Here is a 250,171-nt window from a genome sequence, read left to right as displayed (position 1 = left end):
TCACAGTGAAGACTGGTGCAAAATACTCATCTAGTTCATCTGCCATCTCCTTGTCCCTTGTTATTATTTCTCTGGACTTATTTTCTAATGGTCCTCTATCCACTCTCATCTCTCTTTTGTTTTTTACATACTTGAAAAAGCTTTTACTATCCTCTTTGATATTGTTTGCCATCTTGCTTTGATATTCCATCTTTTCCCTTCTAATGATTTTTTTACTTGGTGTCTGTAAGTTTCCCAATCCTCTATCCTCCTGCTAATTTTTGCTTTGTTGAATGCCCTCTCTTTTGTTTTTACATTAGCTTTGACTTCCCTTCTCTGGTACAGTTGTACTATTTTACCATTTGAGTACAGTATTTCTTCATTTTTGGAATACATCTGTCCTGCAGCTCCTTCCAATTTACATTGGACAACTCCTCTCTCATACTACTGTAATTTCCTTTACTCCATTGTAATGCTGCTAAGTCAGACTTTACTTTCTCCTTATCAAATTGAACTCAATCATATTGTGATCACTAGCTCCTAAGGGCTCTTTTGCCTTAATCTCCCTAATTGCCCCCAGTTCATTATATAATACCCAATCCAGTATAGCTGATCCCCCAGAAAGTTCAAAGAAAAACTGCTCTAAAAAGCCATCTCATAGGCATTCAACAAATTCGTTCTCTTAAGATCCATTACCAACCTGATTTTCCCAATTGACCTGCATGTTAAAATCTCCCACAACTATCATAGAAACATAGAAACATAGAAAATAGGTGCAGGAGTAGGCCATTCGGCCCTTCGAGCCTGCACCGCCATTTATTATGATCATGGCTGATCATCCAACTCAGAACCCAGCCTTCCCTCCATACCCCCTGACCCCTGTAGCCACAAGGGCCATATCTAACTTCCTTTTAAACATAGCTAATGAACTGGCCTCAACAGTTTGCTGTGGCAGAGAATTCCACAGATTCACCACTCTCTGTGTGAAGAAGTTTTTCCTAACCTCGGTCCTAAAAGGCTTCCCCTCTATCCTCAAACTGTGACCCCTCGTTCTAGACCTCCCCAACATCGGGAACAATCTTCCTGCATCTAGCCTGTCCAATCCCTTTAGGATCTTATACGTTTCAATCAGATCCCCCCTCAATCTTCTAAATTCCAACGAGTACAAGCCCAGTTCATCCAGTCTTTCTTCATATGAAAGACCTGCCATCCCAGGAATCAATCTGGTGAACCTTCTTTGTACTCCCTCTATGGCAAAGATGTCTTTCCTCAGATTAGGGGACCAAAACTGCACACAATACTCCAGGTGTGGTCTCACCAAGGCCTTGTACAACTGCAGTAGTACCTCCCTGCTCCTGTACTCGAATCCTCTCGCTATAAATGCCAGCATACCGTTCGCCTTTTTCACCGCCTGCTGTACCTGCATGCCCACTTTCAATGACTGGTGTATAATGACACCCAGGTCTCGTTGCACCTCCCCTTTTCCTAATCGGCCACCATTCAGATAATAATCTGTTTTCCTATTTTTGCCACCAAAGTGGATAACTTCACATTTATCCACATTAAATTGCATCTGCCATGAGTTTGCCCACTCACCCAACCTATCCAAGTCACCCTGCATCCTCTTAGCATCCTCCTCACTGCTAACACTGCCACCCAGCTTCGTGTCATCCGCAAACTTGGAGATGCTGCATTTAATTCCCTCATCCAAGTCATTAATATATATTGTAAACAACTGGGGTCCCAGCACTGAGCCTTGCGGTACCCCACTAGTCACCGCCTGCCATTCTGAAAAGGTCCCGTTTATTCCCACTCTTTGCTTCCTGTCTGCTAACCAATTCTCCACCCACACCAATACCTTACCCCCAATACCGTGTGCTTTAAGTTTGCACACTAATCTCCTATGTGGGACCTTGTCAAAAGCCTTTTGAAAATCCAAATATACCACATCCACTGGTTCTCCCCTATCCACTCTACTAGTTACATCCTCAAAAAATTCTATGAGATTCGTCAGACATGATTTTCCTTTCACAAATCCATGCTGACTTTGTCCGATCATTTCACCGCTTTCCAAATGTGCTGTTATCACATCCTTGATAACTGACTCCAGCAGTTTCCCCACCACCGACGTTAGGCTAACCGGCCTATAATTCCCCGGTTTCTCTCTCCCTCCTTTTTTAAAAAGTGGGGTTACATTAGCCACCCTCCAATCCTCAGGAACTAGTCCAGAATCTAACGAGTTTTGAAAAATTATCACTAATGCATCCACTATTTCTTGGGCCACTTCCTTAAGCACTCTGGGATGCAGACCATCTGGCCCTGGGGATTTATCTGCCTTCAATCCCTTCAATTTACCTAACACCACTTCCCTACTAACATGTATTTCGCTCAGTTCCTCCATCTCACTGGACCCTCTGTCCCTTACTATTTCTGGAAGATTATTTATGTCCTCCTTAGTGAAGACAGAACCAAAGTAATTATTCAATTGGTCTGCCATGTCCTTGCTCCCCATAATCAATTCACCTGTTTCTGTTTGCAGGGGACCTACATTTGTCTTTATCAGTCTTTTCCTTTTTACATATCTATAAAAGCTTTTACAGTCCGTTTTTATGTTCTCTGCCAGTTTTCTCTCATAATCTTTTTTCCCCTTCCTAATTAAGCCCTTTGTCCTCCTCTGCTGAACTCTGAATTTCTCCCAGTCCTCAGGTGAGCCACTTTCTCTGGCTAATTTGTATGCTACTTCTTTGGAATTGATACTATCCCTAATTTCTCTTGTCAGCCACGGGTGCACTACCTTCCTTGATTTATTCTTTTGCCAAACTGGGATGAACAATTGTTGTAGTTCATCCATGCAACCTTTAAATGCCTGCCATTGCATATCCACCGTCAATCCTTGAAGTGTCATTTGCCAGTCTATCTTAGCTAATTCATGTCTCATACCTTCAAAGTTACCCCTCTTTAAGTTCAGAACCTTTGTTTCTGAATTAACTACGTCACTCTCCATGTTAATGAAGAATTCCACCATATTATGGTCACTCTTACCCAAGGGGCCTCTCACGACAAGATCGCTAATTAACCCTTCCTCATTGCTCAAAACCCAGTCCAGAATAGCCTGCTCTCTAGTCGGTTCCTCGACATGTTGGTTCAAAAAACCATCCCGCATACATTCCAAGAAATCCTCTTCCTCAGCACCTTTACCAATTTGGTTCACCCAGTCTACATGTAGATTGAAGTCACCCATTATAACTGCTGTTCCTTTATTGCACACATTTCTAATTTCCTGTTTAATACCATCTCCGACCTCACTACTACTGTTAGGTGGCCTGTACACAACTCCCACCAGCGTCTTCTGCCCCTTAGTGTTACGCAGCTCTACCCATATCGATTCCACATCTTCCCGGCTTATGTCCTTCCTTTCTATTGCGTTAATCTCTTTTTTAACCAGCAACGCCACCCCACCTCCCCTTCCTTCGTGTCTATCCCTCCTGAATATTGAATATCCCTGAACGTTGAGCTCCCATCCCTGGTCACCCTGGAGCCATGTCTCTGTGATCCCAACTATATCATAATCATTAATAACAATCTGCACTTTCAATTCATCCACCTTATTACGAATGCTCCTTGCATTGACACATAAAGCCTTCAGGCACTCTTTTACAACTCTCTTAGCCCTTTTTAATGCTTGCCCTGGATTTGTCGGCCTGCCACTTTTACTTTTCCCCTTTGTACTTTTTGCTTCTACGCTCACTTTACACCCCTCTGTCTCTCTGCACTGGTTCCCATCCCTCTGTTGTGAACTAACCTCCTCACACCTAGCCGCTTTAATTTGATTCCCACCCCCCAACCATTCTAGTTTAAAGTCACCTCAGTAGCCCCCGCTAATCTCCCTGCCAGGATATTGGTCCCCCGAGGATTTAAGTGTAACCCGTCCTTTTTGTACAGGTCATGTTGCCCTTTTGACATTTTTTCTATTTCCTGTTGTAATCTATGGTCCACATGCCAGCTACTGTTGGGAGGCCTATATATAATTGTCATCAGGGTCCTTTTACCCTTGCAGTTTCATAATTCATCCCACAAGGATTCATCATCACGGTCCTGGCATAATTCCTCTGTACTTCTCATTGAGCCTCATAGGAACCATGACTTCATTAAATTATGAGAAACAGTTTGCATTGGAACATAGTGGGCAAAAAGATCTCAGGAATTCCCAGATAGTAAGTTATTGAAAGGTATGTCTAATCAGATAGGATGAAGGTCTTGCTGGAGAGAGCATGCCTTTGTTTTGCAGTTTTTACCTAGGCCAAAGCTGGAAGTCTGTCCTGTTTTACTCTGTTCTAGTTTTTGGTGCTTATCTATGATATTCTTCAACAAGAGTGAATTTAACTACCATGAATTACCATTGCTAAGTCATCCTATCAATAACTGATGGTTATCACCAACCAGAAAGTCAACTGCATAAACCACTTAAGTACTGTGGCAAAAAAGGCAGGTTAGAAGCTGAGTATTCTATGGCCAAGGATTCCCCTTCTGACACTGCAGGACCTTTCCATCATCTACAAATCAGGAGAATTCTTTTCACTTGTCTTGATGAAAGAGAGCAGTTCCAATGAATTTCAGAAAACAACACTGTCCAGACAAAGCAGTCCCAATTGACAGGCATGCCAATTTCTCCATAAATATTAATTGCCTCCTTAACTGCTGGACAATAGCTGCACTGCATCTTAAATAGCCAAGCTACTTGGACATCACTTCCCAAACCCTTGACCTCAACCAACAAGAACAATAAGGTAAGCAGGCCCATGGGAACACCCTAACCTGTGGATTCCCATACGTACTGCACATCATCCTGACATGGAACACATAGCCATTTTCTCATTGTAACTGGGTCTAAAGCTTGCAATTCCACATCCTTGAGCATTGTAGAATTACCTTCACCAGAAAAGTTGTGAGGGTTCAAAGTTCACCACAAACTACATAGGGCAATTGGGAATGGACAATAAATGTTGGTTTTACTAATGACATACAGATATTAAAAATGTTGGCCATTTGCTTTGGGGGATGACAATGAAGTAATCTTTCAGGATTATCATAGAACAGAAAGGCTAAGTCAGCTGAAGGACCTCTGGTTGAGCTTAATACACAACTAGAGTTGACCTTCAGATTACTCATACTTTCATACATGTCTTTTAAGATTGAAAATTATTATTTTAATTAAATAGCATTATTTCTATGAATTGTGCTTAAAATCTACACTCTTTAGTAGAAAACAACGTGAAACAAAATATATTATGAAAAGCCATGTGGGAGGTTTTATTAACCATTAGGATTAGAACAAGTAATTTTCTAAAACAGTATGATTATGAATCACTATTTGAATTTCTTTGCAAAGAAATGTATAGCCTTAAGTACAAATTACTACAAACACAAGTTTTTTTTTCTTTGTAAGGATTGCATTGTTGAAATATGGCAGAAAATAAATATTTTGGCTGCATTAACTGTATTTTTAAATAACTGTTTCTGATTTTTAAATTTTGTTTATGAAAAGTTAATAGAACTTCCAATTACAAAATCAAAATGAGATTTCAGTCACTTTTTGGTATACATTTCATTTCTGCAGCAGCTTAAAACTAGCAGCGATTTGAAGGAAGTATTGGATTCCATAGGTAGATTTTGAGGAACCAGATCCATGGAGTGAAAAGTGAACAGAATTAATCCACCACTGTTCAGTGAAACCAGTTGGATAGTTAATGGCCTGAACCAATTGCACCATCAGCTTTATTATCAAAAATGAATTATTATGAAGGGAGAGATCCAGATGCACTGTAGGAAAGAAGGAAATTTGAAGGTAGTGAACCAGTTGTGGATTTGCTTGTCCTTGTCCAGGTACTATGCTTTCTCCAGAATTAGATGATGGAGCCTGGGAATCAAGAAAGGCCAGAAATCAAAGAAAGGGGAAAGCGAAGGTGAGCAGACAGGTAGTGCAGAGTACCCCTGTAGCCATTCCCCTGAATAATAAGTTTACCGTTCTGGATACTGTTGGAGGGGATGACCGACCAGGTGTGAGCCACTGTGGCAGGGCCTCTGGCGCTAAATCTGACCCGGTGGTGCAGAAGGGTGGGACGGAGAAGAGGAGAGCTGTTGTCATTGGAGACTCTATAGTCGGGGAGCAGACAGGAGATTTTGTGGATATGAGAAGGACACCTGCATGGTTTGTTGCCTCCCGGTTGCCAGAGTCCGGGAGGTCTCTGACTGGGTGCACGACATCGTAGTACAAGAGGGAAAGCAGCCAGAAGTCGTGATACATGTTGGTACGAATGACATGGGCAGGAAGAGGGATGAGGTCCTGAAGTGTGAGTTTCGGGACCTAGGCAGAAGGCTGAAGAACAGGACCTCAAGGGTGGCGTTCTCAGGATTGCTGCCAATGCTACGTGACAGTGATGATAAGAATTGGAGGAAATGGCAGTTGAATGCGTGGCTGAGGAGTTGGTGCAGGGAGCAGGGTTTTAGATTTTTGGATCATTGGGATCTCTTCTGGGGAAGACAGGACCCGTATAGATTGGATGGGTTGCACCTGAACCCAAGGGGGAGCAATATCCTCGCAGGTAGGTTTGCTAGCATGGTTCAGGAGGGTTTAAACTAATTTACAAGGGGAATGGGACCCAGAGCGATAGAGCAGTGAAAGAAGTGCATGGAGTAAAGCCAGATCTAACATATAGAGAGGCTTTGAGGAAAGAGAAGCAGAATAAATGGTGTAAGGGTAGTAAGGCAGAAGGGCTGAAGTGTGTGTACCTCAATGCAAGAAGCATCAGGAACAAAGGTGATGAACTGAGAATTTGCATACATACATGGAATTATGATGTAGTGGCCATTACAGAGATTTGGCTGGCACCAGGGCAGGAATGGATTCTCAATATTCCTGGATTTCAGTGCTTTAAAAGGGATAGAGAGCAGGGGAGAAAGGGGAGGAGGGGTGGCATTACTGGTCAGGGATACTATTACAGCTACAGAAAGGGTGGATAATGTAGTAGGATCCTCTTTTGAGTCAGTATGGATGGAAGTCAGGAATAGGAAGTGAGCAGTTACTCTATTGGGGATATTCTATAGGTCCCCTGGTAGCAGCAGAGATACAGAGGAGCGATTGGGAGGCAGATTTTGGAAAGGTGCAAAAATAACAGGGTTGTTATCATGGGTGACTTTAACTTCCCTAATATTGATTGGTTCCAAGGGTTTAGATGGGGCAGAATTTCTTAAGTGTGTCCAGGATGGATTCCTGTCACAGTATATGGACAGGCCAGCTAGGGGGAATGCCATACCAGATCTAGTACTAGGTAATGAACCGTGTCAGGTCACAGATCTCTCAGTGGGTGAGCATCTGGGGGATAGTGACCACTGATCCCTGGTCTTTAGCGTTATCATGAAAAAGGATAGAATCAGAGAGGACAGGAAAATTTTTAATTGGGGCAGGGCAAATTATGAAGCTATAAGGCTAGAACTTGCAGGTATGAATTAGGATGATGTTTTTGCAGGGAAATGTACTATGGACTTGTGGTCAATGTTTAGAGATCTCTTGCAGGATGTTAGGGATAACTTTGTCCTGGTGAGGAAGATAAAGAATGGTAGGGTGAAGGAACCATGGGTGACAAGTGAGGTGGAAAATCTAGTCAGGTGGAAGAAGGCAGCATACATGAGGTTTAGGAAGCATGGATCAGATGGGTCTATTGAGTAATATAGGGAAGCAAGAAAGGAGCTTAAGAAGGGGCTGAGAAGAGCAAGAAGAGGGCACGAGAAGGCCTTGGCGAGTAGGGTAAAGGAAAACCCCAAGGCATTCTTCAATTATGTGAAGAACAAAAGGATGACAGGAGTGAAGGTAGGACCGATTAGAGATAAAGGTGGGAAGATGTGCCTGGAGGCTGTGGAAGTGAGCGAGGTCCTCAATGAATACTTCTCTTCAGTATTCACCAATGAGAGGGAACTTGATGATAGTGAGGACAATATGAGTGAGGTTGATGTTCTGGAGCATGTTGATATTAAGGGAGAGGAGGTGTTGGAGTTGTTAAAATACATTAGGACGGATAAGTCCCTGGGGCCTGATAGAATACTCCCCAGGCTGCTCCACAAGGCGAGGGAAGAGATTGCTGAGCCTCTAGCTAGGATCTTTATGTCCTTGTTGTCCACGGGCATGGTACCAGAGGATTGGAGGGAAGCGAATGTTGTCCCCTTGTTCAAAAAAGGTAGTAGGGATAGTCCGGGTAATTATAGACCAGTGAGCCTTATGTCTGTGGTGGGAAAGCTGTTGGAAAAGATTCTTAGAGATAGGCTCTCTGGGCATTTAGAGAATCATGGTCTGATCAGGGACAGTCAGCATGGCTTTGTGAAGGGCAGATCGTGTCAAACAAGCCTGGTAGAGTTCTTTGAGGAGGTGACCAGGCATATAGATGAGGGTAGTGCAGTGGATGTGATCTATATGGATTTTAGTAAGGCATTTGACAAGGTTCCACACAGTAGGCTTATTCAAAAAGTCCAAAGGCATGGGATTCAGGGAAGTTTGGCCAGTTGGGTTCAGAATTGGCTTGCCTGCGGAAGGCAGAGGGTCGTGGTGGAGGGAGTACATTCAGATTGGAGGATTGTGACTAGTGGTGTCCCACAAGGATCTGTTCTGGGACCTCTACTTTTCGTGATTTTTATTAACGACCTGGATGTGGGGGTAGAGGGGTGGGTTGGCAAATTTGCAGACGACACAAAGGTTGGTGGTGTTGTAGATAGTGTAGAGGATTGTTGAAGATTGCAGAGAGACAGTGATAGGATGCAGAAGTGGGTTGAGAAGTGGCAGATGGAGTTCAACCCGGAGAAGTGTGAGGTGGTACACTTTGGAAGAACAAACTCCAAGGCAGAGTACAAAGTAAATGGCAGGATATTTGGTAGTGTGGAGGAGCAGAGGGATCTGGGGGTACATATCCACAGATCCCTGAAAGTTGCCTCACAGGTAGATAGGGTAGTTAAGAAAGCTTATGGGGTGCTAGCTTTCATAAGTCGAGGGATAGAGTTTAAGAGTCGCGCTGTAATGATGCAGCTCTATAAAACTCTGCTTAGGCCACAATTGGAGTACTGTGTCCAGTTCTGGTCACCTCACTATAGGAAGGATGTGGAAGCATTGGAAAGGGTACAGACGAGATTTACCAGGATGCTGCCTGGTTTAGAGAGTATGCATTATGATCAGAGATTAAGGGAGCTAGGGCTTTACTCTTTGGAGAGAAGCAGGATGAGAGGAGACATGATAGAGGTGTACAAGATAATAAGAGGAATAGATAGAGTGGATAGCCAGCGCCTCTTCCCCAGGGCACCACTGCCCAATACAAGAGGACATGGCTTTAAGGTAAGGGGTGGGAAGTTCAAGGGGGATATTAGAGGAAGGTCTTTTACTCAGAGAGTGGTTGGTGCATGGAATGCACTGCCTGAGTCAGTGGTGGAGGCAGATACACTGGTGAAGTTTAAGAGACTACTAGACAGGTATATGGAGGAATTTAAGGTGGGGGGTTATATGGGAGGCAGGGTTTGAGGGTCGGCACAACATTGTGGGCCGAAGGGCCTGTAATGTGCTGTACTATTCTGTTCTATGTTGTAAACAGGAGTACACTGGAAATTGGGGATGGCATAGGACGGGAATATTTTTGAATGATCGTAGGCATGGTGGTTGTTAATATTTATTTGTGGGTCTCCCAGTTTGGGCCTGTAATTCTAAGGCTGTGTTGCCTTTCAGCGATTCAGGAACAGCTTCTTTCCTTCCGCCATCCAATTCCTAAATGCACATTGAAGCTTTGGATGCTACCTCACTTTTTAAAAAATATACAGGATTTCTGTTTTTGCACATTTAAAAAAAACTGTTCAATATATGTAATTGATATACTTGTTTATTTATTATCATTGTATTTTATTTTTCTCTCTGCTAGATTATGTGTTGCATTGAACTACTGCTAAGTTAACAAATTTCACGTCACATGCCGGTGATAATAAACCTGATTCTGATTTTGATTTCATGTGTCTATGTTCCCTTACATTGTTGAAAACTCTGAAAGTGGTCACAAATGTAATTTACTTGTTCAAAATATGCTTCATTTGCATTAGTACTGATACATAAGCTGTAGAATCTCTTGTAGCTACAGTAATTATGAAGCAGGCTTGTTTTCTGGAGTATCCACTGTTAAATCCATCTTCCAGATTCTCCACTTGGTGGAGCTGAAGGATTCTGAATTGAAGTCATGGAATAGAAATGGCTGTTCAATTCAATTCCTCTTGTTATTGTATGTAAATCAGAGCTGGACCATTTCATTCAAAATTATCATCAGGGTGCCTTGTTCATCTGGTGAACTCAAAGGAAATGTTCAAAGGTTTATTTTATTGTCAAAGTATGTATGTCCAGATAGCCATGAAATAACAGAAAGACCAAGGGTGTTGATGAAAGAAAAGACATTAACTCCTTCCCAACCAGCATGAAAAAGAAAAGAAACAAACCTTGCAGACCCCAAAATCCCCTCATCCACAGCAACAAACAGCCACAAAAACAATCAACATATCATACCCGACCACCTCACTCGCAGAAAGGAACAGCGATAGTAGCACCAAATCCTCAACGCCCCCATACACACAAAAAATTAACAGATCCCCCACTCGTCAACCAACCACAAGAAAGAAAACACCGAGAAACTAAAGGAAACCAATGTAAAGTCCAATAACCACATCAATCTCAGAATATGGGAAATGTCTTTTGCCTCATACGAGGAGAGCAGGGGCACGAACTCAGTCCTTCTGTAAAGAGTGACCGCTGACCCAGGTCCTAATGCCGCCGATCCAGACCAAAAACACTGAACTGAGTCTGAACTCTGACCCGAGTCCTAATGCCGCTGATCCGGACCAAAAACACTGAACTGGGTCTGAACTCAGACCCGGGTCCTAATGCCGCCGATCCAGACCAAAAACACTGAATTGGATCTGAACTCTGACCCGGGTCCTAATGCCGCCGATCCAGACCAAAAACACTGAACTGGGTCTGAACTCTGACCCGGGTCCTAATGCCGCCGATCCAGACCAAAAACACTGAACTGGGTCTGAACTCTGACCCGGGGCCGAACGCGCCGATCCAGACCAAAAACACTGAACTGGGTCTGAACTCTGACCCGAGTCCTAATGCCGCCGATCCAGACCAAAAACACTGAACTGGGTCTGAACTCTGACCCGGGGCCGAACGCGCCGATCCAGACCAAAAACACTGAACTGGGTCTGAACTCTGACCCGAGTCCTAATGCCGCCGATCCAGACCAAACGCACCGAACTGGGTCTGAACTCTGACCCGGGGCCGAACGCGCCGATCCAGACCAAAAGCACTGAATTGGGTCTGAACTCTGACCCGGGTCCTAATGCCGCCGATCCAGACCAAAAACACTGAACTGGGTCTGAACTCTGACCCGGGTCCTAATGCCGCCGATCCGGACCAAACGCACCGAACTGGGTCTGAACTCTGACCCGGGTCCGAACGCGCCGATCCAGACCAAAAACACTGAACTGGGTCTGAACTCTGACCCGAGTCCTAATGCCGCCGATCCAGACCAAAAACACTGAACTGGGTCTGAACTCTGACCCGGGGCCGAACGCGCCGATCCAGACCAAAAACACTGAACTGGGTCTGAACTCTGACCCGTGTCCTAATGCCGCCGATCCAGACCAAACGCACCGAACTGGGTCTGAACTCTGACCCGGGGCCGAACGCGCCGATCCAGACCAAAAGCACTGAATTGGGTCTGAACTCTGACCCGGGTCCTAATGCCGCCGATCCAGACCAAAAACACTGAACTGGGTCTGAACTCTGACCCGGGTCCTAATGCCGCCGATCCGGACCAAACGCACCGAACTGGGTCTGAACTCTGACCCGGGTCCGAACGCGCCGATCCAGACCAAAAACACTGAACTGGGTCTGAACTCTGACCCGAGTCCTAATGCCGCCGATCCAGACCAAAAACACTGAACTGGGTCTGAACTCTGACCCGGGGCCGAACGCGCCGATCCAGACCAAAAACACTGAACTGGGTCTGAACTCTGACCCGAGTCCTAATGCCGCCGATCCAGACCAAACGCACCGAACTGGGTCTGAACTCTGACCCGGGGCCGAACGCGCCGATCCAGACCAAAAACACTGAATTGGGTCTGAACTCTGACCCGGGTCCTAATGCCGCTGATCCAGACCAAAAACACTGAACTGGGTCTGAACTCTGACCCGGGTCCTAATGCCGCCGATCCGGACCAAACGCACCGAACTGGGTCTGAACTCTGACCCGGGTCTTAATGCCGCCGATCCGGACCAAACACACTGAACTGGGTCTGAACTCTGACCCACGGTCGAACGCGCCAATCCGGACCAAAAACACTGAACTGGGTCTGAACTCTGACCCGGGGTCGAACGCGCCGATCCAGACCAAACGCACCGAACTGGGTCTGAACTCTGACCTGGGGCCAAACGTGCTGACCTGGCTGCCGACCATCTCATGCCGAGCCATTGCTGACCCCTCCACATTTACCTCGACATTTCAATCAGCTTTGCTACACAAATGATTTCAAGGGAGTTGCAGAAAGAGTCACTTGTAACCCATTGCACATTAGTCACACTATGGCAGTTTATAGCTCAGACATCCCACCCTGCAAAAACTCATTTCAGGGAGGTAGCGCCACCAATTTGCGGGAGACTCCTGGAACTTCCGGGAGAGGTGGGATGTCTGCAATAGAGTAGCTCCTTAGCAGCTGGCCAGCTAGTTTAAATAACGTTAGCTATGCTAATGAACGAATGAGACCTGTTAAACTCACCTCAACATGTCTTTTACAGTCTTAACCCACCATGGGCAATAGAAAAGTCACTGTTCCAAACAGTGCAGCGAGCAACACTGCCAGTATTCTTGACCCCTATTAGGCAGGGGTACACTTTAGGGTAGTCTGGGGTGACGTATGTTTTATATTTTCTTTTTTTTGGAACACTCTGCCATGGCGTGCTCTCTCTCTCGCTCTCTCATGGTTGCTTGCGCGCTCTTGCTTGCTTTCTCTCTCGTGGTCGCTCTCTCACTCTTGCACTCTCTCTCTTGCTCGCTGTCAAAAAATTGATTTCCGTGATATTGTATATAATTTGCGGGCATCAGGGAGCCATTATTCATATGCAGGAGACTCCCGGAACTTCCGGGAGAGGTGGGATGTCTGATAGCTGATAATCTGGCTGTAATGCACATACGGTGTGAGCACAGGTTATTGACATGCAGTGAACTTTCTGAAAGGATATGAGCAGCGTCATTCCTGATGGTGGAGAAAATAAAATATGTAACAGCTCAGAATCAGGTTTATTATCACTGGCACGTGACGTGAAATTTGTTAACTTTGCAGCAGCAGTTCAGTGCAATACATAATCTAGCAGAGAGAAAATAATACTAAATAAAATAAAACAATAACAAATAAACAAGTAAATCAATGACGTATATTGAATAGATTTTAAAAAATGTGCAGAAAACAGAAACACTATATATTTAAAAAAATGTGAGGTAGTGTCCAAAGCTTTCAATTCCATTTAAGAATCAGATAGCAGAGGGGAAGAAGCTGTTCCTGAATCGCTGACTGTGTGCCTTCAGGTTTCTGTACCTCCTACCTGATGGTAACAGTGAGAAAAGGGCATGCCCTGGCTGCTGGAGGTCCTTAATATTGGACGCTGCCTTTCTGAGACACTGGTCCCTGAAGATGTCCTGGGTACTTTGTAGGATAGTGCCCAAGGTGGAGCTGACTAGATTTACAACCTTGTGCAGCTTCTTTCAGTTCTGTGCAGTAGCCCCTCCATACCAGACAGTGATGCAGCCTGTCAGAATGCTCTCCATGGTACAACTATAGAAGTTTTTGGGTGTATTTGTTGACATGGCAAATCTCCTCAAACTCCTAATAAAGTATAGCCTTTATAACTACATCGATATGTTGGGACCAGGTTAGGTCCTCAGAGATCTTGACACCCAGGAACTTGAAGCTGCTCACTCTCTCTACTTCTGATTCCTCTATAAAGATTGGTATGTGTTCCCTTCGTCTTACCCTTCCTGAAGTCCACAATCAGCTCTTTCGTCTTACTGACGTTGAGTGCCAGGTTGTTGCTGCGGCATCATCGCATTAGTTGGCATATCTCACTCCTGTACGCCCTCTCGTCACCACCTGAGATTCTACCAACAATGGTTGTATCATCAGCAAATTTATAGATGGTATTTGAACTATGCCTAGCCACACAGTCATGTGTATACAGAGAGTAGAGCAGTGGGGTAAGAACACACCCCTGAGGTGCACCAGTGTTAATTGTCAGCGAAGAGGATATGTTATCACCAATCTGCAAAGACTGTGATCTCCCAGTTAGGAAGTCGATGATCCAATTGCAGAGGGAGGTACAGAGGCCCAGGTTCTGCAACTTCTCAATGAGGATTGTGGGAATGATGGTATTAAATGTTGAGCTATAGTCAATGAACAGCATCCTAACATAGGTGTTTGTGTTGTCCAGGTGGTCTAAAGCCATGTGGAGAGCTATTAAGATTGTGCCTTTATATCTAATTTCTTTTTTCAACCCTCAGTTATGAACCAAGCCTTTTTGATATGGAAAACCGAAGGTATAACATGTTTTCGTGACCTATTTCTGGATAACTCTTTCATGCCTTTTGAACAGTTATCTAAGAAATTTGATTTGCCTAGATCCCATTTTTTTAAGGTATTTACAAATAAGAAATTTTTTAATACTATGTTGCCTACCTTCCCGACTTCATACCCTACTGATATCACTGATAAAATTTTAGGTTTAAGTCTTCTTCAGAAGGGATTAATAGCATCTATCTATGATATAATTATGAAATTACAGCCAGGTATATCTGATAAAATTAAAAATGAATGGGAAAGGGAACTTCAACTTTGCCTACCTATAGAGAAATGGGATAAAATATTTCAATTAGTCAGTACTTCCTCTATATGTGCTAAGCATATATTAATACAATTTAAAGTATTGCACAGGGCCCATATGTCTAAAAATAAATTAGCCCGTTTTTATTCCCATATAAATCCTATTTGTGACAGATGTCGCTCTGAGGTGGCTTCTTTAACTCATATGTTTTGGTCCTGTCCTCTCTTGGAAAAATATTGGAAAGGTATTTTTGATATTATCTCAACAGTTCTATGTTTTGACTTACAACCCCATCCTATTACAGCAATTTTTGGATTGCCAATGGTAGAACATCTTTGTATTCCTCAGCCTGCCGGATGATTGCATTTGTTACTTTAATGGTCAGAAGATCTATTTTATTGAACTGGAAGGAGACCAATCCTCCTACTACATTCCAATGGTTTCCCCAAACTATATTACGTTTAAATTTAGAAAAAATTAGAAGTGATATTTTTGATCCTTCGGTTAAATTTGAAGACACTTGGAAACCTTTTATTCAATGTTTTCATATGATGTAATATGACCTTTCCGTATCCTTCTTATTAACTTAAAATATATGAACAGAGGAGCGGAGTTGACGACATTACTGAACGTGTTCGATTTAAGATATTGGTCTAGCCCTGTTTTGTTCCGATTGTTTTTTTGGGTTTCGTATTTAGTTTTTTTTTTCTTTTTTGGGGGGGTTTTTCATTGTATGTATTTTTTTTCTTTTTATTTCTTTTTTTTCTTTATGATTAATTACATCATGAGTTTGGAAGTCTACTATACCTGTGTTATTTGAAATCTTTTCTGTATATGTTTATTAATAATATTCTAATCTCTTTGTATCAACATTGTTATTTTGTTTATAACTTTGAAAATTAATAAAAAGATTTAAAAAGAAAGAGATTGTGTCTGCCGTTGACCTATTGTGGCGAAAAGCAAATTGCAAGGGGTCCAGGTCCTTGCTGAGGAAGGAGTTCAGTCTAGTCATAACCAACCTCTCAAAAAGCATTTCATCACTGTCCATGTGAGTGTTACCAGGTGATAGTCATTAAGGCAGCCCACATTATTCTTCTTAGGCACTGGTATAATTGTTGCCTTTTTGAAGCTAAGATTTTTTTGTCAAATATTTTGCATGATTCTCATTTTAGAACTACCTGCAAAAATTGCAGTATAGTTTTTTTATGTAATGTGATTAAAATTTCAATAAGGTATAATTCTCTGTGAAAGGAAAGATCATTTCAGTTACAGGCAAACTAGATTTTCTCATGACTGAATGGAAAATTGAATTATTGAACATATGGAGATAATTTATGAAGATAATATCTAACTAAAATCTAAGAGTATTGTCCTAAATGTGATTAGATAATGCTCAAAACTAAACATTTACATTAATTGCTCAGTCATCAGCTAATTCGACAAAGGCAGAGTTAATTGTTGTGTTCCTTCTGTCATGCCAATTAGGTGAGCTAATCCAGATTGGGAAGGGAGTCTTTAGGTCTCTGGTTCCTTTCACTTAATTATATACTAGTTTTAAATGAATGCACCATTATAAAAATTTTAAAAGAATACTGTACTTTAAAGAGAAAATACTCCTTGCAGCGGGAGAGGGGAGGGTGTGCTTTTGGGAAACTGGGGAATGTGACATAGGCTCACTCAAGACTTGTATCCACAAGGTGTGGACGCAGTAGACAATGAATGACAAGTGCAAGGAGAGTCAATTGATGGAAGGAGTTTGTGCCATTAACTTCACCTGGATTATAGAAATCGCATAGCTTTACTCTATGTTATTTGTTCTAGATGAGAAAGGATTGGAATTTTAGCAGCATCTTGAGAATAATTCACAAAACATCAGATACTACATTCTTTCTTGTTTAGCACCTTCTGGTTGGCTTTGCAGTGTCTGAAGTCTGTCATTCTCAGAGCCTGAACCAGCATACTTGCTGACTTACAGGATGCCGTTACTCTCAATGGACCAGGGTTAGACTGATTTCCAGAGCCAAATGAAGGAGCAGTATAGGTTAGTTGATAGCAGGAAATAGGTGAGTGTGCTGTCTTGAAGACAATGGGAGATGGCTTGATGACCTAGCGAGAAGGAATATCACTGTCCTGAAGCTGCACACCCAACAGCAATGGGGAACTAGTTTCAGCACCGGGCATTCTCCCTCGACTGCAAACAAGAGCAATGGGGAACTAGTTTCAGCACCGGGCATTCTCCCTCGACTGCAAACAAGAGCAATGGGGAACTAGTTTCAGCACCGGGCATTCTCCCTCGACTGCAAACAACAGCAATGGGGAACTAGTTTCAGCACCGGGCATTCTCCCTCGACTGCAAACAAGAGCAATGGGGGGACTAGTTTCAGCACCGGGCATTCTCCCTCAACTGCAAACAACAGCAATGGGGAACTAGTTTCAGCACTGGGCATTCTCCCTCGACTGCAAACAAGAGCAATGGGGGGACTAGTTTCAGCACCGGGCATTCTCCCTCGACTGCAAACAAGAGCAATGGGGGGACTAGTTTCAGCACCGGGCATTCTCCCTCGACTGCAAACAACAGCAATGGGGAACTAGTTTCAGCACCGGGCATTCTCCCTCGACTGCAAACAAGAGCAATGGGGGGACTAGTTTCAGCACCGGGCATTCTCCCTCGACTGCAAACAAGTGCAGTGCGGCTGGGGCCACTATCATTGTTTTAACCTCCAGGCCTGCAGCAGGGCAGGCTCTCTGACCCTGAATCACAGGTATCTGATTCTGCTGTCCTGGCTCTTTCTGTTCAGTCCTCTACACAACATAAGCAAGACCCTGCTCACAAGAAATAGTTCTGGACAGGAAATGCATTGGCGTTCTTGCAGAAAAGAGATTTTCACATGTTCCAGATCTCTGCCCACGTGTCAGTTATCCGCTCAAGCTTGCCACGTTTTCCTCTTTCAGGAGAGAAATCCGCTAAAATAAACCATCTATTTCTTCAGGACAGCTGGTTGTGCTTATGCTGTGTCTCGTGACCTCCGCAGAACAGAGCTGTTCATCGGTTGCATACCTGTGTCCATCAAGCTTCTCTCTGGTGCAAGTCCCTATTCCTGGCACAAGCATACTTGTTGCTGGGCCAACCCTAACCCTAAATATTCGTGAGCTGTTTGGGTGAAAGGAAGGAACAGCTGGATCTTGAGAATTTTAAATGTAACCTGGTGAAGTTGTGATTTCAATAGATTTGCATTTGTTGGCAGCATGTCCTGTGTTTCCTATCATTGAAAATCACAAGGTTTCCTGAGACACACTTCCTTGAAGATGACTCCCACAAGACCTCCAGAATTACAGAAGCAATTCCTTGATTGGAAGGTAATTCTGGAATCAATAATTTTGTGTTAGATAGTTTACTGGTTAACTCTCCCTCCCCCCACCTCACCTCCCCATCCAGCCTTTCTGGGTTCCTCAACTTTGTGTAGTAACATTCTAACAGGCCACATTATCATCTGGTATGGAGGGTCACTGCACAGGATCAGAAAAAGCTGCAGAAGGTTGTAAACTCTGCCAGCTCCATCATAGATACTACTCCCCAGCACCTGGGACACTTTCAAAAGGCAATGCCTGAAAAAGACTCACATTCCTTGGGGCATGCTCTCTTCTCATTGGTACCGTCAAGGCAGTGGTACAGGATCCCGAAGACACACACTCAACATTTCAGGAACAACTTCTTCCCCTCCGGCATCAGATTTCTGAATGGACAATGAATCCATGAACACTATCTCATTATTTTTTTCTCTTCTCTATATTTGATTTACTTTTTTTTATATACCTCTTTTTGAAATTTATAGCTTTTATTAAGTGTTGCAAGGTATTGCTGCTGCAAAACAGCAAATGTCATGATATATCTATTACCAATTGTTTGGCGACAATAAAGTACATGTCAGTGATATTAAACCTGATTCTGATTCTGGGTCAGAACTGATGAATTCTCCTCATCTACAACTGGAGTTACTGATGACACTGTTCAGGATCAGTCAAATGCTCCTTAAAAAAGCACGAATTTAAAAGAACAAGATGCATTGAGTTTGTTTAATATAGTTGTATTTGGGTGTTTTTTGTTGGTACTATGACCAGTGATGAACCACAGGGATCAGTGCAGTGAGGAGACCCTTGTTGTTCACCATATTGGATATGAATGTAAGAGGTGTGATCAGCAAGATAGTGTTGTGAATCACAAGTAAGGTTATCCAGGATATTGATCATATGGAAAGTATCAAATTCCAACAAATGCAAGGTGATGCATTTAGGGAAAGCAAATAGGAATAGGACAAACAAAAGGACATTCGTGAACAGAGGGACCTTGGGGCTCGTCCATAGTTATCTGAAGAGTGGCAACAGTAGTAGATATGGTGAAAAAACAAGCATTTAATGTTTGTTGCCTTCTTAGGCAAGGGAAAGAATATAAAAGTTAAGATATGGCAACTTTACAAAAACTGGGTAGACTGCAGATGGAGTATTGTGTGCTGTTCTGATCACCACACTATTGTAAGGATGTGGTTGTGCTGGAGAAATTCAACAGGATGTTGCCTGGATTGTAGGATTTTCATTATGGAGAGAAATTAGATAAACTGGGTCTGTTTTCCTTGAAGCAAAGGCGGCTGGGGGGGGGGGGGTGCAACCTGATGGAATTACAAGATTTTAAGAGGCATATACAAGGTGTACAACCAAAAAAATCTTTCCCATGGCAGGAGTATCAAAACAAAGAGAACAGAGTTTTAAAGGGAGAGTGCAAGCGAGTTGGGTGTTTTAAAGGATATCTGAAGATGCAATTTAGTTCTTTCCCAACAAAACAAAAACAGTCATTGATTATCTGGAGCATGTTGCCAGAGGGGGTAGTGTATGTGTATGTTTCTGTCTGTACAACTCGAGTAGTAGATCTTCAGACTTGTCACTCCAGATCATGGGTTCCCAACCTGGGGTCCATGGACCCCTTGCTTTATGTATCAGTCCAAGGCATGAGAAAGGTTGGAAACCCCTACACTAGGACAATGGCTGTATATTATAGTCAACAATATTATAGAAGTGCAGGTAGAAGTGGATATACAGACCTCTGTTCTTTAGGTATTAAAAAAAAAACTACAAAGTACATCCTCTACAGTTTTCCAATTTTACTTTTTTTAAACCTACATCGGTACAATGTCTTCCATTTCAGCAGGCATGTCTTAACTGCAGTAAATATACCATAATTGACAAGACTTCAAAAATATATATAATTTACTATGCAGAAAATAAAATCTTTCAGGGTACTGGTGTTTCAGCTACCATCCACAAGTAATACATTTGATCAGCTAAGTGTGACAGACCCAACAAACAGAAAATGGCAATAGCTATTCCTCAACAGGAAGTAGCTAAACACACTTGCAATTTGAGATTCTATTTGATTTCATCAGGATTTCAGCACTGGGAAAAGCAACAGATTTTCTCATTTTTGGGAGATCAACAGCTTGCATCCAGGTTGGATGCTGCACAGAACTGGACATTGGCGTTTATTCCACCTCCTTTTGGACCCAGTTTCTAAAGATTTCTGTTGTATTCATAGTATTTAGAACTTTTGCATTGAAGGCATCCTCTTGGCATGATGAAAATTCTTTATTTAATGCTAACTCCAACTCTGAACCGCTTTGATCTGTCCAAAAATATCTTTACAAGGGAAATATTAACCTACCGTGGTTGGTTGACTTTAGGTCATCCAAAATAACTTGAATAGATAGTGTCTGCTACTTTATCTAGTTTTCTTCTACAGAATTGAAAGACTGGTATTTGTGGACAACTTACGTTGGTGAACTGGAATCTCATTTCAGGCAGTAGCCTTAAGAACATCCTGTAACCCAAACCAAAATAGTATGAGAAGTAGGAGGGTCATTAATCATGTTCAGAAAATGAAATTAGCTAACATTTTGTGCAAAAACATGTTTAATGCCATAGTTATTTGTCTTTGTCAAACTATACAGTTCAGTGAACCCATGATTTCTAGGCAACTGATGCCTTTTCAATGCCTGTGTTTTGTTCTTTGTAATTGTAATTTTATGGAAAGATAACATGTTCAAATGGCAAAGTTTGCTTAAAGTCAACATTGATTACAAAAATGAAATAATAAAATTCCTGAAAAATAAAATCAATATGAAAAGTGCAATAAACCTATTATTGCAGTGCATCTGTTCATGAAGAATAGTATTTGTTACTTTGAAACTAATGAGAGCAGATTGCTTTGAACAAGAATTGTACTTTTTTTCCAGAAAGCAATGCAATAGTCACACCCAAAGAAAACATACTTGATGTGCTTAGTTACCAGGTTTTGATAAGCAATATTTGAGCCAGTAAATTGAGAGAGGCCTTCCAAAATCTTGACAGATTAGAGGGGATTTGAACAACACAAGTAATTACACTTTCTGGATTTCCATTGCATCTTTAGGCCATTCATATTTATCAAATACAAAGGAGTCATAATTGGGGCTGTACATTTGAGAACGAACAAATGCTTCTTTGTCCTCTGGCTCAGGGTACCAGGCAGCAAGGTTATTTTTATAGGCATAGTCCACGATCTATAAAGGGAGGAAAAAAAAAGAGAATCTTTCAGGGATGCAAACTGATGTGACAAAATTTTGCTTCAGGCTAAAGGTTTGCCGATATAGACCTGCCACAATATCAAGCTGTGTGATGAGAATTCAAGTGTTTGACATTAGAGATTTTTAAACCATTGGGGCATTAAGACGATTATTGCTGCATTCCACTATGCTCAGTAAAGTATCAATACCTATACTGATGCAGGTCATTTCATTCATACAAGCTCAGCCTGAAAAAAACTTTTGGGAAAGGGATAACATGGTTGGCATGCTTGCTGTAAGTACTTGATAGAGGCACCTCTGTCTTCAGTCACCACCCCCTCCCTTTACCTCTCCCATCCATTACACACTTCCTGAATACAAGAGGAGCAACGAGTCATGCAAGACAGAATAGAGATATTAGAGAGTAGACATAAACCACATTTTTTAAATCCAAAAAGCAGAAAACCAGTTGCTTGGAAAGAGATCCAATGCCATAATAAGGACAAGGTTACTTATTCACAGTGTTTACAAAATAAAATTTCTTTTTTATGAAGTAATGCCTCAGGTCAGCAAAGCACCTCAGTATGGAGACGTTACTACAGGGCAAAGTGAAGATAAACAGCGGCCTGTTACACATTGTTAGAAGGAAATGTTAAACTATCATATGGTCATCACTGAGAAATGCACATTCTCTTCTGAACTGGAAATCAGAGACACCAGAAAATCTGCGGATGCTGCAAATCCAAAGCAAAACACACACACAAACAAAAAAATGCTAGTCCCACCAGTATTTTGTGTGTATTGCTTTGGAAATCGGAGTAGACTTCTGCTGCAACTGGCAAAGTTACTGTAGCAATCTCAGAAACTGCATCTTTCACATATGAAAACCAAAGATATCTTATCATCAAATTAATGTGCAGAAATGAAATATTTTAACACAAACTTTGGCTCATTGATGTATATACACAATGCAGAGAATCAATTGTCAAAAAAATTGATGAAGCTTTTTTAAGCTATTCAAATTTTGATTATCTGGTGTTGAAACATTATCATCTGTGAAATCATGCCAATTACAAAACTAGATAAAGCAAATTCATAATCAACCATGTACTTAATGATGTCACTAATTGTGTGCTTCATTTTTTCTGTCACTAAATATGAAACAGAGCTCAAATATTGCACACTATGATCACTGTAGGCCAGTCTCAACATTTTAGGAACAGCTTCTTCTCCTTCGCCATCAGAATTTTGAACGGTCCATGAACCCATGAAAGCTACCTCACTCTCATGTTCTCTTCTTGCACTATTCATTTATTTTTAAATTTTTTTTGTAATTTACAGCTTTTTTATGTATTGTACTGAACTGCAGCCACAAAACATCAGATTTCACAACACACACCAGCGATAATAAAACTGACTCCGAGTCGAACTGGAGGTAAGCTGTGCTAGTTGCACTATTTTCTTGTTATTTACAGGGATACACCAGTGATAGCAGAAGATCTGAGTTGCAGGCTCCTCATTGATTTCCTAAAGCTGTTGAACATAGAACAGTACAGCACAGTACAGGCCCTTTGGCCCCAATGTTATGCCAACCCTTTAACCTACTCCAACATCAGTCTAACATTCTGTCCTAGATAGCCCTCCATTTTCCCTTCATCCATGTGCCTATCTAAAAGTCTCATAAATGTCCCTAATGTATCTGCCTCTAGGTATATTATCTAGAGTTCATCGAGACCTGCATGGATGAGTGTGTGCCTTTGAGAACATCCCGACCATGCCCAAACAAGATGTCACATAGATTAATCAGGAAATTCGCAGTCCCTTGAGGGCTAGATATAACATAATTGGCAATGATGCTTCACTCTCTGACCAGCCCAATGGCTTTTATGCAGGCTTTGAAAGGACGAATAACACTACAACTGTGCAAACGTCCTATTATCTGGTAACCTCGTGATTTCTGCCTCGGAGGCCGATGTCAGAACATCCTACAAGAGGCTGAACCCTTGTAAAGTGTCAAGCCCCAACAGTGACACTGGCAGGGCACTGAAAACCTGTGCTGACCAACTGGCTGGAGTGTTTAAAGACATCTTTAACCTCTTATTGCTGCAGCTGGAGGTTCCCACTTGCTTCACAGAGGCATGGATCATACCGGTGCAAAAGAGGAGCAAGATGAATTGCCTCAAAGAGTATTGCCCAGTAGCACTCACATCTACTCTGATGAAGTGCTTTGAAAGGTTGATCACAGCCAGAATTAACTCCTGCCTCAGCAGAAGATCTGGACTCGCTGCTGTTTACTGACAGGTCCACAGATGATGCAATTTCACTGAATCTCCTCTGGGCTATGGACCATCAAGACAACAGCAATATCTATGCCAGGGTTCTGTTTATCTATTGTGGCTCGGTGTTAAACAGTATCATCCCCTCATTACTAGCTAACAATACTCAAGACCTGGGCCTCTGTACCTCCTTCTGCAACTGGATTCTTGACTTCCTCATCAGAAGACCAAAGTTAGTATGGATTCGTGATAATATCTCCTCCTTATTGAATCAACACAGGTACACCTCAGGGATGCATACTTAGCCCACTACTTTACTCTCTCTACATTCATGGCTATGTGCCTAGGAACAGTACAAATGCCATCTACAAATTTGCTGATGACACCACCGTCTGAGAATTTGCCAAGAACAGAGATGAGGAGTAGTAAAGGGATGAAATAGATTAGCTGGTCGAATGGTGTTGTAACAACTACCTTGTACTCAATGTCAGCATGACCAAGGAATTGATTGTGGACTTCAGGAAGGGGATGCTTGTAGAATACTCACCAATTCTCAGAGGGATCAGCATTGGAAAGGTTCAAGTTCCTGGCTATCACCATCTCAGAGAATCTATCCTGGGTCCAACATATTTGTGCAATCATGATGAAGGCACTCCCATGACTATACTTCATCAGGAGTTTGAGGAGATTTTGTAGCAAATCTCTACAAATGTACAATGGACAGCATCATAGTCTGATATGGAGGCACCAATGCATATGAATGTAAGAGGCTTCAGTGGATTGTAGATTCTGCCATCTCCATTAGGGGCAGTAGCCCCCCCCCCCCACCAATGACATCTCCCAAGGTGGTGCCTCAAGAAGACAGCACCAATCACGAAGGACCCCCACCATCGGGGACACGCTCTCTTCTCATTACTACCAACAGGGAGGAAGTGCAGGAATCTGAAGACTAACACTTAATGTCTTAGGGCAGCTTCTTCCCCTCTGCCAGACTTCTGGAAGGTCCATGAACCCATGAACACTACCTTACTATTCATCTTATGCTCTATTTATTTATTTGATTGTAACTTATCAGTAACTTGTTATGCCTGAACTGCACTGTCACAAAACAACAAACTTGCGTGAGTGACAATAAACCTAATTCTGTTTTTAGTACACCACCCACTTTCCACAGGTGCATTCTTAAAACTCATTAGTTTTGAAAGGCTTTGACCAAAGACCTTAATATTTCTGCAGTCATTCCTTTTGAAACAGTTAACAGTTTGGGCTGAGACCCTTCTGATTGGTCCTAATGGATGTCAATCTGAAATATCAACGGTCCAATTTCCTTCCACAGATGCTGTCTGACCCACCGAGTTCTTCCCATTTAGTTTATACCCAGGGATAGAGATTGTCAAAAGTTCTTCCGCAGTACTTGAAACAGGCCCACCAATTATTTCTGGAGTGTTTGTATTGTCTTCTATACGAAGACTGATGGTTCAGTATTGGTTCAGTTCTCTGCCATTTCCTGTTATTAAACCATTCTCTCTCTCTCCCTCACACACATACACACAGATTCCCATCCGGGATCTCATACATCTTAGCTACCAACTAATTTGTTATTTATTTATAGAAGCTCTTGCTGATTGTTTTCAAGTTACTTGCCAGTTTACTCTCAATCAATATTCTCCCCCCTTGCAGCCATTTTTAACCTTATGCTGCTGGGTCATGAGAATTCCCAGAACTCTGATCAAACACTAGATTCAGTCATTTGTAATTATTTGCAATAGATTTTAATTTAAATATTTTTCTTGACCTCCTTTTATGAATCACAGATGTTTCATCTTGCTCATCAAATTCATCTTTCAAATTGAGATAAGTATCTTCTGAGAATTTTGAATTGTCTAATTAAATATCTACTACTATCTCCTGATCTTTTTCTTAGCTCATTTTCCTGGTTCACCTTCAGATCTTCTGTAATTTCCTTTATTTACACTGGGGACACTTGTTTTGGTGCTGAGCACTGGTTCTCAAATCTCTTTTTGGAATTCTACCATGTTATCATTACTATATAATTGAAGATCCACAGCTGCAAGACCTCCTATTAACTTCAACTCATTATATGGGATCAAGTCTGATAATCTGAAATAACCCTTCCCCAGGTAAGATTTATAATGTTTTTTTCTGAGAAACAATCCCTAATTAACTGTACAAATGTCACTTCCACCATATCCTTGCAAGTTTGATTTAAATCAACATACTAAAGTCAACCATGAAAACTGCAGACAGGCTTCTGTCCCTTCCTTTCTAGTCTTGATGAAAGGTCTCAGCTTGAAATGCTGACTGTTTATTCCCCTCTCAGATGCTGCCTAGCTTGCTGAGTTATAGAGTCATCAAACACTAAGCACAGAAACAGGCCCTTCAGCCCATCTAGTCTGTGCCAAACTATTATTCTGCCTAGTCCCATTCACCTGCTCCTGAACCATTATCCTCCATACCGCTCCCATCCATATATTATCTAAAATTTCTCTAAGTGCTGAAACTGAACTCATACCTACCATTTCTGCTGACACCACCATCTGAGTGAAGAAGTTCCCCCTTATGTTTCCCTCAATTATTTCACCTTCCACCCTTAACCCATTACTTCTAGTTTTCGTCTCACCCAACCTCAATGGAAAAAACTTCTTTGCATTTCCCCTAGCTGTATCCCTCTTAATTTTGAATACCTCTACCATATCTCCCCTCATTCTCCCATGTTCCAGAGAACAAAGTTCTAATCTATTCAACCTATCCCTATAGCTCAGGTCCTCAAGTTCTGGCAACGTCCTTGTAAATTTTCTCTGCATTCTTTCAATCTGATTGATATCTTTCCCAAAGGTAGGTAACCAGAACTGCACACAATACTCCATGAGAGGTGTTTTATACAACTTCAACATAACATCCCAACTCCTGTGCTCAATATTTTGATTTATGTAGGCCAATGTGGCAAAAGCTCCCTTTATGACTATCTATCTGTGATGCTACTTTTATGGAATTATAGATCTGTATTTACAGATCCCCCTGTTCTACTGCACTCTGCGGTGCCCTACCATTTGCCACGCAAGTCCTAACCCTAATTTGTCCTTCCAAAAGTGCAACACCTCACACTTGTCTGCATTAAACTCCATCAGTTAATTTTGGCCCATTTTTCAGCTGGTCCAGATCATGCTGCAAGTTTTGATAGCCTTCCTCACTGTCCACTACGAACCCAATCTTGGTGTCAACTACAGATTTGCTAATCCAGTTTACCAAACTGTCATCCAGATAGTTGATCTAGATGACAAAACAAGAACAGACCCAGCACCCATTCTGTGGCACACCTCTAGTTATAGTCTTCCAGTTAGAGGGGTAAATATCTGCTACCACTCTATGGCTTCTGCCATGAATCCAATGTTGAATCCAATTCAGTACCTTATCCTGAATGCCAAGTGACCGGATCTTTTTGACCAGCCTCCCATGTGGGACCTTGTCAAAGGCCTTGCTAAAGTCCATATAGACAACATCCACTACCTTGCTTGGTAACCGGCTGGAAAAACTCTTAAGATTCGTTAGACATGACCTACCACACACAAAACCAGTTTGACAATCCAGTATCAGGCTCTATTTACCCAAATACTTATATATCAGGTCTGTTAGAATACCTTCCAACAATTTACCCACCGCTGATGTCAAGCCCACTGGCCTATAATTTCCTGGCTTATCCTTATAGCATTTCTTAAAGAGTGGAACAACATTAGCTGTCCTCCAATCCTCTGGCACCTCACCTGTGGCTAAACACATTTAAGTACTTCTGTTAGGGACCCAGCAACTTATACACTAGCCTCCTGCAAGGTCCATGGGGACACCTTGTAAGGCACTGGAGATTTATCCACACTAATGTGCCTCAAGATAGCAAGCACCTCTTGCTCCGTAATCTGTATACATAATGAGTTCTTTCGACTAGGCTTATACTCTCTGGAATTTAGAAGATTGAGGGGGGATCTGATTGAAATGTATAAAATCCTAAAGGGATTGGACAGGCTAGATGCAGGAAGATTGTTCCCGATTTTGGGGAAGCCTAGAACCAGGGGTCACAGTTTGAAGATAAAGGGGAAGCCTTTTAGGACTGAGATGAGGAACAACTTCTTCACACAGAGAGGGGTGAATCTGTGGAATTCTCTGCCACAGGAAACATTTTGTGTGCGTTGTTCTACATTTCCAACACCTGAAAAATCTCATGTTTATAAAATCAGTAGTTTTGCTTGTCACACAGCTTCCAATTCCAATTGTATACTTAGTTCTACTTAGTGGCATCACTTTATGAGTAAGTATTTTTCCCTGCCATGCTATTCCTTATTCCATGTATAATCTATTTTCACCTCCATCACCACTCACAGCCTTCCCTTTTCAACCACCTCCTTTTGCTCTTTGCCTAATTTTTGGGACCATCAACAATATGGAACCATTCAGGGCCCCAGACAATCCTTCCAGGTGAGGCGACACTTCATCTGTGAGTCGGCTGGGGTGATATACTGCGTCCAGTGCACCCAGTGTGGCCTTCTGTATATATTGGTGAGACCCGATGCAGACTGGGAGACCGTTTCACTGAACCTCTATGCTCTGTCCGCCACAGAAAGCAGGATCTCCCAGTGGCCACACATTTCAATTCCACGTCCCATTCCCATTCTGATGTCAATCCATGGCCTCCTCCACCATCAAGATGAAGCCACACTCAGGTTGGAGGAACAACACCTTATATTTCGTCTGGATAGCTTCCAACCTGATGGCATGAACATTGACCTCTCTAACTTCCGTTAATGTCCCTCCTCCCCTTCTTATCCCATCCCTTATTTATTTTTATTCCCTCCCCCCTTTTATTTTCTTCTCTCTCTGTCCCTCTCACAATCACTCCTTGCCTGCTCTCCATCTTCCTCTGTGCTCCCCTTCCCCCTTTCTTTCTCCCTAGGCCTCCTGCCCGATGATCCTCCCCCTTCTCCAACTCTGTACCCCTTTTGCCAATCACCTGTCCAGCTCTTAGCTTCATCCCTCCCCCTGCTGTCTTTTCCTATCATTTTGGATCTCTCACTCCCCCTCCCACTTTCAAATCTCTTACTGTCTCTTCTTTCAGTTAGTCCTGACGAAGGTTTTTGGCCCAAAATGTCGACTGTACCTCTTCCTATAGATGCTGACTGGCCTGCTGCGTTCCACCAGCATTTTGTGTGTGTGGCTTGAATTTCCAGCATCTGCAGATTTCCTCGTGTTAACAATTTGGAATATTGAGTTCCCAGTCCTGATCATCCCGCAACTTCATCTCAGTATTCACCATGAAATCAAAGTAATTACTTTCTATTTAAGTGTTATCTCACATATCTTGTTACAAATACAATGTGCATTCAGATCAAGAGACACAAGTCTTAAACATTTTACAATTGTTACTTACTGAGGTTCCACTTTCTGCCCCATCCTGGCATGACTTCTGCTTTCATTCACTATCCCGTGTCACTGCTCACTTACCTCTTTTTGATTTATTAAAACTTCAAACCTTATCCCCTTTATTTTAAAAGCCTGATCTATAGCCCTATTTATGCTGCTTGTGTGATTCACCAAGTTAGAAGCCCCAGCATAGTTCAAATAGCTGTCCCAGTGGAACTGCGTTCTTCCCCAGTGACTGTGACAATACTATGCAAATCATTACATATTTCTCCCAGTCTCTGAGCTTGCTTGCTACATGCTTGCTTTCCCAATTTATTTTTTATTTACAGATACAACACGGTAATTGGCCTTCCAGCCAACAAGCCCACCCCACCCAATTACACCCAGGTGACCAACTAACCTAATAACCAGTACACCTTTGCAACGTGGGAGGGTACTGGAACAACTTCTTCTTCATGTGCCTTGTGCGTTACACACTTGGGCAATCATGGCTCTCCACATCGAACGATCCCTCGCAGCGTCAATGATATCTTGCACACTTAGAGCTGTTAGTTCTTTCACAGTGTCCATATATTTTCTTCTTTGCCTTCCTCTACCACGTTTCCCAGGTATACGGCCTTGTAATGTAAGGCATTCTATTTCTCCCTTTCTGAAGGAATTTAAGTTTCCTCTCATTTAATGTTCTCATTAAAGACCTTTTTGTAATGGGCACGTTGGAGTACCGTCTCATTAGTTACCCTATCTCTACATGATATTTTCAGCATTCTTCTAAGAAACCACATTTCTGTTGCTTCTAAGTTTCTTTAGAGTTCTGATGTTATAGTCCATGTTTTGGAAGCATACAGCAAGATTGACCAGATGTAACATTTTAGTAGCCTAAGCCTTGTTGTCATAGAAATATGTCTGTTGGTAAAAATGGGTTTCATTTTTTGGAAGTTGGTTTTGGCAATAACAATTCTTCTTTTTATTTCTACTTTACTTCTAGCATCTTGTGATATAAAGCCAGTCTTTTGTTCAATCTCTTGGTTACTGATGTACAATTGACAGTTGGGAGTATCCTGCAATTTTGATATTACCATACATTTGGTTTTTTTGTAGTTGACGGTTAGACCAAAATCTGCACTTGTTTGTACTACTTTGTCAAGGAGGATTTGCAGGTCTTCTGCAGCACTTGCTATTAGAGTGGTATTGTCGGCATATCTTACATTGTTATGTTAGCACCTCCAATTTTTATCCCATCTAGGTCTTCTATTTCTCTGAGAATAATTTCACTATAGATATTAAACAATTCCGGTGAGGCAACACATCCCTGTCTAACTCCACTTTGAATTTTAGTCCAACTGCTTAATTTTGAAGCAGTTGTTGGTCCCTTCCGTCAATGTTTAGTTTAGTGAGAATTTGAAATAATTTTTCATGTTGCACTTTGTCGAATGCTTTAGTGAAATCAATAAAACATAAAAAGACACCATTTTGATATTCAAATTGCCCTTTCTGAAAGCATTCATAGTATGAAAATTGCATTCCTAGTTCCTCTGTCCTCAATAAACCCATATTGTAGTTTAGAAGTTTCTTAACTTGTTTTTAATTCAACTCAGAACAATTCTGAACAAAATCTTTATTATGTGACTCATAAGACTGATTGTCTATAATTTTCACAGTCAATAGTTCCAGGAATTTTTGGCAGGGTTATAAAAACTGATTTCAAGAGATCGTCAGGCAATACACCAGACTCATATATGCCATTAAACAGTTCAAAAAGAATATCTATGCCCAGATCTTCTGGGGCTTGTATCATTTCCACTGAAATTTCATCAGGTCCAGTGGCTTTACCATGTTTCATGCTTTTCATTGCTTTAGTTATTTCTTCTTTGGTAATAGGTGGGCCAGAATTAGGGTACTGGAACATCTAGAGGAAATCCATACAATCATGGGCAGAATGTACAAAATCCTTACAAATAATCCCTCAACAAGACATTCTTTTCTAGTCCAGCTCTGTCTTTTATACGGTGGTACCCAGTCCTTCCCAATCCAGATTCCTCTCCATTCCAAAAGGAATGCCCTTAGCCTTGGCAGTGGTCAGGCAACAAATCCTTTGGGATTCTGACTCTGTTACAGAGGACAGTGTCTGTTCCTTTAAGTATCTATTCCGAATGACTAAGTTTCTCATTTCTCTCCTCAGTTAAATGGCCCCTTGTCCATGGTGCCATGGACAGTTAGCATATCTTGTCAGTCCCTATCCTCGATAAATCAGGAGCAGGAACTTTCTGCCTGCTCGACAAGAGTAAATGCTGAGGCAGCGTTACTTTCTCAGTCTCTCTACCTGCCTCTTCTGCAGTAACGCACTCCCGCCCTGGAGCACTGATCAAATCTGTGATAATTAATCTAAGGGGTATTACTGGAATTGTGTCCAGGTAACTCCTGCTGTATCTGGAGTCAGAATGCAGCTCACTGACAGTGACTAATGGTTTCACAAGCAGACAATATTGCTGCTGATATGATCACTGTGAAATCACCTGTTGCAGCTATAACACATTTCCTGCTCAACACTACCACTACTAATTAATTCATTTAAATTTAATTACTTTAGATCATGAAATATAGGAGCAGAATTAGGCCATTTGGCCTATCAGGTGTGCTCTGTTATTTGATCAGGACTGATTCATTTCCCTCTCAACCCCACTCTTCTGTCTTCTCCCTGTAACCTTTCACTTATCAACAATTTATCAACTTCCACATTAAACACAGTCAATGACTTGGCCTCCATAACGACCTGTGACAAAGAATTCCACAGATCTACCACCCAATGGCTGAAGAAATTCCCCCTATTTCCATTTTAAATAGATGGCCTTCTATTCTGAGATTGCACCCTTTAGTCCTAGACTCCACCACTATAGGAAACATCCTCTCCACATCTACTGTCTAAGCCTTTTAACATTTAATAGATTACACTGAGACCCCCACCCCATTCTTTTAAATACCAGCAACTACAGGTCCAGAGCCATCACTTTTCATATAAATCTTTCATTCCCAGAATTAATTTTGTGAACCTCCTTTCAACCCTCGCCAACGTCAGAACATCACTTCTTAGATAAAGAGCCCAAAACTGCTCACAATACTCCAAGCAAAGACTCGCCAGGCCCTTATAAAGCCTCAGCATTACATCCTTGTTTTTATATTCTCATCCTCTCAAAATGAATTGGCCTTACATTGCATTTGCCTTCCTCACCACCAACTCAACCTGCAAGTTGACTTTATGTCCGTTTGCAAATCTGATTTCTGAATGTTGTCCCCACTTAGGAAACAGTCTATGCTTTTATTCCTTCTATCAAAGAGCATGACCATACACTTCCCTGACACTGTATTCCATCTGTCACTTCTTTGCCCATTCTCCTAACTTGTCTAAGTGCTTCGGCAGCCTCCCTGCATCTCAACACAACCTGCTGCTCCACCCATCTTTGTGTCGTCTGCAAACCTGGCCACAAAGCCGTCAATTCTGTCATCCAAATCATTGACATACCACGTAAAAAGGAGCAGACCCAAAACCAACCCCTGTGGAAAACCACTTGTCATCAGCAGCCAGTCAAAGGAGGCTCCCTTTATTCCTACTCTGTCTCCTGCCAATGCTATATCCTTGCTAGCATCTTTCCTGCACTTCCATGGAGTCTTATCGTACTAAGCAATCTCAGGTGCGGCACCTTGTCAAAAGTCTTCCGAAAATCCAAGTACACAACATCCACCGATTCTTCTTGCTTGTCCATCTTGTTATTTCCGCAAAGAATTCCAACTGATCTCTCAGGCAAGATTTCTCCTTAAGAAAACTATAGTACCTTTGGTCTATTTTATCAAGTGCCCCCAAAACATCATTCTTAACAGTCAACTCCAGCAGCCCAGCTGTTGAAGACAGGCTAATGGCCTACAATTTCCTTTCTTCTGCCCACTCCTTTCATTAAGGGTGGCATGACATTTTCAATTTTCCAGTCCTCCAGAACCATGCCAGAATCTACTGATTCTTAAAAGATCACAACTAATGCTGCCGCAATCTCTTCAGCTCCCTCTTTCAGAACCCTGGGGTATACATCACATGGTCCAGGTGCTTTACCTACCTTCAAGACATTTCAGTTTCTCAAGCACCTTCTCTCTAGTAATAGCAACTGCACTCACTTCTGTCCCCAACACTCTTGAATATCCAGTATACTGGCTAGTATCTTCCGCAATGAAGATTGATGCTAAATACTTATTCACTTTGTCTGCCATTTCCTTGTCTCCCATTACCATCTCTCCAGCATCTTTTTTCATTGGTCCAATATCTACCCTTGCCTCTCTATTACTCTTTATATATCTGAAAAAAAAACTTGGTACCCTCTTTGATATTACTGGCTAGATGAACTTCATATTTAATCTTGTCCATCCTTACGTTTTTTTTTTAAAGTTGCCTTCTGTTGGTTCTTAAGTTTCCCAGTCCTCTAAATTCCTACTAATTTTTTTGCTCTATTATATGCTCTGCCATTTGCTTTTATGTTGGCTTCGACTTTCCTTGGCAGCCATGGTTGTGTCATCTTGCCTTAAGAATACTACTACTTTTGGATGTATCTATCATGAGCCTTCCGAATTTCTCTCAGGAACTCCAGCCATTGCTGCTCTGCTGTCATCCCTGATAGTGTCCCCTTCCAATCAACTTTGGTCAGGTCCTCTCTCAACTCTGTAATTCCCTTTCCTCCAGAGACATCCTGACATATGTGACTCTAACTTCTCCCTCTCAAATTATCATATTATGATCACTGCCACCTGCGGGTTCCTTTATCTTAAGGTCCCTAAACTGGTTCATTACACAACATCCAACCCAGAATAGCTGATCCTCTAGTAGGGTCAATCACAAGCTGTTAAGCTATCTCATCGGCATTCCACAAAATTCTCCCTCTAGGGATCCAAAATCAGCACCAACCTGATTTTTCTAATCTACCTGCATATTGAAATCCCTTGTGATTATTGTAATATTGCCCTCCTGATGTGCATTTTCTATCTCCTGTTGCAATTTGTAGCCCACCTCCTGGCTATTGTTCAGAGGCCTGTATGTAACTCTCACAAGAGTCTTTTTACCCCTGCCGTTCCTTAGCTCTACTCACAATGGTTCTACATCTTTAAATCCTATGTCACCTCTAAGGATTTGATTACATGTTTTATCAACAGAGCCACACCACTCCCTCTGCCTACTTAACTGTCCTTTCAATACAATGTGTATCCTTGGATGTTAAACTCCCAACTATAATCTTCTTTCAGCCACAACTCAGTGATGCCTACAGCATCATACCTGCAAATCGATATCTGCACTACAAGATATCTACTTTATTCCATATACTGTGCGCATTCAAATATAACACCTTCAGTCCTCTACTTGTCTCCCTTTTCTATTTTGTCCTCTTGTGACACTGCAACCCATCCCACTGACTGCAATCTTTCCCTATCATCTGCCTGTCCTTCCTGACAGTCTCACTATACACCACCTCTGCTTGTAAACCAACTGCCCCATCCTTAGCCCTACCACTCAGTTTCCCACCTCCCTGCCAAATTAGTTTAAACCCTCCCCAGCAGTTCTGGGGAGGCCTGCAAGGATATTGGTCCCTCTTGAGTTCAGACGTAACCTGTCTCTTTTATACAGGTCATACCTTCCCCAGGAGAGAGCCCAATGATCCAGAAACCTGAAACCCTGCGGCCTGCATCAATTCCTCAGCCACGCATCCATCAGGCAAATCATCCTATTCTTACCCTCACTGGCATGGCAACCCAGAGACTACTACTTTGGAAGTCCTGCTTTTCAACTTTCTACCAAGCTCCCCAAAGTCTCCCTTCAGGACACCCTCCCTTTTCCTACCTATCTCATTGGTGCCAATGTGTACCAAGACTTCTGGCTGCTCATTCTCTCCCTTTAGGTTGCAAGGGGGCCAATCCGGGACATCCTTGACCCTGGCACCTGGGAGGCAACATGCCATCTGGGTGTCGCTGTCGCATCCACAGAATCTATGCCTATTCCTCTAACTATGAAATCCCCCATCCCTACTGCATTCCTCTTCTTCCCCTTCCCCCCTGCGCCACAGCACCACACTCAGTGCCAGAGATACAGTTGCTGTGGTTTCCCCGGTAGGTTATCTTTCCCCCTCCCCCAAGAGTATCCAAAGTGGTATACATATTATTGTTGTGGCGCGTGGCCAAGTGGTTAAGGCATCGGTCTAGTGATCTGAAGGTCGCTAGTTCGAGCCTCGGCTGAGGCAGCGCGTTGTGTCCTTGAGCAAGGCACTTAACCACACATTGCTCTACGAAGACACCGGTGCTAAGCTGTATGGGTCCTAATGCCCTTCCCATGGACAACATCGGTGGCGTGGAGATGGGAGACTTGTAGCATGGGCAACTGCCGGTCTTCCGTACAACCTTGCCCAGGCCTCAGTCATCATCGATGGACAGCCGAAGATAACTATTATTGAGAGATACCACAGGCGTACACTGCACTGGCTGCCTACTTCCTTTTCCTCTCCTGACAGTCACTCAGGTACCTGCCTCCTGCAACTGAAGGGTGACTACCTCCCTGTAGCTCCTATCAATCACCTCCTCATTCTCCCACATGAGCCAAAAGTAATTTTATACAAGGTTTCTTCAGCTATATCACAGTATCCTGATCTTCAAATCTCTTGGCCAGTCAGAAGATCTGAAGACAAAAACACTGGGAAGAATTACCCATCAATCTATCTAGTACCTTGTGATATCATAATGCAGCACTGAGAGCAAGGAACAGGTTGTGACTGAGCTTCACCCCCCCCCCCGAATTACATTACAAATTTCATTTGATTAGGTTTTGTGTCAGTATCTGATCCAAAGTTACAGCAATTCAGTTCAAAGTTTTAATCAGAAGCTTGAAATAAAGGAACAAATTAGAAAATAAACAATCCAGGGTAATTTTTTCCTGGAATTCAGCTATGTTTTAGTTCTTCTGCTTTGCATGTGCAGAATTTAATTATTTTATCAAATGAAAATACTTCCATACCTTTGTAGCAATCTTGAATGAAACATCCCTTATGGTGTTAAGTGGAGGATACATACGTCCTTCTGCAAGATGCTTTTCTGTTACTATTTCAGCAATAACCTGAGTAAGAAAAAACCTCAAATCAGCCAAACCGTAAGCACACAGTGCAGAAAGTCTGCCTGGGCATCACTAATATATTGGTCATCTTGTTGGTTTATCAGCACTAATAGTTCACTCACCATTCTTTTGTTAAATATAATTAATTAGAGCTCTTTTCAAAAGGGTTACTTCTGTGTTGGATTTGTCTATTTTTTGTGCAATTGATGTATTTGATTGAGGTCATGTTACAATTTGAAGAAAATTTGGATTTTGGTAAAAGTATGTTACAAAGCACATTGAGGATCACGGGCTCTCATGCCTTATGGGGTGGGTGGGTGGTTTCAAATGTTCAGCAGTCCTTCCTCTGCAAATAGTCTTGGATTTTGAGTGTCCAGTAAGAAGACATTGACATTGCTTCACCTATTCTGCAATCAAGTGAGGATTTTGCAGAGACAGCATTGGCGCCAATGAACTTAGTGTCAGGTTTGTTGTTTTAGTCTTTGATTGGTCCTTTTCCTCAGAGAGCTGTTACACTGTAGCTGATGGTGAATTCTGTATTTCATGTCTGTGTTGGAAGGCCATTCGGCTACATTGTTGGGGCAATTTTAATGCCAATTTATACAATATCTCATCATCCTCCTGTGTATATTCCATATCCCCTCATCATCTTCACATTCAGGTGAATACCCAAAAGTCTCCTAATCTACTACTCCTGGTAATCTGTTCCAGACACCTACCATTCTGGCTAAAACAAAACCTTGGCTCTCAAGTCACCTTTAAATTTCCTTCCTCTAACATTAAAAACATGTCCTCTGGAGTTTCATATTTCTACTCTGGGGAAAGGATTCTGTCTACCACATCTATGCTTCACATAATCTAAAAAAAAAAAAAAAAAAACACCTCTATCAGGTCTTCCCTCAGCCTCCAGCATTCTGGGGCAAGAGTTTCCAACCTAGGGTCCATGGATCTCTTGGTTAATGGTGAGGCTCCATGCATAAAAAGGGTTGGGAACCCCTGCTCTAGGGAAAGCAACTCCAGTTTGTCCAAACTTTCCTTACAGCTTATACCCTCTAATTCAGGGGTCCCCAACCTTTTCCGGACCGGTTTGATATTGACAATATTCTAGCGGACCGGCCGACCGGGGGGGGGGGGGTATGTTCAAGTAGGGTTAAACTCACCTCAACATTACAGTTAGGGTTGCCAACTTTCTCACTCCCAAATAAGGGACAAACGTAGCAGTCAAATCCCGGGACATTTGTGTTTACTCCATAAAGACTACCCACATGACCATGAAGCCTTGCGCAGGCACCTGTGTGCACATGCGTGACGTGCGCATATGTGATGTGCACATGCACGTACGTGCCGATTTTTTCTTTCTCCCACAAATCGCTTTTGGCTTAATCTTCCCGACTACATTGTACATATATTATTTTTACTTTATATAGGCTGTGAATTTATCATATCATTCCTGTTTTTACTATATGTTAGTGTTATTTTAGGTGTTATGTGTTATTTGGTATGATTTGGTAGGTTATTTTTTGGGTCTGGGAACACTCAAAAATTTTCTCATACAAATTAATGGTAATTGCTTCTTCGCTTTATGCCATTTCGGCACGAAAGGTTTCATAGGAACGCTCTACCTTAGCAGGGGAAATACAGGACAAGGGCAGTCCCATATGTGACAAACCAACTTAGCCCAATATACGGGATGTCCCGGCAAATATGGGACAGTTGGCAACCCTATGTTCAAGTTCAACAGTGCATGACAAGGAATGAGGAAAGGTGCAGCTGACTCATATCGTTTCCTCACGGCCTGGTAGCACATGCTTTGCGGCCCGGTGGTTGGGGACCGCTGCTCTAATCCAGGTAGTATTCTGGTAAAGCTCTTCTGCAGTCTCCACCTCCTTCCTATAATGAAGACTATACTATTACTATGGAGGTGGTGGTGGACTTTGGGGTGACCAGAACCATATAAAGGGTTCCAAGACCCATATGACTGAAACTTTTTTTTATATATAGCTGCAGCATGACTTCTTATTGTTATACTCAACACCAATGAAGACACCTTCCTTATCACATTATCTGTTCATGCAGCCACTTTATGAACTGTGAACTTGGACTCCACGATCCCTCTGTACCTCAATGCTTCTACCAGTAACTGTATACTTTCTCTGTTCATTTGCCTCCCAAAGTGCAACACCTCACACTTTTCTGGATTAAATTCCATCTTCCCCTTCTCTGTCCATACCTGATATTGATCCATATCCCACTGTACTGTTTGATAGTCCTTTACACCGTCCACAACTCTGGTGTCATCTGCAATCTTGTTAATCCACTCATTTACATTTCCATCCAAATTATTTATATTCAAAATGCAATATATCCAAAAACGCAATTCACCCTGGCTCCCATGCATCTTTATCTTCTGAATCTATGTACCATGGGGATCTTATCAAATACCTGACTGAAGTCCATGTAAGAACATCCACTACCTTAAGTTCATCATGCCCCCTTGTCACCTCCTCAAAATAACTCAATCAACTTGTAAGGCATGACCTATCCTGCACAAGGCCATATTGACTGTCTCTAAGGACACCATGCCTTTCCAAATGCTCTTAAACTCTATCCTTCAGTATTCTTTTCAATTGCTTTTCCACTGCTGACTTGAGACTCCCTGGTCTATAATCACCCAAATTATCCCATGTTCTTTCTTAAACAATGACACGTTTGCTTCTCTCCAGTTCTCTGGCACCTCACCTGTTGCTAGTGAGAGCACAAGGATCTTTTTCAAAACGCCAGAAATCTTCTCAATGTTCTATGATCTATGCCATTAGGACCTGGGAAGTTAACCATGTTAATACGGAACCAGCACTACCTCCCCAATCTCAAAATGTCCCAGCATGTCCTACTGTCTTGTTACATACCTCGTGATCATGTGACAGTCTTCACTATCCTCCAAATCCATGCCCTTGGTAAATATCGACACAAAGTACCCACTTAGTACATTAGCCACATGCTCCAACTCCAAGTGCAAATTCCCTCTTTTGTCTTTGAGTGAACCTACCCTCTCCATAGTTATCTTCTTTTTTGTTCATTTTTGTTCAAGTACAAATTGCCTAGGGAGTTCCCTTGATTCTGCTCACTAAGGACACTTAAGGCCCTTTTAGCCTTCCTAGTCACCAGTTTCCCAGGTTGTTAATTCCAATCTTCATTGTTTGTTGGTGGTGTGCTGGGGAAAGGATGGCAGAGAATTTTTATTTTGAATAAGGCAACCACGATTTGGAAATCAGTTTCCAAAAATGTACATATTCAAGCATTATTCCTATTTTGTAATTCAGCAACTGAAATTGGGTAACCTTGGTTCTGGTAATATGATAGAAGCTAGAAAGATTAACAGACTTTGAGTAATGATACATCCTTTCTTGATCACAGCTGGCTCTGAGTTTGGGGTTGAGTTGAACCTATTGGCTGGATCAAGACTTTATGTAGCAAGCAAAGAAATGTGTTGAATTTCTGAGAACAAACAAATATTTCTCAGCGAATGGAATGAAAGGATTTTATTACATCATGGTCTTCGAATATTTTTCTTGGAATTGTCAAGTGATAAAGATATTAACCATTGTACTGTAGATACTACACTGCCATTCCAGGGGCAGCTCTTCACTGTCTTGGGAGGAGGTAGCTGAGGAAAACCTAAACGATGACTTTTCCAGTGGTGGTTGGAATGGAGACCACTTTAATTACTTTATTGGTATTCTTTGTAAAGATTGGCATGATTATGGTACTTCTGAGGTTTCCTGGCATAGGTTCTATTCCCAAATGAGCTAAAGAACTCCCTCAACTGTCAGCTTTGGGTAGTGGGATTGAAACTGTAACACCCTGATGAAGAATTTACTGCTATGCTGTAGGTATTTCATTTTAGCAGTTCTGTAAGAGTGGTCTGTTCTACTTTCAGACTGTTTGGGTTTGAGCTGAGATAAGAGGCTTTGTTGTTCAACTTAGGAATGTGGCGTCAGCCAATCAGGATGGTAGGAATTGGGAGAAGGTTCTGAAGAATGCTGGGCGGGGAAGTTCTGTGAGGGACACTGGTGTGGGTCGAGGTCTTCTTTGGCAGGAGGTGGGAGAAGACAGAAGGGAAGATAGCTGAGGGTGCTGTGCCTGTTGTACAAGGTGCTTTGTGCAGATGAATTGCTTCAAGGAGGAAGGACAAGTACTCCTTTAGGAGACCCATTTGTTTGAGATGGATTTTGAGTGGCATTCGGAAGGTGGTGTGTGTTTTCACACAGACTGAGGGCTCAGTGCATGAGTGACAGTCAAATTCAAGATGATCTCCAACTTAAGCACACATTTGACTGTTTAAGAAAAATGGGCCCTTTTTGTTTTTCTTTTCTTTCTTTCCTTTAATAACTGCTTGCTTAAGTTAACATTCTTAAATACATTTCTTTATAATTGTATGCAGTGTACAATCTGTTATTTCTTGCCGACGGGCGATTGCCAAGGGGCAGTAAATCACACAGCATTCACACAAACCAGGGTTTGGGTATACGAGACATCCCAACCTTTGGCAGGACCAAAGTCATATACACCCGAGAGGTATGAAAGCGGAGAAAGCTGGGTTTCCTCGCCACAGAGTCCAGTAGGCTGCTAGCAAGGGTCTAAAAAGCCGCATTTCCAGAGATGCACAATAAAAAGGGGTTTCAAAGCTAATACGGTGTACCTTTTTGTTCTCCCTTCTGGAAAAGATGTACATGCCATCTTACTCCTGGAGCTGGCCATCTCCAGCATGCTTTGTCTTGGTCAGCCAGCCAATGTCATTGTGACCAACTCCAAACCCCTAGGCTAATAGGGCTATGCTCAGTCTGTTGCTGTTGGACTTGTCCTGAAGTTCTTGAAGGTCTTGAATTTTGAACTACAGAGTGGAAGATGCTTATGCATGCATCCTTTTAATATAGACTTGTTCCAAGAGTGATGTGCAATTGTCACTCCTTTGATCAATGTGAACTAGTTCTTTGAACAATGTTCCAAAGCAATGGCTGTCATGAAAAGACACAAGTATGATTGGTGACTGGAAGTGTCCAACTGAATTTCTAGAGTTAAGCGGTTTGAGCCAGAAACATCGCAGAAATTCCAAAAATAAATTATTTGCACATACATAGCACTGAAAAAAAATACACAAAACTGAATTTCCAAGCCCATGTATTTTAACTTATAGCTGCATATTTGTTTTTGCAAAAGAACATGTTCATTTTTATAGACTTTAATATTAAACATGGCACTGTGATTAAAAAAAAACTGGGAACCCATTGACACAAACCTCAGCTGCAAGTAGGAAGATGTCATCGTCTATATGCCGCATTCCACATGTGATAGCTCCAAGCGCAACACCAGGGAAAACATAAGCATTGTTACCCTGACCTGGGACAAAGGTACGGCCATCAGCAAGGGTTACAGGATTGAATGGACTGCCACTAGCAAATATTCCACGGCCCTGCAAATAGATTGCATTTATTACTGATAATCAGCATATCAAAAGGTGTGTAACCACGTCCTACTGTTAAATACTTTGTCAATTATTTTACTGCTATGAAGAAAATGCTTTATTTTAGAACAAATTCACAGTTTGATAACTCTATGTAATCTCAGAATCTAATATAAATATCCTCCCAATCCTGCTTCGATTATCTACTGTTACTACATTATAAAAATATAAGGCTAGGTACAAATAGTTGGAAGGAGTGAGGTTAAGAAACTCTATTTCATCAAATTAAACGATGTAATTCAAGTGTTCGACAAATTAGTCTTATTAGATGCTCATTCATTTGCAACAGATAGACTGGCAAAAATGAAGATGAAGACTGAAGAAACTATGACATTATAATGTTTAAAGTATTCTAAAAAAAAATCTAACTTTTACTCTAGGGTATTTCACTTGGAAGCAACCTGGATTTAATGCATCCAACAAATAAATGTTTCTCATCAACTCCTCTACTTCAAATTGAGAAGGTAACCAAATACCAGGTGGGATCTTACATCTGTCAGGCGATAGCATTGCTCTGCTGTGCATTCTGCTTTGCTCGTAGGGTTACTTAGTGCAAAAATAATCGGATGTTTATTGAATGAAGCCATGTTCTTTATTATCTGCTCCGTAAATGCTCCTCCAATGGCTGCGACTCCTTGAAAAAAAATAACAATTATTTCACCTCAATTGCTGTTGTATTAAAGTATTTGCAGAAAAGAAGACATATTTATCCCAGGAAATGGAATTCTACCACTGTTTAATGGGACATTACAATATAGTTACCATGATGTCCTCCGTTTTAAGAGTGTTAAAAACTGGCCTGCATGATTCACAGAATTTGCCATTGGCATTCTTGCATTGACCTATGGGAACTGGATCAGCAGTGAGAAGGAGATACTTTATACTTCATTGTCGCCAAACAATTGATAATAGAATGTACAATCATCACAGCGATATTTGATTCTGTACTCCCTGGAGTACAAATCAATAGCAAATATTAAAAATTTAAATTATAAATCACAAATAGAAAATAGAAAAATGGAAAGTAAGGTAGAGCAAAAAAAAACCGAGAGGCAGGTCTGGATATTTGGAAGGTACGGCCCAGATCCGGGTCAGGGTCCATTCAGCAGTCTTATCACAGTTGGAAAGAAGCTGTTCTCAAATCCTGCCGTACGAGTCTTCAAGCTTCTGAACCTTCTCCCGGAGGGAAGAGGGACGAAAAGTCTGTTGGCTGGGTGGGTCGTGTCCTTGATTATCCTGACAGCACTGCTCCAATAGCGTGCGATGTAAAGTGAGTCCAAGGACAGAAGATTGGTTTGTGTGACGTGCTGGGCTGTGCTCACGATCTTCTGCAGCTTCTTCTGGTCTTGGACAGGACAACTTCCATACCAGGTTGTGATGCACCCTGGAAGAATGCTTTCTACGGTGCATCTATAAAAATTAGTGAGGGTTTTAGGGGACAGGCCAAATTTCTTTAGCTTTCTCAGGAAGTAAAGGCACTGCTGGGCCTTCTTGGCAGTGGACTCTGCTTGGTTGGACCAAGTCAGGTCATTTGTGATATTGACCCCGAGGAACTTAAAGCTTTTGACCTGTTCCACTTGCGCACCACCAATGTAAATGTGGTCGTGCGGTCAGCTACTCCTTCTGAAGTCAACAACCAATTCCTTCGTCTTGCTGACATTGAGAGATAATTATTGTCTTCACACCATGCCACCAGGTCCTTAATTTCCTCTCTGTACTCAAACGCATCATTACCCAAGATACGGCCTACAATTGTGGTGTCATCAGCAAACTTGTATATTGAATTCAATGGAACCTTGGCTACACAATCATGGGTGTACAGTGAGTACAGCAGGGGGCTGAGTACACAGCCTTGTGGGGCACCGGTGCTCAGAGTGATTGTAGAGGAGAGCTTGTCCCCTATTTTTACAGCCTGGGTCCTGTCTGTGAAGAAGTTGAAGATCCAGCTGCAGATCTGAGTGCTAAGGCCCAGGTTCCGGAGATTAGGAATCAGTTTATTTGGAATGATGGTATTAAAGACAGAGCTGTAGTCAATGAAAAGGAGCCTTACATATGCGTCTTTATTCTCCAGGTGTTCTAGGGAGGAATGTAGGGCCAGAGAGATGGCATCTGCCGTTGACCTGTTGCTCTGGTAGGCGAATTGCAAAGCGTCGAGGTTGACCGGTAGGCTGTGGTTGATGGGTGCCATAACCAATCTCTCAAAGCACTTCATAGCAATTGATGTCAGAGCCACAGGTCGATAGTCATTCAGGCATGCTACCTTGCTCTTCTTCGGCACCGGGATTATTGTTGCCTTCTTAAAACACGAGGGGATCTTAGACTGAAGGAAGGAACAGTTGAAGATGTCAGCAAACACTCCAGCTAGCTCACTTGCACAGGCCCAGAGAACCCATCCCGGGACGCCATCTAGGCCCGTCGCCTTATTTGGATTTATCTTCAGGAAGGGCCTTCTAACATCCTCTTCGGAGATGATGAATCTCGATGCCACCAGGTCCGGTTCATACGGAGGGAGTGGAACGCTCCTCTTCTGTTCGAATCTTGCGTAGAATATGTTAAGTTCATCAGGAAGAGAAGTGCCACAGTTATTGATATTCCCAGCCTTTTCTTTGCGCCCAGTGATCTCATTTAGACCCTGCCATAGTATACTGGCATCCCTCTGGTTAGCCTCCAAGGAGATCTCTCCAAGGCGTTGAAGATGAAGTGAAAGATTAGAGGAGGAGAATACAAAAGAGGAGAAATGTATAGAGAGGGGGGTATGAGAGCCCCGGGGGGGGGGGGTGTGGTGTGAGAGCGCGGGTGTGGTGAGAGAGCAGGGTGTGGTGAGAGAGCAGGGTGTGGTGAGAGAGAGCGGGGTGTGGTGAGAGAGAGCAGGGTGTGGTGAGAGAGAGCGGGGTGTGGTGAGAGAGAGCAGGGTGTGGTGAGAGAGAGCGGGGTGTGGTGAGAGAGAGCGGGGTGTGGTGAGAGAGAGCAGGGTGTGGTGAGAGAGAGCGGGGTGTGGTGAGAGAGAGCAGGGTGTGGTGAGAGAGAGCGGGGTGTGGTGAGAGAGAGCAGGGTGTGGTGAGAGAGAGCAGGGTGTGGTGAGAGAGAGCAGGGTGTGGTGAGAGAAGGTGGGGGAGAGGGACAGACTAAAGATGTGAGAAAACACTTCCTTAATCATACCCTGAGATTACAGGCAGTCCCACGTTCCTGTTGTTAGCTGCTTTACAGATTCCTCAATCTCAATCTAAAGGCAATCAAGTTTTGTGGAAATATATTTATAGTGGATAATTTTTAAACACATATCCTGGGATGGATGCTGTGAATTACATGTTGCTCATTGCTTTCACAGTTGAAGTACTTCAAGTATTTTCACATTGTAAATCAAGACATCTTGACTGACGTGTCTGTTGGTGATCAATTGACATTGTTATTATATTACTTAGCAAATTATGATTATGACTATTTCCAATGTTGCAATGGACAAAACCCCAAAGGAAAAAATGTGCGAACAATACAACAGATGCCCAGTGTCTTATGCACTACACATACATAAAAATCTGCTGTATTTCTGTTTTAATCCCATCTCTAAGCATTTGCATCATTGCAGTTAACTGGCACCTTTCCAGGAGAATAAACGGCTTTTTGACTCACAATCAGGAGATGGAAATTTAGAGCCTTCCTTTTTGGTTACAAATGAAATTGTTAAACTAGTGCAGAATTTCAAAATTTAGCAAGTTTGACCAATTAGGATGTATGCCATTTAAAAGTTAGTTCAAACTTTGCTTCAAATGAAATAATACCACATTGACTGTTTGATAGACAAAGTATAAAAGGAATAGATAAAAACAGCTCTATGCCCAATTTATTAAGCCCAAACATAATTCATCTTGCTTGCATTTAATTTGATTTATCAAGAATTATCTACTTCTTCCTGTATACTAATCAAATTCTACATTATCAAAGCTTTAAGTATGAGGCGTGGGCACAACATGAGATTTTGTTAATTCTCATCTTCCCTACAACCAGTTAATAGACAATAGGTGCAGGAGTAGGCCATTCAGCCCTTTGAGCCAGCACCGCCATTCACTGTGATCATGGCTGATCATCCACAATCAGTACCCTGTTCCTGCTTTCTCCCCATATAAGAGCTCTAACTCTTTTTTGAAAGAATCTAGAGAATTGGCCTCCACTGCCTTCTGAGGCAGAGCATTCCACAGAACCACAACCCTCTGTGTGAAAAAGTTTTTCCTCAACTCCGTTCTAAATTGTCTACCCCTTATTCTTAAACTGTGGCCTCTGGTTCTGGACTCTCCCAACATCGGGAAAATGTTTCCTGCCTCTAGCGTGTCCAATCCCTCAATAATCTTATATGTTTCAATCAGATCCCCTCTCATCCTTCTAAATTCCAGTGTATACAACCCCAATCGCTCCAATCTTTCAACATACGAGAGTCCTGCCATCCCGGGAATTAACCTCGTGAACTTACGCTGCACTCCCTCAATAGCTAGAATGTCCTTCCTCAAATTTGGAGACCAAAACTGTACACAATATTCCAGGTGTGGTCTCACCAAGGCCCTGTACAACTGCAGAAGGACCTCTTTGCTCCTATAACTCAACTCCCCTTGTTATGAAGGCCAGCATGCCATTAGCTTTCTTCACTGCCTGCTGTACCTGCATGCTGACTTTCAGTGACTGATGAACAAGGACACCTAGATCTTATTGTACTTCCCCTTTTCCTAACTTGACACCATTCAGATAGTAATCTGCCTTCCTGTTCTTGCCACCAAAGTGGATAACCTCACATTTATCCACATTAAACTGCATCTGCCATGCATCTGCCCACTCACCCAGCCTGTCCAAGTCACCCTGCATTCTCATAACATCCTCCTCACATTTCACACTGCCACCCAGCTTTGTGTCATCTGCAAATTTGCTAATGTTACTTTTAATCCCTTCATCTAAATCATTAATGTATATTGTAAATAGCTGCGGTCTCAGCACCGAGCTTTGCGGTACCCCACTAGTCACTGCCTGCCATTCTGAAAAGGACCCATTAATCCCTACTCTTTGTTTTTGTCAGCCAACCAATTTTCTATCCAAGTCAGTACCCTACCCCCAATACCATTTGCTCTAATTTTGCACACTAACCTCCTAAGTGGGACCTTATCAAAGGCTTTCTGAAAGTCCAAGTACACTACATCCACTGGCTTTCCCATGTCCATTTTCATAGTTACATTATCAAAAAATTCCAGAAGATTAGTCAAGTATGATTTCCCCTTCGTAAATCCATGCTGACTTGGACCTATCCTGCCACTGCTATCCAAATATGCCGCTATTTCATCTTATATAATTGATTCCAACATCTTCCCCACCACTGATGTCAGACTAACTGGTCTGTAATTGCCTGTTTTCTCTCTCCCTCCTTTCTTAAAAAGTGGGATAACATTAGCTACCCTCCAATCCGCAGGAACTGATCCTGAATCTATAGAACATTGGAAAATGATTACCAATGCGTCCACAATTTCTAGAGCCACCTCCTTAAGTACCCTGGGATGCAGACCATCAGGCCCTGGGATTTAATCAACCTTCAGTCCCATCAGTTTACCCAACACCATTTTGTACCTGATACGAATTTCCTTCAGTTCCTCTGTTACCCTAGGTCCTCTGGCCACTATTACATCTGGGAGACTGTTTGTGTCTTCCCTAGTGAAGACAGATCCAAAGTACCTGTTCAGCTCGTCTGCCATTTCCTTGTTGCCCATAATGATTTCACCCATTCTGTCTTCAAGGGCCCAACTTTGGTCTAAAATAATTTTTTCCTCTTCACGCACCTAAAGAAGCTTTTGCTATCGTCCTTTAAATTTTTGGCTAGCTTACCTTCGTACCTCATCTTTTCTCCCGGTACTGCCTTTTTAGTTATCTTCTGTTGCCCCTTAAAAGCCTCTCAATCCTCTGGCTTCTCACTCATCCTTGCTATGTTATACTTCCTCTCTTTTATTTTTACCCTGTCCTTGACTTCCCTTGTCATCCACGGTCACCCCTTACTCCTCTTAGAACCTTTTTTCCTCTTTGAAATGAACTGATCCTGCACCTTTTGTATTATTCCCCAGAAATACCTGCCATTGTTGTTCCACTGTCATCCCTGCTAGGGTATCTTTCCAGTCAACTTTTGCCAGATCCTCCCTCACGTGTCCATAGTCCCCTTTGTTCAACTGTAATACTGACACTTCTGATCTTCCCTTCTCCCTCTCAAATTGTAGATTAAAACTTATATCATATTATGGTCACTACCTCCTAATAGCTCCTTTACCTTGAGTTCCCTTATCAAATCTGGCTCATTGCACAACACTAAATCCAGAATTGCCTTCTCCCTGGTAGGCTCTAATACAAGCTGCTCTAAGAATCCATCTCTGAGGCATTCCACAAACTCCCTTTCTTGGGGTCCAGTACCAACCTGATTTTCCCAGTCTACCTGCATGTTAAAATCCCCCATAACAACCATAGAATTATCTTTGCGACATGCCAAATTTAATTCTTGATGTAACTTGCACCCTATATCCAGGCTACTGTTTGGGGGCCTGTAGATAACTCCCATCAAGGTCTTTTTGCCCTTACAGTTTCTCAGTTCTATCCATACTGACTCTACATCTCCTGAAACCATTCAAAACCAGTCGAAACCACTCAGCCTATCAAATAATAATGGCTGTCACAACAATCCCACTCTCACACTTAATTCACTGTAACTCTACCCAGACAGAATAAAGTTATTTATCATTATACAGTTCACAAAATGCCCCACTGTTTCTGTTAAACCTGCTAGAATGAATGATAATGAAACTCTTTGGGGTAGAATTTAGCAATTATATTGCCAGTGTGGACAATACTGTAATCACATATTAATGGGCAAGTCTGTGCAAACACTTTCAGTTACATTGCCATTGGTGGAAACTTGCACACCCATTCAGTAGAGGAAGCACAGAGGGAACTGAGCGGAGAAAGTACGGCAAATGTTTCCTTTTTGGGTACTGCTTCTTCAGCTGCAAGTTCTAAATTGTGAAAATTCTGGGATTTCAGCCTTCCCCTGAAGTACCTGGCACTGTGGGATTTAGGTTTCTCTGAATACCGACCTCTAATAATATTATTAATAGGAATCTCAACATAAAAAGGTATTTCTCAGTTGTAACTTCAGTCACTTATTAAAAAAAATCAAAGCATAACAATGTAACTTCTCAGCTTTTCACACCTCTGAGAAGATCTGCTCCAGATAATTAAATGTATTGCATCAAACTTAAATAATACTGTGGTTATTAGAATGTTACAATGTGAATTAGACCAATTTCAGCTGTTTAGCACACATTTCCTCTCTAAGTTGGAACTCCCTTGTTTTCTTTCTCATCACTGAATAAAATGCAGGCAACATTCTGGGATCAGAACGTGACAGACTGACTCGTTAGAAACCAGTTGAAACTACCAAGAGTTAAGTTCTGATACACAGGCAGTTTTTCTTCAAAAAGTGGTCACCAATAAATCCAGAATTTATTTCTGCTTTTAACAAAAGACATGCATTATCGGAATTTAATGCCCCTGTTGTATTAGCTGCCAACATCAGCACATGCCAATAACTGTCAATATCAATCAGACTCAATGGTGTCTGATTGCTGAAAATCTCAATTTGATGCTTCTTTCTAAATTTCCTACTACAGATCCTGTTCAAAAGACTGATCAAAATTGCAGGATGAGGAATGAAGGGAGGGAACGTGTGTCAACCTTGGTAAATTCTAGCTTTGATTAAATAAAATCAGTAATAAAGGGTAATTCGGTAAAATGAAGAATATTGGAACACAGTCACATTGATTACACCTATCATTTAATCAATCCATCATTAGATAAATCTTTACATCTGATTTTTTAAAAATTAATAAAGTCAGCTGACTGAAAAACATTTGACAGGAGAAACAAATGAATGGCACCCTTTACTTCAATGATATTGATCTCGATCTCAAAAGGAATCAAGAGGGTTGGCATAATATTGCAGGAGCTCCTGTTTCTGAGATCAGAAAACAAAAATAGAACCTGTGGTCCACTTGTACAGTGTTTTTGGCAATAAATTTGAGTATTTATCATTTGCATAAATTCTCAGTGAAAATTCAGTAAGTTTTCAGCACTGCAGCATTAGAATATTAAATGTATCACTTGCATTTTTAAAGAACATAGCTAAATTATATGAAGACTTTTTGAATAGATCCACAGCAGGTGATGGTGACATCAGTGGAGACATCAGCAGGTGTTACTGAAGTGTAACAAACACCAATTGATTTCCTCAGTTAATACAAGTATGTCACCAACTTAACCAACAAAGAAAACTAAAGGAAACAATCTTATTAACATATGTGACTGTGATAAAAACCATACACACACTTAGACATACACAAGTTAGGCCCAGTTCTGATTTTACAGGAATAGCTCAATGACTGGGATTCTGGAAAAAAACACCTAGTCACAAGTGAATAACTTAGAAGATTTAGCAAATTCTTTTGTTTAAAATTATGAAGACCTCATATTATGGTTCAATACTATTTCCCAAAATTTATAAACCTGCTTTTTAAATTAAGATCGTCTGTTATTGAATTCTGACATTTAAGCATGAAATAAACCAAATACAGCGATAGAATTTTAAATGTACCTATTAAAGCAGTAGGTTTAACTTTCTGAACAACCTCTTCCAGACTTTTCATTGGCGGATGATCCTGAGCAAACATCTGCTTTTCGTGGGTCAGATGGCTTCTTCCCTGCACAAGAACACAATTTTGCGGTACATGTTACATGTCTAGCCCAACAAATTCCACTGGGCAAGGATAGGAATAAGAGGTCAGATCATTATTCATACAAAAGGACACTGTGATAGTGATAGTGGAGACCTGATCATGTAGGCGGTAGGATGGGAAAGATTGATAGTGGAGCAGTGTAGACATTGGTATGAATTAGTTGTACAGTCAGCATGGAAATTTTAAGAAAGGATAAGAAAAGACCAGTTGAAAATTATATTAAAAAAAGATCAAGAGGAAATAATGACAAAGAGAATCAGAATCAGGTCTATTATCACTGACATACAGGATGTCATGAAATTTGCTGTTTTGCAGCAGTACAGTGCCACACAAAATATTACAAACAAAGTAAGAAATATAAAAAAAGTCGTGCAAAAAAAGAACAAAATAATGAGGTAGTGTTCATGGACAATTTAGAAATTTGATAATGGAGGGGAAGAGGTTGTTTGTAAAGTGTTGATTGCGTGCCTTCTGTGAAGCAGAGAAAAGAATTGGAAAAGCAACAGGAAGGATGGAGGAGAGGTTATCTATGGATGATGTACTATATTGCACGAACATAGCCTGTTGAATTGACTATTTTATACGCTTTAACAGATACTGCTTACCGGGGGCTGGGGGGGGGGAGGAGGGGGGTGGGGTGGGTTTGGCTGAAAAGCAAATTCAACCTACTTCAGTTTTTTTATTTAAACTTATTGGTCAATAAGAGCACTGAAATCAAACATGTAATGATTAAGGAGTGATCAATTTCTATACTATCACTTATGCTTCTGACCCTTCAATGGTTTTGCTTACAATTTAGTACCTGTGCCAAAACTGGACGAGTTTTGACACTAACAGTCATCCAGAATTGCATCAAACCATTACAATACTAGTGCCCATCCTGTCCAAGTGCACAAGGAATGAAAATAGATGTCCTCCATACCAGCAGGAGCTGCTGACATCAGAAGAAACATATTTGAAGACTTTACTTGCTGGTTATGTCACTTGATCTCCATTAACTAAGAATTAGCTCTGCTCTATGTTCAAAACCACTTGGAAGTGCAAAGACTAGCCAAGGCACAAATATAATCTGTGAAGGAACTTTTATGTCAACCTCATACAGAGGACCAGCAGCATCACACTAATTTCTGAACAATACAGCTTTTTAAATGGACTTTCAGGTTTTGTTATTTCATAATAACAAAATAGGAATAAACATATTCAAATAATTCTCAAAATCTTCTGTCACATATAGATCATTTAATGATGGTACCAATAACACAGAGATTTGTGGAGAAGTCATCTGATAATAACCTTGCAGACATTCAGTGTTTAAACATATCTGCAGCTCCTCAGTTATTGAAGCAGACTGCAGCTTCATCCAGTAATCTCAAACATGTTTGTTGGACTAACAACATTCATGTCATGAAAAATGACAAGAGGAGATAATTTTACAAGTTTAATCAAAATGACTCCACCTACCAGCATTGCAACTGCTATACCTTACACAACGTGAACAACATAAGCACCTTCACTGAACTGAAACAGATGGGCCAGTTACTTAGATATTGCAGCCATGAGAGGACAGATGGTGAATACTTAATGATAACTGATTCATTTCCTTGTTTGCAAAAGTTTTTTCCTTTTTCAAATCAGGATTGTTATTCCTTTATTTTTGCACCATTTATTTTAGTAACTTACAGCACTTTATGTCTTTACACTGTACCACTGCCACATAACAAAAAATTTCACATCATGCAAGCCAGTAATAATAAATCTTATTCTTATTCTGAGAAAGAATAGTCTCTACTAATCTGGCTGACTGCATTTCCAATAGTGTTCATGTACTACGGAATCATCTACAATAAGCAGTATCATCACTGTCAGCAAAACCATCCTAAACATGTTGAAAGGCTTGACAGTTCCTCCCATCCTAAAACCTTTAATATCCAGAAGGTCAAGGACAGCAAAAGCAATTTTGTTCTAGGATTAGATAATATGTGATTGTTTAAACACAGTGTTATTTTTTGCTATGTGGCTTTACTCACCCTTAACAACAGTTATCTTTAATACATAACAAATGTAGTAATAATAAAAATATTATTACCTTAACAATAAGGCCCTTTGAGTCCACCATCCAAATCTTTTTCAGAGCTTCTTGCCTTGAGGTTCCATCTTTTTCCATTGCCATCATGATGAGATCTGCAATTCCCATGGCTGCCTGTGATACGTCAACAATACACAACAAGTGATGTAGATTTCACATTTATTGCCAAATTACGAGTACTATTTGACCATTTAAGCTTTACTTTCAAATGAGAGGACTAAAATCATGGACAATTTCACATAATAAATCAATTAACAAAATTGATAACTTTTGCACACATTAACGTACTGATTACAGGTCAATGAGACATTTTCAAAATGTTTTTTTTGGTGCACTAGAATTTTACATGGCAGTACAGGAATTTCTGATACGTTAAAACAAATTTCCATTTACAAAGTGCTAAGTGATGCATTTTGGGAGATGCAACAATGCACAATGAAAAGTGGGAACCTAAGGAGTACTGAGGAAAAGAGAGAGCTTGGTGTACTGTACAAGTCCAAACCTCCCTGAAGGGAGCAACACTGGTAAACAGGGCAGTAAAAAAAAGCTAAATGGGATGCTAATCTTCATTAGCTGGGCCACAGAACATATGAACAGGGAAAATTATGAACAGCTTTGCAAAACATTGGCATGGTTGTATCTGTACTACTGTGTGCAGTTTTTATTTTCACATCAACATTGAAAGGGTGTGTTTGTTCTAGAGAGAGTGCAGAGGAGACTCATCAAGGTATTGACTGGGATGGAGTGTCTCAGTTATCTGAGCACAGACTGGACAGGCTGGGTTTGTTTTCCTTGAAGTGGAAATTAAGGGTGGGATCTGACAGAGAAGTACACAAATATGAGAAGCATAGGTAGGGTAGATGGTAGTAAATTTGTCATTGTTCCAATATTGTCTATAAACAGAGGGCACCAAATTTAAGAGGTTAAAAGTGGTTAGTGCTCGGAACACACTGCCTGAGAAGATGGTGGAGGAAGAGACTGTCACAACATTTTGGTATCCAGAGAAACACTTTAATTGCCAAAAGTGTAGAAGGCTATGAACCAAGTGTTGGTAAATAGGATTAATCTCGATGGGTACTTGATGGTCAGCATAAAAATGACAGTCCAAAGGGCCCATTTCTGTGCCAGATGACTCTATATTGCAAATCCTGAAAGCGATATGAACGCTACAAGTAATATTACAGCAGGTCAAGATATACCCAGCAAATTAACCTCAGAATATAGGAAAGCAAAGAGTTATGATTATATAAAAAAAACAAGAACAAGAAATACAACCTCCCCAGCTCCTTGGAAGACAAATGTATGATCAGAAAGTTTGTTCTTGGTTACTCTCAGTGCAGCCAGTATGCCAGCTACTGCCACTGATGCAGTCCCTGTGAACAAAATACAGTTTTATGAGAAATCAGAAACGTCTTATTGCAAGAAATCTTCAGTACATAAAGCCTGTACTAAGCAAATGCTCTTTAAATATTAATTTAATGCTTACTATTTATTTTTTATAGGAAGAAAAGGATATAGATTGGAGTCAGGATGACGGAGGATCTAAAATAGTGTATCACAGTCCCCACTTAAGTCATGAATTCAAATCCCATCCTTGACTTCTTGTGATTTTTATAAATGATGTATGAGGAAGTGGAAGGTTGGGTTAGTATCTTTGCAGATGATATGAAAGTAGGTGCTGTTGTAGGTGGTGTAGAAGGTTGTGGTAGGTTGTAACGGGACATTGATAGAATGGAGAGATAGGCTGAGAATTGGCAGATGGAGTTCAATCCAGAAAAGTATGAAGTGATACTCTACAGAAGCTCAAACTTGAAGGCAGAATATATGGTGAATGGCAGGATTCTTAGCAGTGTGGAGGAACAGAGGGCTCTTGGTGTCCACATCCATAGATCCCTCAAAGTTCTCACACAAGTTGATAGGCTGGTTAAAAAGGCATATGGGGTGTTGGCCTTCATTAATTGGAGGATTGAGTTCAAGAGTCATGAGGTAATGTTGCAGTTCTGTAAAAGTGTAGATCACACTTGGAGTATTGTGTTCGGTTCTGGTCACCTTATTATAGGAAGGATTTGTAAAGTTTAGAGAAGCAGCTTATGAGATTTACTGGGATGCTGCCTGGATTAGAGAAGATGTCTCATGGGAATAGGTTACACTACCACCAAGAATGCCTACCATTCCATCCGTTGACTGCATTTCAGAAATCTGACCATCTGGCTGTCCTCCCCCACCTACATAGAGGCAGAGACTAAAGAGCAAGGCATCAGAGGTAAGGACAACAAAGAGGTGGGCATGGGAGACAAAGGAATAGCTACAAAACTGCTTCAGCTGGCCCACGTTCAAGTACTTCGAGGGCTTGAATGAACTGGTCGTCACAAATTTTATAAGGGTACTCCTGGACGAGTGTGTCCCCAAAAATTCATTCTGAATTGTCCCCAACCAGAAGCCCAAGATGACCAAAGAGATTTGTGGATAAGTGTGTGCCTATAAAGACTTACTGTACATTCCCAAACCAAAAGCCATGGGTGAACCAGGAAGTATGTCGTCTACTGAAGGCTAGACCTGTGGCATTCAAGTCCGGCAACCCAGGCCTGTACCAGAAAACCAGGTATGATTTGTGGAGGGCTATTTCAAGGGCAAAGGGACAATTTTGAACGAGGTTGGAGGTGATATCAGATGCACGGCAACTCTGGCAGGGACATTACTTCCTACAAAGTGAAACCCTATAGTATGAATGGCAGCGATGCCTCACTACCAGATGAACTCAATGTCTTCTATGCATGCTTCGAAAGGGAGAACACATTTACAGCTGTGAAGATCCCTGCTACACCTGATGACCCTGTGATCTCTGTCTCAGAGACCGAAGTTAGACTGTCTTTAAAGAGAGTGAACCCTCGCAAGGCAGGAGGTCCCGATGCAGTACCTGGCATGCTTTGAAAACCTGTGCCAGCCAACTAGCAGGAGTATTCAAGGACATTTTCAATCTGTCACTGCTATGGGCAGAAGTTCCCACTTGCTTTAAAAAGGCAACAATTATACCAGTGCCAAAGAAGAATAATGTGGGCTGCCTTAACGACTATCGCCCGGTAGCACTCACATCCACAGTGATGAAATGCTTTGAGGGGTTGGTTATTACTAGACTGAACTCCTGCCTCAGCAAGGACCTGGACCCATTGCAATTTGCCTATCGTCCCAATAGGTCAATGGCAGATGCATTCTCCATGGCTTTTCACATGGCTTTAGACCACCAAGATAACACAAACACTTACGTCAGTATGCTGTTCATCGACATTAGCTCAGCATTTAATACTATCATTCTCACAATCCTAATTGAGAAGTTGCAGAACCTGGGCCTCTGTACCTCCCTCTGCAATTGGATCCTCGATTTCCTACCTGGAAGACCACAGTCTGTGCGGATTGGTGATAACATATCCTCTTCACTGATGATCAACACTGGTGCACCTCAGGGTGTGTGCTTAGCCCACTGCTCTACTCTCTGTATACACATGACTGTGTGGCTAGGCATAGCTCAAATACCATCTATAAATTTGCTGACGATACAACCATTTTTGGTAGAATCTCAGGTGGTGATGAGAGAGTGTACAGGAGTGAGATATGCCAACTAGTGGAATGGTGCCACAGCAACAACCTGGCACTCAACGTCAGTAAGATGAAAGAGCTGATTGTGGACTTCAGAAAGGGTAAGACGAAGGAACACATACCAATCTTCATAGAGGGATCAGAAGTGGAGAGAGTGAGCAGCTTCAAGTTCCTGGGTGTCAAGATCTCTGAGGATCTAACCTGGTCCCAGCATATTGATGTAGGCATAAAGAAGGCAAGGCTATACTTCATTAGGAGTTTGAAGCGATTTGGCATATCAACAAATACGCTCAAAAACTTCTATAGTTGTACCGTGAGAGCATTCTGACAAGCCGCATCACGCTCTGGTGTGGAGGGGCTACTGCACAGGACTGAAAGAAGCTGCAGAGGGTTGTAAATCTAGTCAGCTCCATCTTGGGTACTAGCCTACAAAGTATCCAGGGAGCGGTGTCTCAGAAAGGCAACGTCCATTATTAAAGACCTCCAGCACCCAGGGCATGCACTTTTCTCACTGTTACCATCAGGTAGGAGATACAGAATCCTGAAGGCACACACTCAGCAATTCAGGAACAGCTCCTTCTCCTCTGCCATCCGATTCCTAAATGGACTTTGAAGCTTTGGACACAACCTCACTTTTTTTTAAAATATGCAGTATTTCTGCTTTTGCCCACCTTTTTAATAATCTATTCAATATACGTGATTGAATTACTTGTTTAATTATTGTTTTATTTTATTTATTACTATTTTTTTCTCTCTCTCTGCTAGATTATGTATTGCATAGAACTGCTGCAAAGTTAATGAATTTCATGTCACACGCCGGTGATAATAAACCTGATTCTGATTGAGAAATCTGCTGAGGGATAGATTAGTGGCCTACAGAACTGGTGATCCAGGAAAGTACAAGAGGCCCAGGTATGACCTCTGGAAGGCCATCTCATATGGAGAGTACAATTCCAGACTACACTTGAATCAAAGTGGGACACTCGATAATTGCAGCAGGACTTGAATGCCATTACCTCCTGCAAAGTAAAACTAAGCAACATATGTGACAATACGTACTACACACTGGAGGAACTCGGCAGGTCGGGCAGCATCCTCGGAAACGAACAGTCAACATTTGGGGCTGAGATCCTTTGCCAGGACTGAAGAGGGAGGGGACAGGGGCCCTATAAAGAAGGTGGGGGGAGGGTGGGAAGGAGAAGGCTAGTAGGTGCTAGGTGAAAAAACCAGTAAGGGGAAAGATCAAGGGGTGGGGGAGTGGATAAGCAGGAAAGGTGAAGAAGGAATAGGGGAAAGCACAATGGGTAGTAGAAGGAGGTGGAACCATGAGGGAGGTGATAGGCGGCTGGAGGAGGGGGCAGAGTGAAACTGGGTTGGGAGAAGGGAGGGGGAGGGAATTACCGGAAGTTGGAGAATTCAATGTTTATGCCAAGGGGCTGCAGACTACCCAGATGGTATATGAGGTGTTGCTTTTCCAGCCTGAGTTTGGTGGAGGTGCTCGATGAAGCGGTCCCCCAATCTGCGTTGGGTCTCACCGATGTAGAGGAGGCCGCACCGGGAGTACCAGAAGGAAAAGATGACCCCAACAGACTCACAAGTGAAGTGTTGCCTCACCTGGAAGGACTATTTGGGGCCCTGAGTAATTGTGAGAGAGGAGATGTAGCACTTACGCTTACAGGGATAAGTGCCGGGTGGGAGATCTGTGTGAAGGGACATGTGGACCAGGGAGTCGCGGAGGGAACGACCCCTGCGGAAAGCGGAGAGGGGTGAAGAGGGAAAGATGTGCTTAGTGGTGGGGTCCTGTTGAAGGTGGCGGAAATTGCGGAGGATAATGTGCTGGATCCGGAGGCTGGTGGGGTGGTAGGTGAGGACAAGGGGAACTCTGTCCCTGTTGTGTTGACGGGAGGATGGAGTGAGGGCCAAAGTGTGGGAAATGGAGGAGATGTGGGTGAGGGCACCATTGATAATGGCAGAAGGGAAACCACGATCCTTAAAGAAAGAGGACATTTGAGATGCCCTGGAACAGAAAGCCTCATCCTGTGAGCAGATTGGGCGGAGATGGAGGAAACGGGAATAGGGAATAGCATTTTTGCATGTGGCGGGGTGGGAAGAGGTATAGTCGAGGTAGTTATGAGAGTTAGTGGGCCCATAGAAGATGTCAGTGGACAGTCTATCTCCAGAGATGGAGACCGAGAGATCTAAAAAGGAGAGAGAAGTGTCCGAGATAGACCAAGTGAGTTTGAGGGCTGGGTGGAAGTTAGAAGTAAAGTTGATGAAATTGACAAGCTCAGCATGGGTGCAGGAAGCAGCACCAACGTAGTCGTCAATGTAGCGAAGAATATATGTGACAATAATTATTTTGACCGACAGGACACAGAGGCACCTTCACGAACCTCCACAGCTCCTGACGACCCTGTGATTTCAGTGTTGGAGGCCAATGTGAGGCATCATGCAGGAGAGTTTATCCATACAAAACATCCGGTCCAGACAGCATACCTAGCCAAGAACTGAAAACTGTGCTAATTAGCTGGCTGGATCGTTTATGGACAACTTCAACCCCTCAGTTTGGCAGACCGAGGTATCCACTGCTTTTACTCAGGCATCAATTACACGGGTGCCTATGAAGAACATGGTGCCCTGCCTCAATGATCATTATCCAGCAGCACTTACTCCACAGTGATAAAGTGCTTCATGAGGTTAGTCATGAAGCATACCAACTCCTGCCTGAGGAGTGACCTGGATCCACTCCAATTTGCCCATTACCACAACAGGTCAACAATAGAAGCCATTTCACTGACTCTTCACTCAGCTCTGGAATGCCTGGACAATGAGGATGCATACATAAAGATGCTCCTCATTGAAGGCTGAGCTGTAGCCAACACTTCCATCCACTCGAAACTCATCACTAAGCTGTAAGACCTGGGCAACTGGGGATTCTCAATTTCCTCACTGACAGGCCCCAGTTAATACTGACTAACAACACTTCACCATCAGCACAGGTGCACCAGAGGGCTGTGTGTCTAGCTCCCAGCTTCATTCACCTTATATCTATGATTGTGGCTAAGTATAGCTCCAATGTTGTATTTGTTTGCTGATGACACCATTGTTGATGGCCCAATCAGAGGTGGTAATGAATCAGCATATAGGAGGGAGATTGAAAATTTGGTTGAATGGTGTCACAACAACAGACTCACACCTGACATCAGCAAAACTAAAGAGCTGCTTATTGACTACAGGAGGAAAAAGTCAGAAATCTGTAAGACAGTGTTCATTAGGGGATGAAAGGTGGAAAGGGTCAGTAGCTTTAATTCTTTGGCCCCAACATATCAAAGGATCTCACCTGGGGAAAGCACATACTGCAGGTGCCATCACAAAGGCAGCATGGCAGCATCTCTATTTCTTAGAAGTTTGCATAGACTCAGCATGTCACCAAAACTTTGACCAACTTGTACAGGTAAACAGTGCCCAGAAACAGAAAATACCACAGACAGTGGGGGATACATCCCAGTCCCTCACAGGCAAGGCCCTCCCCATCACAGAGTACATTTACATGGAGTTCTGCCACAAACAAGCAGCATCCATCAAAGATCCCTACCATCCAGGCCATGCTCTCTTCTCACGACTACCGTTGGGCAGGAGGTACAGAGCTTTAGAACCCACACCACCAGCTTCAGGAACAGTTATTACTCTACAACCACCAGGCTCCTGAACTGATGTGGATAACTTCACTGAACACACCTCTCAACTGGTTCTATGACCTACAGACTCACGTTTATGTTCTCAGTATTACTTTTTTCTCATTTGCACTGTTGTCTCCTTTTGCACCTTGGTTGTTTGTCAATCTTTGTTTATACAATAGAATCTACAAAAAAATATTTCTTTATCTTTCCTGTAAATGCCTGGAAGAAAATGAACTTCAAAGTAGTATATAGTAACCTGTATGTACCTTGTTAATAAATTTACTTTGAACTTTTGAATGAGTTAGTGAGTTTCTCTTTGGAGCGAAGGAGGATGAGAGGTGACGATGGAGGTGTAGAGAATGATAAGAGGCATATATAGAGTAGACAGTCAGAGACTTTTTCCACAGGGCTGAAAGGGCTATTTGGAGGGGGCAGAATTTTAAGGTGTTTGGAGGAAAACATAGGGTGAACGTCAGATGTAGTAATTACTTTTTACATACAGTGACTATAGAAAGTATTGAACTTGGAAGTTTTCATGTTTTATTGTTTTACAACATTGAATTTGATACTGATCAACAGAAAAGATTCTCTTGTGTCAAAGTGAAAACATATTTGTCTAAATTTTTTTACAATTACTCAACACAAAATAATTGATTGCATAATTACTCACTCCCTTTAAGTCAGTATTTAGTAGATGCACCTCTGGCACCAATTACAACCTTGAATCTGTGGGTCTCTTATCAGCTTTGCACAACTGGACACTGCAGTTTTTTCTCCATTTTTCTTTACAAAACTGCTCAAGCTCTGTCAGATTGTATGGGGATTGTGAGTTAACAGCCCTTTTCAAGTCCAGCAACAAATTCTCAATTGGATTGAGGTCTGGACTCTGACTTGGCCACTCCAGGACATTAACTTTGCTGTTAGTTCAATTTTGGTTTCATCAGACCTCAGAACCTTCTTCCAGCTGACTTCAGAGTCTTCCATATGCCTTCTGGCAAGCTCTAGCTGAGATTTTATGTGAGTCCCCCCTTCTCCCTCGGCCCCCAATTATAATGAATTTGTAATTAATTTAGATCACTTCGTAGAGATCTGTTTTTACTTTGACACAAAAATCTTTTTCTGTTGATCAGTGTCAATAAAGCCAAAATAAATCCACTGTGATTCAATGTTGTAGAATAATAAAACATGAAAACTTCCAAGCGGGTGAATACTTTTTATAGGCACTGTAGAGAGTGATAGGTGCATGGAATATACTACCATGGTGATGGCAGAAACAGATACACAGAACATTTCAGACTCTTTCAGATAAACTCATGGATGAAAGAAAAATGGAGGGCTATGTGGGAGGGAAGGGTTTGATTGATCTTAGAGTAGGTTAAAGGGTGGGTACAAGGTTGCAGGCCGACAGGTCCGGACTGTGCTGTACTGTTTTTTGTTTGATATTCTATGATAACTGGGCAGCACAGTGGTGCAAGCATTAGAGCCATTGCCTCAAAGCACAGAGTACAGAGTTTGCACATTCTCCCTGTGACCACGTGGGCTTCCTGTAGCAGCTTCGTTTATTCCCAAAACCCAAAGGTGTGTAGATTGCTTGGTTCGTTGACCACAGTAAAGTGCACTAGTGTGTAAGTAATTGGTAGAATTAGAGAGGAGGAGATGAGAGTATGGGGGACTGCTAAAATGGGATTGACATAGGGTTAATAGTGATGAGTAGCTGATGGTTGGCAAGAACTCAGTGGGCTTTTATGTACTGTATCTCTCTTTGACTATGAACCTAAGGCTCAGAATCCAAATAAATGGTACTTAGAACTATCACCATGCTTAGAAAGGTAGTCAGGATATCTGGAGTTTCAGGGAGAATGTTAGCACCCAAATCTTCTAACTCAATTTACTGGTCAAACTGACAAAAAAGGTTAATAATAATTTTCATCTAATCTTTGATGAAAATGATGAAATTTCTCATTAGTATGTTAAGCAAGTCATAGGTTTTAAATTAGCTGACAAATCTGGGGTTTGATGTTCTTGTTGCATTTTTGTTTGTTTATGCAGGGAGAGAGGTACTGGGGGGGTGATGTTCTTGTGTTTTGAGCGGGGGATGGGTTGAGGGGGGCTGTTAATTGTGTTGCCGTTCTTTTTTTCCTTGGTTTCATGGCTATCTGGAGAAGAATCTCAGAATTGTATACTTCGATAATAAGTGAATGTTTGAATCCTTTAAATAAATTACTCTCTCAATTTTGCAACCCCTCAATCCCACCTACATCATACACATTGAATATACAGTAGATTCCAGTTCATTGTAACACAGCAGGACAAGTTCATTTTGGTCCAATTAGCTGAAGTTTCCTGGAAATAGTTAATAAGGTATAAAAAGGACAAAACTACCATTTAAATGAGTAACAATTTATGTACTTAAAATGAAATACAGAACAAATTAGAACACTACCACTAACTCTACAGAATCATAAAACTGCATTTAGTTCTAATAGTTATCAATTGAGGAAATCACCCAGTGTATGCAGCACAGCCACTTGGTGCCAATAATGGACTGAGTACATACAATGTTTTTCGATGATTACATCCTACAAATCTTCATTTTCATTGTAACATTCAAATTGATTGTCAATATATCTTCAAGTTCTTCGTAATTCCTAAATTGATGAACTAGTGAAATCATTTCATTTTCACTCCCGCCCATTTCTGGCATCTCCAAGCCTGAATACTTGAAACCCTGGTGAGCAGAACACTTCCGAATTGAATTACTGCTCATTTCTCGCCAACGCTCAGTGATCGCTCTAGGTACAGTGTAGGTTCTTACGACCACACAAGTGCATGTGACCGAGGTTTGTATAAAACTATTTGGCAAGTCTCCTATCCCAAATAAGTGGCAATTAACCAGAATCCACCGTAGATTTGAACTTGGACTTGTATATTTCAAGCTTTAAATATGATTTCAAGTTTCAATGAAAACTTTTTAGGGTAACTCCTTATAGAGTTTCTTATTTCTCTTTCAATATTATCTGCAATTAATTACAGTTTGAATAAAAAGTAATCTAACTTCTTTCTCATATTCAGAGAGGGTGGAGAACATGACAAAGCAAAGAAAGATGCAAACTCCAAAATGTTTGTTAAACATTGCCATCATGTATATTGAAAGCATTCCAAGTTTAGTTAGGCTAAAATTTATGTAAATTCTCTCCACTCCCAACAACACCAATATTATTGAATTTAATGAGTCATATTGTTCTATAATATACAGAGATGCCTGAACAAACTGTGGATTCATTTGGACCAAATTAAATAGACGTTATTACTGAACATGCAAACCAGATGGCTTTATGTGTTTCATACAGGAAATCAATCATCACTGAGTTTTATATTGCTGTTTATATTAATGTATAATAGTTTGCAATTGATAAAAAAATTTTGTCCAACAAAAGAATGCAGTTTTAATCCAGGCAAAATGCTTCTTACTTTTGCTATGCCACTTTCACACAGAAAACACCCGTTTTATATGGGGGCCAAGACATACAAATTTTCACATACCATTAATTCCCAGGTTCCATTATTATCACTTCATCATCACCTTTAATTTGTGCAGACAGCGTTGTGCAGGATGGGAAGAAAAGAACGGTAAACTTGCATGGCTTTGCGACTCCGATGTTCCAGGCTTTTCAAAACCTAGGCTTTATTAGCTCATTTCATATTGGATTCTGCTTCATGGCAGCTTGCCCAGTGTGGCAGAGTCCTGTAAGGGTCGATGTTTCATGAAAGGGCCATGGAATTCTGAATACTTGTGGTTCTCAACATTCAGCAATAAGTACCTCAATCAACTGCCAGTCAGTGGAAAGTGCATACAGGACTGCACCAATCTAAAATATTGAGGTCGAGTTTCCCTCTGTATGAATGTGCAGAAGAGCAAAGTAGCCCCTGCTTCCAAGCATCTATGCCAGGTGTCAACCTGCTTGACTGAAGAATGATGGCTGGTGACTTAGAAAGACGAGCAGCTAGTTCATAACAGGAGCCATAATGCATTAAGGTACAAAATGTTCCTACAAAGTACAAGAAAAGCTCACGTAGCTTAAGCTGATTTCTCCCCTCCTAGAAATTGAAACAAGATAACCCATGTATTAAATTCTGGGTCATTAATAGAAAGACAACCCAAGCATTTCTGGTACTGATGAGAGATGGCTCATTTAACATGAAGAAGAGCCTTTGTCATAGCTGTAACAATAGTTAATATTATGTTACTAAAGGCCAATCAGAAATAAATAATGAAACAGCAACATACACAATGAAATGAGCACTCAACTTATGGTGTCTTATATACACATAATTAGACAGCATGACTATTGCAGATGATTACATTTTGTCATCTGTTCCTCTCATGCAATGTTTATCCAGCTGACTTATTTATTACCATACTCTTTGCTGATCACATAATGTCAACACAAATGGAAAAATTTGGCAGAAATGCTGGTGGACAGGAACTAAACTAATAGGTTAGTGGGGGAGGATAACAGTATACAAGAATGGGAAAATGTAATGCCTGTGATCCTTTGAGAACTGAAAGATGAGTGATGCAGAGAGTACCTCAGGTTGTACTGAGAGCTTTGACTGCTAGGGAGAGTTATCAGGCATGAGAGGACGTAGTTTTTCTTCCTTTATACTTTGTCCCACAGTCCTCAACAGCCTTCAGCTGTCAGGTTTCCTGACACTATACAATCCCAGCTGGCCATTGTCAAATCTGGGAGAAATTTTAAATCAGGCATATCTCGTTGAAATATCTAAAACAGAAAAGAGGTAACTTTGAAGTCACTGGATTCAGATCAGCTATTTCAAAAATGCTTTACTTCCAATTTGACACAATCATACTCATTCTTCGGATTAAAGTACCCTACAAGTCTGATTGGCTTGATTATTTCAGGGGATTTACTTTCCAAAGGTTTACCAAAGCCCTAACATAGGAAGGTGAGAGTAGACAGGAAATGAAGACTGGTTTCTATCTGCTCTGTCACCTCGGGAGTGAAGGAAATAGATGTGGAAGAAAGTGAAATCTACTGCATGCACATGGACTCCATTCAAAACCCTGACACTTACCTAAATTCCTAACACCTCCACGATATTCATTAATTCTATATATTAATTCGTTAATTCTATGCACTGCTTGTCCTTCTACCATTGGTCTACTGTACATCTCCTCTTCACTCTCCCATCTTCAGCTGCAGAACATTTGGTGTCTGAGGTCCTGACTAAATATCCTTGCTTTCATTCGCTCTTCACCTTCATCTGGATCAATTCTTTAATCCTTGCTATCAATATAGCAGACCTGGTTGGTGGCCTAGTGGCATCAGTGCCAGACTTCGGGACGATAGGTCCCGAGTTCGAATCCAGCCTGCTCCTCTGCACACTTTCCATCCGTGCTGGGTTACGAGCCGGTGATCTCTTTGGAAACTCACCCGGCAAACCACTGCTGTAACTTGCCTCGTACGCAGTTCCCCACTATGTCAGAGAGGCATGGAGGGAAATCATCAATCGTCCTCCTGATGCGACCTATCAATATAGCAATTCTTACTAGCTCAATTTCTGATAAGTTTCATTTCAATGATGCGCTCATTCATCAATAATTTGCAAATTTGGTACACTTGATGTATTCTCCCGAATGCAAATTGAAAGTTTCCCTATTATGGCAGCAAAGAATCCAAACGGGAACCAGAAAAGATTCCACAATCTCTCAGGTTTACATGGCCACCTAAAATATGTGAAATCCCAGTTTCTCCATTTTTATCAGTGCCAGGATGAACTTGCCCGTGATGGGGAGATTGAGAGTTGTTGTACCATCCAAGTTGAAAACTTGAAGGAGCTACACGTCAGCCATCTAGGGGTGGTCAAAATGAAAGTGTTGGCACAAAGTTTTGGCTGGTGGCCTGGGATTAATCAACAAATCAAACAGCGTGCCATGCACCGCTCAGGATGCCAAAACATCCAAAAGATGCCAAAAGCAGCACCTCTCCATCCTTGATTGGATGCCTGCATTGTCCTGTAAGAGGATTCACATGGATTTTACCAGACCATTCATTTGCACAAATTTCTTCGATGCAACTACAAAGTGGCCAGAAGTGTTCCCAATAGCCTTTACTACAGCCTCCAACACTGTTGATATGTTGAGAAGCCTCTTCTCAAGGACTGGTATTGCAGAACACTTACTCAGTAACAATGGAACAAAGTTAATGTGGAACAGTTTCAGTCATTCCTGGAATAAGACATATTATATCTGCACCGTACCACCGAGCTACAAATAGATAGAAAGATTTGTCCAGATTGTAAAGAAAGTACTGCGAGCAATGTCAGCATAGCACACTGACACTGAATCAGAAGCTCACCAATTTCCTTCCTTGCACATCGCAGTTCAGCACACTCCACAATCAACGACTCACCAACTATGCTGTTCCTGGATTGACCATTGCGCTCATGCTTGAATCTCCTCAAACTCAATCTCAGCAGGATAAACAGCTGAGACAAGTTAAAGGCTCCTCAGACAAGGAGCCCTTACTCCTGGGCAAGCAGTTCTGGCGAGGAATCACAGAAGTGATCAAAGGTATGTATTTGGACAGATTACGGACAGAACTGGGGTAGTCTTCTACACAGTGGAGGTTACGTCTGATATCATCTGGCGATGACACATCGATCAGCTGGGGACAGCAGAGTTAACTGTTGGAGAAAAAAAGTGGCTAGAACTGTCAAAATCATTTCAGAGTTAACTCCTACAACCACTACGGGGGAAGCCTCAGAACCCGAGATTGTTTCAAGCCACAAGTCTCACTCGCCAAGCTGAGTGACTTCCTTTTCAAGAATGATATTATCCCACAACAGTAAGAAATCCTCCACATTGATTAAAGTTTTAGGCTTGAATGGGACTATTTTCAATTTACTATGCTGTGGTAGTCGTACGATATACAGTAGTGTGAGAAATTCTGAGGCACATATACAAAGCTAGGGTGCCGAAGACTTTTGCATAGTACTGTAGTAATTTTATGTATTGCACTGTACTGCTGCCCTAAAAACATACACACACACATTTCATGACATATGTGAGTGATGATTCTGATATGGGTCTCTTTTGTGGACTGAGAATGGGAAGAGGGCAGGGAGAGGGGAATCATGGTTGGAAAAGGGGAAGGGAGAGGGGAATCGTGGTTGGGAAAGGGGAAGGGAGAGGGGAGGGAGCAGGAAGCACCAGAGAGACATTCTGAAACGATCAATAAACCAACTGTTTGGAATTAAATGACCTAGCCTGATGTCTCAGGGCTAGGCTTGTCTGCACCCATGCCACACCCCCCACACCCACCCCTTGCATTCCTTCTCTGCCAGCTGTCCCAAACCCCCTCCCACAGCACTCCACCCTCACCATTCCCAACATCCATTGCTCCCACCAGATCTTCAAACTCGCTCTCCGCTCCACGTTGACATTTTCTTTCTGCAGTACTGTGCAAAAGTCTCAGGCACTCTAGCTGTAGAAAGAAAATGTTTTCGACCACCAGGGGAAAAAAAATTAAATGATTGAACAACTTAAGTAAATGTTTAACAAAAACATATACGACTGTTACAGAGAAGGTTCACCAGCGGTATCTGATTCCACAGCTCCATTCAATAGAATGAATGGAAACAGATTTTTGGTGATTTTATTTTAGTATCAAACGCCAAAATGCCACATGTGAATTACCAACAATTCTAATCTATTGCATTGGAGCAGTGAACCACAATCTTGAAAAATATTTTCCTTATCTTAGGTCAAAATATTTGCTGTCATTCAAAAGAAAAACACTGCACATGCTAGAAATTTGAAACACAAATCAAAACATTGGAAATATGCAGCAGTCATACAATAGAGATGGAGAGAGAGAGAGATAGTTAATGTTTTAAATACTGATGAAAGGTCGTCGACCTGAAACATTAACACTGCTTCTCTTTTCATGGATCCTGCTTCAGTAATGTAAGTATTCTTGTTATAAATATACCAGTCTTTAAATACTTAATTTCTTTTAAGTTCCTATCATTAGATCTTGTTTCATTACAGTTCTCCAAAACGAGTTGGGTACATTTTAGTTGTGTTCTTCAACAACTTCCACGAAGAAAGAACTATCATTTCTTCAACAATTAGCAAAATGCCAATGATGCCACTGTGAAGTAGGAATGTGCCACTTCTGGGTATCGATTGAAGTATTTCAGAAAGGAAAATTTACTACTTACTTGGCTGGTTGTGAAGTGCACACATGCTCATATGTCAGAAGTACCCAAACATAAAAATGCCCTACGTAAATTCTTTCCAAAACATGGAAACCTGCACAGACACTTTGGATCCAGAGTGGTGGGTTCTTTTTTGACTATATTTGGTGGTATTTTGGCACCAGGATTTGACAGAGTTATATCAACAAACAGGTCCACATGATTTATATCAACAAATAAGATTTGAAATATTAACTAGTTCATTGCTGCTCAACTATTTGAAGGGATATTTACTTAACTGACAGTTTATAAAATTGCAAATTTCACCCAGCACCACATACCTTGTATGTCATCATTAAAAGTGAGGTACTTCTTGCGATATTTGTTGAGAAGGCGGAAAGCATTGGAGTTTGCAAAATCTTCAAATTGAACGAGACAGTTCATTCCATACCTTAAATATAATGAAATAGATCAATACCCCACATAAACTATATCAGCGAAACAAAACCAAATGGTAACAGAACATCACATTTACCTGAAACAAGACACTAGGTGCATGGCCTCCATGTACTTAAGTTATTCTTTGATAAATCTGGCATAAATGAAAGAACTCAGCATTTCATTCAGGATATGCCAGGGATCTGATGGGAAACTAATTGCTGAGTATGTCTATATTTTTTTTATTTTATATATATATATATTTGTGTGTGTGTGTGTGTGTGTGTGTGTGTGTGTGTGTGTCTGTGTGTGTATACACACATACATACACATATACATATACACATATACACACATACATATATACACACATACATACACACATATACATACACACACATATATACATATACACACACACACACACACACACACACACACACATATTCACTCACTCACTCCAAGAATAAGCTGGAAACCTACAGTCCCGTGAGCCTGATGTCAGTTGTGGGTAAATTATTGGATGCCACTTTAAGGGACAGGATATACAAGTATTAGGAATAGTCGACATGGCCTTGTGCATGGTAGGTCATGTCTAACCATATTTATAGTGATATCCAAGGAGGTTATGAGGAAGGTTGATGAAGAAAAGGTGGTGGACATTGTTGAAAGGGGCTTTAGCAAAAGTCTCACATAGGAGGCTGGTTGAGAAGGCTGTTACTTGGCATTCAGGATGAAGTAGGGAATTGGATTTAATGTTGGTTTAGTGGGACAAGACAGACAATGGTAGTAGCTGGTTGTCTCTCTGACTGGAGGCCTGTGACTACTGTGCCACAGTGATTGGTGCAGGATCAGTCATTATTTATTACCGACAGTAATAATTTAGATGATAAAGTGGTAAAATGGATCAGCAAATTTGCAGATGATGCCAAGATTAGGGGTGCAGTGGACATGAAGAAAGGCTATCAAAGTTTCCAGTGTGATCTGGACCAGCCGGAAAAATGGCAGATGATATTTAATGCAGACAAGTGTGAGGTGTTGCATTTGGCAGGACAAACCAGAGTAGGACTTACACAACGAATGTTGCAAGGACACACTGACCCGAGTTATTGGGAAAAGTTGAATAGGTTACTACTTTATTCCCTGGAGCATAGGAGAATGTCAGGAAACCTTATAGAGGTATACAAAATAATGAGGTGTGTAGATTGGGTAAATACATGCAGGCTTTTCCCCCTGAAGTTTGGTGAGCCTACAACTGGAGGTTGTAGGCTTGTGGTAAAGGGTGAAAAATTTAAGTTGAACCTGAGGGGTAACTTTTTCACTCAGAGTGATACGAGTGTGGAACAATCAGCCAGGGATAGTAGTGGATGTAGGTTCAATTGCAACATTTTAAGTGAAGTTAAACGGCTATGGTCCTCATACAGGCAAAAGGGACTAGGCAGAAACAGATACTCATTGACTAGATGGGCCCACATTTAGCAATAGGACAAATTAATTGTGAGAAATTGCCAAATGATAACATTGTTGAAAACATGTCCTGCCAATAATGGTGGATTTTAATGCAAGACCACCAGAAGTCAAATAGAATAGATTGAATCAATTAACCAGCTGGATTCACCAGGCTTTCTGATGACAGATCCCATCTGAGCAGTTTTCCACACTGTCAGATAGATATATAGCCCAAAAAGAAAAAGAAGTGGTCAGTACTACAGAAAGGAGCTTGGTTCATAACCTTTGGTGCAACTTGTATACTCAGAATTTTCATGAAGTACCCTGAAATAAACTGAACTGAAACAAAAACAGAATTCTGTGATGGTAGAGATTTTAGAGGAGACCGAGACAGAAAACCCATGGTACTTTTGCCTGAATGTGATGATGAACACTCTATGCTGGTCTTTTGCACTCATGTTGGCATTGCTATTATTGAGGATAGGAGCACTCCATCTCCTGTTTAATGTTCCATGTCCATTATTCCTTAGGTGTGCAGACAATATGAAGTTAAGTTTTTCACTGCACCTCAGTACTTATGACAATACGAAAAAATGATTCCAAGTCCAATGTGGACCTTTGATCTGATCAGGTCTTTTGGTTCAGGCTACAGCATGCTGCATCCATTGTTTGGCTTATAAAACATTCTGGCATAATACTTATATATACAATAAATTTAACTTCAACTTTGTTGCACATAACACTGTACTGCAGCTTCTGCATACTGGGTAATCATTTAAAGAAAAAATGCTGATGTGACAGCATTACTTATAGGGGTAATGTAAAATAAAACAATTCCCTCATACTGATATTCTCAAGACCTAGCATGGGTGCAGTGTGGCAGTAACATCCTTTTCTGGACTCTGTCAATTTGGTCAGTAGAAACATTTCTCAGTGAATCCCATTCTGCACCATTTCTTCTCCACATTTCTTCCAAACGGTGTTCAAACAAACTCATGAGTTTAGAGTTAACTGCCAGCGGTAATATACAGAAGATTTCCTTGCCTAATCAGATGCCACAAGATTGAGGAATGCAGAGTTAGTATTAAAAACTCCAAGGATCACTGCTCCAGAATACATAACATTGCATTGCCATCCTTGGTGAGTTTATCTGGCCAATTGGGCATAATCTAACTAAGGATATTCTGAAGGAGTATGGGACACAATATACAATTCTTCAAGTAAAACAATATTGCTATTATTTAACTGGCCTGAACTGAAGTCATCCCAACTTAGGCACAAAAATCCCAGATAGTCTTTGATAAGAATTTATAGAGTCAACTCGACTGAATATGATTTTGCTATGTCCCAACCCAATGCGCAGCTCATTACTGACTGGTTTATCCAGTTTTAAACAGCAACTTTGACCAAACAATTGTATTACAGACAATTTTCTCCAAGGAGAAAATTTGGGCTACAACATCCTACCTGTCTGTAACTGCTTGCATGAACTCGTCAATCAATTCATCATAGGCCTGCCCACGGACACGCTTGTGTTTCAATCCAATATAAAGTGGGTCATTGAGGAGTGTCTGGAAAAGATTGTACTGTTATTTTTATCCATACTCACCACTTACCCCCTTTGCATTCTTCCATTTCTCTTCTGTTGTAAACAATTACTCCTTGTATTCTTATACTTCCAAGATAGCAAAGAGGGGAACAGTTCTCAATTTTAAAGAAAGATGACATCAAGGTTTCCAGACTTAGATTTGTCATCATGTCGACATTTATATCCGATTGCGTTGTCAATATACAAAAATGGGAAACTTCTCCAAGTCTCAATTTTGGTATTACCAATGTTTGAATGAAGACTCCAGAGGAAAGATAAAATATAAATTATTTGCAATCTCTAATATTTCTTTAGTGGATTTGAATGTAAGAGTGATTTGCAGAATGGTGTGGTTGGCATCGGTTTTCTTTCCATGAGACATTCCAGATTTAGGAGTCCGTCATTTTATGTATTATGAAAATAATTAGCCAAGTGGATTTAATTACAAAAATTTTCAAATATGAATGAAAAAAACTTTAGTGATTAGAGAAATTATCCATATAAAATTCTTCCTGTAGTCATGCACCCTAGATCTTCACATTATACATTAGCAAGTACGCAAATTACGTTCCAATTATTTGCTGCCTCCATGTTCCAGAGAACCCTGAAGCTGGATGTTCTTCGTCTGACTATGTGTGGTTTCTTGGAATGAAGTTGGCATGTTCTATTTCTGACTCTAGTTCCTAGAGCCCTAGTTCCTCGACTTACAAAACTGTACTGGATGGTAGACTGACTGACAAGAAGACATTAGCAGCATGCTGTGAAGTTCTAAAATCTACAATTTACTTAACAGTGGAGCAGCCCTATTTACTCAAAGCCATTTCAGAACAGAGGGCTGCTACTTATTACAGACATACATTGTATTAGTCATTTCTTAGTAACAATAGGAAGAGGCCTGTTGAAGTTACCAATAGCCTCTACTAATGAAAAGGCTTACTAACATGAAAGAGCATGTGCAACAGAAACTACTTTTAGGCCTCACATATAATGGCCCTAAAAATTGACTCCTGCATTACAAGCTGGAGAATGGCTAAAAATTAAAAATGACAAAACATATCCTCCATTGTCTGTGCAGACACTTAACTATTTCCATGCCAGTGGGTTCAAGGCATGAAAGTATCCAGCACGGAGGGAGGAAGGAGGCAGTTATTATAGACATCGGGTTCTCAAGGCCTTAGTGAATTTTGTATAATTAACTGTTAGTGAAATGGAGGTCTGAGGTGCTGAGGCCTTTTTAAGAATCCCCTCTGATGTGAAGGGTAGAAGGGTTTCCCTAATCCCTCAAAAAAAAACTTTTCTATTTACCATTGATTTTTTTTTAATTTACGTACCACAACTGATATCCATTCCTATCCCCACCAACTTACCCACTTATCATGCTGACACATAGCTTCTCACTGGGCTCTCATTATTAGAGCGGATACAAGTGTGAAAGGAAAGAAGATGTAAAGCAATTTCATGCCCTGAGGCCTGCTAGGTTTTCACTGGGGTACTGTGCTTCCAAAATATTCTTGTTTCACTCTCACCACTGGGACAGGTCAACGGTTCCTCAATTCATACATTCTTCAACGTATTTAAGCCACAATGTTTTTTTAAAGAATGTTGTGAACAACAAAAAGTAACAAACTATAAGCCTGCGTTTTCTCTAAAGTTTCTCCTTTGATTAATCTCTCCAATAATCCAACTTGGTAGGGTTCTCCAATACATGAAGCACATTTCAAACAAATAATTTTCCAAATAATCAACACACAAGGAGTTGTGCAATTACCATACAGACACAAGCCTTGCCCCTTTTTATCTACACAGCCCATTTATATCAAATGAAAACACACCATCGCTTTCTGCATGTACAGGAAGTTTCCCTGACATTAAGTTAAAGACAAGCAAAAATATCTTTCAATACAAGATAAAATAAAATTGAGAAGTTGCTTTACTCTTATTTGGATGAGCATCACCCCAACAATGTTTATGAATTCCCGTCCCCATTTCGACACGTTGGTCCATGGCCTCCTCTACCACCACGACAAGGCCACTCTCAGGTTGGAGGAGCAACACCTCATATACTGTTTAGGTAGCCTCCAACCTGATGGCATGAACATTGATTACCACCCCACCTCCCCCCACCTCTTCTTCCATTCTCCACCCTGGCCTCTTGCCTCTTCTCCTCACTTGCCCATCACCTCCCCTTGATGCCCCTCTGCCTTCCCTTTCTCCCATGGTCCACCCTCCTCTAACTGATTCTTTCTTCTCCAGCCCTTTGCCTTTTTCACCTATCATCTCTCGGCTTCTTAGTTCATCCTCCACTCCTCCACTCAACTGGCTTCATCTATCACCTTCTAGCTTGCCCTCCTTCACCTTCCTTTTTTTATTCTGGCATATTCCCTCTCTCTTTCCAGTCCAGATGAAGGGTCTCAGCCCGAAACATTGACTGCTTATCCATTTCCACAGATGATGCCTGACCTTCAGCATTTTGTGTGTGTTGCTCTGGATTTCCAGCATCTGCAAGAACTCGTATTAATGTTTGTGAAGGTTCAATAAAAAAATCAAAAGCTAAAGAATATTGTTGTCAGGTGAGTAAATTCTGCAATGACAGGAGAGTCATAGAAGAATGCTTCAGTGGGGTGAGAGGGATCTAGCAAATTCTGGAGTAACATCAAAAAGGGTTTCTTAGCACTAAGAATGATTAACTTCTGGAAATATCAGATCAGTAGGCCTCAAGGCACATAACCTACAATCATAATAGTAATAAGAGAAAAGACTAGTGAAAAGGTGAGGCTGCAAAAAGCATGTTTACTGTGCAAAAAGCCACAGAAAACCTCAGGGCTGAGCAACATGCCCCTGGCCCAAGTTTGCCAGGGATACTTCATGAGCAACAATACTTTACTATTTTGTCTAGGAATACTGGTTGTCAAACAATTACTTCTCTGTTTGGGTAGTTCTTTGTTTCATGGTACTGCACTGTTGTTCAAGACTTTTGAACTGGATTTTAAAAAATTGACCTGAAACATTAACTCTGTATATCTCTCCACAAATACTGCCTGACTTGCTGAGTATTCACAGAATCATTGTCTGTATCACACTTATTTAACACCATGAATTTTAAGCTAATTTTGGGCAGTTCCTTTTGATCTTCATTGGACCTTTATTTCTATTGAAGTTAAAACAAATCTAACATTTGTAGTAATATTTCCTTCATTTTAGTTCTATTTTTCTTTGTCAGTTCTACAGATCACAGCCCACCTTCATTTTCACATTTTGTTTCTGCAGCTTAAAATGTTCAACAATGCATCCTCAGTGAGCACACCTGGATTATTAAGGAGAATCCCTTATGACCTCTGATGCTGAAAGCTGCACCTATTTGGTCCTTGATCAAAGTCATCCTCTCCTCCACAGCCTTGATTTTCTGAGGGTGCAATCTGTTCCAAATTGTTATCATCTATAAATAACTATTGGCCTCTGAAAATAATGACCTGGAAGGCCAGATAACTCTCTGCTGTGCTGTAGATATCTAAGATACAACACTTTCATTTGTGCCTCAGTCTTGTAAAAGCCAAAGTTAATTTAATGATTTCATTTTGATTGACTTACTTACCCGGAAAATACTTGTGTCTGATTGAACCTCAAGACTGTGCTTTCTCTGCAAGAAAGCTCTTCATTTCACTGGTCTCTTATAGATATTACTACACAGAGCATTCAACAAGATAGTAAACTGTCTATAGAGTACATCGAATAGCATTGTAAGAGGCCAGAAACGTGATCAATTCTGTACCCAACATGGAAGAAACTGAAACTACCCGTGATGATATCAGGAGATGCTTAAAATACTGGCATATACCGTATACAAAGCTAAAAGAATACAAATAATTTAAGGAATAATTTTTAAGCTAGCAAGTTACATTTGAAGAGATAATCATGAAGTCCAGAAGTATTTGCAGCACCTGAAATTACACTATTTCTAAAACTATACACATAAGTATTTGAGCAGAATCATTCTTACACGGATTTAATGAACAACTTGATGTAAAAGAATGTATTGCCTAGCTCTTTTAGATATGAAGTTACGCTATGATAGTGCTTCTATTTTGTTTCCTTCCATCAAGCACTAGCTCATTTACCTGATTACCAAATGCAAAATTTGCCATAAACTAGCATTTTTATACTCTATTTTTAACATTGCAATTATACAAAACTCTATTTTCAAAAACAAGAAGGTTACATACACGTATGCATACCCAAAGGTTGAAACTTGGTAGATTTATTAAAACAACTTTAAGTTTCTCAAAAAAACAACCAGCTTTAAAAAACAAATCACATCTCGGAGTAATCAGATTTTAACTAACTGAAATATATCAGTAATAATACATATGATTCACTTCTAAAGACTGCATAAACTATTCTCCCATTATATCAGAATATAGTAGTCAGTTTCTTAGTAATTAAGACAAAAGTCAAAATGCTCCAATTCAAACTTAAAGTGAAGTTTGGCCCAGGCTGGCCAGCAATGTTACGTTTTAAAGCTAGCACCAAACACAAGCGGCACTTAAAAATGCTACAACTGTTTTGTCTTGGTCACGCAGATTTCTGCCAAGTTACACTGAAAGCAACAGGATGAAGTGAAGCTGAATGAAGACTCTCGGCCACTATTTCCATATTGTTTTAATTTCACTCTTGAGACAAAAGGTCTCTTTGCAGATTCCCAAATTACAATTGTTTGAACAGAAAATTGCTAATACAAAGCTGGAAATGACTGGTCACGTGAGGAGCACATATGGAATTTAATGACTAACTGACATTACCACAAATCTATAGTTGTTAGAATGTGAAATCACTCCCCACTATCAAACCTAATGCTTCATAATGCCATGACAGACACAATTCATATCATGCCCCCCCATAAGTTTCACCCCTGCTATATTGAAAGCAGTGAACTGACAGCTAAAAAAAATGCATAAAACCTTTGTGACACCACGAGTTATCCACTCTCTAGTCTTATTTTTCAGTACATAGAGGGGGTTATCACGTTAAGTTAACACCATTAATGAATTCTGTGCAGACTACACTACAAAGTTGGCAATTGGGCAGATTGTGGAGAAACTGATGTATTTTCTGATGCCAGAAGTTAACTGACAAGGACGTGAATGCCAGGGTTAATATCACTAAGTTTTGACAATTTTGTACAATATCCCAGGGCTGTACAGTTTATTGGAGGCATTCATGTTGTCATATTCATTAAAGTCACACTGTGTACGCATGAACATACTTACAAGACCTCACTAAAGTTAATATGATCTTTACCACTGTCACAGTTCTGTTAAAGTAAATAATTTTCCCTTAGTTTAAGTACTACACCAATTGACATCGATTTCAGTGTTTGCACACTGGGGTACTTTATCATCAGAAAGAACAAATTTGTATCAGTATTTGAAATCAATACAAATTCATACAAATTGAAAACATCTGTGCAGGGAACCGGCAATAATTTTATCATGGTCGTATTACAGTATTTTCCATTGTACTTGATAACAGATGGGAATAATAGATCATATTTTCAATGACCTTTGCCAGAAAAATACAATCCAACTCCCTGGAAGCTATCAACTCTCCATGTGTTAAGGAAAGAATATGACCCTGAAAGGTTCCAATGACTTAAGCTGTGTTCAATCCAAAAAATGTCACAACCATGTTGTGGGTCACAAAGTTAATTATTAAAATGAAATCTAATATCAACCTTAATTATCAAAAACTTAACTCAAATATTACCAGCTTTATATTTCCTAATAAAGTAATGGGGCAGAATCCCACTAAAACCAAACACACTGCATTTCCCACAGAAAATACACACAAAACGCTGGAGGAACTCAGCAGGCCAGGCAGCATCTATGGAAAAGAGTACAGTTGATGTTTTGGGCTGAGAACCCCCAGTAGTTCCGCTGAAGGGTGTTGGCCCAAAAAGTTCACTGTACTCTTTTCTATAGATTTCCAGCATCTGTAAACGTTCTCTTGTTTGTTTCTGGAAAATGCAGAGATTGTGTTCATGGCAACTACTGCTAATTCAGCCAACTACTGAACTCAGTGCAAGAAACCAAATGAAATATTCCAATATTATCCAAAAGCTTTGGAATTTGCATGTAGCCCTGCCCAAGCTTTCTCTGGAGAGCAGCTTTATGTTTATTATTTTCCTTTTAATAGATGCCATTACACCCCTACTCACCTTTGTTTTACACTAGCAACTCAGCAACACTAGCAACAAAGTGTCAAGGAAGATTGAAATCAACATGGTCGACAGCAGAAGACGAGTAGGTGTTCAGTGCCACTTACCTGCATGTGACCAGTCTCTCTGTCGCTCTCCTCCAGGAGGAAGGTGCCTGCACACATGAACGGTCTCTCTCGCCCTCTCTCTTGATGCTGCTGGAGTCCTGTGCCTTGGACAAGGATTAATTGATGCAGTTTGTGGACTGGACTCTAAGTTCACATCATGATTGTTTCTGGCTTCTGGTTGCACCTTTTTTTCTTGCTATTTTGATCAAGGCAGACCAGCTCTGTGGCCTGCCAGGCTGAACTGAACTGAATATGCCTGGGCTCTTGTGATGACTTGGAGCTCTGGCGTTTTATATTTTGCTCTTTTTTTGCTGTTTGCGTGATTTGTTCTTTTTTTTTGCGCTTTGGAGGTTTGATGTTTTTCTTTGAATGGTTTCCATGATTTTCTTTGTTTCGCAGTTGTCTGTGGGACTTCGCATCTCAGGGTTGTATACTGCATAAGCACTTCGATAATAAATGTACTTTGAATCTTTTTGTCACCGTGACAGGTTGTATCCTGAACTTTAATTGCCAAATCCATATTTCAAATTAAAACATAAAAACTCTTTTACTCCATCAAGTGAAGATCTAAAGGGCACTGCTTGTCCGATGTCTTTCCCGTGAATCTTAGAATTCACGAGCAGAGAGCAGACAAACAAATTTCTTTTGTTGCAAGCAGTTTCCAGGGAGAATAATTAAAAAGGAAAACAGGAAGCAGAAAATTGAAAAATAATCTTTTCTACTGATACTGTATCTGTGTGACTGAAAAGTACAGACCCAGTAATCCCACTGCGTAATACCTCTGCATGCTTATTCATGTTTTTGAAATCGCTCTGGTCCATCACTGTCCACAAGCCTCAGATTTAAAAGGTTGAACTTCCAAAACGATAAAGATTCATGAAATAAACTTCTTTAATTTCTGTTCAACTTGCACACATTGACTTTCTCCTTAACTATAAATCTGCTGCTATGTCCACATAGTAAACCCATTACTTGCTTGATACGTCTCAAAGGCAAAAAAAGACAAGATTTTCAAAAATTATTTTCTTTACTGTTTATTTCTATGAATAACCCAGAAGCAACTTTTATTCTTCAAAAAGGAATGGAACAGCTTACCTCATTGTCTGTACCAACATCAAGAAGCACAGGAAGGCAATGCTGTGGATTCACACCTCCACAGGCTGTGTAAAGAGCAAGTTTTCCCACCGGAATTCCCATTCCATAGCTTCCAAGATCCCCAAGACCAAGAATACGTTCACCATCTGTTACAACAATAGCCTTAGAGAAATGGGAGAAAGGAACATGGTAAGGTTTCATTTCATTAAAGCTTTGGCTTCAAAAACAGCTGATGATCTTCATGAACAACAATAACTAGCTAGCAGAGAAATAATAGTCATTATTTCAACAACTGGCATATAATATTTTAATACTCCACATTAATATACAGTGGCATGCAAAAGTTTGGGCACCCTGGTCAAAATTTCTGTTACTGTGAATAGCTAAGTGAGTAAAAGATAACCTGATTTCCAAAAGGCATTAAGTTAAATATGACATATTTCTTTAATATTTTAAGATTACTTTTTTATTTCCATCTTTTACAGTTTCAAAAATAACAAACAAGGAAAAGGGTCCAAAGCAAAAGTTTGGGCACCCTGCATGGTCACTACTTAGTAACACCCCCTTTGGTAAGTATCACAGCTTGTAAATGCTTTCTGTAGCCAGCCAAGGGTCTTTCAATTCTTGTTTGGGGGATTTTCGCCCATTCTTCCTTGCAAAAGGCTTCTAGTTCTGTGAGATTCTTGGGCCGTCTTGCATGCACTGCCCTTTTGAGGTCTATCCACAGATTTTCGATGATGTTTAGGTCAGGGGACTGTGAGGGCCATGGCAAAACCTTCAGCTTGCGCCTCTTGAGGTAGTCCATTGTGGATTTTGAGGTGTGTTTAGGATCATTACCCTGTTGTAGAAACTATCCTCTTTTCATCTTCAGCTTTTTTACAGATGGTGTGATGTTTGCTTCCAGAATTTGCTGGTATTTAATTGAATTCATTCTTCTCTCTACCCCGTGCCACTGGCTGCAACACAAGCCCAAAGCATGATAGATCCACCCCCATGCTTAACAGTTGGAGAGGTGTCCTTTTCATGAAATTCTGCACCTTTTTTCTCCAAACATATCTTTGCCCATTGCGGCCAAAAAATTCTATTTTAATTTCATCAGTCCACAGGACTTGTTTCCAAAATGCATCAGGCTTGTTTAGATGTTCCTTTGCAAACTTTTGATGCTGCATTTTGTGGTGAGGACGCAGGAAAGGTTTTCTTCTGATGACTCTTCCATGAAGGTCATATTTGTGCAGGTGTCACTGCACAGTAGAACAGTGCACCACCACTCCAGAGTCTGCTAAATCTTTCTGAAGGTCTTCTGCAGTCAAACAGGGTTTTGATTTGCCTTTCTAGCAATCCTACAAGCAGTTCTCTCGGAAAGTTTTCTTGGTCTTCCAGACCTCAAATTGACCTCCACCATTCCTGTTAACTGCCATTTCTTAATTATATTATGAACTGAGGAAACGGCTACCTGAAAACGCTTTTTTCCTGCTTTGTGGGCATCATTTATTTTAATTTTCAGAGTGCTAGGCAGCTGCTTAGAGGAGCCCATGTCTGCTGATTGTTGGGACAAAGTTTCAGGGTATTTATAAAGCTTTGAAATTTGCATCACCTGGCCTTTCCCAACGATGATTGTGAACAAGCCACAGCCTAAACAAGCCAAATAATGTCGGAGACCTTGGTAAAAGTTATCTGAGAGCTCAAATCTCTTGGGGTGCCCAAAATTTTGCATAGTGCTCCTTTCCTTTTTTTCTCACTCTAAAATTGTCAATAACAAAAATAATACACTAATCTTGCTTAAAATGTTGAAAAGAATGTTTCATCTTGAACTTTATGACTTTTGGAGATCAGTTCATCTTCTACTCACTTAACTATTCACAGTAACAGAAATTTTGACTGGGGTGCCCAAACTTTTGCATGCCACTGTAAATTTCTTAACAGATGTAACATGAAGTGAAAGCTATTTTGCTTATGAAGTATCAAATGTCTGGCAAAGGTGATGTTTAGGAATAATCTTTCATGGATATAGTTGATTAAATAAGAATTGCCTAACAATTGAATCAAAAGATGGATAAAGCCAATGAAGCTGGGTAAACTAACTGACTTCTTGTTTTCTTTTATTCATTGATTAAAGGCAAAAGTAGAAGTGCTACAATTGATCAAGGACTTTGATCATTGATTATGCATCAGAAAATTGTTAGTACAGTGTCCATGAATCATAATGAACAAGAAAATCCAGTTTACGGAGGAGGGTGAAGGCTGAGGTGCCTGCTTTTTTGGCTGATACTATCTGTGCATGAGTCAGTCACATGATCTTCTGTACACGCAAATCAGCTGGAATTTCAGCATGGTTGCAGAGGTTTGATAAGTGCTGCATATTGTGGTTACAATGTTAAGAACCTGGTGAAGAACATGTTGGATAAGCCAGCCAATTATTTACAGCACAAAAGATGACATTGATCAAATTGCAGCATACAATTTTGAACCCAACATAACATTCACTCAGTAAATTATTTCTTATAGATAACTTTTAAATTTACTACCATTGTATACCTAAATATTGATAACATGGAGCTATTACAGTCTGTTATGTCAGCTTTTTAATCAATGTAGTCCATTTCTAATCTAGTGTTCAACATTTCCCCTGTAAGGACTTCAGTCTTTTCAAATGTTTTTCTTAATATTTCTGTGTAAGTGCCATTCATTTCAATGGATCTAGAAATCTGATAGCCTCCTGCAGCTTTGTGCACCCAAAGGAAGAGAAAATTGATTTAACACAGAATAAATTGGTTTGAATTATCAGTTCCAGGTAAATTTATACCAACCCATCAAATGATTTCTGTGCCAAGGACACATTTTTTATGTCACCATTCCCTATGCAACATCCTTCTGTGAAACTAGGATATATTCCTGTGGGTATCCATAAAGGACACTAGGTTTTATTCCTGCAGTGCAGAGCTTGTGAATGAAATACTTACACAAACCTTACAGCTACCTGCAACTCCATCAGTACTGTTCCCTCTACACTGCTGGGGGCGTGGCTGCATAATAACTGAAATGCTCCCACACACAGCCTTTGTTGCAGCTGGAATTTTCTTTTGTGCTAATATAATTTTTAAATCTGTGTTAATATAATTCTGAAATATCCTGTAATTATCTGTTAATGAATATAATCCATAAACGCTCTAAATAAATACATAGCCTTTACTTTGAAAGATTTTAGAGCTTCAATGCATTTCCATTGTCAGCGTCTCAAAGTACAATGCTATTACAAATTCTAACAACAAACACAGAATGGAAGATCATTTAAATAAACTGCCAGACCACTGAAACATTTATGCTTAATATTGTTCACTTCTGTTGAGTTGTGGCTTGTTTCTTTGATATGAACAATTCTATATTCCTACTTTTTGGTAAAAATATATAATCTTAAATTTAAAAAAAATTAAAATTTTAAAAAATTGTCAGGACAAGGTAAAAATTCACTTCCATAAAATTGTTTACGTGACTGCAGTTATCAGTTATAATTATAATTTTATTATAATTATAAATCTTTCAACTTAACTTGTTAAATTTTTCAATTAATAATGATTTTTCATAGCCCAAGGACGTCAAAATGAAAAACCCAAGAAGCATGTACAAAATCTAAGGTAGAATAGCTTTTGCAACTCAGATACTGAGTTACACCTTCATATCAAAAACAAAAAAAAATAATTTGGCAATATGTTTTTACATATCAAGATACTGGTGATGTTGTATGTATCGTTTGTGCGGAAGCGAAAGTTAGGGGCGAGTTCAGTAGTGGAAAAAAAAATGGGAAGAATGGAAGTTCGATTACTTAAAACTACATCTTAATCGGAGCATTTATATAGATGCAGTTACCAACTTACACAACCAGAGAAAATATGGAGTTTTGTGCATGTTAACTGAAAAAGTCGAACTCTGATATGGTCAAAGTGGTAATTGATAACATTATCTTGGTAATTAAAATGAGTGCTCCTATGCATTCTATGCAAGAAATTCATGCCCATGTGACCAAATGTGTAAATATACCAGAGAGGTGGTGCTGCAAGGACTATGCATTTGAATTTGTTGAGTGCATCAACTTTGTGCTTAAGAAACAGGTAATGGAAGAATTGTAGAAATATGTACACACAACTCACTGACAAAAGTACAGATATTTCTGTCCAGAAACATTACATTGGTATTTTACATTTCGGCCAGTAAATGAAACTTCCTATGCTCGTTCGTGGGTATTTTGAAACTAACTGCATATGACATGTTGTGTAGCTAATATTCCAATAATATTTGAGTAATCTTGCACATATATTGGTTGATTAAGCATTCTTGTTTAAAATAATTATGGGTTATACGTAAAATACATATATTGCTTAAGTCATCATGCTACCACATTATACGTGCGCACCTCGCTTAAAAGTAAAAGATGAAGTTACACCCGAATTTCGGACTCCACACATTTTCTTTTGAAATAGTTCAATGTTTTGAAATGACGAAACATAACATTGGCAAAGAAGTACTTTTAAAATGAACCTGACATGGCTACCAACCTGTTAAAACGAGTGAGATGTTCGCATCAGTGAGTAGAAATGGCACCCCAACTCGCGGAGAAACAGTTGAGTGTAAAACTAAAGCAGTCAAGACATGTTCTTTGGAAAGGAAAACACGATCGAGTTTTTTTTTAAAAGGTCAGGAAACAGATGAATTCAGGGTTCATAAACGGTGAGTGCCAGTCAATAACAATCATTAAAAACAAAATCAGAAACAGCTGGCTACATCAGAAAGATTACCAAGTTTGATTACGCAATGGATAATTGGCTCATGTATACTGAACTACTGGAACACTATTTTGAAACAAATGAAATAGCCAATGAGAATGGAGAGCCAATTTTGCCTAGTGCACTAGGTTTTAAGGCATACAGTTTACTTCAAAGTTTGACTGCTAAAAACTAAACCATCAGAAATGCTTTTTGCTGCTATTGTAAAAGTAATGCGGGTGCATTTAGAAACAACGCCCTTGTTGATTGCAGAATGCCTTAGGTTTCCTAAGGACAATCAAAAAGGAGAGTCATTTCAGCGTACATTACTGAATTGAAGAGATTGTCAGTTTGGTAATGGCTTAATGATACACTGAGAGCTTGTTTAGTTCGTGGAATGTTAAAAGAAAGTGCTCAAAAACGGTTCCTAAATGAAGCACAGCTTACAGTCAAACAAACAGCAGAACTTGCCATTGCAATGGAAACTGCAGACAGAGATGTAATTGAGTTGCAGTCAGGAATGAAAGTGAGCGTGAACAAAATTGCATTGCCTAATCAGAAAGTGGCCTGGCCGAACAAACTGTGTTACTGGTGTGGCGGGGGTTCACATACACGAGACAAACTTGCAGAAAATGCAACAAAGTAAGATACGTACAAAAAGTAGGTCAGGGAGACTAAAATAAATGGTCTACACAGGGAAGAGATAAAGCTATAAAGTCAAGTTGCAGTTTCAAAAAGAGCACTAATCTGCACGCTGTTGATGAAAAATCTGATAATGATGAGCGTGACACAGACTTGTGTAGCCTTGCAATTTATAGTTTGGAAATTAATAACAGACAAGCAACCATGCCAGAACTGGATGGCAAATTAATTAAAATAGAATTGGACTCTGGTTCAGCTGTTTCAGTCATTCCACAAAATGAGTTTGAATGGCATTTCAAACGATACTAAACTGAAGCCTGCAGATATTCAACTAAGAACTTATACTGGAGGAAAGATAACTCCTGTGGGAATGACATCCATAACCGTAAAACACAACAACCAACAAGCCACACTGAGCTTGCATGTGGTAAAAACAGGAAGACCAGTGTTGTGGGGATGTGATTGGCTGAGACAACTACAACCTGATTGGAGATCCATTCACCAATTACATGCCCCATCCCCTGAAATTAAGCCAACGGAAAGTGAATTAAGAAAGGCACTGGATAATGTCACAACGGTCTCCATACCAAACACCATGAACTGTTGCCCAGCAACAGCAAACAGGTTTTGTGCCAACCTCTGTGCCTTTGGTTGGAAAGCATATTGGACCTAGGAAAGACCATGCTGCTCAGAGAAATCGTACAGTCTGACTACAACAGTTTTTATAGGCAACATATCTGAGAAAGCTTCTGATATGTTAATCAGGCAGTTACTTGTGAAAAGTGGCTATGTTTTAAGCTGGAAGAGTGTTCAAGATGCTTCAAGAAAGTTGCAAGCATGAGGTTTTTTGTGATTTCAAGAACCAGAATCTACTCTGCGTGCATTAAGGCTATTGCATGAACTTCAAGTGGGAGACAAAAAGGAAGTTGCAAATGGAGATACAGAAACAGAGGATTTGTCAGACAATGTCGTGGATGAGGAAACCAAGAGAAGTGATCAGATCATAAAGGGAGCAATAGAAGGATTAATGAGAGAATACTCTAGTGAATTAAATGCACCTTCCCAAGATCAAGATGCACAAACTAGAAGAAAAAGTTAGTAAGAGAAAAGTGTCTACAGCTGTCAGAACCACTTCCTGCAGTCAACTCTGACAAAGATCACGGAGGAGGCCCCAGAAGCTGATACTGTTTCATTACAATAAGTCCCACTCGCCAACCAGAGTGATCCTCCTCGTCAGGAAAGACATTATCCCACAAGAGTAAGAAATCCTCCGCAGCAATTAAATCTTTAAGCCTGAGTGGGACTAGTTAAAACTTACTATGCTACGTATATAGTGGTTGTATTAGACGCTGTGTACATAGTTGAGATGCATTGCTGTTGAGTTGGAGTTTATAGCTAAGAAGGAAGGACTGTTGTGTAGCTAATATTTTGATAATATTTGATTAATCTTATATATATGTAATAACTGTTATGCTGTATGTAGTTCATTTTGTGCTGTTCGGTGCGAGCTATGTTTGTTTGTTTTCCGCTTATGTTTGGGTTATTGTTGGAGGTAGATGAGGAGAAATGTCTGCCATCCCATTAGGATGGTCGAATCGAAGGAGAGGTTTCTCTGGTGAGAGACACTAAGGTTAGGCTTGGGTTTCTTCTCGGTGTGGTTTGGAAGAGATGGAGAGAAGATGGCGGAGAGAAGAGGTCATAGGATTCGACCCAGACCAGGACTGTGGTTCAGCGAAGCACAGGGTAAGATTGATTGAGGATCAGTGACTTGAGGAAACTGTGAGCTCCAACTTGTGCACTGTTTCATTAAACTGGGCCCTTCCTTTCTGTTCTTTTCTTCTCTAACCCTTCAGTCAAATTAAGAATTATAAAGCTAAAATCTTTTAATTGTATGCGGTGTACTGTCTGCTATTTCAAGGCACTCATTTGTAACAGGGTAACGAATTACTCAGCATCCACACAAACAGGGTTTTGGGGTGGGCTCGCACCTCAATCTCATATATTTGGCGGGGCCGAAGATATAGACTCACCATAGACTCACGCAGCCAAGGAAACCAGAGTGTTTCACATATATATTGGTTGATTAAGCATTCTTGTTCATTTAAAATAATTCATTATGGGTAAGTAAAATACATTAATTGCATACGTCATTACGCTGTCACATGATACATGTGGGCCGCTTAAAGTAAGCACAAAGTTTGACCCGCACTTCAGACTCCCCATGTCTTCCTTTGAATTAGTTTAATGTTTTGAAGTTACAAAACACAACATGACAGTATCACTATTGATAAACAATAAAAACTTATGTCAACAACAATCTTAATATTCAGAAGATGGTGATGTTTACATCAGATGGGACTAATGTTATGCTTGATAAGAATAATGGTGTGGCAGCAATTCTTTAAGAAATAAAGCATCTGTTTGAGCAACATTGTGTTGCACACAGAGAAGACTTGGGATTAGACCACGCATGGAAATAACTATCAATTATGCAGGATGTAGAAACACTGCTAATGTACACAATGTGCAGCAATTCATTGGTTAAAAAAGGAAAGCTAGAAGAATTAGCTAATGTCATAGAATGTCAAGTTGTGTAATTTAGACCACTAAATGAAGTAAGATGGCTGTCAAACCAGTTTGCATTACTACTTTAATGAGGAATTATGAAGTTTTGATCCAGTATTCCAAAGGGTAAGTTAATGATTGTAACAGTCCAATCAGCAACTACTGGCTGAAGATTTTGACCAATCCACAGAATCTAAGTAGCATTAACTGTCCTTAATGATGTTTTAGAAGATCTGGCATCTCTTTGTAAATTCCTCAGAAAAGCTGTTTGATTACAATTGAAGCACTGCAGTATGCAAAAACAAAAATTAGCAAGTTACAGTCACAGTATTTTGGCAATACCATTTATTCAAGTGATAAAGTGGAAGATCCGCTTGCATCCATAAGCTCTGATGTTGGTATTATTCGATTATTACCTATTATTCAATTCATTCAATGTGTGTGTAATCACGTGGATAATAGATTTCCTGATGATGACTTAAGAGCTTTTAACCCTATCCCTATTGCAAACACAACCAATTTTGAATTTGGAAAGGAGAATGGTGTAAGACTGACAAAAAAAAATACTCAGCTACTGTTACGAACCACAAAAAAAGCATTGCCTCAAAAATCTCGCAGCAATACTGTGATTTCAAATTTGTTGTTTCTGAGAAAGTTGAGATGGATTCAATTAAAACATTCAGTGATATGTTGAATTAAGTGCTTAGAAACAAATGTGACGACAAACCAAGTTATCAGAAGATTGATGCTGATGAGAGAGATAAGAGAGACAATGGAGAAACATTCAAAATGCTAATAAGACAGAAGAGAGATTAACGAGAAAGAAACAGATTTCAGATATTGACAGACCGATTGCTTTAAACCTGAACTGTTTGAAGTTTGATGGACAGGCGATACCCCAGCAGGGGGATAAAAAGAACAGGTTCGCTAAGGCACGACACACCATGAGATCATGAGATAACGAGACCCTGGAAGAGCGGTGTGCCCCCACAAGTTGGTGAGAGTTTGGAGATCTGATTGTGGGAACCGACCATAGACGCACAGGGTGAAAAGGGTACGATCGGTGGGAACCTGGTGTGTGTGTCTGCCCTTGCTTGGGTGCCGGATTCACCACGGAAGAACGGTCATATCCAGAACGGAGGGGTCACAGTTGGTGACCACAGAAGACATAAAAAAAAGGGTCCGCCCGAAAGTTAACTGCGAAGAACATCAAAGGTCTGTTTGAATCAAAATTTGCATCTCTCTCTCTCCAACAGCACAACGACGATTACTGAGAACTGTACTAAGCTGAACTGAACTCTGCGTCACTTGAGACTGATCATTTTACCCCTAGACTGCGATAGAGCTTGATTGATTCCTATTACCCTAGTTCTGTGTACGTGTGTTTTATCATCGCTAACCTGTTGCATTTATATCCTTATGATTAGAGTACTGTGTTACTTATTTCTTTAATAAAACTTTATTAGCTTCTGTTAAACCAGACTCCAACTAAATGGTCCATTTCTGCTGGGTTGGCAACCCAGTTACGGGGTACGTAACACAAAAAGAAAAGAACTGTCAATTCTTGTTGATATCATTGGAATATTGCAAGCTTCCAATGCTGACTGTGAACTGAGATTCATTCTTATGAATTTATTCAAAAGTAAATCCAGAAACAGATTACAAGTGGGACATTTGGATGATCTAATGAGGATTAAGACACATTTTTCATCTGGGTGTGAAATCAATCTGAATAGTGTGATTGACAATGAATTTATTTGCTTGTTACATACGACAGAGAAGAAAAGGTTTATGAAATGTGAAAGGTTTTCTTTGATGTACTGTATTTTATTATACCTTTCAATTATCAAATAAAATTAAAAGTATGGGATTTTTCAATTTTGATTCTAAATATTCATAGCATGCATATTACAAAAAAGTCATTTAAAATACCATGCAGATGTCAGGCCATGTAAAAATTTTCTGCTCAGAATAATGGTTGATTCGTACAGCAGTAAATAAAATATAGAAGGAACAGTGCCCATCACCAGACCCAACCACCTCCCCCACGTCCCCAACTGTGTGGCCACATCCCAAATGCACCTTCCCTACCCCTGATGTGGCAATCACTCCATACTCTTGGTTGTTGCCAACCCAATTTACCCAATCTCCTCCCCAGTCCCATCTAACCTCATGTATTCTTACCATCTTCCTGATCCATGCCTATTTCACTGGACTGTGTTGGTGTCTCTAATGTCCACTTACTTAAGCACTTGCTGCACCCTAACTATCCCCTCCATGGCCACATGGCTCCCTTCACCACAACCCTGGAAGTATCAGATGGCAGCTTTGAGAGTACAAAGATATGCTATGGCTATGGATTTGTAACCCAGTCCTTGGTTGGATTAATACTATGATTTTTCATGAATTTCAGCTGTATTAAATATCTGTCATATAGAGTTTTATTTAAAGGTTAATCAAAACTCTAATAAGCAAAAATCTGAATACCCAAAGCTACAAGAACAGGTATGAGGTTGGGTATCCTGTGATAAGTAACTCAAAACCACAAAAGTTTATCCACTATCAGCAAGGCACAAGTCAGGAGCACGTTGGGTTGCTCTCCATTTGCACTGATAAGAGCAGTTCCAACAACAAGCAGGAAGTTCAAACCTTTCAGGACAAAAGCATAAACCAAGAGATTGTGCAGGTACTGGAAATCTTAAGCAATACACAAAATACTGGAAAAACTCAGCAAGTCAGACAATACCTTAGGAGGGAAATAAATAGTTAATGTTTTGGGCCAAGACCCATCATCAGGACTGTCACAGTGCATGGTAGATGACTGGGATAGTAGTAGATGGAGATAGTTTGGTGGAGTTTAAAAGGCCCTTAGAGAGACACATGAATAAGAAGGGAATGAAGGGATATGGATACAAGAGGTACTGAGGATGCTGGAATTGAGAGCAATACACACAATGTGCTGAAGGAGCTCAGCAGGTCAGGCAGCATTTATGAATGGGAATAAACAGTTGCCATTTCGGGCCCAGGGATATGGATGATACATAGGGGAGCATTTAGTATAAATTGGCATCAGGGGCCAAATGGTCTGTACAGTGCTGTACTGGTCTATGTCTAAATTATTGTGGGAATACATTCATTGGCAGGACTGAAGCAGTTTAAGATGGTATGTCAGTTCTGGTCACCTCACTACAGGAAGGATGTGGATACTGTACAGAGAGCGCAGAGGAGATTTACAAGGATGTTGCCTGGATTGGAGGGCGTACCTTATCAGAATAGGTTGAGTGAGATTGGCTTTTTCTCCTTGGAGCGACAAAGGATGAGAGGTGACCTGATGATGAGGGGTGGATAGCCAGAGGCCTTTCCCCAGGGCTGAAATGGGTAACCTGAGGGGGCATAGTTTTAAGGTGCTTGGAAATAGGTACTGAGGGGGCGTCGGGGCAAGTTTTTCCACACAGAGAGTGCTGGGTGCGTAGAATGCACTGCTGGCAATGGTGGTGGAAGCAGATGCAATAGGGTCTTTTAAGAGTCTTTTAGATAGATACATGGAGCTTAGAAAAATAGAGGGCCATGCACTAGGGAAATTCCAAGCAGTTTCTAGAGTAGGTTACATGGTTGGCACAACATTGTGGGCTTAAGGGCCTATAAAGTGCTGTAGATTTTTATGTTCTATGTCATCATCACCACCACCTTCTCAAGAGCAAATGGGGAGAGGCAATAAATACTTGATCTACCAGTGAAACTTCTCTCTCAAGAAATGAAGAAAGCAAACATTAAACTCTGTGCAATGTTCTTTTCCTGCCTGACTTTCTAATTGTCATGCTTCAACATCACACATATAGTCACAATCAACATAGATTTGCAGATGCTGAAAATAAGCCTACCTTTATAACATCTTCAGGCCAAGAGTTTAACATTGTAGCAATATGGCCCTTGTCATGAATAGTAATGAACAGTCCTCTGGAAGAAAAGGAATAAGAATGTTTGCTGTATGCAACAACAAAGGCAAAAGAAAAATTTTGGGATTAAACCTTGAGTGCTATTCACAACTTGTTTAGTGGAATTGTCATAATAGGAGCTTGAAGATGAGCACTAATGTAAAACAGACTAGTTCTACTCCTAATCACAACTATAATTTATTCTAAAATGGGAAAAAGAGCTAGCTTCTGTTTTCCATTCCAGTTAATATATAAAAAACAATTAAATTGTAAGTGGCCTGACCTACCAAGTCACAACTAATTAGGCTCTGGTTGGCATTTGCTCATCTATCCTTGTTCATGCATCAGTATCATTTAGAGAATAACAGCAAAGTTTAACAATTTAAAAAAAAACACTCCAGGATGTTAATGCGTTATATTAGAAAGCCATACTTTGACCCTATTTTGCAATTAACATAATATATTTTAAGACGTTGTCTTGAATGGCACACATGCAGCTTTGCTTCTCAAGCACAGGATAATCGTAAAGACAGCACGGAATACCCAGCTAATGCTTCGTCTGTGGTTTTCTGCCTACTGACAGAAGCTCCCACACATTTTGAAACTGAAATACAGATTTGAATATTGCTTGTTGAAGCTAAGTTACAAGAACATGCATTCATGGATTAAGTTCTTCTGTGTCCCAAACCAGAGTGAAATCTGTTGCCCAATGTTTCCAATCGCTTATACTTATGGGTTCTGATACTGAAAACTTGAAGCTTAGCAGTATTCTGCATATGAAATAGAGTCAGGACAGCCACTGGAAGTAATTCTTCAGAGGAAGGCAGTATCCATCATTTAGGCTCCTCACCACCTGGGACGTGCACTCTTCTCATTGAGATCATCACAGGGGAGATACACGAGCCTTAGACCCACATTCAATGATTTAGGAACAGCTTCTTCCCCTCTGCCAGTAGATTTCTGAACGGACCATGAACCCATGAACACTCCCTTATTCTCTTGTTTTGTTTACACTATTTTTGTAGTTTATTAATTTTTGTCTTTACATTGTATTGCTGCCTCAAAACACATTTCACAACCTCTGTCAGTAATAAATCTGATTCTCAAAAGTACAGGATAACTGTTGTTTTTGCTGACTTAACATTGCAAGTGTGTAAGAAAGAACATTTGTCTCAGATGTTTTACTATTTTAATTACAGGACTACAGACCACTGTTTTTTGCTAATATATGTAGCAATCTAACCATAAGTGCCTTTCTGTCGAAAGCAGTGATCCAGAAACTCAAGGGAATTTCCAGGAGAGGGAGAATCTAAGGCCAGAGGACACAACCTCAAATGACAAGGACACCCCTTCAGGACAGAGATGAAGAGGAATTTCTTTAGATAGACGGTGGTGACTGGAATTCAATGCCACAGGTGGCTGTGGAGGTCAAATCATTGAGTATATTTAAAACAGAGTTTGATAGGTTACTAATTAGTAAGAGCATCAAAGGAAATGGGGGTGAGAGGGAAATTCAATCAGCCATGATTGAATGGCGGAGCAGACTCAAAGGACTGATTGGTCTAATTCTGTTCCTAAATAGGAAAAAAAATCACAACTTCCTAAAATAATTCAATTACATTTTATAATTCATTTTATCAATATAATGGTGCTGTGTGGGATTTTTAAAAAGTTTTTACTGTCAAAGATTAAGTTTATATTGAAGACCTTTGTCAGTTTTGATATGTCCTGTGATCTTTCTTGGTATGTATCCACCAACTAAGGTGGATAATTTAATTAAAGGTCCTTCAGCAGATCTGACATGGTAAATGGAGAACTTCCTCATTGATTTGAATGGTGGAGAAGAAATTTAAGGAAACAAAATTTTAAAAAAGTTAATGGCACTGTATTTGACTGTTTTTCCATTAAGTGTTTCATTTATTTTTTTCTCTCCTTTTCTTTGTGCATGACATACATGATGTTTCCTTTTAGATGGGGAAATTGGCAATTTTTCCTCTGAAACTAAATATGACATTAGAATAGGATGCCAACTTTCCATTAAGGGTAGCAGAGGCTGCAGGGGCTGGGTCAGATATTCAGAACAATCAGAAATGTTATCACTCAGCTTATTATGACGATTTGGTGGGATGCTGTTGAGACTGCAGCAGAAGAGGCAAGGTGCAGACTTGAGTCAACTGCTACCTTCCCCATGCCTGGGCCCCAAGTGAAATAGTGACCAGACACCAGACAACACCCTAGGCAGAGACGTCAAACCAAGTGCAAACACTAGAGAGGATCACACGAGCAGAGTAGGTCATCTGGAGCTTGAAGTCTGCCCACCATGCCTACCATGCCTCAAGACTCAACTCCTGTTCTCTGCTTGATCCTCAATTCCCTGAACGTATAACAAATCTTTAAGTACTTCCAATGATCCTTAATCTTCCATGGGAGCAGGGGTTCCCAACCTTTTTTGTGTCTTAGACCACTACCATTAACCGAGCGCTGTGTCGTAGACTACTACCATTAACTGAGCACTGTGTCGTAGACCACTACCATTAACCGAGGGCTGTGTCGTAGACCAGTGGTCCCCGTCCCCAACCACCAGGCCACAAAGTATGTGCTACCAGGCCGCGAGGAAACGATACGAGTCAGCTGCACCTTTCCTCATTCCCTGTCCTGCCCACTGCTGAGCTTGAACACACGCGCAGTCATTACACACACATCATCCATGTCAGTACGGGAAGGAGATCAACTCCTCGAGCTTGCAAATGACGGCGGGCTGAAAAGTATGTTTGACAATAACGTCTCTGCTGGCATTCTGGATCAAAGTCAAGGCTAAATATCCTGAGATAGCCACGAAAGCACTGAAAATGTTGCTTCCATTTCCAACGTATCTCTGCAATAAATGCAATGAAAACTAAATTGCGGAATAGACAGGACATAAGGAACCCCCTTCGAGTATCACCCCTCGATAGGACCATGTTGTTGCAGGAAAACAAGTATTCAACCCACAGCTCCCACTGATTCAGCAATATTGGTGTGTTGCAATGATTTTATATGTTCATACGGGGAAAATATGTGCTGTGCATTTAATATCCAAATGTTACTTAAAACGTTATGATGCTATTGACTTATATAACCATATAACAATTACAGCACGGAAATAGGTGACAACATACATCAAAGTTGCTGGTGAACGCAGCAGGCCAAGCAGCATCTATAGGAAGAGGCGCAGTCGACGTTTCAGGCCGAGACCCTTCGTCAGGACTAACTGAAGGAAGAGTGAGTAAGGGATTTGAAAGCTGGAGGGGGAGGGGGAGATGCAAAATGATAGGAGAAGACAGGAGGGGGAGGGATAGAGCCGAGAGCTGGACAGGTGATAGGCAAAAGGGGATACGAGAGGATCATGGGACAGGAGGTCCGGGAAGAAAGACGGGGGTGGGGGGGGGGTTGACCCAGAGGATGGGCAAGAGGTATATTCAGAGGGACAGAGGGAGAAAAAGGAGAGTGAGAGAAAGAATGTGTGCATAAAAATGAGTAACAGCTGGGGTACGACGGGGAGGTGGGGCCTAGCGGAAGTTAGAGAAGTCAATGTTCATGCCATCAGGTTGGAGGCTACCCAGACGGAATATAAGGTGTTGTTCCTCCAACCTGAGTGTGGCTTCATCTTTACAGTAGAGGAGGCCGTGGATAGACATGTCAGAATGGGAATGGGATGTGGAATTAAAATGTGTGGCCACTGGGAGATCCTGCTTTCTCTGGCGGACAGAGCATAGATGTTCAGCAAAGCGGTCTCCCAGTCTGCGTCGGGTCTCACCAATATATAAAAGGCCACATCGGGAGCACCGGACGCAGTATATCACCCCAGTCGACTCACAGGTGAAGTGATGCCTCACCTGGAAGGACTGTTTGGGGCCCTGAATGGTGGTAAGGGAGGAAGTGTAAGGGCATGTGTAGCACTTGTTCCGCTTACACGGATAAGTGCCAGGAGGGAGATCAGTGGGGAGGGATGGGGGGGGACGAATGGACAAGGGAGTTGTGTAGGGAGCGATCCCTGCGGAATGCAGAGAGAGGGGGGGAGGGAAAGATGTGCTTAGTGGTGGGATCCCGTTGGAGGTGGCGGAAGTTACGGAGAATAATATGTTGGACCCGGAGGCTGGTGGGGTGGTAGGTGAGGACCAGGGGAACCCTATTCCTAGTGGGGTGGTGGGAGGATGGAGTGAGAGCAGATGTACGTGAAATGGGGGAGATGCGTTTAAGAGCAGAGTTGATAGTGGAGGAAGGGAAGCCCCTTTCTTTAAAAAATGAAGACATCTCCCTCGTCCTAGAATGAAAAGCCTCATCCTGAGAGCAGATGCGGCGGAGACGGAGGAATTGCGAGAAGGGGATGACGTTTTTGCAAGAGACAGGGTGAGAAGAGGAATAGTCCAGATATTAATGTGCCGAACACTACTCTCACCTAGTCCCACCGACCTGCACTCAGCCCATAACCCTCCATTCCTTCCCTGTCCATATACCTATCCAATTTTTCTTTAAATGAACCTGCCTCTACCACTTCTATGGGAAGTTCGTTCAACACTTACTTCAAGCTCCCCTGTCCTCCCCTGATAATTGACTTATCACTATATTCATGCAAGGAAAAGATGCGCTGTGTGTTTAATATTAAATTTGTTAGATAAACCCTTTTAGAAACGAAATTGAGTGTATTAGCCACTTATCACCGATATTCCGGTCGTGATTAACACCACCCTTACCCCCCCCCGAACAGAATTGCCAAAAATGATTTGCAGAAAAAGAAATCGGCAGGTACACGCATGCGCACTGGTGCCCGCGCAAGGCTTCATGGTCATTGTAGTCTTTCTGGGGCAAACCCAACGTATTTGACTGCTACTCTTGTCCGTTGGCAACCCTACCCTCCACCGCCCCCCCTCCACCCCAGTCGGCCGGTCCGCAATGCAAAAAAGGTTGGGGACCCCTGTCGTCGACCACTACCATTAACCGAGGGCTGTGTCGTAGACCACTACCATTAACCGAGGGTTGTGTCGCAGACCACTACCATTAACTGAGGGATCCATGGACCCCAGGTTAGGAACCCTTGCACTAGAGCATCAACTTTGGTGCCAGGAATGGGCGGATATTGCTATAATCAACAAAATAAAACCTTAGAATTATAGGTTATGACTGTTAAAGGTACATTATCCTTGCTAGATGGCATCACTGGAGTTCTCCATTTTAAAAAGAGGAAACATTTAAATGAAATCATTCTGTATGCTGGCATTGTACTTATATAAATTAAGTATTGAATAATAAAAAGGCCAAAGTGAGTGCTGAAGTCAGGCCCTTTGCATTCCTATAGTGCAATATACGTAAATGTGGACCCACCTAAACTCTAACAGCTGGCATTACTGGTGCTCCACTTTGTTTGCAAGCATCAAGAGTTCATTGTTATACTTAAATCTGTCACTGGAACATTTAAACCCACGCTTCATAGTAAGTGCAAGATATTCAGATGAAACCTTGCATAGTTTAAAAGCTGATAGAATTAAGCAATGCACTCCATACACAGTAGGCCAATTGTAGGGGATGACTACACAATGTAAATTGACTGAGCAAAAGCCTGCCCTTGTTCAAAAGAGCGAAAGATAACAGTGACCCAATATTTGCTGAAATGGGTCATTCTAGGATACTGGTGCATTTCCTTAGCCAATGAAATATGAAGGAAGGAAATAATAGAAACATAGAAAATAGGTGCAGCAGTAGGCCTTTCGGCCCTTCGAGCCTACACCGCCATTCAGTATGATCATGGCTGATCATCCAACTCAGAACCCTGTACCTGCCTTCTCTCCATACCCCCTGATCCCTTTAGCCACAAGGGCCATATCTAACTCCCTCTTAAATATAGCCAATGAACTGGCCTCAACTGTTTCCTGTGGCAGAGAATTCCACAGATTCACCACTGTCTGTGTGAAGAAGTTTTTCCTCATCTTGGTCCTAAAAGGCTTCCCCTTTATCCTCAGACTGTGACCCCTTGTTCTGGACTTCCCCAACATCGGGAACAATCTTCCTGTATCTAGCCTGTCCAATCCCTTTAGAATTTTATACGTTTCAATCAGATCTCCCCTCAATCTTCTAAATTCCAGAGAGTATAAGCCTAGTTCATCCAGTCTTTCATCATATGAAAGTCTTGCCATCCCAGGAATCAATCTGGTGAACCTTCTTTGTATCCTCTCTATGGCAAGGATGTCTTTCCTCAGATTAGGGGACCAAAACTGCACACAATACTCCAGGTGTGGTCAATAACTGCACACAATAATGACATTGGAAAGAAAATGTCCCATTACACCCAGAAAGAAAAGCAAAAAAGAGAAGTAATTATTTCAAAAAAAAAGGAAGAAGAAAGAAATGGCAGAAAGATTTTTTTAAATTTGTAATTTTTATTTCCAACCAGAATAAGATACTTTACTTCCACCTGCTTTCTTTTGACCCTACCTGAACTGGAAACTATGACCCAGCTGTAGTTCCATGAGTGAGCTGGAATTTGGAGAACCCCCAACACCAGAGACAATCAATTGGTGACTAAGAATCGTGATCCCTAAAAGCTTTGTGGAAATCTCTGTGACTTGCTACGTTGTATTTTGTGTGGTTTATTTATGTTTTCTATTTTATGATACAGTAATAAATTAGGCTCAAGTTACTTTGTTGTGCTTGTTCACTTATTACCACATGTCTGGGACACTTGAATTTTTGGGTCTGATCAAATCAGCCCAATATATTTCTTTCAAGAGAGACTGAGTGGAATTTTACAACATAGATTTTGCCATTAGAAGGCTATTCACTTTGCACATTAATAGTCCTAACAGGTTACAACAAGCTTTAGTGCCTTTATGTGAGTGCTGAAGATAACACACTTGGCCATTGTTTTACCACCGTCAAGAACGCTCACTGTGCCATCCCATGCTCGTACTTTGGAAAGTCTTGATCACCTGGCTGTACTACTCCCAGCACATAGGCAGAGACTAAAGACCACAGCACCAGTGGCGAGGGCCAAGAAGGCACAGTCAAGGGAGGCAGATCAGCGCTCACAGGACTGCTTTGCTTCAGCGCATTGGGCAATGTTCAGGGACTCACTTTCAAATCTGAATGAAAATGCCACAGTTGTCACCAACTTCATAAAGATCTGGGTTGCTGAATGTGTGCCTTTGCGAACATACTGGACATACCCAAACCGAAAGCCGTAGATGAACCAGGAGATTAGTCGTTTGCAAAGGACTGTATCTGTGGCATTCAAGACCGGTGATTTGGAGCTATACAGGAAGTCAAGGTACAACCTACCAAAAGCTATTTTAAAGGCAAGAAAACAATTCCGATTTAAGTTAGAGATGGAATCAGATACATATCAACTCTGGGAGGGTTTGCATGCCATTACTTCCTACAAGGCGAAACCTAACAACATGAACAGCTGTGATGCTTCACTCTCAGATGAGCTCAATGTCTTTTAAGCACACTTTGAAAGGGAGAATAAAACTACACCTGTGTGAATCCCTGCAACATCTGGTGACTCTGTGATCTTGGTCTCAGAGGCTGACTGCAGAACAGCTTGCAAGAGGGTGAACCCTTGCAAGGTGTCAGGGCCTTGATGATGTACCTGGCCGGGCACTGAAAACCCATGCTGACTAACTGGCAGAAGTGCTCAAGGACACCTTCGATCTCTCACTGCTGTAGACAGAAGTTCTCACCTGCTTCAAATGTGCAACAATCATAGCAATGCCCAAGAACAGCAGGGTGAACTACCTCAACAACTATAATCCAGTTGCACTCATCTGTGAAGTGCTTTAAGAGGTTGGTCATGGCTAGAGTCAACCCCTGCCTAAGCAAGGACCTGGAATTTGTCTAACATCACAATAGGCATACAACAGATGCAACCTCACTGGGCCTCCACTCAGCCTTGGATAACCTGGACAACAGCAATATCTACATTAGGCTGTAGTTTATTGATTACAGCTTAGTGTTCAACACAATCATACCCTCAGTTCTAATTAACAAGCTCCAAAACTTGGGCCTCTACACCTCCTTGTGCAACTGGATCTTTAACTTCCTCACCAGGAGACCACAGTCAGTGTGGATCAAAAATAACATCTCTTTGCTGACAATCAAGGATGTGTGCTTAGCCCACTGCTCTGCTGTCTCTAGACCCAGGACTGTGTGGCTAGGCACAGCTCAAACACCATCTATAGATATACTGATGATACATCTATTGTTGGCAGAATTTCATATGGTGACAAGGAGTTGTACAGGAGCGAGACAGACCAGCTGGTTGAGTGGTGTTGCAACAACCTTACATTCAATGTCAGTAAGACCAAAGAATTGATTGTAGACTTCAGGAAGGGAAATTCGAAGGAACACACATCAGTTCTCATTGAGGGATCAGCAATGCAAAGTGTGAGCAGTTTCAAGTTCCTGGGTGTCATCATCTCTGAAGATCTATCCTGGGTCCAAAACACTGATGCAATTACAAAGAAGGCATGACAGCAGCTATATTTCATTAGGAGTTTGAGGAGAATTGGTATGACACCAAACACACTCACACATTTCAACATGTGTACTGTGGAGAGCATTCTAACTTGTTGCATCATAATCTGGTACAGAGGGGCCACTACACAGGGTTGGAAGAGGCTGCAGAAAGTTGGAAACTCAGCCAGCTACATCATGGGCACGAGCCTCCCCAGCACTGAAGACACCTTCAAAAGACGATGCCCCAAAAAGCAGGTGCCCAGCATTAAGGAACCCATCACCCAGGACCTGCCCTCTTCTCACTGCTACAGTGAAGGAGGTGGTACAGGAGCCTGAAGACACACACTCAACATTACAGGAATAGCTTCGTCCCCAGTGCCATCAGATTTTTGAAAGGACAATGAACCCACGAACACTAACTTTTTTTTTGCCCTTTGCACTACTTACTAAATTTAAATATACATTTCTTATTGTAATTTGTAGTTTTTTATTATTATGTATTGCAATGTGCTGCTGTCCCAAAACAACAAATTTCATTACATATGCCAGTGATATTAAACTTGATTCTGATTAAGTGTACAATTTGTTGGAACTAACAACATACATCAAAGTTGCTGGTGAACGCAGCAGGCCAAGCAGCATCTGTAGGAAGAGGTGCAGTCGACGTTTCAGGCCGAGACCCTTCGTCAGGACTAACTGAAGGAAGAGTGAGTAAGGGATTTGAAAGTTGGAGGGGGAGGGGGAGATCCAAAATGATAGGAGAAGACAGGAGGGGGAGGGATAGAGCCGAGAGCTGGACAGGTGATAGGCAAAAGGGGATACGAGAGGATCATGGGACAGGAGTCCGGGAAGAAAGACGGGGGGGGGTGACACAGAGGATGGGCAAGAGGTATATTCAGAGGAACAGAGGGAGAAAAAGGAGAGTGAGAGAAAGAATGTGTGCATAAAAATGAGTAACAGATGGGGTACGACGGGGAGGTGGGGCCTTAGCGGAAGTTAGAGAAGTTGATGTTCATGCCATCAGGTTGGAGGCTACCCAGATGGAATATAAGGTGTTGTTCCTCCAACCTGAGTGTGGCTTCATCTTTACAGTAGAGGAGGCAGTGGATAGACATGTCAGAATGGGAATGGGATGTGGAATTAAAATGTGTGGCCACTGGGAGATCCTGCTTTCTCTGGCGGACAGAGCGTAGATGTTCAGCAAAGCGGTCTCCCAGTCTGCGTCAGGTCTCGCCAATATATAAAAGGCCACATCGGGAGCACCGGACGCAGTATATCACCCCAGTCGACTCACAGGTGAAGTGATGCCTCACCTGGAAGGACTGTTTGGGGCCCTGAATGGTGGTAAGGGAGGAAGTGTAAGGGCATGTGTAGCACTTGTTCCGCTTACACGGATAAGTGCCAGGAGGGAGATCAGTGGAGAGGGATGGGGGGACGAATGGACAAGGGAGTTGTGTAGGGACCAATCCCTGCAGAATGCAGAGAGGGGTGGGGAGGGAAAGATGTGCTTAGTGGTGGGATCCTGTTGGAGGTGGCGGAAGTTACGGAGAATAATATGTTGGACCCGGAGGCTGGTGGGGTGGTAGGTGAGGACCAGGGGAACCCTATTCCTAGTGGGGTGGTGGGAGGATGGAGTGAGAGCAGATGTACGTGTAATGGGGGAGATGCGTTTAAGAGCAGAGTTGATAGTGGAGGAAGGGAAGCCCCTTTCTTTAAAAAAGGAAGACATCTCCCTCGTCCTAGAATGAAAAGCCTCATCCTGAGAGCAGATGCGGCGGAGACGGAGGAATTGCGAGAAGGGGATGGCGTTTTTGCAAGAGACAAGGTGAGAAGAGGCATAGTCCAGATAGCTGTGAGAGTCAGTAGGCTTATAGTAGACATCAGTGGATAAGCTGTCTCCAGAGACAGAGACAGAAAGACCTAGAAAGGGGAGGGAGGTGTCGGAAATGGACCAGGTAAACTTGAGGGCAGGGTGAAAGTTGGAGGCAAAGTTAATAAAGTCAATGAGTTCTGCACGCGTGCAGGAAGCAGCGCCAATGCAGTCGTCGATGTAGCGAAGGAAAAGTGGGGGACAGATACCAGAATAGGCACGGAACATAGATTGTTCCACAAAGCCAACAAGAAGGCAGGCATAGCTAGGACCCATACGGGTGCCCTTAGCTACACCTTTAGTTTGGAGGAAGTGGGAGGAGCCAAAGGAGAAATTATTAAGAGTAAGGACTAATTCCGCTAGACGGAGCAGAGTGGTGGTAGAGGGGAACCGATTAGGTCTGGAATCCAAAAAGAAGCGTAGAGCTTTGAGACCTTCCTGATGGGGGATGGAAGTATATAAGGACTGGACATCCATGGTGAAAATAAAGCGCTGGGGGCCAGGGAACTTAAAATCATCGAAAAGTTTAAGAGCGTGAGAAGTGTCACGAACATAGGTCGGAAGGGATTGAACAAGGGGTGATAAAACAGTGTCGAGGTAAGCAGAAATGAGTTCGGTGGGGCAGGAGCAAGCTGAGACAATAGGTCGGCCAGGACAGGCAGGTTTGTGGATCTTGGGTAGGAGGTAGAAACGGGAAGTGCGGGGTGTGGGAACTATAAGGTTGGTAGCAGTGGATGGGAGATCCCCTGAGCGGATAAAGTCGGTGATGGTGTGGGAGACAATGGCCTGATGCTCCTTAGTGGGGTCACGATCGAGGGGTAAATAAGAGGAGGTATCCACGAGATGTCGCTGTGCCTCGGCAAGGCAGAGGTCAGTACGCCAGACTACAACAGCACCCCCTTTATCAGCGGGTTTAATAATAAGGTTAGGATTTGTTGGAACTGTCAGGACGGCAGTGGATGTATTCTGGTTTTCACATTTCGTAGCTCATGGTTTAACCCTTCTTCACAATACAATTTAAGAAGAAAATTATTTCTCAACTTGGGAAGAAAATTACAAATGCAAGAAGCTGCAGAGAGTAGTGTACTCTGCCCAATACATCATGGGCAGATCCCTCCCCCTCATTGGCAGTATCTACAGAAGGCAACATCTATAATCAAAGATCCCCATTACTCAGGTCATGCCACTGTTTCATGCAAGATACATAGAAGCCTGAAGTCACACAACACTAAGTTCAGGAGCAGTTACTTCCCTTCAACTATTTTATTCTTGAACCAACCATCAAAACCCTAATATCTACAGGTTAGCAGTATTTTGACCACTTTGCACTAAAATGGATTTATTTTGCTCTTTTGTGTTTTATTGTAAAAATGTGTATAATTAATTCAGTTGGAGATAAAGCATGGTAATAGGTCCTTCTAGCCCTGTTTACGTTTTTCTGTGAATGTTGCTCATACAATGCCATGGGCCTGTGATACTGCTGCAAGTCAGTTTTTCATTGCACCTGTGAAAACATGTTATTTGCATATTACAATAAACTTAGGTGCTTGCATTATTAATACTACATATGCTCAGATACCTTATTGTTACTGGCCACTGAACTTTTATGGTTAACTGCAATTAAAATCTTTCCCCATTACTTAAAAAGGTTAAAACTCCATCTAGGATACCAGTTTCAATGGATTTACATTTAGGATAGTTGTCCCAGTCCAACATGAACCAAGGTAACTATCTTGGACGAAAATCAGTAGGACTGACCTACTTGGCTATAAAACCAAAAGTACAGCTGGGAATGGACAACACATCAAAACGGAGAAGGGGCAGCTTTGGAATTACCTCCAGTGGCCTTTACAATGAAACAGCTTTTTGTTTCAGTAATCAGTTTCCAAGCTGGATAGAAGAATAGTTAATTGGTCAAGGTTCTAGAGGGGTAGTTGCACTTGAAAGTAATGGGGGCATTGAAAGCAACTTAATATTAAGATTTCTGCAATTTAGTTCTTATACTGAATTTAGTTGGTCACAATTAAATTTGCTGTATTTCCCATTATAAATTTTTTGGGGGATGAACTTAGTGAAACATAAATATCAACTCACCTCGGCCTTCTAAAGGCAAGGCCGTACTGCTGACATGCCAGGCCCACAGTGGGGGTATAGATAATTGGCATAAATCTTTCAATATTGGAAGTAAGTACTCTATAGAAAAGCTTCTCATTCCGATCCTGGAGAGTCATAAGGATAATATACCTGCATAGGTGAACAAATTAAAAGTTTTCGCAAATTAAAAAGGTAGCGCTGAAAATTTTCTGATCAGAAACAACCAAGATTCATTCTATGAATCTGACTTCATTTCATTTTCTATATTACATTACTTCTTTTAAAAATCTAGACACACAATTCCATTGAACAGTACATATCTCCTAAATCATCTTTTAAAGCTTTTCACTTAGAGAACGTCTGTTTTGCTAAGATTTTAGTCACCTGCTCTGGAATCTCCACTTGAACTTCAAGGTTTGCTCTGAATTTTTTTTGGGACATTTTGCAGGATTAAAAGGTGCAACATGGACAATGGCCGATTTGCTTCATAAGGGAACACAGTGGACTCCGGTTAATTGGGACACATCAAGACCCTATTGACCCAATAAAGCGGCTACCTCAATTAACTGAAGTTTCATGGAAATAGTTAAAAAGGTATAAAAAAGACAGTAACAAATTATGTATTTAAATTTAATACAGAGCAAATTAGAACACTACCAATACTACTGCAGTACTATAAAGCTGTGTAATTGTTCCTAATATTTATCGAAGGAGGAATTTATGCATGTCACGTTCCTTGACTGTAAATGAACAAAATCAGCGCAGACACCTAATGCAGATAATGGACTGCCCTCATACAATGCTGTCGACGAATGCAAGTCTCCTGCCTCAATTAATTGGCATAGTGTCCTGAATGAATGAAAGGAACCCAGCTATTTTCTTGATAAGATTTTCTTCTTCAGGAGTAGTTCTATATAATCCGATGCGATGGCCCAATTAACCAGAACCCACTGTATTTAATTTTTTTCCCAGGTTAATCTGCATATTCTCAAACTAAAGTAAAACAAAATGATCTGAAAATTTGTTCTCTCAAATTCCTGGCTCTCACTGAATGTATGCTAAGCTGGCTGATTTTTTCTCCCCCCTCCCCCCAGTCCTGGCTCCGAGGAAGAAGCTGGCCAATTAGAGTGTGAGTTGAGGAGTTCCTGTATTCAAAATTGTTCTTCAAAAAGAAAATGCAAATGAAAACTAAGATCACCCCAGTTGTACATCTGTCATATGTCTGATAAATTTGAAGATTTTTAAAAACATACTTGTCAAGATCATTGGTTTTGGTCTCATAGCTTTTAAGGACACGGAGAACCTGTACTTCTGGAGTTAAAAAGCATGGTGGGAGCAGGCCATGAATTCCAAGCTGCAGCCGTTCTTCAAGAGTAAATGCCATACCCTGCAAAAACAGAGAAAACAAAATCCTCAAGTCAAATGTCAATGCTGCAAAACCCTGCTGCAGCCTGGCGAAAATATATTTAACAAACAATGACCTTTATTAAGTTTTTTTGCATCTCACAAGCATATTTTATTGGGATTACAGAGTGAAATGGATTACACTCACATAGAAATTCCAAAGTGTGAGTTTATCATGAAAGTCGTGATATTCCTGTCAATGACTATGCATACTTCAACTGGTTGCAATTTTACAGCCTTCATCTGATTAAGGGAAACCAACAAACTGATAATATTTTCAGATACATAGTAACCAGTCTGGCTGTAAAATAATCTGTAAATTGTTCATGTAACTCACATGACCAAGAGTAAATTATGGCTAAAAGAGTAATGTTTAGAAAGTTCACAAGAATTAGAAATTGTATTGCATTTGGCAAACTAAGTTATAAATTGGATTGGCAACTCCTGGCCTTGCTCTATCAGCTGTTCACTTCATCTGTGATAATGAGCTCCTCTGCTTAGAAACCTCACGCTTAATATTCTCTCTCGTTACCAAAATAGATACAGAATAGATTGAAAATAACTTCACATAGGTCCACCTAGTAAGTAGGGTCAGATTTTCCACTGGAGACCATTTTCCATCTAAAAAGTTACTGTTCTAACTTAGAGAACAAGTAGCTTTTCATCATTCCTGTTCCCTTGAAATAGCACTATTTAAACAAGGTCTCATCTTATCCGTTGTCCTCCTGCAGCCTCAGCTATAGTCCCTACACATGCCTGGATGAAGTCAAGGATAGAACCACTCAGATTCCTAGCCTTAGGATCACTCCAGGATGCTGGTGCTATCATCTACCAAATCTCACTGTTTACTGCTCAGTTGCATTACGGACCTTAAATGATCTCCCTAAACAAGTTTTTCCTTCAGCCCAAAGCAGTGGACCAGATAAACAAAGGGATTTGCTGGAATTGCAGAATTCATAATGCTCTCAATCAGGCTTCATTTGTACTGTATTGCAAGAAAAAAAACACTAATCTAGTACAGATTAGACTTCCTGGCCAGAACCCCCTGCCTCCTGTGGGTATTATTTTTACTAATAATAGATAAAAACAGAAGTGCTAGCTGCAACTGTAGGACAAACATGTGTTAACATTACAGATCAAAGACCCTTGCTTCACCCAATAAGTGTTTCCAGCATTCTCAGTCCTTCCAGCACTGGTAGAGTGCTGTTCAACTCACCAGTTCAATATTAATGATGAAAGCAGTGGTAGCTGGAAGTGTACAGTTTGTATTCTGGTAGCTGCACAGATCTCAGATATGAGGCTAAGTATAGTCATTTCTAGTGACTTGCATCAGATTGCTGCAATAGAACAGGGAATTCTAACCATGGTGATCTATAGATCTCAAGATTGAAGATTATGTTGCTTATAAGACTTTAAAATTAAATGTTAGTATTACCCAACAATGCTTTTATGTCACAATGCAGTAAAGCAATTTCAAAGTTTAGGTTTATGTGGGCAGCTTGCTTTTAGCATACCAATTTTCCAGCCTAAACTATATCAGTCACTTACAAACCTTTCTGCCATTGCCACCCTTTCCCAAGACTATCCCTCCAATTGGCCAATCCTTGAAATGGTTAGCACAACACTATTACAGCTTGGGGCGATCAGGAGTTCAGAGTTCAATTCTAGCGTTGTCTGTAAGCAGCTCCTATGTTTCCCCCATGAGTGTGCGTGTTTCCTCTGGGTGCTCCGATTTCCTCCCACAATCCACAGACATACTGGTTGGTAGGTTGATTGATCATTGTAAGTTGTCCTGTGATTAAACGAGTGTTAAACAGGTGGGTTGCCGGGCGGTGGGTCTCACTGGGTTGGAAGAGCCTGTTCCACGCTGCATCGCTAAGTAAGTAGATAAATGAGAAAGACTGGGCGAAAAACACGGAATATAACAAAAACTATAAGACTGAAAAAAAAGTCTATAGTCCACATCTATATCCAAAATGCAGAAAACCTGGGTAACACTCCTGGCCATAGTGACAGGCCTTTTCCTCTCCATCAGTGAGTGATCCCCCAGCGGTCAAAGGCAGTCTCCCCTCTCCATAGCAGAGCAATCCCACCAATGATCCGAAGGCAGTCTCCCCTCTCCATAGCACAGCAATCCCACCAGCGATCAAAGGCAGTCTCCCCTCTCCATAGCAGAGCAATCCCACCAATGATCCAAAGGCAGTCTCCCCTCTCCGTAGCAAAGCAATCCCACCAACGATCAAAGGCAGTCTCCCTTCTCCATAGCAGAGTAATCCCACCGACGATCAAAAGCAGTCTCCCTTCTCCATAGCAGAGCAATCCCACCAGTGATCCGAAGGCAGTCTCCCCTCTCCAGCAGCAGAGCGATCCCCCAGCGATCAAAGGTGGTCTCCCCTCTCCATAGCACAGCAATCCCACCAGCGATCAAAGGCAGTCTCCCCTCTCCATAGCACAGCAATCCCACCAATGATCAAAGGCAGTCTCCCTTCTCCATAGCAGAGCAATCCCACCAACGATCAAAGGCAGTCTCCCTTCTCCATAGCAGAGCAATCCCACCAATAATCCAAAGGCAGTCTCCCCTCTCCAGCAGCAGAGCGATCCCCCAGCGATCAAAGGTGGTCTCCCCTCTCCATAGCAGAGTGATCCCACCAGTGATCCAAAGGCAGTCTCCCTTCTCCATAGCAGAGTAATCCCACCAATGATCCAAAAGCAGTCTCCCCTCTCTGTAGCAGAGCGATCCCCCAGCGATCAAAGGTGGTCTCCCCTCTCCATAGCAGAGTGATCCCACCAGTGATCCAAAGGCAGTCTCCCTGCTCCATAGCAGAGTAATCCCACCAATGATCCAAAAGCAGTCTCCCCTCTCTGGCAGCAGAGCAATCCCACCAGGGATCAAAACGTAGGCAGCCGGTGCTCATCTTCCGCATTTGCCTCAATGTTTCAATCTCCCTTGAAATTTTAATCTGCGAAATGGAGTCAAACATCGGCTCGCAGACTTCTCGCCATAAGGTTCGTGCACACTGCTTTGCGGAGATTGCAGAGTGCTGAAATACCCAAATAATCTCCCAACTGCAAATCACAGGCTCCAACAGTTCCTGAATCATATTCATGAGGAACAACAAATGTAAAAGACATAAAAGGAGTGCAATATATGGTTTCATGATCTATCCAGATGTTGGCCAAAGGAGCTGTGTGTGCAGGTGCCATCTTGACCGGTTCATATGTTTGTGTGTCTTTTCAAACACAAGAGAGTTGCAAACTTTTGGAATTAGATTCCCCCAAAGCAACTGTGGATGTTTAATGCCAACTTTATTCATGGCAGAGACATGCAGATTTTTGAAGGCAAGCAATGTGGGGGTCAACGAGAATGAAACTGAATCCCAAGTTGAAGATCAGTCATATTCTCACCTAATGGCAAGGAATATTGACAGGCCATATCACCAACCTCTGATTCTATTTGTCTCTTTAAAGTTTGCAAAATGTCACTTGTGCAGTCCCCATCCAAGTCAATAGAACAACAAAAAGGTAAGCATTCCCAGCGTTAGACACATTCCACAATTAAAAGCAATCCACAGCAAAGTAAAATAGACAACTAACACTTCCCCAAGGGCCAACGATTAATAAGAGAATGAGTCTATAATGTAAAGGAGGGAAAGGAAACACTTTTCATAGATGTCGGATCATCCTGTCAATTCTCAGTGAGAAATGTTTTATTACCACTTGACATTACAGACTGTTCACAATTAAATTTAAGGCACATTCATCAGCACCATTGACAGAAGACAACTAAAGCATAAACCACATACAACACTTTTTGTTTTTACAGCGGCAAACAGAAATGACTCCATATATTTCATTAAAGTACAAATAAATGCATCTAGCAGCTCAAAGAGCCTGGTATTTGAGCATTTTGCACAGAATGCAACGCCCTCTTCAAGTCATCAGGGCACAGCAATTTTTCCCCCATTCTTCATTACAAAACTGCTCAAGTTCTGTCAGATTGCATTGGAATTGTGAGTCAACAGCCCTTTTCAAGTCCTGCTGCAAATTCTCAATTGGATTGAGTTCTGGACCCTGCCTTTGTCACTCCAGGTCATTATTTTTCTTGTTTTTAAGCCATTCCTGTGTAGCTTTGGCTTTATGCTTGGTGTCATTGTCTTGCTGGAAAACAAATCTTCTCCCAAGACGCAATTCTCTTGCAGACTGCATCAAGTTTTCCTCCAGGATTTCCCTTATTTTGCTGCATTCGTTTTACCCTCTACCTTCACAAGCCTTCCAGGGTCTGCTGCAGTGAAGTATTCCCATAACATGATGCAGCCACCACCATGCTTCATGGTAGGGATGGTGCATTTTTGATTATGTGTGGTGTTTGGCTTATGCCAAACATAGTGTTTAGTCTGATAGCCAAAAAGATCGATTTTGGTTTCATCAGACCGCAGAACCTTCTTTCAGCTGACTTCAAAGTCTCCCACGTGCCTGCTGGCAAACTCTAGCTGAGATTTCATAGGAGTTTTTTTTCCCCAAAAGTGCCTTTCTCTCTGCCACTCTCCCATAAAGTTGCAACTGGTGAAGTATCCAAATGATAGTTGATGTATGCGCAGTCTGTCCCATCTCAGACAATGAAGCTTGCAACTCCTCCAGAGTTGTCCTATGTGTCTTGGTGGCCTCCTTCACTGGTCCCCTTCTTGCATGGTCACTCAGTTTCTGAGGATGGCCTGCTCTAGGCAGATTCTTCCCATTTCTTGATGACTGATTTAACTGTCCTCCAAGGGATATTCAGTGACTTGGAGATTTTCTTTTATTGATCTCCTGTCTTGTGCTTTTCAATAAGCTTCTAGCAGAGTTGCTTGGAGTGTTCTTGTCTTCATGGTGTAGTTTTTGCCAGGATGCTGACTCACCAGCATTCGGACCTTCCAGATACAGGTGTACATTTACCACAGTTAACTGAAACAATGCACACCGGTCTACAAAAATCAGATCTCCATTTAATGAATTGTGTGTCTTCTAAAACCAATTGGCTGAACCAGTGATGATTTTGTGTGTCATATTAAAGGGTTGGGGTGAATACTTATGCAATCAATTATTTGTTTTATGTTTGCAATTATTACAGATCACTTTGACACAGAAGAGTCTTTTTCTGTTGATTAGTGTCAAAAAAGCTAAATTAAATTCACTAAAACGATAAAACATGAAAACTCCCAAGCAGGTGAATACTTTTTATAGGCACTGTATATGTGCCCAAGATGTTTGCACAGTATTGTAGACTGATTTTTTTCCCCACCCAACATAGATTTGATTTAAAACAAAAAGTCTGGAAAAAAAATAACAAACTGAACAGAATTGTGCCAAAAAAAAATGTTGGACGAGAACTTCCTCTTGCTTTTCAGAATATTCTCTCTTGGAAAACAAAGAATGTTTCTTGACTTCTGAAACTAATTTCTGACAAGGCTTTTTCCCCCTCTCTCTGCATTAGTTTGACTAAATGCATTTCCTCTCCTTAATGATGGAAATAATGATCAAAACTTCTGGCAGCACGTGCATCTTATTCCAATCTGTGTAACAGATCTTTCTGTGAACAATGTTGATTGCTAAAGTTCTTTTGATTATTTTTCCGCGTGAGAAATTTTCAAAATAATCTACTGCAAATACTTTGTTCCTAAATTTAGAAAAATTAAGAATAGGCAAAGAGTTGAGACAATAGATAGCTTAAATGCAAATGAGCTAGATTACTTCATTTTTTTAAAAAAGAGGAAGTATATTGTTTTTGAAAAATCATGGAATTGAGGGCTATAGAGAATTGACACAGAAGGGGAGGGGATGCGCCCTGGGGCAGATTAGCCACATATATATTAAAATGGCAGGACAATCCTAAGAAGCTTTGATCAAGTGACCTACACCTGCTCCTATGTTCACATCCACTTTATTGAGAATATATGATCACAGCAGCTAGTAGGAGATATGGTGTCCTTACTTTCTGGTATGAAAGAGCAATAAAAACAAAGAAATTCCACCTTATAAATATATTGTTTTGACTTTAAACCATAAAATTTGGATAACATAATAAACTACAAACAGCTTTGTCAATCAACAAATTTTCCCACACTGTACCTCTGTCCCCAATGGATGCAGTTATTGTTTTAAGATGATAAAAAATGGCTCTCCAATTCATCATTGTCCAATTATATTGCTATGAATTCAATACACGAAATGTACTCGGTCTAGGACATCAATGTGTGTTTCACCTACAAGTTGAGTACCCCCAATCTAAAATGCTTTGGACTGGAACCATACCAGATTTTTTTGCAGTTTGGAAAATATAATGAGATAGTTTGGGATTGCCATAACTTCTGACCTGAATTTATGTTCTACCAGTAAGCAGTCTTTGTTACACTTGTTCATCACACATATGTACTGATGAAGCCATTCACTATGTTAGATTTTCATCAATGACAGTCTTGGCAAACTCAATAAATTTTTCCTCTGCCTCAAGATCAGCTGATGTGTTATTACCATACATCTTTAAAAACTTAATGTTGTGCCTTTTCTTAAATTTCTGACACCAGCCTCCTGAATAGTCACAATTATCTTCAATTTTCAGGTCATCGTGACAGATCTTCGCTTTTTTCGTGATCAGCACATGTTCACTCTGACGCTGATGAACCCACTGTTTCAATACAAGAACAAGATCTTCATTTTTCACTTTATGTAAATGTTTTTCTATTTCTCCATTAACTTCTGTTCATTACCTACATGAAGTCACTTCTCAGAACAGTCTGTGGTGTGTAGAGACGTGCCCACCGCCTTGTGGGAATTTTCCATTTGTGATATCATGTCAGCACTCTAAAAATCTGATTTTGAAGGCTTATGATTTTTTAGATAAGGGATACTCAACCTGTCGTACAAAATTCATAGCCCCTGTGACAGCATTATCTTTTAGCAGATAGAAACCTAGAAACATAGAAAATCTACAGCACAATACAGGCCCTTCGGCCCACAAAGCTGTGCCGAGCATGTCCCTACCTTAGAAATTACTAGGCTTACTCATAGCCCTCTATTTTTCTAAGCTCCATGTACCTATCCAAAAGTCTCTTAAAAGACCCTATCATATCCACCTGCACCACTGCTGCCAACAGCCCATTCCAGGCACTCACCACTCTCTGAGTAAAAAAACACACCCCTGACATCTCCTCTGTATCTACTCCTCAGCACCTTAAACCTGTGTCCTCCTGCAGCAACCACTTCAGCCCTGGGAAAAAGCCTCTGACTATCCACATGATCAATGCCTGTCATCATCTTATATACCTCTATCAGGTCACCTCTCATCCTCCGTCACTCCAAGGAGAAAAGACCGAGTTCATTCAACCTATTCTCATAAGGCATGCTCCCCAATCCAGGCAACATCCTTGTAAATATCCTCTGCACCCTTTCTATGGCTTCCACATCCTTCCTGTAGCGAGGCAATCAGAACTGAGCATAGTACACCAAGTGGGGTCTGAGCAGGGTCCTATATAGCTGCAACATTACCTCTCAGCTCCTAAATTCAATTCCACAATTGATGAAGGCCAATACACTGTACGCCTTCTTAACCACAGAGTCTTACCATTAATACTATATTCTGCCATCATATTTGATCTACCAAAATGAACCACTTCACGCTTATTTGGGTTGAACTCCATTTGCCACTTCTCAGCCCAGTTTTGCATCCTATCAATCCCGCTGTAACCTCTGACAGCCCTCCACACTATCCACAACACCTCCAACCTTTGTGTCATCAGCAAACTTACTAACCCATCCCTCCACTTCCTCATCCAGGTCATTTATAAAAATCACGAAGAGTAAGGGTCCAAGAACAGATCCCTGAGGCACTCCACAGGTGACCGACCTCCATGCAGAATATGACGTCTATAACCACTCTTTGTCTTCTGTGGGCAAGCCAGTTCTGGATCCCCAAAGCAATGTCCCCTTGGATCCCATGTCTCCTTACTTTCTCAATAAGCTTTACAAAGGGTACCTTATCAAATGCCTTGCTGAAATCCATAGACACAACATCTACTGCTCTTCCTTCATCAATGTGTTTAGTCACATCCTCAAAAAATTTATTCAGGCTCGTAAGGCACAATCTGCCCTTGACAAAGCCATGCTGATTACTCCTCATCATATTATACCTCTCCAAATGTTCATAAATCCTGCCTCTCAGGATCTTCTCCATCAACTTACCAACCACTGAGGTAAGATTCACTGGTCTATAATTTCCTGTGCTATCTTTACTCCCTTTCTTGAATACAGGAACAACATCTACAACTCTCCAATCCTCCGGAACCTCTCTCATCTCCATTGATGATGCAAGGATCATTGCCAGAGGCTCAGCAATCTCCTCCCTCGCCTCCCACAGTAGCCTGGGGTACATCTCATCCGGTCCCGGTGACTTACCTAACTTGATGCTTTCCAAAAGCTCCAGCACATCCTCTTTCTTACTATCTTCATGCTCAAACTTTTCAGTCTGCTGCAGTAAAGTTATTGACCCCTTCCTGTTCCTAACCTCCACCCACAGAGACTCTGTAGACAACCTCTCCATGGCAGCCACCTTTTCTGCAGCCGTGACACTATCTCTGATCAACAGCTCCACCTCTTTTGCCTCACTCCCTGTCCTTTCTGAAACATCTAAAACCTGGCACCTGAAGTAACCATTCCTGTCCCTCAGCCATCCAAGTCTTCTGTAATGGCCACCACATATCTCCAAGTACTAATCCATGCTCTAAGCTCATCCGCTTTGTTCACAACACTCCTTGCGTTAAAATACACATCTCAAACCATCTGTCTGAGTGTGTCCCTTCTCTATCACTTGCCTATCCTCCCTCTCCCACTGTCTACAAGCTTTCTCTATTTGTGAGCCAACCTCCTCTTCCCCAGTCTCTTCAGTTCGGTGCCCACCCCCAAGAATTCTAGTTTAAACTCTCCCCAGTATCCTCAGCAAACCTCCCCGCCAGGATATTGGTCCCCCTGGGATTCAAGTGCAACCCGTCCTTTTTGTACAGGTCACACCTGCCACAAACGATGTCCCAATGATCCAGAAATCTGAATCCCTGCCCCCTGCTCCAATCCCTCAGCCACACATTTATCCTCCACCTCATTCTATTCCTATTCTCACTGAGATTACTACCTTTGCGGTCCTGCTTCTCAACTTCCTTCCTAACTCCCTGTACTCTTTTTTCAGGACCTCTTCCCTTTTCCTACCTATGTCATTGGTACCAATATGTACCGTGACCTCTGGCTGTTCTTCCTCCCACTGCAGGATATCTTGGACGTGATCTGAAACATCCCGGACCCTGGCACCTGGGAGGCAAACTACCATCCAAATTTCTTTCCTGCGTCCACAGAATTGCCTGTCTGATCCCATAACTATAGAGTCCCCTATCACTACTGCCTTCCTCTTCCTTTCCCTACCTTTCTGAGCCACAGGGCCAGACTCTGCGCCACAGGCACAGCCACTGTCGCTTCCCTCAGGCAGGCTGTCCCCCCCCAACAGTACTCAAACAGGAGTACTTATTGTCAAAGGGCACAGCCACAGGGGTAATCTCTAGTACCTGACTCTTCCCCTTCCCCCTCCTGACTGTGACCCACTTGTCTGTCTCCCGTGGCCCCGGTGTGACCACTGCCTATAACTCTTTTCTATCACCTCCTCTCTCTCCCTGACCAGGCGAAGGTAATCGAGTTGCATCTCCAGTTCCCTAACTCGGTCCCTTAGGAGCTGCAGCTTGACACACCTGGTGCAGATATAGCCATCCGGGAGGCTGGGAGACTCCAGGACCTCCCACATCTGACACCAAGCACAGAAAATTGGCCTCACACACATACTTCCTCCTTTCCGCAAATAACACCGGTAAACCTACCTCGCCATAGGCTAAGTGTGAAAAGTGAAATATTTAAGGGTGAACTTCTTCACTCAAATGTGGAATGAGTTGCCAGCGGAAGTGGTGGATGCAGATTCAATTGCAGCATTTAAGAGAGGTATATGGATGGGAGGGTAATGGGGGATTATGATCCAGGTATTGGTCAATGGGCCTAGGCAGAGTAACAGTTCAGCAAGGACTGGATGGGCCAAAGTGTCTGTTTTTATGCTGTAGAGTTCCAGGACAATGAATCTGTTGAAGACAGATCATGTTAGACAAATAATCATTACGAAAATAATAACTGTTGATAAGGGGAACTCTGATCTTTGAAAACATTGCATGCAATTCGGAAGCATTGGAGATGAGGAAGCAATGAGGAAATTTGTTGACTGATGAAGCTGCGTGGTTCATCGCTGAAAGACATCCAGAATCTGCCAATATTCAACTTCAAGATGGATTGATCATTCTGGGAAAGCTCAATTCTGAGTTTAACTTCTCTACCTAGATTTTTATCACCCCATAGTGATAACCAGCTAAAGGACTCCCTTCATATTGTGGTGTCAATCTTCAGTAAGGCCACTGTATTGCAGTCAAACTCCAGGAATCTCCCCCACCCCAAAATCTTTTTTTTCTGTTTTCTAACTGATCACTCCTCAGTTCAAATACACGCTCCCAGATTGGAAAATGCCAGGACAACTTCTGTCGAGAGTAAAACCTGTCTCCCACTTAGAGCTACCAGGACATGGAAATTTCTACAGAAAGTAGATCTACAGGTCTTCAACAGCTCAGAAGCTGGTCTCAAGTACAGAGTAGGTGATGGGTGGGTGGAGTGAGGTTGTGGCAACAGCAGGGAGTAGGCCAAGCTGAATCGGGCAGTTCTTGAGTTTCTGCTTCTCCTCACTCTCCCTTACTACCACATATAACACTGACTCTTTCCCGGGACAGAAGGGATGTTCAAAGGTGGTACTCAAAGAATGGATATATAACAATCCCAGTTGGCACCTACCATGATGATTCAAAGTTACTTCTAAACGCTATTTCTACCTACAAAGCTACTTCTTGAATTAAGCTTGTAATCCTCAGCTGCCCCCATTGTGACTGAACGTCCCCTCACTGCCCCCTTTATTTTTATCACCCCCAATAAACACCCCACCCACCATCCCCCAGAGGGGAAGGTGGGGGGGGGGAAATGATGATATCACCTACTTTGGGAACCACTGGTTCAGAACAAGATCAAAAGGGGAAAAATAAATAGAAAGATCCCAGCTCTCCTACTAATGATGCCAAAGATGTACCATTTAAAACAACATCAAATATGCTACAAGACTGCACATACCACACAAAGGAAAAACAAAATAAACTTTTGTAAAATATCTTTGACCTTAGTGCTTTTTCATAGCGCATTTTTTGAAATTTATTAACTACCATATAGGGTAAAAGGCAGTAAATCTAGGTTTGATTCTTGCAAACTTTTCCTCTTTCCCTCCTTCCTCCGAAAATAGAAGTCAACTCGCAGGACTCCTGTGAAACTGTTATAATGCCCAGGGTTTCTGAGCCGTGCACTGATAATGAAATTCACAGAGTCCAGCAATGGAACACAAACCAGGACTCAGCTTCTGCTTTTGCCCTCAACACCTCCACATACCAAAAACGTGTTTAAACCATTTATATAACCCAAACGGATAGCCAGAGAAATAGTGGGGAGCAGAACACTGCATTCGCGATGGCCATAGGATTGACTTTGACATCACAAAACTACCGTGCCATACACCTGGCTTTTGGGACCGCCTAGTAAATGAAGCCATTGAAATAGAGGAAAAGAACTTTAACAAAGACAGTGTTCTCATTCTAAGTAAGAACTGGAATTCAACTGTAAACAAGGTGGGAGAGCGGAAACTTAATTGGATGAGAACTAACCAATCAGGATGGATGGACTATGGGGGTATAAATACTACCGGACTAGACAACTGGACATGCCCAGGCATCATCCCTGATGAAGAGGGCAGATTTTGTCATTGAAACATCCATTATAATTGATATTTGTATGTGGCTGGAAGCCCTAGAAGAGTTTATTCAAGAATGAAATGATTGTTACTCCAGATCGAATGCAGCATTTAAAGAAGCACAAATGTAAAAAACACAAAACACAGAAGCTGTAATAAATGTAAATATAAAAGCAATCCTATAAAACACAATGTACAATAATTGTTATATACGTAGACTGACTGTATGTACATAAAGTGACACGCTGATGTAGTGGTGGTGGGGGTGGGTTAATTGTTAGAGGTGTTGATCAGTCTGATGGCTTGGGAGTTTTCTGAGTCTAGTGATCCAGGTGTGGATGCTTCCCAGATGGGAGTGGAACAAAGAGTCCATAAGCACAGTGGGTGGGATCCTTCATGATGTTGCTAGCTTTTTTTCTGGCACCTTTCTGTATACACTGTTTGCCCTCGAAAGTTGGTAGAATGGTGCTGGTGATGCACGGGGCAATTTCAATTAGCGCCCTCTTGTCCGCTGCAGTGCATTTTCTGTACCATACAGTGATACAGCATGTTAGGATGTTCTCAAGTGCATAGTTCCTGAGTGTTGATGTGCATTGATGTACTCTCTTCAGTCTAGAGGCATTGTGCACTTTCTTGACTGTGGAGGATGTGTTCTGGGACCACGAGAGGTTGTGTGAGATATGCATGCCCAGGAGATTGAAACTGCTCGCAGTTTCCACTCTTATACCATCGATGTGAAAAGGGGTGAAAGATATATAGGTCTTCCTGAAGTTGACAGCCATCTCCTTCATCTTGTTGACATTGAGGAAAAGGTTATTTTCCTGGCAACAGGCCTCGAGCTCTTTCAACTCTTCACCGTAAGCTATTTCATTGTTGTTGATGATGGTCCCCCACCACTGTTGTGTCATCGGCAAACTTGACAATGTGCTTTCTCAGGTCTTTGGCCGTACAATCATGTGTAAGCAGAGTGTACAGCAATGGGCTCAGCACCCACATTGAAGATGGGGAGGAAGGAGCGGTTGTGCATTCTGACTGTCTGAGATCTGTTGGATAGGAAAACCAACACTTCCTAAGTAGGAAGTTGCATGCATTTCAATGGCAAGTACTGCAAGCATCATGCAAGTTCTGTGGAATAAGATACCGATAAAATTTACCAATTTTCTCATTTAATAGCACACCTCGAATCAAAAGGAAGCTGCTGTCTGATTTACACTCGCATAATCACATGCTCTGCAAGCCTCATTTGCCATTTCTTCAGCCCTGTACAGAACTGGTTCTAATTCAAAGCAGTTGACAAATTATTTTTCAAATTATAGCCTGTTGAGTACAAAGAGGGAAGTTGAAAATACTGGACTCAATAACACTTTGATATATTTTTCCAATGAAATATTATTTGTGGCATTCAGGATTAAACAAGCAAAATTGTCAGACAAAGGTCTTTGACGATTTATGGTATTCAATTCAGCACTTTGATAGATGGTTCAGAAATTTACTATTAATATTCATTTGATCAACTTAACTATGTTGATCATTACTTTTGTTATGAATTTATAGTGTGACAAGAATACACACAAATTAAGATGTTTGCTGGCCTGGGCTTGCACCAGTGGCATCAGCAGTTGGTCTGCCACCTGTCCTCAGGGGAGGGAGAGATAAGAAACACAATGAAGCAGCATTTGGAGATGTTAATGAAGGAGCCATCAGTCTGGGTATTGTCAAGATCGGCTCCCCCTTTGAACCCTGAACTGTTTGAAGTGTGATGGACAGGCGATACCCCAGCAGGGGGATAAAAAGGGACAGGTTCGCTAAGGCAAGACACACGACACCACGAGGTAACGAGACCCTGGAAGCGGTGCCCCCCCGCAAGTTGGCGGGAGTCGTTTTGGAAGGCTGGTTGCGGAACCAAGCCATAGACGCACAGCGTGGAAAGGTACGATCAGCGGGAACCCAGTGTGTGTCCACCCTTGCTTGGGTGCCAGGTTCACTGCAGAGGATCGACCGCATCTGGAGGAGGGGTCACAGTCAGTGACCTCAGGTGATATCACAAAGGACTCGCCCAAAAGCTGCTTGTGAGCAATATCGCAGGTCTGTGTGTGGAAGCCGTTTTGAATGATCATTCGTTCTTGTTCTCTCTCTCCTTCCCCCCACATTGTCCATCGCCATGGCAACGATTACTGCGAACTGAACTAAATTGAACTGGACTTTGTGTCACTTTGAAATTGGTCATTTACCCCTAGACAACGATTGAGCTTGATTGATCCTGTTATCTTAATTCTGTGCACGTGTGTTTATCATTGCTGAGCTGTTGCATTTATTATCCTTTCGATTACTGTGTTGCTTGTTTCTTTAATAAAACTTTCTTAGATCTAGTAATCCAGACTCCAACTGAGTGATCCATTTCTGCTGGTTGGCAACCCAGTTATGGGGTACGTAACAATAGCAAGACATCACAATGCTTTTCCTCTCTTAGCATCTGAAATTAACATTTCTGTAGTTTAATCAGAAAGATGAAGACTCAAATCAATACAATTTCCCAGCTAACGATGCAATTAATGGGCAAATTGGCCAAACTTTTATTCACGACCTATATTACACATACTATTAAGAAACCTCATTGCCTGAATTAATTCTGCTCATGTAACTACAGTTCAAGACGGCCAAATCATCCATACTTTGATAAAAATAGAAGTTCAATAACTGTCCAGTACCTAACTTTTGCAAGGTACTGTGTCATTCACTTGTTCATGCCTTTGGTAAGTGGCTGAGAGATCAATTTCCACTAAGGATGAAAAGCAGAGCTAAGCAGTGGAGTGCAGGACCACTACTGTATAGTACTGAAGAGATATTGCATTGTTAGTGGTCTAAACTTTTAGTTCACAGATTCACTCACTTTCCCCTTCAGGTGGGCATATCTGAATCCATGGTGCTACTCTGAAGACAGACAAACATTTAGCCCTCAATCAACATGAATATCTGGATTATCACAACAGAAACTCAACTTTTGTTGGAGACTTGAGCAAGCAAATTTGTAGTTTTGGAAAAACAGCTATACTGACCATGCTTCAATACAATACTGTTTCAATAGGTACATTTAATGTCAGAGAAAGGTATACAATATACATCCTGAAATTCTTTTTCTTCGCAAACATACATGAAAACAGAGGAGTGCCCCAAAGATTGAATGGCAGTTAGATGTTAGAACCCCAAAGCCCCTCCCCAGTTCCCCCCACCATGCAAAAGCAGCAGCAAAGTGACGACCACTCCCACTCCTACCAGCAAAAAAAAAGCATCCGCACCCTCCACAGAGCACTCAAGCATGTAGCAAAGCATCAATAAAGACACAGACTTGCAGTACCCCAAAGACTACTTGTTCACCCGGTATTCGACATACCACAGGCTCTCTCCCTCCCTAACGAGGGACAAAGAGTTGTCCCTGTTTCACAGTGGGAGGGGAGGCATAACAAAAACAACTTGTCAATTCGTGGTGTTAAAAGTCTGCTGCCTTGCTTTTTCCGAGCTCTGTGCCCAAAGAACTCGGGTTTCGGGTACAGAGCCAGCTCGCGGCTTTCCAACTTCCGTGTACTCCCACGACACATCAGGCAGTGGCAGCACCGACCTAGAACCCGCCAGAGCCACAACTTAGCATGATGTGTTTGGGCTAGCCAGAAGATCATCTCAGGCACTAAGCAGCAAGTACCTTTTCTGTTACCTTGAACTATCAGTAGACTGCATAAATTAATTTGGCCCATCATTCCAATGCAACAAGCCATTAAATTGTCAATGCATATTAAATCCCCCAAAAGCTTTGTGGTTAAGATGCTTTGGTGAATAATGGACCAATATATCCACCAAACATCTGGTCAAGTTTGTGGACACTACAAAGACTGGTGAAAGGGCTGCTAGTATTAAGGAAGCAGGGAGTCTGCAGAAGGACAGACAGATTAGGAGAATTGGCAAGAAGCTGCTGATGCAATATAGTGCAGGAAAGTGTATGGTCATGCACTTTGGTTGAAGGAATAAAGGTATAAACTATTTTCTAAATGGGGAGAAAATTCAGAAATCAGAGGTGCAAAGGGACTTGGGAGTCCTCGCACAGGATTTCCTAAAGGTTAATTTGCAAGTTGAGTTGCCGGTAAGGAAGGCAAATGAAATGCAAGTAATCATTTTGAGAAGACTAGAATATAAAAGCAAGAATGTAATACTGAGGCTTTATAAGCCAATGGTTAGACCACACTTGGAATATGGTCAGCAATTTTGGGGCCCTTATCCAAGAAAAGATGTGCTGGCATTGGAGAGGGTCCAGAGAAGGTCCTTGTTAATAACGGATGTTCTGCATTAAATTTTGCAAAATATCTGATGAATGCAAAGCAACGTGCCCAGAGACCACTAACTAATAGTGAAATACAAGATCTGCCAATACTATGTCATTTAACCAGAAAAATCTGTTTGTGGAGATCCACTGTTCCAAATGACTGTTTATTTTATTTCACTTAAGAAAACAATTTAGCTCAGACAAATGACTCATATCCACAAACTGAATAGCTGATTATTAGATAAAGGATAAAAGTAAACAGTCCTAGCTGTTTCAATAAAACAATAAATATAAAAATAAGCATCTGGTCACCCACAGAGGAATAAATTTAAATAGACAAATCCAAGTCGTACTTTATTTTCTGTTCTCAGAAAAGTTTAACAACCTTTAATCCTTACTGACAGATTTTAAACATGCGAGCAAGATTGCTTGAAGGACCACCAAACATGCAAGCAGGATTCCCTCAACAGCTTCTCTTCCTAATCATGTTAACTTTTTAAAAAATAGTTCAAAACATGAATCCTAGTGTCCATGAAAGTCTGCTTCATGGTTAAAAATGCATTTCCTGATTGAAGCGGTTTCATGAAAAAGAACCTTAAGGAAATTCTTCAAATTTCCTGGTAATGACCCATGCGTAGTGGGTCATTGTAGCCCAGGACAAATGGCAGAGAATTGTTAAAGCAGAGGAAGGAAGAAGCAGAAAATGAACTGAAAGAATATCTCAAATATGCCATAATGTTTGCAGGAGATAAGGATACTGATTCACCTCAGCAATTTATCAGTAGTTGCTAACTTATTTACCACACCATGAGTGGGAACAACCAAAAGCTGAAGAGAGAGAGCTTGATTAACAGAGAAAAAGTCTTTTTTAACCTACTACACATGCAACAGATTTTTTTAAAATTGCAAGCTGCATGAACACACTGCTGTGAATCTGTCCGTCAGCTGATGTCTTCCTTCTAATTCTTTCACTCCGATTCATTCGTGTGAAGAGTGGGGTGTAGATACTGCAGCATGCTGGGTTACTGTAGGAAGGATGTACCTGATAATCAATAGAAAAAGGGGGACCCAACTGTGACAAAAAATGAGGGTCTGTAGAAACTGATACCTCGTACACACGAAACAGGATCAGAGGATGACAATGACTGTTGAGCACATTTCTGGCCACCTCACATTGGAGCATTAAAATGCCAGAAGGCAGAAAGAAAACAATGCATTAGTTGACAAACGAATAATCATAGGGACAGATAACACCCTCAGAGCAAGATTTGGTGCCCTATGTGATATGCTGACAATCTTGCTTTAAAGGGACAAACTTATCAAACTAACTTGAAATTGTATTGGGAGAAGAGATGGGTCCAATCTCTGCCATACACAGAGTGGCAAACAACACACAAACAAAAGTAGATAGCTTAGAAAAATAGAGGACTGTGCAGTAGGATAATTCTAGGCAGTTTCTAGAGTAAGTTACATGGTCGGCACAACATTGTGGGCCAAAGAGCCTTTCTTTTCTATGCTCCATGTACCTATCTAAGAGTCTCTTAAAAAACCCTACTGTATCTGCCTCCACCACCGTCGCTGGCAGCGCATTCCGTGCACCCATCACTCCCAGTTTGAAAAACTTACCCGACATCCCCCTTGTACCTACTTCGAAGCACTTTAAAACCATGCCCTCTTGTGTTAGCCATTTCAGCCCTGGGAAAAATCCTCTGGCTCTCCACACACTCAATGCCTCTCATCATCTTACACACCTCTATCAGGTCACCTACACCCAATCTACACACAAACCAAAGTAGGTAAGCAGATTTTATTTTGGTGACTTCCTTTTGCTAAATTAAAGAACAAGACTTCAGTGGTTATCATCTGCATAGTTTTACCTGAGCTACATACAAATTGGTGAAGGAAGAAGTAAATTATGGGAGGTGAACAACTGGCTGAAAAGAAGGTTCTATTTCATTGGACATTGAAGTAGTACAAGAGGACAGGATGGATCGACACCACTGGGTATGTAAAAATACAAATAAAGATGGAGGCTGAAAAATAATCATAAAATATACTTCAGGCAGTTAAAAGCAAAAAACAGGTCATTAAGCAAGGGACAGAAAAAAAGAGAAATGTGCAAGCACAAGGTATAAGGAATAGACGTACTAATGAAATTGGCCCTTCATGCTTCATCAGCCATTCAACAGGATCACTGTCAATCTTTTTATTTCAGCACCTTCCTGAAGTAACCAGATATCCTTTGATTCCTTTTTCATCTAAAAATCTACCAATCTCTGCCTTGACTATACTCAGTGACTGAACCTCCATACCCCACAGTGCAGGGAATTCTAATGATTCACTACTTTGTGGCTGAAAATAATCTTTCCTGAGTGATTTAAGAAAAAAACCATGACCTCCCAATTCCAAACACCCCAGCATGCATCAAGCCTATCAAAGCAATTAAAGATCCTCCATGTTTCAAATAGATCACCTCTTGCTCTTCAACACCGGATAATTAAGCAGACTGGTGCTGCACCTTTCCTCATACAACAAAAGCACCATTCGAGGGATCAAACTGGCAGCAATGGTCCAACTAAAAGTGGTGACGCAGAAGGGAATTCTAAAACAAAGTACAGTAACTAATTTAAATGAGTTGCAGACTCAAATTTTGTTTTGTCACATGAACATTACTGAGGACAATCAGGTTATGTAATTAAACATGAATTGAGTTATAGATTAAAAGAAGAAACAGGTAGTGTGGTAGAGATGTAGAGAACAAGCCCCAATAGTTAATGCTAACATTGAATAACTATTGAAATAAGACATGAGGTAGTTAACTAGTGAAGTGTCATAGGACGATTTTAAACTGTCATGCAGATCGGATGTAACCTCCTTGTAGATTCTGTAACACGAAGGGCATAAATACTGCGCCAAAGAAAAGCAGCACAGCAGCTGCTTTCAAAAAGTGAAAAGCAAATTGAATGAAGCTACATCCAAGGCTACATGCAAGCTGAACATAAAAGAATGTTGCTTGGACTAAACAATCCTAGAACTAACAGAGAAACTCTGTTGGTTGGGGTCAACTGTGGATGTTGCGTCTTAGCTGTCGATACAGAAGCCAGTATGCAAGCTAGGGCCGTACGATACTGACAGCAAGCTGCTGCCCACGTAGCAGGCCCCCCCCTCAGCATGCAGCTGGTGATGCCAAAGGGACGACAGAGACCAATACAGTCTGGCACCAGTGACGTTGCAGGAGCTGAAAGTCAGTGTTGAACTAAACGTAGGGCAGTCTTAGGGGCTCCAGCTTTGGATTTTTCCCCCTTGGGGTTTACTCCCTAAGCCTTCCTCATAAGTGGATAGAGCCAGAAGGCAGTGGAGGTTTGAGATCAGTTTTCCTTCTCCAAGGTGAGTGCCAACCATGGCTGATGAGCCCATCTGCCTGAATCTACTGGTTTTAAGATGCCAGTAACCGGCCATTGCCTCTTCTCCTGTCAGTAGAATTCGTTCTGCTAGGCTTGATAGCTAAGCCACAGGTGAAGGTCAGGAGGTGGACCTAATCGTGAGGGGCAATTTGAGACACACTCCATTGGGAGCACTTAATCCCCACTACACCTCCCTCCCACCACCTACTGACTATGACAACCTTAAAGTAACCTGGGAAGTAACAGACCAGATCTAAACATTACAAATGCCAATTAAATGACTAATGGAAATAGGCTTCACAAATATTCCGCCCACTGCTCAGTGATGGCAGCGTTCAACAAGTGAGATCCAACTGTATTTATTCTCTGGTGCATATGCTGAATGGGTGAGTCACCTCAGCCTAGTCCTGCATTCTCTACTTTAACAGATCTCCTAGCAACTGAATTTACTTCTTCCCTCATCAAGAAACTGCTACTTACACCAGATACAACAAAAGCCAAGGGCTGCTACAACTGTAGTGTTAAAGACTCAAATGAGCTGAGCCACAAGGCAGGCAGCTTCAGTACAGCTGAATATTATCTTGGTGTGGTCCACATGAAACGTTAAAATTTTGTTGCTGAAAACACATTCTACTTTCAATTATCAACCAAAAAAAAAGTTAAACTGGTTGGCTTTCAAGCCACATTTAATTTTTCCTCCGTTATATCAGAAAACAAACAGGATCTAAACATGGATGAATTTGCAGAGGCAACGCCAGAATGATTGCCTGTGGCAGGAAACAGAATTTTACTGTTACCATCAAGGTGGTACAGTGAAACTGAAATAATTGAAATGTTATTCAAATGGAAGGAGACCAACCCTCCTACCACATTTCAATGGTTTTCCCAAACTACATCATGTTTAAATTTAGAAAAAAATCAGAAGTGACATTTTTGATCCTTCGGTTAAATTTGAAGAGATTTGGAAACCATTTATTCAACATTTTCATATGATGTAATTTGACCTTTCCGAATCCTTATTAACTTAAAATATATGAATAGAGGAGCGGAGTTGACGACATTATTGAATGTATTCGATTTAAGATAATGGTCCAGCCTTGTTTTGTTCTGTTTGCTTTTTTTTTGGGTTTAGTATTTAGTTTTTTTTGGGGGGGGGGGGTTCTTTGTATTTTTTTTTTCTTTTTATTTTTTCTCTATGGTTAACTATATTAAGAGTTTGGAAGTCTATTACACTTGTATTATTTGAAATCTTTTTTGTACATGTTTATCAACAATAAGATTATTCCAATCTCTCTGTATCAATATTGTTATTCTGTTTATAATTTTGGAAAATTAATAAAAAGATTTAAAAAGAATTGAAATTAACTTATCAATGGCCATACTTTTCACAAGTGAGGGTGGTTGAAGTCACTAAAAGCCATTCATCTCAACCCTAGGACATTGCCACATGAGTTCTTTAGGATGGTGACTAAAGCTGCCCTATCAATGACCATCTCTCCACCGCAAAGTCAAATGTAGATCTGTTAATTGATGCTTGTACATCATTCACTTCCTCTCTCTGGTAATGAAACAATGTCTGCTTGCAAGAAGGTTTGAGCAATATTTCCTCCAATCCACAATCTCACCCGAACAAAATATATCATGATTCTTTATAATTATAGGGTCAAGTGCCTGACCCAACATCACAGCACCAGTTGGTTCACCACAAAAAAAAGTGGTGGTACAAGACAGCAGCTTAATGGCTTCAGGGGCAACTAGGATGGGTATTAAATGATGATCTTGCCAACAAGGGCAAAATGTCAAGTAACTCAGACGGTAGCATTAAATTTCAAATTAAGTTATAACTTAATTGAATAGACAAAACTGGTAGAAAATGGACTTCAGTCAAGGCAAATGTACTTTGGTCCAAACAAAATGCTTAAAAATGGTGGCAAGTGAGAAGAAGTATTCCAGGAAGACTGGAGAGTGCATGGAACATTAAAGTCTCAAGGATTGATACAGACAATTAACAAAAAGAACTGAATGGCTGGAGGACTAGAACACAAAGGGTAGGAGGGATAAGTGGTCTGGTTTGCCCTGTTTTTACTTCAACGAGACAGTGTGAAGAACAAGATGTAGGTTAGTCCAGACACAGTTCTTCAAGCATTACCAGGTTTGTCCTGGTTGTGCAAAATAGAAACAGTAATGGGTTAAGCCTCTGACCATCCTGATTTTGTAATCTTAGTTGACCCAGCTGACTTGCTAAACCTATTGATTGTCCAAAATCTTGCAGCTGGAATTAGCAAGTAACTAAGCACCAAGCTGCCATTTGCAAAACCAAAAAAAAAAAAAATTCTGACATCTCTGCCAAACTCTCCAAGAACTTTTACCACACTTTTCAGGATTAAATGCTTTGGCTCTACTTTTCACACAATGTTCTTTAGTCCCATATATTCCAAAGAGCAGGAAATATTTCAGAATCGATATCCGCAAGAAAAAGCCTGGGTGAGTCAAACATGGGAGAATTGCAAGCAGTTTTGGAAATCAAACCCAAGGAAAGACATTCTGGTCGTGATGGATGTGCTGCACTGATTTACTGAAATGCCAACAACAAATAAAGAGATAGAAAAATAACCTATGAGACCAAACTTAAAACTCAAAACAAGCATTCCAAAAGCAAGCAAGCGTTCCAAAGTAATTTAGTACAAGTTCTTAAGTGACTTGTATTTTCTCAAAATTTGTTAACATTTCACTTCTTACAATTCTGCTGCAGTCTTTAAAATGGCAATACTAGGAACTGTTCTGAAGAAATTTCAAACTTAGTGCAACAACAAGTCCCAGGCATGCTTTAACCATGGTTTACTATATAATGTAGTACATTTGTTTCTCCTGTTAGTGGAGCATTTGTGCCCACGTAACAGCATTTCAGGCAGCTGTGACCTGAATTTGAGGTTGAAGCACGAGACCTAGAAATACATCCAATGTTTAGAGCATGTGACTGATAACATTTCATTGATGTAAACAGAAAGTACTGAGGTGACTACTGAATCAATGAGAGTTGAATATCTCAGCAAAAGCAGACTTTTTTTTTCATGGGGAAGGAATGCTTGCAAGAATAATTAACAAAGAATAACGTTTACAAAAATTAAGTTTTCAGCATTGGCATCCAGAACTATTTCAAAAATTTGTATTTTATTCTATAACCAGTAGAAGAATGTACATCTTTACAAGGTCAGCCTTCTGTTCTCCAGGGGGCAGAAGTAGCCCCAGCCTATTAATGCTCTGAACAGCAAATTTCTTAAACCCTCCAGTGTACTCATTGACAAAATGTTAAGGAGACAACAAAGTTCTTGGTTACTCAAGTATTTTATCTACATGAAATTAAAATAATAAGTAACCAAAACTGACATTTTTATTTAAGACAAAGTTTATTACCCTTTGTTCAGCTCAAACTGCTGATAGTGGGAACTCTGCAACTGTTGTAATCCATGTGATAAAATTGCTCCTTGTTAACTTTGAGAATGAAAGGGGTGCTTAAGTCATTTTGGTGCGTAGCTCAGAGGGACCTATAAATTTAGGTGAGATACCATTCTTGAGCAACTACAGCTCTTTAAATAACAGGTGGTGGGGACTGAAACCGTTTGACCTCAATATACCAGTGGTGGAAGGACTGAATGTTTCAAACCTATCAATGAGGTACCAATCAAACTGTCTGGCTTTTGATAACATCAAGATTCTGGACTGCTGTTGAGGTTGCAGCTATCAAAGTGAGAAAACTTCTTCACAGTCCTGATATCTGCACATGGTAGAGAAGAGTACAGCCAGAAGGCAGCTCACTGACTCTCTAACCTGCTCCAATATCAACAGCAGTTGCATGACTGGTCCATTTCAGTTTCTGGTTACTGGTGATCCTGCACATGGCTAGGATGTGACAATGGTACTTACACTAAAATACAGTGCCTATAAGTAGTATTCAGCTCCCCTGAAGTTATGATGTTTTATTGTTTTACAACATTGAATTACAGTGGATTTAATTTGCCTTTTTTGACACTGATCAATGGAAAAAGACTCTTTCATGTCAAAGTGAAAACAGATCTCTACAAAGTGATCTGAATTATTTTGTTTTATATTTGTAATCAATTAATTAATTGCATAAGTATTCACCCTGTTTAATATGACACACCAAATCATCACTGGTGCAGTCAACTGGTTTTAGAAGACACACAATTTGTTAAATGGGATCTGATTTTGGAGACCAGTGTGCATTCAAGGTGTTTCAATTGACTGTGGTAAATATACACCTGTATCTAGAAGGTTCAACTGCTAGTGAGTCAGTATCCTGGCAAAAACAGCACTGTGAAGACAAAAGAACACTCCAAGCAACTCTGCGTAAAGGTTATTGAAAAGCACAAGTCGGAGATGGATACAAGAAAATCTCCAAGTCACTGGAAATGCCTTGATGTACAGTTGTGAATCAAATGATAAGAATATGACACAGCTGTAAATCTGCCTAGAGCAGGCAGTCCTCCAAAACTGAGTGATTCTGTAAGAAGGGAACTAGTGAGGGAGGCCATCAAGAGACGCATGACAACTTGGGAGGAATTACAAGTTTCAGTAGCTGAGGTGGGAGAGACTGTGCATACAACTGTTACCCAGGTGCAGCTTTATGGGAGAGTGGCAAAGGGAAAGCCAGTGTTGAATAAAACTCACACGAAATCTCAGCTAGAGTTTTCCATAAGGCATGTAGGAGACTTTGAAGTCAGTAGGAAGGTTCAACCAAAATTGAACTTTTTGGCCATCAAACGCTATTTTGGTGTAAGCCAAACACCGCACATCATCTCTGCAGTGAAGCATGGTGGTGGCTGCATCATGCTGTGGCGTAGCTTCACTGCAGTAGGCCAATGAAGGCTTGTAAAGGTAGAGGGTAAAATGAATGCAGTAAAATACAGGGAAATCCTACAGGAAAACCTGATTCAGTCTGCAAGAGAACTACAACCTGGGAGGAGGTTTGTTTTCCAGCAAGACAATGACCCCCAAGCATAACGCCAAAGCTACACAGGAATGGCTTAAAAAAAAGTTAATGCCCTGGAGTGGCCAAGTCAGAGACCAGGCCTCAATCCAATTAAGAATTTGTAGCTGGACTTGAAAAGGGCTGTTCACTCACAACCCCCATGCAATCTGACAGAGCTTGAGCAGTTTTGTAAAGAAGAATTGCAGTGTCCAGATGTGCAAACCTGATAGAGACCTATCCTCACAGACTCAAGGCTGTAATTGCTGTCAAAGGTGCACCTACTAAATGCTGACTTGAAGGGGGTGAGTAATTATGCAATCTACATTAGGAAATATTTTAGACAATCTCTCCTTCGTCAAATAATAACAATGTACAATTTTAAATTGAATTAGAGAATGACTGGCACAAATCGAAGAAGAGTTAACCAGCTTCAAAATTCGCAACCAATCCTCTATTATCAAGGTCATATTAAGCTCTCTTTCCCAATCTTGCTTGATCTTAAGTAAAGGATAATTGTCCTATTGTAATAGTAAATTATAAATTTTCCCAATAAAGCCTTTCACTAAAGGGTTCATTTTAAAAATAATGTCTAGTGTGATAGATGCAAAACTGAGATAGCTACATTGACACATATGTTTTGGTCGTGTTCTGTATTGAAACAATTTTGGAAATCTATTTTTTCTATAATCTCTAAAGCTTTAAGAATCAATTTACAACCTAATAAATTGACAGTTTTGTTTGGTATAATTCCTCAACATATTCATGGTATTTCTATATCAGACCAATATATAATTGCATTTGTCACATTATTGGCTAGAAGGGCTATTTTATTAAAATGGAAAGATGCCTCTGCTCCCACTTTGATACAATGGTTCTCTCAGGTGATGTTATGTCTTAGCTTGGAAAAAATTAGAAGTCGAACTTCTGATCCTAGATTTGACTTTGAGAAAAGATGGGGCTCTTTTGTCCATTATTATCATTTGACTTGAGTTAATTAAGATGGTCCTTTTCTGATGCTTGGTTATATAAATTTGGTTGGCGGTTTGATGTCTTTTTTTATGGAAGCTTGTATGGCACATAGCTCTGGGTTTGTGCTCCAAATGGGTTTTTTTTTTAGTTATTAGGGGTTTTTCTCTGTTTTAGTTAGCAGGGGTTCTCTCTTTCCTTCTTTCCGTTTTTCCATAAAAAAAAGCTTTAATACTTTGTTTTTTGATTATTATTGATATACTGTTTAGCCTGGTTGATAGTTTAACTTTTACTCTACATATGGATATGTTATCTTGATTATTTTGATGTATTTTTCTCTGTTGTTGATTTTCAATAATAATTAATAAAGATTTAAAAAGAAAGTAATTATGCAATCAATTATTTAATAATACTTTACTTTTTACTTTATTGTCGCCAAACAATTGATACTAGAGCGAACAATCATCACAGTGATATTTGATTCTGCTCTTCGTGCTCCCTGGAGTACAAATCGATAGTAAATATTAAAAATTTAAATTATAAATCATAAATAGAAAATAGAAAAGGGAAAGTAAGGTGGTGCAAAAAAACCGAGAGGCAGGTCCAGATATTTGGAGGGTATGGCCCAGATCCGGGTCAGGATCTGTTCAGCAGTCTTATCACAGTTGGAAAGAAGCTGTTCCCAAATCTGGCCGTATGAGTCTTCAAGCTCCTGAGCCTTCTCCTGGAGGGAAGAGGGATGAAAAGTGTGTTGGCTGGGTGGGTCATGTCATTGATTATCCTGGCAGCACTGCTCCGACAGCGTGCAGTGTAAAGTGAGTCTAAGGATGGAAGATTGGTTTGTGTGATATGCTGCGCTGTGTTCACGATCTTCTGCAGCTTCTTCCGGTCTGGACAGGACAACTTCCATACCAGGTTGTAATGCACCCCAGAAGAATGCTTTCTACGGTGCATCTATAAAAATTAGTGAGAGTTTTAGGGGACAGGCCAAATTTCCTTAGCTTCCTCAGGAAGTAAAGGCACTGGTGGGCCTTCTTGGCAGTGGACTCTGCTTGGTTGGACCAAGTCAGGTCATTTGTGATATTGACCCTGAGGAACTTAAAGCTTTTGACCTGTTCCACTTGCGCACCACCAATGTAAATTGGGTCGTGCGGTCCACTACACCTTCTGAAGTCAACAACCAATTCCTTCGTCTTGCTGACAGTGAGGGATAGGTTATTGTCTTTGCACCATGCCACCAGGTTCTTAATTTCCTCTCTGTATTCAAACTCAACATTACCCAAGATACGGCCTACAATTGTTGTGTCATCAGTAAACTTACATATTGAGTTTGATGGAAACTTGGCTACACAATCATGGGTGTACAGTAAGTACAGCAGGGGGCTGAGTACACAGCCTTATGGGGCACTGGTGCTCAGAGTGATTGTAGAGGAGAGCTTGTCCCCTATTTTTACAGCCTGGGTCCTGTCTGTGAGGATGTTGAAGATCCAGCTGCAGATCTGAGTGCTAAGGCCCAGGTTCCGGAGCTTAGGAATCAGTTTATTTGGAATGATGGTATTAAAGTCAATGAACAAGAGCCTTACATATGCGTCTTTATTCTCCAGGTGTTCTAAGGAGGAATGTAGGGCCAGAGAGATAGCATCTGCCATTGACCTGTTGCTCTGGTAGGCGAATTGCAATGCGTCGAGGTTGACCGGTAGGCTGTGGTTGATGTGTGCCATAACCAATCTCTCGAAGCAGTTCATAGCAATTCATGTCAGAGCCACAGGTCGATAGTCATTCAGGCATGCCACCTTGCTCTTCTTTGGCACCAGGATTATCGTTGCCTTCTTAAAGCACGAGGGGATCTTAGACTGAAGCAAGGAGCAGTTGAAGACGTCAGCAAACACTCCAGCTAGCTCACTTGCACAGGCCTGCAGAACCCGTCCCGGGACGCCATCTGGGCCCATCGTCTTCCTTGGATTTATCTTCAGGAAGGCCCTTCTAACGTCCTCCTCAGTGACGATGAATCTCGATGCCACCAGGTCCGGTTCATCCGGAGGGAGCAGGACGCTCCTCCTCCGTTCGAATCTTGAGTAGATTACGTTAAGTTCGTCAGGAAGAGAAGCGCCACAGTTATTGATACTCCCAGCCTTTTCTTTGTGCTCAGTGATCTCATTTAGACCCTGCCACAGTCTACTGGCATCCCTCTGGTTAGCCTGCGCTTCCAACTTGGCTCGATATTGCCTCTTGGCGCCCTTAATGGCTTTCCGGAGTTCACGCCTGGATTCCGTGTAGCGACTGGTATCCCCGGACCTAAAAGCTGCAGCTCTAGCCTTCAAAAGGGACTGGACCTCATAATTCATCCAAGATTTCCAGTTAGGGAATACCTGGATCGTCTTGCGAGACACACAGTCCTCCACGCATTTCCAGATAAAGTCCACGACAGCTGAGGCATACTCATCGAGGTTAGCTGCCAAGTCCTTGAATACTAACCAGTCCACTGATTCAAAGCAGTCACGGAGGACCTCATCCGTTTCCTCCGTCCAACGCAACACTACTTTTGACACTGTGACCTCCCACTTCAGTTTCTGTTTGTAAGCCAGGAGGAGGAGTACGGCCTGATGGTCCAATTTTCCAAAGTGAGGTCATGGGACGGAATGGTAGGCATCCTTGACAGCTGTGTAGTAGTGGTCAAGGATATTCGGGCCTCTAGTGGGGCAGGAGACATGTTGGTATAACTTTGGCAGCGCCTTTCTGAGGTTGGCCTGGTTAAAGTCCCCGGCTGTAATGAGCAAAGCCTCCGGATACCTAGTCTCAAGTTCACTGATGTTGGCATACAGTATGTTCAGAGCACACTCCATGTCCGCCTGGGGGGAATGTAGACGGCTGTCAGTATGACTAAGGTGAATTCCCGTGGCAGATAGTAGGAACGACACTTCACCGACAGGTGTTCCAGGTCCGGGCTGCGGGAGCTTGTCAGTGCCACTGTGTCCGAGCACCACGCAGTGTTGATCAGTAGGCACACACCACCTCCCCTCGTCTTGCCTGAAGACGCCGTGCGGTCCATCCGATGGATCGAAAATCCCTCCAGTCGGATGGCACAGTCCAGGGTGGCAGGGGAGAGCCAGGTCTTGGTGAAACAGAATACACAGCAGTTCTGCATCTCCTTGCAGTAGTTGAGTCTCCCTTTAAGATCATCCACCTTGTTCTCCATGGTTTGCACATTAGCTAGCAGGATGGTGGGCATAGGGACCCTGAAGCCCCTCAGCTTCAATCTGACCAGCAGCCCAGCTCTTTTCCCATGCTTCCTTGGTAAATAGTGCATCTTTCGATGCAGTGTGTTGTTGGCAGCTCTTTGAGATTGGTGGACGCGTCCTGTAAGGATCGATTGGCGGGTAGCGTCATTGGGCGCTCCGGGTCAGGCCAACTGACAGAGGAGGCTCTGCTGCCACTTCCAGCTGCCGGGGACCCAGGCTGTTGACTGGTTAGGCCCCGAGCCGACACTTAATCCCGGAGGGCTGGGCTCCTGGCTGAAACAAGATGGTGACCTGAGTCATGGACTTGTTATATTTGCAATAAATTTAGGCCAATTTGTAGAAAATTGTTTTCATTTTGCCATGAAGTGTCTTTTTCTGTTGATCAGTGTCAAAAAAGCCAAATTAAATCCACTGCAATTCAATGTTGTAAAGCAATAAAACATGAAAACTTCCAAGGGGTTTGAGTACTTTTTATAGGCACTGTATCAAAGGAAAACAGTCATTTTTGCATTCATGAAAGGTGATTATTGCCCAATATGGGAGGCACTAATATTAATTATCATGGTATCCTAAAGCTGGATGCTTCCATGTTTCATTCACTAAAGTTTAGACTGCTACTTTTTTTTTGAAGAATGAACATAACTGATAAGAGTGCTTTGAACATGGCTAGAGTTAACTCCTGCCTGATCAGTTTCCGGTAAGATGGTGGCATACACAGTCGCTGCAGCCTCTCTGGCCCAACCAAAGGTGTAACTGTTTGTCCTTTATGTATTTTTTTATGATCGCAAGGCACTGATATCTTGGATGTTTTTATTGTGATCACAAGACCCTGTAATGCAGACCACTGCAAATCTGATTCACTGTGTTTTTGGCAAGACTGACAGTGGGGAAACTGCATTGCTTTGGTTGTGGTGTCGCCTGTTGCAGCCACCCAGGAAAGGACACGCTGAAGTGGTGTGGGCGAGACCAGAGGTCTGTGTGTGTGCTGGAATCTGTACTGGGTTAGGTGCTGGTCCCTCCCGTCATGTGTTCACAAGGTGCTGCCCTCCAGCGCTCGCATCACAGAAGACAAGCTGGACCAGGACAACATCCCATGCACCATTAAATCAGCAGGCCAAGCCACTCGAGAACTAGGGCTATTTTATATGTACTGTGGAGAACATTCTAATGAGTTGCATCACTATCTGGTATGGGTGGGCCACTGCACAGGATTGAAAAGATCTGCAGAGAATTTTAAACTCAACCAGATCCATCACAGATCCCAGCCCCTCCATTACGGGGGCATCTTCAAAAGGCAATGTCTCAAAAAGGCTGGATCCATCATTCAGGATATCCACCACCCAGGACATGTGCTTTTCTCATTACTATCTCCAGAGAGGAGATACAGGGGCTTGAAGAACATACCCATGTTTTAGGAACAGCTTCTTCCCCTCTGCCATCAGATTTCTGAACAGACAATGCATCCATGAACATGACCTTACTATTTCTGCATTACTTATTTGACATGCATTTCTTTTTACAATTTATTTTGTATTGCACCATACTGCTGCCAGAAAACAACAAATGTCACAACATCGGTCAGTGATAATAAACCTGATTCTGACACAAGGGTTCAGTCCCTTCCAACCTACATTCATGATACTTCACTCTCTTGATCTTTTCAATGATTCAGTTCCCTGGCCCCCATCATACTTTCACCATGGATGTCCAGTCCCTATACACCTCCATCAGGAAGGCCTCAATGTTGTGCTTCTTTCTGGAGACCAGACCCAACCAATTCCCTTTATCACTACTCTCCTCTGTCTAGCAGAACTTATCTTCACTCTTAATAATTTCTCCTTTGGCTCCTCCCACTTCAAACAAAAGGTGTAACAATGGGTACTTGCATGGGTCCCAACTATGCCTACTTGTTTGTCTTCTACGTGGAATAGTCTATGTTCCAAACCTACACTGGTGTCACTCAACACACACCAAAGTTGCTGGTGAACGCAGCAGGCCAGGCAACCTCTCTAGGAAAAGGTACAGTCGACGTTTCGGGCCAAGACTCTTTGTCAGGGCTAATTGAAAGAAGAGCTAGTAAGAGATTTGAAAATTGGAGGGGGAGGGGGAGATCCAAAATGATAGGAGAAGACAGGAGGGGGAGGGATGGAGCCAAGAGCTGGACAGGTGATTGGCAAAGGGGATATGAGAGGATCATGGGACAGGAGGCCCAGGGAGAAGGAAAGGTGGGGGGGAACCCAAAGGATGGGCAAGGGGTATAGTCAGAGGGACAGAGGAAGAAAAAGGAGAGTGAGAGAAAGAATGTGTATATAAATAAATAACGGATAGGATACGAGGGGGAGGTGGGGCATTAGTGGAAGTTAGAGAAGTCAATGTTCATGCCATCAGGTTGGAGGCTACTCAGATGGAATATAAGGTGTTGTTCCTCCAACCTGAGTGTGGCTTCATCTTTACAGTAGAGGAGGCCGTAGATAGACATATCAGAATGGGAATGGGATGTGGAACTAAAATGTGTGGCCAGTGGGAGATCCTGCTTTCTCTGGTGGACAGAGCGTAGGTGTTCGGCAAAACGATCTCCCAGTCTGCGTCAGGTCTCGCCAATATATAGAAGGCCACATCGGGAGCACCGGATGCAGTATATCACCCCAGCCGACTCACAGGTGAAGTGTCGCCTCACCTGGAAGGACTGTCTGGGGCCCTGAATGGTGGTAAGGGAGGAAGTGTAAGGGCATGTGTAGCACTTGTTCCGCTTACGAGGATAAGTGCTAGGAGGGAAATCAGTGGGGAGGTATGGGGGGGACGAATGGACAAGGGAGTTGCGTAGGGAGCAATCCCTGCGGAAAGCGGGGGTGGGGGAGAGAAAGATGTGCTTAGTGGTGGGATCCCGCTGGGGGTGGCGGAAGTTACGGAGAATAATATGTTGGACCCGGAGGCTGGTGGGGTGGTAGGTGAGGACCAGGGGAACCCTATTCCTAGTGGGCTGGTGGGAAGATGGAGTGAGAGCAGATGTGCGTGAAATGGGGGAGATGCGTTTGAGAGCAGAGTTGATGGTGGAGGAAGGGAAGACCCTTTCTTTAAAAAAGGAGGGCATCTCCCTCGTCCTGGAATGAAAAGCCTCATCCTGAGAGCAGATGCAGCAGAGACGGAGGAATTGCAAGAAGGGGATGGCATTTTTACAAGAGACAGGGTGAGAAGAGGAATAGTCCAGATAGCTGTGAGAGTCAGTAGGCTTATAGTAGACATCAGTGGATAAGCTGTCTCCAGAGATAGAGACAGAAAGATCTAGAAAGGGGAGGGAGGTGTCGGAAATGGACCAGGTAAACTTGAGGGCAGGGTGAAAGTTGGAGGCAAAGTTGATGAAGTCAACGAGCTCAGCATGTGTGCAGAAAGCAGCGCCAATGCAGTTGTCGATGTAGCGAAGGATAAGTGGGGGACAGATAACAGAATAGGTTTGAAACATAGATTGTTCCACAAAGCCAACAAAAAGGCAGGCATAGCTAGGACCCATACGGGTGCCCATAGCTACACCTTTAGTTTAGAGGAAGTAGGAGGAGCCAAAGGAGAAATTATTAAGAGTAAGGACTAATTCAGCTAGATGGAGCAGAGTGGTGATCGAGGGGAACTGATTAGGTCTGGAATCCAAAAAGCGGAGAGCTCTGAGACCTTCCTGATGGGGGATGGAAGTATATAGGGACTGGACATCCATGGTGAAAATAAAGCGGTGGGGGCCAGGGAACTTAAAATCATTGAAAAGTTTAAGAGCGTGAGAAGTATCACGAACATAGGTAGGAAGGGATTGAACAAGGGGTGATAAAACAGTGTCGAGGTATGCAGAAACGAGTTCGGTGGGGCAGGAGCAAGCTGAGACAATAGGTCTGCCAGGACAGGCAGGTTTGTGGATCTTGGGTAGGAGGTAGAAACGGGAAGTGCGAGGTGTGGGAACTATACGGTTGGTAGCAGTGAACTATAAGGTTAGTGAGCGGATAAAGTCGGTGATGTTGTGGGAGACAATGGCCTGGTGCTCCTTAGTGGGGTCACGATCGAGGGGTAAATAAGAGGAGGTATCCGCGAGTTGTCGCTGTGCCTCAGCAAGGTAGAGGTCAGTACGCCAGACTACAACAGCATCCCCTTTATCGGCGGGTTTTATAGTAAGGTTAGGATTAGTGCGGAGGGAGTGGAGAGCAGAGCGTTCCGAAGGAGTGAGGTTGGAATGGGGACAAGGTACGGTGAAGTTGAGATGGTTGATGTCCCGTCGGCAGTTAGCGATAAAGAGATCCAGAGCAGGCAGAAGACCAGAGCGGGGTGTCCATGAAGAGGAGATGGATTGAAGACGGGAGGAGGGGTCATCGGTGGGGGTGGAAGAGTCCTTGCCGAAGAAGTAGGCTCGGAGACGGAGACGGCGGAAGAAAAGTTCCGCATCGTGGCGAACACGGAACTCGCTGAGGTGTGGGCGAAGGGGGACAAAGGTGAGGCCTTACTGAGAACAGAGCGTTCTGCCTCCGACAGTTGAAGGTCGGAGGGGATGGTAAAGACCCGGCACGGATGAGAGCCGGGATCAGAGGGGAGAGGGGGGAGGGGGGAGGCTGGGGGTGTCAGTGGAGAGGGGAGGGTTGGGGTGAGAGGAAGAAGGAGCCTCTGAGGGCCCGGGAGCTGATGGTGGGATCTGAGGGAGACAGGGTTGCAGAGTGGTGGTGGGGGAAGGGGAGACGGGAGTCACAATAGCAGCACATAAAGACCCGGCCTGGAGTTCAAGGCTGGAGTCGCAGTTGGTGGTTGCGCAATCGCTGTGAAGGTGTCCATGGTCGTTGCTGGAGTCCGGGTTTTGAATATGCCCTGAGGTGTCGGAGCCGGCGAGATCAATGGCAGGGGCCGCAATGTGAAGTTCATGCCTGCTAGCGTCGGGGCCGGCAGGCTCTGGGGTCTGCAGATGTAAGATCTTGCGATCTTCGCCTAACACAACAAAGTCAAAAAATTGGCGATTGCAGGCATGGATCCGACGGAGGATGAAATAACGGGTAGGACCATTACAGACGGCGAAGAAAGTGTCCCGAAGGTGTGGAAGGGTCTGGGATAGGGACACCAAATACCTCATGGCAGAAAGGGTCGCCTTCACAGCTTGATGGGAGAAGTGACGAGAGGCAGAGTCAATAAAATGTGAGTACCTGGGATCCTCAGAAGGTCCAAATTGAGAGGCTCGGAAACGAATCCTAAAGCCAACTGGAGTAAGTTGGCGATGGAGGCACGTTCCAAGAAAGGATATATGGCTGTGATAGCGAGTCTGAGTCAAAACGTGGTCGAAAAGTTGAACAGCCGAAGAAATTAGATGGGGAGCAGTGAGAGATGGTTTCACTGAACTCCTGTCGAAAAGAAGATTTAAATTTCTTCAGTGTAGGCATCACTGGAAGAGGCTTCGCAGTAGTGAATTTTAAAACGCAAACAGGAGGAATTCTGCAGATGCTGGAAATTCAAGCAACACACATAAAAGTTGCTGGTGAACGCATCAGGCCAGGCAGCATCTCTAGGAAGAGGTCCAGTCGACGTTTCGGGCTGAGACCCTTCGTCAGGACTAACTGAAGGAAGAGCTAGTAAGAGATTTGAAAGTGGGAGGGGAGGGGGAGATCCAAAATGATAGGAGAAGACAGGAGGGGGAGGGATGGAGCCAAGAGCTGGACAGGTGATTGGTAAAAGGGATATGAGAGGATCATTGGACAGGAGGCCCAGGGAGAAGGAAAAGGGGGGGGGGGAAACCCAGAGGATGGGCAAGGGGTATAGTCAGAGAGACAGAGGGAAAAAAAGGAGAGAGAGAGAAAGAAAGAATGTGTGTATATAAATAAATAACAGATGGGGAACGAGGGGGAGGTGGGGCATTAGCAGAAGTTTGAGAAGTCGATGTTCATGCCATCAGGTTGGAGGCTACCCAGACGGAATACAAGGTGTTGTTCCTCCAACCTGAGTGTGGCTTCATCTTTACAGTAGAGGAGGCCGTGGATAGACATGTCAGAATGGGAATGGGATGTGGAATTAAAATGTGTGGCCACTGGGAGATCCTGCTTTCTCTGGCGGACAGAGCGTAGGTGTTCAGCGAAACGGTCTCCCAGTCTGCGTCGGGTGTCACACTCCCACTTTTCCTACACTACATCAACGACTGTTTTGGTTCCGCTGATGATGCGGAACTCACCAACTTTGCTCCAACTTCCACCCTGCTCTCAAATTTATCTGGTCTATTTTGGACACCTTTCTCCCCTTTCTTGATCTCTGCCTCTATCTCTGGAGACAGCTTATCTACTGACATCTATTATAAACCCATGAACTCTCACAGCTGCTTGGATCATATCCCTTCCCACACTGTTACTTTTAAATATGCCATCCCCTTCTCTCAATTCCTCCATCAATGCCATATCTGCTCCCTTGATGGGGCTTTTCATTCCAGAATGAATGAGATATCCTCCTTCAAAGAAAGGGGCTTCCCTTCCTCCACTATCAATGCTGCCCTCACCCACATCTTTTCCATTTCATGCACGTAGGCCCTCACCCCATCCTCCTACCACCGCACCAAGTATAGGGTTGTTCGTGTCCTCACCTACTACCCCACCAGCCTCCGCATCCAGCTCATAATTTTCCATAACTTCTGCCATTTCCAACGGGATTCTGTCACCAAGCACACTTTCCCTCCACAACCCCCCCCCCCACCACACACTTTCTGCGGGGATTGCTCCCTATGCGACTGCCTTGTCCATTCATCCCTCCCCACTGTTCTCCCTCCGGTCACTTATCCTTGCAAGCGAAACAAGTGTCACACCTGCCCCTACACCTCCTCCTCTCTCACTACCATTCAGGGCCCCAAACAGTCCTTCCAGGTGAGGTAACACTTCACCTGTGAGTCTGTTAGGTTCACCTCTGCTATTCCAAGTGTGACCTCTTGTATATCAGTGAGACCCAACGCAGATTGGGAAACTGCTTCACCGAGAACCTATGCTCTGTCTGCCAGAAAAAGTGGGATCTCTCAGTGGCTACCCATTTTAATTCCACTTCCCATTCCGACATGTCCATCCACTGCCTCCTCTACTGTTGCAATCAGGCGACACTCAGGTTGGAGCAGCAACAACTTGTATTCCATCTGGGTAGACTCCAACCTGATGGCATGAACATCAAGTTCTCGAACTTCTGGTAATGGCTCCCTTCTTCTCCACACCCCATCCCCTTTTCCCTCTCACCTTATCTGCTTGCCTGCCCATTGCCTCCCTCTGGTGATCCACTCACTTTTTCTCTCTTCCATGGCCTTCGGCCCTGCTCTTAGATTCCTCCTTCTCCAGCCCTGTATCCCTTTCACCAATTAACTTCCCAGCTCTTTACTTCACCCCTCCCCCACCCAGTTTCACTTATCACGTTGTGTTACTTCCTCCCCCCACCCTCACTTCTAACTCTGACATCTCATCTTTTTTTTTCTCCAGTCCTGCTGAAGGGTCTCGATGTTAACTTTCAAGATTCAAAGGTTCAAAGGTCCATGCAGGACTAAAGTAGAATGCTAGATAAAAGAACTATGGAGATTGATCCAATGGAGAGAAATAAGTTGTGGTATCCACTGCTCAGAATCATGTCCAAATGTTCACTTTCACCCTTATTTATTCCTTTCACCCCACATTTACTGAGTAGAGTTCATGTCACTGCTGCACACCAACATCCCTCTGTAAACAAAGATCTGAAGATGCTCAGAGTCTTAACAATATTCAATGTGTGAAATAGGACTGCTGCAAGTTTCCCCATCAAAGAAGCAGCTTGTGTTGTCACAACTCTAAGGAACCCATTAAAAGTTGCAAATATTATCTTCTTGGGTGACAGGAAATCTTACATACTGTACAGTTCACTATTTGCCATTGCACAAAGTAACGGAACAGTACTGCACAAGAACAGGCCATTCAGCCCATGTCGTGCCAAACCAAATAAATTAGTAATCAATTGACCAGCATAACATCCACATCCTTCCATCTTCCTCACATTCATGTGCCTATGTAAATATATAAGTCTCTAATGTACCTGCCTCTACCACCACCCCAGGAATCACCATTATGTAAAAAAACTTGTTCTTCGTATCTCCTTTGAAATTAATCCCCCTCACATTAAATGCATGCTCTTTGTTTTTTGAAACTTCAATGCTGGGAAAAAGATACTGTCCATCTACGTCTCTCATAATCTTATAAAACTAACAGATCTCCCCTCAGCCTCCTCCACTCCAGAGAAACCAAACCAAGTAAGTCTAACCACTTGTTTTTGCACATGCCCTCTAATCCAGAGAGCATTCTGGTAAACCTCTTCTGCATCGTCTCCAAAGCCTCGACAAGACTAGAACTGCAGGCAATACTCCAGATACAGCCCAACTAGTGTTTTATAAAGCTGCAACATAACTTCCTGGCTTTTGAACTCAATGTCTCAGCTAATATAAGCATATTATAAAACATATATAACATCTGGAAGCAAGAGCCCTTTTTCATCTTGATTAAATAAAAGACATTCAGTTCTTCCAAAAGTTTCAATCCAAGAATCAGCAAAAGGAAGTCTAGCTATGTAAGCTAATTATTTCTCAAAGATTTTCCTTTGAGTCTATTTTATGGAATATTGCACGTGAACAGAAAGAACAAAGTATTATGTTTGCTGTGACAGAGGAGAAGGGATAAAAGAACTTTATTGCAGTGCAGAATGGTATAGTTGCTTCTTGTGGTAAGCAATAACTCGTACCAGTTGGCAGGACACTATTACAGCTGGGGGCGTCTGAGTTCAATTCCGATGTTATCTGTAAGGAATTTGTACGCCCACCTCGTGGAATGTGTGGGTTTTCTCCAGGTGCTCCATTTTCCTCCCACAGTCCAAAGATGTATCGGTTAGTAGGTTAAACGGTCATTGTAAATTGTCCCGTTATTAGGCTAGGGTTAAATCTGGGGTTGCTGGGCAGCTTGAAGGGCCAGAAGGGCTTTTCCACACTATACCTCAATAAACTAAAAGAATTTCATCAGTGTAAATAATCTACAAATTAGATGTTTATTGGTTGTTAAGGAGATTAATTTTACTGCTTGGAACCAATATTCTCAGAGGGAATTTTTGCTTTTAAGTCTTTGAACAAGAAAGAAATCACATATTTTCTTTAAATCAACAATAAATTTCAACTGAAATATGAGCTTATTTTTGACTCCAAGAAGCAGCAGATCAGATAATAAATCGGGAACTCTAGAAGTCCATAGAAGAAGAGGTCTTCAGTACCCAGAACTGGTCAGGTTTGAATATTGTCAAAACCTGCTTAACAAAAGAAGGGGCCCAACAAACCGTCTGAGACTCTCATCATTGAGACTACAGTACAAGGAAGAAACGCTTTCCCATTTTTTTCCTGTGAGGAGTCTATAGTATTTGGGAGAGCCTGTTAACATACACTAGATTTGTCATTTCTAATTAGTCGTTCTCTTACATTAAACTGAACCATTTGACCACATCCAAGCAATCTTACAAAAATTCTGATTCAAATAAGGAATCCAGCCAATGAAAATTAAATTTTTTAGGTTCACAAATTCTTTCATCAGGTTGCACTCAATCCTTTATGTAACGGTAGTCTTTGACAGTTTCCCAATCTGGTTTGAATACAGGACAGCAATTCATAGAATTGACTGAACTGCACAATAGTTACTTGATAACATTGCTTCAAAAGGAATTTCTGGTTATTAACAAAGACCTCCTTCTTCCCTGTCAGCTTTTTAAGTTTGTTTTTTTAATTGATTTCTTCTTTCTTTTGACACTGCGAATCACACAATATTCTGTATGTAACTAATTTTCCCCTCTTTTTGCACTACTTAATTGTAATTATACTTGTTACTGTAATTACAGTTTTTATGTATGCAATGCACAGCTGCTACAAAGCAAAAAATTTCAAGACAGATGCTAGAGATACTAAACCTGATTTTGTTCCTGTTAATGGTCTTTGCAAATATTTGTGATCATTACTACTCACTAAAACAATGCAATTACGGTGAGGCTCAAGGTATCAAGGGCTTCTTGGAAGGAGAGGGAATAGGATTCATTTATTACTCAGCTAAGTGGCTACACAGTGCAAGAGGTGGAGAAGGAAAAATTACAAATATCAATTCACATTTTAAAAATTAAACCAAAGACCCTTTGTCGGATTCCCAAATTTTAAAAAAAACTAATTTTCCCCTTATTTACCTCAAATATATTACAAATAAATCACAGCACCAAAAAAGGCTATTCAGCCCAAGTGTTAGCTGATATCATTCACAGACTATTGTCATTCTTCTCACACCTGAATGTATTCTTCCAACTTTGCCATCATATCCCTTTACTTCCTGCTCTTTTGTCCATGTATGAAAACTCCCTTTAAACACATCAGTGGAACTAACCAAGCCAAGCCACATAGCAGAAAATTCTACATTCCCATTGAGTGAAGTATAAATCATTTTGTTTTAAACTGCAGGTATATTTTGAGCAACATACATCAAAGTTGCTGGTGAACGCAGCAGGCCAAGCAGCATCTATAGGAAGGGGCGCAGTCGACGTTTCAGGCCGAGACCCTGACGAAGGGTCTCGGCCTGAAACGTCAACTGCGCCTCTTCCTATAGATGCTGCTTGGTCTGCTGCATTCACCAGCAACTTTGATGTATGTTGCTTGAATTTCCAGCATCTGCAGAATTCCTGTTGTTTAGGTATATTTTGACCTGATTTTCTCATATTCCAACCCCCTCCACCATTAGGGTGTTTTTTTGGGTTAGCACATATAGCAAATTACCTGCTGGTGGCGTAGTGGCATCAGCGCTGGACTTCGGGGCGAGGGGTCCCGAGTTCGAATCCGGCATGCTTTCCATCTGTGCCAGGGTTGAATGTTGAGCTAGCAGCTCAACCTCGTAAAAAAAAACCTGGAGCGAGATGGGTTCCGCCAGGTTTCAGATGCCCAAGACACACCGTTCAGTGAGCATACCAGAAAGATCGGTGCAAAAGCTTGTCATGACGGCGCCCTGGCGACTCCATCAGGAGTTAAGGACACAAGGACACATGGACAGCAAATAACTTCAGTAACCGACTTCAGCCAATCTTCAAATCTGAATATAGACTGTAGATTAAATTTAACATGCAGCTCTGAACAATGGATTGCTGAAAGCCATGAATCATAGTTAATGAGAAGACTAGACAATGCTGATTAAAATGCATTTAGACGTGTGTCATGTGGGTGCAAAGTGAGAGGTGTGAAATTTGTGTGTAGTTCAAAGGTAGCATTCTGGATGCATTGTAAATATAGAATTGTCCTTTGATCTTTAGCACATAAAATGTTGTGTAGCATTGGGTTGATCAGGCCTTTTTCCTCTGAAATGTCCATATTAGTGGTTTGACCAGAAATGGAAACCACAGTCATACTATGAAACCCCCATATAAAACTTTAAAGATACTGAACAGGCCTTTTTCAATTACACAGGAAAAGAATCCCAACGTACTCGGTAGATCATTGCCAAGGTATCTTTTAAATTCTTATAGCACCTTTGCAAATCTTTCTGTCACTCTCCATTCCAAGCTCAGTTCTGTACTATGCAAACTGTTATTGCACACAGTAATCCAAATATGGTCTCAGCAAAGTTCACATATGCAAAAAGTATTGTACGAAAGGCAGATGAGCTCCAGGCATGATATCATAGCCATTAGTGAGACTTGGTTGCCGGAAGGGCAGGACTGCTAGCTCAATTCCAGGTTTCCATTGTTTTAGTCCTGATAGAGTGGGTGGGATTAAAGGGAGAGAGTGGTGTCACTAGTCAGGGAAAACGTCATGGAGGTGCTCAGTCAGGATAGACTGCAGAACTCATCTAGTAAGACTTTATGGGTGGAACTGAGGAATAAACAAGGTATGACCTCGTTAATGGGGCTATATTATATACCACCCAACAGTCTGCAGGATTTACAGGAACAAATTTGTAGAGATCGCAGGCTGTTGGAAGAAACACAAGCTTGAGATAGCAGCACACATAAAAGTTGCTGGTGAACGCAGCAGGCCAGGCAGCATCTCTAGGAAGAGGTACAGTCGACGTTTCGGACCGAGACCCTTCGTTAGGACTAACTGAAAGAAGAGCTAGTAAGAGATTTGAAAGTGGGAGTCGGAGGGGGAGATCCAAAATGATAGGAGAAGACAGGAGGGAGAGGGATGGAGCCAAGAGCTGGACAGTTGATTGGCAAAAGGAATATGAGAGGATCATGGGACAGGAGGCCTAGGGAGAAAGGGAGAGGGGGGTAAAAAGCCCAGAGGATGGGCAAGGGGTATAGTGAGCGGGACAGAGGGAGAAAAAGGAGAGAGAGAAAAGGAAAGCGTGTATATAAATAAATAGCGGATGGGGTACGAGGGGGAGGTGGGGCATTAGCGGAAGTTTGAGAAGTCAATGTTCATGCCATCAGGTTGGAGGCTACCCTGATGGAATATAAGGTGTTGTTCCTCCAACATGAGTGTGGCTTCATCTTTACAGCAGAGGAGGCCATGGATAGACATATCAGAATGGGAATGGGATGTGGAACTAAAATGTGTGGCCACTGGGAGATCCTGCTTACTCTGGCAGACAGAGCGTAGGTGTTCAGCGAAACCATCTCCCAGTCTGCGTCAGATCTCGCCAATATATAGAAGGCCACCTCGGGAGCTCTCAAACGCATCTCCCCTATTTCACACACATCTGCTCTCACTCCATCCTCCCGCCACCCCACTAGGAATAGGGTTCCCCTTGTCCTCACCTACCAACCCACCAGCCTCCGGGTCCAACATATAATTCTCCGTAACTTCCGCCACCTCCAACGGGATCCCACCACTAAGCAGATCTTTCCCTCCCCCACTCTCTCTACTTTCCACAGGGATTGCTCCCTACGCAACTCCCTTGTCCATTCATCCCCCCCACCCCTCCCCACCGATCTCCCTCCTGGCACTTATCCGTGTAAGCAGAACAAGTGCTACACATGCCCTTACACTTCCTCCCTTACCACCATTCAGGGCCCCAAACAGTCCTTCCAGGTGAGGCAACACTTCACCTGTGAGTCGGCTGGGGTGATATACTGCGTCCGGTGCTCCCGATGTGGCCTTTTATATATTGGCGAGACCCGACGCAGACTGGGAGACCGCTTTGCTGAACACCTACGCTCTGTCCACCAGAGAAAGCAGGCTCTCCCAGTGGCCACACATTTTAATTCCACATCCCATTCCCATTCTGACATGTCTATCCACGGCCTCTTCTACTGTAAAGATGAAGCCACACTCAGGTTGGAGGAACAACACCTTATATTCCGTCTGGGTAGCCTCCAACCTGATGGCATGAACATCGACTTCTCTAACTTCCGCTAATGCCCACCTCCCCCTCGTACCCCATCTGTTACTTATTTTTATGCACACATTCTTTCTCTCACTCTCCTTTTTCTCCCTCTGTCCCTCTGAATATACCTCTTGCCCATCCTCTGGGTCTCCCCCCCACCCCCCTTGTCTTTCTTCCCGGACCTCCTGTCCCATGATCCTCTCGTATCCCCTTTTGCCTATCACCTGTCCAGCTCTCGGCTCTATCCCTCCCCCTCCTGTCTTCTCCTATCATTTTAGATCTCCCCCTCCCCCTCCAACTTTCAAATCCCTTACTCACTCTTCCTTCAGTTAGTCCTGACGAAGGGTCTCGGCCTGAAACGTCGACTGCACCTCTTCCTACAGATGCTGCCTGGCCTGCTGCATTCACCAGCAACTTTGATGTATGTTGCCTGAATTTCCAGCATCTGCAGAATTCCTGTTGTTTGGTTTAGGGAAGCTTGGTTTTTGAAAGGTACTGTGGCCTTGGTTAAGGAGGAGGTGCATAGCAGACATAGGCAGCAAAGAACAAGCGGAGTTTTTGAGTATAACAAATGGAAGAGAAGACTTAGAAATCATGGGTGATAAACGAAGGATGAGGTTGCTCTAGCAGACATGGGGAAGGAGAATCCCAGTGGCTTCTACAAACACATTCAGAGCAAAAGGACTGCAAGGGACAATATTGGTCCTCTGGAAGATCAGAATGGTAATCCATGCATGGAGCCAGAAGAGATGGGGAGATCTTAAATGGAATTTTTGCATCTGTATTTATTTGGGAGACAGACGCAGAGTCTATAGAACTGATGCAAAGCAGCAGTGAGGTCATGGACCCTGTACAGATTACAGAGGAGGAGGTGTTTGTTATCTTGAGGCAAATCAGGGTGGATAAATCCCCAGGGGGCCTGAGAAGGTGTTCCATCAGACCCTGTGTAAGGCAAATGTAAAAACTGCAGGGGCTTCTGCAGAAATATTTAAATCATCTTTAGCAACAGGTGAGGATTGCAGGATAGATAACGTTATTCTGCTGTTAAAGAACAAAATAAACCAGGATAGTGAGCCTGACATTAGTAGTGGGAAAATTATTGGAAGGTACTTTAGAGAGCAATATAAATATTTGGATAGGCAGGGATTGACTAGGGATAATCAGCATGGTAGGTCATATCTTACCAGAGTTTTTCCAAGGGCATTACCAGTAAAGCTGATGAAGGCAAGGTAGTGAATGTTGTCTACATGGACTTCAGCAAGGCAGCTGACAAGGTCCCACATGGGAGGTAGGTCAAGGTGGTTCCGTCATTTGGCATTCAAGACGAGATAGTAAATTTGCTTGGACATTGGTTTTGCGGGAGAAGACAGAGAGTGGTAGATGGTTGCCTCTGACTGGAGGCCTGTGACTAGTGAAGTGTGCAGGGATCCTTGCTGGGTCTATTATCGTTTGTCATCTATAATCAACAATCTGGATAATAATGTAGTTAACTGGATCAGCAAATTTGGGAGTGTAATGGACAGCGAGGAAGACTATTCAAGCTTGCAGCAGAATCTGGACCAGCTGGAAAAGTGGGCTGATAAATGGCAGATGGACTTTAACACAGAAAAGTGTGAGTGTTGCACTATTGTTGGACCAACCAGGGTTGGTCTTACACAGTGAACGGTAAGGCACTGAGGAATGTGGTAGAACAAAGGGATCTGGGAATACAAGTCTATAATTCATTAAAAGTGGCATTACAGGTAGATAGGGTGGTAATCATAGATCAAAATATACAGTACAGAAGGGATATTATATTGAAATTATATAAGAAATTGCTGAGGGCTAATTTGGAGTATTGTGTGCAGTTTTGGTCACCTATCTACAGGAAAGATGCAAATAAGTTTGAAAGAGTACAGAGAAAATTTACAAGGATGCTGCTGGGAATGGAGGACCTGGGTTATAAGTAAAGATTGAATAACGTAGTTTTTTTATTCCTTGAAACACAGAAGATTAAGGGGAGATTTGATAGCGGCATACAAACTTTGAGGAGTACAGGTAGGGTTAATACAAACAGGTTTTTTCCCCTCCACTGAGGTTGGGTGGACTACAACCAGAGGTCATAGATTAAGGGAAGAAAGGTGAAAAGTTTAAGGAGAACATGAGGGGAAACTTTTTCACTCAGAGGGTCGTGAAAGTGTGGAATGAGCTGCCAGGGCAATTGGTGAATGCGATTTCAATTTCAACATTTAAGAGATGTTTGGATAGTTACATGGATTTGGGGGGGTATGGGGGGGTATGGAGGGCTATGGTCACGGTGCAAGTTAATGAGACTAGGCAGATTAAATGGTTCAGCATGGACTAGATGGGCAGAAAGGCCTGATTCTGTGCTGAAGTTTTCTCTCTCTCTCTCTCTAATAATACCCATTGTGCATTGAAAATAAATTGAATCTTCAGCAAAATGGAAGTGTATCCCTTTTCTTTGTGACCTAGGCAAGCTTAACATCAAAGTTGGTTCATGTTTCCAGCTGAAGTACTCCATCAGTTAAAATATCTTTTGCTTACAACAGAAAGTTAATAAATATTATCAAAGGAAAGCTGATAATGGATTATAAAACCAAACAATGTTGTTCACATCACAAAACTTGAATGTGGCTTTATCTACGCTTAAGGAATGGATAAATTAAATCACTAAACTGAGATAAACAGGTCTGTGTTATTGCCAACAAGATGCCAACAATGCTTAAGCAAGCTCAGTCAACGATGCCAAGAAACACGAGACGGGAAGATGTTAAAATCTGGAGCAATAAACAATCTGCTAGAGAAATTAAATAGGTGGAGCAGCATTTGTTGGGGAGAAGGTTGTAAGGAATTGTTGACATTGGCCCACTGACAAAACAAATATTTTTCCCTCCTTAATTGCTAAGTCCCTTCATACAAAGCAGGTGTTTTATTCTTCACTTCATGGGGACAAAGAAACTAACAGATCAAACTCTGTAGACATAGGACATACATTTCAACAAAGCCACACTTTGCTAACCCACATTGTACAATCTATACATACAGGTGGAATCAAAAACTGGAGGATCACCCCTTTTCAATGAATTCATTAGAATAAATACACCCTCCCTCTCTCTGTGTAAGGCCCAACAGTATGGTAGATTTTTCAAAACACCAAACCAAAAAGGAAGACAAAAAGTCATTCAAGATAAATCAGGGAAATGATAATAGAGAAGCACATAGCTGGGGAAGGGTACAAGACCATCCCAAAGGCACTGACCATACCTCAGAGCTCAGCGCAGGCCATTGTGGAAAAAGTAGAAAAAATATGAAATCACAGCCTAGGTAAGGACATTCCTCTAAAAGTAGTCACCAGAGAAGAACGCACTTGTAAGAGAGGCTACTGTGACTCCAACAGTCATTTCAGTGATCTGCAAATGGAGATGAATTTCATGGCTCCACAACCTCCAAGGCTATGCACAAAAAAGATATTTATGGAAGAGTGGCATGGAAGAAGCCCTGCCTAAAAAATAAAAATCATACTCTTGCCCATAAAGACTTTGCAAAGTGCCACTTGGAAGTAAGTGTAAAGATGTGGAAGGTCTTGTGGTCAGATGAGACTACATTGGAACATTTTGGCCACAACACTAAGCAGTATGTGTGGCATAAATCTACTACTGTGCATCAGCCAGGTAACACGATCCCTACTGTAATGTATGATAGAGGAGCATCATGCTATGGGGATGTTTTTCAGCAGCAGGGACTGAAAATTTGGTCAGGATTGACAGGAAGATGAATGCTGCTATATATGGAAAGATCCCAGATAAAAACCTGCTAGCCTCTGTCAGAAAGCTTAAACTGGGGAGGAAGTTAATCTTTCTAAAGGGCAGCAATCCAAAGCACACTGCCAGAGCAACCTTGGAGTGGCTTCAAATGAGAAAATTGATGTCTTTGAGTGCTCCATCCAAAGTCTTGACCTTAACTCAATCAAACATCTCTGACTGCTGTCCACCACCACTCCAAAACTAATCTGGCACAGCTTGAGCAATTTTGCTCAGGGGAAATTGGCAAATCTTTCTCCATCACAGAGTGCAAAGCTAACAGAGATGTATCCAAAAAGACTACTGGCTGTAAAAGCTGAAAGTGGTGGTTCAACTAAGTACTGAGCAAAGGAAGATGAGTACTTTTGAACTGCGGACATTTCAGTTTTTGAATTTTTAGGTTTTCATTCTTTACAGTTTTCCCTATTTTTTTGGGCTCTACTGTGGACGGAAAGAAAAGGAGTATGCGATGCACAAAAAAATTTCTCAGTTAAGTTGATCAAAATCCCTCATTGTGATACTCATTTATGTGAGCAAAGGGTTGGGGGGCTGAATACTTTTAAAAGGCACTGTAAATTGGAATAGAAATTATGGAAGCTCCACTGGATCGTAACTACTATATCATTGTTATTAAAATACAGATTATTTAAGGACAATGCTACCATATAACACTATTAAAATTATATCTAAACCACCACTTTATGTACAGACAGAATTTTTCTTTTGAAAAATTAAGGGATCTATGCATAAAATAATCTGTTCTGCTGCAGGAACATAACTTTGTGAAGAAATTGTTAATAGAAACTGTGGGGAGAAAAGAATTCGTTAATAACTTGCCTATCCAACTGTAAAATTCTTGGTCCCAGTTTCAGTAAATACTATACAATCTAAGGAAAATTTGTTTCATATTTGGAGAGGCAGTGGAATGAGACTCATTTGTTGACACAAACAAAATATTTGCACAGACTGAATAATCCTAGCCAAATTAAAAAGAATCTATGGTGCTATGGCTTGCTAAATAATTCGCTGAATAAACAAGAGGATAATCAGTTGATCATGTACATCTTGGTTAATTCCACTTTTTGTCCAAAGACTTTTAGTTTATGAAAATCCATCTGCTCAGCTAGGTCCTTTTAAAATACAATGAGTTTCCACTCCCACGTTCAAGTTGTTCAAGCCTCACACTTGGGCCCAGCCCCACTCCCGGTGAGTTAGCCCAGGCCTAGATTTCACTGCCGAAGGAGCCAATCTCAACCTGTCCAAATCGGTTTGGTACCCAGAGCGATCCAACCTCACCCGATTTGCGATGCCCCACCTTTCCAGTCCACCACACAGGTCCCATTTTAAAAATCGTCCAAACTCGGATTGTACCTCACATTACGACACAGGCCTTGCTGTGGCAAATTGCTCTGGGCCTTGAACAGGCCATCCAGCGATTCGCTTCAGACCTAGATTTCAGCGCCGAAGGCACTCTTGACTTTTCCCATTTGGCTCGACGCTTACAGCAATCCCCTCCTTGTACCCGGGTTAGCTGGACTGACATTTGAACTCCTCCGTCTCATTTTCTCCCCTCCAAATCATCCACTTCAACCAGCATGGCTCTAACTCCCAGTGCGTCGATTTTGCAGCACTCCAGCAGCGCACATCCCCGCAAATTCACTTTTCCTTCACTTGCTTCTTCATTGTTTGCGATGATAATTTACCACAACTTACTTTAAAAAAGTGAATAATGGTTTTAATCAAATTAATTTGCTTTCGAACTACCGGTAAACTGTTGCACGTCTTTGGTAGTGCCATCTTAAACTGGAGATTTTTTGACGATTACTACTCTACGGATGTAAAAAGAACTTCCCAATTCAATTTCAGTCCCAATATCTTAACTGATCTTTACTTGTCATTTCTGCAAAAGAAAATAGATCCTTCCTATTGCCTTATAAAAACATTACTATGCAACTCAAGTCAAATTTCTCTTCTGCTACCTTTGCTTCAAACAGCCTCAGGAACTAAAAGAAACATTATAGCTATGACATTTAGCTATTAATACTAAAGTAGGTCAAGGTGCTGATGGAAATACCATAGGAAAATTTGGACTGGGGAAAGAAATGAAAGAAGTGAGAAATGGGTAGAATGGTGCAAGATGAATAATCAAGTTATTATGAATACCTACTTTAAAAACCACCCAAGATGCTTGTGGACCTGGAAAAGTTCAGGTGATAACACTAGAAATCAAATTGACTTTATTACCGTAAACGAAAGATTTAGAAACCCAGTGACTCAGTGGAAAACATATCCAGGTGCAGACTGTAATAGTGACCACAACCCAGTAGTATGTCATGTAAAAGTAAAACTTAAAAAACTAAAGAAGCAAAAACCTCAACAATCCCTTGACTACTTGCAATTAATTAAAGAAGAAAACTTAAGACAAAAATTTACAATTGAAGTAAAGAATAGATTTCAAAGTCTAGAAATAGAATCTGTTGAAGATGATAGCAATCATGTAGAAATGAAATTTAACTCTCTAAAGGATGCCTTGGTAGAATCAGCAAAGTCAGTGATTCCTAAAAAAGAAAAAAAGCACACAGAATAAATGGATGACAGATGAAATCAAAAATCTAATGGAAGAAAGGAGACGGAAGAAAGCAAATCCTATAGAATACAAGTCCTTAGATTAAAAAGTTAAAAGCTTATGTTAAAAAGCCAAATAAGTATGGTTAAACCAGAAATGTGACTAAATAGAAAGAATCCCTATTACTGATCCAAAAAGGTTACATCAACAAATCAAGAATATCACTGGTAAAAAGCTCCTCTGTTCTTCAGGTGGATGTTTGAAAGCAAAGGACAGTACCATTACCATGAAAAAAGATGAGATTAAGAACAGATGGTCTGAGTATATTCAGGAATCGTTTGAAGACTATTGAAGTGAAAAAGCAGAAATTAAGAAAAACATTGAAGGTCCAAGTATTTTAAAATCTGAAGTTCATAATGCAATAAATAAGATGAAGAAAGGAAAGGCAGCAGGTCCTAATGTATTAGCAATAGAACAAATTATCACCCTTAAAGATTATGGAATTGAAAAACTTAATGATTTAATCAATGACATTTATGAGACTGGAATAATACAAGAGATGAAAAAAAAATCAGTATTTATCACTCTTCCCAAGAAACCTGGAGCAATAGAATGTGAATTACATAGGACCATAAGTTTAATAAGTCATATCACCAAGATACTTATAAGAATTTTGATGACAAGAGCTGAAAGTAAGATACAAGCTGAAATAGGTAAAGAACAATGTGCTTTTGTGAAAGACAAAGGTAAAAGAAAAGCAATATTGATGTTAAGGATACTATCAGAATGAGCTATTCAAGTGCAAAAAGATTTGTTTGTTTTATCGACTACACAAAAACACTTGATAAAGTGAAGTACAATAAGTTATTTGAAATATTACAGAAAACTCTAGATCTAGATTCTAAAGACCTCTGCCTAATCAGAAATCTGTACTGGGAACAAACTGCCGCTGTAGAATAGATGGAGAAGTGAGTCAGTTTACGAAAATCAAGAGAGGCGTTAGACAAGGGTGTGTTTTCTCCCCTGATTTATTTAATGTGTACAGTGAAACAATAATAGTGAAACAAAATAAGGGACATCTTGGGTATCAAAGTTGGTGGGGAAAACATCAATAATTTCAGATATGCAGATGATACTGTGTTAATTGCAAGTAAGGAGGAAGAACTACAAAACTTAATTGATATAATTGTTGAAGAAAGTGCAAAAATGGGTCTACCAATTGCAAAAAGACAGAATGTATAGTGATATCCAAAAAGAAGGAGAATCCTATATGCAGGCTGAGAATAAACGGGGAAGACATAAAACAAGTGCAGAACTTTTGCTACTTAGGAAGTTGGGTGACATCAGATGGCAGGTGTGACATGGACATCAAAAAAAGAATAGGGATGGCAAAAGAAACCTTTATGAGAATGAAGAGTATACTGACCAATATGAAACTATGCATGACAACCCGCCTCAGAGTACTGAAATGTTACGTTTATCCAGTTATGTTATATGGCTCAGAATGTTGGACAATATCTAGTAACATGAGGAAACGAATTGAAGCAGCAGAGATGTGGTTTTTGAAGAGGATGCAAAGAATATCATGGACGAAACGAAGATCTAACAAGGATGTCATGAACAGAGCCAAACACAAAAAGAGAAATAATGTATGAGATCATGAAAAGGCAACGCAACTTCATTGGACATGTGATTAGGAAAGAGGAGTTAGAATGCACGGTAATTATGGGAAAGATTGAAGGGAAGAAAGCAAGAGGAAGACAAAGACAAATGATGATGGAGACAGCAGCCAGAGAACTGTAAATGAATACCAATGAATTGATCCACTTGAGCCAAAACAGGAGTGTGTGGGCCACGGCAGTCAAAGCTCAAACTGGGCACGGCACCTGATGATGATGATGATAGCTATGACAAAAGCTTTGTTATCGCCTCTGCATCTTCTCTACAGGAGCAGGAATAAGCCAACAAGCCCATTTAACAACATCATGACTAATCAAATCCAAATTTCTGCTCTCTCCAGGTATCCCTCAATTTTCACCTATTTCCATTTTCACACTTCCAGCTTAACCTTCCTCCTCAGACAGTAAGGCACAGCCTGGGTGATGATATCTGAACTTCAGGTGCCTGGAACCTCAGCAAATGTACAAATCACCCTCAAGGTTGTTACAGAGCATGAGGTGTACACCATCTCCTGATGAAATGCTCTTTGCAACTTTTTTTCTCCAGATTTTACATGGCTTTCAGCCAGAAATTAAGTATAACGTTGGTTTTAATTTGTGACAGCTCAGTTCTGTGAACATGCAAACATTTTTCAGAAGACATGTTTAAATTGGGAAATAAAGATAGCCTCTTCTTCAGCAGATAAAGGCAAGTAACCTCAACACATTCTGTACTTGATGGACCTGCAGTTACTTGATTTGTTTCATTCTTTCTCTCTCTTTAAAACAATTTTTCATCCAACCAACACCTTGTGTAATGCACAAGGGGTGGGCAATAATTAGCACCAAGTTGCTAATATTTATCCCCTTGAATTGTCGTACAGCCTATGGTATGTTTTATCCAGATTAAAGATTTTAATCTACTGTCAAAGAAGTTAGGTTACTAAATATTTTGTCCTTCACTATATTTTATTCTATCCAGTATTTCATATACTGCCTCAGCAGCCTGCTAAAGAAAATTACAAAATATTCTACTGATGAAACATTCTGCACTCCCAATGGGCATTACCCTTTTCCACAAGTCCACGATATAGGAGCAGAATTTTTCCTCTCAGCCCCAATCTCCTGCCTTCTCTCTATAACCCTTCATGCCCTGACCATCAAGAATCCATCAAACTCTGCCTCAAATATACATTAAAATGGCCTCCACTACTGCCTTTGGCAAAGAAATCCACAGATTTACGACTCTCTGGCTAAGGAAATTCCTCCTCATCTCCATTCTCCCCTCTAATCTGACGCTGTGTCCCCTGGCCTTAGACTCTACCACCATAGGAAATATCCACTCTATCACAGTCCTTTCACCATTTGATAGGTTTCAATGAGGTCACCCCTCAATCTTCCGAATTCCAGTGAAAATAGGCCTAGAACCATCAAACGCTCATCATGTGACAAGCCGTTCAAACTTGGAATCATTTTCGTGAACCTCCTTTGAGGCCTCTCCAGTTTCAGCACATCCTTTCTCAGATAAATGGCCCAAAACTGCTCACAATTCACCAAGTGAGACTCAGAAGTGCTGTATAAAGTCTCAACATTACATCCTTGCTTTTATATTCTAGTCCTCTTGAAATGAATGCTAACATCGCACTTGCCTGAAAATTACCCTTTAGGGAATCCTGCACAAGAACCCCCAAGTCCCCTTCTGCCTCAGACTTTTGTATTTTCTCTCCATTTAGAAAACTGTCAGCCTTTCACTTCTTCTACCAAAGTGCATAACCATACTGTATTCAACACATACTCAGCACTCTATTCTATCTGCCACTTCTTTGTCTATTCTCCTAATCCAAGTCCTTCTGTAGCCTCTCTACTTCCTCAAAACTACATACCCCTCCACCTATCTTCATATTGCCTACAAACTTTTCAAAGCCATCAATGCATCATCCAAGTCATTGACATGTAACATAAAGAATTGGTCAAACACAGACCCCTGTAGATCACAACTAGTCTTCCTTCTGCTCGGCTCCTGTCACAGCATCCTCCACTCTTCTAGTTTCCCTGTGCCTTCTCAAGACAAAAAAAAAATAATATATATATATATATATATACACACACACATATATATATATATATACATACAGAGAGAGAGAGAGAGAGAGAGAGAGAATAGTATGGTAAAAGTTGGTGAAAAATTTCTGTTGAGAAGCAGCATTTATAAAGTGGGAAAAAAATTAATATTTCAGATCAATGGGGGTTCACCCATCTGGAACATTAACTCAGCGTCTCTCCATACATGCTGCTTGAACTACCTTTTTTCTTTAAAATTTTGTTTTTATTTTACCTTTCTAGGATTCTGGTTACTGACACAAAATGAAACCATTCAGTCCACCAAGTTAGCATGAACCTGCTTTCGAGGAGACCATCAGCCGTAATCTTGGTTGTGTGTGTGTGTTTGTCCCCACTGTCCGTCCGTCCTTAACTCCTGGTGGAGTCTTCGGGGCGCCATCATAACAAGCTTTTTTGGTATGCTCATCGCACGGCATGTCTTGGACATCTGAAAACTGGTGGAGCCCATCCCTCTCCAGGTTTGTTTGTTTGTTTTTTTTACGAGGTTGAGTTGTTAGCTCAATTCTCAACCCAGGCACGGATGGAGAGCGTGCAAGGGAGCCGGCCGGATTCGAAGTCCAGCGCTGATGCCACTATGCACCAGCCTCACATGTATAAGGAAACAAAGTGAAATGCAATTTTTGCATCTCCCTCCCCTTTGTTGATCTCCCTCTGTCTCCATCTTTGGAGACAAACTGTTGACCAACATCTTTTATAAACCTACTGATTTCCATGGCTATCTTGACTACATCTCTTCACACACTGTCTCCTACAAAAGTGCCATTCCCTTTTCTCAGTTCCTTCGCCTCCACCACATCTATTCCCAGGATGCAGTTTCCTTTCCCGAACACCACTAATGTCCTCCTTCAAAGAACAGGGGTTCTCTTCCTCCATTAATGATACTGTCCTCACTCGCATCTCCTTAATTTCCCGGGCATCCACAGTCATCTGATCTTCCTGCCACCTTAACAGTGAGAGTTCCTCTTGGCCTTACCTACCACTCCATGAGCTTCCAAGTCCAACACATCATTCAACACAATTTCCACCATCTCCAAATAGATCCTTGAACCAAACACATCTTTACCTTCTCCAACCACCCCCCAACTCTCAGCTTTCCGCAGGGATTGCTCCAAGATTCTCTTGTCCATTTGTCTCTCCCCACTCGTCTCCCTACCAGCATTTATCCCTGCAAGTGATCTAAGTGTTACACTTTCCCATTTACCTCCTCCCTCACCTCAGCTCAGGGCCCTAAACAGACCTTCCAGGTGAGGCAACACTTCAACTGAGAATCTGCTGGGGCTGTCTATTGTGTCTGGTGCTACGGATGTGGCCTCCTCTATGTTGGTGAGACCCGTCGTAAACTGGGGAACCGCTTCCTCGAGCACCTCCGCTCCATCTGCCAAAAACCAGAACTTCCCGGTGGCCAAACATTTTAATTCCCATTCCCATTCCTGTTCCTGTTCCGACACGTCAGTCCATGGCCTCCTCGTGCCAAGATTAGGCCACACTCAGGATGGAAAAGCAATACCTTATATTCCGTCTGAGCAGCCTCCAACCTGATAGCACGAGTATCAATTTCTCCTTCCAGTAAAAAAAATTCCCCTCCTTTCTTCTTCAGTTTCTTGGAGTTGTTTGAAATATGGTTGCTGCGAGAGGAATGAAGTTAGTTCATGGAAGAGTCCATTTTAATGCAATTTGTTAATTTGGTTAATATTTTAACATTTAATGGAATTATGGACTGATTCTGAAATATTTTACTTGGTTTATTTCGGTACGTGAAATTTGATGACAGAATATAAGATGAATGGTAAGACTCTCGGTAGCGTGGAATATCAGAAAGATCTTGGGGTCCGTGTCCATAGGACACTGAAAGCTGCTGTGCAGATTGACAGTGTTGTTAAGAAGGCGTATGGTGTGATTGAGTTAAAGAGCCGTGAGGTAACATTACAGCTACACAAGACCCTGATCAGATCTCACTGAGAGTACTGTGCTCAGTTCTGGTCACCTCACTACAGGAAGGATGTGGATACTATAGAAATAGCGCAGAGGAGATTTACAAGAAGGTTGCCTGGATTGGAGAGTGTGCCTTATGGAAAATAGGTTGAGTGAACTTGGCCTTTTCTTCTTGGAGCGACGGAGGATGAGAGGTGACCTGATAGAGGTGGATAAGATGATGAGGGGCATTGATCATGTGGATAGCCAGAGATTTTTTCCCCAGGGCTGAAATGGCTAACACAAGGGGCATAGTTTTAAGGTGCTTGGAAGTCAGGGACAAGTTTTTCCACACAGAGTGGTGGGTGCATGGAATGCACTGCTGGCAATGCAATAGGGTCTTTTAAGAGCCTCTTAGATAGGGACATGGAGCTTCGAAAAATAGACAACTACATGTAGGGTAATTCGAGGCAGTTTCTAGAGTAGGTTACATGGTCGGCACAACATTGTGGGCCGAAGGGCCTGTAATGTGCTGTCAATTTCTATGTTCTATGTTCTTCTATTCCCAACTCTGGCCTCTTACCTCTTCTCACCTGCCCATCACCTTCCTCTGGCACCCATCCTCCTTCCCGTTCTCCTATGGTCCACTTTCCTCTGTGATCAGATTCCTTTCTCTCCAGGCTTTTACCTTTCCTATTCACCTAGCTTCACCTATCACCTTCCAGCTATCTTCCATCCCCTCCCCCACCTTTTTATATTGGTGCCTTCCCCCTACCTTTCCAGTCCTGAAGAAGGGTCTCGACCCGAAACGTCGATTGTTTGTTCATTTCCATAGATGCTGCCTGACCTGCTGAGTTCCTTCAGTATTTTCTGTGTGTTGCTTTGGATTTCCAGCATCTGCAGTATTTCTTGTGTTTACAGTGAAGAGTGTCGTTTGAGTTAACAACCAACACAACCCAAGAATGTGCTACGGGTGAGTATCTCCAATATACTATGCCCACAATGTTCAGCAGAACAACATGCAGCCAATGTACAACAAGCAACAACAGTTGTTTTATACGCATACACATGAAACCCCAGGACAGGCTTTATCCGGACCTCCAACACCAAGCCTTGCCGACTGACTTCAGGCCTCTGACCCCATAGATCACTGGCCCTCACTTTCAGGGTCTGTAGACCTTGAAACTCACCGGCCTGTGGCTCCTTCCCATAACTATTTATTTAGTACCCCTGACCTTTTATTTCTCTCATCTGTCTCTACCCTGAAGCTGACCCCTAAAATACCAGGCAGTCCCCAGAATGCCATTCCTAGGAATCTTAAAAAAAAATGACTAAATCTGAACCACGAACCTGACAACCATCATAGAGACAAGGTCTAACAAGTTCACTGGATAATGCCATAATCTTTACAGTTCACTCTAAGAGATTAAAAAAAAAGAAATAAACTGCATTTCCTTAGCTGAACTTGGTACACTCACACACGATAAAGCAAAAAAAAGCAGGGTTATAGTCTAATGATTCAGAAACAAGAAAGTATCAACTCAGCACCTTTGCAAATATTCTCACAAACAAAACTGTCAGTCACGAGTTTCACACCACAAATACCAAAAGCAGAACTGCCTGTCCTCCTCTTTTCTAAATACATAATTGCAGTTATAAAGGTCTGATTAATTTTCTCTAAATGCAAATTAGTGATAAATGTCTGTCTGATCAAAGTTCTACAATAGCATCTAGTTCAAAACAAAATGCAAAAAATAAACTTTCAAATCCTTTTCAGAACAGTTCTTCACAGAACAGTAAATATCTGAGGAGTAGTCACAACTGTAATCCAGGAAAGCAAGTCAATTTTACACTGAACAAAGTTCCAAGAAAAACAATGTGATAATGATCCCATCCATTCATTGTCACATTACTTAAGAACATTACAGCACAGGAACAGGCCTTTGCCCCACAATGACTGCGTCAAACACGAATGCTAAACTGAGGTAATTCCCTTTTGACTAAACATGATCCATAATCCTTCCATCCTGCATATTTACGAGTCTATTCACAAGGAAAGGTTGAGTGAGCTTTTCTCTTTGGAGTGAAGGATGAGAGGAGACTTGATAGAAAAAGATTGTAAGATGCTTAGATAAAGTTAGAAATAAATGTGAAAGGATTCAGGGTAGGCGGTTTCCGATTTGATACCCCTTCTCACTTTAAATGATGTCCTCTGGTAATTAATATTTCTATCCGGGAGCGGGGGGAAAGATCTGACAGTCTACCATATTAATGCTTCTCAATCTTAAAAACTGCTAACAGGTTTCGCCTCCACTGCTTCAGAGAAAACAGCCCAGGTTTGTCCAACCTTTTCCTATGGATCTCCAGGCAGCACCCTGGTGAGCCTCTTCTCTACCTTTCCAAAGCTGCCATATCCTTTCTCTAACAGGACAACCAGAATTACACACAATACTCTATGTGCAGCCTAACCAAAGTTTTAGATAAGTGCACTACAACTTCCTGACTCTTATATTCAATGCTCTGACCAACGAAGGCAAGATGTCATATGCCTTCTTTACCATCCTATTTAACTGTGTGGCCAATTTTTGAGAGCTAAGAGTTTGGATCGCAAAATTCCTCTGTACATTAATGCTGTTAAGGGTTCTGTTGTAAAACTGCCTACTTTCCTCTTAACTTGGCTTTTATGGTACATGACAAACTTTGGATGGCCACAAATTAATTATAGGGCTATTTTAAACTATAGTTCAAAGACTTAGATTAATCAGAGAACACTGTAAATAGATATACTGTATACAGTCTTTTCAGCTGCCACCAACATGACTGGAAATGTACCTAATATTCGATCTTAACATATTAAATAGTCTGTGCCCCAAGCACGTGTAAAAATAAGTCAAGTTCTTTAAATCAGCTAAACTCATGATCCAGTTAATGCTGAAAAAGTTTTTTTTCCCCCTCCAGGGCTCCAAATGTGTTTCCATATACAGTGGATTCCAGTTAATTGGGCAATCAGTTAATTGGGGCAGTTGCTCATTTGGGATAACTCTTAAGAGAACAAAAACTAATGGAGAAAATAATCAGGAATTTCTTCATTTATTTAGGACACTATGCTGCTTAACTGGGACGGAGGACTGTTGCTGAACAACTTCTAACTCGCGCTTGTGTGGCCATTAGACACTACACCATGCTTAGAGCGAATAGTTTTTAAATTAGCATCTGTTGCATGTTTGTGTTCAAAACTAATGTGTTTTGTCACTGACAGTGAAAAATCAGCAGCAAGACAGTTCTGAGCTGTTTTGGATCACTGCAATTTCAAGCATTTAGGCTGGGAGATGCCAGAAACAGCAGGGATTGAAAATTAAATTACTTAGCTGCTGCAACAGTTTAGGGACTACAAAGAACTTGAAGGTATCGACAATCATCTTGAATGTTACTTTTGGTCCCCACCAGACACTCAGCTCTCATGTATGGTTCCTAGTAGCTGATTGCATGTATGCTGGTTAGACAGGCAGGCTGAACCAGTTGAGGTTAGCTAGCGTGTCTCATACCCCAGTGAGATGGGGTCATGCCTGTCCTAGAATGAGTTCAGCTCCGGTGGACTGGACGGATGAGATCCACAATGACATACTACAGCCCAGAAGGCAGTTCTTCAATGCTCCATGCAGAACAAAGGGCATGGTGAGGCACAGAAGTAGTCATGGACATCCACTGCAACCACGGAAGAGCCCAGTTGTGACGACTACTCCTACTGCTGGACCTGGACTTCCAAGGTGGAGTGTAACTGCCCCAAAGCAAAAGCTTTTCCACTTTAAAAAATTTCCCAACAGGTTCCTTGTCATTGTCCAAAACGACAACCACCAGTGGTATTGGTAATATTCTAATTTGTTCTGTATTTCATTTGAATGCATGATATGTTAACTCAGTTAAATGGTAGTTTTTTTAAAAATATCTTTTTAACTAGCTATTTTCATGAAACTTTGGCTAATTTGGCCAGTTGCTTAATTGGGCTAAAATGTCTGGATTAAACAAGAATCCATTCCAAGACCCCAATTTAACCAGAATCCACTGTAATACTACAAAAAGGTGGATTAAATGTGGTGAATTTTTACAAAACTGGAAATTTAGCCTCATTGTTCCAACTAAAATCTGGAACATAAAGAATGGGCAAGGAAAAGAGAAATTGAAGAAATACGGTACATTCCATGGAAGAAGGAAAAACAGCAAAAATAATCTTGTATGATAAGGAAAAACCACAACATATAAATGTTCAAAAAGTATTAGATAGATTGTAACAATCTAACTGATACAGTTTAGTGAACTCAGCACTTTTTCACATAAAGGATATAATGTTTCTTTTATATATAGTCATAAACCCATTTCTCCAGATCAGCAATCTTTGAGCTCAAATTATTACAATGCTATGAAACATCAGTGGAAATTCGTTGCACTGCTTTGCCAGGTTTTTTTTCCCCTGGTGGGTGAACAAGAAGAATGAAATAAGAATAGCAAGAATAATAAACATCAGTCGAGTAATACTGACCCACATTGCCAATGTATGCAGGCAACCTCAATGTGGACTTTTAATTTTTAAGCAGTTAGGAACTTGGGGCACAAGGCTTTGACCTCAATACTCAATCCCATGTGCACAGGTCAAGTGGAACTGCCCTGTTCCCACTGGAGAAGATACACAAGATTTAGAGAGGGGCCAACAGGACAGACTGCCTATTTTATTCTTTAGGCAGGTGTGTTTAAAACTAGTGAACAGTCAGGCCTTGTAAGACTGCAACATGAAAACAATGAATTCAACATTTCATACAAGTAGCTTTCCTAGTCTGTATCAAAACTGCTCAGCTCTGATGCAAGGACGTTAATCTTTTAACACTGTTTTGGCCCAACCTTCTGCACATTTGGACTGGAAGAACACTTACTGACAGCACCAATATAAAAATACCAAATTTATAAAAAGCCCAAAATACCGGAAATAATCACCAATCTGTTCTCAGATTAATTTCTTCCCCACAATCACCACTGGCAAGAGATCACAGTGAGAGATCTACCTTACAGCACATATTTTGAGTTGCATGTTGTAAAAAGTCAAAGCCTTCAGAAAGCAACATCAAGATTTGCCACAGTCCAGATTTCAAGCCGAGACCCTTCTTCAGGACTGAAATGGAAGGGGGAAGATACCAGAATAATAAGGTGGGGGGGGGAGGGGAAGGAGGCCAGCTAGAAGGTGAAAGGTGAAGCCAAGTTGGTGGTAAAGGTGAGGGGCTGGAGATGAAGGAATCTGATAGGAGAGGTGAGTGGACCATCAGAGGAAGGGGAGGAGGAGAGGAGCCAGAGGGAAGTGATAGGTAGGTGAGAAGAGGTAAAGGGCCAGAGTGGGCAACAGAAGAGGGGAACAGGGGGGAAGATGATTTTTAATTTTAAAAACTGTAAGGAGAAATTGATATTCATGCCATCAAGTCGGAGGCTACCCAGAAGGAACACAAGGCATTTCTCCTCCACCCTGAGGGCGGCTTCATCTTGGCACAAGAGAACACCATGAACCGACACGCTGGAACGGGAATGGAAAGCGGAATTAAAATGTTTAGCCACCGGTAAGTTCTGCTTTTGGCGGATGGAGTGGAGGTGCTTGATGAAGCGGTCCCTCAATTTATGACAGGTACACTCGAGGCATCAACCACTGTGTGCAAAAAAAAACTGCTTCATAAATCTACTTTAAACTTTCCCCCCTCACTTTAAAACAATGCCCCCTATCATTTCACATTTCCATCCTGTAAGAAATATTAAAGAATACCCTATCTACGCCTCTCATAATTCATCAACCACTCCTCAGTTTCAGAAAAAACAATCTAAGTGCATCCTATCTCTCCTTGCATGCATGCCATACGCCTTCATTACTACCCTATCTATTTGTGTTACACTTACAGGGAGTGATAACCTTGCAACCCAAGATTCCTCCTCATATCAATTCTCCTCAGAGTCCTGTAACTTACTCTATTTTCTCTTGTACTGGACTTCCTAAAGTACAATGCCTCATACTTGTCTGGATTAAACTCCACATTTCCAACTGATCAGGACCTTGCTGGATCCTTTGACAATCTTCCCCACGGTCCACAATTCCATCAATTTTTGTGCTGTCCGCAAACTTACTAATCAACCCACTCATTGATCTCTATCAGAACAGCAGTCCCAGCACATATCCCTGTAAAACAGCACCAGTCGCAGGCCTCCATTTAGAATTACATTCCTTCATAACAACTATCTTTTATGGCCAGGCCAGGCCAAACTTTCTATCAAGTTACCCTTGTAGCTTGCGCTTCTGGATCACCCTATTAAAGTAAATATATGTCATCTATCCTGAGATTAATTTTCTTGCACACATTCACAGTAAATACAAAGAATCAATGAAAAACAACACACACAAAGATGGGAAACAAATGTACAAAAGACAATAAACTACGCAAATATAATAATATTAAATAAATAAGCAACAAATATCAAGAACATAAGATGATGAGTCCTTGAAAGTGAGTCCGTAATTCATGTTCAGGTCACTGTTGGGATGAGCAAAGTTGAGTGAAATTATCCACCAGGTTCTTGAACCAGAGGGGTGAGGGGTAATAACCATTCCTGAACCTAGTGCTGTGGGTCCCAATTCTTCTGTACCTCCTTCCTGATGGCAGCAACAAGAAGAGAATGACCTTGACAGTGGGGGTGCTTGATGATGAACGCCACTTTCTTGCAACGGAATTCCTTGTAGATATGCTCAATGGTGGGAAGGGTGTTACCCATGATGGGTGGGGCTGTATCTACTGCCTATTGTGGACCTTCCTGTTCAAGGGCATTGATGTTTTCATACCAGGCCATGGTGCAACCAGTCAAACTACATCTAAAGACACATGTCAAAGTTTTAGACAACATGCTACATCTTGCAAACTTCTGAGAAAGTTCAGGTGCTGCCATGTGTTGTTTGAAAAGGCACTTGCGTGTTGGACCCAAGACAGATTCTCTGAAATATCACTGAGGAATTTGAACTTGCTGTCCCTCTCCAGCTCTGATCGCCTGATGAGAACTGGCTCATGGACCTCTGGTTTCCTCATCCTGTAGTCAAAAGTCAGCTCTTGGCTTTGCTGACATTGAGTGAGAGTTTTCTCTGGTGGCACCATTCAGTCAGATTTTCAATTTCCCTCCTAGGTATTGATTCATCATCAGCTTTGATTTGGTGTATCACAGTGGTGTCATCAGCAAACATGAATATGGCATTAGAGCTGTACTTAGCCTCACAGTCAGAAATATAAAGCAAGTAGAGCAGGGAGCTAAGCACAGCCTTCCCGGTGCACCTGTGCTGATGGTAATTGTGGAGGAGATGTTGCCAATCCAACTGACTGGGGGTCTGCAAGTGAACAAATCGAGGATCCGGTCTTGGTTTTGGAGCTTACTGATTAGTTTCGAAGGGATGATAATAATATTGAACGCTGAGCTGTAGTCAATGAAGAGCATTCTGATTTGTGCACCTTCACTGTCCAGATGTTCCAGTGTTGAGTGAAGAACCAATGAAATGTCATCTACTGTCCACCAATTGTGATGTGAGGCAAATTGGAGCTGATTCAAGTTGCTCCTCTGGCAGAGGTTTTTATGTTTCATCTCCAACTTTTCATTGTTGCACTTCATCCCAGTGGATGCAGGTGCTACTGGACAATAGTCATTGATGCCAGTTACCACATTCTTCTTGGGTACCAGGATAATTGATGGCTGCTTTAAGCAGGTGGATACCTCAGACTGTCAACGTCAGAGGTTAAAAATACTAGTGAAGACTCCAAATGAGAAAATCTGCAGATGCTGGAAATCCAAGCAACACAAAAAAAAAATGCTGGAGGAACAAAACAGGCCAGGCAACATCTCTGGAAAAGAGAACAGTCAATGTTTTGGGTCGCGGCCCTTCATTACTTGGGGGAAAAAAAAGAGGAGCCAGAGTAAGAAAGTACCACAAGTAAAACTGGGAGTGGGGGGAGGATGAAGCAAAGAGCTGGGAAGTTGATTGGTGAAAGAGATGCAGGTAATAGAAGAGAGAATCTAATAGGAGAGGGTAGAAGACTACGGAAGAAAGAAAAGGAGAGGAGCACCAGAGGGAGGTGATGGGCAGGTAAGGAGATAAGGTGAGAGAGGGAAATGGGAATAGGGAATGGTGAAGTTGGGGGTGGGGGGCATTACCAGAAGTTCGAGGACTCGATGTTCATGCCATCAGGTTGGAGGCTACCCAGACAGAATACAAGTTGTTGCTTCTCCAACCTGAGTGTGGCCTCATCGGGACAGTAGAGGCGGCCATGGCCTGTCACGTCAGAATGGGAATGGGAGGTGGAATAAAAATGGATGGCCACTGGGAGATCCCTCTTTTTCTGGCGGACAGAACATAGGTGCTCAGCTATGTGATTTCCCAATCTGTGTCAGGTCTTACCGAATTACAGGAGGCTGTACCAGGAGCTCCGGACACAGCAGATGACCCCAACAGGCTCACAGGTTAAGTGTCGCCTCACCTGGCAGACTGTTTTGGGTCCCGAATGGTAGTGAGGGATGAAGTGTAGGGGCAGGTGTAGCACTTGTTCTGCTTGCAGGGCTAAGTGCCCGGAGGGAGGCCAGTGGGGAGGGACAAATGGACAAGGGAGTCATGTATAGAGATGGCAGAAATAAGAGCATTATGTGCCGGACGCAGAGGCTGGTGGGGTGGTAGGTGAGGACAAGAGGAACCCTATCGCTGGTGGGGTGGCAGGAGGATGGTGTGAGAAGAGACACGCGTGAAATGGAAGGGCTGCGGTTGAGGAACTCCAGCCAGTAGATCAGCACAGGTCTTTCGTACACAGCCAGGAATCTAAAAGGAAGTGGGGTGGGGAAGGGAATTAAAAACTGGATTAGGAGGGCTAAAAGCAGACAGAAAATGACACTACACTACTTAATTGGGACAGGAGACTATTGCAGAAGTTTCTAACTAGCGCCAATTGTGTGCTCGTGGCCGGTAGATACAACATTGTTCTTAGAGCAAACAGCTTTTCAATAGCATCATTTTCATGTGATTTTGTTATTTTATTCATTTGGGCCAATGGATGCCAAATTAAATAGCAATGATTTTTAACACTACTTCATGCAGGAAGACAATCCTGTCAATAACTATTAAGAACTAATACACAGTTTCATATATAGTACTGTAATAGCATTGGTAGAGTTCTAATTTGTTCTGTATTTCATTCCAATACATAATTTGTTACTCAGTTAAATGCTAGCTTGGCTTTTTTATACTTTTTTTCCCACTATTTCCATAAAGTTTTGGCTAATTAAGACAGCCACTTAAGTGGGCCAAAATAGACTGGTCCCAATGTGTCCCAATTAACTAAAACCCCTGTACATAGAACAGCTTGTATACATAGATTGCTTGCATGTTCATAACATAATGCAAGGCACAGGGAAGTCTGTACATAAGGTGACCCTGACAGGAAATGAAGTATTGGTGGTGGGGTTTATGGAGGGATGGGTTAGTCTGTAAAGGTGTTGATTAGCCTTACTGCTTGGGGAAGTAGCCGTTTTTGAGTTTAGTGGTCCTGGTGTAGATGGGACATAGCTTCCTCCCTGATGGGAGTGGGACAAACAGTCCATGAGCATGGTGAATGGAATAGTTTGTGATGCTACCAGCCTTTTCTGGCACCTTTCTGTATCCATGTCCCTGAAGGCAGGTATGCTGGTGCCAGTGACGCGCTGGGCAGTTTTGACTACCTGTTGTAGAGCCTTCCTGTCCACTGCAGTGTAGTTTCCATACCATGCAGTGATGCAGCTTGCTAGGATGCTCTCTATTGTGCATCTGTGGAATGATACAAGTATGGATGAGCAAAATCCAGCTCTCTTCAGTGTCCTCAGAAAGTAGAGGTGCTGGTGAGCGTTCCTGATGGTGTAGGATGTGTTCTGGGACAATGAGAGGTCGTGTGAGGCAAGCACTCCAAGGAGTTCAAAACTGTTTGCAGTTTCCACTGCTGTGCCACAGATTGTAGACGGGTATGAGTGGTGCAAGTTTTCCTGAAGTTGATAACCATCTCCTTTGTCTTGTTGATATTGAGGAAGAGGTTATTTGCCAGGCACCAAGTCTCAAGCTCTTCCGCCTCCTCCCTGTAGCAGACTCACCATTGTTGGTGATGAGCCCCACCACTATCGTGTCATTGCAAACTCGATGACATGATTACTCCGGTGTTTGGCAGTGCAGCCACACGTGAGCAGAGTGAAGCAGCAATGGGCCCAGCACACAACCCTGGATGGGGGGGGGGGGGACTCATGTTGAGGATGAGGGGAATCAAGGAACACTCTTGGGTGCAGGGAACAAATTCTGTCCCACCTGAGCTTCTTTCAATAAGGAAATTCTAATCAAGATTGGGGAAATTAAAATCACCCAGTACACCAACCCCTTTTAAAATATATCTTTCAGTTATTTAAGTAATAAAGATCTAACAGCTCTATTTATGTTATACTAGACAACAGGGTGACCCATTGGGGCACCCTTTGAGAGAAGGGTAGTGCAGTCTGATGTGACCAGAATGAACATGAAATTTTCCTGAACGCTATTGGTATCGCTTTGCTTTGGAAACTGAAGTAGAAAACCTCAGTTTATTAAAGAAGAACGATGCATAGCAAAGCAAATATAGTTCCTCCTCGTTTAACAAAGGACACTTTTTATGGCATCATTTCTGGTTTATCTGCCACCCTTGTGCCTCTCGTTGTCATCTGGAGACATGCAGCCCTTTCATCCCGTCTCTTCATCTCTTCTGCTGTTTGTTCTTTGTCTCTGATCCTGGAGACGTGCATTTCTCGCAACACACATCAAAGTTGCTGGTGAACGCAGCAGGCCAGGCAGCATCTATAGGAAGAAGCACAGTCGGCGTCAGGACGAAGGGTCTCAGCCCGAAACGTCGACTGTACCTCTTCCTATAGATGCTGCCTGGCCTGCTGCGTTCACCAGCAACTTTGATGTGTGTTGCTTGAATTTCCAGCATCTGCAGAATTCCTCGTGTTGACGTGCATTTCTCAGCTCCTTTGTCTCTTCCTCTCTCCTCCTTCTGTGCCTGTTTTTGTCATTCTGGAGATGTGCAGCCCTTTCATCCCCCATCTCTTCTGTTTGTTGTTTGTCTCTGATCCTGGAGACGTGCATGCCTCTCCTCCTCTGTCTCCTTCTCTCATTTTTTTCATCCTGACTCTGATCCTGGAGTTGTGCGGCCCTGGTCTCCTCTGATTCTTGTTCTCTCCCTCTCCTTGCCACTTCCCGACGACACCTGGTGTCATCTCTTGACCATAATGTCCCCCTTCCCTTTCCACGTGGCATAATTAGGCTGACCATTTTTTTTTTACCCTAATGCTGGATAGAAGATAGGAAGCAGTAACACCAAAGGATGCTGATTATTCTTGTTGATGTGGCTGGCGCTCTCCTAAATGGATGTGATATTGTCACCGCTGTCCTTCGACTGCAGCAAAGGTTTTTATGGGTGTCTCGAAGTACGTCATTATAATAAGATTTAATTATCTCTTATTGATGGGTGGCAGTTAGATCCGTCCCAATCCTGCACATGCTGATGGTGATTAGCAGAATGTGACCCCTCGAAAGAGCTGCCTTGCCCTTTCGCTCCGGTACGTGTTGCTGCTGAGGCTGGCTGTGCGCATGCGTTCGGCTGTCGTGTCCCGATTTCCTTGATGGCGGATCGGCTGTCGGGTGAAAGCGAGCCTGTTGATTTTTGCGAATGGGCAATTTTATACGAATGTATAACCCTGAACTTTGCCTGCATTCTGTAAGTTAGCACATTTTAATTTGATTTAGCCAAAGAAAGTGCTGCTGTAATGCACCGTTTGCGCTAATTGGAGGTCACAAACAGACAGACAGAGCATGAGAGTTTTAGTAGTATATAGACAAATGGCTAAATTCAACAGGATTATTTAAGACAAACACTTCCTTTGGCAGTTCCTTAGAACTGAAGATAACTCGTTTCCACTAAGGAGTGAGAGGAGGAGCGTGCAATTTCTCTTAACATGGGAAACTTGTTGCACGAGCCACCACCAGGTGCTGACAGACTGAGGATTTGTCCAATTATTCCAATTCACAAATAATACATGAAAAGCAAAGATTTGCACCTGCTGCACACACACAATTCAAGTACACACTGATGAAATCTTACTAACAACATTAACCTTGGCACAAATTCCTTTCCTTTCTCTCACCACTTTCCCACTCACACTCATACCTTCCTCAGTCTTCCTCCAGCTGAACACTCCCCCCTACCCCAACAGTCCTAGGTCCTTTTCATTCACCCCTTTCTGATTTACCCATTCCTACCTCTTTCCCACACATGAACTCTGCCCACCCCCCCCCCCCAATTGCTTCCTCCCTCAGCAGTTCCCAACTGGTCATTTCCACAAAGAACAAGACTGCCCACAATTTCCGACTGCCATCCAGAATCACCACACCCCGCCCCAACCAACTCATCCAGTCCTAGAAGCCATGCTCCAGGGCCCAGGCCACAATACCTGAACTAATCCCAGAAAACCAGAGAAGAATCTTCACCTGTCCCTCTGTGCTGTCTAATGTCAGTAGAGTGTAGTTTCCAGCTGGATTTCAGACTGGCTTTCCAGCAGATCCAGACAGGCTCACTTTGCTGTACGGGGAGCATCTTGCTTGGCAGAATTACCTGCCTAAATTCAAGGCTCCATTTACACACTCTGGGCTTCTCTCCCATATTCCTTCCTGGCTTCCCCAGCCCCTTTGTGCTATGTTGCCTTTTTTAAGTAGGGCATCAAACCCATCAGTCATTGCCAAATACAATTTACTGTTGACTGGTATTGGAAAATGTAAATGCATACATTGTATTTTCTATGTATTACAGTATTTACAATATTTACTCAACAGTATTTCAGTATTTACTCAAATGCACACATTATATTTTTTATATTTACTATGTCACCACTGCTAGCTGAATAGAGGACATTCACTATGTAGCCATGACTTTTGACCTAATCACTATTAATTCAGGAAGAGAACTAGAATGAAACCAAGTAGGAAGGTAACGGTGGCGAGTAAGTTAATGAAACATGTGGCAGTATGTCAAAACAAGACTAATTAAGAAATAACTGTGGTTAGGGATGAGGAGACACCTGGTCTAAAAAGTAAACTAGGACATAATTAAATTGGGGAGTAAAACAATAGTGGAAGGTCGAGAGCGGATGTATTGATGATATGTGATCACAGGCCGTCTGGATATGATAATGTAGCTAAGATAGGAGATTGCTATAAAAAATGCTGTGTACAAGCCTCGATGGGTAGTCAGCTACTAGCTTTCTGATTGTCTCAGCTTTGATTTGCAAATTAAAGTTTAAAACGTCTTGAAGGATTTTCTGTGTCTCCTTGTTGTTTGTAAGAAACGAGAAACCACGACACTGGCAATTATGACACAAAGGCAAATAGTATCCTCTTCTGGAATGTGCTCACCCTCCTTCCTGCAACGAACAAAGAGGAAGCCAAAGTCTACAATCAGTACAAAGTAAAATGGTAAAAATGTTTGCAACCATTTGCCTTCAGAATTGGAAATGAATGGGCTGGTATAGGGTTGGCTTCCTCAAAAATAAATCATCCTACTCAAATCGCTTGAGGAAGAAGATTATCAAAGCTTAATATCCAAAAACATCTGAAATCAATCTCAAAAATACACACTAAAGAAAATTGCGTAATTTTCTTTCAGGTATTCTGCAAAGTAATAACTTGAACTTTGATCAAAATAAGCATTCAAATGAACACATGAAAAGTAGCATTAAAATAAATAACAATTTGCATTATGTCGCAGTTGGATGGCTGGTCCAATTTTGCCAAACACGGATTATACCACCAGATTAAATTATGAACTAAGAAGTGTATTATCCTTCATTGCTAGATTTAAACTGCCATTTTTGTTCATATGCACACAAACTCAAGTCACATTATTAAATTCATTAAGAGGTATTTTAACCTTAGTTCACTATACCATTTACTTGATAGAAGAAGCAGAAACGTGACAGTGCCTTGAATTATGCATGCTTTTATGTTCATATTGTCCAAATGACAGGGAAATCAATTTACAAAAAAATTTTTAATGTTTATGATGCATTAAGTTATAAAACTTCAACTTCTGAAAAAGTTAGAAGAGAAAAACAAATCTGAAAATGGTAAATGACAAACTGATAGAAAGGTTGATGGGATACAGAATCTTTTCTAAGGAAATAGTGAAAAGTTTTTTCAGCAAAAATTTTTTTTGAATATAATTCCCCAATTCACTTTTCCTTTCTAATTTGTAACCTTTCCCAACACAGAGAGTAATCCGCATTATTTCCTCAAATCAATGAGTAGTTCTTTGTACCACTGTAGCCATGGCATTGCTTTACAATCATTCACTGAAATAAAAGAGCTGGTGGAAGTCGTGTGAAGATCAAGATCTTCCATTGTGAACTTCACAAAAGACAATTGTCAAGATTCTCTGTGTCACACCACACAACTATGCCAGTTTTGGCATTTCAGTACTCTATTCAGCTAACTGCAAACATGATCTTCATGACCAGCTCTTAAGGAGTTACAAAACAAACAATACTTGCAGCTATAGAAGAAAGTGCTGTTGAATGAATGGGAGCTGCAATGATGGGAGGTGAGAGTGAATACGTTTTCAACAAGTCAGGGGAACCTGGGCCAGGTGAAGAACATGGCCTGCAAGAAGCATTTACTTTGTGCAACTGTGCCCCAGAGATCTTAGAGAATTCGAGACAGGTCCCATGGCAGGGGAGTACAAAGAGCTATCAATGAAGAGTAATGTAACAATAATTCAGTCTTTTACTGCCTGCACCAGAATAAATCTGCAATGCTAGCAAATTCACCAGCTTGTTCTTATCAGCTGAAGGAAAAGATAATAAAGTTTGCTCTGCTTAAATACTATTTGGTCACCCCCATTGAAGGAAACATGTCATTAGTCTGGAAAGAGTCCAAAGATTTATGAGAATGTAGCTGGGACAAGAAGGCCTGAATTAGAGAGAGAAGTTGGGCAGATGAGGACCATTTTCCTTGGAATGTGGGACACTGAGGGATGATGTGGGACACTGAGGGATGATGTTATAAAGAGGTGAATAAAATCATGAGGACTATGGAAAGGGCGAATACAGAGTATTTTTGCCAGGGAAAAGGAACAAAAACTAAAAGTGCTATGTTTAAAATGAGAGGGAATAGATTTAAAACTGATCCAGTAACAATTTCTTCACAGAGGACGCTGAATACACGGAATGAACTGACAGGAAGTAATTGAGACAGCTACAACAACAGCATTTAAGAGACATTTGGATAGGAAAGGAGAAGGACCAAATGTGATTAAATGGGACCAGCTCTGGTGGGCATAGATGAGCAAGATCAAAGGTCCAATTTCCGTGCTGTATTATTCTATGATTTTAAGTAATGAATTTGGGTGACCTTCCTAATGTAGCAGCGATTTCCAAAAAGAGCTATGGCAGAGATTGGGTGCAGTAGCCTGAAATGATCCCAAAGCTAGGAAGTTGAGAGTAATCATTGCCTTAACTGCCAGAAGCAAACCAGTCTGGGGATTTGCAAGGCTACATTGGAGGTCTCACCTCAGAAGAGAAAGAATACTATTTGAGTGATAGCATAGCTTCCAAGGAAAAAGGATTAGTACACCTCTGCCATTATTCTAAACATTGATGCTCCACAAGGTTGTGTCCTACACCCTCCTACTCTACTCCCTGTACACTGATATCCCTGTACCTCATTCTGTCTCTGTATTCTCTGTACCTGATTCTGTACTAACTCCATCTACAGGTTTGCAGATGATACCACCATGGTGAGTTGTATCTCAAATAACGAGTTAAAATACAGGAAGGACATAGAGAACTTAATTACATGGTGCCATGACAACAACCTTTCCCTCAATATCAATGAATTTTGTTTTGCTGACTTCAGAAAGAGAACAGTGTACATACTCCTGTTTTCACCAACAGTGCTGAGGTTGAGAGCTTCATGTTCCAGGGGCAACATCATTGATAACCTCTCCTGATCAAAACACCTAGATGCCAAGAAAGCTCACCAGAACCTCTACCTCCTCGGAGGCCAAAGAAATTTGACAAGTCTCACTGGTGCACAATGGAAAAGCCAAGATCCCTTGCATCCTTATCTTCTGGATGAGCTAACCATGAGGGGCCATACAGAAAGAATTCCTAGACCTACTTTTATTGACATTCACATTGACATTCTACCTACTAATTATGTTTAATAATCTCATCTTCCAAATAGGTTTCTAAGAAATGGCTCAAATATTACATGCAGAGGATAAGTACAATGTTTGAAAGATTTAGATTTCACATTACAAAAAACATCCTAAAATATTTTCTGCTTGGAGGAACATGAATAAAACACAGTTTGTCACAATGCCACACTTTGACATATTTTGTTCATGAACAAACTAAGATTAGCCCTGTTTGGGAAGGCTTGGAATGTGTATAGATTGCTTTAAGACAGACATTAGAAATGCAAACAAACGCAGTTGGCCATGATCCAAAACTGACAATTATACCCCAATTTGGACAAAATTATGATTTGATTTAAGTGAGGCAAATATCTTGGAAGTCTAATAGGCCTGAAGATGACCAAGATAAGCAGGGATAAAAAAGGTCAAAGAATGCTTGAACAAGTTAAAATTTATGGAAAGTAAAAGAAGGCACCCTCACTAAGACTGCAGGGAATGAACAAACTTAGAAGCATAAAAGCAGTTGTGAGAGTTTCAGCAGGGGATAAACTGCAACATTATGGAGGTAAATAAAGACTGTGGCTGGACAGGGCAGGAACGTGAAATCTGAAACACATCTCAGGGATAAATACAATAGCAGAGTTTGTCCATTTTATAGTTGTCAAGGAAAGGATGGAATTGATACCCAAGGAAAAAGGAGTTTGAAATGTGGAAATAAAGATAATGGCTTCAGTCTTTCTGACATTTAGCTGAAGTTTTCTGGACATTCCAATACTGGATATGGTGTGAATTGACAATGTGAAGGCAGGTGATAAAATTGAGCTAATGTACCTGTTCAGCCGAATCTAAATGTTCAAATATTAACCTAGGACATCATAGAGGGGCAAATGTTGCCAAGAATAGCTACTTGAGAAACAATAGGCCATAATGCAGCCCACATATCAAACTACTTTATTATCTGGACTAAGCTTTTTAAGGCCACTTGGGCCTGAAAAATATTTTTCTATTCTTATGAAAAACATTGCATCTATGAAGCACATCACTGCTACGGTAATTTCAGAATCATTAACAGCGGCAACCGCAAAACGTGTCTCCCACAAATATGACTTGAATATACGCTAAAAGCAAAGTCAACATATCCTTTCCAAATAAGCTTGTTTGTACATGCTGCCATATCTAACATACTCCAGACCAAAGCAAATGAAAGGAAAAAATCTAAAACTCTACAGGGGAAGAGATAATCAGGAACAGCATGCTGCAGTCAGGGGGAAGCTTTTTCATGACAACACAGGTCACCACCAGCATGATCTACAACCACCTGCACAAAGGTGTGACAGGCAAGATTATCGAACATAGGCAGTAAGATCCTCAGGGTGTTAAGAGTAAACTGAGCAGCTCGCTGAAGGACAGAAGAGAAATGAACGATGTGGAAGGTCCTAAACTGCCTCTGTACCAAGTTAGCCAATGAAAAGCTAACAAAGTGAAATCAGAATCCTGCAAATTACAACAGGTTGCAAGCAATACGGCATCATTCGTTCTGCCCATTGTTTGGCAAGAACCTGTACTTGTCTCAGGACTCAGTGAAGGCCAAGTCATTTGCATTGTTTCATGTTAACCAACAGATCAATTCATCAATGGCAGAAAGCCAGTGTGTTTCTATGGTAGGGCATCCAAACTATAGGCTGTAGGCTTTAGCTTAGAGGGAGAAGGATTTTCACATGAGTAGTTGGCCTTTGATAACGTGCTACCACAGAAAATAACAGAGGCAGGACCAGCAACAACACAAGAGGCACCTTGTTAGGTAATTGAAAGATCAAGGCACTGAGGGATATTGAATTCATTCAGGCAAGTTGGGGTGGTACACATAGACATGATGATCCACATAGAAACAGTGGACCTAGAGGCCTATGGCAATACTGTCCAAGTTTACAACCATATAATGGGAATTAAGACTTCCCTCAATCTAAAGAATATTTAACATGTATCCATATTTAGGTCTCCTTGGGATTTATAACTTGCTGTTAGAAAATTCCCAGTTGCTTCTACCCATTCTAAAAGCTCAGAGTCCCAAGTATTGGGATCATTCTGTAGCCTTACTCTGGACCTTCTGTAGAAGTTCCCATGTATTCCGCTGCTTTACAGAACAAAATAGAATATACTTAAACATATTTTGTACACTTCTATTTTTGTTTTTCAATTTATGTTGTTCTAAAAATATCTGCTAGTCCCATGGCCTCAAAATAATGATCGTAGTTTTTAAATTTCATTAGTTACAAGAAAGATCTCTCAGTTGCACATCGTTTAAACAGGTACTGGGCTTAATCACAATGACCTTACCTCAGTTATATCACTCTAGTTTATTGTCTTCCATGCATAGTAATGTCAAGCTTTATTATGTCCTGGTCAACTTTTTTTTGCCTTAGATTTCATTCTACAAATTTACTAAAGAACTCAGAAGTTGCAGAGCCACTTACAGTATTAAAGAAGCATGATTTTAATCTACAAATAGGTACCACCCTAAAAAATTTCCACTTAGCTGAAATTAATAGACCTAATTAACACTACTTCATAAAAATTAAAAGCTACAAAAAACTACAATGAAATAATGGGAGCAAATCATTAATAAAATCACAAGATGCTTATTCATCAGAAAGCACAGGTTATAATATTTACTGTCAATACAAGTACACTGTACTATTCTAAAGAATTAAAAAATTGTGGCACAAACTTTCTATCAGATATGCACCAAAGCTTTATCTTAAATAAGCCAATTATTGCATCATTCCTTATTTGTTTTTGGTCAATCTTGTTTGCGGTGTGAAAGATATCCTAGCAATACTCTGGTAAATAATTAGAGAAAAAGGAATAGCTTTAAACATTATTGCTTGTCAGCAAGATACAGAAAGCAAGTGAAATTGCAACTTAAAACGAACCAGGTTTTACTACCTGGCACCTGTAGTTGGTAAGTTACGCTAAGAAAAAGAATCCAACTGTTTTCAATGCTGTCATTTTGGAATTTATCTATAAAGTGATCAATGTATCGTGCTGCCATTCCACAACCACTGTGTACTCAAAGCTTTACAATATAATGCAATAAAGCGCAAAAGAGAAACAAGAGTGGATATCAGACTGCTGGAAAACAATGCTGGAGAGGTAGTAATGGGGGACAAGGAAATGGCAGAAGAAATGAATAAGTACTTTGCAGTATGTTGTAAGTTCCAGGTGTCAGGGGTCATGAAGTATGTAAAATTACCATTACAAGGGAGAAGGTTCTTGGGAAACTGAAAGGTCTGCAGGTAGATGTCACCTGGACCAGATGGTGTACATCCCAGGGTTCTGGAAGGGGTGACTAAAGAGATGGTGAAGGCACGAAGGATCACTATACTGTTCATACTGTTAAGTATCTGGAGAACCTTATGACTAACTTTTCAATGTGTATCCAGATTTCTGGAGCAGGGTTTATTCATGGACTATAGTCAAGAGTAACTTGTACTAAAATCCTAAATAAAATGTGATTTTAAGACCTTAAGATATAGGAGCAGAATTAGGCCATTTCACCCATCGAGTCTGCTCTGCCATTTCATCATGGGTGATCCAATTTTCCCCTCAGCCCCAGTCTCTTCCCTATCCCTTGGTGCCATGACCAATCAAGAATCTATCAACCTCTGCCTTTAATAACATACAGACTTGGTCTCCACAGCTGCCTGTGGCAACAGATTCCACAGATTCACCACTTTTTGGCTAAAGGAATTCCTCCCCATCTCCGTTCTAAAAGTCTGCCCCTCTATTCTGAGGCTGTATCCTCTGGTCTTAGACTCTCTCACTATAGGAAACATCCTCACCACATCCACTCTATCAAGGACTTTCACGATTCAATAGGTTTCAATTCTTCTGAATTCCAGTGAATTACTGGCCCAGAACCATCAAACACACTTCATGTGACAAGCCGCTCAACCCTGGAATCATTTTTGTGAACTTCCTTTGAGCCTTCTCCAGTTTTAGCACATCCTTTCTGAGACAAGGGTCTAAAACTGCTCACAATACTCCAAGTGAAGTCTTACCAGTGTTTTATAAAGGCCCAACATTACATCCTTGTTTTTATATTCTAATCCACTTGAAAGGAATGCTGACATCGCATTATCAAAGTGCAACACCTCACCTTTATCCAGGTTAAACTCCATCTGCCATTTCTCTGCTCATATCTGCAACTGATCTATATTGCACTGTATTCTTTGTCAGTCTTCTACTCTATCTGCAACTCCACCAAGCTTGGCATCATCTGCTAATTTACTAACTCAACCACCTACATTTTCATCCAGGTCATTTATATACATCACGAACAGCAGGGGTCTCGGTACAGACTCCTCTGGAACACCACTAATCACTAACCTCCAGCTGGAACAAGTCTCTTCAACCACTTCCTTCTGTCTTCTATGCACGTGCCAGTTCTGAATCCAAACTCGCCGCAGACCCCATGCATCCTAATCTTCTGGATTAGCTTTCCATGAGGGACTTGGTCAAATGCCTTGCTAAAACCCATGTTGAACAGGATCTACTGCTTCTACTTTAGACTGACACTCATCAATCTCTCTCGTCACCCTGTCAAAAAAACAATCAAATTGGTAAGACACGACCTGCCCTGCACAAAACCACACTGGCTCCCCCTAATTAGGCCATGGGTTTCCAAATGCTCATATATCCTATCCTTAAGAATTGTCTCCAGCAATTTCCTTTCAACTGATAGGAGACTGGTGTAGATGATCATGTACATCCAGTACAAGGGTGGAGAAGCATTGCAAATAAAAACAATTCTCCCATACGCAAAGTGACAAAGGCTGCCCTAGGACAAGCCAAACTTGCAGAACAACTTGATCTTGATTTGTATTCTAAAGAATTATTATGTTACTCCAGTAAATTTATTAGTTATGTTACAGTATTTGCCCCACAATCTGGACAGTCAGATCATTGTTACAGTGATGTAGGCTTTGAATCTTGCAAAGATTGAGGTTAGAGTTCTGTAATTATCTTTAAATGTCTGAGAGCACAAAGTATACCAAATAAGTAGATTTATAGTCCTTGATGCTAAATTACGAATTGCCCCTGGAAAGCCAGATTTGAAACAGAAATTTACTCACTCTCTCTTTCCACTGATGCTGCCTAATTCTACTGAATGTTTCCACAATTTTTTTTCTTCAGAACACCACCATTTGCAATTTTCTATCTGAAAGATAGATCTTTAGATCTTCATGTCAAATAAAGGACAGAATATGTTTTACCACTCGAATTAATGGGAGCCGGGACTGCGGTACTGACTTCGAATGATTTTCTTTCTAACAATCTACAAACTGCATTGAAATTTGACGTCATTACTCTTTTGCATTAGTCCAAGACATTTAACAAAGCAAAATGCCAGAGTAGCTGCTTAATTTCTGCATCCTTAAAAAATTTTCAGAACAGCACAGCGGCCTCCCCACATAATTTCTTTCTGTTAAATAATATTTCGGTGTTCTTGAGAAATTATGTGACCCCTTGAAAACAATTCACTCCGTAGATAGTCAAACTCCGAGGCAGCCTTCTGTTGCTCCGGGTGCCACCATGATGAATCATTCTGTAAGAGGCGGCTCCCCAGACTGACTGTGAGACTGACGCTGACCCGATTCCGGGTAGAGGGTGGCGAGCCCGGCCTGCAGCCCCGACTCACCTTGTTGAGGTGGGGGTTGCGAGTGATCTCGTAGCCCCGTTTCTTGGTGTGAAGCTGGGGGCCGGGGCCTCGGCCACTGCTGCTCACCCTAGCCCAGCTCCGAGCCGCGTTTCCCGTGGCTAGGAGAGACAGCGGGCCGTTGACAGCTCTCGGCAAGCTGGCAAGCCGCTTGGAGAAGGCCAGTGCGCTCATGGTGCTCGCCGTATCAGTCTACAGTAGAAGCGACTGAGGGAAAGTGAAAGGAGACAATAATAACTCCTCGGCACAGCTTGCGCGCAAGCATCCACTTAATTGCACTTTTGTGATCCGCGGCAGCCACAGGGATTGGCAGTGTTCAGGTATTGATGACAATCTACGGGTTAAAGGTTCCCTTTTAATTGGTCGTGGCTCCGCGTTTGTTGTCAGCCGCGTTGCCGTGCCCTGGAACAGCCAGTGCAATGCCTCTCTCTCCTTCAGGGGTTCCGCGGTGCCCGGCGCTGACTCACTGGCCAGTCTATCCCCCTCCCATCCAACCCACTGAGATAGGCCTCGGCACCTCTGCAAACTAACTGATCGTTAGCATATTCTGATTCAAACCTGAAATGCGGTAACAAACCCCCAGCAGGCGCAGAAGTGTTTTAACTGTAGCTAGCTTCCATTTTCATTTAAATCCATGTTTGATGCCAAATCTAGGATATACTTACTGACGTAAACACGAGGAATTCTGCAGATGCTGGAAATTCAAGCAATACACATCAAAGTTGCTGGTGAACGCAGCAGGCCAGGCGGCATCTCTAGGAAGAGGTACAGTTGACGTTTCGGGCCGAGACCCTTTGTCAGGACTGCTCAGGGTCTGGACTCCAGACGTCGACTGTACCTCTTCCTAGAGATGCTGCCTGGCCTGCTGCGTTCACCAGCAACTTTGATGTGTGTTGCATATATTTACTGAGACAGCATTAGCTTGATAGCATCAGCACAGTGATACTGTAAAGTAAAATGTTATGTAGCTTATTCAAGTATAATTTATTTTACTTTAATTTGTGTTATTTTAATGTGTTATGCATTCAGGCATCACCTGCCAATCCATCATTAATTATGATTAATTGGCAGATTAGGGATCAAATTCTAACTTCAGCAGAACCTCCAAAGGTTAGCTCAAACAGCCCCTTAAGCATATTTAACTGATTCAATAGCTTCCTCCTTCCTTCTCAGTCCTGCAGAAGGGTCTCAGCCCAAAGTCTCGACTGTTTACTCTTTTCCATACATGCTGCCGGACCTGCCGAGTTCCTCTAGCATTCTGTGTGTGTTGCTTTTTTATTTTCACCTTCTTCCTAGGACTAATGTATGAGATTCAGGGTTAAAAAACATTCTGAACTGGATAAAAAGTACAAATTGCATCCTTTCTGTGTTCAGAATCACAATCAGATCTAATATCACCAGTATATTCTGTGAAATTTGTTGTTTTGTGGCAGTAGTACATTACAATACATAATAATAAAAACTAAATATAGTAAACAGTAATAAAGTTACAGTAAGTATATATATATAAAAATAATTAGTGCAAAAAAGAGGGGGAATATTGAATAAGTATTCATAGCTCCTTTCAGAAATCTGATGACATTGGGGAAGAAGCTGTTCCTGAAATGTTGAGTGTGTGTCTTCAGTCTCCAGTACCTCCTCCTCCTCGATGGTAGCAATGAGAAGAGGGCATATCCTGGGTGATGGGGGTCCTTGATGATGGATGCCGCCTTTTGGAGGTATTCTGAATGCTGGGGAGGCTGGTACCCATGATGGAGCTGACTGAGTTTACAACTTTCTGCAGGTGTCCCTCCATACCAGGTGGTAATAAATACAATCAGTTCGAATGCTCTCCACGGTACATCTGCAAGTATCTTTGGTGTCGTACCAAATCTCCGCATACTCGTGATGAAACATAGCTGCTGTCATGCCTTCTTTGTGAATGGTTTAGTGCCATTTTCTCAGTGGTGAGTTTGTGGTATAGGTCCTAAAACAATAAATTAGTTGCCCAATTAATTTTGCTCCTCTCTCGCACAAGCCTTGCCTCGCAGCTGCACCTCTCAAAGCCAGAATATTGGAGTCTCTCCCAGGACACCCAGAAAAAATCTTCATCTTCTTGAAGGTCCACTTATTGTTCTTCCTTCAAGTTCCTTGGGCCCGTCTGTTGGTCCTTTCATAGTTTGATTTTGGGCCTTAGCTTTGACTTAATGTGCCATCTCCAGGTGTGTTTACATATTCTGCAGAAGTATCTCACTATCAGCGTAGTGTGGGGTGACCTGGTAGCACAGTGGTTAGCATAACGTTTTACAGTACAGGTGACCCAGGTTCAATTGCTGCCTCTACCTGAAAGGAGTTTGTACCTTCTCTCTGTGACTGTGTGGGTTTCCTCTGGGTTCTCTGGTTTCCTCCCACAGTCCAAAGATGTACCGGCTGGTGGGTTAGTTGGTCATTTTCAGTTTCCCTGTGATTAGGCTAGGGTTAAATAGGGCTATTGCTGGGCAGTGTGGCTTGAAAGGCCAGAAGGGCTTATTCCATGCTGTATCTCTGTAAATAAATATACTTCACCTGTTGCTATTAGCGAAGTAAAACACCTCTACAGCTCTTGCTGGCAGACATTTTGTTGGTGTTAAATCAAAACAAAGGTTTTATTGCATGTTTAAATATGACAGACATCCCACCTCTCCTGGAAGTTCCGGGAGTCTCCCGCATATTAATAGTGGCTCCCTGATGTTCGCAAATTAATAGTGGCTCCCTGCTGCCTGCAAATTATATACAATATCCTGGAAATCCATTTTTTGAGAGCGAGCGAGAGAAAGCAAGAGAGAGTGAGAGCAACCACGAGAGAGAGCGCACACGAGAGAGAAAGCGAGAGAGAGCGAGCGAGAGAGCCAACACGAGAGAGAGAGCGAGAGCGCGCCATGGCAGAGTGTTCCAATAAAAGAAAATATAAAATATACATCACTCCAGACTACACTAAAGTGTACCCCTGCCTAATAGGGGTCAAAAATAATGACAGTGTTGCTCGCTACACTGTTTGCAACAGTGACTTTTCTATTGCCCATGGTGGGTTAGGACTGTAAAAGACATGTTGAGGTGAGTTTAACAGGTGTTGTCATCCGTTCATTAGCATAGCTAACTTTATTTAAACTAGCTGGCCAGCTGCTAAGGAGCTACTTTATTGAAGACATCCCACCTCTCCCGGAAGTTCCAGGAGTGTCTTGCAAATTGATGATGCTACTTTCCTGAAATGAGTTTTTGCAGGGTGGGATGTCTGATATGGTCTCTTCTTTGGCACTGGGGAATGAGGGAACCTTTCCCTTTGGGATAGGCTTCATGTGTATCAGCTGGGCCTAGGTTTTGATGTCAATAGTTGGGGTTTTGGGAGAGGAAATTTAGAAGATTAAGGAGAAAGGAAAAGATGATACTGCAGATTAACAAAATGAGTGAAGAATACTGGAGTTTGTCAGAAAGGGACAGAGCATGAAAGCGTAAAGCATATGCGTAATGAGTAGAAGAGACAAAAATAATAGAAGAATAAATTGAAGACTCTTTATCTGGATCCATGCAGTTTTAACAAGATTTGGTGCAAGTAGAAATGAATGTGCACAAATTAACAACCATTACAGAGACCATACAGTGGTGCTAGAAAGTTTGTGAACCCTGTAGGATTTTCTCTTTTTCTGCATAACTATGCCCTGAAATGTGGTCAGATCTTCGTGTAAGGTCCTAAAACTAGATAAAGAGAATCTAATTAAATAAATAACACAAAAAACATTATACTTTATTTATTGAGAAAAAATAATCTAATTTATATATGTATTTGTTGGAAAAAGTATGTGAACCTTTGCGTTCAGTAACTGGTGTGACCCGCTTGTGCAGCAATAACTTCAACCAAATGTTTCCAGTAACACATCAGTCCTGCACATCAACTTGGAGGAATTTTAGGCCATTTCTCTTTACAAAACTGCTTCAACTCTGAGATGTTGGTAGGCTTCCTTGCATCAACTGCTTGCATCAGCTCCTTCCATGACATTTCTATAGGATTAAGGTCAGAACTTTGACTTGGCCATTCCAAAACATAAATTTTCTTCTTTTTAAACCATTCTGTTGATTTTCTCTTGTCTTTCAGATCTTTGTCTTGTTGCATTATCCAACTTCTATTAAGCTTCAGGTGAGGGACTGCTACCCTGACATTCTTTTGTAAAATTTCTTGATGCAATTTTGAATTCATTGTTCCCTCAAAGACTGCAAGCTCTCCAGGCCTGAGGTAGCAAAGCAGCCCCAATCCATGATGCTCCTTCCACCATGCTTCACAATTGGGATGAGGTTTTGGTGTTGGTGCGCAGTGTCCTTTTTCCTTTCAAACATAGCAATGTGCATTTCTGCCAAGAAGTTCAACTTTAGTCTCATCTGTCCACAGAACATTGTCTCAGAAGTGTTCTGCAACATCCAGGTGGTCTTGAGACATGCAGCAATGTTTTTTTGGAGAGCAGTGGTTTCTTCCATGGTGTCCTTCCATGGTGTCCTTCCATGAACACCACTACTGTTCAGTGCTTTGCTTATAGTGAGCACATGAACAGAGACTTTAGCAAGTTCTAGAAATTTCTGCAGGTCTTTTGCTGTTACCCTTGGGTTCTTATTCATCTCTTTCAGGATTGCACACTGTGCTCTGGGAATGATCTTTGCAGGATGCCCACTCCTAGGGAGAGTAGCAACAGTACTGAATTTCCTCCACTTGTACACAGTTTCTCTTATCGTGGACTGATGATCACTCAGGTCTTTAGAAATGCTTTTGTAGCCTTTCCCAGCTTCATGCATCTCTACAATTCTTCTTCTAAGGTCCTCTGAAAGTTGTTTTGCTTGAGTCATAGTGCACATAAATAGACCTTTCTTGAGAAGAGCAGGCTCTGTCAGTAATTTGACTTTGAGCGTCAACCCACAACTCCAATCTTATCTCAACGATTGGAACACCTGACTCACAAATAGCTTTTGTAGAAGGCATTACCCAGAGGTTCACATACTTTTTCCAACAAATACATGTAATATTGGATCATTTCCCTGAATAAATAAATGAACAAGTATAATGTTTTGGTGTAATTTATTTAATTGGATTCTCCTTATCTAGCTTTAGGACAGTTGAAGATCTGATCACATTTTAGGTTGTATTTATGCAGAAATAGAGAAAATTCTACAGGGTTCACAAACTTTCTAGCACCACTGTAGTTGCAAGGTGACCTGGGTTGGGAAATAAATATTCTAGTATATTTAACTTACAGAAAAAATAGGCAAAAAGAAAAAGAAGAAAACTGGCCCTGATAATGAAGGATTGGATAATGGCAGCCGAGGGAAAAGATCTTAGCTGGAAACTGAAGAAGCAAATTTATTTGAGTGGAGCTAAGGAAATCTAAGAGTCAGAAACATTGGTAGTCATTACTTGGAGACATTCTGAATAGTAGTGATAATGTATTTCATGGTATAAATCCCAAAAATAGGAGACGAATGTAAAAGAATACCCAAGGGTGACAAACCTTCATCTAGACATGTAAACAAAATTAGTGGTCATAGTATGAAATGTATAAGACATGTTTTTCTAATAAATATATTAGGGACACAGTGAAGAAACAAGGTAGTTTATATATAATATTGTGTAATGAGAATGGGCCAGTTAATCTGGTAGTTAAAGGGCTTTTATGGTAGAGTAATTTTATATAATACATTTTATATCAATATTGAAGGTTACTTAATCCACTTTGAAACTCATGCCTCATAATTTCTGTTTTCTTTGTTCAAATTTAAGACGTAAACTTAAATTGAACAAAGAAAACTGAAATTATGAGGCATAAGTTAAAAATTAAAATGATAAGCAAACAGCAGACAGCTAACATTTGAACAATTAATACTTAATTTTAAAACAATTTATATTCTTTTAAGGCACAGAAAAAAACAGGAAAAATAGTCCAACTATAGCTATGCAGAGAAGTTAAGAAGTAGTATTAGATCAAAGAAGAAGGCTAGTTGCCAAATCATAAACATAAGAGATCCTGCAGATGCTGGAAATCCAGAGCCACACACACGAGATACTGGAGGGAATTCAGCAGGTCAGGCAGCATTTTTAGAAATGAATAAACAGTCAACATTTTGGACTAATACCCTTTATCAGGGCTGGAAAAGAAGGGACAAGATGCTGGAATAAGAAGATGAGGGGAGGAAGAGGGGGGTAAGCTAGAAGGTGATAGGTGAAGCCAGGTTGGTGGGGGACAGGGGATGAAATAAGAAGCTGAGAGGTAATGAGTGAAAAAGGTGAAGGGCTGGAGAAGAAAGAATCTGATAGGAGAGGAGAGCAGATCATGGGAGAAAAGGAAGAAGGAAGGTCATCGGGGGTTTGGGGGGGTGATAGGCAGATGAGGAGAAGAGGTAAGAGGACAGAGTGGGAAATGGAAAAGGAAGAGGCAGGGAAAGAAATACTGGAAATTGGAGAAATCAATGTTCATGCCATCAGGTTGGAGGCTACGTAGACGGAATTTGAGGTGTTGCCCCTCCAACCAGAGAGTGGCTTCATCATGGCAGAAGAGGAGGCCATGGACTGACATGTCGGAATAGGGATAGGAACTGAAATGGTTGGCCACCACGAAATTCTGCTTTTTGAGGATGTAGCTGAGGTGCTTGATAAAGTGGTCCCCCAATCTACGTTTGGTCTCACCAATGCAGAGAGAGCCTCACCATATACAGTATGGATTTGCAAGTGAAGCGTTGCCTCACCTGGAAGGACTGTTTGGGGCCCTAAATGGAAGTAAGGGAGGAGGTGAATGGGCAGGTGTAGCACTTCTGCCGCCTGCAGGGATAAGTACCAGGAGAAAGATTAGTGTGAAGGGACGAATGGACAAGGGAATTATGGAGGGTGCAATTCCTGTGGAAGGTGGAGAGTGAGGGGGAGGTAAAGTTGGGGTGGGGGAGGAAGCCAATGAAAAGGCAGTCATAGCTGTGGCCCATGCAGTTGTTGTCAAGAAACAATCAGAGAGCTATAAGGCCATCTTGATGGGGGTAGATATGTATAGGCACTGGACACTCTTGGTGAAAATGAGGCAGTCAGGGCCAGAAAATTGAAAGGTGTGAAGGAGATTGAGGGTATGTGAAGTGTCGAGGATATAGGTGGGAAGCATCTGAACCAAGGGGGATAAATGAAGTCAAGAGATGTGGACATGGGTGCAGTAGGGCTGAAGCAGGCAGAAACTATAGGCCTACACTGACAGTTAAGTATGTGGACCTTGGGTAGACCGGAACAGCTCCCCCCCCACCACCACCACACTCCTCCCTCTGGCGGAACTTCTCCTCACCCTCAACAAATTCTCTTTCAGTTCCTCCCACTTTCTCCAAACTCACTCACAGGTTGGCGGAGCAACATCTCATATTCCATCTCGGTAACCTCCAACTTGGTGGCATGACATTGATTTCTCCAACATTTGGTAATTTTTTTCCTCCTTCCCCTTCCCTCTTCTTCATTTCCCTGCTCTGGCCTCTGACCTCTTCTCAATTTCTATCACCTCCCCCCGGTGCCTCTCCTCCTTCCCTTATTCCTATGATCCACCCTCCTCTCCAATCAGATTCCTTCTTCTCCAATCCTTTGCCTATTCCACTTATCGTCTCCTTGCTTCTTACTTCATCCCCCTTCCTCCATCCACCTGGCTTCACCTGTCACCTTGTCCTTTTCACTCTCCCCCAACTTTATTACCCTGGCTTCTTCCCCCTTCCTTTCCTGTCCTGATAAAGGGTCTCAGCCCAAAAAGTTGACTGTTTATACATTTCCATAGAAGCTGCCTGCACTGCTGAGTTCTTCCAGCATTTTGTGTGTGTTGCTCATGTTGCCAAAAGCAGCTACAAGCTGAGGACTGGGAACATTTCTGAATTCAGCGAAGAATAAAGAAGTGTGTAAAGGGAAGGAGAATAGAAACCAAATGAGAAACGTAAAAGCAGGCTGTAAAAATTTCAAATAGTATATAAAAAGAAAAGGATTAGCAAGCTTTAATACCTTTACAGACCAGGACAAGAGGGAAAAAACATGGTTGAAAAAAGAAATAGCAGGAGTTAAGCAAATATTTTATGTTCATATCAATGGAAGAAGATGCAAAAATAATGGAGAACAAGTCTAGAGTGAATGAGATGCTGAATGAATTCAGCATCAGTGGAAAAACAATATTGAATAAATGAATGAGACTGAAAGTTAATAAATTCCCTACATCCCATGATCTGCAAGGCTCTGAAAGAACAACTTTGAGGATAGTGAACACATTGTCATTTTCTCAAGTACCGTACATCTTATAGTTCCCTCAACAGTAGAAGCATCAAATGGAAGAATATCATCATTATTGTATGCTGTGTTGTATGATGTGTTGTATGCTGTGGGTGATCCTGGCCTCCATCTGTCTTTAATCTGGGAAGTTCTTTTTTTTAATCAATTTTTTATGAGTTTCTACAATACAACAAAAAAAAACAACGAGCAAAAAAGAGATTTATACAGTGCAAAACAAACATATCTAATATATAATTCATAACAGTAAAGAAAAAGCACCCAAAATAAAATCATATAAAGTTAGTATCCTCCCCACCCTCCCACTACGCAACCCCAAGCCAACCGTTTCGATGTAAAAAGTTAAAACAGAGCTTTTGTAACCACAGAGCTGTAAATATAAAAAAAAGTATATTGCCTACTACCTAAACTCTAATATATTTCACATGAAAAAAACTGTAAAACTTAACCAGAAAAAAAAGCTGAAAGTAAGGGAATAAAATACCAAAAAAAGGAAGATAAACCTTTAATCTAAAGAGGAATTATGAAAATACCCAAGAGAAGGTCCCCACACCTTATTGAACTTTATGTCCGAAATGAATCTTTTCAAGGTCTAAGCAGGGCATAATGTCTCTAAGCCATTGAGCATGAGTGGGTGGGGCAACATCTCTCCACATAAGAAGAAGAACTAAACTGCAAAGGACAGTGGCGAGCACATAAAGAGGTTGAGTTAACTGACTTAATCTGGGAAGTTCTAATAAGCTCTTCAAAACTTTTGCCTGTTCATTGCTTGTTGTAACTCCTGGATGTCATGTGTTGTCAACTGCGACTCTTTCTTCCATTAATTTTGCCCGGCACTGCAAAATGTTCGAGCTTCTCTTTCCTCAGTACATGTCCCATAAATTCCAGCTGCTGTGTCTTGATTGATGATATCAGTTATCTTCTTATTCCGGCTTTTTGCTACACTTCCTCATTTGTTGCTCTGTCCTTCCATGGTATTTTCATCATTCTGAAAAAACACTTATGGAGCTTTGAGTCATAAGAACATACGAAACAGAAGGAGGAATAGGCCATCTGGCCCATAGAGCCTGATCCGTCATTCACCAAGGTCATGGCTGATATGGCCATAGACTCATCTCCACCTACCTGCCTTTTCCCCATAACCCTTAATTCCCCTACTATGTAAAAATCTATCCAACCTTGTCTCAAGTATATTTACCAAGGTAGCCTCCACTGCTTCATTGGGCAGAGAATTCCAGATTCACCACCCTCTGGGAAAAGCAGTTCCTCTTCATCTTCATCCTAAATCTACTCCCTCAAATCTTGAGGCAATATCCCTCATTCTAGTCAGTGGAAACAACTTTCCTGCCTCTATCTTATCTATCCCTTTCATAATTTTATATGTTTCTATAAGACCTCCTCTGTTTCTTCTGAATTCCAGCGACTCAATCTCTTCTCATAGTCTAACGCCTTCATCTCTGGAATCAACCTGGTGAACCTCCTCTGCACCACCTCCAAAGACAGTATATCCTTCTTCAAGTAAGGAGACCAGAACTGCACACAATACTCCAGATGCGGCCTCACCAATACCCTGTACAGTTGCAGCATAACCTCCTTGCTCTTAAATTCAATCCTTCTAGCAATGAAGGCCAACATTCCATTTGCCTACTTGGTAGTCTGCTGCACTTGCAAACCAACCTTTTGTGATTCATGCACAAGCACTTCCAAATCCCTCTGCACAGCAGCAAGCTGCAATTTTTTACCATTTAAATAATAATCTGCTCTTCTATTTTTCCTTCCAAAATGGAGGACCTTGCATTTACCAACATTGTATTCCATCTGCCAGACCCTTGCCCACTCACTTAACCTATCTATATCTCTCTGCAGACTCTCCGTATCTTCTGCACAATTTGCTTTTCCACTCAATTTGGTATCATCAGCAAACTCAGAAACACTACACTCGGTCCCCTCTTCCAGATCGTTAATACGTATCGTGAACAGTTGCAGGCCCAGCTCTGACCCCTGTGGTACACGATTCACCACTGATTGACAGCCAGAGTAACACCCATGTATCCCAACTCTGTGCTTTCTATTAGTTAACCAATCTTTTATTCCTGCTAATACATTACCCCCAGCTCTATGCATCCTTATCTTATGGATAAGTCTTTAATGTGGTATCTTATCAAATGCCTTCTGGAAATCCAAGTAAATAACGTCCATCCGTTCCCCTCTATCCACTGCGCTCATAATGTCCTCGAAGAAGAACATAGTAAGTTTGTTAAATTGGACCTGCTTTTGCTGAATCCATGCTGCATTTGCCTGATGGATCCATTTCTTTCCAGATGCTTCACTATTTCTTCTTTAATGATAGATTCAACCAGTTTCCCAAATACAGATGTTAAACTATCTCTCATAGTTATCCCTCATTTTGCTTTGATATTGTCCAACATCCGGTTCCATATGTTAGTGTGGAATGAATGTAGCATCGCAACAGTGAGTTTCGTACCCATAGGAATTATGTTATTTTTTCGTATCATGCTGAAACACTTGAACGTGCATTTAGCGATCCCAATTCTTCTTCTAATTTCATCATCAGCCCTACCGTCGGATGTTATCTTGCTCCCTAAGTAACTGAACTTCCATATTTGTTTAATTGTTTCATCGCCCACTTTCAGTTTGCGTTTCTGTATTTCGTTCTTCTTTGTGACAACCATACGTTCGGTCTACTTGCAGGTGATGGTCACTACTCCCTTTGCACTTCCTTTGAGTTCTATCTGGTATGCATTGAAGCTTCTCTTTTGAAGCAGCTCTCATCACTGTGTCATAGGCTGTTCAAATTGTATCCACCAAATGGAACACAGCGATATAAGAAACAAGAGAAAGGAAAAACAAGGACAGGTTAGACTGACGTCAGTCAACAGGAAGATACTGGAGTCCATTACAGAAGTGATAGGGCACTCTGAAAATAATAATAAGAATAGATGGAGTCAGCATAGCTTTGAGGAAGGGAAATTATGTTTGACAAATCTGCTGGAGCTTTTTTGAGTTAATTATTAGTAGAGAATTTGTGGAAAGAATGTAATTAGTATTCCCAGAAAGAAAAGTCTAATGGAATCATTGCTAAAGGGAACCATTGTCATATTATAAATGGAGAGATCCATCATAGTACTGCTGTGCCAGGAACCTGGCATAAATCCAGCAATGATTGGCCCCATGGATCAGTATGGAGAGGCTGCCTTTGACAACCAGTGTTGAGCAGGCTGGGGGAATGTTGCAATCATTCAGCATTTAAATGCTACTCATTCCTAGGACTGGCAGCACTTGCTCTGTGTGTTTGACCAGTCATCCAGACCCAACAAGCTCTCTCATCGTCTCCTTTTGGATGTAATGGAAGCTGCTGTCTCCTTCATTCTTTGTTTGGCTGCATAACTGTTTAGTCCACAAAGATTTCTCTGTGGTAAAAGCTGAGTCACCTGTGGTTGCCACTCAGTAACTGCCCACATAGACTGTGCTGACCATAGTGGGTACTTGAAACCCTTATCTCAGTTGAGCAATTATGACATTTCCTTCAGCAGCAATATCACAAACTATTGCTGTACAGTAACAAATATAGACTGTCCCTGGGTAATGAATAGATTCTCTTTAAACAGGTGTTGATATTGCCTGCAGCTGAGGAATATATAGAAGTCACTTGGTATGGTAACCATACTTCTATAATGCAGCATCAAAAGCACACAATGCAAAAGGGTGACAAAAATTTTATTACTAGAAGTTGAGAGAGAGGAAACTAGATTTACTGCTCACAGGAACAGACATATATATGTATGTTGGACTTTTAATTTTAATAGTATTTTGTGAGATCATTCATATGTAGGGATGTCCATAAATTGGGGTTCTGTAACCAAAGGATGACCTGCATAGAATTTTTTAGACAAACCTCTTGTACTGAAGTACAATCAACTAACACAATGACTGATGCAACATTGTATCAAGTGTATCATAGTTCTTAAATGTATATTCACGTATAATCTGCTGCAACATGAGATTACACTTCACTAACATATTTAAAACAGGACCCAGCACCACAGACACAGTTGAGAACCTGTTTTCAATTTAACAGTTGCTTTATTGGTTTCGTAGGAATCCAGGAAGTAGGATAAGTTTCCTCTGCACCTGTGCTGCTATTCAATAAGCCAAAATCTATTTGCTCACTATTTCCATATTTTTGTAAAACAAACATTTTCAACTTTGGAGAACAATTAACATTCTTTAAATTGCTGTTTGTGTGAGAGAATTACAAATTTCTATCACATTTGTCATGTTTCATAACCTCTGGCTTTGTACAATCTTTCCATATAATTTAACTCTTGGAGACCAGGTATAATTTTGTTAAATCTATGATGCATATTCACTTTGATCAATATAATCCTTCTTAAAGAATGGCTGGGTATTTAACCAGGATCTTGCATTGATGTAAGATAATTTCTATATTGTGATATGCAATTCCTCTAGAATAAAGGCCATCATCCCATCGGATTTTTTAATTATTTTCTGCAACTGTTCCTGACAATTATCAGTCAATGTGCATTAGACCAAAATCTTTTTGGTAGTTATATATACCTTTTTGGACCTCATATTTGTCTATATTGAAATGCATTTGCCAGAGTTTTGCCCAATTTGCTTAAACTATTAATCTTCGCGATTTAATAGCTTCATCTAAACTGCTTACAATGCCATCTCTAGCTGTGTCAACAGCAAATTTAGATGATGAAAAAGAAATCAATGTGTCCAACCTATAAATAAATAGAATAAATAGTTGTACTACAAATATTGATTCTGTGAGATACATTATGCTAGTTTGAGTGGTTGTCCATTACCTCAACCTTATGTGTCTTGATTCTCAGCCAATTTCCTAGTCAGTCAATAACTTGCCTTCAATGTTATGAATTTCAGCTGTAACAGGCTGTTTGGTTTTTCAAGTCCTTTCCGTTTGATATAAATAGCATTCTCAGAGATTCCCATGTCCACTTCTTTGCTCACCTGCTGAAAAAAAAAATCTCGTCATTTTTCTCAGGCTTGACCTGCCTCATAATCAACTGTATATATTCAAGGTATTTGGTCTCTGCATTTGTGATTTTATAGAACATCAGACAGTACAGTACAGCACAGCACAGACCCTTTGCCCACAATGTTATGTCTATCTTTTAGCCTGCTCCAAGATCAATCTAATACTTCTGTCCCACATTTTCCTTCATCCATGTGCCTATCTAACAATCTCTTATATATCTGCCTCTACCACCACTCTCGGCAGTGCATTCTATGCAACCACTACTCTCTGTGTAAAAACATACTACCCCTGACATCCCTCTCTATAGTTCTCTCCAGTCACCTTAAAGTGATGCCCTCTTGTATTAACCATTTCTGCCCTGGGGAAAAAGCACTGGCTGTCAACTCTGTCCATGCCTTTATCACCTTAAACACCTCTTTCATGTCACCTCTCTATCCACCTAAGAGAAAAGCCTTCGGTCTCTCAATCTTTCCAGGTAAGACATGCTCTCAGCATCCTGGTTATATTCCTCTGCATCCTCTCTAAAGCAGTGGTCCCCAACCTCCGGGCCGTCGACCGATACATTGCCGCAAAGAATGCAGCAGTACAGCGGTAGCCAGAACGCACCTAGCACATCTTAAAGAAAAAAGCAGAAATAAACAAGCTAATTATTAGGTGCTGCCTGGCACGTAATTAATTGGCTTGTTTATTTCAGCTTTTTTCTTAAAGGTGTGCTGGGTGCATTCCAGCCACCGCTGCACCACTGCATTCTTTGAGGCAATGTATCGGTCCGCGGCCCAAAGGTTGAGGACCACTGCTCTAAAGCTTCCACATCCTTCCTGTAATGAGATGACCAGAACTGAACACAATACTCCAAGTGTGGTCTAACCAGAGTTTTATAGAGTTGCAACATTACCTCACAGCTCCTGAACTCAATAACCTGATTAATGAAGGCCAGCACATCTTCTTAACCGTCTTATCAAATTGTGTGGCATCTTTGAGGGATCTATGCAGGTGAAACTTAAGAAACCTCTTTTCATCCACACTGCAAAGAATCTTGCCATTAACCTTGTGCTCTGCTTTCAAGTTCGATATTCCAAAGTGTATCACTCCACACTTTTCTGAATTAAACTCTATTTGCCACTTCTCAGCCCAGCTCTGCATCCTATCAATGTCCCATTGTAACCTTCGACAGCCTTCTACTCTATCCACAACACCACCAACTTTAATGTCATCTGCACACATTACTAACCCATCCTTCCACTTTCTCATCCAAGTCTTTTATATATAAAAAAACAAAGAGAAGGGGACCTAGAACAGATCCCTGTGGAACTCCTCTGGTTATTGAAGTTGTATTGGTTCACATAGGTATTCATGGATGCCTTGAGCATTTTCTCTGCTTAATGTGGCTTCTCTCAATCCTCATTGCTATAATCATGTCCTGTTTTCCAACCCCAACTCCTGTTGCACTCTCCAGCCTCCTTTTCTCTCAAGTGCCAGAGGCCATCTCCAAGAGTTACTTAATTCACGGTTGAATAACACAACATTTATCTATTTAACCACTTGTTAAGAAACTATTTTCTGACCTTCTGTGCTCAGTTTTATATATATATGACATTAATTTGCTTGACAGTAGAAATTTGAGCACATAGTTTTTTTTATTTCAATGACTAGAAAATTGTGCGTTGTGAATAAGCTCTGGTCTGCACAGGAGGTTCTCTGGCCCAGAGGTTGTTTGCTATTGATTCATTTATTCTCTTAACTTTTTGAATTCTTTCAGAACCCTTTCCAGGTTTAACTGCACTTTACTATCTCATTCAGTGCCTATTTTCACCCATTTGGAAAGGAAAAGGGTCCTTCACATAGTTTTTTTTTAACTTTACAATTTGCCTAATAAAATAGGACTTAACCATTCTTATTTTGCAAAGCATTAATATGTAACATTTCAACTAATACATTGTAACAACTGCATCTGGTAACTTCTAAAGTCCAGGACATTTATTATCCTGTTGTTCAGTGGAGACATTATTGTTACTGTATTTGCTGTAATTTCAGTTGACGTTTTGTATTTTTTTTAATGATAAAGAATTTACGTAACTTCAAAAAGTTTTAAACAATGAAGAATTTTTGAGACATAATTTCTGGTGTATAAGAACTGGAATGGCAAATTTATGCAGAATGTGATAATGACAATTGTTGCTTAATAATATTGATTGAGGGATAATTATTCGACAGGAGATTAGGAGAATTGCAGTATTCATCTTACACAGTATAGATGCCTAAAGCATCATTGAACTCAAATGTACTTCCTCAAGGCTCTTGAACAGAGTAGAAAAGTAACCATGTAGTTAATTAAAGACAATATATATCAGAGGTGCCCAACCTTTTACATTCCATGCGTCAATTTTTTCATGCATAAGTTCAGATGCGCCATACAACTCTTGTACCCCATTCAATTCTTGTAAAAATATAATAATATAGACATATTTAGCATTTTACATGATATATTGATTTAATATAAAAACAACATAAACATTACTACCCTTAATGAGAGCAGGCCAGGCAGCATCTCTAGGAAGAGGTACAGTCGACGTTTCAGGCCAGGACCCTTCGTCAGGACTAACTGAAGAGTAACTCAGGAAGAATAACTCTTCCTTCAGTTAGTCCTGACGAAGGGTCCCGGCCTGAAATGTCGACTGTACCTCTTCCTAGAGATGCTGCCTGGCATGCTGCGTTCACCAGCAAATTTGATGTGTGTTGCTTGAATTTCCAGCATCTGCAGAATTCCTCTTGTTTACCTTAATGAGACTTTTTATAACAAATATACTTTGTCTCCTTTTGATTTCTTCCTTTTTCTTAATCACATATTCTTTCCATAACCCAGACCTAAGTACTAGCTTCAGTTTTCCTTCTATTTCAGTCTGATGTTGTGTTTTATAGTGTCTATTAAGATCATGTCTTCTATTATGTGAGAAAGTGTTTTCACAAACAATGCACAATGGTTTTCCTGACGGACTCGCTATAAATAAGAACTCATTTTCCCACTGTTCATTGAATTCACGCCTACTATCACTTTCTGCTTTTCTTTTGCTCATTTTCTTCAGCTTTTCTTTTGCTCATTTTCTTTTGCACTGTGATGGGTAACTGAATGTAAAAACAAGGCTTAATTTTCGAAAAAGTACAAAACCACAAATGTTCACAAAGGACGAACAAAGCACAACTCCATAGTGCACGAGTGTCAATTGTAAACTGACTGGCAAAAACCTGCGATGCACCGCAGGTGCAGATGCCTGGCACCTCAGGATCAAACAAGTATCAAATGTATATTGAATTGTTATGGAACAAATGCAGAACAAAAGTCCTTCTTTCCTAGTTTGACTCATTGAACATTTTTTAAAATTGAAAACAGATTAATGTGAAAGAAGATAACATTCGCCAAAAGGTGTGCATGAAATAATAAAATAGCTAAAATAATCATTAAGTTTTAGATTTATTCTCAGTAAAACCCATTCCTAGCTCTAAGCTACTTGAATTCCTGTTATAGATTTTTTTTCTACAAATCAGTTTTTGGCTAATACTTTTTGCATGAGTGGGCTTACTTTTTTATTATCATCACTGGGGTGCAACACGCCACTTCTAATCATCCAATGCGGCACTTTTGCCGCATGCGCCATTGGTTGGGCATCCCTGATATATATCTAGAGTTAGCAAGTTTGTGTCAAGAAAGTTGAACTACAATTGACCACAGGAGTACCCAGGAAATTGAAGATTCCATAGGAAAACACAATTGTTTAACTCTGTTGCTATCAATCCCAAAGGGCAAATTAATATATTCATGGTCATATTGTGAAGAGATCATTTTGTTTTTTGTTCAAACCCAACAATCTTATCAACAAAGTACTAATTCCAAGCCATAAACATAACCTTGCTAAATTAACTTGTTACCTTGAACATTGAACATCGAACATCATTTTATTAACTGTAATCAGAGAAAATATTCTAATATTAAGATTCTGTAATATATCTATTACAATTTTACCTGTAATACATTGTGTATTGTAGTTTTTAATTTTTTTGTTAACCATGTAAATAAAGATGCATTAATAAATACCATTGCTTTATGCCCTTCAGTATCTGACTGTCTTTAACTCTGACAATTGATCAGTAATGAAGTTATTCATTTCTGAAGTGAGTTTATGTCATGCAACTCTCAATATATATTGGATTGATTAAAGTAATGTGGTTTGACCCGAACCTCGATATATAAGGTAATGTTTAGAAACAGCAATTTTCATAAGGCATTCAAAAAGTATTCACAGAATATTCTTTAGATGAAAAAGTTTAGCTAACTGCTGACACTAACTATTCCCATAATCATTAGATAGACTATGTACCTACTTCACATCAAAGCAAAGGATTTTAGCACAAGCAGGAATAAAGGCTGTCTGTAGATTATTTGTTATGTGTTAAATGTTGTACTTATCAAGGAGACTGTGCCAAACTATTCTGAGTTCTCATTCCAGTCTGAATGAAAAATATGATTCATAAAGTTGTATACTACCACTTTATCTATATTTACAGAGAGTAGGTCAAATAGATGATAGTGCTTACAGAGTTGCAGTTTCTCTTTTCATCTCAGTAATTACATGCAAGTGTCAGTTCTGTCTCATATCCTCATATGCCCTGCTTGTATTTTCCAATGGGGGACCAGGGTGTTTTAATTTCTCATGTTGTTCAATCTGTGTGTATTATTTTTGCTCCAGATTAAGTTGTTCGTCTTTCTCCATGATGTTGTTAAAGAAAGAATGCACAGGTAATAAACTCATAGCATCAGAGCACCAGAGACTCTGTTCAGTCCTAACTTCAAATGCTTTTGTGTGGAGCTTGCATGTTCTCCCTGAGTCTATGTGGGTTTCCTCCCTGGGCCTCGGTTATTCATATGTCCCAAAAGTGTGTGGGTTGTTAGGTGGATGTTTAGTCCCTATACACTTTTATCCCCCATCAAGAAGGCCTCAAAGCTCTCAGCTTCTTTCTTGACAAAAGACCAAACCAATCCCCCCTAACACCACCCTCCTCTATCTGGCAGAACTGGTCCTTACCTTGAACAATTTTTCCTTTGGCTCTTCCCATTTTCTCCAAACTCAAGGAGTAGCCATTGGGACTTGCATGAACCCCATCTAGGCCCACCCCTTTGTTGGCTATGTAGAACAGTCTATGTTCAAAGCCTTTCCCAATTACAGTCCCCAGCTCTTCCTCCGCTACATTGACAACTGCGTTGGCGCTGCTTCACGCATCCATGCTGAGCTCATCAATGATATCAACTTTGTCTCTAACTTCCACCCTGCCCTTAAATTCACTTGCTCCATCCCTGACACCTCCCTCCCCTTTCTTAATCTCTTTATCTCCATCTCTGGAGACAAACTGTCAACTGACATCTTTTACAAGCCTACTGATTTCCATGGTTTTCTCATCTATATCTTTTCCCACACTGTCTCCTGTAAAAATTCCATTCCCTTTTCTCAATTTCTGCACCTCTGCCACATCTGTTCCCAGGACACGGGTTTCCATTCCTGGACATCAGAGATGTCCTCCTTCTTTAAAGAACAGGGTTTCCTTCCCTCTACTATTGATATTGCCCTCACCTGCATCTCCTCCATTTCTAGGACATCCATGCTCATTCCACCTTCCTGCTGTCTTAATAGTGATTGAGTCCCTCATCCTCACTTACCACCCTGTCAGCCTCTGCATCCAACACATCATCCTCCACAAACTCCGTCATCTCCAAAGGGATCCTACTACCAAACATATATTTACCTACCCCCTCCCCCTGGCTTTCCATAGGGGTCGTTCTCTCCATAATTCCCTTGTCCATTCATCCCTCCCCACTAATCTCCCTCCAGGCACTTATCCCTGCAAGTGCTACACCTGCCCATTCACCTCCTCCCTCACCTCCATTCAGGGCCCCAAACAGTCCTTCCAGGTGAGGTAACATTTCACTTGTGAATCTGCTGGGGTTGTCTATTGTGTCCGGTGCTCCCGATATGGCCTCCTCTACATTGGTGGGACCCGTCGTAAACTGGGGGGGGGGGGGCTTTGTCAAGTACTTCCACCCTATCTGCTACAAGCAGGGCTCCCTGGTGGCTAAACATTTTAATTCCAATTCCTATTCCCATTCCAACATGTGGATCCATGGCTTCCTCATACCAAGATGAAGCCACCCTCAGAGTGGAGGAACAACACCTTATATTCCCTCTGGGTACCCTCCAACCTGATTACACGAATATCGATTTCTCCTTCCGATAAAGAAATTCCACCCTCCTCTCTTCCTCTATTCCTTACTCTGACCTTTTACTTCTTCTCACCTTACTATTCCTTTCCCCTGGGTCCCATTTTCCTTCCCTTTCTCCTATGGTCCACTCTACTCTCCCATCAGGTTCTTATCCAGCCCTTGACCTTTCCCACCCACCTGGCTTCACCTATCACCTTATAGCGAGCCTCCTTCTCCTCCCCCACCTTTTTTATGGTGTCTTCCCCCTTTTCAGCCCTGAAGAAGGGTCTTGGCCTGAAACATCAACTGTTTATTCATTTCCATAGATGCTGCCTGACCTGCTGAGTTCCTCCAGTTCCTGAATTTTGTGCGTAATGCTTTGGACTTCCAGCATCTGAACTTCCTCGTATTTGGGGTTGTTAGGTCAATTGGCCACAATTAATTGCCCATATTATGTAATGAGTGAGGTAATCTGGGGGAATTGAAGACAATGTGCAGAGTGTAAACTAAATGGCTAATAGTTGGTGAGGACTTCAGCAAAGGGCCTGCTTCCATGCAACATCTTTCTATGACCCTATGTGAAAGGAAAAACACAGGGAATACCACGTCAACTCAAGAAACCTTCTTTATCTGAATATTTAATACACCTTGGTCTGAATACAAAAGATTCTACAAATGCTGGAAATCAGAACAACACACACACACACACACACACACACACACACACACACACACACACACACAAATGCTGGAAGAAATCCAGAATAACACACACACAAAAATGCTGCAGGTCAGGTAGCATCTATAGAAATTTCAGACCAAGACCTTTCATCAGGACTGGAAGGAAAGGGGGAAGAAGTCAGAATTTCAGGATGTACATTGTATATATTTCTCTGACATTAAATGTACCTACTGAAACCTGTTGAATAAGAAGGTGGTGGGAGGACCTTAGCCTTCCAGTCATCTCACTCTCTTCTGGCTCATTTTACCTGAAATGCCATCACTGTTCCTCGTTCTAATGATGCTGAGTGTTTTCAGTTTTTTTCTGTTTTTATTTCCAATAATCAGCATCTAGCAGATTGTTGATGATCACAAACTTAATTCAATGTGTTGAAAAGAAGCATTTATTTTTAATAAGCCACTGACTGGATTGCAATGTATGAGTTTACTCATTGTCCTTGGTGGAGCATTGTTCCGTCATTCTGCAGCAAGCAGTACCTGGGTAACATGGACCACTTAGGAGCATCTTTCAGCGAAGATCCCACTGCAGAGATTCACTATTGCCTTCAGTTTGGCAGCGCTGCCTTTGGCTATCCAAGGTAAAAGACCTTTGAAGATCAAGACCTCAAACCCAAAGCAAGAAAGACTCACAGTCCAATGGGCAATGGTGACAGGAATCAAACTGCATCAAAGAGGACAACTCTTCAAAGTCTATCCTTATTGCCTTTGATATTAAACCAAGGGCCAAAGAAGAGATACTTCATCTTGGGCCAGTCAGTGCTCATACGTAAAAACAAAAGGCAAATGTTGCAAATCTTAGAAACAGAAAGAAAGATTTAAAAAAGTGTTGGAATACTCATCAGATAAGTCAAATGTGTGGAGTGAATGCAGATGTTAAAATTACAGCATAATGAATTAAATATTCACAGAAGATTCTATTGCCTACTATGAAGCTTGTTAAACTGGAAAGGTAGAAATCAAAACCTAATGTGGAACAGTTAAAACTTCAGAACACAGACACATTAAGATTTTAAAATAATTTGTGGGAAATGTACTGAATTACTGATACAAAAAGGACAGCAATCACGTATTAAATTGATAAATCCTTTGACAAAACTCAAGGATCAAATAACTGAAATAAAGGCTCATTGATTGTTATGGTTCCTGTACTAGATGCTCACTTCAATTATATTAATACATTAATAAATGTAGTGTAGAGCAACACCCACTGGTTATATACATGAGGGCCCAGTTTTATTTTTCCAAGAAAACCTGTGCCAGGAATTAAACTGACTGCTCACAGTTTTATTGACATATGTCATGCACCTAGCCCTGACACATAAAGGAGTCAGAATACTGTTTCTTGATTTCGGTTCGGCATTCAACACTGTTACCCCTCAGACCTTGATGAACAAACTCCTACTTCTCGGTATAAAAACATGTCTGTGCAACGGTGTGTTGGATTTTCTAACCAACGGACCTCAGATAGTCTGGATGCACAACCGCTCCTCCCTCCTATCATCCTCAACACGGGTGCCCCCCCCCCCAGAGCAAGGTGAATTGAACCCACTGCTATACAGTCTGCCCATTGGGGCTCATCACCAACAATGGTGAGATGGTCTACAGAAAGGAGATGGAAAGGCTCAATGCTTGGTGCCAGGCAAATAATTTCTTGCTTGGTAGCAACAAGACAGAAGAGATGGTTATCAACTTGAGGAGAGTTCACGCCACTCACACCCCTCTTTACATTGGCAGCACAGCAGTGGAAACTGCGATCAGTTCAAATTCCTGGTAGTGCACATCTTGCCCAACTTCTCATGGTCCCAGAACACATCATCCTACACAGTCTAGAAAGCTCACCAACACCTCTGCTTTCTGAGGAGGCTGAAGAGAGCAGAACTAGACACATCAATACTCACGACTGTCTACAGATACTGCTTCACTGCATGGTACAGAAACTGCACTGTGGTAGGCAGAAAGATTCTACAACGTGCAGTCAAAACTGCCCAATGCAACACCAGCACCAGCCTACCCGCCATCCAGGGCATACATGCAGAAAGGTGCTGAAAAAAGGCCAGCAATATCATAAAGGATCCCACCACCCAGCTTATGGATTATGTGTCTCACTCCCATCAGGGAGGAGAACGCAAGTGCAATTACGAAGAAAGCATGGCACGCCTCTACTTAGGAGTTTGTGAAAATTCGGCACGATATCTACAACTTTGACTAGCTTCTATAGATGTGTGGCGGAGAAAGTATTGACTAGCTGCATCACATCCTGGTATGGAAACACCAATTCCCTTGAACAGAAAATCCAACAAAAAGTAGCGGATACAAAAAGTAGCGGACTCCCTCACAGGTAAAGCCCTCCCCACCGTTGAGCATATTTTCACAAGTGTTGTTGCAGGAAAGCAGCATCCATCATCACCGATCCTCACCACCCAGGTTATGGTCTCTTCTTGCTGCTGCCATCAGGAAGAAGGTAAAGGAGCCTCAGGACTCACACCTCCAGTTATTAATCCTCAACCATTAGGCCCTTGAACCAGTGGGGATAACTTTATCCAACTTCACTTGCCCCATCACTGAACTCTTCCCACACTATTTATTGCTTGCTTGCTTATTTATTTATTTATTTATTCATTCATTCATTCATTTATTCTTTCTTCTTTGCACAGTTTGTTGACTTTTGCACACTGTTTGTGTTCCCTTTTGGTGCAGTGTTTCATTGATTCTATTATGGTTATTGAATTATTGAGTATGCCCGCAAGAAAATGAATCTCAGGGTTGCATATGGTGACATTTATGTACTTTAATAATTGCTTTGAACTTTGAAGGTAACATCCACGCCAGGACCATCAGACTGAAAAACAGTTACTTATCCCAAGCAGTAAGGCGGATCAGCAGCTCCACCCACCAACCCACCACACCACCACTATATTCTCATTTCCTGTCAGAGCCACCCTATGTACAGACGCTCTTGTGCCCAGCATCACTCTATGGACATACAGGATAGTCAATCTGGAAGTTCGTTTGATCGCCAAGCTTGGCAAAATGTTGCAGATGTTTTAGCTCCAATCAAGAAGCCATCAACAATGCGTAATAGAGAGTGTTGTCTCCTCAGAATACTGGCTTGCATATACCCCTGGGGTCTGAATGGATATTGATTAGACGCCGTGTAAGCCAGCTCGGCGATCAACCAAGCTTCAAAATAGCCAACCCAAGCTACTAATATTCTGCAATATAATCAATCTATGTCTTTTATATAAACTGTCATATATTTATATTTATGTGCTTTTTATTATTGTGTTCTTTATCTCGTTGTGTGTTTTTTGTGCTGCATCAGATCTGGAGTAACAACTATTTCTTTCTCCTCAGAGATGACATTAAATAATCTTGAATTTTTTGTCTTCAAGGAGAATCCATGCAATTTTGGCTCAGTATCAGGAGACTGCCTAATAAGCAAAAGTAAAATATCAGAAATAAAAACAAAAAATAATAGAAAGTCTCATTGGATCAGCTCACATCTGCAGAGAGAGAAGCAGCATTCATATTTCAGGTTGATGATCTGAAAAAATATCTGGTAGTTTTCAAACGTGAGAAAATCAGTCATTTGAAAGGAAGTAATTTAACAGGACATACAATATCAGTGCCTTATTGTTCATAGTTGATTTTGTCCATCGGGTAGTAAAAAAGACCTAGAGAGACAAATGGCAGGAGTGCACAATGCGTGGCTGTTGGCACAATTGCTTTACGATGCCAGCAATCACTAATGGTGCTTCAATTCCTGGCACAGTCTGTAAAGAGTTTATGTGTTCTCCCATGTGGGTTTCCTCCAGGTGCTCTGGTTTCCTCCCATTTTCCAAAGATGTAGAAGTTAAGGTTAATAAGTTGTGGTCATGTTATGTTGGCGCTAGAAGCATAGAAACACTTGCAGGCTGTCCCCAGCACAATTCCTGCACTGTTTTGATGGTTGACACAAAACGACACATTTCACAGTGTTTTGGTGATTCAAAGTACATGCGACAAATAAAACTAATCCTTTTTTTGTGTTAAGATAAAAGTTATATTGACGCAGAATGAAAGCCAAGGCTAATAGCTAGTAAGCCTGACATGTTAAGCATGAGAAGATTTTCCAATTTGGGTATTCGAATCATACTTACAAGCGAAGAAGGCAACTCATCTGCTAGGAGGTGGCAGCCAAACTCAATAGTCAGTAGACTGCAAACACGAGGAAATCTGCAGATGCTAGAAATTCAAGCAACACACATCGAAGTTGCTGGTGAACACAGCAGGCCAGGCAGCATCTCTGGGAAGAGGTACAGTCGACGTTTCAGGCCGAGACCCTACGTCAGGACTCACTGAAAGAAGAGCTAGTAAGAGATTTGAAAGTCGGAGGGAGAGGGGGAGATCCGAAATTACAGGAGAAGACAGGAGGGGGATGGATGGAGCCAAGAGCTGGACAGTCGATTGGCAAAAGGGATATGAGAGGATCAAGGGACAGGAGACCTAGGGAGAAAGTAAAGGGGGGGGGGAACCCAGAGGATGGACAAGGGGTATAGTGAGAGGGACAGAGGGAGAAAAAAGAGAGAGAGAAAAAGAAAAAGAATGTGTGTATATAAATAAGTAACGGATGGGGTACAAGGGGGAGGTGGGGCATTAGCAGAAGTTTGAGAAGTCAATGTTCATGCCATCAAGTTGGAGGCTACCCAGACGGAATATAAGGTGTTGTTCCTCCAACCTGAGTGTGGCTTCATCTTTACAGTAGAGGAGGTCGTGAATAGACATGTCAGAATGGGAATGGGATGTGGAATTAAAATGTGTGGCCACTGGGAGATCCTGCTTACTCTGGCGGACAGAGCGTAGGTGTTCAGCGAAACGATCTCCCAGTCTGCGTTGGGTCTCGCCAATATATAGAAGGCCACATCGGGAGCACCGGACGCAGTATATCACCCCAGCCGACTCGAAGGTGAAGTGTTGCCTCACCTGGAAGGACTGTCTGGGGCCCTGAATGGTGTTGAGGGAGGAAGTGTAAGGGCATGTGTAGCACTTGTTCCGCTTACAAGGATAAGTGCCAGGAGGGAGATCGCTGGGGAGGGATGGAGGGGAACGAATGGACAAGGGAGTCGCATAGGGAGTGACCCCTGCGGAAAGCGGGGGGGAGGGAAAGATGTGCTTAGTGGTGGGATCCCATTGGAGGTGGCGGAAGTTATGGAGAATAATATGTTGGACCCGGAGGCTGGTATGGGTGTAACAGTAGACTGGATGGGTGTTTGCCACCTGTAAAATAAATGTACTGAAGCTATTCTGCAAGAGTAATGAATGCATTGCCCATTGAAACAAGGTATCACAGACTTGAAGTACTGTTAAAAAACAACTTAATGATTGACTTGTTATAGGATAACATTCCTTTGTGTAAATATTTGCTGGTTTTAAGTTTAGTAGAGTATTTAATTTCATATCCATGTTTCTGTGGTGCATGTTAGTCTCCAGAAGGTTATAAACTGTATCCTAATATCCTTCATGACACAAGTGCTGAAGGCAGGATTTTCCTGAGATATCTTTTAAACATTACCTGGGGCAATAATGCAGATTGTAGCGCTTTGATAGTGCTTACCCAACATTGTTCTGCCTCCATATATTTAGCGGTCTTCCATGCCTAAATTGTAAAATTTTTGTAGTCAGGAGTTTTAATCAGTGCAACTTTAAATGTGAAAAGCTGAAACAATGCGATAGGAAAATAGTGGGGGAAAACCAGTGGAAAGTACATCTCTCCAATGTGTCATATTAAATTTTGTAAAACATTGAATGAATGCCTGAACAATTCAAAATGACAATTTAATTCTTTCTGAACCCTTAGCATCTAGGTAATGCCTGTGAATTCCTGTGGGATGTTTGCTGATAGCAGCTGGATTCTTTCTTAGTCTCAGGCACCATTAAAATGCAAATATCTGTCAAGTTGGCTTGGTGGACTCTTTTTAAGATTGTGGCTTATCGCTTATATGTAATATTAGTGTACTTTTGTAAGTTTAAAGGAATGTTGTGTCCAAAACATTTGTGAACTAATGGAAGGAGAGCAACCATTAAAGTGTCTAATTGATTTATGAGGACTGTGCTGATGGAGACAGGATGTGTTTGAAAACAGACAGGCAGACTGTGTTGAGACAAAAATCAAATAATTTGTATGTCTCTCTACGCTTGTGAAACTCATATTTATTAGGGAACCTTTCCTGGTTTCATCAGATTTCAACCAATGTTTCGAGTGAGTTGGAATTTGCAGTTTCCTTGACAACAGCAACAATCAGGTGGTGACTAAGAATCGTGAGCCCTGAAATCTTTGTGGAAATCTCTGTGCTTGCTATGTTGTATTTTGTGTGATTTATTTGTGCTTTCTATTTTATGATAATAAATTAAGCTGAAGTTACTTTGTTATGATTGTACACTTACCACCACATCTCCTGAACACTTGAACAGTTTGGATCTGATCAACCTAGCCCATTACACCCAACAGTCGCAGAAATTAATGCATTTGGCAAAATATGGCCATTCAGCACATCCAACGAAATAAAATTCAACTTGCAATTAGGTTTGCATGAGTTTATTTATATGGTTGGATTTGAATTGTTCACCAGTGTTTACTTCATCTAGATACAAATATTACATATGAGTCTTCTTCCCAAACAATGCCACCACTTGTGGTTTGGGTGTAGATTGTGTGCAGGTGCCCTGAAGGTGACCTGATAGAGATGTATAAGATGATGTGAGGCATTGATTGTGTGGAGAGCCAGAGGCTTTTTCCCCAAGGCTGAAATGGCTAACACAAGAGGGCACAGTTTTAAGGTGCCTGGAAGTAGATACAAGGGGGATGTCAGGGGTAAGTTTTTCACACAGAGAATGGTGGGTGCGTGGAATACACTGCTAGAAATGGGGGTGGAGGCAGATATAATGGGGTCTTTTAAGAGACTTTTAGATAGGTACATGGAGCTTAGAAAAATAGTGGGCTGTGCAGTTGGATAATTCTAACCAGTTTTTACAGTAGGTTACATGGTTAGCACAACATTGTGGGCCAAAGGGCCTGTAATGTGCTGTAGATTTCTATCTACTATGTTCCATGATGTAGCTCAGGTGTCATTCTACTCCTGTTAATACAAAGATGAGACTATGAGTAGATTATCTCAGTATATTTTGAATGTTAGAGAACATAAAGAAGCCATTGAAATGTATAAATATTTCCAAATACTTAACAGAATAAATGTTGAGAAGCCACTTCCTAGCCTAATAGATTATAGAAGTAAAGTTTCAGATTAAGGACACATTTACTTAGGATGGATATGAATATTATTAATCTTTAAAGTTCTCAGTTCTAAAGAACTGAGTACAAAGTTGGTGACTATATTCAAGGTTGCCCTTGATAGATTTTTGGGTAGTAAAGAAATCAAAGACACTTGGAATAAAGTTTAAAAGTGATGGAGTTAATTGTAGAAGTTCAGCTGTAATCCACCTGATTGCTAGGTCAATAAACACAATATACTTTGATGATTTTGTCAAGATACTGCACCGTGGAGGGCAGGACGAAGCTGGGATGCTTTCACAGGGCCGGGCCCTTTCCTTTGACGCTGGGCCAGGATGACCGCCGAGGTAAAATGCCAAGGAAACTGTCAGAGATTCAGGTGGGGAGGGGGAGAGAACTGTCCTGCCTCAGGATAACGGCAAAGATGGCCTGGCTTGCCCCACGGAGGCAAAGACAGGAAGGGACAGATCCCACTGTAGGATAACAGCAAAGACGGCCTGACTTACCCAACAGAGGCAAGGATGGGAAAGGGACAGATCCAACCACAGGGTAACTGCAAGAACAGCCTGACTTACCCCACAGACTCAAGAACAGGAAGGGAGCTCAATCCGGGGTGGCTCTGAGTCTCGGGGCAGCTAGCAACTATGGCTGGCTACAGAAACAGTTGAATCCATATCTAGCTCAGAGCGGCAGGCGGCCACTCAGCTGGCCCCAGAAACGGCCGAATCCATACCATGAGGACAACAAGGCTCCATGAAGTGGTGGTCCTCCAACCAGGCCTAGAGATCACGGATGGCAGCTCTAGCCTTCCACTGGCAGGTTTCTCCAAGGGGATACTGACAAGACAGATGACATCATCGACCACCACGACCCACCACCACCACCAACCACCACCGCCAACCACCGACCACCACCTCCTCCTCCTCCTCCTCCTCCACCACCTCTTCCACCAAATATGTCCTGGAGTTCTCTACTTTAGACAATCTAGTTCAGCCTGCAGTTCTCTATTAACATCACTCTGTAGTTGCAATTCCTTGTGAATGCTTAATGCACTCATTAGATAATGCCGCAAACTGCTATTCTTCCCTAATTTTGTCATGTTTTCATGTAGTTACGTTACCTCAATTACATTGATTTCATCTACATCACTTGTAAGACTAAAATCATCTTGTTAAAGAATAGTAATTATCGCACGTTATACTTTTAAAATTGCTGTTTTTCCAAGTCTATCTGCTTTTTCAGGTTTTCCTTTTCTCGGATCGTAGCCTGCTGTTGTTTACTGAGACCTCAGAGTTCTTCTTCATTTGCTTCCATGTTTTCATTTTATAATCTGAATGTAGATAATTCACTTTGCAACAAATTCCTTTTCCTTTTGTATCCTTGTAATAATTTCCTCCATTTTCCAATCTCTTTTCTAACTCACCGTTGTTCTTGTCGGGTACTTCTTTTTACCCTGGGCTTCAACCATAAAATCTGAGGATTTTCCTTAAGTTCTGAAACATTTCTGAAATTCTTGACCATTTGCGATAAATATACTGCCATTAAGATTCCATCTCCCCTACTTGTGCACTGTTGGATCCTCCATTCAGCGTTTCTTTGACTTCTTCCCACCTAATCCCTTTAATACCAAGATACTTTTCTGTAGACTTGACGATAGTTTTAATTTTCTCAGTTCTTTTGCTTGTTTGTGCTGAACAATTAATTGCATCCACCATAAAAAGCACAAAATCCTTTCTACTCATTAATAGTGTATCCTTATTTTTCATAGTACAGCTCTCACAATTCACCAGTTTATTATTCCCTGTATTTGTTTGCTTGACAGCCTTTTTTCATTAAACTCTTTCACTGCCTCTGCATAACTGATTCCTTGAGTTACTTTTACATATTGTATCTCAGCCACCTTCTTGCTATAAATGCACCTTCAATAAGCTGCGCTGTGTTCCTCGCCACAATTGCAGCATTTCAGCCTAGCTCCCACTTCACATTTCCCATATTCATGTTCTCCAGCGCATCTCCCACATCTTTGTTTTCCTCTGCAGACCGCCGCAATGTGCCCGAATTTCTGACATTTATAGCATCTTAAAGGCAGAGGTATATATATTCTAATGACATAACACATATACCCTAAGTAAACGCAAACAACAGGAATTCTGCCAATGCTGGAAATTCAAGCAACACACAAAGTTCCTGGTGAACGCAGCAGGCCAGGTAGCATCTCTAGGAAGAGGTACAGTCGACGTTTCAGGCCGAGACCCTTCGTCAGGACTAACTGAAGAAAGAGCTAGTAAGAGATTTAAAAGTGGGAGTGGGAGGGGGAGATCCCAAATGATAGGAGAAGACAGGAGGGGGAGGGATGGAGCCAAGAGCTGGACAGGTGATTGGCAAAGGGGATATGAGAGGATCATGGGACAGGAGGCCCAGGGAGAAAGACAAGTGGCGGGGGAAACCCAGAGGACGGGCAAAGGGTATAGTCAGAGGGACAGAGGGAGAAAAAGGAGAGTGAGAGAAAGAATGTGTGTATAAAAATAAATAACGGATGGGGTACAAGGGAGAGGTGGGGCATTAGCGGAAGTTAGAGAAGTCGATGTTCATGCCATCAGGTTGGAGGCTACCCAGACGGAATATAAGGTGTTGGACCCAGACAGAATATAAGGTGTTGTTACCCAGACGGAATATAAGGTGTTGTAATATAAGGCGCCACACTCAGGTTGGAGGAACAACACCTTATATTCTGTCTGGGTAGCCTCCAACCTGATGGCATGGACATCCACTTCTCTAACTTCCGCTAAGGCCCCACCTCCCCCTCGTACCCCATCCGTTATTTATTTTTATACACACATTCTTTCTCTCACTCTCCTTTTTCTCCCTCTGTCCCTCTGACTATACCCCTTGCCCATCCTCTGGGTTCCCCCCGCCCGTCTTTCTCCCTGGGCCTCCTGTCCCATGATCCTCTCATATCCCCTTTGCCAATCACCTGTCCAGCTCTTGGCTCCATCCCTCCCCCTCCTATCTTCTCCTATCATTTTGGATCTCCCCCTCCCACTTTCAAATCTCTTACTAACTCTCCCTTCAGTTAGTCCTGACGAAGGGTCTCGGTCTGAAACGTCGACTGTACCTCTTCCTAGAGATGCTGCCTGGCCTGCTGTGTTCACCAGCAACTTTGATGTGTGTTACCCTAAGTAAACATTCGTCAGCAATCTCTCTTCATCAAAGTTAATCATTACCGATAAACTATCACACTTTTTCCTGTTTCTTGTAACTTTCAAACATTTGGCCTCAATTATTTTTGCTCCTTTTATGTTCTGTTTAATCTCATCCATAGTAATTTTTGTTGGTATCCCCAAAATTAACTCCTCTGGTCCACTTTCTATTGTTGGGTATTGAGCATTGTACTTTACCGTTTATTTTACATAATCTTATCACTTTGCCTTCCTGAGCACTATCCCGACATATCACTACTAGCAATCCATTTCATAAAATCTTTGCTCCTTTAATCTCACCTATAATTTTGTTGTGCATCTTCAGCAAACAAATCAGGTTCCAATCACCAAAAGACACACCATCTTCACTTAGTTTTATAGTGGCTTTAATCTCACCTTCTTTCCATTGTTTTGCTGCCCTGTTTTGATCATCCACTGACTCCTCAGAGTTTGATATCCCATACCTCTGCTTTCTTTTCTTCCTCTTTCCATTCCATTCCTCTTTCCCACCAACCTCTATCTCTAGTTCATTTCCACTCTCACCAAAAATTTCCTTCAACAGCTTGGCTCTTTCCTTGATGTTCCCTCTCTCTGTGCCATTTTCCAGTCACCACAGCAGTTCCAACTAACACCTTTCATGAACCAGCCACCCCCAGCACCCACACTCAATCCCAGGGCCACTTATATTCCCAGCCGCAAGACGAGCATCAGGTGCCTATGACTAAGCCCAACTGAAACAAGGGACAGCCGGAAGACCCAGAGTCCGGAGTCCACGGACCAGACCGTGAACTGGAACGCAGACTTCACGGACCGGACCATGACAGATTCTAATTCTGAATACTGCTCCCAACTCCACCCCTCCCCTTCCCCAAGCTGGCTCCTTCTGCCCATCATCCCTCACCCCTCATTGGTCCACCTCTTACCTACCAATCTCTGTTTCATCTGCCCCCTTTTCCTTATATGACTATCTTCCCTCCTCACTCTCAGAGCTGATGGAGGGTCTCGAGCAGAAACATCAACAATACCTTTACTCTACAGATACTGCTGGAATTAATGAGTTTCTCCAGCAGTTTGATTCTTGCTCCAGGTTCCAACATCTGCAGTCACTCGTGTCTCCAAGGACTTACTGTATATTAATCTCTCAATGCACAGAATATATCCCTGGAAATACCAACCACAGATAAGTATTTATTTCATAGTTTGCTTGCACAAAACCAATAAAAATTTGTACAAAGCAAGTAAAATTCTTGTGCCCCTTAGAGATCAAGTCATGTTGGGAGAAGATGCTGTTGAAGTAACCAGGATAATTGATGTTTTCCAATGTGTTAAATTTGTAGAATCTTAGACAGCAGTGCTTTAAACTCAAAACAGTGCTAATTTGTTTTCTCTTCCCTTGGAAATTGTCATAACCAGTCATTTAAATTACATAAATATTATTGGCACAAGCCTTGATACGGGCAAGTGGAGGAAATGGAATGGAGCAGAGCAGCATGGAGACATTGGTGAGTATCACACAACTGACCTTCTCGTGGAAGATCAGTGATGATACATCTGAAAATAATTTAGCTAAGAATGCTTCCCTGAAGCACTCCTGTAGCACTAGTCACTGACAACAATATTTGGCTTATTTTATAGTTACCTCACTCTGATACAAAACCTGGATTATTTTAGGATGTAAATCCACTCTGGTGGAATAGGAACTGAAGAAATGAGTAATAGAGTGAGCATCGGCCCTGTAGAGAACGAGTCTGGGAATTAATAATTGAAAATAAAGGCATGGCAGATGAATTTAACATGTACTCTGCATCATTACTCACAACAGAAAATAAAGGTAACAGAATGTAATAGCTCATTGCCAGGAGAACTGAATACAGAAGTTATATAGGGTATTGGTGAGACTACAACCAGAGTGCAACATTGGTCTCCTTGTTTAAGGAAGCAATCCTAAAAGGCTTTTACAAGGTGGATATGGAAAGAAATCTAGAAACAAGGGTCACTACATAAAAATAAGAATACACCAACTCAAGACAAAGAGCAGGTGAAATTTTCTCTGAGGGGGTCATGATGATTCTGCTTCTTCAAAGGGTAGTGAAAACATCTGTTAATACTTTTAAGGTAGAGGTGGATAAACAAGAGTGTAAAAGTCTAGGCAGTCATGTAGAGGTTACAACCAGCCATAGTCTCATTAAAATGCCCTTACCTGTTCCTAGTTCATGTTTGCATATGGAATTATTGGAAAACAGATTATTGGTGATGGATTAGATTTATGCTCTTTGTTTTGTTAGGACAAGGCTTGATTATCTTCCATCATATTAGTGGCTATACTTGAACACCTTAGCCAGAAATTAGTTAAATCTTGGGCAAAGGTCTTCAGTAATGCAAGACACCGTAACAGCCTATATACTTCGTCGTGTCCCAAATCTTCAACCACTTTATTTTTTTTGTAATTTATTTTGTATTGAAGCTTATCATCAAACAAACATTTCCATATGATGTATTACAGATATTGTACATATATATCATATAGTCATATATGCCACAAATCTCCACATAATATTTATCTGAGGTATACACTTACAGAAAAGAGAGGAAAGAAAGAACAAGCAAAAGGAGAAAACTATGTACAAGTAGGGAGTAACACACATAAAAGTTGCTGGTGAACGCAGCAGGCCAGGCAGCATCTATAGGAAGAGGTACAGTCGATGTTTTGAGCCGAGACCCATCATCAGGACTAACTGAAAGAAGAGATAGTAAGAGATTTGAAAGTGGGAGGGGGAGGGGAGGGGGAGATCTGAAATGATAGGAGAAGACAGGAGGGGGAGGGATGGAGCTAAGAGCTGGACAGTTGATCGGCAAAAGGGATATGAGAGGATCATGGGACGGGAGGCCTAGGGAGAAAGAAGAGGGGAGGGTAAGTCCAGAGGATGGGCAAGGAGTATAGTGAGAGGGACAGAGGGAGAAAAAGGAGAGCGAGAAAAAAAATAATAACAATAATAAATAAATAAATAACGGATGTCCTCAGTTTGGAAGAACAACACCTTATATTACATTTGGGTAGCCTCCAACCTGATGGCATGAATATTGACTTCTCAAACATATGTTAATGCCCCACCTCCCCCTCGTACCCCATCCATTATTTATTTATTTATTTATTATTTCTATTAATTTTTTCTCTCTCCTTTTTTTCCCTCTGTCCCTCCAATAGTTTTTGATAACGGGGCATTCCCAGAAAATATGATAATGGTTTGCATTTTGATTTCCACAATTTCTCCAGCAAACAGGGAGATTACTATCATAATGGGATTTCGGAGGGGGGGTAATAAAATACCTTATCAAGTCTTTCCACCCGAACTCCTCCATTTCTGTGAACTGGTACACTTCCATTGATACCTCCATATTATTGTCCAGTCTTCCTCAGATATAATTATCCTTCCTTCCTTCTCCCATTTTGTTTTAATGTATGAAGTCAAATGTGTTTTAAGTTTTGACAAACCCTTATACAAGCTTGAAATGATTCTACTACCATTATCTGAATTATATGCCTTTCTAAATAACTCTATCAAACATGTACTTGCCTTGGTTACATTTTTAACTGTCCGATTAACATACTGTCGCATCTGTAAATACTGATAAAAGTCTTGTTTTTCTAATAAGTGTTTCTCTTTAAGCATTTCAAAACTGAACAGTGTTCCTTCTTTCATTATATTGCAAAGAACTGTTATTCCTTTAGCTGTCCAGTCCTTAAATCTAGCATTCAGTTTATTCGGCGTAAAATCCGAGTCATATGCACACCATTTAAGAATTGCAATATCTCCCTCTAGTTTGTATTCTTTTATAATAGTTTTCCATATTTTAAGAGTCCACTTCACCCATGGATTATCAATAGTATTTACGTACCTTTGTAGGTTGTTATCAACCAAAATTGCCTGTATGGGGATGGGAAGTATCCCCTCCTCAATGTTTTTCCATGGAGTATCATATGATGGGTTGCACCAGCATATCACAGCTCTGAACTGTGCTGCAAAATAATAATCTGGAAGAGAAGGTAGGCCCCATTCCCCCCTTTTCCTTGGCTAATTGCAAAGTTTTGAGACGAAACCTAGGCCTTCTACCTTGCCATATATATCTTGATAACATTTTGTTCCATTCATTGAATTGATTTTGGGCAGTATATTCATTTTAATAGATTCAATCCTTGAACTGAGACTAAAAAAGGGAATTAGGTTCCATCTTGTTATATCGTCCTTAATTTTTTAATATATGGGTTGATAATTCCATTCTGATAATTTTGCCAAATCTTTTGGCATAATGATGTCCAAATATTTGAAAGACTCTGTTTGCCATGCCCAGGGATATCTACTTTCATTTTCTCTTGGTGGGCTCTAGTTATACGAAAGTAATTGGGTTTTATCTATGTTGATCTTGTATCCTGATAATTGACTGTATTGTTCAAAGGATTGCATCAATTTAGGTAAACAGTATGTTGGTTGCCCTAGATAGATCAAAATGTCATCCACATAACAGGCCAAATTATGCTCTGTCCCTTTAATAATAATTCCCCTGATGTCTTCATTTTGTCTGATGTACTGAGCTAATGGTTCCAAATATAATGCGAAGAGTAGCAGTGACTATGCACAACCCTGTCTCGTGCCCCTTTCTAGGGTAAAACTATTAGATAAATATCCATTGATTTTAATCCTAGCAGTGGGGTTGTCATATAGTGCCTGTTTTAGTTTTATTTTAGTTTCAGTCACATACAGTGGCATGCAAAAGTTTGGACAACCCGGTCAAAATAAAAGTAAAAGATGAACTGCTTTCCAAAAGGCATAAAGTTAAAGATGACACATTTCTTTAATATTTTAAGCAAGATTACTTTTTTATTTCCATCTTTTACAGTTACAAAATAACAAAAAAGGAAAAGGGCCTGAAGCAAAAGTTTGGATACCCTGTATGGCCAGTACATAGTAACACCCCCTTTGGCAAGTATCACAGCTTGTAAACACTTTCTGTAGCCAGCTAAGAGTCTTTCAATTCTTGTTTGGGTGATTTTTGCCCATTCTTCTTTGCAAAAGGCTTCTAGTTCTGTGAGATTCTTGGGCCGTCTTGCATGCGCTGCTCTTTTGAGTTCTATCCACAGATTCTCGATGATGTTTAGGTCAGGGGACTGTGAGGGCCATGGCAAAACCTTCAGCTTGCACCTCTTGAGGAAGTCCATTGTGGATTTTGAGGTGTGCTTAGATTCATTATCCTGTTGTAGAAGCCATCCTCTTTTCATCTTCAGCTTTTTTAAAGACAGTGTGATATTTGCTTCCAGAATTTGCTGGTATTTAATTGAATTCATTCTTCCCTCTACCAGTAAATGTTTCCTGTGCCACTGGCTGGAACACAAGCCCAAAGCATGATTGATCCACCCCCACCCATTGATTCACCCAGTTGGAGAGGTGTTCTTTTATGAAATTCTGTACCCTTTTTTTCTCCAATCATACCTTTGCTCATTGTGGCCAAAAAGTTCTAGTTTAACTTCATCAGTCCACAGGACTAGTTTCCAAAATGCATCAGGCTTGTTTAACCATATAACCATATAACAATTATAGCACAGAAACAGGCCATCTCAGCCCTTCTAGTCTGTGCTAAACTCTTACTCTCACCTAGTCCCACCGACCTGCACTCAACCCATAACCCTCCATTCCTTTCCTGTCCATATAGCTGTCCAGTTTAACTTTCGAACCTGCATGAGAACACCAAAATGACAGAAACAAAATTGAAACCTTCAGAGCAGAACCAACCAGTATAAATAGAATATAAAATGGAAAACCCAAACAAGAAATTTAAGCTCAGGAAATGGCAAGGAAATACGTCATACAAGGCATGATCAAAAGAGCAAAAGCTTTGTGAGAGTTTATAGATAGTCTGAAACAAAAGCTTGCTGCATTCAAAGCCAGACTAAACAGATACATGAAATGCACCAAAGAACACAGAATTATGAGTTCAGGAACAATGAGAAAGGTTCATTAAAGGATATTGAAACTAAATTTGATGCATTAGAATGTCTCCAACTCTTGTACAGAATCACCAACAAACAGAGAGACAATGAACTTTTGGCCAAATGTCTGTTCAAACAGACCAAGCTGGATTTGTGAGGAATAAGTACAGTTATTATCAAAGAAGGTATATTTTTTTTCTTTAATTGGGTTCTTTTGGGTTTCTTGCTTTGTGGCTACCTGTGAGCAAGCAAATCTCAAGATTGTATAATTTATACATTCTTTAATAATAAGCGTACTTGAGAGACTAATTAAAGACGCTCAACAAGAGGATTAAAACCAGCTCACCGGCTGAAAAAGAAGATATCAAGGACTTAACCCGTATGCGGCGGAAAAAGTGGTGCAGACTCCAGAGGGCAGAACATCGGCATCAGCAAAGAAGGAAGAAAGAGAAAAGGCAAGCGCAGTTTGTGAAAGATCCATTCAGCTTCACCAGGACTCTTCTCAGCCAACAAAAATCTGGTTTACAGGTGTCCCCCACTTTTCAAACGTTCGCTTTACGAAACCTCACTGTTACGAAAGACCTACATTAGTTACCTGTTTTTGCTAACAGAAGGTGTCCTCACTGTTACGAAAAAGGCAGCGCGTGCCCCAAGCAGCCAAGCTCCTACCCCGGAACTATATTCTAGCCAGCATTGCTTAAACACGTGCCTGTGAGCAGCAGTTAGCAAAATCAGTTGTAAGGTATCGGAAAAACCTAAAAGAGCTCGTAAGGGTGTTACACTTAGCGTAAAACTAGACATAATTAAGTATTTCGATCATGGTGAACGAAGCAAGTGAGTTTGGCTTGTGGAAGTTGACGAAGATGATGTTGAAGAGGTTTTGGCACCCCGTGTCCAAGAACTGATAGATGAAGAGCTGATGCAATTGGAAGAGGAAAGGATAGCAATCAAAACCGAATGCAGTAGCGAACGGACTGAAAGTGAAGTCGTCCAGAAACTGAATGTGAACCAAATGCGTGAGATTTTCACTGCAATTATTGCAGAAAAGTACAACTTTGATTTTGAAAGGGTACATCGGTTTAGGCCATATTTGCAGGATGGTTTGAGTGCTTACAAAGAACTGTATGATAGAAAAATGCACGAGGCTAAGCAGTCAAGCATACTGTCGTTTTTCAAGCTTTCCACATCAGCCACAGCAGACGACCAACCTCGACCTTCGACAGCGAGGCAGGCAGACAGAGAAGAAGATGACCTGCCTGGCCTGATGGAAACAGACGACAATGAGATGTCACCCCAGTGTCCCACCACCCCAACCCCAGGCCGCGGACCGATACATTGCCGCGGAGAATGCAGCTGCAGCTGGGACGCATCCAGCACGTCTTTAAGAAAAAAGCCGAAATAAACATGCTAATTAATTAGGTGCCGCCTGGTCGATCGCGTTGCCTCTGATCTGTGCCGATATTTACGTGCTGGGTGGCACCTAATTAATTAGCTTGTTTATTTCAGCTTTTTTCTTAAAGATGTGCTAGGTGCGTCCCAGCTACTGCTGCATTCTTCGCAGATCAGTATCAGTCAGTGGCCTGGAGGTTGGGGACCACTGCACCACCCGGCCTCCGCTGACTCAGCCTAACACACCATCATCAGTGTGCTCGATGTCTTCCCAATTCCTGTAAGTGATACTACACTGTACATACATTATTTCTACTTTTTATAGGCTGTGTATTTTTACGCGTTACAGGTGTCCCCTGCTTTTCGAACATTCGCTTTACAAAACCTTACTGTTATGAAAGACCTAAGGACAACGTGAGTTTGGCTTGTGGAAGCTGACGAAGATGATGTTGAAGAGGTTTTGGCATCCCATGACCAAGAACTGATAGATGAAGAGCTGATGCAATTGGAAGAAAAAAGGATAACAATTGAAACCGAATTGAGTATTGATAAAGTACGACTTTAATTTTGAAAGAGTACGTCGGTTTAGGAGATATTTGCAGGATGGTTTGAGTCCTTACAAAGAACTGTGTGATAGAAAAATGCGCAAGGCTCAGCAGTCAAGCAAGCCTTCCAGATCAGCCACAGCAGACGATGAACCTCGACTTTCGACATCAAGGCGGGCAGTCATAGGAGAAGATGAGCTTCCTGCTCTAAGGGAAACAGGTGACGGGATGACACCCCAACACCCAGGCCGCATATCGATTCGCGGAGAATGCAACGGCAGCTGGAAGACACACAGCACATCTTTAAGAAAAAAGCCGAAACAAACATGCTAATTAATTACGTGTCAGCGGCACCTAATTAATTAGCATGTTTATTTCGGCTTTTTTCTTAAAGATGTGCTGTGTGCCTCCCGGCTACCGCTGCATTCCTGCGTGCTTCGCGGCCATGTATCGCTCGGCGGCCTGGAGGGAGGAGGCCACTGCACCATCCCAAACTGCGACGACTCAGTCTAACATACCATCATCCATGTGCTCGGCGCTGTCTTCCCGATTCCTGTAAGTGATACTACACTGTACATACATTATTTCTACTTTATATTGGCTGTGTATTTTTTACGTGTTATTTGGTATGATTTGGCAGCTTCATAGCTTAAAGGGTACTGGAGAGCGTGTTTACGCCAGCAGCATTTGCGTGAGATTTTCTGCCAACGGCGCTTGCATGAGACTTTTGCTACAGAGAACAGTTCAGTAATGATTGTGGAAAAGTATTTCTACTTTATATAGGCTGTGTATTTATCATATCATTCCTGCTTTTACTATATTGTACTGTTATTTTAGGTTTTTTGTGTTATTTGGCATGATTTGGTAGGTTATTTTTGGGTCTGCGAATGCTCACAGAATTTTCCCATATAAATGAATGGTAATTGCTTCTTCGCTTTACAACATTTCGGTTTACAAACTGTTTCATAGGAACGGTCTACCTTCGGATGGCGGGGGAAACCTGTATTTGGTATGATTTGGCAGCTTCATAGCTTAAAGGTTACTAGAGAGAGTGTTTCTGCCAAGAGCGCTTGCGTGAGATTTTCGCTACGGAGAACAGTGTGACAGTGATTGTAGAAGAGTATTTCTACTTTATATAGGCTGTGTATGTATCATATCCATCCTGCTTTTACTATATGTTACTGTTATTTTAGGTTTTATGTGTTATTTGGCATGATTTGGTAGGTTATTTTTTTGGGTCTGCGAACGCTCAAAAAATTTTCCCATATAAATAAATGCTAATTGCTTCTTCACATTATGATATTCCAGCTTACAAACCATTTCATAAGAACGTTCTACCTTCGGATGGTGGGGGAAATCTGTACTATCCAGCTCGAAGCCAGAGGTAGAGGAGTTCCTGCGGGAGGCACACAGCGACCCACAGAGTGGTCAGAGTGGACTAGGAACCAATCGGGCTGTGCGTAGACCAGAAAATCCATCAGTTGAGCTGAATGTGAAGGAGCCTACATGGCAGGAAATCCAGAACATCATCCGGAAAGCTAAAGCATCAGCTGCCCCAGGTCCAAGCGGCATACCTTATAAAGTGTATAAGAAATGCCCAAAGTTTCTTCGGAGGCTGTGGAAGGTCATGAGAAAGATCTGGGCCAAAGATACTTTTCCATCAAGTTGGAAATTGGCAGAGAGATGCTTTATTCCAAAGGAAGAGGTTTCTTCCACAATTGCCCAGTTTAGGACAATTTCTCTCCTGGATGTGGAATGTAAGATTTTCTTTTCTGTGCTCGCAAGAAGGCTGACTTCTTACATGACGCAGAACCGCTATATCAACACATCCACCCAGAAGGGCGGTATTCCAGGCTTTTCAGGGTGTCTGGAATACACCTCAATGATTAGCCATTTGATCCGTGAGCCCAAGCAGAAAAAAGGCGACCTAACAATTGTCTGGTTAGACCTCGCAAACGCCTATGGGTCTATTCTACATGACCTCATCCTGGAAGGACTCGACCACTACTACATCCCAGTGGTTATTCGAGACATGATCACCAGCTACCTAGGAGCATTCAAACTCAGATTTACATCAGCGCATTTCACAACTAGTTGGCAGGACCTCCAGAAGGGGATTCCAACAGGGTGCACCATCTCCCCATCCTATTTGTTATGGGAATGAACCTCCTATTATCAGCAGCAGAAGATGTAACCCGCAGCCTGACGCTGGAGTCAGGCATTGTTCCCCCGGCTCTACGAGGGTTCATGGACAACATCACTATAACAACTGTGTCACATCTCCAAGCAAGATGGGTATTGGAAACCCTGGGTAATGTAGCCACTTGGGCAAGGATGTCCTTCAAGGCCAGGAAGTCCAGGTGCATGGTGATCAGAAAGGGCAAAGTTACTAGCAAGTTTAGCCTGCAAGTTCAGGGTGAGGTCATCCCTTCCATTGAAGATAACCCAATAAAATGCCTGGGCAAGTGGTTTAATGTGTCACTGACAGATGGGGCCAATGTCACCAATGCTGTGAAGCAGACAGAGGAATGGCTGAAGAAGACCGACAAATTCGGACTTCCGGGTAAATTCAAGACCTGGCTGTACCAATACGGCATTCTGCCCAGGCTTCTCTGGCTCTTCACACTTTATGAGTTCCCCATGACTGTCGTAGAGGGCATCGAGAGGGAAACCAACAAGCACCTGCGGAGATGGTTGGGAGTTCCCCCAAGCTTCTCTTCAGTGGGCCTCTGCGTTCATTCTGGGCAACTGCAGCTTCCCCTGTCACCTGTTGTGGAGGAATTCAAGGTGACAAAATGCAGAGCCTTATTAAGTTTGAGAGATTCCATTGACATCTTGGTAACACAAGCAGGCGTTACAACCAGATCCGGGCACAAGTGGGCAGCCAATGCAGCTGTGGAGGAGGCAGTGTGTTCTCTGAAGCTGCGAGATATCACCAGCAATCCCTGCGTCGAGCGGCAAGGCCTCGGCTCAGTTCACTTCAAGAAGTGGGGAAACGCAAGCATAAGGAACAGGCGAGATATGATACAGGCAGAAGTACGGATCCGTGAGGAAGAGAAGCGGATTTCAAAGGCAGAGGAACAAGGGTCCCAGGGTGCCTTGACAAAATGGAATCTGCCTAAGTGCAAGATCTCATGGGCAGAGTTATGGAGACTAGAGCCCTTCTGTATTTCCTTCCTCTTGCGATCCTTGTATAACACCCTTCCTTCACCATTACATCTCTACACATGGAGGATGAGAGAGGACCCGAACTGTAAGCTCTGTGGTCAAAAGGGGACACTGGCTCATATACTGTCCGGGTGTAAAACAGCTCTAATTCAAGGTCGGTATAGGTGACGCCATGATAAGGTGCTTCTGGCTCTTGCTGACACAATAGAGCGGGAGAGATGCAAGACGAGGACGGCTGGCACAGATTTGAGGAAGACCATCACCTTCATCAAAGAGGGAGCCAGGCCTTTCGTAACCAAACAACCAAAGCCCAATCTGCTGCTAACGGCCAGGTCCTGAGAGATGAGGGTCGATGTGGGAAGGAGGTTGCAGTTCCCGGATGTGGTGCACACAACCCTATGCCCGGACATTGTACTGTGGTCAACTGAGGACAAGAAAATAATTCCGGTTGAGCTGACTGTGCCGTGGGAGGAGGGATGGGAAGAGGCCCACGAAAGAAAGAACTTGAAGTACCAGCCCTTACTGCAGGAGTGTAAAGACAAGGGATGGCAGGCATGGTTGTTCCCTGTGGAGATCGGCTGCACAGGTTTCCCAGCCAAATCAGCATGGCGGTTGTTGTCACATCTGGGCCTGGATGAAAGGAGCAAAAAAGAAGCAGGTCGTAGGATGGGGGAAGAGGTAAAACGAGCCTCTTGTTGGATTTGGAGTAGGCGAGAGGAGGGGAGCTGGAAGCCAGGAGCAGGTGGGCAGTGACTTGGCCACCACTGCTGGCCCACCAACTGGAGAGTGTCTTGGTTAAGGTTCGAAACACTCTGTGAAGGTTGGGAACCACCTGATGACATCTGCTCCTGGCTGAAGGCTACAGTTACCTTATAAGGTAACTGGAGAGTGCACCCTAATAGGTGTATATAACGAGAATTGATCTACTCCCTGAACAAATAAGAACCAAGAAATGCGAATAATATTTAAAAAAAAGGCAACAAAGGTGTGATTCTAAGGCTGAGGTCTCTAGTAGATGACCCTGGGTTGAGCTGGAGGAAACGTCTAGCCGTGGGGGATAGCCCCTCCTACCTGTGAGTTGAGGGGCCCCCATTGCAGTACAGTACCCATAAAAGTAAGTGAACAAATCTATGTCCGCTACACAGAAAAGATATCTCTGTATATTCCTCCCATATATACAGTGGCATTCAAAAGTTTGGGCACCCCGGTCAAAATTTCTATTACTGTGAATAGCTAAGCAAGTAAAAGATGAACTGATTTCCAAAAGGCATTAAGTTAAAGTTGACACATTTCTTTAATATTTTAAGCTAGAAAACTTTTTTTATTTCCATCTGTTACAGTTTTAAAATAACAAAAAAGGAAAAGGGCCTGAATCAAAAGTTTGGGCACCCTGTATGGCAGTACTTAGTAACACTACCTTTGGCAAGTATCACAGCTTGTAAATGCTTTTTATAGCCAGCTAAGAGTCTTTCAATTCTTGTTTGGGGGATTTTCGTTCATTCTTCCTTGCAAAAGGCTTCTAGTTCTGTGAGATTCTTGGACCGTCTTGCATGCACTGCTCTTTTGAGGTCTATCCACAGATTCTCGATGATGTTTAGGTCAGGGGACAGTGAGGGCCATGGCAAAACCTTCAGCTTGAGCCTCCTGAGGTAGTCCATTGTGGATTTTGAGGTGCGTTTCGGTTCATTATCCTGTTGTAGAAGCCATCCTCTTTTCATCTTCGGCTTTTTTACAGACGGTGTGATGTTTGCTTCCAGAATTTGCTGGCATTTAATTGAATTCATTCTTCCCTCTACCAGTAAATGTTCCCTGTGCCACTGGCTGGAACACAAGCCCAAAGCATGACTGATCCACCCCTGTGCTTAATAGTTGGAGAGGTGTTCTTTTCATGAAATTCTGCATCTTTTTTTCTCCAAACATACCTTTGCTCATTGCGGCCAAAATTTCTATTCAAAAGGTTTAAAGGAACATTTAAACAAGCCTGATGTATTTTGGAAACAAGTCCTGTGGACTGATGAAGTTAAAATATTCTTCTCTCGCCCTCCTCCCGTCCCCTGCTTTCTCTGTTCTCGTCCTATTTCCCAAGCTGATCGGGATAACTGCTCAGCCAGTCTTTCCCTTGGTTTGACCACGCTAACTGGCAGCCCTCTTTTCTCCATGGCTGTAGTCGCCTCTTCCACTGTCTGATACAGTTGCGTCCCATCTTCATAAAATACTCACAGTTTAGCAGGGTATGGAGTTTGGAATCTAATCTTTCCTTGCTTTAATATTTGCTTTATTGCAGAGTATTCCTTTTGTTTCTGCAGGACTGTTTGGGGGGTAATCTTGATCGAAATATATTAATTTCCTGTCCAAAAACACCCTCTTCTTACCCCAGGCCCTTCATGGAATCTCCACCTTGGTATTGTATCGAAGGAATCTAACTACTATTGAGCGTGGCTTATCTTCTCTGTCTCCAGTAGGCCTCGGGATGATCGCACAATGCGCTCTCTCAGCTTCAAGCTCCATAAACAAGAGAATCTCCAGTGTGTCCCACAACAACTTTCCTACAAACTCCATCATAGACAAACCCTCCGCTCCTTCGGGAGCATCGTATATCCTGATATTTTTCCGTCGTGATCTTCCCTCCTGGTCAAGCAGTTTACTTTCTTGTTGATTTAGTATTTTTATTGTCTTACTTAGTATCCATTCCATGTTTTGCACGCGATTTCCACCTTCTCAATTCGTGTCTCTGCCATCGCTATTTTTTGATTGACGTTGGCAAGCTCTGACTTGATATCAATTAGTTGCTGTTTTATATCTTTTTGGAATCCCCGTATCTCTTCCATAATTTTTATCATATTTGCTGCTTCGCCTGAACAAGGCCGATCGTCAACCTTGCTACCATGCGTTCGGGTAGGAGAGCCGCACATTGTACCTCTCTCGTCCATAGGCTCCGCAGTGATGCTTTTTTTATCTCCATTCTTCTTCCCCATTCTTGGCCCCCTTATCAATTCAGATATTTTTGAAAGATCTTATATTTGATGGATTAACGGGGCAAAATATGCGTTTTTCTGGAGGAGCTATTGATTTAAGCTGCCATTCTGGACGATGATGTCACCGGAAACCTTCAACCACTTTTTAATAGTTTCTGGTGAGTGAAATTAGTTGGGTAACATCTGCCATTATAATGGACACCTGGGAGAAATTTAACAAGGCTTGTCCATAGATAATGCTTTCCTGAAATTGCTTAAACATTTTAACCAATCTTATCAGTTTTTCTGCCGGGCTGTACCTTATTAAGGTTAAGAATGTCTATTAGAATTTCATTTTAAAATAGCGATTTCAATTGGATGACTTCAGATGTGCTCTGGAGCATTAGAGATGGAATTAATTAGCTCTGTGACCTGTCAGTTTCTAAATTAAAATTATGGAATAATTTATTTCCTGAACATGTATGTTGTTTCTAGTCAATGAAAACTTTTAATCTAGCTAACTTTACCAATGTCAGCACTGACTGGATGAATCATTGTGGTTATTTTGAATTCTTTGTATTGCTATATCATAGTCAATTCACAATTAAGGTACATCCACTTAAATCATATATGTTAGAGCATAGACAGCCAGATAAAAGTAGGGATCTGAACATCTTCAAACAAAGGCAATTTGTGGTGCGGTTTATATTAGCAGAAAGCAATCAAACAAATACCACTTTGGAGGACACATTAATTATCTAAAAGCTATCCACCTGGATAAAGATCTCTGCTCATTTGTGGAGGAGAGATGGAACTTAAAAGGGTTGAATTTTATTTTTTGGAATTATCAGTGTAAAGTATCAATGTAATATAATTGATGAAAGGTTTTTCTGTTTTCTTACTCCTTAGTAATAATTATATAATTAATGATAGCTAGTCCTTCCTATTTTATAATATCATAAATATTATTTTAAAACAATAATATAATAATTATTTGCAAAGTACCTAGAATTTAATTAGCTCGTTGCTTCCTTGTTGCACCATCTGTACAGATCACTCCATGCTTCTATCTTATCATATCACAATAAATTCTTCCATTAATGTACATAAGGCTCCAGTGTTAATAAATCCCACAAGTGAGCCTTTGTTTTACTTTCATTGTAGTCTGCACTCTGTTAAATTTGAACTTAGGCAGGGTTGACTCAGTAAGTATTGGCAGCAGTGCCATGACAGTGGCATTCCACTACATCACTTTAATTTGGAAATATGTGACCTATTCAAATGGTCACACGCTTTTGAAATACTTTTGTTCACTTTTCCTATGATGAAGTCATTAAACTATTTCCGGAATCAACGACCTTGGAAAAGATAAAACAGATACACTGGTGTGTGTCCGAAGTGAGGATATCTGCAGAGTAGTTATTTATTATTCTTGCAGAAACACCCATAGTAATTATCTTATTTATAATCATATTCATAATGAAATTAATGTTGTATACAGAACAGTTTCCCAAATTGCCTCTGTGTGCATGAATCTCAGGGGAGCCTCACACACCAAGGACACGTCTTACAGGAAAGTATTTTGCATGCCAGCCAGGATTTTCCTCTGTTTTATGTCGCCTTGCAATGGATAATGGCCAGGTTACTAATGTAAAGTGCAGAGATAAGGAAAGAGAAAGATATAGGAATATATGATTTGGTCTATAAAAAGAAAAACTAGTGAATTCCAAATTATGTTAGATAAGTGAGAGCTCAAGGTGAATTAGAGGAAGTCTTTCAAGGGCAGCTGCCACTCATGTTTCTTCAGAACAACACTAAGTAGCTGTCTGGCAGTTTTGAGAATTACTTCATAAATTATCCATATATACTCGGTGGCCACTTTATTAGGTACACCTGTATGCCTGCTTGTTTATGCAAATATGGAATCAACCAATCATGTGACAGCAACTCCAGGCATAAAACCATGCAGACATGGTCAAAAGGTTCAGTTGTTCATAAGAAACATCACAATGGAAAAGAAATTTGATCTAAGTGACTTTGACCATGGAATAATTGTTGGTGCCAGAGAGGGTGGTTACACACAACAGCCTCTAAGGTTTATGGAGAACGGTATGAAAAACTAAAAAAAAATCCAGTGACTAACAGTTCTATGGGCAGAAATGCCTCACTAATGCAGAGGAAAATAGCCAGACTGGTTCAAGCTAACAGGAAGGCTAGAGTAACTCAAACAACCACGTGTTACAATAATGGGGTACAGATGAGCATCCCTGAATGCACAACATGTCAAACCTTGCAATGATTGGGCTACAGCAGTAGAATACAGAATACACTCAGTGGCCATTTATTTGGTACCTCCTGTACCTAGTAAAGTGGCCACTGATTGTGCCTAGGATAAATTGAATAATGCAAAAAGGGTCATCAAAAACTGCATGACTAGAAAAGCAATGACATTGCAGGATTGACTGCTGTTTTCTCTAGCTGGTATTTTCTCCATCCCAAAAGCATGAAGATCTCATGACCTGGAATAACTGAATAACTAACTTTATGTTCTTCATGTCCATTCCAAACCTTCAATAAAGTAGTTAATCAACAAAGTGTTCCGTACATTTGTTGATTCTTTTTCTCTATAAAGATCCTAAGATGTTTTTTAATGGTATGTTTAACCTTCCTAGTTTAAAATTAAATTTATCTATAACTTTAATTTCTGTTTTAACATTCTTTCAGAAAATTTGAAGCAGGTGGTCACAGTAGAACTGGCAGTGCCTTAAGAAGACTGGATTGAGGAAGCATTGAGTGTAAGAAGGCCAAATATCATTAGCTGGTAGAGCAGTGCCAGGAACACAGGTGGAGGACATGTTGTGAGCCTAGAGAGGTGGGGTGTAGAGGTTTTGCTGGCTGCTCGCTCTGCAGAACCTAGTCTCTACTCGGCGTAACAGGGGCTGCAAAAAGAAGAGCCATCAGGACCGTCACAGAGGCTGCTGAGCGAGCCTCTAGATGGCTATGGTTCAAGAGGTGTGATCCGTGAACCAGTGCCTCTGAGACACAAGCTGGGGCCTGACCAACCCTGGCTGGGTTGCCTGGGGGAGGATGTCTGATGTTGAAAGACCCAAAACACCCAATGGCCCCAGGTTACATCACTGATGATGAGTCCCAGCTCATCCTAGGATGTATTTCAGCTTCAAGCTTACATTCTCCAACTCTAAACTGATAGTCTGAGCTAAAGATCTGCCAGCAGTATGTATGGCAGATAGTATTTCAACAACATTCATTCTGTATCATTATTTTTTGAAAATGCTTGAGTATGTTGGTTCATTGAAAGAATCCACCAAAACGCAGATACATTTCCAACATTGCGCGTTTAGTGATCTCTAGAAAGCAGATTCTAGCCACCATCTCATCCCTGACTTTTAACCATCCCATTGAAACACTGAAATCAGATAAGCTGCACTTGTACCACTGATGGACTAGCACTATTGAGTGCTACTGTCATGGTCCGGTCCGTAAAGTCTGCATTCCAGTTCACGGTCCGGTCCATTGCTCCTTATTCCAGGTTTTCTGGTTTTCCCTTGTTCTGTTGGGTGCTCTAATTGAGGCACCTGATCCTCATTTTGGGCTGGCTACATAAATAGCTCCTGGGTTCAGCTTCATTTGCTGGACTGTTCCTCTCCCTTCCTTCTGAAGCCTTGTCTGTAACCTTGCCAGTATTGCTGTCAAGTTCTACTGCTGGAGCAGGACTGGAGCCTTTCTGTGTCGGGATAAGGAACTGTCTATTGTTGTTTGGAACTGTCTCTGTGTCCATGCCTTTGCTAGGTAGGTCCGGCCATGTCCTGTCCTGTCCCTAACTCTAGTCCAGTCCAATTCTTAGTACTTCAGTGTCTATGTCTTGCATTTGGGTCTGCTTCCTAGTGCTGCCCTTCTATGACAGCTACTGCACTAATATTTTACATTCAACCCATTAATTTTATAGTATTTAGCATAATCTTATTAAATTCAATGGAGTCAGTAACTAAAATGAAAAGTTGGGTGGCTTGAAGTGTCCTACAGTTTTATAGCACAGAAACAGTCCCTTTGGCCCAAATTGTACTGTACATGATAAACAATATGGCTTTCTAAGAGTTACATTTTGCCCATATCCCCCTAAAACTTTCCTGTCCATGAACCTTTGCAACTGTCTTCAGTATTGTAATTGTACCTGTCTCTGCTACTTATTGTGTTAGCTTGCTCCACTTACCCATCACTCTCTTTATGAAAAATTTGTCCCCTTAATTCCTTTAAATATTTACCCACTCACCTTTGTCCCCTTGTTTTCGTCTCCTTTACCAGGGGAAAAAGACTGAGTAACTACTCTATGTCCCTCATGATCTACACCCCTATAAGGTCACCCCTCTGCCTCTTTCTCTCCAGGGAAAACAGTTGCAGCCTATCCAGTTTCTCCATATCACTCAAGCCCTCCTTGTGAATCTTTTCCACATCATCTCTTAATCACATCACTCCTATAGTGCAGGATAACCAGAACTGCAGACAGTGTTCTAAGTGTAGTTTAATCAAGATACTGTACCAAGGTAAAATGATATTCCAATTCTGTACTCAATGCCACAGACAAAGGAGGCAAACATGTCATATGGCTTTTTCATCACCATGTCTATCTGAGTTGCCACTTCAGGATACTATGTATTTTTATATGCCCAAGTCCCTCTATTAACAATGAAATGTTTTGAGTGCTTGGTCATGACTAGGCTGAACTCTTGCCTCAAAGACCTGGACCCATGGCAATTTGCGTACTGCCACAATAGGTCAACGACAGACGCAATCTCAATGGATCTAAGCATGGCTTTAGACCACCTGGACAACACAAACACTTACGTCAGGATGCTGTTCATCAACTATAGCTCAGCATTTAATACCATCATTCTCACAATGCTGATTGAGAAGTTGCAGAACCTGGGCCTCTGTACCTCCCTCTGCAATTGGATCCTCGACTTCCTAACTGGAAGACCACAATCTGTATGGATTGGTGATAACATATCGTCCTCACTGCCAATCAACATTGGAATACCTCAGGGGTGTGTGCTTCGCCCACTACTCTACTCTCTATATGCACATGACCATGTGGCTAGGCATAGCTCAAATACCGTCTATAAATTTGCTGACAATACAACCATTGTTGGTAGAATTCAGGTGGCGACAAGAGAGTGTACAGGAGTGAGATATGCCAACTAGTGGAATGGTGCCACGCAACAACCTGGCACTCAACGTCAGTAGGACAAAAGAGCTGATTGTGGACTTCAGGAAGGGTAAGATGAAGGAACACATACCAATCCTCACAGAGGGATCAGAAGTGGAGAGAGTGAGCAGCTTCAAGTTCCTGGGTGTCAAGATCTCTGAGGATCTAACTTGGTCCCAACATATCGATATAGATATAAAGAAGGCGAGACAGTGGCTATACTTTATTAGGAGGTTGAAGAAATTTGCCATGTCAACAAATACACTCAAAAACTTCTATAGTTATACCGTGGAGAGCATTCGGACAGGCTGCATCACTCTCTGGTATGGAGGGGCTAAGGCACAGGACCAATAGAAGCTGCAAAAGGTTGGAAATCTAGTCAGTTCCATCTTGGGCACTAGCCTACAAAGTACCCAGAACATCTTTAGGGAGCGGCGTCTCAGAAAGGCAGTGTCCATTATTAAGGGCCTCCAGCACCCAGGGCATGCCCTTTTCTCACTGTTACCATCAGGTAGGAGGTACAGAAGCCTGAAGGCACACAGTCAGCGATTCAAGAAGGGCTTCTTCCCCTCTGCCATCCGATTCCTAAATGGACATTGAATCTTTGGACATTACCTCACTTTTTTTAATATACAATATTTCTGTTTTTGCACATTTTTAAAAATCTATTCAATATATGTAATTGATTTACTTGTTTATTATTTTTATTTATTTATTTTTCTCTCTGCTAATGTATGTATTGCATTGAACTGCTGCTAAATTAACAAATTTCATGTCATATGCCGATGATAATGATTCACTCCACAAGGCCCTGCCATTCACTGTATACTGTATGTCATGCCCTGGTTTAACTTCCCACTTGTTGAATTCAATTTCATCTGTCATTCTTCTGCCCATTTACCCAGTTGATTAGCAACTGTTGTAACCTTAGACAACCTAAGTTTGTCCAATATACCACCAATTTTGATGTAATTTGTAAACATACTAATGATGCCTCCTACATTGTTATCTAAATCATTAGTATATACACAAACAGCAGCGGACTGAGCATTGATACCTGCAGTACACCACTGGTCACAGGCCTCCAATCTGAAAAGTAACCCACCACCACCATCCTTTGCTTTCTTCCACCAAGCCAACTTTATATCCAGCTGGTTAGCTCACCCGGCATTCCATATGTTCTAACCCTCTGGACCAGACACTATGGACACTTTGTCAAAGTCTTTGCTAAAATCTAAAGTAGACAGCAGCCTTGTCCTCATCAAACCTATTGGTCACCTCTTCAAAAACTGTAGTTAGATTCTTTGAGACATGATTTCCAATGGACAAAGCCATGCGGACTACCCCTTTCAGTTCTTGCCTTTCCAAATGCAAATAAATCCTGACTTTGAATATCCCCTCCAGTATCTTTCCCACAATGATGTTAGGCTCATGGGCTGTAGTTTACTGGCTTCTCCTTGCAAACCTCGTTTTAAAAAAAGGCACAACATTAGCTATCCTCTATTCCCCTGGTACCTCAGCCATGGCTAACAATGTTACAGAAGTTTCTGTCAGGGACCCAGCAACTTGGTTCCTTGCTTTTTAGGATACACTTGGTCAAGCCATGGGAACTGGTCCACCTTTATATACTTCAAGTCTGTGAATGCCTTCTCTTTCATAATGTCGATATGCTACATGATAACACTGCTCTCTTCCCCAAAATCTCTGACTTCCGTGTCTGTCTCTGTGGTAAATACAGATGAGAAGTATTCCTTTGACAGCCTGCCATGTCCATGGCTCCACCTATAGATGCCCACACTGATCCTTAAGGGAACCTGCTCTCTCCCTAGTTACCAATTTGCTCTTAATATACTTATAGAAACTGTTTGCATTCTCCTGCACCCCATCTGCCAAGGATTTCTCTCGTCTCCTTATTGCTCATCTAATTTCCTTCTAAAATGTATTACTCCATCCTCAGGGACTCGCGTTCCCAGCTGCCTGTATCTGACAGACCATATGCTTCCTTGTTTCTCCTAACTAGTTTGTTAATAGCCTTGATCAATCAGAGTTCCACAGTCCTGCTGCCTTTGCCCTTTGTTCTAATAGGAGCATTATGGCCCTGAACTCTCCCTCCCTCTTTTAAAAGCCTCCCACTTGCCAGATGCAGTTTACCTGCTAACAGCCTCTCCCAACCAATCTATGCAAATTCTTGTCCAAAGCCATCAAAATTAGCCTTGCTCCAATTTAAGACATCAACTTGTACCAGTCCTACCTTTTTCTATAAATAATTGAAAGCTAATAGAATTATGATCACTTCCCCAAGTGGCTCCCCTGACTGAGGTATTATCTAATCACTCAGCCTCATTTCTGAAGAGAGGTTCTCTCTAGTAGGGCCATATGGATATTGCTGCAGAAAACTTTCCTGGACACACTTAACTAATGCCTCATCTAATCTCTTAACACCAATTAAATCCCTGTCGATATTAGGGGTTAAAATCAATTACTATTCCAATCCTATTATCTCCACATATGTCAGTGATTTATCTATAGATTTGCTCCTTGAATTGTGCTGATTTAAATGATATAATCCCCTTATATGATATAATCCCATCAAAATAATCACCCTTTCTTATTTCTTATGCAGCCTAACTGGACATTCCCCCAGAATATCCTCTCTTGATGTTTTAGGTCGAAATCCTAGACTCGAGCAAACTGCAATCTCTTGTGCAATCACATACACATTGTAGTGGGGAGTAAAAATAGTGAGTGTTGCTGAAGGGTCTTGGCCCAAAACGGCAACTGTACTCTTTTCCATAGATGCTGCCTGGCCTGCTGAGTTCCTCCAGCATTCCGTGTGTGTTACTCAGATTTTCTCTTGATGGTGGGTGGAGGTGATTTCTGCACAAATTGGATCTTTAACTTTCCATAAGGTTCCAACAAGATGCTATCCAATATCTTACTAACAATGCAGTTAATAGTTTTCCGTTACTGGATTATTTTAGTGAACTCATCTATCAAATCTGTTGTTGAATCAAGTCCTCTTATAAAGACATTAAATTCCCATGATGATATTGAAAGAAGAACAGTGGAGTTTGCCTTGGTTTCCTAAGCAATATTTCTCCCTTTATTTACATACTGAAAATAGATTAGCTGGTGCTTGTTGCCATTTGTAGGATTGGTGCAGAAATAGGCATGCCCACTGCCTGCATTACAGTTGTGGTTGGATTTTAAAAGTGCAAGGTTGGAAACTCTAGAGATTGTATAATGTACATAATTTTCCTTCAGGTCAATAATCAGGTTACTTTGTTTTTGCACTCTTCTTGATAATGTCTGATTGGAGTATTAAGGAATATGCCATAGAACTAAGTACACGCAATTGAGTTGCAGATCAGTGACGACCAAATGGAAAAACAATAAAGCAGGTGCAAGGGGTTATGAAAAATGGTCTTCAGTCTGAAACTTTGAATCTGTTTCTCTTCATAGATGGTGGCAAAACTGCTATCTGTTTCTACCGCTTTTCATTTTATGATAAAGTGTATTGTGTTTAAAGGTATGTCATGGATGCTTCTTCTTAACCCTCAAACATTTGATACTTTTCAATCATTGCAGGAATGGAAGAGCAGCCTGCCAACACTAGCACAGGCCCAGAAAAGCACAGCAGCCCTTCTGATCAACCTTGGCAACCACAGCCTTTTGGAGTTGCAGTTAATGATGATGAACAAGTGGTGCACTGTAATTAACCACATGTAGCTTACCAACTTGTAAGAAGATCTTCACGTACTGTATCATTTTCCCTTCAACTCCAAGTTAGTCTTCAGGGTGACCAGACCAAGTATAGATATGGGTGACTTTGAAATACAATTTGCAAGCTGTAAAAAGGAGGATGGAGAAAGAAGTTTATCTATTTTCTTTACAAAGAGTGCAATAGAGTCAAACTACAGTAGGGAATGCTACAAATTCTAGACACAAGAGATTCAGCAATTGCTGCAAATCCAGAGCAATACACACAGAACATGTTGAAGGAACTCAGCAGGCCAGGTGGCATCTGTGGAAAAGGATAAAACATTCAATGTTTTGGGCTGAGACCCTTCATCAGGACTGGAAAGAAAGAGGGAATAAACCAGAATAAGAAGCTGGGGAGAGGGAGGAGAAGGAGCAAAGCTGGCAGGTGATCGGAGAAACCTGGTGAGTTGGAAAGGGGTGGGGGCATTAAGTGAGATTCTGGGAGGTGATAGGTGGAAGAGGTAAAGGGCTGAAGAAGAAGGAATCTGATAGGAGAGGAGAGTGGACCATTGAAGAAAGAGAAGGAGGAGGGAGATGATGGGCAGGTGAGGAGAACAGAAGGGTTAAGAGGGATGCCAGAATGGGGAATGAAAAAGAGAGAAGAGGATGGGGGAGAAATTACTGGAGGTTAGATAAATTGATAAAAAGTTGGAGATTTCCCAGACAGAATATGAATATAAGGTATTGGTCCTCCAACTGAAGTGTGGCTTCATTCTGGAAGTAGAAGAGGCCATGGACCAATATATTGAAATGGGAATGGGAAGTTGAATTGAAATGAGTGGGCACTGGGAAATCTTGCCTTTTGTGGCAGACAAGAAAAAGGTCCTTAATCAAGCAGTTCCCCCAATTTATATCGGGTCTCACCAATGTAGAACAGGCCACAACAGGAGCACCAGATACAGTAGGTGATTTTGTCAGACTGGCAGGTGAAGGGTCACCTCACCTGGAAGGACTGTTTGGGGGCCCGAATGGTGGTGAGGGTGAAGGTGTAGAGGCGGGTTTAGCGCTTTTCCTGCTTGCATAATTAAATGCCAGGAGGGAGATCAGTGGGGAAGGATGTTGACCAGGGAGTCATATAAAGAAAGGTCCTTGAAGAAAGTGGTGGGTGGGGTGAGGTGGGAGGGAAAAATGTACTTAGTGGTAAGATCCCAGTGTAGATTACAGAAGTTATGGAGAATGATATGCTGGACTTGTGTTTACACATATACCTAGTTAAATATTTACAACATGATGGTGTAGTGGTTTTGGAGCAAACCACCAGGAAATGTCAAACATGTAGCTGTTGCGCTCATGTGTACATGTTTTGAAGTTGTTATAATGCAAGTTTGTTCCAATAACAAAGGACTTCTCCATCATGGCCAGTTGGGAAATAATAGACCATGGTGCCTCTGGCATACTCTCCAGCTCACAGCTGGAGTCTTGTTTTCCACAACAGTCTTCTCTCAGCCTGGTATATGTTTATACCCTAAAGATTTAGCAGCATTTAATGCCTTACATCAGATTTCTCTATCTGCAAGAATGTTCATTTCTTTTCTGATGTATTTGCATTGGTGCTACATGTCTGGTACTTTGTCTAATAAACAATTCTTTATGTAGTAGTCTTCAAGTCTGCTTTAATTGGCATCTACACATATTGAGAAATATCCAATTTCTCTTCTTAACCCAGAAAGACTTCAGATGGTAGTTCTTGCTTCATCTTAAACAACCTAGCTTGTACTTTACTTTCTGCTTTTATTTCTAACTGCCTGAAGAATATGTAGCTAAATACTATCCTGCAAGTGAAAACAAAATTACCCATATCATTGATCTTATCCAAACAATATCATTTACTGTTATCTTGGCAAATCTCCATCAACTTTTACTATAAAAGTTAGTGGAAGAAATGGACTAAAATAGTTGGATTGTTAAAGACTACAGATGTTGATAAGCTCAGCTATATGGTTCAGGTTTATGTGGATGAGAAACTAGCATTAGGACTAGGTTGTACGCTCTTGGATTTGGAGCACATTTTATTGTTTATTTTTTCAGTTTGGAGGGCCTGCAGTTTTCTGCTGGAAATGACCACTTATACTAGTTGTAATGGTATGAATTGTCCCCCCAACTGTCTATATTTCAGTTCTACATTAATTTTGTTAAGGTTCTGTGCAGCACCATAGCCTTGTACAATATAATAAAAATTTCACATTAAAAAACAGGAGCTAGAGTACATCAACTTGCCCCTTGAGCTAGATCTGCCATTAGTAAGTTCTCAGCTGATCGCCAGTTTCTTGCTCTCTCTCCACATTCCTTAATTCCCTTGTTTCTTAAATGTTTGTCACTTAAAACCTTGTCCATAAAATGGCTGAGAAACCCTTTGAGAGGTGGCATGATCACTTCAATGAGTCTGTGCTCCTCCAGTGTCCAACGGCAGAGCAAAATAACAAATTCACTGGCAAAGGTCCATGAGTAAATATGAGACCTCTGCATTCAGATACACATGCACTTGTCCCAGAATATCGGTGTTTACTTACAGGACTGCAAGTATTTATCAACAAGCTCCAAGCCAAGGTTTATCTGCAGGCTGTGTGCTCAATACCATAGTAACTACTGCTATGATTGGTCTGAAAAATATTACAATTTCTGTCATTTCAATATTTGATTGTGACAAAAAAGAGATTGGCTTGTAGACCTGTTAACAATGATTGACATGGATGATTTTTAATGGCTGTGCACTGCTATGTAGGAAATTAGCCTGAATATAGATTTAGAAGCTATACAACTCTTCCCATAAATGGCATTCTTCCTTGTGGTATTTGATCATAAATATAGCTTTATTTTGCTTAACAATTTACATAGTGCATAAACATATTCAAAGCTTCCCCTGCAGAATTGAAAAAATTCAAGCAATTTCTTAATACTGGAACAAGAGCTGCCCCATGTTGTTGATTGTGTCATTCTATTGGTAGCAGTATAGCAAATCATATATAATTGCTTCATAACAGCAAGGTCAAAGTCTAACATGCAATCATCCCTTAAGTCCTGAAAAGGAAATATAATTGCATGTCCTTGTAAAATTCACAATTTTCCTTGGACTAACATCAATGGTGAATTGCTAATTTCTAAAGCCACCATTTGGTTATTAAGGGTTTCTCACTACAGTTCTTGTTTCACTATGTTTAATTGTTGTCAAACATTTGAAAATATATTTTTATACACAACTGCTTTAAATTCCTCTGAAATGCATTGCTATTTCTAATTGCCTTTTCAATAAATGCATTAATTTCATACCTTCTTTCCAAAACTGAAGTAGATTAGCAGTATTTAACTGGTGTGTCTGAGTATTTATAAAAATATTAAGTATTTACAGTTGTCTTAAGCGCTTTGAAACCAGATCACACATACCAGTAACATTAGTAAGTGCACCAAGTAGCCAAATGATGTCACTAGATTTGTATTTGAATCTCAGTATATCATGCTGTTGGGCTCACATGATGTTACCATGACATGATGTATATGGCAGAACATTTCTCAGAAATTAGACCAGCTGAAATAGTTGGATAGGGTTTGACTGGTCTACTTGAGTAGAAAGGCAACATGGAAGTAAAAGTTGACTGGTAAAATAACAACTTTAAGGACTTACACTGCACAAGGCTATTTTTGGAGATTGCATTAGCAGACTAGGGAAGACTGGCTTGGCTCACCAGGTTAACTGTTAGAAAAGCATGATGTATATCCTATCATGATTTTTATCCAAGTTTTCAAGTATATTTCCACTACCAGAAATGGTGTAAAGTGTGGCAAAGAGTTTATTTAAAAGATTCAAGTGTACAGAATTTGAAAAAGAGGGATCTATGAAATTTACTGAAGGAGGATTAACAAAGAAAATTGACAGACAAATGAATTTGGCCAAAGAAACCACAAAAAGAGGGTCCCGACAAACCTTGCACTGAACAAGTTATTAATTTCTGTTATTAAAACAGAATTTGTCATGATCCCTGTTAAAGAAAGTTGTTCAAGCAAAGAACTTTAATTGCAGTAAATGGAACATTCTTCTCTTACACCCTGGCAAAGTTCGCTTTTCCAAAAGAGACCATATCTTTAGTGATTTCATTGGAACCAGGTTGCCTGTAAATTTATTTTGGTTGGTGGGTATAAACCTTGAAGGGCGCTTCAAATGTTGCTTCACTTTTCTTTCCTGCTCGTCCTCCCGCTAGATAATGTCACTGACTAGATTGCTCATCAGTAATCGGCTCAGTATGTCAAGCTGTTCCACGGGGAGAAGCAAATCCAGAGCAGTTTCAGCACAAAGTGAAAAGAACAAGCTCAAAAAAATACAGTCACTACCATAGTGGTCACAAGTCAAAGCCTTCACCATCAAACAAAAAACATTAAACTATCCTGTCATTTTATATTCACTCAGCTCTGGTTTAGTGCATGTGTCAATTCCGTAGAGTGGGTCCAAAGTGAAGTACCGATATGCATTTAACTATGTGTAAATTGGATGCAAGGGGACTTGGCATGAACCCTGGAGTAGATATGAGAAATCTCCAGATCTGACCAACAGTTTTCAGCCATTTTTTGAAAATCATGGGGTCATCCAGGTCATTAGGTTTAGCTCCAGTTTCTTAAAGGTGGGAAAGCCCATGCCTCAAAGCCACACATGGATGGATACCTTAAGGTTCACTTAGATTCTGGGGTAATGTCTCAGTTAACTAACAGCAAAAATTTGCCAGGGTGTCCACCAGTCAAGGAGTGGATGGGAGAAGGCATAATAGTGCAGTGGGGGTGGGGGGTTCAAATTTGAGGATTGCCTAGATTATTTCTTTAGTATCCAGAGCAACATTAATGCTTGTCCTGGACTCAAATATTTAACATCAAATTTGCCTTGTTTGGACCCATATTCCATCATCTCTTGTGTAAATAAGTGGCATGGTCCAATCTGAAGTGGGGTTTTAGAATTTTAACCTCCATTTAGATCTAAGACTACCAGCTTAAACAGGCACTTTGGGAACAGTAGCCCACAATTTACCAAATTGTCCAGGTTATTGGGACTGTAAACAGACTGTTGTCTATGTAAATGTGCAATGTATGTTTAACCTATGCATATGCACAGAGTAATTGGGGGGGAGCAGAGTATACAAGATGTAAGTATTTCAGTATTTCTCTGGGTTTCTTAGTGAGCCACAGTGTTCCTGCTGCTAAGAATGTATACATTACAAATTTAACAATGAGCATTTAAAGAATCAGAATCAGGTTTATTGTCACTGCCAATTGACATGAAATTTGTTAACTTAGCAGCACCATTTCAAAGCAATACACAATAAGAAAGAAAGAATAAGTAAATAAATAAATAAATTACTGTAAGTATATATATGTACCTTGAATAGATTTTAAAAAGTGCTAAAACAGAAATAATATATATTTTTTAAAAGATGAGGTGGTGTTCATGAGTTCAAGTCCATTTAGTAATTGTATGGCAGAGGGGAAGAAGCTGTTCCTGAATAACTGAGTGTGTGTCTTCAGGCTTCTGTACCTCCTACCTGATGGCAGCAATGAGAAGAGGGCATTCCCTGGGCGATGGGGGTCCTTAATAATGGATGTCGCCTTCTGAGGCGCCGCTCCTCGAAGATATCCTGGATACTATGGAGGCTGGTACCCAAGACTGAGCTGGGTTCGGGTTAGTAAGTTATGGGCATGCTGTGTTGGTGCTAGAAGCATGGCAAATCTTGCAGGCTGTCCCCAGCACATGCTTAGACTGTGATGATCATAGATACAAACAATGCATTTCACTGTGTGTTTCATTGTACATGTGACAAATAAAGCTAATTTTTCTTTAATGTTTAGCAATGCCAGTCCCTCACCTATTTTGCCTCCCTCCCTGTCCCTTTCAAAACATCTATACCTTGGAACATACAGCAACCATCCTTGCCCTTGTGACCACCATGTCTCAAATGGCTACAATGTTGTAGTTCCATGCACTGATTAATGTTCTAAGTCTATCACACTTGTTCCTGATACTTCTCACATTAAAGTACAAACTGTAGATACATTTCAACTTATCCAACTGTATTTATGCCCGAATCACATTCCTCACGTTCTCTCTACACGTTGTATCTACCTTTAAACCGCTGACTGCATCCTCTGACTTATCACTCTGGTTCCCATCCCCCTCCCAATGTAGCTTAAACCCGCCCCAACAGCTATAGCAAAACTACCCACAAGGATATTTTTCTATTTTCCCTTTTATTTCTCCTTCTCCCCCTCCCCCTCCCCCTCTTCCCCAGGAACCAGGAGGTATGTCATCTGCTGAAGGCTAAATCTGTGGCATTCAAGTCTGGCGATCCAGGCCTGTACCAGAAAACCAGGTATGATTTGCAGAAGACTATTTCAAGCGTGAAGAGACAATGTTGAATGAGGTTGGAGGCGATATCAGATACACGGCAATTCTGGCAGGATCAGCAAGACATTACTTCCTACAAAGTGAAACCCAATAGCATGAATGGCAGCGATGCTTCACTACCAGATGAACTCAACGTCTTCTATGCCCGCTTTGAAAGGGAGAACACAACTACAGCTGTGAAGATCCCTGCTGCATCTGATGACCCTGTGATCTCTGTCTCAGAGGCCAATGTTAGACTGTCTTTAAAGAGAGTGAACCCTCGCAAGGTGGAAGGTCCCAATGGAGTACCTGGTAAGGCTCTGAAAACCTGTGCCAACCAACTGGCGGGAGTATTCAAGGACATTTTCAACCTCTCACTGCTACGGGCAGAAGTTTCCACTTGTTTCAAAAAGACAACAATTATACCAGTGCCTAAGAAGAATAAAGTGGGCTGCCTTAATGACTATCGCCAGGTAGCACTCATATCGACAGTGGTGAAATGCTTTGAGAGGCTGGCCATGACTAGTCTGAACTTCTGCCTCAGCAAGGACCTGGACCCATGCAATTTGCCTATTGTCACAATAGGTCAATGGCAGTTGCAATCTCAATGGCTCTCCACAAGGCTTTAGACCATCTGGACAACGCAAACACCGACGTCAGGATGCTGTTCATCAGCTATAGCTCAGCATTTAACACCATCATTCCAACAATGCTGATTGAGAAGTTGCAGAACTGGGCTTCTGTACCTCCCTCTGCAATTGGATCCTTGATTTCCTAACCGGAAGACCACAATCTGGATGGATTGGTGATAATATATCCTCCTTGCTGCCAATCAACACTGGCATACCTCAGGAGTCTGTGCTTAGCTCACTGCTCTACTCTCTATGTACACATGACTTTGTGGCTAGGCATAGCTCAAATATCATCTATAAATTTGCTGATGATACAACCATTGTTGGTAGAATCTCAGGTGGTGATGAGAGGGTGTACGGGAGTGAGATGTGCCAACTAGTGGATTGATGCCACAGCAACAACCTGGCACTCAAAGTCAGTAAGATGAAAGAGTTGATTGTGGACTTCAGGAAGGGTAAGACGAAGGAACACATACCAATCCTCACAGAGGGATCAGAAGTGGAGAGAGTGAGCAGCTTCAAGTTCCTGGATGTCAGGATCTCTGAGGACCTAACCTGGTCCCAACATATCAATGTAGTTATAAAGAAGGCAAGACAGCGGCTATACTTTATTAGGAATTTGAAGAGATTTTACATGTCAACAAATACACGCAAAAACTTCTATAGTTGTACCATGGAGAGCATTCTGACAGGCTGCATCACTCTCTGGTATGGAGGGGTCTACTGCACAGGACCAAAAGAAACTGCAGAAGGTTATAAATCTAGTCAGCTCCATGTTGGGCACTAGCCTACAAAGTACCCAGGACATCTTTACGGAGTGGTGTCTCAGAAAGGCACCGTCCATTATTAAGGACCTCCAGCACCCAGGGCATGCCCTTTTCTCACTGTTACCATCAGGTAGGAAGTACAGAAGCCTGAAGGCACACACTCAGTGATTCAAGAAGGGCTTCTTCCCTTCTGCCATCCGATTCCTAAATGGACATTGAATCTTTGGACACTACCTCATTTTTTTTTAAATATACAATATTCCTGTTTTTGCACAGTTTTTAAAATCTATTCAATATATGTAATTGATTTACTTGTTTATTTTATTTTGTTTTCTCTCTTCTAGGTTATGTATTGCATTGAACTGCTGCTGCTAATTTAACAAATTTCACGTCACATACCGGTGATAATAAACCTGATTCTGATTCTGATAGAAGTCCTGCATTTTAGCTTCCTAACTAACTCTCTATATTTGCTCTTCAGTTTATCCCTTTTCCTATCTGTGTCAGTACCTATTAGGATGAACAGGTAGATGTGGTATACTTGGAATTTCAAAGGGCTTCTGATGAGGTACCACTTAGAGATATTTGAGTAAAATTAGAGTGCATGACACCATGAGTAATATACTGGCATGAATTTTGGATTGGTTAATGCGCAAAAGCAGATTAGGAATAAATAGGTAATTTCTGGGTTTGAAGTCAACACACTGTGGGGTGCTGCAGAGAGAAACACAGCTTTTCGTTATCTATATCAAAGATTTGGATGAAGAAATCAGATATCATATTTCCAGTTTTGCAGATCATATTAAGTTAGGTAGGATTGTGAGGTTCAGAGAGATAAACACAGGCCAAGAGAATGACCTGGATGAGGAAGTAGAAGGGTGGGTTAGTAAGTTTGCTGATGATACAAAAGTTAGGAGTGTTGTAGATAGTCTGGAGAATTGTCAGAGGTTACAGCGGGACATCGATAGGATGCAGAACTGGGCTGAGCAGTGGCAGATGGAGTTCAACCCAGATAAGTGTGAAGTGGTTCAAAATTGAAAGCAGAAAATAATATTAATGGTAAGACTCTTGGCAGTGTGGAGGATCAGTGAGATCTTGGGGTCCATGCCTATAGGACACTCAAAACTGCTGCGCAGGTTGACAGTGTTGTTAAGAAGACGTATGGTGCATCGGCCTTCGTCAATCGTGGGATTGAGTTCAAGAGGCATGAGGTAGTGTTACAGCTATACAAGACCTTAGTTACACGCCACTTGGAGTACTGTGTTCACTTCTGGTCACCTCGTTATAGGAAGGATATGTGTACTACAGAGAAAGTGCAGAGGAGATTTTCAAGGATGTTGCCTGGGTTGGAGAGCATACCTTATAAGAACAGGTTGAGTGAATTTGGCCTTTTCTCCTTGGAGTGACAGAGGATGAGAGGTGACCTGATAGAGGTGTGTAAGATGATGAGAGGCATTGATCGTGGGGATACCCAGAGGTTTTTTCCTAGGACTGAAATAGCTAACATGAGGAGGCATAGTCTTAAGGTGCTTGGAAGTAGTTACAAGAGGGATGTCAGAGGTAAGTTTTCCACAGAGAGTGGTGGATGCATGGAATGCACTGCCAGCAATGGTGGTAGAGGCAGATACAATAGGGTCTTTTCAGAGAGTCTTAGATAGGTACATGGAGTTTAGAAAAATAGAGGGCTATGCAGAAGGGAAATTCTAGGCAGTTTCTAGAGTAGCTTACGTGGTTAGCACAACAATTGGGCCAAAGGGCCTGTAATGTGCTCTAGATTTTCTATGTTCTATGTTCTAACTGACAAGGAAATGGGAAATGAAACATTACTTTGAAGTTTGCACTAGGCCTGTGTAATATCAGTTATTGAATATATTCAAGGCAGAGATTGATAAACATTTAGCTTTTAATGAAATCAAACGATATGGAGTTGTTGCAAGATATAGTGCAAAAGTAAAATATCACCTATAATCATGATATATTTCTTATATTCTTACAAATAATAAGTTATGTACTTAACTCTATGGAATGTGGATGACATGAAATTAGGAGGTGTTACTGACAGTGAAGAAGGTTATCATAGATTACAAGGGGATCTTAATCAGTTAGGGAAGTGTACCGAGGAGGGACAAATGGATTTTAACAAGGGAGGTGTGAGGTCATCACTCTGGAAAATGAGATCTGTATAGGATGTTTACTATTGCCTCGGACACAGAGTGACTTAGAAGTAAAAGTGCATAGTTTTTTGAAAGCAGTATCACATGTAGACAGTATTATGAACAAAGTAGGTAGCATACTGGCCTTCATCAGTCATGGTATTGAGTACAGGGGTTGGGAGATTGTGTTGTAATTCAATAGTCATAGTCATAGTCATAGTCATACTTTATTGATCCCGGGGGAAATTGGTTTTCATTACAGTAGCAGCATAAATAGTTAAATAGTAATACATAAATTATGTCAGTAAATTATGAAATAAGTCCAGGACCAGCCTATTGGCTCGGGGTGTCTGACCCTCCAAGGGAGGAGTTGTAAAGTTTGATGGCCACAGGCAGGAGTGACTTCCTATGACGCTCTGTGCTGCATCTCGGTGGAATGAGTCTCTGGCTGAATGTACTCCTGTGCCCACCCAGTACATTACGTAGTGGATGGGAGACATTGACCAAGATGGCATGCAACTTAAACAGCATCCTCTTTTCAGACACCACCGTGAGAGAGTCCAGCTCCATCTCCACATCACTGGCCTTACGAATGAGTTTGTTGATTCTGTTGGTGTCTGCTACCCTCAGCCTCAGCATTGGTGAGGCTACATTTGAAGTACTATACATCGTTATAGGAAAGTTTTAGTTAAACTAGAAAGAGTACATTAAAGATTTATGAGGGTTTTGCCAGGACTAGAGGGTTGCGTTATAAGGAGAGTTTGAACAAGTGTTTTGGAGACTGGCAGGATGGATTTGCCATCTGCTGTGGGTCTAAAGGCAATTTTCCTAACCTGGACCCACCATCAAAAGGCACAGCAGTGTCAACACTTTCTGAGGACACTGAGGTGTGCAAGTCTTCACACGGCCATTCTAACAACTTTCTATAGGAACACAATCAAGAATATCCTATCTGGCTGCACAATTGTCTTGTATGGAAGGTGCAAGGCATTGTACTGCAGACCCTACAGTGGACAGTAAAAACTGTGGAGAGGATCACCGGATTCTCCTTTCCCCTATCTGTGATATTTACCAGGAGCATTGTAGACGGAAGGCACGAAGTGTTGTTGAGAATCCCTATCACCCATCCTACGATCACTTTGACCCACTTTGAAAAGAGGTACAGAGGCGTCATGACTCGGAATGGCAGGCTGAGTAACAGCTTCTTCACCCAGGCTGTGAGACTAATGAATACCCTGCCACCACCGAGGTCTCGTCACTAGGACAGCAAGCTGTTTACTGTTTATTGTTTACTTGTGCCGCACACTTCACTTAGACTTAGATTTTATAAATGTATATGTGGTAGTATCTTGTTTTATGCAGTGTGTATGATGTACTGTATTTATTGAGGGTGCACCATGATCCAGAGGAATGTTTTTTATTTGGTTGTTTATATGTACAATCAGATGAAAATAAACTTGAACTTGAACTTCCTTGACACTAACTGGAATTTTGCCTCAGCAAACCCAAGAAAAATACATGTTGGAGAACACACCTTCTGGTGCTACTTGAACAGGTCTTCAGTAATGAACCCAGGGTCATAGGGTGTTTCGAGTCTTTAATCATCAGACACCCTCACCCGGGCGACCCAGCCAGGGGTGATCAGCCCCCAACTTGTGTCCAAGTGGCGCACTAATCCATGGAATCCCCCCTCCGGATCCACAGCCACCGCGAGGCCTTTTCAGCAGCCTCCAGAATGTTCTTGGTGGCTCTTCTGCACTGCAGTCCTTTAACTCCAAGGAGTTTTAGAGTCCGCTGTAACGAATGGCCAGCAAAGCCCCAGCACCCAACTTCGACTGGCTCACAGTGAGCTCTCCAGCCATTGCTCCAGCATTCTTCAACAAGATCAGTGTATCTGGCCCTCTTGCGCTCATTGGCCTCTTCAATCCACTCTTCCCAGGGGACAATAGGTTCCAGCAGGACCACTTGCTTTGTCAGCTCCGATATTAACACCATGCCCGGGCAGAGTTCTCTGGGCACATGAGTTGCCTCCCTAGGTTGACTTGGAGCTGCCAGTCTCATGCAGTGGCAAGAAGCCCTCCCGAGGAGCTAGGCCGATGTTGAGCCTTCTCCCCCGCTCTAATAAAGGTGATGGACTGCTTGGAAGTGTGCTCATTTTTGCTGTCTTGAATCGCTGTGCTGATTGCATCTGCCATAGACCTTAGGACTTGGTCATGGTGCCAGCAGTATCGCCCTTCCCCTAACACCTTCGGGCAGCAACTTGAGATATGCTCCAAGGTGCCCCTCTTCTGGCACAGCTGGCATGCTGGAGTGTTTGCCATGCCCCACCTGTGCAGGTTGGCCGGGCTTGGGAGAACATCATAGACTGATTGGATGAGAAACTTGGTGCGCAATGGTTCGGCTCTCCAGAGCGCTGTCCAGGTGAACTTGCAAGGTTCCGCATGCTCCCATCGAGTTCAGGTGCCGACCAGCTTGCTGTATCGTTCTTCCTCCACTTCTGCTTTTATTGACGCACATTTAGAGTAAAGCCATCTGGGTCAGCAACAATGTTCTTTTTAAAATCATCCTTAGCACTTAAAATCTCTTCAGCAGTAAAATCTTTTAAAAGAATATCATTATCAACCCAAGATTGACTCAGGCTAAGTTAGTTAATATCAGCTAATGAAGATGTTGCATAGAACGGGGCGAACCCAAACACAGGACACTGGCACGGAGATTGAGTTAGGATGCAGACGAGGGTGTGAGAGTGGCTGGAGCTGAACGGCAAACAGGAGTGAACGGGAAAGCAGGAGGCAGGCAGAACTTATCTTGACACAGGGCGTTGCTGGCACTGAATGGCAAACAGGAAGCAGGCGGCTGGCAAAACTTATCTTGACACAGAGCATAGAAAGGCAAGCGGTAGACAATACTTATCTTGACACGGTGAGACAGAGTTAGGCTATGTCTACACTACGCCAGATAACTTTGAAAACGCTCGTTTCGAGTTAAAATGACAGGCGTTCACACTAAGCGTTTTTCAAAATATCTCTGTCCACATTAGATGGATATTTGGGCAAATCTTCTCCTACTGGGCATGCGCAGGACACACAGAAAACAAGCGAAGAGGAAACGGTATACTTAGTGCACGTTTGTCCAGTTACAGAGTAGAAAAACTTAAAAGGAATTGCTCTTGGCTCTCGTGCAGGATGACTTAAAACTAAAAAAAAACAAATACTGGAGCATATGGAGGCAACCGACAGGGAGTTCACGGACAGTATGACCCAGCTGACGATGAACATTGAGAAACTGACTAACTCTGTTGCATTAATAAAGCACCTTGCTAACTGTATAAAACATGTCTGCATCAGTGTTATCTTGTATTTCCATACAATGTTACATTAGGCTGTTACGCATCTATTGTCAGAGAAGTACTTGCATAAGTAGGTAAACCACCTTCATACAAGCAAGGACAGAGAACAGGGCAAAGTGAACATACTTATTTATTCGGTAAGCTATGGGTCAAAGTATTTGGTGAGTACATTTCTAACTCTTCTGGCTTCAGTCTCGTTGCAGTCTGTTCTGAAATTGTTAGGTTCTGCGAAGCACAGAATCAAATATTACTATGATGATTTTACGCTCTAGTATCAATTCTTTGGTGACAATAAAGTAGTAATAATAATAATAAGAAGAAGAATAAGAAGAATAATAAGAAGAAAACAATGAAATGCCGCACTGTCGCCATCTGTTCTGGCACGTCATGACAGCGGTTTTAAAAAGCTCTGGTTACCCCGTACACACTGCAACAGATATTAGGCATTTTCAGATTTATTCACGCTGGAGACCGTTTCTGAAAATCTCCATTTTCGGGGTCTGAAAACGTCATTTCAGTGTGGACGGAAGGTCAAAACGAAGAGAAAAGGCTTCATTTTCAAAATTATCCGGTATAGTGTGGACGTAGTCTTACACAGGTAAGCCTCGGTACTGAAGTAAAACTTACAATACGCAGTCCTAGTGGCCTGGGACATTAATTACCAAACTGGCTAAACAACGATCTGGCAACGAGTGGATACAAAGCTGGGGTTTTTATGCTGCAGGTCTTGATGAGAACCAGGTGTGCCGCCATCAAATGGAATTAGGAGAAAATGGGAAATTAACGGTCAGGACTGTAACAGTACCCACCCCCGCAAAACGGGAGCCTCCAGGCAAAGCACCAGGCTTGTCCGGATTGTCGCGATGGAAATTTTGGATGAGGGAAGGGTCCAAGATGAAGGAGCAGGGGAATCCAGGTGCACTCCTCAGGACTGTATCCCTCCCAATCGACCAGATACTGGAGACCACTGCCTCGGCAACGCACATCCAGTATTTGCCGGATGGTGTAAACTGGGTGATCATCGATGACCCGGGTGAGTGGAGGAAGTTCAGCGGATGGACACAAAGGGCTGACAGACACAGGTTTCAATTGGGAGGCATGGAACGTGGGATGAATGTGTATGGATCTGGGCAGTTTGAGTTTGACCACCGAGGGGCTGATGAGGCTCTCGATTTCGAATTGTCCGAGGGTCGAGTTTCTTGGGTTCATTCTTGAGGGAGATGTCTCTTGAAGAGAGCAAAACTTTCTGACCAGGCCGATAGTTGAGCGCTGGAACTCGGTGGCAATCGGCGATCCTCCGGTTACGGTCAGCTGAGTGGAGCAGGGCCGCGCGTAAATCCTTCCAGACCTTGCGGCACCGGCAGTGATGGGCCTGAACAGAAGGCACAGCGATGTTGTCTTCATGGGCAGGAAACAGAGGGGGTTGATAACCAAGGGAGCATTCGAAGGGAGACATTCCGGTGGCAGTGCTGATCAGGGAGTTGTGGGCGTATTCTACCCAGGTGAGATGGATGCTCCAGGAAGATGGGTTACTGGCACATATGCAGCACAATGCCACTTCCAAATCCTGGTTTGCTCGCTCCATCTGACCATTAGTCTGTGGATGGAAACCGGAAGACAGACTTACTGAAGCCCCAAGGGTTTGACAGAAGGATTTCCAGACTTGAGAGATGAATTGGGGTCCCCGGTCAGAAATAATGTCAGAGAGAATTCCACGAAGGCGGAAGACGTGTTGGACAAGGAGGTTCGCTGTTTCACAGGCTGTAGGGAGTCTGGGAAGGGCTATGAAGTGCACAGCTTCAGAGAAACGGTCCACCACGGTGAGTACAGCAGTGTTCCAATGTGAAGGGGGCAGTCCCGTAACAAAATCCAGCGGAATGTGCGACCAAGGGCGGCGAGGGACAGGTAGGGGACGAAGCAGCCCAGCAGGTGGCCGATGGCAGGCTTTTCCACGGGCACACACAGAACAGGCAGAGGCGAAGGAGCGAGTGTCAGCATCCATGGTGGGCCACT

The 250,171-nt window shown here is 41.7% G+C and overlaps 1 protein-coding gene across 1 annotated transcript; it reads right to left on the bottom strand.

The window, feature by feature from the left end:
* Positions 1–20,042: 20,042 nt before the first annotated feature.
* Positions 20,043–181,500, bottom strand: LOC134349495 (NADP-dependent malic enzyme-like). Its single transcript, XM_063053893.1, has 14 exons — positions 181,071–181,500; positions 104,751–104,884; positions 103,498–103,647; positions 90,990–91,065; positions 79,145–79,306; positions 71,611–71,714; positions 68,598–68,707; positions 54,035–54,132; positions 52,760–52,873; positions 50,532–50,637; positions 42,361–42,503; positions 41,645–41,818; positions 36,253–36,351; positions 20,043–21,510 (listed from the first exon to the last, which is right to left on the bottom strand). The coding sequence occupies exons 1-14, from the start codon at positions 181,260–181,262 to the stop codon at positions 21,349–21,351; spliced, it is 1,824 nt and encodes a 607-aa protein (XP_062909963.1). The 5' UTR covers positions 181,263–181,500; the 3' UTR covers positions 20,043–21,348.
* Positions 181,501–250,171: the final 68,671 nt, after the last annotated feature.

Source organism: Mobula hypostoma, chromosome 7 (assembly GCF_963921235.1).
Source record: "Mobula hypostoma chromosome 7, sMobHyp1.1, whole genome shotgun sequence".
Taxonomy (NCBI): Eukaryota; Metazoa; Chordata; class Chondrichthyes; order Myliobatiformes; family Myliobatidae; genus Mobula; species Mobula hypostoma.
The sequence above is the reverse complement of the archived record's forward strand: the minus strand, read 5'-3'. Positions and strand labels throughout refer to the sequence as shown.

Bases quoted from the DNA above. Each gene is read 5' to 3' on its own strand.
- LOC134349495 (XM_063053893.1), bottom strand. From the start codon at position 181,262: ATGAGCGCACTGGCCTTCTCCAAGCGGCTTGCCAGCTTGCCGAGAGCT. The intron at 54,133-68,597 runs GTATGTGGTGCT...TTTTGTTCACAG, and splicing joins TTTTAATGATGACATACAAG to GGACTGCATCAGTGGCAGTA. The intron at 21,511-36,252 runs GTATGGAAGTAT...CTCCCTTTATAG, and splicing joins CATTCAAGATTGCTACAAAG to ATCGTGGACTATGCCTATAA.